Source organism: Taudactylus pleione, unplaced genomic scaffold, assembly GCF_031769625.1.
Source record: "Taudactylus pleione unplaced genomic scaffold, aTauple2 ptg002059l, whole genome shotgun sequence".
Lineage (NCBI taxonomy): Eukaryota > Metazoa > Chordata > Amphibia > Anura > Myobatrachidae > Taudactylus > Taudactylus pleione.
Window position 1 is genome coordinate 18,782 of NW_028286454.1, and position 288,358 is coordinate 307,139.

A 288,358-nucleotide genomic window follows, 5' to 3' on the forward strand; every position below is an offset into this window, starting at 1 on the left:
AACCTCCCCCCTAGTGCCTAACCCTAACTTTCCCCCAGGGGGAACCCTAACCCCCCCCCTCTCCGCACCCTAAACCTCCCAGGGGGTGCCTGACCCTAAGCCCCCCTTCCCCTGGCCTAGTCCTAACCCTCATGGGGGTTCCTAAACCTACTTGCTCCCCCCCCCCCCGCAGCTAACAGGTCCCGACGGCTGGCTTACCTACGTAAGGTACGGTATGCTACGCGTATGTACTAGTGACAGCCAGGGAGGCTCACATGCCTACCTCCTGGCTGTCAGTGTCAGGCTACGGTAGTGCAGCTAGAATAAGCTAGGGCCAGCATACACGGAGGCACTGGGCAAACTACGAGGTGGTCCTCTGGTGGTATGTGCTGACCACACATGTGTCAGCACATACCCTAATAGCCTATTTGAATCTGCCGCGAGAAGGGAGGACACGGGCGGAACCTTAGGGGACCACCTGCTGAGCCTGAAACATTGAGAGGTCAGTGCTTCCAGAGAAGGGGGTGTGGTGTGGGCGGAGCAGCACTCGCTCCCGCCACGCCCACACCACACCCTTAATATGAAGGCACTGTTCTCTCAATGTAATGCAGGTTATCCCCCCCCCCCCCCTGTGTGTTCTGTGTTAGGGAAGGGATCTATGTGTGGGTGAAGGGCTGTGTGAGGGAGGGGTGGAGAACTGTGTGGGGGTCCCAAGTGATTGAGGAGAGTGTTTGTGTGAGAGGGGATCTGAGTAAGGGGAAAGATCTTTGTGATGTGGGGGATCTGTATGGGTGCAGCGCTGTGTGTGTGTGTGGGGAGGTGATCTCAGTGATTGGGGAGAGCTGTGTGTGGGGTGGGGGTCTGAGAGGTGGAGGCTGTGTGTATGTGCAGGTGATCTCAGTGATTGGGGAGAGCTGTGTGCCTGTGGGGAAGGTGGAGGCTGTGTGTGTATGCAGGCTGTGTGTAAGTATGCGTGTGTGTGTGTAGGTGATCTCATCCATTCAGTGTCAGGAGAGGGCTGGGGGAAGCCCAGCTAGTGACGGAGGGCTGGGCTTACCCCCAGCCTGACATTATTTGGATGGCATGCCTCCAAATAACGTCACTTATACCCCTTTCAGACATACTGAGATTTTCTCGGGATTTTGGCCTGCCTCGGCCAAAATTCCCGGGTCTCATGTCTGTGTGAAAGGTACCTACCCGGGAACACGTTCCCGGGTAGCCGCCCCCGCAATCGACCAGGGTTTTTCCCGGGACTTAAGTCCCAGGAAATTACCCTGCTTCTGTCTGATTGGTGCTACCCGGGAATTTACTACTCCCGGGCAGCACCAAGCAGATTTTGCATGTAGCTGACAGCGCAGGGCGTCCTATAGGACGCTCAGCGCTCCTGCTTTGAGCTGACAGCGCAGAGTGTCCTATAGGACGCTCAGCGCTGCTGCTCACCACCCCCAGCACCGGCCGTCTGTGCCACAGCGGGCCACCCGCACTCCTGCTGGACCACCAGGGAATTAAGATAAATGTTAAAAAAATTATAATTATAAAAAAAAAAACTGCATTACAATTAGCCAGGTTTTGGCTGGGAGGAGCAGACGGCAGAGAAGTGGCAGGTAAGCAGAAAAACCCTGCTCTTGTCTGAAAGGGGTATACCTGGGAATTTCCCAGGTAGACACTGTAGTGTGAAAGGGGGGTCTCGACCAAATACCCGGGAATTTGCACAGAAATTCCCGGGTCTGAGAAAATTTCCCGGGTTGTATGTCTGAAAGGGGTATAAGGGGGCATGGCCTATTGTAATTAGGTCACGCCCCCATTTTCGACTATAGGGCGTTATTAACAGAGCCGGCACCTCCAGGGCTGGCTCCGACCCCTGGAGCCAGCCCTGGAGGGGGAGCACAGAATATAGTGTGGGATGTGGAGGGGAAACAAGGGAGCACACACAGTAGGGGAAGGGGAGCACAGTGTGGGAGCTGGATGTAAAAGGGGAGCACAGTGTGGGATGTGGAGGGGGGAAGGGGAGCACAGTATGGCATGGGGAGCCCTCAGTGTGAATTACTCAAAAGTTGCACTTCTGGCACCGCAGTGATCCCGGCAGGAGCTGTCACAGTCTCCGATGCTATCCGCAAGGATCACAACTTTTGAGTGACACATACTGACAATGAGACAGACCGAGCAGCTAAGTGTACTGTATGTGATGACTGGGAGCGATGCTTGCAGGCAGGGCAGCTTCTGACGTCATTGTGCCCTCCCCCTAGGCAGAAACTAGTCAGTAAAGGTGGGTACTTTTTTATATTAAATGAATATCTATTTATAAGTAGAGGATGTAATTCTTCTGAAATATGGGGGGAGGGGGCAGTTCCTCACTTTGCCAGGGGTGCTAAGACCCCTAGATACACCCCTGGTGGGGGGGAACTGTGTGAGGGAAATATATAATGTTTGTAATTATTTATACATTAATATGGGGCCCCAAAGCAGCATTTTTATTAATTATCGAGTCCAAGTCCTGACAATTATAATTTCTTGCCCCCGATATTGCACAGGTGTGTGTATATATAAATAGAGTATGCTGCATTGCCGTGCCCCTTCCCTCGCCCTGAGCGTTTATCTAAGAACGCCAGCGGGAGGCAGGGTTTTCCTGTGATGGTGCGTTCAGGCATGAACCTATCGGGGCCAAGCTCCTAAGTGCTTCACAATGTGCCGGTAGAAAAGCCGGGGCCACTTGCTTGTGTTTGCCCCCCAGACTGAAAGTTGCCAGCCAGCCCCTGGATATGACCATGGAACATAAAAACGTGCACACTTGAAACAACACTAAATAGCTCAAGTCCATTATAATATTGATACCATTTACATATATAGCCATGGTCATTGAGACCCGGCCCACGTGGTCAAGATGGTGACCGTGGCACTGAAGGGGTTAATCCATTGTGCTGCCACACCATTTTTGGATGAGCTATCAGCGCTAGGCACCATGTACTGTAAATGTTTTAATGTATTTTAACATGCTATTTTTAATGCGCTGGTAAATGTAATAGCCTGCGGACTGTGGGCATCAATGAGTTCCATACGAGACTGCCCGATGTTTTGCCTTCTAAATGACTGCTACTTGAAAACATTTGCTATTACATTAACCCCCAAGTCTCTGTTTACAGTCAATGCGCTCAGGGGGTATTCCTGTAGTCTGGATTTTTCCAGGTGGTTAGGAAAGCAAACTGACTTGGGTGATAGTTATATGAAAGGAAGGAGGAAATTGTTTAGTTCCTGTAAGATGTATTTATTTATATTCTGTGAGATAGTTGTCTGATTGGTGTACGAGTCCTAGAAGTATATATGGGAGGATTACAACATGCCTCTGACTATATGAAGTGCTGCTGTGGCTCTGTAGTGGGTATATCCTCTGTTACATTAAGAAGGATTGTACTGCTGGTGCATCTGTATGCTGTGATTTGTCCCTAGCACCTTCCACAATAAATATCTTGCATTTAGACGCCTGCATCTGCTTGTATCCTGTGACCACCAGAATAGCCCAAAACGCTTTTCCATTCTCTGGCTGTTCTGGATTGAGCCCAGTGTCTCCAAGCTGATACCTTCTGCCAGATACCCTGCAGACTGATCCAGGGTAAAGGACCAATGGGAATTAGCTGACATTGCCCATTGAAGTGTTGCAGCAGGCCAACACATACTCCGAAGTAGGCAGTTCCAGGTGCCAGTGGTAGGAACTTGGGTGGAATATGCAGTTCAAGGTGCCGGTTGTAGGAGCTCGGTGGTGGCAGTGAAGTTACTGCCCACTATGCAGTGGGTGGAGTCAGAAACAGTCAGTTACTGATGGCAAGAGGGAATCCCTAGGAGATAATTACTCAGAGATGAGTAACTACCCTCTATTCCATGTCAGTGGACAAAAATCTGCGATCATCTAGTGGAGCTCCCCCGTTAATAGATATTGGTGGCAGCAGTGGGATAATCCCAGTAAGCTTTTCAGTCACCAGACTGGAGAAGCCAAGTTACTAAGGAGAGGAGTGCAGGAGAGGGCACAGGAATGCATGAGGACAGCCTAATAGCAGACACCCATCAGGACCTGGTGAGAACTCCAAGCCGTCCCATCTCACAACAGCCATGTTTTCTAATCTTCCCCAGCATGGCAGATATCCCAGCATCCCAGGAGTGTGAGACAGATACCCGAGTGAATCAGCTGGTGAGTAACAGCAATAAAACAAGAGCACATGCTAGTCATCTGGATGTGGCATGACGAGTGGGCATCATGAGCCATGGTACACCGGTAACTGTTGCCAGCTGCTGTACCCAGATCAGACACATGCAATTTGCAGACAATGATGGGGACATTGATGGACATTTACAAGCTATTGAAACTACATTATTTGCGTAAGCAGGAGTGTGTCAGGTACCTAGCGCCCACTCTGCATAGAGAGGCACTGGTGGCCTATTGAGGAATGGCGACTGAGGACTGTTGAGATTATGATGAAGTGGTAAAAGCCCTCCTGCAGCCATATTTTATCACTCCTGACTCCTACAGGAGAAAGATTTGGAACATGGAGCCCTAGCAGCACCCATGAATAGTTCACCACCAGCTGAAGCAGTACATGGTGAAGGGTAAGCCCCTCTGAAACTCACAACAACCATATTATGGGGGAAGGGCCTTTTTATACACAACGCCCAATCTATAGCGGCAGGACCCTCTGACACACATACCACCCAATCTATAGCGGCAGGGCTCTCTGACACACACAACGCCCAATCTATAGTGGCGCGGCCCTCTGACACACACAACGCCCAATCTATAGCGGCGTGGCCCTCTGACACACACAACGCCCAATCTATAGCGGCGTGGCCCTCTGACACACACAACGCCCAATCTATAGCGACGGGGCCCTCTGACACACACAACGCCCAATCTATAGCGGCGGGGCCCACTGACACACATAAAGCTCAATCTATAGCGGTGGGGCCCTCTAACACACATAGCACCCAAACTGTAGCGGCGGGGCCCTCTAACACACATAGCACCCAATCTGTAGTGGCAGGGCTCTCTGATACACACATAACTATATATTAATGATAATTAGAAATAATTCTTCACTGGCAAAAGCCACCCTTGGGGCCACTTGCTCACAGAGCAAGGGGGTAATCTGTACAGTATCTCCCAGCTATTACGACATGAATGTCATTTGTTCCAACAGCACATGTTAGGGCCTTCTGACATACATAAAAAAAAATGTTCGGGATTTCGACGCATGTCATTTAACCCTTGCCGGGATTAGACAGTCGGGAAGCCGGCGGTCGAGATTCCGTCCGTCGCCTTCCCGCATATACGGTTCTCTCCTGGTGTAACCCAGGCACATATACTACTGTTCTCTCCTGGTGTAACCCAGGCACATATACTACTGTTCTCTCCTGGTGTAACCCAGGCACATATACTACTGTTCTCTCCTGGTGTAACCCAGGCGCATATACTACTGTTCTCTCCTGGAGTAGTACAGGCACATATACTACTGTACTCTCCTGGTGTAACCCAGGCACATATACTACTGTTCTCTCCTGGTGTAACCCAGGCGCATATACTACTGTTCTCTCCTGGAGTAGTACAGGCACATATACTACTGTACTCTCCTGGTGTAACCCAGGCGCATATACTACTGTTCTCTCCTGGTGTAACCCAGGTACATATACTACTGTTCTCTCCTGGTGTAACCCAGGCGCATATACTACTGTTCTCTCCTGGAGTAGTACAGGCACATATACTACTGTACTCTCCTGGTGTAACCCAGGCACATATACTACTGTTCTCTCCCGGTGTAACCCAGGCACATATACTACTGTTCTCTCCTGGTGTAACCCAGGCACATATACTACTGTTCTCTCCTGGTGTAACCCAGGCACATATACTACTGTTCTCTCCTGGTGTAACCCAGGCACATATACTACTGTTCTCTCCTGGTGTAACCCAGGCGCATATACTACTGTTCTCTCCTGGTGTAACCCAGGCGCATATACTACTGTTCTCTCCTGGTGTAACCCAGGCGCATATACTACTGTTCTCTCCTGGTGTAACCCAGGCGCATATACTACTGTTCTCTCCTGGTGTAACCCAGGCGCATATACTACTGTTCTCTCCTGGTGTAACCCAGGTGCATATACTACTGTTCTCTCCTGGTGTAACCCAGGCGCATATACTACTGTTCTCTCCTGGTGTAACGCAGGCACATATACTACTATTCTCTCCTGGAGTAGTACAGGCGCATATACTACTGTTCTCTCATGGTGTAACCCAGGCACATATACTACTGCTCTCTCCTGGTGTAACCCAGGCGCATATACTACTGTTCTCTCCTGGTGTAACCCAGGCGCATATGCTACTGTTCTATCCTGGAGTAGTACAGGCGCATATACTACTGTTCTCTCCTGGTGTAACCCAGGCACATATACAACTGCTCTCTCCTGGTGTAACCCAGGCGCATATACTACTGCTCTCTCCTGGTGTAACCCAGGCGCATATACTACTGTTCTCTCCTGGTTTAACCCAGGCGCATATACTACTGTTCTCTCCTGGTGTAACCCAGGCGCATATATTACTGTTCTCTCCTGGTGTAACCCAGGCGCATATACTACTGTTCTCTCCTGGTGTAACCCAGGCGCATGTACTACTGTTCTCTCCTGGTGTAACCCAGGCACATATACTACTGTTCTCTCCTGGTGTAACCCAGGCACATATACTACTGTTCTCTCCTGGTGTAACCCAGGCACATATACAACTGCTCTCTCCTGGTGTAACCCAGGCGCATATACTACTGCTCTCTCCTGGTGTAACCCAGGCGCATATACTACTGTTCTCTCCTGGTTTAACCCAGGCGCATATACTACTGTTCTCTCCTGGTGTAACCCAGGCGCATATACTACTGTTCTCTCCTGGTGTAACCCAGGCACATATACTACTGCTCTCTCCTGGTGTAACCCAGGCACATATATTACTGTTCTCTCCTGGTGTAACCCAGGCACATATATTACTGTTCTCTCCTGGTGTAACCCAGGCACATATACTTCTGTTCTCTCCTGGTGTAACCCAGGCACATATACTACTGTTCTCTCCTGGTGTAACCCAGGCACATACACTACTGTTCTCTCCTGGTATAACCCAGGTGCATATACTACTGTTCTCTCCTGGTGTAACCCAGGCACATATACTACTGTTCTCTCCTGGTGTAACCCAGGCACATATACTTCTGTTCTCTCCTGGTGTAATCCAGGCACATATACTACTGCTCTCTCCTGGTGTAACCCAGGCGCATATACTACTGTTCTCTCCTGGTTTAACCCAGGCACATATACTACTGTTCTCTCCTGGTGTAACCCAGGCGCATATATTACTGTTCTCTCCTGGTGTAACCCAGGCACATATACTACTGTTCTCTCCTGGTGTAACCCAGGCACATATACTACTGCTCTCTCCTGGTGTAACCCAGGCGCATATACTACTGTTCTCTCCTGGTGTAACCCAGGCGCATATACTACTGTTCTCTCCTGGTGTAACCCAGGCGCATATACTACTGCTCTCTCCTGGTGTAACCCAGGCGCATATACTACTGTTCTCTCCTGGTTTAACCCAGGCACATATACTACTGTTCTCTCCTGGTGTAACCCAGGCGCATATATTACTGTTCTCTCCTGGTGTAACCCAGGCACATATACTACTGTTCTCTCCTGGTGTAACCCAGGCACATATACTACTGTTCTCTCCTGGTGTAACCCAGGAACATATACTACTGTTCTCTCCTGGTGTAACCCAGGCACATATACTACTGTTCTCTCCTGGTGTAACCCAGGCGCATATACTACTGTTCTCTCCTGGTGTAACCCAGGCACATATACTACTGTTCTCTCCTGGTGTAACCCAGGCACATATATACTACTGTTCTCTCCTGGAGTAGTACAGGTACATATACTGCTGTAATGTCCTGTTGTTAATCTTGAGGTGTGTGTACTTCTGTAACCTGCACAAAAGGCATAATTTTGTATCTCCAAAATGCATCCAACTTTTCAGTAGCTCCACCTGTGTGTAGTGGAAATTTGGTTTTTCAGAGGTAAATTAGATATGACATTTTTTTTTGTCATAATCTGAATTTCATCTCTTTCCAGGGCACATTGAGAGTAAAGGCCCCGAACATATGCAATGGATTGGGGCAATTCCCCGATCCCCAGGCGCCGGGGTTGAGGCATCTGTTAAATTCAACATGTTGGATTTCCTTAATTTTTCAATCCCGACCAAATTATGATTGTGATCAGTAAATGTGGGATTATTTTTAAATGAAAAATTTCACAGATTCCCTGGTGGGATTGGCCATCATCAATGGCCACCAATGTGTATTTCCGATCGGCGATTTCGGTCGCATCATGGAAACGACAGGTAGATGTATGGCGCCCTTAAGTTTATTCTTCTTTCTATTTTCACCCTTTGTCATATCCATAGTTCTCAGAGCTGTCCTCGGAGGCAGTAATTGTGTCTCCAGTAGGACCCTCTGTGGGGCTCCATACTGAACCCTCTGTAGGAGGCAGAGGGCACTGAGCTGCTGCTTTCAGGCACCAGTGTCAGAGGGAAGGCTACTTCTGTTCATCTAATAGTTTCGTATTATGTACATGGTAATCACATAGAAAGCAGAAATGCCAAGATGGTAATCTTTATAGCATTGGTAGATAAGACATGTGCCAGTGGCCGTGCCTGTGAGAAACCGCAACTAGCACCAAGAACGGGAATACAAGCGGCTCTACTGTACAAGTGTATTTATTAGGTTCTGATGTGCGCACTAATCTCCAGAGGGATTCGTTACAGCAGAAAGTATTTACACGTCTCTGATATAAAGGAGCATTGCCTCATAAACCGGAAAGATCAGGGATTTCATTCTCATTAAGGAATTGTGGATGGAGGCATGTGAATCGTTTTATGTATGTATGCCCCTGTAGGCCAACAGTCACCCAGGGCCGTCCGTCAGGGTGAGGTGGGGGCCTTGTAGCCCTCCTCACACTAACCTCCATGCAATGTCTACACCAGTGATTCCCAACCTCGGTCCTCAAGGCACACTAACAGTCCTGGTTATGGTGATATCCAGGCTAAAGCACGGATGGTTTCATCAAAATGTCTGAGGTACTAATTAAGTTGCCTGTGCTCAAGTACGGCTATCCTTAAAGCCTGGACTGTTAGTGTGCCTGGAGGACCATGGTTGGGAACCCCTGGTCTACACCGTAGAAGCCTTTGTACTATCTTGCTCTGATGAGAGCTAATAAGAGGGACTGGATGGTTTGCAGGTCCTCACCCACAATTCCTTACATAAGTCCTATCTGAGGTGATGCTATTCTATAGCAAAGATATTTGAATATTTCCTGTTTTAAGAAGGTTTCTGCAGTAATAGATTTTACGGTGGGGGTTTCAGTTTTGTTTAGATTACCCCACCCTACCTTTAATGGTATTTATTGATGGAGTTATGACTGTATAGTTTATAGGTTCAAAGAAAATAGATGACTTCTCCTTTTTTCTCATATCTGTCTGTACCCATGGGCCTTAAGGGTCCCTGTGTGTGAGGCAGCACTGCTTGGGGCAAAGGTGCTGGCAATCAATGAGGATGGGCCTATGGCACAAAGGTGGCATGCCTTGTAATGTAATGGCACGTTTTGTCCTGGCACCCCGAGTGTCTTCTGTCCGTAGCCTTTTGACGAGACAGGAAACATTTGTATTAATCTGGTTGTAAGGCACTTACTGTATTTCATTAATTCTCCACCATGTTTCTCGGCTTGTTTTGCTGTTTTGTTTTTCTGTGGCACTTATTTTATGTTGTTTGCTGTTCAGGACGGGGTAGAATGATGTTTATGGAGCGTTAGAACACAAGCACCTCGGGCTTTAATGAATAAACAATACATGAAACTAAATTCTGAGACAGATCTATTTTCCACATTGGAAAAAAAAGATTATGTCACCGTCGCCTCTCGCTCCCGTCCCATCGGAAGAAGCAGGTGAGGAGATTTTTACATTGTCATTTGCATATTTCCGAGCTCTCCGAATAAACCTGGCTCCATCACTGTCATGGACAGATGCAAAAGTATCATGCGAGCAGTATAAATTGTGCTAAGAAATGACGTCCTGCATCATTCCGTCTAACATTCTGCATGTAAAACACGTCCAGCGCGTCTGCCGCAGATCCATGTACGCAGTTATACAGTACATGCTTTCTACTTTATAATTTATTATGACTTAGCTGCCTACACACAGAACGATTTTAGTAAATGACTTTCCTTCATTTTTTCAAGGGAAAAATGAATGAAAATAGTTTACTAAAATCGTTTATTTACTAAATGTAGTCAGTCTGACTGAACTACAAACGTGAACGCGCATGAACGATAATCGTTCATCGTTTTAACTTAGAAAGTGAACGATTTTTTCAACGATTGAACGATAAACGATATCGTTAACGATAATCATTCAAAAATCGTTGTGTGTGTACGCACCTTTAGCTGCAGATTTATGAAACGTTTGCTCTAAATCCCCCCGAAAACAGTCGTCTTAAAAAGGGATACCTGCAAAAATGAAGCATCCCCAGAATACACAGTATGTTGTGGTTCCTCCAATTGTCAAATGTAAAAGCAGCCCCCATTACTTCTACGATTTACCAGGCTCCGGAAGGCGCAGCTTTCAGGAGTTGGGAGCTGAGGGCTAACTGCATCTTCAGATGGTGTAAGCCCATGGGCTACTGTTCCACCTTCTGTTTTTCAGAGAAGGATCCACAGGATCCCTAGCCGTCTGCCGGTTCTGGCACATGCGCAGCCCGACAGCTCCACATGTGCATAAAGCTCACCAGATTTGAAAGTGGAAATGAAGTGATAGAGTAAGCTAGTCTTCACCGGAGCCCCTGTCCTGGCAAGAGACATTTGGTAAATGCTACATTTTTATCATTACTTATTGCTGCAATATGTGGGAAAAATTAAAAATATTGGTAAATATGGCCCTTAATCTATTGATATAAATTCCTTCAGCTACTGCCCCATCCAGGTCATCTCATTGTGTCTAGCTGATATATCCTGTATGGGGAAATGACTGCTATAATCAATATGGGGACATTACTTATGTAGTCATGTAACTAGTTTATGAGGTCCTCTATTCAGAAGGGGAGATGGTGTGGCCTTCAGGCTCACACCTGCCTAAAGTCTTTGGATGACACCTCTATAGTGTGAACAGAAGTAAAGGGGGAGGCATGACGCTCCTCACATAAAGGGTCTTATGGCTGCTGGTGTCAGGGAGTGCCAGGGTCGGACTGGCCCACAGGGGTACAGGGGAAACCCCCGGTGGGCCCCACTGTCTGAGGGTCCTCCACCTACTCTAGGAATTAGGTTCCAGACCGTGCACTTCAATTATACATGTATTACATTATACTGCACAGGACTATTTCTATAAGGCATTGCTGTTATTATTCTGATACATTATCATACATGCACTAGCAGTATTTACTATATACATATTAGAAGGGGCTCAGACCATGCACTCTCTAATGGTTAGCCAAGCCTCTGTGGAGGCTGGCCACACCCCCTCTAGAGAAAGGCCACTCCCCTATCACTGCATTCCCCCGGTGGGCTCTTCATGCCCCAGACCAAAACTATCAGGGACTAAAGGGGCGAGGAGACCGGGCGACCCTGTGAGCAAGATGCAGTTTTTGTTTTGACTTCATGGAACGTTTTAACTCAGCGCTTTAAGCTTTCATAAATAATATATAAATACAAATGATTGCTGCCTGTTCTGGCTCTCACCCATCGGAAGACGCAGGTGACAAGGTTTTTACATTCTTATTTACATATTTCCAAACACTCTGAATAATAAATCTGACACCGCCAGTGTTATAGGCAATGCGAAAGTATCAGGTGTTCAGTATAATTCTGTGCTAAGAAATGACGTCCTGGATGATTCCATCTAACAATCTGCATGTAAATCACACAGTGACAGCACGTCTGCCGCAGATCCATGTACATACGCGCCTCCTAGTTTATGTCCAGTTTACATTTATGTCTAAATAATATGACATTCTCTTAAGTTAACGTCTCCCCCTGACAGATCAGGACCACCCAAGCGCTAAGCATCCTACCACGGTCACATCCTACGTGACACTTCCTCAGATAAAATTCTCTGTGCTTTTCATTCTAAGCGTTTATACACCTAATAATATCTGCAGATAAAGCACAGAGCCCCCTCCAGTTCCTAGCAGTCAGCCCAGTACAGAGTTTCTGGTCTTTCAGAGACTCCAGAAACCTCCAACTTAAATATTTGGGTTATGATCAGAAGTTTCTGTATCTTGGCAAATGGATGTGACTTGCTTAGTGTAACTGACCAGCTGGTGTGGGTGGGAGCTGCCATCATTACCACCCTCTGCAGATCACATGAGGCATCTGAGGAATTGGCAGATCTCAGACAGGTGTCCCCAGAGCCTCTTATTCATTGTATTACGTGTCTGCTAGTGGTGCCAATTCTTTTGGATCCTTTGGTTTAGAATTTTGGGCTGGTGGCTCGAGATTGCAGTACTAGGCTCACAGGTATCTCCTGTTGGCATTATTCTTCTGGGTGAATTGGGAAATTGTATTATGAACAGGTAAAGTTCTACTAAATGTTACAACATGGACATGTATAAATGAACTGATGCCAGCTACTAATATCCAGATACTTTCCTGAAGGGTTCTGCCCGGTACCAAGTGTGACTGTCACATAAATCCATAAACAGGTCACAGAAATGCATATGCAATCCTCAGAATTATAATACATAAAACCATAGGGTTCTATACTATCTCCCATGCTTTTTGCAGTATACATGCTACCACTGGGTGAAATAATCAGACGTGATGGCCTGGTCTACCACTGCTATACAGATGATACACAACTGTACCTGTCCTTTGCTCCAGGTACAAAGGACCCAATAACAACCCTACATGGCTGCCTAGCTGAGCTTCAGGAGTGGATGATGCCAGTTGGCTGTGACTGAACCCTAATAAAACAGGTTCTTATGATAGGTCACAGGACAAAGCTACAGCATAGCCAACCAACAGGACTTACGCTTGGGGGTTCAGAACTACAAAATCTTGAACATGTGCGGAATCTCTGTGTTGTCCTGGATAGTGGCCTCTGACACTAAAACATCAGGTATCAGCCACAATCAAATCCTCATTCTTTCATCTGAGGAACATAGCCAGAATCAAGCACAATTCCCTCAGAAGATCTGCCTAAAGTCATACATGCATTTGTATCATCTTTCCTAGACTACTACAACGCCCTCTACCTCGGTCTCCCAGCAAAAGAATTACACCACTTGCAGATGGTACAAAACGCAGCTGTCAGGCTATTAACCAACCAGCCCCATGCCAGCCATATAACACCCATTCTCTACTCCCTTCACTGGCTGCCTGTCAGATGGCGAATTGCTTTCAAGATTGGATCAATAACTTACAAAGCCCTACATGACCATGGCCCAAGGTACCTGAAGCAGCTTCTGATTCCTTACTGTCCCTCTCGATAACTGCGATCCATTGATGAAGAACTATTAACAGTTCCTAGAATCTCCCGGAATTAATCTGGGGGTCGAGCTTTCAGATTTGTGGCTCCAACTCTATGGAACTCGCTTCCCAGCACAGTTCGAGAGGCCTCCACTCTAGAATCCTTCTAAATAAGACTCCCCTATTCACCCAGCATTTCACTAATGTCCCTTGTTAAGCTTGTTTTGTATTTTGTGTTGCAAAGGCAAATGTAAAGCACTTTGAGTCCTTTAGTAGAAAAGCGCTATATAAATAACATTATTATAAATGTAACATTTCTCTATCATAAATTAACTTTATATTTGTTGTAGGTGACCCAGTTCTTCCTAAGGGGAATATTTATCAACATTCTTTTTTACTAAATTAATGTGAAAACGGTTGTTTTCATACCCGTGTCACATTATTTTAGTATCACTTAAATGCATCAAATACTTTTGGAGGAGAATTCGTGAAATTCTCCTCCATGCCCTCAAATTTGCATATTTTTAGTATGTTGATCGCATTTCCAATACCGGTATTGGGAAATGCGTTCTGCTTCATATTTAATAAACACAATTTGTAAAATGATTTCAGAGGGAGCTTTGCGAAAATTACATCATCTTCAGATAGTATTATGCAAGCTACCCTCCCTCCGGGAAGCAATCGGGAAGCCGACTGCCTAAATACCGGCAGCCGGCTTCCCGACTGTCATTTCCCGGCAAGGGTGAAATGCCGGGCGTCTAGATGTAGACGCCCGCATTTCCCCGACGCTGGGAGACCAGCGCCCGGCATCCTGATCGTAGTAATGCCGGGCGCCGCGAGCGGACAGCCGCGGGGGGACTTAGGGTTAGGCACCCCCCACGGAGGGTTAGCGTTAGGCTAGGGGGAGGGAGGGTTAGGGTTAGGCACCCCCGGGGGGGACTTAGGGTTAGGCACCCCCCCGGGGGACAGGTTTAGGCAGCGGGGAAGGGGGTGGTTAGGGTTAGGCACTTAGAGGGGGGATTAGGGTTAGGCACTTGGGGGGGAAGTTAGGGTTAGGCACCCCTAAGGAGGGTTAAGGGGGTTAGGTTAGTATATACTCACCTATCCACGATCGGGTTTCCAGCGCTGTCGGGCTTCCGCTGCTTCTAACTCTGCTTTTGTCGGGCTGCCGCTGATGGGCCGGCGGTATTTCATACCAATTCCCTCCCTCCATTTCCCATACATCTACTCTGCCCTTCCTGCATGCTGACATACAGAGCGTAGCCTGGAGCCGGCTTCTGTGATCAGCCTGTTTGTCTGATAGATCACAGGCTGATCAGTGATCACAGAGAAAATAGTTATAATAGAAACTAAATAAAATAAAAGTTACCTGCACCCAGAGATTGGTGATCGTTGTGACTCAGTCAGCTGAAGTCCCGGCCAGCATCTCAGCTGACCGCACAGATCAGCTGACCGGGTCACAAGGAGCTCAACGATCCCTGGGTGCAGGTATGTTTTATTTTATTTAGTTTCTATTATAACTATTGTTTTTCTCTGTGATCAGCCTGTGGTCTGTTTAGACACACAGGCTGATCACAGAAGCCGGCTCTGGGTGCAGGGGCATTGAGGTGGAAACACTGCGGTAGGGTAGCCAATGCCTGCGCAGACACATTCCCAGGGTAATTTTTGCAAATGATACTCGAGAAGTGCAGGGAGGGGATTCGCAGGGACAGAGCTTTCTCGCAAGCTCTGTCCTAGGATGTGAATTATAATATTAATGCTATAATTGCAAATGTTGCATTGCGAATGTAATTGAATTTTTTGCATCACAACCGCAATTAATTTGCGGATTGTGATTAATATGCTTGTTATTACCCTCCATTGTTATTACCCTCCACCCTTTTCGCCTTTATCCTTTTGCCTATTCTCCTGTTTTACGTTCTTATCGCCTCTCTGTCCATGTTATACACCCTCACAGACCTTCCGTTCTAAGACCCTGCTTCCTCTAAAGGGAGACTCCTCGGTTACACCTGGCGGGCACCTAATGGTTAACCACTACTATTTCCTGTGTTGTGGACACAGTGATAATGGTTTGTACTTACAGGTTGCTATTCAAATGCCTCCTAAGCATGAAAAGCACCATGCCTGTGGTGTATGTTATAATGGCAGAGACTACAGTCACACACTACAGCGACTTATATACTTAGAACAGAGCTCTACTGCCCTCTTGTGTTCTACAGTTATAAATACACTGTGAGATGGTAATAGTATAAGCATGGTCTTCACCTTTTCTATACAATGTATTTTTTAAATTAGATAAGTTTAGTTTATTTTCTCCGTCAGGCTCAATTGCTTGTTATTTTGAATAACAATACAGTGATGTCTTATTATTAGCGCTTAGCTGCTAGCTGAGAGAATGTGAGTGAATAGGGTCAGATATTGTACTGTAAATTACTGGATTCTTGTTCACTTATTTGTTTATGTACTTTGTAAGGCCGTGCGGAACACTTGTCGCTCCATATAAATAAAAGATAATAATAGAGAGATGACCACTGATACTGATAGCAGATTACCAGGCTCCTGTACAGGCACTCTGGGCCATAGCAGATTACCAGGCTCCTGTACAGGCACACTGGGCCTACACCCATAGCAGATTACCAGGCTCCTGTACAGGCACACTGGGCCTACACCCATAGCAGATTACCAGGCTCCTGTACAGGCACACTGGTCGTATACACACATAGCAGATTACCAGGCTCCTGTACAGGCACACTGGGCCTACACCCATAGCAGATTACCAGGCTCCTGTACAGGCACACTGGTCCTATACACACATAGCAGATTACCAGGTTCCTGTACAGGCACACTGGGCCTACACAAACAGCAGATTACCAGGCTCCTGTACAGGCACACTGGTCCTACACCCATAGCAGATTACCAGGCTCCTGTACAGGCACACTGGCCTACACCCATAGCAGATTACCAGGCTTCTGTACAGGCACACTGGGCCTACACCCATAGCAGATTACCAGGCTCCTCTACAGGCACACTAGGCCTACACACACAGCAGATTACCAGGCTCCTGTACAGGCACACTGGGCCTACACACATAGCAGATTACCAGGCTCCTGTACAGGCACACTGGGCCTACACACACAGCAGATTACCAGGCTCCTGTACAGGCACACTGGGCCTACACCCATAGCAGATTACCAGGCTCCTGTACAGGCACACTGGGCCTACACCCATAGCAGATTACCAGGCTCCTGTACAGGCACACTGGGCCTACACCCATAGCAGATTACCAGGCTCCTGTACAGGCACACTGGGCCTACACCCATAGCAGATTACCAGGCTCCTGTACAGGCACACTGGGCCTACACCCATAGCAGATTACCAGGCTCCTGTACAGGCACACTGGGCCTACACCCATAGCAGATTACCAGGCTCCTGTACAGGCACACTGGTCCTATACACACAGCAGATTACCAGGCTCCTGTACAGGCACACTGGGCCTATACACACAGCAGATTACCAGGCTCCTGTACAGGCACACTGGGCCTACACCCATAGCAGATTACCAGGCTGCTGTACAGGCACACTGGTCCTATACACACAGCAGATTACCAGGCTCCTGTACAGGCACACTGGGCCTATACACACAGCAGATTACCAGGCTCCTGTACAGGCACACTGGGCCTACACCCATAGCAGATTACCAGGCTCCTGTACAGGCACACTGGGCCTATACACACATAGCAGATTGTCAGGCTCCTGTACAGGCACACTGGGCCTACACCCATAGCAGATTACCAGGCTTCTGTACAGGCACACTGGGCCTACACACATAGCAGATTGTCAGGCTCCTGTACAGGCACACTGGGCCTATACCCATAGCAGATAACCAGGCTCCTGTACAGGCACACTGGGCCTACTCACATAGCAGATTACCAGGCTCCTGTACAGGCACACTGGGCCTACACCCATAGCAGATTACCAGGCTCCTGTACAGGCACACTGGTCCTATACACACATAGCAGATTACCAGGCTCCTGTACAGGCACACTGGGCCTACACACACAGCAGATTACCAGGCTCCTGTACAGGCACACTGGTCCTACACCCATAGCAGATTACCAGGCTCCTGTACAGGCACACTGGGCCTACACACACAGCAGATTACCAGGCTCCTGTACAGGCACACTGGGCCTACACCCATAGCAGATTACCAGGCTCCTGTACAGGCACACTGGGCCTACACCCATAGCAGATTACCAGGCTCCTGTACAGGCACACTGGGCCTACACCCATAGCAGATTACCAGGCTCCTGTACAGGCACACTGGGCCTACACCCATAGCAGATTACCAGGCTCCTGTACAGGCACACTGGGCCTACACCCATAGCAGATTACCAGGCTCCTGTACAGGCACACTGGGCCTACACCCATAGCAGATTACCAGGCTCCTGTACAGGCACACTGGTCCTATACACACAGCAGATTACCAGGCTCCTGTACAGGCACACTGGGCCTATACACACAGCAGATTACCAGGCTCCTGTACAGGCACACTGGGCCTACACCCATAGCAGATTACCAGGCTGCTGTACAGGCACACTGGTCCTATACACACAGCAGATTACCAGGCTCCTGTACAGGCACACTGGGCCTATACACACAGCAGATTACCAGGCTCCTGTACAGGCACACTGGGCCTACACCCATAGCAGATTACCAGGCTCCTGTACAGGCACACTGGGCCTATACACACATAGCAGATTGTCAGGCTCCTGTACAGGCACACTGGGCCTATACCCATAGCAGATAACCAGGCTCCTGTACAGGCACACTGGGCCTACTCACATAGCAGATTACCAGGCTCCTGTACAGGCACACTGGGCCTACACCCATAGCAGATTACCAGGCTCCTGTACAGGCACACTGGTCCTATACACACATAGCAGATTACCAGGCTCCTGTACAGGCACACTGGGCCTACACACACAGCAGATTACCAGGCTCCTGTACAGGCACACTGGTCCTACACCCATAGCAGATTACCAGGCTCCTGTACAGGCACACTGGCCTACACCCATAGCAGATTACCAGGCTCCTGTACAGGCACACTGGGCCATAGCAGATTACCAGGCTCCTGTACAGGCACACTGACCTACACCCATAGCAGATTACCAGGCTCCTGTACAGGCACACTGGGCCTACACCCATAGCAGATTACCAGGCTCCTGTACAGGCACACTGGGCCCATAGCAGATTACCAGGCTCCTGTACAGGCACACTGGGCCTACACCCATAGCAGATTACCAGGCTCCTGTACAGGTACACTGGGCCTACACCCATAGCAGATTACCAGGCTCCTGTACAGGCACACTGGGCCTATACACACATAGCAGATTACCAGGCTCCTGTACAGGCACACTGGGCCTACACCCATAGCAGACTACCAGGCTCCTGTACAGGCACACTGGGCCTACACCCATAGCAGATTACCAGGCTTCTGTACAGGCACACTGGGCCTACACCCATAGCAGATTACCAGGCTCCTGTACAGGCACACTGGGCCTACACACACAGCAGATTACCAGGCTCCTGTACAGGCACACTGGGCCTACACACACAGCAGATTACCAGGCTCCTGTACAGGCGCACTGGACCTACACACACAGCAGATTACCAGGCTCCTGTACAGGCACACTGGGCCTACACCCATAGCAGATTACCAGGCTCCTGTACAGGCACACTGGGCCTACACCCATAGCAGATTACCAGGCTCCTGTACAGGCACACTGGGCCTACACACACAGCAGATTACCAGGCTCCTGTACAGGCACACTGGGCCTACACACCCATAGCAGATTACCAGGCTCCTGTACAGGCACACTGGGCCTACACCCATAGCAGATTACCAGGCTCCTGTACAGGCACACTGGGCCTACACCCATAGCAGATTACCAGGCTCCTGTACAGACACACTGGGCCTACACCCATAGCAGATTACCAGGCTCCTGTACAGGCACACTGGGCCTACACCCATAGCAGATTACCAGGCTCCTGTACAGGCACACTGGGCCTACACCCATAGCAGATTACCAGGCTCCTGTACAGGCACACTGGTCCTATACACACAGCAGATTACCAGGATCCTGTACAGGCACACTGGGCCTATACACACAGCAGATTACCAGGCTCCTGTACAGGCACACTGGGCCTACACCCATAGCAGATTACCAGGCTGCTGTACAGGCACACTGGGCCTATACACACATAGCAGATTGTCAGGCTCCTGTACAGGCACACTGGGCCTACACCCATAGCAGATTACCAGGCTTCTGTACAGGCACACTGGGCCTATACACACACAGCAGATTACCAGGCTCCTGTACAGGCACACTGGGCCTATACACACATAGCAGATTGTCAGGCTCCTGTACAGGCACACTGGGCCTACACCCATAGCAGATTACCAGGCTTCTGTACAGGCACACTGGGCCTACACACATAGCAGATTGTCAGGCTCCTGTACAGGCACACTGGGCCTACACCCATAGCAGATTACCAGGCTCCTGTACAGGCACACTGGGCCTACTCACATAGCAGATTACCAGGCTCCTGTACAGGTACACTGGGCCTACTCACATAGCAGATTACCAGGCTCCTGTACAGGCACACTGGGCCTACACGCATAGCAGATTACCAGGCTCCTGTACAGGCACACTGGGCCTATACACACATAGCAGATTACCAGGCTCCTGTACAGGCACACTGGGCCTACACCCATAGCAGATTACCAGGCTCCTGTACAGGCACACTGGGCCTACACCCATAGCAGATTACCAGGCTCCTGTACAGGCATACTGGGCCTACACTCATAGCAGATTACCAGGCTCCTGTACAGGCACACTGGGCCTACACACACAGCAGATTACCAGGCTCCTGTACAGGCACACTGGGCCTACACCCATAGCAGATTACCAGGCTCCTGTACAGGCACACTGGGCCTACACCCATAGCAGATTACCAGGCTCCTGTACAGGCACACTGGGCCTACACACAGCAGATTACCAGGCTCCTGTACAGGCACACTGGGCCTACACACACAGCAGATTACCAGGCTCCTGTACAGGCACACTGGGCCTACACCCATAGCAGATTACCAGGCTCCTGTACAGGCACACTGGGCCTACACACACAGCAGATTACCAGGCTCCTGTACAGGCACACTGGGCCTATACACCCATAGCAGATTACCAGGCTCCTGTACAGGCACACTGGGCCTACACCCATAGCAGATTACCAGGCTCCTGTACAGGCACACTGGGCCTACACCCATAGCAGATTACCAGGCTCCTGTAGAGGCACACTGGGCCTATACACACATAGCAGATTACCAGGCTTCTGTACAGGCACACTGGGCCTACACCCATAGCAGATTACCAGGCTTCTGTACAGGCACACTGGGCCTACACACATAGCAGATTGTCAGGCTCCTGTACAGGCACACTGGGCCTACACACATAGCAGATTGTCAGGCTCCTGTACAGGCACACTGGGCCTACACACATAGCAGATTGTCAGGCTCCTGTACAGGCACACTGGGCCTACACACATAGCAGATCCTCATAAATGTATCAGAGAAACTCCTTCAGTTGCCATTATGTTTTGTGTAAATCTGATTTCATGGTAATATTCTATATTTAAACGGCAGAACACCAGAAACATGTTTACATGGTACTGTCCTGTTAAGCCTGTGGTCTACTCTAAGTATGTTTTGCAAGTTGCACTCTGAAAGTACATCTTTACACTTCCCAAAGCACACTGTAATGTACACCTCCCATCATCATGTAGTCAAAATACCGACGGCCGGGATGCCATGTGTTGAAATACCGTCATTGAAATCCCGACCAGGGACTAAACATAGGCAGCTAAATCCTAAAGCCAGCCTACACACAGGATTCCGACAGACGGCATCCCATTCGAAGGTAAGCGCCGTGCCCTTAGCTGTTAGCCGCCCAGGGGGGCTCCACTTTGTAGGTTAGGGTTAGGCACTACTGACTGGGGGGGTTTAGGGTTAGGCACTAAGGGGGGATGGTTAGGTTAGGGCACCAAGGGGGGAGGGTTAGAGTTAGGCATTAATGGGGAGGGTTAGGGTGCAAGAAGGGAGGGTTAGGGTTCGGAAAAAAAGGGGGGAGGGTTAGTATACTTACCCTCGGGATTCCAAGCATTGGGATGTTACTGGGTAGAGAGGGTCCAGCTCCAGAGAGCTTACAGTCTACAGGAAGAGGTTGATGCTGAGATAATGAAAGCTATAGGGACTCGGTGGAAATTAATACTGTAGTTGGTAGAACCTCATATAAGGTGGGGGTAAGATAGGCAATAGTAGAGGTGGGTTTTGACTTTACACTTGAATGATTAAATATTGGCAGAGAGCTTGGTCACTAGAAGTAACAGAGTTTGGTTGTGGAGGGGGAAGCAGCAGAGAAGTCATGGAGTCGGGAGTGATTATTACACGGGAGAGGAGCCCATCAGGGCAGGAGGGCGAGTATCTTGTAATGAGGTCAGATATTTAACTGAGTTGCACCTGTACGTAGTCGGGTTCCGCGCGACACCCACTGCAGAACAAATGTGCTGCAAGGGATGTAGTTATGCGGCCGCCAGTCTCAATCCTGCCACAGGAATCCCGGCAAGGGATTTAACATAGGCGTTGAAATACCGACACCCACGTTAATACTGACGCCGAGAGAATGCCAGACCGATCGTCCTCAGCCGGGGGTAAGTATACACTTAGCCGGGGAGGTTACGGGTAGGCAACCCCCAGGAGGGTTAGGTTTAGGGTGCGGGGAGGGGGGGGTTAGATTTAGGCACTAGCGGGGGGAGGTTAGGGTTAGGCTAGGGTAAGGGGGGGTTAGGGGTAGGGTGCAGGAAGGAGGGGTTAGGTTTAGGCACTAGTGGGGGGAGGTTAGGGTTGGATTTTGAACCATCGGGCTGTAGTACTAGTCATGCTGATTCCGTGCTGCAACCAATAAGATAATCCTTCGCTGCACTTAATGTTTGATTATAATAAAGTCTAAAGGCCTGACTCTAAAGATAATGGGCAGCACAGTTGGTGTAATGGTTAGCATTACTGCTTCACATCACTGACATGTCCTGGACAAACTGTATGGAGTTTGCATGTTCTCCCCATGGTTTCCTTTCGGCACTTTTTCCTCCTACACTCCTAAGACATACTGTACTGGTATGTTAATTGGCCGCTGAGAATAAAAAATAACCCAACTGTGTGTGCATCTGCGTGTGGCCACTTGATAGGAAATATAAAGTGTAAGCTCCACTGGGACAGTGACTGATGTAAATATTCTCTGCAAAGCGTTGCAGAATATGTGTGTGCTGTATACACAGCTGTACATAACAGAGAAATATGTTTCCTATATGAATGGAAGTGCTATCCCTGAGCTCAGTAATACCAGAAACCGAGAACGTTCTTAAACACTCTGGGCCATGCTTGCCTACTCTCCCGGTACAGCCGGCATGCTCCTGAAAATCGGGCGGCCCTCCTGGTTGCCTGGAAGAGAGGCGAGTCTCTCCGAGCCAGCCGCCACCTGCCTGTAGCCAGCCACTACAGAGTGAACGTAGGCGGCATGGGTGGAATAGCGTCATTTTGGCACCCGTCCCCACTTCACAATGCTGGTAATGGCGGCATTGTGTAGTGGATCTACAATAGCTCAATCGCGTCATTGCGCCCATCAGCCGCCCACTTTCCCAGAAACGTTGATGCTAATATAAGCTTTTTGTACTAAGCCTGGAGTGCTGTGTGGTGATTATTGTGGTGATTATTGTGTGCACAGCTATTCATCGGAGAGACTGCTCTTATTTTACAAGGGCCCCAGGCCGCTGCGGATCATTTATATATTAGAGATGAACGGTTCGGTTTTCTTGAAAAACGAACTCACCCAAATTTAGGGGTTCCGAGTCGAATCAAGTCCCAGTTCCGCATTATTTTGGAGTTCCGAATGGAAATGAATCCTGGGCTGGGTCTTCTCGCAATTCGATTGCATGTAAACAGGTGGAAATGTCATGATTTTAGCTGTTTTTAGCAATTTTTTTATCTATTTTATTTTCTGCAATCTGTTTTTTATTAAAGGTTCCAAAAAGAAAACGTACAGATATACAGAATCATACAAAAACTAGTAAATCCATAATGTATACCAATTGGAAACCATTATAAAGTAATATAAAGAACAATAACTATAGTGGATAACAAAAAGAATAAAATATAGAAAAAGAAAAGTACAGAAAAAGTATCAGATGTGGGGGGCGTAGGGGAGGGTCATCTTATATTAAAAGAGTAAATCTATTCAAAAATAAGGAAGCCAAGACATATTACGGGATAGGTACCTATTGGTGGGAAGTATAAGATCCTCCATTGATAAATAATAATCAATTCTCTGGAACCAATCTTTACGTGTGGGTGGGTCACAGGAATTCCAGAAAATTGGGTATAACCGCTCTTGCTGCATTACTTAGATGGCGCAGTAAGGATTTCTTATAACATCCCACTGATATATGTGAGTGATTTAGAAGCCAGATTGCCGGATCACTAGGGACAGGGGCACCTATAATTTGTTGTGAGATGGAGATAACATCTGACCAGTTAGATAATTGAGGGCAATCCCACCATATGTGTCGTAGTGATCCTGGGGCTTTGAGCCATCTCCAGCAAGAGTTGGATTTCATTGGGAATATGGCATGGAGTAGAGTAGGATGTCTATACCATCTCATTAAAATCTTATATTGAGTTTCCTTGATGGTCGAACATACTGAACTACAATGAGTTTTGAGGAAAATAGTTTGCCACTCTTGTTCTGTGAGGGAGATCCCCAAATCAATTCTCTATTAAAAAATTTCAGTCTATCTGCGGAGGTCAGAAAGTGGCGAACCTGTAGATACTTCCAAAAGTCAAGTGCGGAATCGACCACCTTTCTTGGAGTTCAGTAAATGCTTTAACACCTGATGTAGTCGCCAGTTGGCTCGTCCGAAAAAGACCTTCTCGCACCCAGTTAGGAAAATGAGTGAGATTAATACCCGGGGGGAAATCAGAGTTAGCCAGAAACTAAGTAAGAGGGCCCAGACGTGAAGAAATGTGAGGTAAGTTTCTTAAAGATTTCCAAATAGAAAGAGAGGGAGAGATTAGGGGTGAGGGATGTCTAATTTAGGAATGGAAGGAAGCCAAGATGTAATTTCAGGGAGGAGTTCCATGAAGCACCTTTCGAGAGCGACCCATTGCTTAACCTCTCTATATCTGGTCCATTCAAGGATTCTATTAATATAAATAGTGTGGTAGTATGATTTGATGTCTAGAAGTTGGAGACCGCCCAATTGTTTTGGCCGAACTAGAATATCTCGTTTAATCCGAGGTTCATTCCTGGACCAGATAAATTGCTGGATTAAGACATTTAGTGAACGAAACCACGAATCTGGAATCTGAATGGGGAGACATTGAAAGAGGTAAAGCAACTTGGGAAGTGTATTCATCTTTACCACATCCATGAAAGATGCTTCAAATGCCAATGGGAGTAATCTGTTCAAATGCAGGAGAGGAGGGGGGAGAAGTTGGTGTCAAAAAGTTGCAATATATTTTTAGTGATTTTAACCCCTAGATAGGTAATATGGGGGGGATGCCAAGGGAAAGGGAACGCGGACTGTAAACCTAAGACTACGAAGGCCTGAGCGGATAAATTTAAAGCCCAGGATTTTGAGAAATTAATCTTCAAATTGGACAACTGTCCAAAACGTTCAAATTCATGCATCAAGTGAGGTAAAGGCGTCACTGAATGTGAAACAATAGCTAGTAGGTCATCCGCGAATAAGGCCAATTTGTGTTCCTTTTTCACCCGCTAGAATCCCAGAAATATGAGGGTTAGCTCGTATAAATCTTGCTAATATCTCCATGCAGAGGATGAAAATCAATGGTGACAAAGGGTAACCCTGTTGTGTGCCATTGTATATGGAAAAAGAACCAGATAATTCACCATTGACTCTCACCCTCGCCGAAGGACATGAATATAGGGTCAAGATCCTATAAAGGGCTAGAGGGCCCAGTCCCATATGAACAAGCACAGACCTCATAAAGGACCAATTGATTCTATCAAATGCTTTTTCTGCGTCAGTAGAAAGTAAAATAATTGGGGTTTTTGACTGAGAAGTAGCAAAATGTACCAGATTAAGGACTTTTGTGGTATTATCACGTGCCTCACGACCTTTGACAAAACCAACTTGGTCATTGTGGATCAGCTGAGGGATAAGGATGATTTAGCCTGTTGGCTATTAATTTGGCATATAATTTAAGTTCCACATTCAATAACGAGATGGGTCTGTAGCTCGGGCACAGGGAGGAGTCTTTACCAGCTTTGGGAATGACTGAGATGTGTGCCTCCAAGAATTGCTTAGAGAATTGAGATTCAGCTGAGACAGTGTTAAAAGCATTTAACATCATAGAGGCTAATTTGTCCTGAAAAATCTTGTAATAGCCTATGGGTAGGCCGTCAGGTCCTGGGCATTTACCAGCAGGAGAAGACGCTATAGCTATCTCTAATTCCCACATGGAAAATGGATTTTCCAAAGCAAGTTTATCTGAAGCAGAGATAGTAGGGAAGGAGATAGAAGAGAGATAGTCTAGGACACTTTGTGAAGCAAGGGGACTAGACGAGACAGGGTTAGGATCAGGCAAGTTATAGAGGGTAGAGTAATACTGTTGGAAACAAGATGCAAGTTTGGAGGTCTCAACATGGGAAGTCCCCTTATTATCATTAAGTGTGTATATAAATCCAGATGCTCGCTGGGCTCTAAGTATTCTAGCCAAAAGTCTCCCCGGTTTGTTCCCCCACAGGTAAAAGCGACTTCTACACTTTTTTAAAGACGATTGGATATTGTCTGAAAGTACTAAGAGCATTGGGAGTCTCCACAAGCTTGTGATAGTCATCTTTGGACATGGTCCGCTTATGAGACGCCTCCAAAGACTTAGAACCTCATTCAGACCCGCTCGCAAGCTGAGTGCTCGCAAGCGGGACGATGTTTAGGCCCTGCGCACATGCAGCGGCCGCACTGCGCGTACGCAAGCCCCGGAGCAAGAGAGAAATTTTCTCGCTCCGGAGCTCACTACAAAAGGTGGCGGCTGTCGATGTTGATCGACAGCTGGGCCCGTTTTGTAGTCGTGGTGGGGGGGTGGTTTCACAAACGGACGCCTGCCGTTTTGTTGGCGGCCGCACTGACATCAGCAGTGATGTCAGTGGGGAGCTTCGAGCTCGATCAGAGCAGGAAGCTCCCTGGGGCTTGCAGTTGCTGAGACCCAACCTTAGGGTCTCGTCGCAAGCCCCGATGGTCACTATGGTCTTGACCATTGCGACCACCAACCTGGTCGGTCGCTAAAGCTGTGGGTGGTAACACTTCAAAACCCAAGCGGCCGCCCACATTCAGAGCGACCGCTCGTATTTTGTGAGTGCCTCTGAATGAGGTCCTTAATCTGTTGCAAGAGGATCGCAATCTGTGCACATTTTTGTTTTTTAACATATGAGCCCAATTGAATAAGCTTGCCCCGGATGACGCATTTGTGCGCCTTCCAAACTGAAATTGGAGAAATTTCTGGGATGACATTATGGTCAATGTAGTCGGTTAGCGTGGCATCAAGCTCAGTTTTACAGTATGCGTCTTATAGAAGGGAATCATTTAGTCTCCATGTCCATTGTTTAGAGGAAAGATGTGGAAGGGTCAAAGTCAGGGAGACCGGAGCGTGGTCAGACCATGTTATTGGTCCAATGTCAGCTTCAGTGAGCAAATGGAGATGTCTATGGCTGAGAAAAAGATAGTCTAAGCGTGAGTAAGTGTTGTGAGGATGAGTGTAGAAGTAATAGTCGCGGACTGAGGGATATAAAGTCCTCCATGAGTCAGCTAACTGCTAATTGTGGAAGAATTGTTTGACTTGCTTGTATTTCTTGGTAGTAGTGCCTAGTGCCATGTATTTCTTGGTAGTAGTGCCTAGTGCCATGTATTTCTTGGTAGTAGTGCCTAGTGCCATGTATTTCTTGGTAGTAGTGCCTAGTGCCATGTATTTCTTGGTAGTAGTGCCTAGTGCCATGTATTTCTTGGTAGTAGTGCCTAGTGCCATGTATTTCTTGGTAGTAGTGCCTAGTGCCATGTATTTCTTGGTAGTAGTGCCTAGTGCCATGTATTTCTTGGTAGTAGTGCCTAGTGCCATGTATTTCTTGGTAGTAGTGCCTAGTGCCATGTATTTCTTGGTAGTAGTGCCTAGTGCCATGTATTTCTTGGTAGTAGTGCCTAGTGCCATGTATTTCTTGGTGCCTAGTGAGAGATCAAGTGTCCAGTTGAGATCTCCACCCAAAAGTATGATACCTTTAAGTAAGGGATCAAGCAATTCCAAGGCAGATCGAAGAAAGTGATATTGGTCTTGGTTGGGGGCATATATGTTGATCAATGTGAAGACCTGATTATAAATGTAGCAAGTAAACAAGAGGAGTCTACCTGGTATCAATCTATGTACGGTTACATCAGAAACTGGGATTTTTCGCGAGAAAAGGATTGCAACACCTTTACATATCCCATCGGGATTATTATTGTAGAAGGCTTTAGGATAGTGCCTATCACACAGAGACTGGGAACGTGCAGATATTTTAAAATGGGTTTCCTGAACCAGTGCTACATCTACCCGGTTTTTCGGGGGAGTTTAGTCCCCGGGCATTTACGGAAGAGACTAAAAGTTTAGTAGGTAGTGACATTAGTTAGGGCAAAGGAATAGTAGCAATCATAGACCCTAGGAGGGAAAGAAGGAAAAAAAAGGGAGAAAAAAGAATATAGAAACAGTAAAGTACAAACATTAACAAGACATATAAAATAAGCAATAATGAAAAACCAGCGACTGAGATCACGGAACAAAAATTATGATCCGAAGTCTCAGTAGGGTTTTGCCTGAGAAGATTACTTGCAAATGAAAGGGGAAACCCCATCTGTACTTCAATTGGCGTTTACGCCCTTCGTCAGTCAGTGGACGTAGGGCTCGGCGTTGTTGCAGAGTGTGCCAAGATAAATCCTGGTAGATGTGAACGACATCACCATTAAAGTCTACTCCATCTAGTTGTCTAATTTTCTGCATTATTTCCTCTTTTTGAGCAAAATAGTATAGTCGGCAGATTACATTTCTTGGGCGATCGGAAGAGGAACCACGAGGCCGTAGAGCTCTATGGGCTCGGTCAAATTGTAGCTTATCATTGAGGTCATTGCCAAGAACCGCGTTGAAAATTTTCGTTAGAGCGTTGATTAAGTTAGAAGGAAGGACATCCTCGGTAGACACCTTATGCGTAAGTTGTTTCGTCGGCCACAATTATCCAAATCTTCCACCCTAGCTTTAAGCGAGATTAAATCCGTAGACTGTTGGGATATTATGGTTGTCAGCTTAGACTAAGTGGTATCCGTGTGTTCACGACTGTCTTCTAGGGACGTGAGTAAGGATAAGTCCTGTTTAACAGAAGCCAGTTCCTGACGAAGAGTATTTTGAATATCGGCTTTTGTTGGTAGAGTCTTAGCATACGCCAAGAGTTCCTGCATGTCGTTGCCTGATTTTGCAGAAAATTGAGGCGTCGGGGTCTCCATTGACAAAGGGCCAGGAGAATGATGAATTTGGTGAGGAAGCTACAGAATTAGGGGTAGAATCCTGTGTAGAAGGAGTAGGCAAAAGGAGAGGACATAGACCAGATTGAGATGACTCTGTTCTAGGATGAGGAGTGTCTTTCTTATGAGCAGATTTCAAGGTCTTGCCCATGGCATGTAGGTATTAGCAAACGTAGGTTAATGATGGGCCAGGTATGTGCGTAGAAGTGTTACGATGTCATAGAAAGAAATGAGGCAGTCGAGCACCACCCCCCAGAGGCCAGAAAATTATTGTGCAGCCATTATGGTCGTGTGATGTCTGGTTTCACGGTAGCATGGTAGGGATACGCGATACAATTCTGAGCAATTATTACTTGGATATCCCGCAGAAATGTTTGCTAAAATAATATTGAGAGTGAAAAATAGAAATCAAAATGCTTTCATATCCTGCAATATGAGGCTATGACCACAGGGGGGAGTCTCAGGAAAACTGAATGTAAGACCAAACATGCCCTGTAGAAGAGTGATAGCTGTTGAATGCAGCATAGATTAATGTCTTTGTAGAATATAGAGTTTTGCTGTAGGGAACTAAGCAGTGGTGACAAAAATCTTCTATTAATTGCTATGAGAGACAGAGAGGAATGGATCAGCTGGCATCTGCATCACACTCATGTATGTATAGAGGGCTTGCTGTTTGTAGCCACAGAGTGGTCACACCGGTAAGGGCTGAGTGGCTGTGATCGTGCAGACTGTAAAGGGAGTGGGAGGCTGTATGCTTGGTGCCTTCCACGTTTCAAGGCCATCGATAGAGCCGCTTCCAGGGGGCCTGAGGAGGCAGAAGGAGAGACTCCACCAGGAGGGACTCCACGAAGGTGAGGATGCAGCACCTACCGTGAGGCAGCAATGACCCTTACCTTCCAACATGACCCTCTCCAGGAGGGACACAATGCTCTGGTCCTGGACTTCCCTGGTAATTTATGATTGGTGGAGGCTCCAGAGGTGGGGCTGCAGTACAGTCCAAAATTCAAATAGGGGAGTCACACCAACTGCCAGTGAGTCCCAGCCAGTGATGTTGGCAGTGTGTGAGATGACAGTTGGTGTGACTCCCCTATTTGAATTTCGAACTGTGCTGCAGCCCCGCCTCTTACCAGGGAAGTCCAGGACCAGAGCACTGTGTCCCTCCTGGAGAGGGTCATGTTGGGAGGTATGGGGACCCCCGGCATCGTCCGCGACGGGAGCGCCGCTCGCTATGCAGCTGTCTTCAGAGGGCTGAGACAGCCTATAACGGGGCTGCTGTCAGGTGGATTCCAGCAGGTGGAGGCAGCGGTGTTGTCCGGTGTGCAGAGCAGGGACTGCTGCGATGATCGCAAAGGGCGCGCAATCGGACCGCAGACGTCCCAAAATCGAGGCCGTGGCTCCAGAGGGTGCGTTAGGCCTCAGGCAGAGCGGGACACACGGTCCACTCAGAGGGTCGGGAAATCGGACCGCAGTGGTCTAGGCACCTAGAGGCCCTCAAGGGGGGTCAGAATAAGAGGCTCCCGTGTAAATTGGATGCTGGAAAGGGCAGGTAAGGCAGGAGCTGCAGACACCCACGTCCGTCCAGTCAGGCCACGCCCCCTTTATATCGATTTTAAAGGAATCCTAAACTGAATCCGAACCAAAACACTTGAGGGTGGTTTTACCAAAACATGGTAATGAATTAAAACGAAGACATGGGATCCGCGCACATATATAAGGGTTACCCTGTCATTTTGTCACTATAAAGGGTTTTAACAAGGTAAAGGAAGGAGACATTCTTCAAAGATAGAGCAGTATTAGAACAAGAGGACATGATCTGACACTGGGGAAATTTGAGGAAAATTTACGTCACAGACAGAGTAGTGGACAAGTGGAATAGCCCCCGTCAGAGGTGGTAGTGGACAAGTGGAATAGCCTCCATCAGAGGTGGTAGTGGACAAGTGGAATAGCCTCCATCAGAGGTGGTAGTGGACAAGTGGAATAGCACCCGTCAGCGGTGGTAGAGGATAAGACAGTGGAGCAATTTATGGGATAGACATAAGGATATCCTTCAGAAGAAGTAAGGATCAATAAGGGTTGAGGTAACAATATGTTTAAAAATGGGGCAGACAAGATGGGCCAAGTGGTTCTTATCTGCTGTCAAATTCTATGTTTCTATGTCTGCCTAATTTAAATCACTGCTCTGTTCAGCCCTGCAGAACTTTGTGGCGCCCTATGAATAAATATTGATAATATTTTTTGGAAAACATCTGATTTGATAAATAGAACTTTCAGTCCCTCGCTCCGGTGTGCTTGAGGGCACTTGGTGGCTACAGGTGCCTGGAATCGCTCCAAGCTAATACACATATAAGAACTTAGGATAGATCGGACTAAAGTAAAATCATATGCATGTTGCAGTAGCACTTATAGCCACCAGATGGCGATAAAGAGAAACCTTGCTTTCAAACTTTAATTAATATCAAGAAGGGCTTAGACCTGGAGAGCAGACAAAAGCAAGTGTCCCAGGGCGTTCTGTCAGCGTGCCGCAATGGATAATGTTTGATGAAATCATGTCAGTGTGGTTTGTAAAGTGGGAGTGATTTTATGTAGCCAATGACATTCATAAATCGCTGTGCCAAAGACTTATAATGAAATACAACACAGCCCTATCTGACATGTATCCAATATCCTTGTGACCTATATACAACACTAGCTTTTGTCTCTGGTATGCCTGGGCTCTCGTTCTCTTGTTCGCTCTCTCTCTCCATTTGTCAGGCTTTAGACCCAATAATTAGAATTTTTAATCGCTGCTACTAAGAAGTGACATCACTGACACTGGTGGGAGGAGTCAGAGTTCAGACCTACTGTCATTACATGCTGAGGTGAAGACCATTTTTATCAGATAAGCAGCATTCTAGTGACCTCTATACAGTACAGAGAGAGAGAGAGAGCATTCTAGTGACGTGTATACAATACAGACGGCATTCTAGTGATGTGTATACAATACAGAGAGCATTTCATTCCCAGGCTGACACCACAGACCTCCCTGCACGCCAGGGGGTCAAGTCCACGGCATCAAGTTATAATACAAAAGGTGGTGCAGTGGAAGGCTTCATAGGCCCTCCCTGTGCTACCGAGTGTCTCAGCGCCTCCTCTGCCTTGTGATGTCACATAGGCGCTGCCAGTGTTGGATTGGGGCAAAAAGGGCCCACCAGGGGAATGCAATTATAGGGGCCCCAACTTAACGGTGTGGCCAGTCTCCACAAAAGGCTTGGCTAACCATTAGAGAGTGCATGGTCTGGGCCCCTTTAAAAATATATATATACATATATATATATATAGCAAATACTGCTAGTGCATTTATGATAATATACCAGATTAATAACAGCAATGCATTGTACAAAATACACCATAGTCCTGTCCAGTATAATGAAACATATGTACAGGGTGGTCCATAAGTGTGGAAACACCCTTATAAAAAGGAAATGAGTAATATTATATAAGTATAGGTATTAATAAGTAATATTAATCCAGTGTCTACACATATGATATGGGAATAGGGGAAAACTTTTTAGGGTATGTCACCAGTATAGCGGCCATCTTGAAGTCGTCCATCTAGGATGCAACTCTTAATTTTTTAGTTGGTAAGGTAGTCATGTAATATATCAAACAGATGCCGAATTTCATAAGAAAAACAATGGTGTTCTTCGTTTTAATGTATTTTTATTCTTGAGTTGCCATTGTCATTAATGTCACTCCCTGCAAAAGAAAACTCAGTTAAAACTCAAGAATGAATAAAGATGGCGTTAAGCTGGAAGCCCCAGTGTGTAGCCAGCACCATGAACCCCAGCACAGGAACAGCCACAGGAGAGCAGCAGTAACTATGGGACCGTGGGAAGACTTCAATCAGGAGCCACCTGATGGCAAGTGAAGTCCCTCAACCCGGCAATGTGGCGGAGCAGCGGTCCCCAGTACAGCAGTCAAGAGCAAAGGGCAGGATCCAAAATGGCCGCGGCTTGCAGGAGACCCGTGCAGTGAGGCGGTACCGTGGGGGAACGAGAGACACACCAGGACAGGGAGCAGCAGGTCCCAGGAGACTGTCTGACACCATCGGAAGCAGCCGAACACTGATATATAAGCCCCGAGGTCAGTGGGGGAGCTGGCAGAGGACAACAAAGATGGCACCTCGGTATCTGAATTAAAAGGCAGCTCCAGGGCAGTGCAAAATGGCAGAGAGACATATTCAGCAAAGGAGACCCAGCAAAAGCACCCCCAGGGCGGCAGGGTTAAAGTCAACACCAGGTAAAAGTGAAAGGAGTCTCCTGGTGGCCACAGGATGTTTCAACTGGGCTGGGGAGCAGCAGGGCTCACGTCCTACTTCATGCCTGTTCAGGCAACACACCCCAGCCATAGTCTCGTTTGACCAGAAGAGGACGCTGGGGCCTAACACCATGTGATGCCCTTCTCTATGGTATTTTCATTTGCAACTTTGTTTTTGAGCACCCTGATCCCTGCTATTATATTCACACTATCCCAACCATGTTGGTCTCTGGAGGGCAGGAAGGCGGGCCAATTAGAAATGTGCAAGCTATGACCTCTATAGTACTAGCCACAAACCGCAACACAGGCCACACTCCCCTGTGCAGACCACACCCTAACTGCACTCATCACACTCCTCACACCCATGTGGGCCTTAATCTGCCACTGCGGATAGCATTATAGCGACTGATACGCACTATAGATAGCATTCTACTGACCTCTGTACAGTACAGAGAGCATTATAGTGACTGATTTCCAATGCAGACAACATTCTAGTGACCTCTATACCAGAGGTTCCCAAACGTGGTCCTCAAGTCACCCAAACAGTCCAGGTTTTAAGGATAACCATCCTTGACCACAGGTGATTTGATGTGACTGGTGCTCATCCATAGATATCTCTAAAATCTGAACTGTTGGGGTGCCTTGAAGACCGTGTTTGGGAACCTCTGCTTTATACAATACATAGGGCATTTTAATTATCTCTATACAATACAGAGATTATTTTAATGTCTGCTATAAAATACAGAAAACATCACATTCAATGGAGAGGGCATAGTGACTGATATACAGTACAATACAGATAGCATTCTAGTGGTCTCAGTACAATACAGAGAGAATTCAAGTGACCTTTTTAGAATACAGAGAACATTCCAGTGACTGATATACAATATAAAGACTCTAGTGGCTTCTATACAAAATAGAGAAGACAGAGAACATTCAACTGATTAATATACAAGGCAGAACACATTCTAGAGACTAATATATAATACAGAGACCATTCTAGTGACTGATATACAGTACAGACAGCATTCTACTAACTGATACAGTATATATTACAGCATTCTAGTGACTTCTATTCAATACAGATAGGATTTTAGTGACTAATATATAGTCTAGAGAGCATTCTAGAAACCAATATAAAATAAATATATTGATCTCTATATTGTATACAGGGGCATAGCGAGGGCGGAGCTGGTGAAGCTCGTGCTCAGGGCGCCGGCTCCAGCCAGGGGCGCTGTCCGGGTCGGATTTATTATTATTTTTTTCCCCTTACAGTCAGTACTGACTGCCATTGACAGGTTCCCCCTGGCTCCGTCCCTCCTTCTGGTCTGCTCCGCCTCCATTCCTCCTCCTTCTGGTCTGCTCCGCCTTCCCTCTGGCTCCGTCCTTTCTCCTTCTGGTCCGCTCCACCCTCCCCCTGGCTCCATCCCTCCTTCTGGTCCACTCCGCCTACTCCCTGGCTCTGTCCCTCCTCCTTCTGGTTTGCTCCGCCTCCCTGCCTCCGTCCCTCCTCCTTCAGCTGCTACCCACCTCCCCCAGCCAGCCAGGTCTCTGACCTGACGTCACCCACCGAGGTCACAGTACGTATAGCAGACAGCGGCTGGACTGGCACAGGAGAATAGAATGGACATAATCTCCCTGGCAGTGGGTGTATGGGGTGTAGTGCATGCACAGAGGGTGGACTGGGCTGAGTGTGCCAAGTAAAGGAGGGGTTACTGACCAGTGGACATACCACAGTGGAGGGAATGGTAGGCTGCAGCACATACATGGGGGCTGGGGTGTAAGTGTGCCTGGTATACATGCACAGTGAAGGGCAAATGTGCCCAGTAGTGGGGGTGATAGTAAGTGTGCCCAGTAGGTGTGGGAAGTAAGTGTGCCCAGTAGGTGTGGGAAGTAAGTGTGTCCAGTAGTGGGAGGTGATATTAAGTGTGCCCAGTAGGTGTGGGAAGTAAGGACCTTATTCAGAGTCGGTCGCGAGCGCTGAGCGATCGCAACCGACTCGATGTTGGTCCACAGGGCATGCGCACGATGGAGACTGCTCCGTCGTGCGCATGCGCGAGCCCCCGCTAATGACGGATCACCCGTCGTTAGCGGGCTCGAAGCAGACGGAGCGAGCTGTCGATGTTGATTGACAGCTCGCTCCGTTTGCTGGGCGGGCAGAGGATGTGCCTGGCCAAACGGAGGTGTTCCTTTCGGAACACTTGCCGTTTTGTGGGCGTCCCCACTGACATCATCAGTGATGTCAGTGGGGAGCTTCCTGCTCAAACAGAGCAGGAAGCTCCCTGGGGCTTAAGGTTGACGAGACCCTACCCTAGGGTCTCGTCGTAAGCCCCGATGGTCGGGATGGTCTGGACCATCGCGACCATCTCCCTTAGTGGTCGTTAGAGTTGTGGGTGTTAACCCACAGCCTAACGACCGACATGGAGGCGGACGTTCAGGATGCAAGCAGCCGCCCTGTTTCTGAGCGACCGCTTGCATCCTACGACCGCCTCTGAATGAGGCCCTAAGTGTGCCCAGTGGGGGGGGTTAAGTATGCTCAGTAAAGGGTTGTTAAGTGTGTTCAGTGTGTGGGGTGGGAGTGGGTGCTGTAAAGAGTGCTTGGGCGTCGTGGATCTACACTACACCTCTGATTGTATATCAGTCCTTAGATTGATCTCTGTGTTGTATATTGGTCCCTTGTATAGAAATCACTAGAATGCATACCAGACTAAGGGGTCTATTTACTGAGTCTTGGATGGAGATAACGGAGATAAAGTACCAACCAACCAGCTCCTATCATTTTCCAAACACAGCCTGTGACATGGCAGTTAGCAGCTGATTGGTTGATACTGTTCACTTTATCTCCATCCAAGTCTTAGTAAATATACCCTAATTTTTATATCTCCCTTCTGGGAGACCTTGCCAGTGGCGTCCTTAAGGGGGGTTTCCACTTGTGTGGAACCTCACCCCCTGATTCCTGGTGGCTGGACCCTCATTCAGAATTAAACCCTTCCTGTGTGTGTGTGGCTCCCTCCTCCTTTCCCCACTATGTGTTCCTGTCCCTCTGTCCCCTGATGACAGCATGTGACAATAATTTGCTCCCAGTGAGGATCCTAATCTCATGCAGATATGGAATGTGGATTGCCACTAGAGCAGGCAATAAACTCAAGGACCAAACAATCTTATAAGCAAATAAAAGCTGTGTATATTGGCTTATGTGAAAGGTAACGTAGATTATACTCGTGCACTAATTACCTGCCCAGTCAGGTTTTGGGATATCCTGATGCAGGAGGAGAAAGCAGAGCGAACTGCTGTAAAGTCTATGGGCAGCAGGGTGGCTCAATAAGTGAGGTAACAAGACCTCTCATGTGTGTAGTGTCCTTTATTTCATTCTAAGTTCCCACCAGGCCAGAGATGGTAGACCACCAATTCCCCTCACGGCAATTAGCCTGTGTCTCATATCAGTCATATTGTCCCAACATCGGGTGTAAGATGGTGGGGCCGGCGGAAACATGGTCAAACACCGGGGAGCGTAGTGTCAGCAGATTTCTGTGTCATCGCAAACTTGTTGAGGTGCACGGTGATAAACTTATGTCCTGGAAACGGGTTTGGGTTTGGTGCACTGCATTCAATGACAGCAAGACAGACGGAAGAGGTGAGAGTGTGACAGTGTGTGTATGAAGCCAGCACCTCAGCCCCAGAACCTGTGTAATTTAAGTGTCCTAGTTTTATGGGATTGTGTGACAGCTTGTGGTCCTGATGAAGTTCAAATATAGGCAAAAACCTAATCCTGGTCAAATTACACCACCATGCCAAATTCAGTAGAACTAGGTACAAACATCTGGCCGTACATAAAGGACAAACAGAGAGACAGACACACACATGCTCAAGCAGAAAAGCCCTTTAGTCCCCATTACTTTGTCGAGTTCCTGAGCCAGAGCTTGCCAGGTGACCTGGGCTTATGGGACCTGATACATGTAGTAAAGGTTAGAAAATTAGCATTTCGTTAAATATGTAATTCACATCTTACACCTGTGAAAATAGAACTTCACCTGTATGATGCAACACTGACACCAAGTGGCCAAACTAAAATGTTGTGTAAAAAATGCTTGATTGACAAATCTATGCTGACTTGGAAATTAGTAACAATCTTTAAATTAATCATACTATCCAGAATTTGATGTGCTTGTGCCACCTGTCAAACATGGGCGAGGTGAAGGCCAGCTGGTCACACATGCGCAAGGTGAAGGCCAGCTGTTCACGCATGCGCGAGGTGAAGGCCAGCTGTTCACGCATGCGCGAGATGAAGGCCAGCTGGTCATGCATGCGTGAGGTGAAGGCCAGCTAGTCAGGCATGCAGGAGGTGAAGGCCAGCTGTTCACGCATGCGCGAGGTGAAGGCCAGCTGGTCACGCATGCGCGAGGTGAAGGCCAGCTGGTCACGCATGCGCGAGGTGAAGGCCAGCTGGTCCCAGCTGTTCACGCATGCGCGAGGTGATGGCCAGCTGGTCACGCATGCGCGAGGTGAAGGCCAGCTGGTCACGCATGCGCGAGGTGACAGCCAGCTGGTCACGCATGCGCGAGGTGACGGCCAGCTGGTCACGCATTTGCGAGGTGAAGGGCAGCTGGTCACGCATGCGCGAGGTGAAGGGCAGCTGGTCATGCATGCGCGAGGTGAAGGCCAGCTGGTCACGCATGCGCGAGGTGAAGGCCAGCTGGTCAGGCATGCGCAAAGTGAAGGCCAGCTGGTCACACATTTGTGCGAGGTGAAGGCCAGCTGGTCACAAATGCCCGAGGTGAAGGCCAGCTGGTCACAAATGCGCGAGGTGAAGGTCAGCTGTTCACGCATGCGCGAGGTGAAGGCCAGCTGTTCACGCATGCGCGAGGTGAAGGCCAGCTGTTCACGCATGCGCGAGATGAAGGCCAGCTGTTCACGCATGCGCGAGATGAAGGCCAGTTGTTCACGCATGCGTGAGATGAAGGCCAGCTGTTCACGCATGCGCGAGGTGAAGGCCAGTTGGTCACGCATGCGCGAGGTGAAGGCCAGCTGGTCCCAGCTGTTCACGCATGTGCGAGATGACGGCCAGCTGTTCATGCATGCTCGAGGTGACGGCCAGCTGGTCACGCATGCGCAAGGTGAAGGCCAGCTGGTCATGCGTGCGCGAGGTGAAGGTCAGCTGTGCGCGAGGTGAAGGCCAGCTGTTCACGCATGCGCGAGGTGAAGGCCAGCTGTTCACGCATGCGCGAGGTGAAGGCCAGCTGTTCACGCATGCGCGAGGTGAAGGCCAGCTGGTCGCGCATGTGCGAGGTGAAGGCCAGCTGGTCGTGCATGCAGGAGGTGAAGGCCAGCTGTTCAAGCATGCTCGAGGTGAAGGCCAGCTGTTCACGCATGCGCGAGCTGAAGACCAGCTGTTCACGCATGCGCGAGCTGAAGGCCAGCTGTTCACGCATGCGCGAGCTGAAGGCCAGCTGGTCATGCATGCGCGAGGTGAAGGCCAGCTGGTCATGCATGCGCGAGGTGAAGGCCAGCTGGTCATGCATGCGCGAGGTGAAGGCCAGCTGGTCATGCATGCGCGAGGTGAAGGCCAGCTGGTCATGCATGCGCGAGGTGAAGGCCAGCTGGTCATGCATGCGCGAGCTGAAGGCCAGCTGGTCATGCATGCGCGAGCTGAAGGCCAGCTGGTCATGCATGCGCGAGCTGATGGCCAGCTGGTCATGCATGCGTGAGGTGAAGGCCAGCTGTTCACGCATGCGCGAGGTGAAGGCCAGCTGGTCACGCATTTGCGAGATGAAGGCCAGCTGTTCATGCATGCAGGAGGTGATGGCCAGCTGGTCACGCATTCGCGAGATGAAGACCAGCTGTTCATGCATGCGCGAGGTGAAGGCCAGCTGGTCATGCATGCGCAAGGTGAAAGCCAGCTGTTCACGCATGCGTGTGGTGAATGCCAGCTGGTCATGCATGCGCGAGGTGAAGGCCAGCTGGTCATGCATGCGCGAGGTGAAGGCCAGCTGGTCATGCATGCGCGAGCTGAAGGCCAGCTGGTCATGCATGCGCGAGCTGAAGGCCAGCTGGTCATGCATGTGTGAGGTGAAGGCCAGCTGTTCACGCATGCGCGAGGTGAAGGCCAGCTGGTCACGCATTTGCGAGATGAAGGCCAGCTGTTCATGCATGCAGGAGGTGATGGCCAGCTGGTCACGCATTTGCGAGATGAAGGCCAGCTGTTCATGCATGCAGGAGGTGAAGGCCAGCTGATCATGCATGCGCAAGGTGAAAGCCAGCTGTTCACGCATGCGTGTGGTGAAGGCCAGCTGGTCATGAATGCGCAAGGTGAAGGCCAGCTGGTCATGCATGCAGGAGATGAAGGCCAGCTCTTCATGCATGCAGGAGGTGAAGGCCAGCTGGTCATGCATGTGCGATGTGAAGGTCAGCTGGTCATGCATGCACGATGTGAAGGTCAGCTGGTCACCACCCCAGTCAGCAGCACAGTCCAAAATTCAAATAGGTGAGCTGTACCAACTGTCAATGGGGATGGCAGTGAAGATATGGCCAGTCAGGATAGACCAGTGAGGATGCCAATGAGGATATAACCAGTGAGGATGGCAGTGAGGATATGATCAGTGAGGATATAACCAGTGAGGATATAACCAGTGAGGATATGACTTGTGAGGATATAACCAGTGAGGATATAACCAGTGAGGATGGCAGTGAGGATATAACCAGTGAGGATATAACCAGTGAGGATATGGCCAGTGAGGATGGCAGTGAGGATATAACCAGTGAGGATATGACCAGTGAGGATATAACCAGTGAGGATGGCAGTGAGGATATAACCAGTGAGGATATGACCAGTGAGGATGGCAGTGAGGATATAACCAGTGAGGATATGACCAGTGAGAATATAACCAGTGAGGATGGCAGTGAGGATATAACCAGTGAGGATGGCAGTGAGGATATGACCAGTGAGGATATGATCAGTGAGGATATAACCAGTAAGGATATGGCCAGTGAGGATATGGCCAGTGAGGATGGCAGTGAGGATATGGCCAGTGAGGATGGCAGTGATATGGCCAGTGAGGATGGCAGTGATATGGCCAGTGAGGATGGCAGTGATATGGCCTGTGAGGATATGACCAGTGAGGGTATGACCAGTGAGGATGGCAGTGTGGATGGCAGTGATATGGCCAGTGTGGATGGCAGTGAGGATGGCAGTGATATGGCCAGTGTGGATGGCAGTGAGGATGGCAGTGATATGGCCTGTGAAGATATGACCAGTGAGGATATAACCAGTGAGGATGACAGTGTGGATATGACCAGTGAGGATATGGCCAGTGTGGATGGCAGTGAGGGTGGCAGTGATATGGCCAGTGAGGATGGCAGTGTGGATGGCAGTGATATAACCAGTGAGGATATAAGCAGTGAGGATGGCAGTGATATGGCCAGTGTGGATGGCAGTTGCTGTAATTCCCCTATTTGAATTTTGGAATGTGCTGCAGACCCCCCTCTGGAGCCGCCATTAGGTCTTCCAGCTTCTGACAGTGGTGTGGTGTACTGAGGCGTCCACATTCATCGTGTCTGTGTATTACCGGCCAATATGAAACTCTACCGACTTAGTTTTCCAGCACGCCTGGACAATAATTACGCATTGTTCTAGCTGTGTACCGGTTCATACCGACATGTAAAACACAGACACAGGTGGGACTGTGACAAATTTCACAAAATTACATCAATTACTTTTAAAGTTATAAGAAAAACTTTGGGGCCAATAGCGAGTGAAACACCCTGTATAATGAATCAATAATATTGCTTTCTTGATAAAATGAAATGATAGTTCCCCCCCCCAATATATTTATTAATAAAATAGTATCCCCCCATATAGAGAATGATCAATGTTCTCTTCCTCCTAATACAATACGAGATGTTTGTCCTCACGATAAGTGTATTGTGTGGTTCCTCTCCTCCTGGTGACCAGACAGCAGCATTCGGAGATATCTCACCTCTCACAATCAGCTCATTATATTTCTGCAGGTCTGTAGCAGGTCCTAAACCCATCACTTAGTACATCTGAGGTTTCTACACTTCTAATAGGAAAAATATTGTTAGTACTTTAATATTCTGTATTGTAAAGTTTGGATTCTCGGAGGGTTCCTGTCATTTTTGGGATTTAGTAAATCAGCAGCAGGACGCAATCCGGCCGGAGAACTGCTGTAAAACCACAGAATAATTAGCAAAACCATTTAGCAAATATACCCCAATGTTTGCCACATCCAGTTGCACTTTGACAGATAAGAGCTGTCCCAGTGTATACACACTAAGGTAGTACTGGCAGTACAGTCAGCCCTGATGTCCCCTCACCTGATGTAACCTATAAATGAGGTAGAACAGCGCAGCGTACCTCCCAACATATGGGATTGTCAATGCTCGAGAGGGACGTGGCTTTGTGGGGAAGGAGGCATCACCCCCCCATTTATCTTTGGGGGGTGTGCCCAGCACTACCAGGCCCTCCCCTGAACTGTGTAGACCGGGCTTATGAAGGTGGGATGGCGGGACAATCCCCAAAAATCAGGACAGTTGGGAGGAATGGAGTAGTACATTATAAGAAAAGATGAAACGTTTCTTAAAATGAAAGGGGTGATTCTAAATGGTCACAGACAATTTATCAAAGTGGCACCTCTAGGGCGTCTACAATCTTTCCACACGCCTGTATGACCTCCTGCAGAGTATAAGACTATCTCGCTAAGACTATTCACTCTGCTTTGTGAATGAGGCCCATCGTGTGAAATAAACGTTGTGCAAACTGCTGGTTATTGCTCTTTTCCCACCATATTTTCTATCTGCTGTATTTAGTCCAAATTGCCCAACAAGCAGCCAGAACGCCATCTTTGTAGAAGACGCCATCAACATCCTGTTTTTTACCTCACTAATACAAACTACCAAATTTATCAAGTGCCGGTTTTGCAAACTGCGGCCAAAAAAAACCACGAAAAAATGAAGTCTCTGTTACAGGTAAGAGAGCGCGAATACCAGCTATCCATCTGTCTGGCCAATCAGGAGGAAGCTAATACATTTATTATGCTGGCAGTCATTATCTGATATGGTGGCTAAAAATCTTAGTAATTAACTGACGAGGGCAATATTATTTAATGATTATATTAGGGGTCCAAATTACTAAATTAGTGGATTAATAGACCATTATTAATTAATTATATTAAGTTGCCAATATTAAAAGTTTGCTAATAGGGCACATAAAATGTATTTATAGGAGGGGGAAACTATTAAATGTTAAATGTTTCTCACGTCATAAATACATTTTTATTGGCCCTATTAGCAAACATTTAGGGCTGAATCCAATTAGCCGCGAAAAGCCAAGCTGCGATGGTTTAGCATTCGTGTGTTTTAGGCGATACTTTATCCATGCGCACTCCCGTTTATCTCCGTATTCAATTCCATAAAGGCCCGAAAAGGCAAACAGGGGAAATCGGTGAAAAGCGAAAATGGCGAAAAGTCCCTAAGATTTTGGGGAAATCAGTCTGTACCCCAGAAAAAGCTGCACTAGCATTATAAAGCAATATAGAAGTGTCCACTCCTAATAGCCCCAATAAACGTGTTTTGTGTCAGAATTGGCTCTTATATGCATAAATGTTAAAAAATTATAGAAAGCCATTTTCTTTGGGAAAATTAAGTACCGAGGTCACATTTGGGGTACATGAAAATGGGTACGAGCATATTTTGAAGTCTCTAAAGTGAGGATTTAAAACTCTTAAAAATACACCTGCAGCAGCCTCGTGCAATCCCAAAAACACCTGTCCTATCCATATAGCCCCCACAGTACCAGGCCCCCCACTTTGTACCCATTTTCCAACACTTTAATTTTCGCCAGAATTGGTTTTTGGACAAATGAGTCATTAGGGGGTGTACAAAGAGTTCTGGACCAAATTCCCACATTTACACCCCCAAATAGAGATTTTGCACCTCCAATTCGCGGCCTATACATAGAGAAAACTTTTCTCCTGTGTTTGTTTCTCAGGTGAAAACTCCTGGAATTGAATATGGAGATACTTTGAAAACAGGCGAAAAGTGGAAATCGGAGAAAACTTCTCCAAACGGAACTTTTTGCGGCTAATTGAATACGGCCCATAATATTGGTTCCACTTTTGAAAGTCAAACTGTCCTTTAGTAAATTCAAGTGTTTTTGGCCACTAAACGCTATGGCGATGCTTTCACTAGAGGAGCGATTTTTTTTGCCACTGTGCATGCGTCTGTGTGGAACTGCGCTGGGAGTCTATTCGTAGTGTGATTGACAAGCAGGGAGCGCTTGGGGGTGGTAACGGGGAGTGTCGGCTGAAATCGCAGTCGTGTCTCGACCATTTTGGGGGCGTGTTACATCCTGCGCCTGCGATCCCGTGCGCAGGAAACGGGGCTCTAGCATCTCCGTTATGCCAGCCATTTTGAGTGCCCATAGGCTTGAGGTGTCAATGTTTGTCTGATCTGAGTCCGATGCTGCATATGTCTACGCAATAGCGGACCGCTCAGATGGATCAGGTGGTTGTCTCAGTACAAGTGTCGCCCGCAGCTGTATTAGCATATTAGCATATTATTTTCGCACATCCACAGATACAAAAATTGCGGCTGTGGGAGAAGGGGCGTTTTAATATAGGAGAGGGCCCATGTGCAGGCTCAGTACGGACCCACTCCTCTCTGGCTGCGCAGTAGCGCTTGGTGCCAGAATCTACTGCTCATGTGCGGGTCTCAGGGAAAATGGCATCCGTGCCTTATTCCCGGGGACATCTTTACTGCACATGAGGATCACTGGGAAAATGGCCACCAGTACTATGGAGACTGCGGAGAGGTAAGTATAACTATATATGGGTGCAGAGTGTTCCACGCACACCCTGCACCCATTATCGGTACGCCATTGTGCGGGTACATTAGCATACAACTCTGAATCAGGCCCTTAGGAAGTAGACATGGGGTAAAGCCCTTACAGGGTAATGAAGGCCAGCCCCGATCTGCCCGTGTCCATGACGATGGTAAGACAGACTTCAAAGGGCACAACTACTTTTTAAATCCTGCGCATGATTAAGGTAGCACAAGTGTACGCAGTTGGATATCAGCAAACCAGATAACCCATCCTGTCCAATAAGATCCTGATTGTCCTAGTCGAGAAAACATATGCAAGAACGTTGAGCCAAGATTGGCACTAACAACTAAATTAGATAATATCTGTGGGTGCAGCCAGATTTGCTTCTTCGATAAAATAAATGTTCTTTCCATATCCATGGGAGTCACCGTTGTTGCCACTACTGACATGCTGTGCTTTTCCATTTCATCTTTTTGTCCTGTATAATGAATACCCTTTTAATCATTGTCTTATAGCTGTGACAGTTGCAGACTAGGATGAGGACGACCCTTCATCACATTGTCCTTTTTAACCGAGCTGCAGTGAACAGTCCAGGTAGGACAGCAAAGTATATTTTACATTCATATATGAAAAATCCACCTCTTGCTTTGAGTTTACCTTCATTGTTTTAATTAAAGGCCCATAACAGCAACACAGCTTTATATAGTAATATTCAAGTAATTACTTTGGCTATTTACAAACGACATTTGAGACACCAGCCTATAATCACCTGTCGGGAGGCATTTTAGTGTAAGATGAATTGTTACACGCTGTAATAACTGATCACATCTGACAATCCAATGTGACGTCTGGGTAACCAGACTCCCGAGCAGCTTCCAGTTAGGCGTAAGACTCGGCGCTATTGTGCAGACGTTCCCATCCGTCAACCTGTTGTGCTTGTTTTTAATGAGCCCCACGATAGCGAATGTCTGTTGAATGTAAAGTAGACCGTGTTGCAGGTCTATAAAAAGACTATGCGGGAATCACGCAGCTCTTTCCCATGGAGGATGGAGGGTGACCACATGGTGCACCCCCTCCCCTATTATCTGAGGTGCTGCCCTGCAGAGGAGGTCGGGTGATGGTGGTGAAGGTCACGCCATTCGGATGGGCAAAGGATTAAAGATAAAATGAAGATGTTTTGCTGCTGTATGACCTGGTGAACTTCACCCACAGCCCCAGCACCTAATTCAGTAAGTCCCCGGTCTGCGGATGAAGCTCAACCTGGCATATTGCCGAGGATAATAGCCGGGGCCAACAGGGCACAAAGCCGAGTAATGGACTGACGCAGCATAGAGTGAGATGGAGCTGGTGACTGAAAGTGATGGTTTGGCGTAGAGGAGAGGAAATGCGCCATTCTTTTCTCCATATTTGTCTTATTAAACAGACGCCATAGACTGATAATATCCATGGTCCAGTTCTGAAGCTCACGTGCTCATTGTAGGCGCTTTTGGCCATGGACATGGGTCTCTGACCAGTCCGCAGTGACGCAGCTGACACACATCGGGTCCGGCGGTGTCACCTTACTGCCATCTGCGTCCCTGCTGGCCGAATACAGCATTAGGACTGTAGTCACTCATCTGTAAACGTGCAGTTCCTGCTGTTCTGCATCATTGGGCGCCACCATTTTCGACAGTATCACATGATCCACCCTGACAAACCAGTCTCCAGCAACTCCAGTCACATGATTCAGCCAGGCTCCCAGTTCTAAGGGTGCCCTATTTACACCAGGAACTGCTGACAGCACATTACCAGAACAACTTCCTTCCCTGGAGATCAGTACCTAGGCTTCTGGTTCTGTATTGCATTCCTACAATATGTTCCAATTACTTGCTTCAGTATTGCTTCACAGCATTTTGCACCTGCTCGTTACTTGCTTCAGTATTTGCTTCACAGCATTTTGCACCTGCTCGTTACTTACTTCAGTATTGCTTCACAGCATTTTGCACCTGCTCGTTACTTGCTTCAGTATTGCTTCACAGCATTTTGCACCTGCTCGTTACTTGCTTCAGTATTGCTTCACAGCATTTTGCACCTGCTCGTTACTTGCTTCAGTATTGCTTCACAGCATTTTGCACCTGCTCGTTACTTGCTTCAGTATTGCTTCATAGCATTTTGCACCTGCTCGTTACTTGCTTCAGTATTTGCTTCACAGCATTTTGCACCTGCTCGTTACTTGCTTCAGTATTTGCTTCACAGCATTTTGCACCTGCTCGTTACTTGCTTCAGTATTTGCTTCACAGCATTTTGCACCTGCTCGTTACTTGCTTCAGTATTTGCTTCACAGCATTTTGCACATGCTCGTTACTTGCTTCAGTATTTGCTTCACAGCATTTTGCACCTGCTCGTTACTTGCTTCAGTATTTGCTTCACAGCATTTTGCACCTGCTCGTTACTTGCTTCAGTATTTGCTTCACAACATTCTGCAGTTCCAGTAACCTGATTCAGTATTTGCTTCACAGCATTCTGCACTATTTCCAGTTGCCTGCTTCAGTATTTGCTTCACAGCATCCTGCAAGAGTTCCAGTTACCTGTTCCAGTATTTGCTTCACAGCATTCTGCCGTAGTCTGTACATTTCCAGCACCAGTATTGCTTCCCTGCAATGTGTTCTGACACACTTCTGCAGCCTACCTCAATTAAGCTCTCAGCACCTAGTTCTAAAGTTCCTGCAGCCTGCTTCTATAGTGCAATAGCACCCAGTTCTAGTATCTCCAGCAGCCTGCTCCAGCTGTGCTTCTGGCACCTAGTTCTAAAGTTCCTGCAGCCTGCTACTATAGTGCAATAGCACCCAGTTCCATTATCTCCAGCAGCCTGCTTCAATTGTTCTCCCGGCACCTAGTTGTAAAGTTCTAGTATCTCCAGCAGTTCTAGTATTTCCGGCAGCCTGCTTCTATAGTGTAATAGCACCCAGTTCTAGTATCTCCAGCAGCCTGCCTCTATAGTGTAATAGCACCCAGTTCTAGTATCTCCAGCAGCCTGCCTCTATAGTGTAATAGCACCCAGTTCTAGTATCTCCAGCAGCCTGCCTCTATAGTGTAATAGCACCCAGTTCTAGTATCTCCAGCAGCCTGCCTCTATAGTGTAATAGCACCCAGTTCTAGTATCTCCAGCAGCCTGCCTCTATAGTGTAATAGCACCCCGTTCTAGTATCTCCAGCAGCCTGCCTCTATAGTGTAATAGCACCCAGTTCTAGTATCTCCAGCAGCCTGCCTCTATAGAGTAATAGCACCCAGTTCTAGTATCTCCAGCAGCCTGCTTCTATAGTGTAATAGCACCCAGTTCTAGTATCTTCAGCAGCCTGCCTCTATAGTGTAATAGCACCCAGTTCTAGTATCTCCAGCAGCCTGCCTCTATAGTGTAATAGCACCCAGTTCTAGTATCTCCAGCAGCCTGCTTCTATAGTGTAATAGCACCCAGTTCTAGTATCTCCAGCAGCCTGCCTCTATAGTGTAATAACACCCAGTTCTAGTATCTCCAGCAGCCTGCTTCTATAGTGTAATAGCACCCAGTTCTGGTATCTCCAGCAGCCTGCCTCTATAGTGTAATAACACCCAGTTCTGGTATCTCCAGCAGCCTGCCTCTATAGTGTAATAGCACCCAGTTCTAGTATCTCCAGCAGCCTGCTTCTATAGTGTAATAGCACCCAGTTCTAGTATCTCCAGCAGCCTGCCTCTATAGTGTAATAGCACCCAGTTCTAGTATCTCCAGCAGCCTGCCTCTATAGTGTAATAGCACCCAGTTCTGGTATCTCCAGCAGCCTGCTTCTATAGTGTAATAGCACCCAGTTCTAGTATCTCCAGCAGCCTGCTTCTATAGTGTAATAGCACCCAGTTCTAGTATCTCCAGCAGCCTGCTTCTATAGTGTAATAGCACCCAGTTCTGGTATCTCCAGCAGCCTGCCTCTATAGTGTAATAACACCCAGTTCTAGTATCTCCAGCAGCCTGCCTCTATAGTGTAATAGCACCCAGTTCTAGTATCTCCAGCAGCCTGCCTCTATAGTGTAATAGCACCCAGTTCTAGTATCTCCAGCAGCCTGCCTCTATAGTGTAATAGCACCCAGTTCTAGTATCTCCAGCAGCCTGCTTCTATAGTGTAATAGCACCCAGTTCTAGTATCTCCAGCAGCCTGCCTCTATAGTGTAATAGCACCCAGTTCTAGTATCTCCAGCAGCCTGCCTCTATAGTGTAATAGCACCCAGTTCTAGTATCTCCAGCAGCCTGCTTCTATAGTGTAATAGCACCCAGTTCTAGTATCTCCAGCAGCCTTCTTCTATAGTGTAATAGCACCCAGTTCTAGTATCTCCAGCAGCCTGCCTCTATTCTGTAATAGCACCCAGTTCTAGTATCTCCAGCAGCCTGCTTCTATAGTGTAATAGCACCCAGTTCTAGTATCTCCAGCAGCCTGCTTCTATAGTGTAATAGCACCCAGTTCTAGTATCTCCAGCAGCCTGCCTCTATAGTGTAATAGCACCCAGTTCTAGTATCTCCAGCAGCCTGCTTCTATAGTGTAATAGCACCCAGTTCTAGTATCTCCAGCAGCCTGCTTCTGTAGTGTAATAGCACCCAGTTCTAGTATCTCCAGCAGCCTGCTTCTATAGTGTAATAGCACCCAGTTCTAGTATCTCCAGCAGCCTGCTTCTATAGTGTAATAACACCCAGTTCTAGTATCTCCAGCAGCCTGCTTCTATAGTGTAATAGCACCCAGTTCTAGTATCTCCAGCAGCCTGCCTCTATAGTGTAATAGCACCCAGTTCTAGTATCTCCAGCAGCCTGCTTCTATAGTGTAATAGCACCCAGTTCCAGTATCTCCAGCAGCCTGCTTCTATAGTGTAATAGCACCCAGTTCCAGTATCTCCAGCAGCCTGCTTCTATAGTGTAATAGCACCCAGTTCTAGTATCTCCAGCAGCCTGCCTCTATAGTGTAATAGCACCCAGTTCCAGTATCTCCAGCAGCCTGCTTCTATAGTGTAATAGCACCCAGTTCTAGTATCTCCAGCAGCCTGCTTCTATAGTGTAATAGCACCCAGTTCTAGTATCTCCAGCAGCCTGCTTCTGTAGTGTAATAGCACCCAGTTCTAGTATCTCCAGCAGCCTGCTTCTATAGTGTAATAGCACCCAGTTCCAGTATCTCCAGCAGCCTGCTTCTATAGTGTAATAGCACCCAGTTCTAGTATCTCCAGCAGCCTGCCTCTATAGTGTAATAGCACCCAGTTCCAGTATCTCCAGCAGCCTGCTTCTATAGTGTAATAGCACCCAGTTCTAGTATCTCCAGCAGCCTGCTTCTATAGTGTAATAGCACCCAGTTCTAGTATCTCCAGCAGCCTGCTTCTGTAGTGTAATAGCACCCAGTTCTAGTATCTCCAGCAGCCTGCTTCTATAGTGTAATAGCACCCAGTTCTAGTATCTCCAGCAGCCTGCTTCTATAGTGTAATAACACCCAGTTCTAGTATCTCCAGCAGCCTGCTTCTATAGTGTAATAGCACCCAGTTCTAGTATCTCCAGCAGCCTGCCTCTATAGTGTAATAGCACCCAGTTCTAGTATCTCCAGCAGCCTGCTTCTATAGTGTAATAGCACCCAGTTCCAGTATCTCCAGCAGCCTGCTTCTATAGTGTAATAGCACCCAGTTCCAGTATCTCCAGCAGCCTGCTTCTATAGTGTAATAGCACCCAGTTCTAGTATCTCCAGCAGCCTGCCTCTATAGTGTAATAGCACCCAGTTCCAGTATCTCCAGCAGCCTGCTTCTATAGTGTAATAGCACCCAGTTCTAGTATCTCCAGCAGCCTGCTTCTATAGTGTAATAGCACCCAGTTCTAGTATCTCCAGCAGCCTGCTTCTATAGTGTAATAGCACCCAGTTCTAGTATCTCCAGCAGCCTGCCTCTATAGTGTAATAGCACCCAGTTCTAGTATCTCCAGCAGCCTGCTTCTATAGTGTAATAGCACCGAGTTCTAGTATCTCCAGCAGCCTGCCTCTATAGTGTAATAGCACCCAGTTCTAGTATCTCCAGCAGCCTGCCTCTATAGTGTAATAGCACCCAGTTCTAGTATCTCCAGCAGCCTGCCTCTATAGTGTAATAGCACCCAGTTCTAGTATCTCCAGCAGCCTGCTTCTATAGTGTAATAGCACCCAGTTCTAGTATCTCCAACATTATTATTATCTCTAGTATTATTGCAGTCAGTTCCAGATTTAACAATATACTGCTATAGTAACCTGTATGAGGAATAGCATTATTAAGACATCCAGCCCATACAGTTAGCCCAAGGGGCCCCAACCCCAATCAACAAGCCCCTAGTGCAGTGACAGCCCCATGCACAGCAAGCAGCGATGCTCTGTGTGTTTTGACACCTATCATAGCCAGCATTAACTTTTTTAGCGATTTGTGCTACAGTAGCTCTTGTGGGATATGACCAGGCGGGCTAGTCTTCCCTCCCTACTCCCTGTGTCCGGTTGTCCTGCCCAGGAGCACTTTTGGTAGGTGCTAAGCACTGCACATCGGGAGCAGCCCACAAGAGCTGCCGTTATGGAGACGATCTGACCCCGCCGTCACCATGTGACCCCTGTCATAGTCCCCCGGATCCTTACGCTCCATTCTGCACCTGGGAAAACCGATGCAAGGGGTGGAAATGTTTTTTTCTATTTGCCATGCAGGGTAAATACTGGTTGGTTTTCCATGTAGCCCACAATACTAGGCAGCTTTATTCTTATGGTGCATACACAAAGTCAGATCTGTCAGACGAACGATAAACGATTTGAATGATTTTACCAACGATTTAATGAACTACGAACGATTTCGTTATCTTACATGCGGGAACGTGAATCGCTCATCGTTGCAGGGACACGTCAGATTTTCTTTCAGATATGAATAATTTTTTTAAATCGTTATTGTACAAATCTGAAGGAAAATCTGACCGTGTGTACGCACCATTACACTGCTATTTAGGTGTCAGCTAGGACACATCCCTCCAAAATCTATATCTCTGCAAACATGAAATCTACGCCACCTGCAGCGCAATATGGTTTTAGCAAGGTGCAACGCTAGTTACTTGTTTTTGCTGTGCTCCCTCCTCAGAATCAGCCCCCATAATGTGTGAGACACTAGGGGGTTTATTTACTAAGCATCGGGTTCTAAAACCCAGCGGTTCTAGTCCTCTTTATGCCGGACATGTAGAAGGACAATGCTTTTGCTAGTCGTGTTTTGCTAGCCAGACATAAAAGCGATCGGAAGCGCAGGGTTTTGGAGTCTGACGCTTAGTAAATGAACCCCATGGTCTATAAACACTACGAGGGGGTTTCCGTTAATTGCAGCATTATAATGAGCAATCATTTTGCTACAACAATTGAATTTTGTGTAAAGAAATTAGACTTGAACTATAAACTACATTATGACTGAAATTTGGTGTTTTGTGACATGGGGCCACATGTAATAGGGTGAGAGTTTAGCGGTCTGAGAACAGGCAAACTCGCATCTTTTTAGATGAAAAAACTCACGATTTAAACTCTTTCAGATGTTTTCCATTTTGAAGATAAAACTCGACCAATGTAATAGTGTTACTGCTAAACGCCCACATTTTCTAACCTCTCACCCTATTATATTTGGCCCTTGAAATCTGTTTTGCAACAGAGTATAATATCCTAAAGGGCTATATTTACTAAAGTGAGTTTTTAGAAATGGAGATGTTGCCTATAGTAACCAGTCAGATTCTAGCTATTATCTTCTAGAAGGTGCTAGATACATGTTAAGTATAACCTGATTGGTTGCTATGGGCAACATCTTCACTTCTAAAACTATAAATATACCCCAATGACTAAATAAGAAGTGCATTTGTGCTCCTCAGCTGACAGTAGTTAGGATCTCAGGGCCTGATTCAGAGCCGCTCGTAAGCGGCCGCTCGTTCGTTCCGAGCGATGTTTGCACAACTGCGCATGCGTACGGATCGTAATACGCATGTGCGAACCAGTCAGTGCGGCCAAAAATCGTTTGTTCGCTAAATAGCGAATGCCTGCTATTTTGAGTGACAGGAGGAGGCGTATGTTGGTGGTAACAGGGGAAGGTGCTTGAAAACGGGGAGTGGAGATCCGATTGCAGGCGTGCTTAAAGGTCAAAACGGGCGTTTTATGGGTGTGCATAATTAATACAGCAGCGCCATTGACCACGTCACTGGGTTATTTTATAGTCAGAACTGCTCGCAAGATTGCGGTAGGAAAAACCAACCACAAGAATAGCGAGCAGTTCATACGCTGGTCGATGTACTCGATTAATCTAATAAATAGCGGACATGACGTAGGATGCGAGCGGCCAGGGGGCGTAGTTTTCAAAAAAACGACTGCAAGTTTTGTTCGCTCGTTCAGACCTAGAGGTGTGAACAGACCGCAAAAAGCGAACGGTTCATTTGAATAGCCACCCCCTTTTTTCAGAACGAGCGGGCGCAAATAGCGTCCGGCTCTGAATCAGGGCCTCAGTTCAACTTGGAACTGTATAAACGTACTTTGGAATTAGTTTGTCAGCTCAGTGGGCAAGTATCCATTTTTTATCTTTATGCAAGTCTGTGTGCCCCTCTGTAATTAATAATTAATGTTTTAGCGCCCCTTATCTCGTTATTAGGAAACACCACACAGGCAATAGGTCAATGGAATGGAGTCTTGTGGCTGAAGGACAGGCCCCACAGTGTGGGATTTTGGGAAATACATTTGTCACAGGTTTCCCTGCCAATTACACTGCAATGTGCCAGCGATGGGGGACATACTCTGTAATGTGCCAGCGATGGGGGACATACACTGTAATGTGCCAGCGATGGGGGACATACACTGTAATGTGCCAGCGATGGGGGACATACACTGTAATGTGCCAGCGATGGGGGACATACACTGTAATGTGCCAGCGATGGGGGACATACACTGTAATGTGCCAGCGATGGGGGACATACACTGTAATGTGCCAGCGATGGGGGACATACATTGTAATGTGCCTGCGATGGGGGACATACACTGTAATGTGCCAGCGATGGGGGACATACACTGTAATGTGCCAGCGATGGGGGACATACACTGCAATGTGCCAGCGATGGGGGACATACACTGTAATGTGCCAGCGATGGGGGACAAGGAAGATGTGTGAGTGACTTATACACAGACAGATGCAGGGTTGGCAGACATAGGAGCAGGCTGTACATCAGGGGACAGTTCCTGTGATCTGCCTGTCACAGGAAACAGCAATCTGTCACCTAGAACATACAGTACATACAGTTTACTGTCAGGCCAACCTCTATCACAGGAGTTTTAATGCCCCCACCCGATACTGAGTTGTACATTTAAAGGACCATTAAACCCCAAAGTTGGCGTTTTCATACATGAGCCGTGATGGGAATAAGATGCTGATCAGCGTTACCCTGAGACTCTGGTGTTACCATCCCACTCCATTAGAGACAGCTGAAGACCCTTCCACACATATCGGGCAGTGTCCTGATAGGATATCGCCCAGGTCATAAAGCCCAGAATGCCGTCACCTGAGTTACTGTGACATCACCGGCCCCACCCACATATACTGAATCAACCAATCTACACTAAGCATTTCTGTAAAGCAAGTCTACAAAGCTGTCAGTCCCTCTGTGCCTACTGTTAAGGTGCGTACACACTAGACGATATGCGATATCGTCTAGTGTGTCCCCGGCAGACTGTGCTCAATGTCATTCATGACTCTGAGCACACCCGCTGAACGATATCATTAACGATATAATTCAGCGCCGGGCTCTCTCCCCCATTCCCCAACATGCAGCAACCTAACGACATCGTCAGGTTGGCCCGCATGTCGTCGTTATCGTTCATCGTTTTTGTGTTAAAAATGGACGATAAAGTGGACGACTGAATGATAACGATATCGTTCAGTCGTCCACTTTAATCGCCCAGTGTGTACGCACCTTTAGAGAACCTCCTTCCTCCAAACAAGTAGCCTGCCGCAGAGGAGCCAGAGACCGTGGTGAATATATTTAGTATCTGCAGCTCACACAAAGCAGAGGAAGACATTTTGTTACTGACATCACTGAGGCATGAGGCACATCCTTATTTCACCTCAGCAATGCATCTACCATTGCTGCTGCCAGGCTATAACCCTAAGATTACTGGTAATAGTACACAGTAAATAAAGAATAAAACAAGTCACAAATCCAATTATATTGCTTTTATTTTTCACATAGAAAGATTCATTAAATTCTCTGGTATAAACAGGTTCCCTTCTCCAAAAAATAACTAATTTCATTATAATTTAATATGCTTATACTACATGAAAGCCTCATAGCCGACCCCGATCCCCTTCTTTACTCCAAGGTGGATGAGGAATCTAATATTCTATATTTTTATTAAAAAGTAGTTAAAAAAAGTACAAATAAGAACACAATGATAAATTACAGTTGTACAGATTGTCCTGGTGATATCAGTAAGTGAACAGACCGCAGTAGATGCGAGTAACGCAGCGTACAGCACACAGATCAGTAACAGAGAATGACAGCTATTTACTATTATATAGGGCGAAAACAGCCGGAAATGAGAAATAAAACATAAAACGGTGAAATAACCCATCAGAAAGAGGCGTATTCCTACTCACGCAAATACTGACACCATGAACGCTTACCTTAGTCCTTAGGTTCTAGACAGGACTGTTATGAAAAGTTCACATTACAGGGCGGAAAATGTTAAAATAGCAAATAAATACTGGAAGGGAAGTAACACAATACAAACTTACAATACATAAAATGACCTCAACCACATTACTAGAGGCTGAGCCACCAAACACAATCCCAAAACTGTCTGCAGAATAATGAGCCCCCTTCAGCTTAATTCACACTGGCAGGACTATGGGGAAATGTATAAATATGGGGAATTAATGCTATAATAAGCTACCTTTCCAGTACGTACTTTTATACATGAATTCTCATATTGTTTGTACCTAAAGATGGATTTTCCACTCCCTCAGAGACTTCCAACTATCAGGACTGTAAGTAACATAACAATCCCCCGGATTACACATCCATTTTGTCTAAGTTACAAAGCGCCACCACAAATCCCAACCATGACGCCTTAGCACAATGTTTTATTTGCAGGCCCAGTGCCGGAGTTGTGGCCCCCTCTGAACGGCATCATAAGGAAATAGGGACGTATTTGTTACAAAACTAACAATGAAAGTCATCAGGCTCACGTGACCGTTTGCAGGTTGCTGGAGAGGAAGTTGTTCTGGGTGACTGGAAGAATATATGACCTTATAGTGTGACTGTAAATCATTGCTAGAGATTTACATGGACCCTTCTTGTTCTGGCACTGAGGGGGTTACTAGATTTGGGCTCTCACTGGTCTCTGGTACTGGTCTCTCTCCCATCATGTTCCCCTCCAGCCACACGGAGGGGCAGAAATTATACAGAATACAAAACAGCTTCCGCTTGTTCTAGCAGGTCCCGTGGAAGATGTGGGCGTCCTGCTGCCCCTGGCAGGGGAATGAGATACAGAGGCCCCCGGGAACTTGTCACCACGCGTGGACGTGACTTGCTTTTATATGCGCTGGCTTTTGTTTGACATGAAATACCAGGCAGGCCTTTGTCTACAGCTCCGCAGTCCTTCTTCCATGGGATTTCCTTCTTATTCTTCAATGTAATCAACAGGTTACTGTGCGGGGTGGGGTCCCTGGTGGGTATGGCCTGTGAAGTAGGCTTCATTAGCAAAGGGGCCACCAAGGTCTGTGGAATGACCGGGGCTGCATATTTCATGGGATTTGCTAAACAAAACCCCATATTATTGGGGAAAAGTGTGGTTACAATGCTGGTCTTACGTCCGGGGGAACCTACTCCAGAAAATCCCGGTCTCTAATGTGAGTCTCTTTCTTCTTCCCCTAATTTAACTGCCCCCCCCCCATTGCTAAGCAGATCAGGGATGCTCACTACAGACCACTACAATACAGTTTAAGGACCCCCTCATCTGTAACTCAGCATAACAGTCATTGGGACAATATATAAACGCTTACTTGGAAGTTTTATCAGAGAACAAAGAGCGTGACTGCTCCATACACTTCTGTGCAGCAATAGCTGACCCCCACCCTGTATCTGTCACATGACCCCACCCTGTATCTGTCACATGACCCCACCCTGTTATCTGTCACATGACCCCATCCTGCTCTGTACAGCCCTCGTTTCAGCACACAGATGAGAGGGACTTGGCATCTATGGACCCTACTAGAGCTGGACATGTCACTTCTCCTCTCTCAGAAGGAGAGGCGCCAAATCTTCAGCCCCTTCCCAGGGCACATATGTAGAAGAACACACACTTGTCCCGACTGTGAATGATGTGCCAGCAGTGTAGTCACTTTGCATTGTTACGTCTGGGGATGATGGGGGACAGATGGGAGACAGACGGGGGAGAGGACGGGGACATTAGTGGGATCCGCTGCTTTTATGGTTTCCACTTGACCAGTCAATGATGATAAAACTGAGACTCATGATCATGAAGAGGAACCCCAGTGCAGCAAAGCAGGCAGCCTGTAACCAGACAATATATATATATATATAATTAGTCAGAGGAAACTATCCATAGGCCATGCCTCATACAGAACGTATTACACTACAGCCCTACATGCCCAGAGGAGGGGGAGCACTGTACGTGTCCCTGCAGAGGAGGGGGAGCACTGTACGTGTCCCTGCAGAGGGGGAGCACTGGTCGTGTCCCTGCAGAGGAGGGGGAGCACTGTACGTGTCCCTGCAGAGGAGGGGAGCACTGTAGCTGTCCCTGCAGAGGAGGGGGAGCACTGTAGCTGTCCCTGCAGAGGAGGGGGAGCACTGTACGTGTCCCTGCAGAGGAGGGGGAGCACTGTACCTGTCCCTGCAGAGGAGGGGGAGCACTGTACCTGTCCCTGCAGAGGAGGGGGAGCACTGTACCTGTCCCTGCAGAGGAGGGGGAGCACTGTACCTGTCCCTGCAGAGGAGGGGGAGCACTGTACCTGTCCCTGCAGAGGAGGGGGAGCACTGTACCTGTCCCTGCAGAGGAGGGGGAGCACTGTACCTGTCCCTGCAGAGGAGGGGGAGCACTGTAGCTGTCCCTGCAGAGGAGGGGGAGCACTGTAGCTGTCCCTGCAGAGGAGGGGGAGCACTGTAGCTGTCCCTGCAGAGGAGGGGGAGCACTGTAGCTGTCCCTGCAGAGGAGGGGGAGCACTGTAGCTGTCCCTGCAGAGGAGGGGGAGCACTGTAGCTGTCCCTGCAGAGGAGGGGGAGCACTGTAGCTGTCACTGCAGAGGAGGGGGAGCACTGTACGTGTCCTACAGAGGAGGGGGAGCGCTGTACGTGTCCCTGCAGAGGAGGGGTGTCACTGGTGAGTGGAGGAACACCTGGTAATCTCAGCCTCCTTACCAGAATCTTTGGCGGGGACCTCGTAGGCTCTTTGTCTTTGGGCATGATGCGAATATAGAAGACTGCTGGGAAGATGAAGATCAGACATGGAGCAGATGTGGCACCTGGAGAGGCAGAGACAGGTGTTGGTACAGGTGACATGCGGGGTAATGTTCTGCAGATGGCTACAGTCATTCAGACAATTCTGCATCCGAACGCATAGACAATCAGGATGAGATATGCCAATGAGCGTCAGTGGGTGAAGATCGAGGCGATGTCTATTGCGCCATGAAGTCACATGTTAGAGTGCAAGCGCGTTAGTCCTGTATAAATGAGGAGTATTTTAGGAGTAAAAAGAACAATGTGTCACTAAGATATGATCGGCAAGACTGTGACGTGGCGTCCGTACTTCTGCCATCATGTGCATTTCTCTCTTACCTGATTAAGGCTTATTTACTAACACTCTTCATCAACAAAAGCTGCGACATGTCACATATAACGTCTGCGCATTTACTACAGAAACATTGGCGCAGTGGTCACACGAGGAGAGGAACGTGCTCACGGTTCTGCGATAAAGGATGTGAAGAAGATTTCTATCCCAATCAGAATAATACTCACCGATAATCCCAAATATTCCCAGAATGGAGGGGGCAAAGATAACCAGCAGGTTAATTAGCGTAAGCAGCACTACGGCAATGATGGTGTGTCTGATCCAACTGAATTCCTTGTTCTGGAAGAGCATGTGCTGGATGGCACGACGCACCTGATGGAGAAGAGGCCAGGGAATCATTAGTACGTTATAACCAGGCCCCACGCACGGCTATCCTACGGGCTACACGCACAGCTAAGATCAGACTCGTATTCGCCCCCATGCATTGCACCATGGTTTGTCCCAGGAACATACTGCAGGGCCAGATTCAGAGCTGTGCGCTATTCCGATGGTCACGCATTTCAGAAATTATCGGTGGTCTGCGCATGAGTCCCAGACGCAATGCGCAGACGCGGTGATTGAATTGTGATTATGGTTGCCGTGAGGATTCAATCACAAATGATTGACAGGTAGCAAACGTTTCGTGGGAGGTAACAGGGATTGCCGGATAAAACAGAGGCGTCCTCCGGCCGTTTTCGGAGCGTCTCTGCGATCCTGCACGTGAACATGGCTCCAGCGGCTCAGGCACTGCGGCAATGCTGTGCGACAATAGACTCACTCAAGGAGTTGATGTTTGCATGATCTGCGCCCGATTCTGCGTATGTATCCGCAGGCTCCGCTGGGCGTCTCAATACAAGTTTCTGCTACGGCTGAATTAGCAAATGTTCGTACCGCTGCGTCAGCATTAGCGTGCAACTCTGAATCACGGCCAAAGTGACGTCTTCTTTTTGCTTCACTCCCAACTCTGATCAGCCCCATCAACGCTGAGCCCTGCTCGGGTCTGCGGTCACATCCGCCACTGCTCCTTTATATGGAGCTTTGCTGCTCATGTCTGGGATTCACCTCTCACTTACCGGGAATAACACGATGGGCACGGTGAGCGTGACAGCTGTGAGCACAGCCACGCGCACGCACAGAATCAGGATGTCAAATGGATCCACGTAGCTGTAAGTGTGCAGGAGCTCCGACTCCACGTGGCCTGTAGCAGGATATAAGAGAGGGTGAGTCACAGCGGGGGCGTCATCAGCGGGAGCAGGACAAGGGGGCACCATCAGCGGGAGCAGGACAAGGGGGCACCATCAGCGGGAGCAGGACAAGGGGGCACCATCAGCGGGAGCAGGACAAGGGGCATCATCTGCGGGAGCAGGACAAGGGGGCATCATCAGCGGGAGCAGGACAAGGGGGCATCATCAGCGGGAGCAGGACAAGGGGGCGTCATCAGCGGGAGCAGGACAAGGGGGCGTCATCAGCGGGAGCAGGACAAGGGGGCGTCATCAGCGGGAGCAGGACAAGGGGGCGTCATCAGCGGGAGCAGGACAAGGGGGCGTCATCTGCGGGAGCAGGACAAGGGGGCGTCATCAGCGGGAGCAGGACAAAGGGGCATCATCAGCGGGTGAAGGACAAGGGGGCACCATCAGCGGGAGCAGGACAAGGGGGCACCATCAGCGGGAGCAGGACAAGGGGGCACCATCAGCGGGAGCAGGACAAGGGGGCACCATCAGCGGGAGCAGGACAAGGGGGCACCATCAGCGGGAGCAGGACAAGGGGGCATCATCTGCGGGAGCAGGACAAGGGGGCATCATCTGCGGGAGCAGGACAAGGGGGCATCATCAGCGGGAGCAGGACAAGGGGGCATCATCAGCGGGAGCAGGACAAGGGGGCATCATCAGCGGGAGCAGGACAAGGGGGCACCATCAGCGGGAGCAGGACAAGGGGCATCATCTGCGGGAGCAGGACAAGGGGGCATCATCAGCGGGAGCAGGACAAGGGGGCATCATCAGCGGGAGCAGGACAAGGGGGCATCATCAGCGGGAGCAGGACAAGGGGGCGTCATCAGCGGGAGCAGGACAAGGGGGCGTCATCAGCGGGAGCAGGACAAGGGGGCGTCATCAGCGGGAGCAGGACAAGGGGGCGTCATCAGCGGGAGCAGGACAAAGGGGCGTCATCAGCGGGTGAAGGACAAGGGGGCGTCATCAGCGGGTGAAGGACAAGGGGGCATCATCAGCGGGAGCAGGACAAGGGGGCACCATCAGCGGGAGCAGGACAAGGGGGCACCATCAGCGGGAGCAGGACAAGGGGGCACCATCAGCGGGAGCAGGACAAGGGGGCATCATCTGCGGGAGCAGGACAAGGGGGCATCAGCGGGAGCAGGACAAGGGGGCATCATCTGCGGGAGCAGGACAAGGGGGCATCATCAGCGGGAGCAGGACAAGGGGGCATCATCTGCGGGAGCAGGACAAGGGTGCATCATCTGCGGGAGCAGGACAAGGGGGCGTCATCAGCGGGAGCAGGACAAGGGGGCACCATCAGCGGGAGCAGGACAAGCAGGTACAGAGGGGAGGGAAAGGCACAACAGCTTAGGAATCAGGAAAGGGCTAAACTAATGCAGGTAACAGAATGGAGGATACATCAGGCTCAGCCGTCTCCCGCATCACCGGGAATCTTCCACACACTAAGCTCATCCTGTTCTACCACAACGTACCATAGAAGGTGAGATATCCAAACAGGGCGGCCAGGAAATACATACAGTACATGACCGCGATGGAGATGTTAGACACTTGCTGCATCTTCTTCTTAGAGGCGCTGGTGAGATAGGATTGTGGCACTCAGTACACGTTACACTACACACCAATGTATCACATGTACACACATCAGTACACGCTACACTACACACCAATGTATCACATGTACACACATCAGTACACGCTACACTACACACCAATGTATCACATGTACACACATCAGTACTACAGGTGCACCACAGCTGAGGGAAATGCTAAATATACACACACAGGGGGTCATTCAGACCCGCTCGCGCAGGACGCCCCCTTTGGTGGGCGTGCCGGGGAGCTCCGTCGTGCGCATGCGCGAGACCCGGATAGCGACGGGCTCTCCGTCGCTCCGGGTCTCGCACCAAAGAGGGCGTGCTATCGATGTTGATTGACAGCACGCCCCCTTTGGTGGGCGTGCTGGGGGCGTGGTTGCCAGACAGAGGCGCCATGGGAACGCCTACCGTCTGAAGCCGGCCCCACTGACATCACTAGTGATGTCAGTAGGAGTGATTTTGGCTCTGATAGAGCCAAAATCACTCCTGGCCCTTTGCGGTTGAGAAACCCGACCACAGGGTTTCACTCGCAAGTCTGATGGTCGCGATGGTCTTGACCATCGCGACCATCATCATGGACACTCGCATAAGCTGTGGGTGGTAACCCACAGCTATGCGAGCGTCCATAAGGCCGCTCCATTTTCATGTAGGAGGGCCCTGGTCAGAGCGTCCGGCTCTGAATCAGGCCCATTGTACACAGAAATATTGTGCCCATCATGCACACATGATTCAGCAAGGATCCCAGCACGACTACACATGCATCGCAGTGCACGTACACGAACTAGCAGTGACTACGTAGAACCATCGAAGAGTGATTGACAGGAAGAGCCGTTTGTGGGTGGTGACGACGGGGTGGTTGGGGATACGCAGGCGTGCCAGTGAGTTTGACCGCCGTTGCAGGGACGTGCATAATTTATCCACTGCGCTGCCGTACGCAGCCCGAGGCCTCATAGTGTGCGATGCCGTACGCAGCCCGAGGCCTCATAGTGTGCGATGCCGTACGCAGCCCGAGGCCTCACTGTGTGCGATGAAGTTAGCAATTCCTGAGTAGGGTCAGAGCTAGTGTGCGTGAGGCTGCGATGGTACCGATGGTTTTGCAGTCTTGCTAAACATTACAGATGTGTGTAAGGTAAAGTGGGCGTCCTTATGTTGTGCTGCGGCGGCATAGCGATCGCAGAGGATTAGCATACTATCGCAGTTGAACTGCGTGTGTAATCGCTATTGCATTCGCAGTTGCGTTCCATAGAGAATCAGGCCCACTGTACACACAATTGGAGTTCATCACATAGCGGCCTATTTCCATGTGAATTTATCCAATGTTAATGCACAGTGCATGGAACCAGCATCTGGCAGTGTCTGCATGTTCCTAACGCAATGCGAGCTAGACGGACTCCTGGGCCTCATTTCAAACCAATGAATAAACCAGATTCTGTTTTGCAGGATGCAAAGACGGATCCAGAGGGGGTGATTTAGCCTAGTCCCGCCTCCTCCTGCACTCTGATTGCAGGATGACCAGTACCATCCACCAATCAGCCTGCTACAGCCGCTGCATGCTGTACGGCTATGTATGAGGCGCAGGAAGAGGATATAGGGCCTGATTCAGACCCACTCGCGAGCGGCTGTCCGCTCGCAAGTGGGTCGATGTTATGGACTGAGCATGCGCACGACGGAGGGAGCTCCGTCGTGCGCATGCGCCAGACGCGACGAGCGAAGGAAAGTCCTTCGCTCGTTGTGTCTGATCAAAGGGGGCGTGCTGTCGATGTTGATTGACAGCACGCCCCCTTTGGTAGGCGTGCCGGGGGCGTGCCTCCCTGACGGGGGCGTTCCCACGGGAACGCCTCCCGTCAGAAGCCGGCCCACTGACATCACTAGTGATGTCAGTGGGAGTGATTTTGGCTCTGATAGAGCCAAAATCACTCCGGAGCTTGCGGTTGAAAACCTCAACTGCAGGCTCCGGCTCGCAATTTCGATGGTCGCGATGGTCACGACCATCGCGGCCATCAAAATGCACGCTCGTATAGCCTGTGGGTGGTGACCCACAGCTATACGAGCGTCCAGGAGGACGCTCCATTTTCATGGAGGGCGGCCCTCATTCAGAGCGTGCGCTCTGCTCAGAGCGTACGGCTCTGAATGAGGGCCATAATGTGCAGCCACAGGCAGTCTACCCTGGATCCACCACTGGCAGGATGAGATACGCACATCAGTCTCTAGGGGGCGTCCTGTTGAGCAGGAGTTGAGTGGTCGTATGGTGTTAATAGGCAAGTCCTATAGAGAGCTACGTGTGCACAGAATGAAATAGGCTTTGAGTGTGTGTTCTGTAAATGACTCCCTATAAGCATCCAGTACAGTCACAGCATTGACAATACATACAAGCAGCATCCCCACCGCGCCGCCATCTCTGGCATACTCACTCCTTCAGCTCTGTGTATATGGGCAGCACCTCTGGGTGACACACAAACGCAAAGGCCATGATAGGAATTGTATACGCGGTCTGCAGAAAGAGCAGAGAGATCAGGGGACATTACAGTCAGCACATTATCATTACAGTCAGCACATTATCATTACAGTCAGCACATTATCATTACAGTCAGCACATTATCATTACAGTCAGCACGATCTCATTACACCCAGCACATTATCATTACAGTCAGCACGACATCATTACAGTCAGCACGACATCATTACAGTCAGCACGACATCATTACAGTCAGCACGATATCATTACAGTCAGCACGATATCATTACAGTCAGCACGATATCATTACAATCAGCACATTATCATTACAGTCAGCACGATCTCATTACAGTCAGCACGATCTCATTACAGTCAGCACGATCTCATTACAGTCAGCACGATATCATTACAATCAGCACATTATCATTACAGTCAGCACGATCTCATTACAGTCAGCACGATCTCATTACAGTCAGCACGATCTCATTACAGCAAGCACGATCTCATTACAGTCAGCACATTATCATTACACCCAGCACATTATCATTACAGTCAGCACGACCTCATTACAGTCAGCACATTATCATTACAGTCAGCACATTATCATTACAGTCAGCATGATCTCATTACAGTCAGCACGATCTCATTACAGTCAGCACGATCTCATTACAGTCAGCACATTATCATTACAGTCAGCACATTATCATTACAGTCAGCACATTATCATTACAGTCAGCACGATCTCATTACAGTCAGCACAAAATCATTACAGTCAGCACGAAATCATTACAGTCAGCACGATATCATTACAATCAGCACATTATCATTACAGTCAGCACGATCTCATTACAGTCAGCACGATCTCATTACAGTCAGCACGATCTCATTACAGCAAGCACGATCTCATTACAGTCAGCACATTATCATTACACCCAGCACATTATCATTACAGTCAGCACGACCTCATTACAGTCAGCACATTATCATTACAGTCAGCACGATCTCATTACAGTCAGCACATTATCATTACAGTCAGCACATTATCATTACAGTCAGCACGATCTCATTACAGTCAGCATGATCTCATTACAGTCAGCACGATCTCATTACAGTCAGCACATTATCATTACAGTCAGCACGATATCATTACAATCAGCACGATCTCATTACAGTCAGCACGAAATCATTACAGTCAGCACGATATCATTACAGTCAGCACGATATCATTACAATCAGCACATTATCATTACAGTCAGCACGATCTCATTACAGTCAGCACGATCTCATTACAGCAAGCACGATCTCATTACAGTCAGCACATTATCATTACACCCAGCACATTATCATTACAGTCAGCACGACCTCATTACAGTCAGCACATTATCATTACAGTCAGCACGATCTCATTACAGTCAGCACATTATCATTACCGTCAGCATGATCTCATTACAGTCAGCACGATATCATTACAGTCAGCACGATCTCATTACAATCAGCACGATCTCATTACAGTCAGCACGATCTCATTACAGTCAGCACGATCTCATTACAGTCAGCACATTATTATTACAGTCAGCACATTATCATTACAGTCAGCACATTATCATTACAGTCAGCACATTATCATTACAGTCAGCACGATCTCATTACAGTCAGCACGATATCATTACAGTCAGCACATTATCATTACAGTCAGCACGATCTCATTACAGTCAGCACGATCTCATTACAGTCAGCACGATCTCATTACAGTCAGCACGATCTCATTACAGTCAGCACGATCTCATTACAGTCAGCACATTATCATTACACCCAGCACGATATCATTACAGTCAGCACATTATCATTACACCCAGCACATTATCATTACAGTCAGCACGATATCATTACAGTCAGCACATTATCATTACAGTCAGCACATTATCATTACAGTCAGCACGATCTCATTACAGTCAGCACGATCTCATTACAGTCAGCACGATCTCATTACAGTCAGCACATTATCATTACAGTCAGCACATTATCATTACAGTCAGCACATTATCATTACAGTCAGCACGATCTCATTACAGTCAGCACGATCTCATTACAGTCAGCACGATCTCATTACAGGAGATGGAACAATCTAACAGTTTTATCACGTGCAGCAAAATTATCACAACAAAGTAACAGTCTGCATGGCCGCTGTCTGCCGCGTTCTACTGCCGTGCAAGAGGATGGACGGTGTAAGGGAGAGACCAGCCTACGCTAAATAATACATTATATATACACACACAAATCACATTGACGGTGGCACTCAGGGATTTGAAAAAAAGACGACACAGCCATCACCTTTATAGTCGACGTTTCAAGAAAGGTGATGGCTGTGTCGTCTTTTTTTCAAATCCCTGAGTGCAGCCATCAATGTGATTTGTATGTCAGGTGTATTTAACACCAGTCATGGAGGGCAACGGGGTAAGATACTGACATTATATCTGTATATATATGTGTGTGTGTGTATATATATATATGTGTGTGTGTATATATATATATGTGTATGTGTGTGCATATATATATATGTGTGTATGTGTGTGCATATATATATATATATATATATGTGTGTGTGTGTGTATATATATATATATATGTGTGTGTGTGTGTGTGTATATATATATATGCACTTGTGAGAAGCAAGACGGAATAAGATATGGGTGAATAATACAACATATACAAACTAATAATGCCCTGCTGAATCGTAATGGGATAAAGTGAGTACAATATAACAAATTGTACTGGGTATAGACGTAAATGGGTTATATGGTATCATTGTACACGTGTTATGTCACCCACCCATTATCCCAGTCTTACATCTCAGTAGTACACCAGCCAAACTCTAATCCCCCTGACTGTATCATTGTACACGTGTTATATCACCCACCCATTATCCCAGTATTACATCTCAGTAGTACACCAGCCACACTCTAATCCCCCTGACTGTATCATTGTACACGTGTTATATCACCCACCCATTATCCCAGTCTTACATCTCAGTAGTACACCAGCCACACTCTAATCCCCCTGACTGTATCATTGTACACGTGTTATGTCACCCACCCATTATCCCAGTCTTACATCTCAGTAGTACACCAGCCACACTCTAATCCCTCTGACTGTATCATTGTACACGTGTTATATCACCTACCCATCATCCCAGTCTTACATCTCAGTAGTACACCAGCCACACTCTAATCCCTCTGACTGTATCATTGTACACGTGTTATGTCACCCACCCATTATCCCAGTCTTACATCTCAGTAGTACACCAGTCACACTCTAATCCCTCTGACTGTATCATTGTACACGTGTTATATCACCCACCCATTATCCCAGTCTTACATCTCAGTAGTACACCAGTCACACTCTAATCCCTCTGACTATATCATTGTACACGTGTTATGTCACCCACCCATTATCCCAGTCTTACATCTCAGTAGTACACCAGCCACACTCTAATCCCTCTGACTGTATCATTGTACACGTGTTATATCACCCACCCATCATCCCAGTCTTACATCTCAGTAGTACACCAGCCACACTCTAATCCCTCTGACTGTATCATTGTGCACATGTTATATCACCCACCCATTATCCCAGTCTTACATCTCAGTAGTACACCAGCCACACTCTAATCCCCCTGACTGTATCATTGTACACGTGTTATATCACCCACCCATTATCCCAGTCTTACATCTAAGTAGTACACCAGCCACACTCTAATCCCCCTGACTGTATCATTGTACACGTGTTATGTCACCCACCCATTATCCCAGTCTTACATCTCAGTAGTACACCAGCCACACTCTAATCCCTCTGACTATATCATTGTACACGTGTTATGTCACCCACCCATTATTCCAGTCTTACATCTCAGTAGTACACCAGCCACACTCTAATCCCTCTGACTATATCATTGTACACGTGTTATATCACCCACCCATTATCCCAGTCTTACATCTCAGTAGTACACCAGCCACACTCTAATCCCTCTGACTGTATCATTGTACACGTGTTATATCACCCACCCATTATCCCAGTCTTACATCTCAGTAGTACACCAGCCACACTCTAATCCCTCTGACTATATCATTGTACACGTGTTATGTCACCCACCCATTATCCCAGTCTTACATCTCAGTAGTACACCAGCCACACTCTAATCCCTCTGACTGTATCATTGTACACGTGTTATATCACCTACCCATCATCCCAGTCTTACATCTCAGTAGTACACCAGCCACACTCTAATCCCTCTGACTGTATCATTGTACACGTGTTATGTCACCCACCCATTATCCCAGTCTTACATCTCAGTAGTACACCAGTCACACTCTAATCCCTCTGACTGTATCATTGTACACGTGTTATATCACCCACCCATTATCCCAGTCTTACATCTCAGTAGTACACCAGTCACACTCTAATCCCTCTGACTATATCATTGTACACGTGTTATGTCACCCACCCATTATCCCAGTCTTACATCTCAGTAGTACACCAGTCACACTCTAATCCCTCTGACTGTATCATTGTACACGTGTTATATCACCCACCCATTATCCCAGTATTACATCTCAGTAGTACACCAGTCACACTCTGATCCCTCTGACTGTATCATTGTACACGTGTTATATCACCCACCCATTATCCCAGTCTTACATCTCAGTAGTACACCAGCCACACTCTAATCCCCCTGACTATATCATTGTACACGTGTTATATCACCCACCCATCATCCCAGTCTTACATCTCAGTAGTACACCAGCCACACTCTAATCCCCCTGACTGTATCATTGTACACGTGTTATATCACCCACCCATTATCCCAGTCTTACATCTCAGTAGTACACCAGCCACACTCTAATCCCTCTGACTGTATCATTGTACACGTGTTATATCACCCACCCATTATCCCAGTCTTACATCTCAGTAGTACACCAGCCACACTCTAATCCCTCTGACTGTATCATTGTACACGTGTTATATCACCCACCCATTATCCCAGTCTTACATCTCAGTAGTACACCAGTCACACTCTAATCCCTCTGACTGTATCATTGTACACGTGTTATATCACCCACCCATTATCCCAGTCTTACATCTCAGTAGTACACCAGCCACACTCTAATCCCTCTGACTGTATCATTGTACACGTGTTATATCACCCACCCATTATCCCAGTCTTACATCTCAGTAGTACACCAGCCACACTCTAATCCCCGACTATATCATTGTACACATGTTATATCACCCACCCATTATCCCAGTCTTACATCTCAGTAGTACACCAGTCACACTCTAATCCCCCTGACTGTATCATTGTACACATGTTATATCACCCACCCATTATCACAGTCTTACATCTCAGTAGTACACCAGCCACACTCTGATCCCTCTGACTGTATCATTGTACACGTGTTATATCACCCACCCATCATCCCAGTCTTACATCTCAGTAGTACACCAGCCACACTCTAATCCCTCTGACTGTATCATTGTACACGTGTTATATCACCCACCCATTATCCCAGTCTTACATCTCAGTAGTACACCAGCCACACTCTAATCCCTCTGACTGTATCATTGTACACGTGTTATGTCACCCACCCATTATCCCAGTCTTACATCTCAGTAGTACACCAGTCACACTCTAATCCCTCTGACTGTATCATTGTACACGTGTTATATCACCCACCCATTATCCCAGTCTTACATCTCAGTAGTACACCAGTCACACTCTAATCCCTCTGACTATATCATTGTACACGTGTTATATCACCCACCCATTATCCCAGTCTTACATCTCAGTAGTACACCAGCCACACTCTAATCCCTCTGACTGTATCATTGTACACGTGTTATGTCACCCACCCATTATCCCAGTCTTACATCTCAGTAGTACACCAGTCACACTCTAATCCCTCTGACTAATCTGACTGTACACAAAACCAACACCAGCTATATCAGAGACTATCCAGTTGAACACTAGAGGGATTTGCAATAACTCAGCACTTTTAAATCGACCACAAGGTAAGTGCTAGGTGCAATACACGCACAGGGCATAGGTTTGCATATGCATATGACCATTACCTGTGAGTTCAGTGTAAACATTTTGGGTGCGCATTCTCCTGTCTCTGACTCTGCTATGTGAGGGTGCCCATTCTGATAGGCATAGTCCCCAGATAAGAAGCTCATGTTTCCAGACATTGTGTGGTTCATACTGTCCCATGGTAGAGGGCATGGAATCTGGAACTTCTTATAGATCACCTGTAAGAGATAAAGACAGTGCATGTTAGGACCAGGTGGGGGAGCAAAGGGCCGTCTACAGCCATGGCCAAAAGTTATGAGAATGACACAAGTATTGGTTTTCACAAAGTTTGCTGCTTCAGTGTTATTATACCTTTTTGTCAGATGTTACTATGGTATACTGAGGTAACATTACAGCATTACATAAGTGTCAGATGTTACTATGGTATACTGAGGTAACATTACAGCATTACATAAGTGTCAGATGTTACTATGGTATACTGAGGTAACATTACAGCATTACATAAGTGTCAGATGTTACTATGGTATACTGAGGTAACATTACAGCATTACATAAGTGTCAGATGTTACTATGGTATACTGACGTAATATTACAGCATTACATAAGAGTCAGATGTTACTATGGTATACTGAGGTAACATTACAGCATTACATAAGAGTCAGATGTTACTATGGTATACTGAGGTAACGTTACAGCATTACATAAGTGTCAGATGTTACTATGGTATACTGAAGTAATGTTACAGCATTACATAAGTGTCAGATGTTACTATGGTATACTGACGTAATATTACAGCATTACATAAGAGTCAGATGTTACTATGGTATACTGAGGTAACATTACAGCATTACATAAGTGTCAGATGTTACTATGGTATACTGAAGTAATATTACAGCATTACATAAGTGTCAGATGTTACTATGGTATACTGACGTAATATTACAGCATTACATAAGAGTCAGATGTTACTATGGTATACTGAGGTAACATTACAGCATTACATAAGAGTCAGATGTTACTATGGTATACTGAGGTAACATTACAGCATTACATAAGTGTCAGATGTTACTATGGTATACTGAGGTAATATTACAGCATTACATAAGAGTCAGATGTTACTATGGTATACTGAGGTAACATTACAGCATTACATAAGAGTCAGATGTTACTATGGTATACTGAGGTAACATTACAACATTACATAAGTATCAGATGTTACTATGGTATACTGAGGTAACGTTACAGCATTACATAAGTGTCAGATGTTACTATGGTACACTGAGGTAGCATTTCATAAGTGTCAGATGTTACTATGGTATACTGAGGTAACATTACAGCATTACATAAGAGTCAGATGTTACTATGGTATACTGAGGTAACGTTACAGCATTACATAAGTGTCAGATGTTACTATGGTATACTGAGGTAGCATTTCATAAGTGTCAGATGTTACTATGGTATACTGAAGTAACATTACAGCATTTCATAAGTGTCAAAGGATTTTATTGTCAATTACATTAAGTTTATGCAAAGAGTCAATATTTGCAGTGCTGACCCTTCATTTTCAGGACCTCTGCAAGTCGCCCTGGCATGCTGTCACTCACCTTCTGGGCCACATACTGACTGATGGCCGCCCATTCTTACCTAATCAATGCTTGGAGTTTGTCAGAATTTGTGGGGTTTTGTTTGTGCACCCGCCTCTTGAGGATTGACCACAAGTTCTCAATGGGATTAAGGTCTGGGAAGTTTCCTGGCCATGGACCTAAAATTTAGATGTTTTGTTCCTCGAGTCACTTAGTTATCACTTTTGCCTTATGGCAAGGTGCTCCATCATGTTGGAAAAGGCATTGTTCCTCACCAAACTGTTCTTGGATGGTTGGGAGAAGTTGCTCTTGGAGGATGTTTTGGTACCATTCTTTATTCATGGATGTGTTCTTAGGCAAAATTGTGAGTGAGCCCACTCCCGTGGCTGAGAAGCAACCTCACACATGAATGGTCTCAGGATGAGTTACTGTTGGCATGACACAGGACTGATGGTAGCGATCACCTTTCCTTCTCCGGACAAGCGTTTTTCCAGATGCCCCAAACAATCGGAAAGGGGATTCATCAGAGAAAATAACTTTACCCCAGTCCTCAGCAGTCCAATCCCTGTACCTTTTGCAGAATATCAGTCTGTCCCTGATGGTTTTCCTGGAGAGAAGTGGCTTCTGTGCTGCCCTTCTTGACACCAGGCCATCCTCCAAAAGTCTTCACCTCACTGTGCGTAGATGCACTCACACCTGCCTGCTGCCATTCCTGAGCAAGCTCTGCACTGGTGGTGCCCCGATCCCGCAACTGAATCAAATTTAGGAGATGGTCCTGCGGCTTGCTGAACATTCTTGGGCACCCTGAAGCCTTCTTCACAACTATTGAACCTCTCTCCTTGAAGTTCTTGATGATTCGTAAAAGGTTGATATAGGTGCAATCTTACTAGCAGCAATATCCGTGCCTGTGAAGCTAATTTGTGCAAAGCAATGATGACTGTACGTGTTTCCTTGCAGGTAACCATGGTTAACATAGGAAGAACAATAATTTCAAGCTCTACCCTCCTTTTAAAGCTTCCAGTCTGGTATTCTAACTCAGGGCCTGATTCAGAGCCGGACGCTATTTGCGAACGGTCATTCAGAAAAAGGGGCCGGCTATTTAAATTGAGTGCTCGCTCTCTGCAGTTTGTTGACGCCCCTATGTCTGAGCGAGCGAACGAAATATGCGCTCGCTATTTTGTAAAGACGCCCCCTGGCCGCTCGCATCCTACGTCATCTCCGCTATTTATTTGATTAATCGAGTACATCGAAAGGCGTATGAACTGCTCGCAGTGCTTATGGTAGGTTTATCCTACCGCAATCATGCGAGCAGTTCAGGCTAAGAAACAACCAAGTGATGTGGTCGATGACGCTGCTTTGTTAATTATGCACACCCTTAAAACGCCCGTTTTGACCTTTTGGCACGCCTGCGTTTGGATCTCCACTCCCCGTTTTCAAGCACCTTCCCCTGTTACCACCCACAAACGCCTCATCCTGTCACTCAAATTATCAGGCATTCGCTATTTTGCGAGCACACAATTTCAGACCGCAATGACTGGTTCGCGCTTGCGTATTACAACCCATACGCAGTTGTGCGAACATCGCTCGGAGCGAACAAGCGGCCGCTTACGAGCGGCTCTGAATCAGGCCCTCAATCAGCATGACAGAGTGATCTCCACCCTTGTCCTCGTTAACACTCTCACCTGTGTTAACGAGAGAATGACTGAAATGATGTCAGCTGGTCCTTTTGTGGCAGGGCTGAAATGCAGTGGAAATGTTGTTTTTGGGATTACGGTCATTGTCATGGCAGAGAGGGACTTTGTAATTAATTGCAATTCATCTGATCACTCTTCATGACATTCTGGAGTAAACGCAAATTGTCATCATAAACACTGAAGCAGCAGCCTTTGTGACAACCAATACTTGTGTCATTCTCAGAACCTGTGGCCATGGCTGTAGAATGAGACTGGGGTAGCCTGATGCAGATCTGTAGCATATAGTATGACAGACTACCCATAGCTCACGTAGCCAGGCTGATGAGCCAGAGGTAGCTTAGAGTTTGTAGTATAGCATCTCCTATAATAATACTGTATAGAGGCCACTCACTGAGCACAGGAAGAACACCATACAGCTGAGGGAGAACCCACTGGCGTATCCCAAGTAACCTGTAAGAAGACAAGAAATTAACGTTCTTCCAGGGCTGTCTGCAGTAATAACTTTCTCTCGGACATTATAACCCGTGTATATCACTGTGCCCCGGCTCTGGGCAGATGCCACAACTTTGGGTACGCCGTTAGCTTTCAGAATAAACAATGCATTGTGCGCCCCCAGGCCCAACAGTACCATGGAGAGACACCTGTGCCACACTCACCCAACTGTTTCATTAGCGCCAGCGGCAGGATGATGCAGATGGATACTATGATAACCAGATAGTTCCCGTTCATGTACCAGTCCCTGGAATATGGTTACAGAGCAGTTAGCATGAGATGTAAAAGAATCACAATGTGCAGTGTGACAAACCGTGGGTATACAGCGTGACAAACCGTGGGTATACAGCGTGACAGGAGCATGGGTATACAGCGTGACAGGAGCATGGGTATACAGCGTGACAGGACCATGGGTATACAGCGTGACAGGACCATGGGTATACAGCGTGACAGGACCATGAGTATACAGCGTGACAAACCGTGGGTATATAGCGTGACAGGACCATGGGTATACAGTGTGACAGGACCATGGGTATATAGCGTGACAGGACCATGGGTATACAGCGTGATAGGAACATGGATATACAGGGTGACAGGACCATGGGTATACAGCGTGACAGGACCATGGGTATACAGCGTGACAGGACCATGAGTATACAGCGTGACAAACCGTGGGTATATAGCGTGACAGGACCATGGGTATACAGTGTGACAGGACCATGGGTATACAGCGTGACAGGACCATGGGTATACAGCGTGATAGGAACATGGATATACAGGGTGACAGGACCATGGGTATACAGGGTGACAGGACCATGGGTATACAGGGTGACAGGACCATGGGTATACAGGGTGACAGGACCATGGGTATACAGGGTGACAGGACCATGGGTACACAGCGTGACAGGACCATGGGTATACAGCGTGACAGGAACATGGGTATACAGCGCGACAAACCGTGGGTATACAGCATGACAGGACCACGGGTACACAGCGTGACAGGACCATGGGTATACAGTGTGACAGGACCATGGGTATACAGTGTAGGACCATGGGTATATAGCGTGACAGGACCATGGGTACACAGCGTGACAGGACCATGGGTATACAGTGTGACAGGACCATGGGTATACAGTGTAGGACCATGGGTATATAGCGTGACAGGACCATGGGTATACAGCGTGACAGGACCATGGGTACACAGCGTGACAGGACCATGGGTACACAGACTGACAGGACCATGGGTATACAGACTGACAGGACCATGGGTATACAGACTGACAGGACCATGGGTATACAGCGTGACAGGGCCATGGGTACACAGCGTGACAGGACCATGGGTACACAGCGTGACAGGACCATGGGTACACAGCGTGACAGGACCACGGGTACACAGCGTGACAGGACCACGGGTACACAGCGTGACAGGACAAAGGGTACACAGCCTGACAGGACCATGGGTACACAGCGTGACAGGACCACGGGTATACAGTGTGACAGGACCATGGGTACACAGCATGACAGGACTATGGGTACACAGCCTGACAGGACCACGGGTATACAGCCTGACAGGATTATGGGTACACAGCCTGACAGGACCACGGGTAAACAGCATGACAGGACCACGGGTATACAGGCTGGCAAGCCTGTGGTTATAAATGTGCCACAACTGTCTGAGTACACACTGTGACAGGGCTGCTGGTATACAGAGTGGCACAGGGCTGCTGGTATACAGAGTGACAGGGCTGCTGGTATACAGAGGGACAGGGCTGCTGGTATACAGAGGGACAGGGCTGCTGGTATACAGAGGGACAGGACAGCCGGTATACAGAGGGACAGGACAGCTGGTATACAGAGGGACAGGACTGCTGGTATACAGAGGGACAGGACTGCCGGTATACAGAGGGAAGGGCTGCCGTTATACAGAGGGAAGGGCTGCTGGTATACAGAGGGACAGGACTGCTGGTATACAGAGGGACAGGACTGCTGGTATACAGAGGGACAGGACAGCTGGTATACAGAGGGACAGGGCTGCTGGTATACAGAGGGACAGGGCTGCTGGTATACAGAGGGACAGGGCTGCTGGTATACAGAGGGAAGGGCTGCTGGTATACAGAGGGAAGGGCTGCTGGTATACAGAGGGACAGGACTGCTGGTATACAGAGGGACAGGACTGCTGGTATACAGACAGGACTGTGTATACATAAATGTAACACATGGTATGAGAGTAGGGAGCATTCTGTAACAGGGCATTAGGGCAGTGCCAGGGGGCGTATCTCAGTGCACACCACTAGCCCCCATGGGTGCCTGCCAACTGTGCTGTGTTTTTCCACTTCCCTGTCCTCATGCTGCGTTATTTTTAGGAGCTGTGAATTAGTACAGAGCCGGAAGGCCTAGTTATATCTCAGTAAGGAGACGTACGTACCTAAGGGCCAGACAGAATGGAAATGTAGTGTTCAGATCTGACAACCAAATGCCTCACCATAATAAGCCTATAACTGTATATATAAGGTTATTAGAGAGCGAGAGGGAGGAGGAGAGAGTGTAAGTGAGGGAGAGAGAGAGAGGAGAGAGTGTGTAAGAGAGGGGAAGAGAGAGAGAGGAGGAGAGAGTGTGTAAGTGAGGGAGAGAGCGAGAGAGAGAGAGGAGGAGAGAGTGTGTAAGTGAGGGAGAGAGCGCGAGAGAGGGGAAGAGAGAGAGAGGAGGAGAGAGTGTGTAAGTGAGGGAGAGAGCGCGAGAGAGGGGAAGAGAGAGAGAGGAGAGAGTGTGTAAGTGAGGGAGAGAGCGAGAGAGGGGGAAGAGAGAGAGAGTGTGTAAGTGAGGGAGAGAGCGAGAGAGGGGGGAGAGAGAGAGAGAGAGGAGAGAGTGTAAGCGAGGGAGAGAGAGCGAGAGAGGGGGGATGAGAGGGAACGAGAGAGCGAGAGAGGGGGAAGAGAGAGAGAGGAGAGAGTGTGTAAGTGAGGGAGAGAGCGAGAGAGGGGGGAGAGAGAGAGAGAGGAGAGAGTGTAAGTGAGGGAGAGAGAGCGAGAGAGGGGGGAGAGAGAGCGAGAGAGTGAGAGAGAGAGGAGAGTGTGTAAGTGAGGGAGAGAGAGCGAGACAGGGGAAGAGAGAGAGAGGAGGAGTGTGTAAGTGAGGGAGAGAGCGAGAGAGGGGGAAGAGAGAGAGAGTGTGTAAGTGAGGGAGAGAGCGAGAGAGGGGGGAGAGAGAGAGAGAGAGGAGAGAGTGTAAGCGAGGGAGAGAGAGCGAGAGAGGGGGGATGAGAGGGAACGAGAGAGCGAGAGAGGGGGAAGAGAGAGAGAGGAGAGAGTGTGTAAGTGAGGGAGAGAGCGAGAGAGGGGGGAGAGAGAGAGAGAGGAGAGAGTGTAAGTGAGGGAGAGAGAGCGAGAGAGGGGGGAGAGAGAGCGAGAGAGTGAGAGAGAGAGGAGAGTGTGTAAGTGAGGGAGAGAGAGCGAGACAGGGGAAGAGAGAGAGAGGAGGAGTGTGTAAGTGAGGGAGAGAGCGAGAGAGGGGGGAGAGAGGATGAGAGGGACCGAGAGAGCGAGACAGAGAGAGAGGAGAGAGTGTGTAAGTGAGGGAGAGAGAGCGAGAGAGGGGAAGAGAGAGGAGGATTGAGTGCGTAAGTGATGGAGAGTGCGAGAGAGGGGAAGAGAGAGAGGAGGAGAGAGTGTGTAAGTGAGGGAGAGAGAGCGAGAGAGGGGGGAGAGAGAGAGAGAGAGAGAGAGAGTGTAAGTGAGGGAGAGAGCGAGAGAGGGGGAAGAGAGAGAGAGGAGAGAGTGTGTAAGTGAGGGAGAGAGCGAGAGAGGGGGGAGAGAGCGAGAGGAGAGAGTGTAAGTGAGGGAGAGAGAGCGAGAGAGGGGGGGAGAGAGGGAACGAGAGAGGGAGAGAGGGGAAAAGAGAGAGAGATGAAAGAAAGGGAGAGAGAGAGAGAGAGAGAGAGAGAGAAAGAGAGAGAGAGGGGAAGAGAGAGAGATATGAAAGAAAGGGAGAGAGAGAGAGGGGAAGAGAGAGTGAGGAGGAGAGAGTAATTGAGGGAGAGAGCGCGAGAGAGGGGGGGAGGGAGAGGGATGAGAGGAAACGCGAGAGGGGAAGAGAGAAAGAGATATGAAAGAAAGGGAGAGAGAGAAAGAGAGAGCGAGAGAGGGGAAGAGAGAGAGATATGAAAGAAAGGGAGAGTGAGAGAGAGGGAAAGAGAGAGTGAGGAGGAGAGAGTGTAAGTGAGAGAGAGAGCGCGAGAGAGGGGAAGAGAGAGTGAGGAGGAGAGAGGGAGAGAGCGAGAGAGGGAAGGAGAGAGAGAGAGAAAGGGAGAGGGAGAGGGGAAGAGAGAGTGAAGAGGAGAGAGTGTGTGAGTGAGAGAGAGTGATAGAGAGGGAAGGAGAGAGAGAGAAAGGGAGAGAGAGAGAAGGAGAGAGAGAGAGAAGGAGAGAGAGAGAGAAGGAGAGAGAGAGAGAAGGAGAGAGAGAGAGGAGAGAGAGAGAGAAGGAGAGAGAGAGAGAAGGAGAGAGAGTGACAGAGAGGGGGAGAGATGAGCTGAAGGAGGAAAGAGATGATAACGTATTACAGAGATAGGGATGGAGCGCAGTAAGGTGGGAGTAACACTGATCCTGACCATGCCTGCGCAATATCTACAGAACATAACCAATGTTATCCACAATGATTATAGTGATTATAACGTTACCTTGTGTATAATTACAGCCCTTGTGTCCCGATGCCCTGATGAGCTAATGCAGTACTTACTCCAGATATACATCTGTCTCCATGGGGAATATATATATATAGGGCCTGATGCTGGTTTGGATGGGAATGGGGTGCGTGTGCCCTCACATTGCATCCTCGGATATAAAGGATATATTTTCCTGTGCGAATCCTGCAGTGCGCCCGCACCCCATCTGTACGCTTGCTAATCATTATCACTTGCCCTCGTACCAGCCCCACACAAGGTGCAAACGATACGCCTGGATTCGCCTAACTCTGCATGGCCGGAACTCACTGAGAGCGCCCACTACCACCCAGATACGCTTGTCCAGTCACAGATGTGCTCCGAGATTCTCCCTGTCAGCGGGCGAACAGTAAACTGCAAAAGCCCCATATTGTGTCCAATGAGGTGAAACAACGCAGCCTTCTATCCACCCCAACCAGAAGACACAAGGAAGGGACCGGTCACAGGAAGAGTTAGACAGCAGGTGAGAGAAAACGTAAGAAAGGGCCTGATTCTAAGTCGCTGCCGATGTCGGGCGTGGTGGAATATATGTCCAGTTAGCGAGCGCACCTGGGCGGTGACAGAGAGGTGGCTTAGTGCACGCACAGAGATGGTCCGTCTTATGGGCGGGTTATGGGAGTGTCACGGGCGTGTTGGTGATAGTGGTTTTATACACAGATACTCAACCGCTCTCGTAGGAGGCCGTGGTGAGATGGAGAAACTGCCCAAACATAGAAGATGAGAAGCAGGTCATATCCCCATCACTTCCAGTAAGGGAGCTTTGAGAACAGACGGACATGCTGGAGGCTGGAGAGCAGGAAGAGTAAGGCGCGAGGAGCAGGTCACATCACCATCACTTCCAGTAAGGGAACCTTTGAGAACAGACGGACGTGCTAGAGGCTGGAGAGCAGGAAGAGTAAGGCGCGAGGAGCAGGTCATATCCCCATCAGTTCTTGTAAGGGAACCTTTGAGAACAGACGGACGTGCTGGAGGCTGTAGAGCAGGAAGAGTAAGGCGCGAGGAGCAGGTCATATCTCCATCACTTCCAGTAAGAGAACCTTTGAGAACAGATAGACTTGCTGGTGGCTGGAGAGCAGGAAGAGTAAGGCGCGAGGAGCAGGTCATATCCCCATCACTTCCAGTAAGGGAACCTTTGAGAACAGACGGACATGCTGGAGGCTGGAGAGCAGGAAGAGTAAGGCGCGAGGAGCAGGTCATATCTCCATCACTTACAGTAAGAGAACCTTTGAGAACAGATAGACTTGCTGGTGGCTGGAGAGCAGGAAGAGTAAGGCGCGAGGAGCAGGTCATATCTCCATCACTGTAAGGGAACCTTTGAGAACAGACGGATGTGCTGGAAGCTGGAGAGCAGGAAGAGTAAGGCGCGAGGAGCAGGTCATATCCCCATCACTTCCAGTAAGGGAACCTTTGAGAACAGATAGACTTGCTGGTGGCTGGAGAGCAGGAAGAGTAAGGCGCGAGGAGCAGGTCATATCTCCATCACTGTAAGGGAACCTTTGAGAACAGACGGATGTGCTGGAAGCTGGAGAGCAGGAAGAGTAAGGTGCGAGGAGCAGGTCATCTCCCCATCACTTCCAGTAAAGGAGCCTTGAGAACAGACGGACGTGCTCGAGGCTGGAGAGCAGGAAGAGTAAGGTGCGAGGAGCAGGTCATATCCCCACCACTGTAAGGGAACCTTTGAGAACAGACGGACGTGCTGGAGGATGTTTATGTTAGTGAGGGAGGAGAGTGGGAGACTGTGGGTCTGATTTAGAGATTTACGCTAAGCACTACCTGCTCCGGGCCTAGGACTGGGCCTCAGCTCCTGTGCAGCCAGTTGTGTCTATTCTGAGGTGAAGCATTAAGCACTACCTGCTCCGGGCCTAGGACTGGGCCTCAGCTCCTGTGCAGCCAGTTATGTCTATTCTGAGGTGAAGCATTAAGCACTGCCTGCTCCGGGCCTAGGACTGGGCCTCAGCTCCTGTGCAGCCAGTTGTGTCTATTCTGAGGTTACACCCACTAAATACCACATACTGCGTCCAAATTCGATCTGCGCCCCAGAGCGGTAACAGTTGGTACACATGCGCAGCATGACTCAGGCACATGCACAGTACTTATAACATCAGCCATCTACGTTTACTGTACATCGGCATTGCGTGCGGTTAACGTCCCGCCCAGAATCGGGCCTATTGACACTTACGTGGTTTTCTCTGAGAGGTTGAGGAACGTCTGGATGACGAGTGGCAGCTCTGACTTCACGATGTACAGATAACTGGACATGGCTGTGGAGGGAAAACAGAACCAAATGAACATTCAGCGACATCTCAAACGCGGGTCCCCTGCCTCCATGTACAGGAAATATATGTCCCCTCACCTCCAATATTCTGCAGAGTTATAGCAATGGCAGCAGCCAACTTCCCCGCAGTCCCAAAGGCCTTATAGCCCAGATGTTCATACGCGCGGACTCCTGTAACAGACACAACGGTTGAACGATGGCACATGGGAAAGGGGACACTGGCACTGTGGGTCATGGAGAGAATTATGTGACATGGAGAAGTAGGGAGAAAATTCTGCTGTCACTAACCTACGATGCCTGAGGTCTTCAGCAGTAAATGGATGGAGTAGGTGGACAGAAGAGCCACTCCAGTGAGGAGGAACCTGTAAGAAATGAAATAAAGATGCCATGATACTGAGAGAAGAAAGTATCGCTCTCTTATCATCTCCAATCTACAGAAAAGGTCTGCAGGTATAATGGGCACATTACAGGCGCAATCGTCACCTCCAGTGTAGAGCAGTGACGTGCGGGAGGTAAATGGCTGGGGAGGTACTGGCAGGGACGCGCGGTGAGGTAAATGGCTGGGGAGGCACTGGCAGGGACGTGCGGGAGGTAAATGGCTGGGGAGGCACTGGCAGGGACGTGCGGTGAGGTAAATGGCTGGGGAGGCACTGGCAGTGACATGCGGTGAGGTAAATGGCTGGGGAGGCACTGGCAGTGACGTGCGGTGAGGTAAATGGCTGGGGAGGCACTGGCAGTGATGTGCGGTGAGGTAAATGGCTGGGGAGGCACTGGCAGTGACGTGCGGTGAGGTAAAAGGCTGGGGAGGCACTGGCAGTGATGTGCAGTGAGGTAAATGGCTGGGGAGGCACTGGCAGTGATGTGCGGTGAGGTAAATGGCTGGGGAGGCACTGGCAGTGATGTGCGGTGAGGTAAATGGCTGGGGAGGCACTGGCAGTGATGTGCGGTGAGGTAAATGGCTGGGGAGGCACTGGCAGTGATGTGCGGTGAGGTAAATGGCTGGGGAGGCACTGGCAGTGATGTGCAGTGAGGTAAATGGCTGGGGAGGCACTGGCAGTGATGTGCGGTGAGGTAAATGGCTGGGGAGGCACTGGCAGTGATGTGCGGTGAGGTAAATGGCTGGGGAGGCACTGGCAGTGATGTGCGGTGAGGTAAATGGCTGGGGAGGCACTGGCAGTGATGTGCGGTGAGGTAAATGGCTGGGGAGGCACTGGCAGTGACGTGCGGTGAGGTAAAAGGCTGGGGAGGCACTGGCAGTGACGTGCGGTGAGGTAAATGGCTGGGGAGGCACTGGCAATGACGTGCGGAGAGGTAAACGGCTGGGGAGGCACTGGTAGTGATATGCGGTGAGGTGAATGGCTGGGGAGGCACTGGCAGTGATGTGCGGTGAGGTAAATGGCTGGGGAGGCACTGGCAGTGATGTGCGGTGAGGTAAATGGCTGGGGAGGCACTGGCAGTGATGTGCGGTGAGGTAAATGGCTGGGGAGGCACTGGCAGTGATGTGCGGTGAGGTAAATGGCTGGGGAGGCACTGGCAGTGATGTGCGGTGAGGTAAATGGCTGGGGAGGCACTGGCAGTGATGTGCAGTGAGGTAAATGGCTGGGGAGGCACTGGCAGTGATGTGCGGTGAGGTAAATGGTTAATATCAGAGCCAGAGTTACACATACATATATGAATCTGAGGGCACATGTGGGCATTATACACAGGTGCAGCAGGATGTAGTGCTGGAGATTTGGTGAGTTTTGATCATGGATGTGCGGAAAAGGTACACAGGGGAGGCAGTGACAGGGGGGAGGCAGTGACAGGGGGAGGAAGTGACAGGGGGAGGCAGTGATAAGGGGGAGGCAGTGATAAGGGGGAGGCAGTGACAGGGGGAGGCAGTGCTTCACCTGCCATACACTTTTTACTCCAGAGTGTTGTCTATAAAAGTTATTAGAATAATGCAAAGATGATATTTATATTTTCCTTTCAATTTTTATAGTCAAAACTTTGGAGTATACCTAAGTATGACAGGAAAGGCTCAGCCTCACCTGCCCGCACATCACTGTGGAGTATACCTAAGTATGACAGGAAAGGCTCTGCCTCACCTGCCCGCACATCACTGTGGAGTATACCTAAGTATGACAGGAGAGGCTCAGCCTCACCTGCCCGCACATCACTTGGGAGTTTACCTAAGTATGACAGGAAAGGCTCAGCCTCACCTGCCCGCACATCACTGGGGAGTATACCTAAGTATGACAGGAAAGGCTCAGCCTCACCTGACCGCACATCACTGGGGAGTGTACCTAAGTATGACAGGAAAGGCTCTGCCTCACCTGCCCGCACATCACTTGGGAGTATACCTAAGTATGATAGGAAAGGCTCAGCCTCACCTGCCCGCACATCACTTGGGAGTATACCTAAGTATGACAGGAAAGGCTCAGCCTCACCTGCCCGCACATCACTGGGGAGTATACCTAAGTATGACAGGAAAGGCTCAGCCTCACCTGCCCGCACATCACTGGGGAGTATACCTAAGTATGACAGGAGAGGCTCTGCCTCACCTGCCCGCACATCACTGGGGAGTATACCTAAGTATGACAGGAAAGGCTCAGCCTCACCTGCCCGCACATCACTTGGGAGTATACCTAAGTATGACAGGAAAGGCTCTGCCTCACCTGCCCACACATCACTGGGGAGTATACCCAAGTATGACGGGAAAGGCTCAGCCTCACCTGCCTGCACATCACTGTGGAGTATACCTAAGTATGACAGGAAAGGCTCAGCCTCACCTGCCCGCACATCACTGGGGAGTATACCTAAGTATGACAGGAAAGGCTCAGCCTCACCTGCCCGCACATCACTGGGGAGTATACCTAAGTATGACAGGAAAGGCTCAGCCTCACCTGCCCGCACATCACTGGGGAGTATACCTAAGTATGACAGGAGAGGCTCTGCCTCACCTGCCCGCACATCACTGTGGAGTATACCTAAGTATGACAGGAAAGGCTCTGCCTCACCTGCCCGCACATCACTGGGGAGTATACCTAAGTATGACAGGAGAGGCTCAGCCTCACCTGCCCGCACATCACTGGGGAGTATACCTAAGTATGACAGGAGAGGCTCTGCCTCACCTGCCCGCACATCACTGTGGAGTATACCTAAGTATGACAGGAAAGGCTCTGCCTCACCTGCCCGCACATCACTGGGGAGTATACCTAAGTATGACAGGAAAGGCTCAGCCTCACCTGCCCGCACATCACTGGGGAGTATACCTAAGTATGACAGGAGAGGCTCTGCCTCACCTGCCCGCACATCACTGGGGAGTATACCTAAGTATGACAGGAAAGGCTCAGCCTCACCTGCCCGCACATCACTGGGGAGTATACCTAAGTATGACAGGAAAGGCTCTGCCTCACCTGCCCGCACATCACAGGTGTAGAGCCTAAAATACCAAAAAGATGGAGCATATAAAAACCATGACGCATATTCCCCTCAATCTAAATCCTCATCCAACCCCAGCACTAGACATCGCATGTCCCCTCCCTGTGGGCTATGGGGCATGCCAGCCAATCACAAGCTCTTTAACACACCGGGCGCTTGTTAATTGGCTGGCAATAAAGTGGCACCCGGAGCAATCCCATGCCTGTGGTCGTAGTACGCGGCTGCTTGGTTTTCCACTATGGGGATTTTGCTGAATTTGTTTCTTTTTTAAGTTATTTGGACCATGATGAAACAGGATAGAAGAAAAGGTGTTTTACATATGAATAGAGTTGTGGACATCTTGGGAGTCTTTCTATCAATGGGCGGCAGGAATACTTCAGCCAGGGTCTATTAGCCGGAGAAAAAGTGTGGGGGGTACTCCTCCCTAATAGATATAGAGGCACCGTCCCCAGTACTGGTGCGCTCCGTGTTATGAAGGGGACAGTTTAGGATTGTTGGAGAAGGGGGGGCACCAATGCTTTCAGCCAGGATCTACAAGCTGGAGGAGGTGGGGGACTCTCCTCCCTAATAGATATAGAGGCACCAGCCCCAGTACTGGTGCGCTCCGTGGTATGAAGGGGCTGGATTAGGATTGGGGGAGAAGGGGGGGGGGTCACCAATGCTTTCAGCCAGGGTCTATTAGCCAGAGGAGTGGGGATACTCCTCCCTAATAGATATAGTGGCATCAGTCCCAGCACTGGTGCTCTCCCTGTTATGGGGGGGCTGGTTTAGGATTGGGGGAGAAGGGGGAGGAGTAAGCTCCATGCATTGGGAAGGGAACAGTTATTTTTCCTAATTAAAACTATAGGACAGAACCAAACTCCTGCAGTGCAGAATTACTCCATGTGCAGAGTGGAGCCGGCCATGCGCAGTGCAGAATTGCTCCATGTGCAGAGTGGAGCCGGCCCTCTAACCTGAGACCCCATTGCAGAAGCCAGGTGTGACGTGTCACAGAGATCCACAACAAGCCTTTCCCAGCCCTGATCCTGTATGGGAGGGACTGTGCCACCCTCACCTTCTACCTCTGCTGCATATACAAAACGTCCCTTCCCCATCCCAGCACAGTGTAATGTTATGGACATCATGCTCTGTCCTTTACCCTCCCAGTGTTCTACTCCTGACCCACACGGTGCGATAAAGTAGCTGATACGATGGATTGGTATGATGTCACACCGTGTACGGGCCTGATTTCATACAAAGCACGCTCCAGTGGAGTCGTACATCGAATCGCCTGATCGCACTGTAGAACCATGCAATCAGAGGATGCGATGTGCGATCCCATGAATTGCTATGTGGGTGAGGGAGGGGGGAGCCGGAATATCGGGTGATTGCACCGTGTGTGCGGACCACCCGATATGTCGGATCACCCGTCGCCTCATCGCACCATGTATGGCCGGCCTTACATTCAACATCCTAAGCAGTAACCAGTCAGACCACCTTACACCCCATCCTATCCAGTAAGACATCAGACCACCTTACACCCCATCCTAACCAGTAACACATCATACCACCTTACACCCCACCCTAACCAGTAACACATCAGACCACCTTACACCCCATCCTAACAATACATCAGAACACCTTACACCCCATCCTAACCAGTAACACATCAGACCACCTTACACCCCATCCTAACCAGTAACACATCATACCACCTTACACCCCATCCTAACCAGTAACACATCATACCACCTTACATCCCATCCTAACCAGTAACACATCAGACCACCTTACACCCCATCCTAACAATACATCAGACCACCTTACACCCCATCCTAACCAGTAACACATCAGACCACCTTACACCCCATCCTAACCAGTAACACATCATACCACCTTACACCCCATCCTAACCAGTAACACATCAGACCACCTTACACCCCATCCTAACCAGTAACACATCAGACCACCTTACACCCCATCCTAACCAGTAACACATCATACCACCTTACACCCCATCCTAACCAGTAACACATCATATCACCTTACACCCCATCCTAACCAGTAACACATCAGACCACCTTACACCCCATCCTAACCAGTAACACATCAGACCACCTTACACCCCATCCTAACCAGTAACACATCATACCACCTTACACCCCATCCTAACCAGTAACACATCATACCACCTTACACCCCATCCTAACCAGTAACACATCAGACCACCTTACACCCCATCCTAACCAGTAACACATCAGACCACCTTACACCCCATCCTAACCAGTAACACATCATACCACCTTACATCCCATCCTAACCAGTAACACATCAGATCACCTTACACCCCATCCTAACCAGTAACACATCATACCACCTTACACCCCATCCTAACCAGTAACACATCATACCACCTTACACCCCATCCTAACCAGTAACACATCATACCACCTTACACCCCATGCTAACCAGTAACACATCATACCACCTTACACCCCATGCTAACCAGTAACACATCATACCACCTTACACCCCATGCTAACCAGTAACACATCAGACCACCTTACACCCCATCCTAACCAGTAACACATCAGACCACCTTACATCCCATCCTAACCAGTAACACATCAGACCACCTTACACCCCATCCTAACCAGTAACACATCATACCACCTTACATCCCATCCTAACCAGTAACACATCAGACCACCTTACACCCCATCCTAACCAGTAACACATCATACCACCTTACATCCCATCCTAACCAGTAACACATCAGACCACCTTACACCCCATCCTAACCAGTAACACATCATATCACCTTACACCCCATCCTAACCAGTAACACATCAAACCACCTTACACCCCATCCTAACCAGTAACACATCAGACCACCTTACACCCCATCCTAACCAGTAACACATCATACCACCTTACATCCCATCCTAACCAGTAACACATCAGACCACCTTACACCCCATCCTAACCAGTAACACATCATATCACCTTACACCCCATCCTAACCAGTAACACATCAAACCACCTTACACCCCATCCTAACCAGTAACACATCAGACCACCTTACACCCCATCCTAACCAGTAACACATCATACCACCTTACATCCCATCCTAACCAGTAACACATCAGACCACCTTACACCCCATCCTAACCAGTAACACATCATACCACCTTACACCCCATCCTAACCAGTAACACATCATACCACCTTACATCCCATCCTAACCAGTAACACATCATACCACCTTACACCCCATGCTAACCAGTAACACATCATACCACCTTACACCCCATGCTAACCAGTAACACATCATACCACCTTACACCCCATCCTAACCAGTAACACATCATACCACGTATATACGTATCATACAAACTCTGACGTACTGGAGGGGATTCTGTAAAATTACGTTTTACCGTCATTTACGTATTCCCATTTTATAGTAATTAGTATAAGAAGCTGGGGAAAGACATTGCCCTAAACTGTAGTAGATCATGAATTACAGAGATGGACAATCCGAGGCACAGTGAGATATGAATACATATTGTGGGGGTAGACCCTTGTATTCTGTAAGGAGGGGCCTTGGTGGATCTGCTGGGAGTGCTCCTCACCTGGCCATATCCAGCTCAGAAAGCTCTGCAGTAATCCCACCATACTGCACTGCCAACATGCTTTATGGAGGGCGCACTGAGGTTCAGCCTAGACTGGCAGCTGGGATGGCAGAACCAGTTCCAGTCACGTTGCCAGATCTGAGTAGGACACAGGTTACTGGGACATGCTATACCCTCTGCTAATTACCAGATCCCCACTCCGATAGGAGAACACTGCGTACACTGCCTTGGATAAATCTCAGGTCATTACTAGAATCATTGCGATGAGTGATTAGGAAACGTATTTACACAATAAACATCATGATTAATTGGTTCTATGTTGTACTAATAACTAGGTGAGATGTTAGTGAGTTATCAGATAGTCAGCTACACGCACATATCTGTGACGTCGCAGTGATGGATGTGATACCTGCATAACACAGGTACACAGCGCAACTGCGATCGCATCACAGCACTTTCTACACCAGAGGTTCTAGTACAGGGGTGGTAGGCAATGGCGGAGGGTACAAGGTGGCTAAGACGTTAGGACAATGAAATATTGGTGAATTTAGAACATCTGCTTTGTGATATTATTACAAGATATGGATATATTGTGCAGGACATTAACAGACTACAATAATATAATACAGGGTACATGTGCAGAGGCTAAATAGTGACTGTGTGTGTGTATATGAAGAGATAGATACAGGGGCGTTTCTATAGAGGAGGGGGCCCGTGTGCAGTCTCCGACACGGGCCCCCTCCTATCTGTCCGGCGGCCGGCAGCGCACTGAGCACTAGAGTGCGCCCGGAGTCTATAGAGTATGGGCAAACGACGTGAAAATGGCTGCGGTGGCCATTTTCCAGTCGTTTTTACAGCGCTGGACCCCCACACCGGAGAGGTAAGTAATACTATCGGTGCAGGGTGTGCGGTGCGGGGCCCCCCTGGACCCAGGGGCCCGTGTGCCCCACACACCCTGCACCCATTATAGCTACGCCCCTGGATACATAGATTGATAGATATGAGATAGATAGATATGAGATAGATAGATAGATATGAGATAGATAGATATGAGATGGATAGATAGAAAGATAGATAAATATGAAATAGATATGAAATAGATAGATATGAGATAGATAGATATTAGATAGATTGATATGAGATAGATAGACAGATATGAGATAGATCGATATGAGATAGATAGATATAGATAGATATAGATAGATAGATATAGATAGATAGATATGAGATAGATAGATATGAGATAGATAGATAGATCAATATGAGATAGATAGATCGATATGAGATAGATAGATAGATAGATAGATAGATAGATAGATAGATAGATAGATAGATAGATATGAGACATGTAGATAGATAGATATGAGACAGATAGATATGAGATAGATAGATAGATATGAGACAGATAGATAGATATGAGATAGATAGATATAGAGATATGAGATAACAAGAGATATGGAAGAACTTACCTTTGTTATCTCTGTTTCTCCGAAGTCCATAGGATCCACAGGGTTGACCTTGGGGTATAGCTGTATCTGGATCCACGAGCACCACGCAGTTAAAGCTTTGCTGCTCCCAGGATGCACTTGGGTCCGTCCTCCTCTATACCCTGCCCCCAAGCCACAGGCACCTCAGTTGGTAAGCAGCTAAGGCCGGAGGAGGAGACTAAACAGAGAGAAGGAAGACTGGAACACACAAGAAACCATACTCACAGAAATGGGAGACGGAAACCCGGTGACCAGCCACACAGCCCATATGAAGCCAGGTGCGTCAGGGCAGGCGCCCTGTGGACCCTATGGACTTCGTAGAAACAGAGATAACAAAGGTAAGTTCTTACCATATATCTTGTTTTCTACTTCAGGGTCCATAGGGATCCACAGGGTTGACCTTGGGGATGTCCCAAAGCAGTTCAACTAAGGGCGGGGATGATCCTGTGCTGAAAGGAGTAACCGGCGCCCAAAGGATGCATCCTGAGAGGCGAAGGTGTCAAACGCATAAAACCTCAAAAACGTCTGAATTGAAGACCAAGTGGCCGCCTTACACAACTGAACAGCGGAGGCGCCACGTCTAGCAGCCCAAGAGGGACCCACAGAACGAGTGGAATGAGCCTTAACAGAGGCTGGCACAGGTAAACCCTCCTGTGCATAAGCCTCACAAATAACGGAACAAAGCCAACGGGCTAACGTCTGTTTGTTGGCAGGCCAACCCCTCTTGTGAAAACCAAAGAGGACAAACAATGAATCAGACTTCCTAACCGAAGCAATCCGGTCCACATAGATTCTAAGCGCCCGGACTACATCTAAGGAAGCCTCACCAGCTGAAAGATCAGGAGACTGAAAAGCTGGCACAACAAGTTCCTGATTGATGTGGAACTTTGAGACCACTTTAGGAAAAAACTCAGGATGAGTGCGGAGCACCACTCTGTCCTGGTGAAAAATCAGAAATGGAGGACAACAGGAAAGAGCCCCCAATTCTGACACCCTCCTGGCAGAAGCAATTGCCAGGAGAAAAACGGTCTTAAATGTCAGTCACAAAAGGAGGCTCAAAAGGAGGACCCTGCAGGACCCACAGCACCACCGCCAAGTCCCAAGGAGCCACAGGAGGCACAAAGGGAGGCTGGATCCTGAGAACACCTTGAAAAAAAGTGTGAACATCTGGCAGTGTAGCAATCCGTCGTTGGAACCATACGGACAAAGCGGACACATGAACCTTCAGAGAGGCAAGGCGTAAGCCAAGATCCAAACCTGATTGAAGAAATTCCAAGATTCTGGAAACTCGGAACACCTGAGGATCATAGCTTCTGGACTCACACCACTGAAAGTAAGTGCGCCACACCCTGTGGTCAATCCGTGCGGAAGCAGGCTTGCGCGCCCTGAGCATGGTATCAATAACTGAACTGGAGAAGCCCCGAGACCTCAAGACGGCTGTCTCAAGAGCCACGCCGTCAAAGACAGCCAACCCAGATCCGGGTAAAGGCAGGGCCCTTGAGACAACAGGTCCCGACGCTGAGGAAGAAGGTATGGAGCGTCGATGGAGAGGCTCCTCAGATCGGAGTACCAAGGACGTCTGGGCCACGCCAGAGCCACCAGCACGAGCGTGCCGCCGTCCTGCTTGAATTTCCTCAGGACCCGAGGAAGAAGGGATATCGGAGGAAACAGATACGCCAGGTGAAATGTCCATTGCACCGACAGCGCGTCTACCAGACATGCGCCTGCGTCTCTTGTCCTTGACCCGTAAACGGGCAACTTGTGATTGTGACGGGAAGCCATCAAGTCCAGCTCCGGCAGCACCCATCTGTCCACGAGTAGCTGAAACACCTCTGGGTGAAGCGACCATTCCCCGGGATGCACGTCGTGACGGCTGAGGAAGTCCTCCTCCCAATTGAGGACTCCGGGAATGAAGACTGCCATGATCGCTGGAATGTGGCACTCCGCCCAAGCAAGGATGCGAGACACCTCCGACATCGCTGCCCGACTGCGAGTTCCTCCTTGGTGGTTGATATATGCCATCGTGGTGGCATTGTCGGACTGCACCTGAACCACCCTTCCGTGAAGAGCGGGGCCGGACGACTGCAGGGCCCTGTATACTGCCCGCAGTTCCAGGATGTTGATGGGGAGAAGTGCTTCTTCCGCAGACCAACGACCCTGAAGCGACAATGAGCCGGTCACTGCCCCCCAACCCCGGAGACTGTCATCCGTCGTGAGCAGGACCCAGTCCGGGATCCAAAAGGGGCACCCCTCGACTAGATGAGCTGTCTGAAGCCACCAAGCCAAAGACTGCCGATCCTCCGGGTACAACAACCGCACCTGAGAGCGGATCCGGTGAGGTAACCCGTTCCATTCCGATAGAATCAGCCCCTGCAGGGGCCGGGAATGGAACTGGGCAAATTCCACCATGTTGAATGTCGACACCATGGACCCTAGAACTCTCATAGCCGAATGGACCGACAGGCGGCAACTGCTCAGGCAACTGCGTATCCGCAGCTGTAGGGAGGAGGAGACCTTCTCCGGAGTCAGGAAGATCCTTTGCTGACGAGAATCCAGCAGGGCTCCCAAATGAACCATCCGCTGTGATGGAATCAGGGAGGACTTCCTCCAATTTATGAACCACCCGTGCGCTTGCAAGCAAGCGATCGTTAGGTGGAGATGTTGAAGCAGTACCTCCGGGGAGCTCGCCAGCAACAGGAGGTCGTCCAGATACGGCAGCAGCCGTACATTCTGGTTCCGAAGATGTGCGGCCATGACCGACATAATCTTTGTGAATACCCTCGGTGCCGTGGAGAGGCCAAAGGGTAGAGCCCGGAACTGATAATGATGTTGAAGGATAGCGAACCTCAGATACCGCTGGTGCGAAAGTGCTATCGGAACATGGAGGTAGGCGTCCTGGATATCCAGGGACACCATGTAATCCCCAGGTTCCATCGCCAGAATGATGGAACGTAACGTTTCCATCCTGAATTTGGGAACTCTGAGGAATTTGTTCAGAGACTTCAAATTGAGGATAGGGCGATGAGAACCATTGGGTTTCTGCACCAGAAACAGAGAAGAATAATACCCCGTCTCTCGTTGTAATTGAGGAAGGGGAACAATGACCCCTGCTTTCAGCAAGGACTCTATAGCTTCCTGAATCTGTAAAGTCTTGGTCTGGTCCTGAGAAGGACTCGTGCAGAAAAACTGGTGGGGCGGTCTGTGCCGAAAAGACAGGGCGTACCCATGGGAGACCACTTCTCGAACCCAGGCATCTGTGGTGGTATTGTGCCAGCACTGGGCAAATAGAAGAAGTCGGCCTCCCACTCTGAGGTCCCCAAGAGGGAGGCCCGTCCCATCAGGCAGAAGGATTATCTTCCTGCTTGGAAGAAGGGCGCCTGGCACTCCAAGCCTGCTTCTTTGGCTTAGAAGCGGCCTTGGTCGCCGACTGCCTCGGGAAGGACTGACCTTTGGCCTTGCCCTGAACCCGAAAGGACCGAAAGGCAGAGCTCCGTACCTTGGTAGGTGCAGAAACCGAAGGGAGGAAGGCTGATTTAGACTTAGCTAGAGTATCCACTATTTTGTCCAAGTCTGGACCAAAAAGAAACTCTCCATTAAACAGTAAGGCCTCCAGTCCCTTTTTGGAGTCTGCGTCAGCTCTCCAAGACCGCAGCCACAAGGACCGACGTGCTGACACAGCTGCAGCCGACACCCTAGAGGTCAGCAGGCTTGCATCCAACGATGCTTCCCCAATGTAGGAAGCCGCATCCCTCATTTGTCCTATCAACGCTCTCTGGATCTCCGGAGCATCATCCGGAAAGGTATCCTCCAAAGCGTTGGCCCAGCTCTCGATGGCCTTAGCCACCCAAGAGATGGCCATGGACGGACGGGCCACCGCCCCCGAGAGAGAGTAGATAGACTTTAAACAAGTCACCACTTTCCTGTCCATGGGATCTTTCAGGAAGGAGATCGACGGCAAAGGCAACGTAGCCCTTTTAATTAAGCGGGTGACATGGGAATCCACCGCAGGCGGAGTTTCCCATTTCCTGCAATGAGCCTCAGGAAAAGGATAGTTTGAAGCCAACCGTTGGAATCTCTTGCTGGGCAACTGCCAGGCCCCCGCCATATGATCCGTCAACTGGTCGGACAGGGGAAAAACAGTCGAAGCTACTTTGGCCTTTTTAAAATTAGGGAACTTCGACCTGGGAGCCGGCGCATCCTCCTCTATATAAAGGATGGCCCGCACCGCCCTAACCAATGCCGGCACATTAATGGAGGCCTCCACCTCCTGGGCCCCGGCATCCGAGTCAGAGTCTTCATGGATCTCTCCGTCATCTGAAGACACGTTCGTGTCCGTGAACTGCGCCGCCAGTGAAGCCGAAATGGGGCGCTTGGACGCCTTTGGGGGCAAATCACTGTGCACCATTGACTGAAAAGCCGATGACGAAGCCGCCAGGCTCTGAACAGAGCTGGAGAGGACATCCACCCAGGGAGGGGGTACCGTTTGAGGATACCCCTGAAAGGGTACCATCGACTGCTGCGTCACCGTGGGAGATTGCACGCATACAGGCAATCCCGCATAAGGACCCACAGTCTGAGACCCGGAAGGAGACTGCACCAGACGCGTAACACCCGGGGAACGGGAGATGGTAGGCTGGGGCAACGCCCTAGAAGGGACCGCAGTCGGGGCCGCAAGCCGGTCCGCGATCGACGCCAGCACTTTGTGTAAACATCGCCCAAGGAGGATCCTGCGGTTTAGAAGGACCAGGTACCAGCTGGCACCGCCCGCACAGACCGTCCTGAGACAAATCCGCCCCCTCAACCCCTGCCGAACAGCGTCGGCAGGAAAACAACACAGGAGCCACGGAGCGCTCATTCTCTTCATCAGACATGACACAAAACTTTTGCAATAAAAATGTATCACCGAAAAGAGGTAAGGCGTATAACACCCACGCACTCCCAAGTATGCAACACAAACAGCCCACAATATGGTACTGAGGAGCACACCGCAGTATGTGACGGACCTCACAAATACGTAGATATATATAAGTGAGGTACACAGAAAGAACACCCCTCCCCCACGCACCTGCGGGCCGTAGGAGAAGGAAAGGGATAGGTATAAGCTGACAGTAAGTAGAAAATAAGCACAGACAGCAGCACTAGTAATAGTCACATACCATGCAGAGAAGTTATACTCACTGCACCTTCCGCTACAATCACCCTCCCAGAGTCAGTGTCTGGGAGGGCTATAGCGCTGCGAACACTGGGCCTGATTCAGATCGCTCGTAAGCGTCCGCTCGTTCGCTCCGAGCGATGTTCGCACATCTGCGCATGCGTATGGGTCGTAATGCGCATGCGCCAACCAGTCATTACGGTCGAAAATAGAGCGCTCGCAAAATAGCGAGTGCCTGCTAATTTGAGTGACAGGATGAGGCGTTTGTGGGTGGTAACAGGGGAAGGTGCTTGAAAACGGGGAGTGGTGATCCGAACGCAGGCGTGCCAAAAGGTCAAAACGGGCGTTTTAAGGGTGTGCATAATTAACAAAGCAGCGTCATCGACCACGTCACTTGGCTGTTTCTTAGCCTGAACTGCTCGCATGATTGCGGTAGGATAAACCTACCACAAGCACTGCGAGCAGTTCGATGTACTCGATTAATCAAATAAACAGCGGAGATGACGTATGATGCGAGCGGCCAGGGGGCGTCTTTACAAAATAGTGAGCGCATGTTTCGTTCGCTCGCTCAGACATAGAGGCGTCAACAGACCGCAAAGAGCGAGCGAGCCGGCCCCTTTTTCTGAACGAGTGAGCGCAAATAGCGTCCAGCTCTGAATCAGGCCCACTGTCCTTTGCAGGGGGAGAGGTACGCAGGGGGACCGGTCCACTGGATACCGCCTGGGAGCTCTGCGTTGCTGCCTTGAGAAGATGGCCGCCGGAGAGCTCTGAGGAGGAGTGGCCGAGAGAGAGAACAGCCCAGCGACGCCAGCACGCATGAGAGAAGGCGCGCTGGGCTGAGGGGAGGCTGCCTCCCCTGGCTAGTAATTAACCCCCAGGGATGCCGGTTCCCTGCCGGTCCTTACACCCTGGTGGTCCAGCGGTCACGCGGGGTATTCCTGAAGAGGGGGAGCCCGCCGTCGCTACTAGCGCCTCCGGTCTGTCCCCAGAGACCGGCGGCTGAAGACTACCTTTGTATTCCCCCGCGCGCAGCATGAAGCGCTGCACGCGGCTTACCTGGCCCCGTGCGTCCGATATAGATATGAGAGATAGACAGATGTAGATATGAGATAGATAGATATGAGATATAGATATGAGATAGATAGATATGAGATATAGATATGAGATACATAGATAGATAGATAGATATGAGATAGGTAGGTAGATAGATAGATAGACAGATATGAGATAGGTAGGTAGATAGATAGATATGATATAGATAGATATAGATATGAGATAGGTAGATAGATAGATATGAGATAGATAGATAGACAGATATGAGATAGGTAGATATGAGATATAGATATGAGATACATAGATAGATAGATAGATATGAGATAGGTAGGTAGATAGATAGATAGACAGATATGAGATAGGTAGGTAGATAGATAGATATGATATAGATAGATATAGATATGAGATAGATAGATAGATAGATATGATATAGATAGATAGATATGATATAGATAGATAGATATGAGATAGGTAGATAGATAGACAGATATGAGATAGGTAGGTAGATAGATATGATATAGATAGATAGATATGAGATAGGTAGATAGATAGATATGAGATAGATAGATATGAGATAGATAGATAGATATGAGATAGATAGATAGTGAGGTAGTCATGAGAAGCACGATATTTACAACAATGATGTTCTACTTTGCGCAAATGTTTTTCAAGATGTAATTAGAAAAGATGCCAAGGCTGAGATCCTACTTACCATTTATCTAGCATATTCTAGAAGATCATAGCTAGAATCTGATTGGTTGCTATGGGCAACATCTCCATTTCTAAAAACTCTCACTTTAGTAAATATAGCCGTAAAACGGATGTAGTACAATAACAGGATCTGTGATGTTACTGAATGACAGTATATAAGAGGTTTGTGTAGTAATGGCAGCCTCAGTGCTTTCTGTATCATCATGGTGGTACTGGTGGTTACCTAATGTTAGTGGGGTAGTGACTTTATAAAGAGGGGCAATGTATTATTCTAGTGTTACACATCCATTATAGACATTAATAGACTTAGTGCTGGTAACTGAGCACTAGAAGCAGCGGCTGAGGTCATATATACAGATATTACCAATGGCCCATCGCATGCACTATCCCAAGTATCAGAAGTACTCACAGGAAGAGAAGCACGCCAGTGTTAGCCATGGCATATGCCAGTCCTAGGATGCCGCTGCCCATAATGGCATTACTAAGGTTAAATACTGACATGCCAAACGACGTCTTCCCCTCGAACTGTGGACACAGAAAATTAGCATTATGGCCATTCTGTAAGACAAGACATAGTGTATATACATAGTACATGGTAGGACAAGTTACACTGTGTATCTATAGACTGGCACTTATACCATCTCCTCCTCGCCACTGCCAGTACCAAGCCCTTGGGTTCTGCCACCCTGTTGCCTACTTGGGTACTATGGGCCTGATTCAGCAAGAAACGCAGCCGCAAACTTGCACGCACTCGGTGGATTGTTGCGGTCTGCGCACGAACCAGTCACAGCGATCAGGGAAGAGATCGCAGGCTACACGCAGACCCAGGGAATAGTGATTGACAAGAAGTGACCATTTGTGGGTGGTGACGGGGAGTGGTCGGCCGAACGCAGGCGTGCCAGTGCGTTCAAACGCTGTTATAGGGGCGTGCATAATTAAGCCCCTGCGATGGAAGACGCAGCCTGAGATCTATTTACACACGGGAAGATTAGAAATGTCTGCGGGAGGGTCAGGTCAACCACTATTGTGCATATGGGTCCGATGGTTCTCGATGTTACCGATGTTTTCGCTGTGTTGCGAGGTGTAGAGGACGTAAGGTAAAGAGAAAGTGGGCGGCATTATGTAGTGCTGGGCGTCTGATTATTGTGGGCGGCATTATGTAGTGCTGGGCGTCTGATTATTGTGCTGCGGTGGCATAGCGTATGTATACATTAGCATATTCCCGCAGCATAGCGTGTGTATACATTAGCATATTCCCGCAGCATAGCGTATGTACACATTAGCATATTCCCGCAGCATAGCGTGTGTATACATTAGCATATTCCCGCAGCATAGCGTGTATACATTAGCATATTCCCGCAGCATAGCGTGTGTATACATTAGCATATTCCCGCAGCATAGCGTGTGTATACATTAGCATATTCCCGCAGCATAGCGTGTGTATACATTAGCATATTCCCGCAGCATAGCGTGTGTGTACATTAGCATATTCCCGCAGCCTAGCGTGTGTGTACATTAGCATATTCCCGCAGCATAGCGTATGTACACATTAGCATATTCCCGCAGCATAGCGTATGTACACATTAGCATATTCCCGCAGCATAGCGTATGTATACATTAGCATATTCCCGCAGCACAGCGTATGTATACATTAGCATATTCCCGCAGCATAGCGTATGTATACATTAGCATATTCCCGCAGCATAGCGTATGTATACATTAGCATATTCCCGCAGCATAGCGTATGTATACATTAGCATATTCCCGCAGCATAGCGTATGTATACATTAGCATATTCCCGCAGCATAGCGTATGTATACATTAACATATTCCCGCAGCATAGCGTATGTATACAGTAACATATTCCCGCAGCATAGCGTATGTATACAGTAGCATATTCCCGCAGCATAGCGTGTGTGTACATTAACATATTCCCGCAGCATAGCGTATGTACACATTAGCATATTCCCGCAGCATAGCGTATGTAAACATTAGCATATTCCCGCAGCATAGCGTATGTATACATTAGCATATTCCCGCAGCATAGCGTATGTATACATTAGCATATTCCCGCAGCATAGCGTATGTATACATTAGCATATTCCAGCAGCATAGCGTATGTATACATTAGCATATTCCCGCAGCATAGCGTATGTATACATTAACATATTCCCGCAGCATAGCGTATGTATACAGTAACATATTCCCGCAGCATAGCGTATGTATACAGTAGCATATTCCCGCAGCATAGCGTATGTATACATTAGCATATTCCCGCAGCATAGCGTATGTATACATTAGCATATTCCCGCAGCATAGCGTATGTACACATTAGCATATTCCCGCAGCAGCCGGGTGTGTGCGCGTGCAGCATTGTGCTCCGTGCTGAATCAGCCCCAATGACCGCTGAAGCAGCCACGATCATAGACCTTAAAGTCCATGTCCTGCAATGTTCTGTCCTGTAAATCACTGTAAGCTTGTTTTGTTCTTACTGTTTCTGTAGTCTGTAAGACGCTGCGGACAGTTGTGGCGCCATATAAATGATAAAAATATTATATGTGTATCTTATGCTATGTATCTTATACAGAGTATCTTATACTATGTATTGTTCATCTCAAAGACACCAGTGTACATACATACTACTTCTCAGGATAAACTGTACTGTGTATCTTATAATGTGCATCTTACAATGTGTATCTTACAATGTGCATCTTATGTGCATCTTACAATGTGCATCTTACAATGTGCATCTTATAATGTGCATCTTATAATGTGCATCTTATAATGTGCATCTTACAATGTGTATCTTATAATGTGCATCTTATAATGTGCATCTTACAATGTGTATAAGATACTCTGTATAAAATACATGTATGTTATACTGTGTATTTTATATACCATGTCATTTATCTCATATATTTTGTGCGTCATAATCTGAGACGGGAAACAGTTCACACACTACAGCTAAGAGTAAATTATACTGTGTGTTATATATACAGTGCATTGTAATCTGTGTATTGTATACAGTGCATTGTAATCTGTGTATTGTATACAGTGCATTGTATACTGTGTATTATATACAGTGCATTGTAATTGGTGTATTGTATACAATGTATTGTAATCTGTGTATTGTATACAGTGTATTGTAATCTGTGTTTTGTATACAGTGCATTGTATACTGTGTATTATATACAGTGCATTGTAATCGGTGTATTGTATACAGTGCATTGTAATCTGTGTATTATATACACAGTGCATTGCATACTGTGTATTATATACAGTGCATTTTAATTGGTGTATTGTATACAGTGCATTGTAATCGGTGTATTATATACAGTGTATTGTAATCTGTGTATTGTATACAGTGTATTGTATACTGTGTATTATATAAAGTGTATTGTAATCTGTGTATTGTATACAGTGCATTGTAGTCTGTGTATTATATACAGTGCATTGTATACTGTGTATTGTAGTCTATGTATTGTAATCTGTGTATTATATACATTGCATTGTAGTCTGTGTATTGTAGTCTGTGTATTATATACATTGCATTGTAATCTGTGTATTGTATACAGTGTATTGTATACTGTGTATTATATAAAGTGTATTGTAATCTGTGTATTGTATACAGTGCATTGTAGTCTGTGTATTATATACAGTGCATTGTATACTGTGTATTGTAGTCTATGTATTGTAATCTGTGTATTATATACATTGCATTGTAGTCTGTGTATTGTAGTCTGTGTATTATATACATTGCATTGTAATCTGTGTATTGTATACAGTGTATTGTAATCTGTGTATTGTATACAGTGTATTGTAATCTGTGTATTGTATACAGTGCATTGTATACTGTGTATTATATACAGTGCATTGTAATCTGTGTATTATATACAGTGCACTGTATACTGTGTATTATATACAGTGCATTGTAATCTGTGTATTGTATACAGTGCATTGTAATCTGTGTACTGTATACAGTGCATTGTAATTTGTGTATTTTATACAGTGCAATGCAATCTGTGTATTGTATACTGTGCATTGTAATCTGTGTACTGCATACAGTGTATTTTAATATGTGTATTATATACAGTGTATTGTATACAGTATATTTTAATATGTGTATTGTATACAATGCATTGTAATCTGTGTATTGTTTACAGTGTATTGTAATCCGTGTATTGTATACAGTGTATTGTAATCTATTTTAATATGTGTAGTGTATACAATGCATTGTAATCTGTGTATTGTATACAGTGCATTGTAATCTGTGTATTGCATACAGTGTATTGTAATCTGTGTATTGTATACAATGCATTGTAATCTGTGTATTGTATACAATGCATTGTAATCTGTGTATTGTAATCTGTGTATTGTATACAGTGTATTGTATACAGTGTATTGTAATCTGTGTATTATATACTGTGCATTGTAATCTGTGTATTGTAAACAGTGCATTGCAATCTGTGTATTATATACTGTGCATTGTAATCTGTGTATTGTATACAGTGCATTGTATACTGTATATTGTAATCTGTGTATTGTATACAGTGCATTGTAATCTGTGTATTGTATACAGTGCATTGTAATCTGTGTATTATATACTGTGCATTGTAATCTGTATATTGTATACAGTGCATTGTATACTGTATATTGTAATCTGTGTATTTTATATAGTGCATTGTAATCTGTGTACTGTATACTGTGTTTTGTAATCTGTGTATTATATACAGTGCATTGTATACTGTGTATTGTAGTCTATGTATTGTAATCTGTGTATTGTATACAGTGCATTGTAGTCTGTGTATTATATACAGTGCATTGTATACTGTGTATTGTAATCTGTGTATTATATACATTGCATTGTAGTCTGTGTACTGTAGTCTGTGTATTATATACATTGCATTGTAATCTGTGTATTGTATACAGTGTATTGTAATCTGTGTATTGTATACAGTGCATTGTATACTGTGTATTATATACAGTGTATTGTAATCTGTGTATTGTATACTGTGTATTATATACAGTGCATTGTAATCTGTGTATTGTATACTGTGTATTATATACAGTGCATTGTAATCGGTGTATTATATACAGTGTATTGTAATCTGTGTATTGTATACAGTGTATTGTAATCTGTGTATTGTATACAGTGTATTATATAAAGTGTATTGTAATCTGTGTATTGTATACAGTGTATTGTAATCTGTGTATTGTATACAGTGCATTGTATACTGTGTATTATATACAGTGCATTGTAATCTGTGTATTATATACAGTGCACTGTATACTGTGCATTATATATACAGTGCATTGTAATCGGTGTATTGTATACAGTGTATTGTAATCTGTGTATTGTATACAGTGCATTGTATACTGTGTATTATATATACAGTGCATTGTAATCGGTGTATTGTATACAGTGCATTGTAATTTGTGTATTTTATACAGTGCAATGCAATCTGTGTATTGTATACTGTGTATTATAATATGTGTATTATATACAGTGTATTGTATACTGTGTATTTTAATATGTGTATTGTATACAATGCATTGTAATCTGTGTATTGTAATCCGTGTATTGTATACAGTGTATTGTAATCCGTGTATTGTATACAGTGTATTGTAATCTATGTATTTTAATATGTGTATTGTATACAATGCATTGTAATCTGTGTATTGTATACAGTGCATTGTAATCTGTGTATTGCATACAGTGTATTGTAATCTGTGTATTGTATACAATGCATTGCAATCTGTGTATTGTATACAATGCATTGTAATCTGTGTATTGTATACAGTGCATTGTAATCTGTGTATTGTATACAGTGCATTGTAATCTGTGTATTGTATACAGTGCATTGTAATCTGTGTATTATATACTGTGCATTGTAATCTGTGTATTGTAAACAGTGCATTGTAATCTGTGTATTGTATACAGTGCATTGTAATCTGTGTATTATATACTGTGCATTGTAATCTGTGTATTATATACTGTGCATTGTAATCTGTGTATTGTATACAGTGCATTGTAATCTGTGTATTGTATACAGTGCATTGTATACTGTGTATTGTATACAGTGCATTGTAATCTGTGTATTGTATACAGTGCATTGTAATCTGTGCATTGTAATCTGTATATTGTATACAGTGCATTGTATACTGTATATTGTAATCTGTGTATTTTATATAGTGCATTGTAATCTGTGTATTATATACTGTGTTTTGTAATCTGTGTATTATATACAGTGCATTGTATACTGTGTATTGTAGTCTATGTATTGTAGTCTGTTTATTGAAATCTGTGTATTGTATACAGTGCATTGTAGTCTGTGTATTATATACATTGCATTGTATACTGTGTATTGTAGTCTGTGTATTATATACATTGCATTTATACTGTGCATTGTAGTCTGTGTATTATATACATTGCATTGTATACTGTGTATTGTAGTCTGTGTATTATATACATTGCATTGTATACTGTGTATTGTGTTCTATGTATTGTAATCTGTGTATTATATACAGTGCATTGTAGTCTGTGTATTATATACATTGCATTGTATACTGTTTGTTGCAGTCTGTGTATTATATACATTGCATTGTATACTGTGTATTGTAGTCTGTGTATTATATACATTGCATTGTATACTGTGTATTGTAGTCTGTGTATTATATACATTGCATTGTATACTGTGTATTGTAGTCTGTGTATTATATACATTGCGTTGTATACTGAGTATTGTAGTCTGTGTATTATAATCTGTGTATTGTAGTCTGTGTATTATATACATTGCGTTGTATACTGTGTATTATAATCTGTGTATTGTAGTCTGTATTTTATACGAAGGCCGGGATGTACTAAGGGGTAAAATGCTGTTTTTGGGATTTGACCGTATTGCTCATATGTACCAAGCTCTGGTTTGTGATACCGGTGGGTAATGCCATCTTTAGATGGCATCACCAAATAGAAGCTTATGGGCTTTTTATCAGGTTTCCTCTGAGAGGCAAGAGGTGGGATGTAATGCATTGTGGATGCGATGCTTAGTACATCTCACCCTATGTATTTTATACTGTCATTTATTCTTTTACACTGTGTATCTTACTCTAAGACAATACAGACCCGCTCGCACCGTCACACCACGGCATGGCGCGACTAGAAGAGCTGTTTAACAGGCAAGAAGGTAACATGTATGTGGACACATCTGTATCCCAGCAGGATACGGCACCGTGTCATTGGTCCCAAAGTTATCCACAATTGGTTCGAGGAGCATCTGGAGAGTTCACCACGTTCACCCGACATGAACCAAACTGAACATTTATGTGGTGGAGACGTCCACTCGCCCCTAACATCCTGCAGGTAGAAATATCAGGGATCTGTGGGAAGCTATGCAGAAGACCTGGGTATGGGATCGCTCCAGAGGTCTTCTGTCCACTTGTGGAATCAATGCCACATCCAGTAGCTGCACTTTGCCAGGCTAGAGGGGCTCCTACACGATAGTAGGCATCTATCTCATAACTTCTGCCACTTCAATGTATATTTTATACCATGTATTTCATACTGCGTAACTTATACCGCGATATTTTATACCACATATCTTATTCCGCATATTTTATGCTGGATCATTTATACTGTGTACTGTATATTTTATACTGTGTATTCTATACCGTGTATCTTATACTGTATATTTTATACTGTGTATTCTATACCGTGTATCTTATACTGTATATTTTATACTGTGTATTCTATACCGTGTATCTTATACTGTATATTTTATACCGTGTATTCTATACCGTGTATCTTATGCTGGATAATTTGTACCATATATTTTATACTGTGTATTGTATACCGTGTATCTTATACTGTATATTTTATACCATGTATTTCATACTGCGTAACTTATACCGTAATATTTTATACCACATATCTTATTCCCGAATATTTTATGCTGGATCATTTATACTGTATATTTTATACTGTGTATTGTATACCGTGCATCTTATACTGTATATTTTATACTGTGTATTGTATAGCGTGTATTTTGTACAGTGTATCTTATGTTGGATAATTTGTACATATATATTTTATACTGTGTATTTTGTACAGTGTATCTTATACTGTATATTTTATACTGTGTATTGTATAGCGTGTATTTTGTACAGTGTATCTTATACTGTATATTTTATACTTTGTATTGTATAGCGTGTATTTTGTACAGTGTATCTTATACTGTGTATTGTATACCGTGTATTGTATACCGTGTATCTTATGCTGGATAATTTGTACCATATATTTTATACTGTGTATTGTATACCGTGTATTTTGTACAGTGTATCTTATGTTGGATAATTTGTACCATATATTTTATACTGTGTATTTTGTACCGTGTATCTTATACTGTATATTTTATACCGTGTATTTTGTACAGTGTATCTTATACTGTATATTTTATACTGTGTATTGTATACTGTGTATTTTGTACAGTGTATCTTATACTGTATATTGTATACTGTGTATTGTATACCGTGTATTTTGTACAGTGTATCTTATGTTGGATAATTTGTACATATATATTTTATACTGTGTATTGTATACCGTGTATCTTATACTCTATATTTTATACTGTATCTTAATTTGAGACAAGAAACTGTGGCCCTGAGTCAGAGCCGCTCGCGAGCGCTGTGCGCTCGCAAGTGGGCCGATGTTTTTGCACTGCGCATGCGCCGCCTCCGGCGTGCGCGAGCCGCGCTGAGTGACTGAAGTTCAGTCTCTACGGGGCTCGCAGCAAAACGGGGCAGCTGTCAATGGTGAGTGACAGCTCGCCCCATTTTGTGGGCGGGTAGGGGGGTGGTTGGACAAACGCAGGCATTCCCTGTTTGTTGTGAGGTCTTACTGACATCACTGCTGATACTGATGTCAGTAGAGGACTTACTGCTCTATTAGAGCAGGGAGTCCACTCGGCCTTGCGGCAGCCTAGACCCTAAAGTAGGGTCTCGTCGCAAGGCCGACGGTCACGATTATCGCAATGGTCTCCTGGCCGCTCGCACAAGCTGTGGGTGGTCTTGCGAGCGGCCGGAAAACAAAAGAAAAAAAAACGCCCAAAAACCCAGTGACCGGCCAGTGGCAGCGAGCGCGTCTGAATCAGGGCCTGTGTACACATGTACACACAAAACTGCTAAAAGTAAATTAAACTGTGTATTATATACTGTGTATCTTAATCAGACAACACTGTATTGCTTAAATATTGAATAAAACTGCAACAAAATATTAACAATCAGTTCTACTTTAGTCTAAGAGTCTGCTATTAATATCAGCAGGAAATGTCCCGTTATTCACATCTTCCAATAGTGACACATTTCTGCCCATGTAGCTGTTTTATGATGTGGAAAATAAGTTATCGCCCCTCTTACAATAAATGATATGTTTTTCTGTGGCTCTCGGTTTGGCTGTTACTCACATCTGTAAATCGGGGTTTCTCTTTACCGGAAACGTGAGGTAGAAACTCCACCAGCTCCTGATTTTCTGCTCCAATATAACTACAGGAACCAAATATTACTGTTACTATAGAGCAGCCTGAGATCAGAGGCTTGTATACTTTACAAAATGAGGGGTACAGGGACACACATGGCAGCAAGACAGAGGGGTACAGGGACACACATGGCAGCAAGACAGAGGGGTACAGGGACACACATGGCAGCAAGACAGAGGGGTACAGGGACTCACATGGCAGCAAGACAGAGGGGTACAGGGAGTCACATGGCAGCAAGACAGAGGGGTACAGGGAGTCACATGGCAGCAAGACAGAGGGGTACAGGGAGTCACATGGCAGCCAGACAGAGGGGTACAGGGACACACAAGGCAGCAAGACAGAGGGGTACAGGGACTCACATGGCAGCAAGACAGAGGGGTACAGGGACTCACATGGCAGCAAGACAGAGGGGTACAGGGACTCACATGGCAGCAAGACAGAGGGGTACAGGGACTCACATGGCAGCAAGACAGAGGGGTACAGGGACACACATGGCAGCAAGACAGAGGGGTAGAGGGACTCACATGGCAGCAAGACAGAGGGGTACAGGGAGTCACATGGCAGCCAGACAGAGGGGTACAGGGACACACAAGGCAGCAAGACAGAGGGGTACAGGGACACACATGGCAGCAAGACAGAGGGGTACAGGGACACACATGGCAGCAAGACAGAGGGGTACAGGGACACACATGGCAGCAAGACAGGGGGGAACAGGGATTCACATGCAGCAAGACAGGGGGGAACAGGGAGTCACATGGCAGCAAGACAGAGGGGTACATGGATTCACATTGCAGCAAGACAGAGGGGTACAGGGACACACATGGCAGCAAGACAGGGGGGAACAGGGATTCACATGCAGCAAGACAGGGGGGAACAGGGAGTCATATGGCAGCAAGACAGAGGGGTACAGGGATTCATATGCAGCAAGACAGAGGGGAACAGGGAGTCACATGGCAGCAAGACAGAGGGGTACAGGGAGTTACACAGGGCCCGGTTTAGCTGTGCACACTTTGCTGCAATGCGACTGTGTCTTCATCCTAATGCTGCAGCTTTTGGGATTCGTAGAGACACCATCTGTGCCAAACATCGCCCGCTGAGTACAGCATTGACCCTGTGCACCTCTGAATCAGACCAACAGTGAGAAATAAACGATTCACAGTGTAAGAAGGTAGCAGGGAGCACAGGGTAATGAGATACAGAGCGGGGAGCACAGGGTAATGAGATACAGAGCGGGGAGCACGGGGTAATGAGATACAGAGCGGGGAGTACGGGGTAAGGAGATACAGAGCGGGGAGCACGGGGTAAGAAGGTAGCAGGGAGCACAGGGTAAGGAGATACAGAGCGGGGAGCACAGGGTAAGGAGATACAGAGCGGGGAGCACAGGGTAATGAGATACAGAGTGGGGAGCACGGGGTAAGGAGATACAGAGTGGGGAGCACGGGGTAAGGAGATACAGAGCGGGGAGCACGGGGTAAGGAGATACAGAGCGGGGAGCACAGGGGAAGGAGATACACAGGAGGGAGCACAGGGTAAGGAGATACAGAGCGGGGAGCACAGGGTAAGGAGATACATAGGAGGGAGCACAGGGTAAGGAGATACAGAGCGGGGAGCACAGGGTAAGGAGATACAGAGCGGGGAGCACAGGGTAAGGAGATACAGAGCAGGGAGCACAGGGTAAGAAGATACAGAGCGGGGAGCACAGGGTAAGGAGATACATAGGAGGGAGCACAGGGTAAGGAGATACAGAGCGGGGAGCACAGGGTAAGGAGATACAGAGCGGGGAGCACAGGGTAAGGAGATACAGAGCGGGGAGCACAGGGTAAGGAGATACAGAGCAGGGAGCACAGGGTAAGGAGATACACAGGAGGGAGCACAGGGTAAGGAGATACAGAGCGGGGAGCACGGGGCAAGGAGATACACAGGAGGGAGAACAGGGTAAGGAGATACTGAGCGGGGAGCACAGGGTAAGGAGATACAGAGCGGGGAGCACGATGTAAGGAGATACAGAGCAGGGAGCACAGGGTAAGAAGATACAGAGCGGGGAGCACAGGGTAAGAAGATACAGAGCGGGGAGCACAGGGTAAGGAGATACAGAGAGGGGGGCACAGGGTAAGGAGATACAGAGCGGGGAGCACAGGGGAAGGAGATACAGAGCGGGGAGCACAGGGTAAGGAGATACAGAGCGGGGAGCACAGGGTAAGGAGATACAGAGCGGGGAGCACAGGGTAAGGAGATACAGAGCGGGGAGCACAGGGGAAGGAGATACACAGGAGGGAGCACAGGGTAAGGAGATACAGAGCGGGGAGCACAGGGTAAGGAGATACATAGGTGGGAGCACAGGGTAAGGAGATACAGAGCAGGGAGCACAGGGTAAGGAGATACATAGGAGGGAGCACAGGGTAAGGAGATACAGAGCGGGGAGCACGGGGTAAGGAGATACAGAGCGGGGAGCACGGGGTAAGGAGATACAGAGCGGGGAGCACGGGGTAAGGAGATACAGAGCGGGGAGCACGGGGTAAGGAGATACAGAGCGGGGAGCACGGGGTAAGGAGATACAGAGCGGGGAGCACGGGGTAAGGAGATACAGAGCGGGGAGCACGGGGTAAGGAGATACAGAGCGGGGAGCACGGGGTAAGGAGATACAGAGCGGGGAGCACGGGGTTAGGAGATACAGAGCGGGGAGCACGGGGTAAGGAGATACAGAGCGGGGAGCACAGGGTAAGGAGATACAGAGTGGGGAGCACAGGGTAAGGAGATACAGAGTAGGGATCACAGGGTAAGATGATACAGAGTGGGGAGCACAGGGTAAGGAGATACACAGGAGGGAGCACAGGGTAAGGAGATACAGAGCGGGGAGCACGGGGTAAGGAGATACAGAGCGGGGAGCACAGGGTAAGGAGATACACAGGAGGGAGCACAGGGTAAGGAGATACAGAGCGGGGAGCACGGGGTAAGGAGATACAGAGCGGGGAGCACAGGGTAAGGAGATACAGAGTGGGGAGCACAGGGTAAGGAGATACAGAGTAGGGAGCACAGGGTAAGATGATACAGAGTGGGGAGCACAGGGTAAGGAGATACACAGGAGGGAGCACAGGGTAAGGAGATACAGAGTGGGGAGCACAGGGTAAGGAGATACACAGGAGGGAGCACAGGGTAAGGAGATACAGAGCGGGGAGCACGGGGCAAGGAGATACACAGGAGGGAGCACAGGGTAAGGAGATACTGAGCGGGGAGCACAGGGTAAGGAGATACAGAGCGGGGAGCACGATGTAAGGAGATACAGAGCAGGGAGCACAGGGTAAGAAGATACAGAGCGGGGAGCACAGGGTAAGAAGATACAGAGCGGGGAGCACAGGGTAAGGAGATACAGAGCGGGGGGCACAGGGTAAGGAGATACAGAGCGGGGAGCACAGGGGAAGGAGATACAGAGCGGGGAGCACAGGGTAAGGAGATACAGAGCGGGGAGCACAGGGTAAGGAGATACAGAGCGGGGAGCACAGGGGAAGGAGATACACAGGAGGGAGCACAGGGTAAGGAGATACAGAGCGGGGAGCACAGGGTAAGGAGATACATAGGTGGGAGCACAGGGTAAGGAGATACAGAGGAGGGAGCACAGGGTAAGGAGATACAGAGCGGGGAGCACAGGGGAAGGAGATACACAGGAGGGAGCACAGGGTAAGGAGATACAGAGCGGGGAGCACAGGGTAAGGAGATACATAGGTGGGAGCACAGGGTAAGGAGATACACAGGAGGGAGCACAGGGTAAGGAGATACAGAGCGGGGAGCACAGGGTAAGGAGATACATAGGTGGGAGCACAGGGTAAGGAGATACAGAGCAGGGAGCACGGGGTAAGGAGATACAGAGCGGGGAGCACAGGGTAAGGAGATACACAGGAGGGAGCACAGGGTAAGGAGATACAGAGCGGGGAGCACAGGGTAAGGAGATACAGAGCGGGGAGCACAGGGTAAGGAGATACAGAGCGGGGAGCACAGGGGAAGGAGATACACAGGAGGGAGCACAGGGTAAGGAGATACAGAGCGGGGAGCACAGGGTAAGGAGATACATAGGTGGGAGCACAGGGTAAGGAGATACACAGGAGGGAGCACAGGGTAAGGAGATACAGAGCGGGGAGCACAGGGTAAGGAGATACATAGGTGGGAGCACAGGGTAAGGAGATACAGAGCAGGGAGCACAGGGTAAGGAGATACAGAGCGGGGAGCACAGGGTAAGGAGATACATAGGTGGGAGCACAGGGTAAGGAGATACACAGGAGGGAGCACAGGGTAAGGAGATACAGAGCGGGGAGCACAGGGTAAGGAGATACAGAGCGGGGAGCACAGGGTAAGGAGATACAGAGCGGGGAGCACAGGGGAAGGAGATACACAGGAGGGAGCACAGGGTAAGGAGATACAGAGCGGGGAGCACAGGGTAAGGAGATACATAGGTGGGAGCACAGGGTAAGGAGATACACAGGAGGGAGCACAGGGTAAGGAGATACAGAGCGGGGAGCACAGGGTAAGGAGATACATAGGTGGGAGCACAGGGTAAGGAGATACAGAGCAGGGAGCACGGGGTAAGGAGATACAGAGCGGGGAGCACGGGGTAAGGAGATACAGAGCGGGGAGCACGGGGTAAGGAGATACAGAGCGGGGAGCACAGGGTAAGGAGTTACAGAGCGGGGAGCACGGGGTAAGGAGATACACAGGAGGGAGCACAGGATAAGGAGATACACAGGAGGGAACACAGGGTAAGGAGATAAACAGGAGGGAGCACAGGGTAAGGAGATAAACAGGAGGGAGCACAGGGTAAGGAGATACAGAGCGGGGAGCACGGGGTAAGGAGATACAGAGCGGGGAGCACAGGGTAAGGAGTTACAGAGCGGGGAGCACGGGGTAAGGAGATACACAGGAGGGAACACAGGGTAAGGAGATAAACAGGAGGGAGCACAGGGTAAGGAGATACAGAGCGGGGAGCACGGGGTAAGGAGATACAGAGCGGAGAGCACAGGGTAAGGAGATACAGAGCGGGGAGCACAGGGTAAGGAGATACAGAGCGGGGAGCACAGGGTAAGGAGATACAGAGCAGGGAGCACGGGGTAAGGAGATACAGAGGGGGGAGCACAGGGTAAGGAGATACAGAGCGGGGAGCACGGGGTAAGGAGATGCACAGGAGGAAGCACAGGGTAAGGAGATACAGAGCGGGGAGCACAGGGTAAGGAGATACAGAGCGGGGATCACAGGGTAAGGAGATACAGAGCGGGGATCACAGGGTAAGGAGATACAGAGCGGGGATCACAGGGTAAGGAGATACAGAGTAGGGAGCACAGGGTAAGGAGATACATAGGAGGGAGCACGGGGTAAGGAGATACACAGGAGGGAGTACGGGGTAAAGAGATACATAGGAGGAAGCACAGGGTAAGGAGATACATAGGAGGGAGCACAGGGTAAGGAGATACATAGGAGGAAGCACAGGGTAAGGAGATACACAGGAGGAAGAACAGGGTAAGGAGATACAGAGGGGGGAGCACAGGGTAAGGAGATACAGAGCGGGGAGCACGGGGTAAGGAGATGCACAGGAGGAAGCACAGGGTAAGGAGATACAGAGCGGGGAGCACAGGGTAAGGAGATACAGAGCGGGGATCACAGGGTAAGGAGATACAGAGCGGGGATCACAGGGTAAGGAGATACAGAGCGGGGATCACAGGGTAAGGAGATACAGAGGGGGGAGCACAGGGTAAGGAGATGCACAGGAGGAAGCACAGGGTAAGGAGATACAGAGGGGGGAGCACAGGGTAAGGAGATGCACAGGAGGAAGCACAGGGTAAGGAGACACAGAGCGGGGAGCACAGGGTAAGGAGATACAGAGCGGGGATCACAGGGTAAGGAGATACTTAGGAGGAAGCACAGGGTAAGGAGATACATAGGAGGGAGCACAGGGTGAGGAGATACATAGGAGGGAGCACAGGGTGAGGAGATACAGAGGGGGGAGCACAGGGTAAGGAGATGCACAGGAGGAAGCACAGGGTAAGGAGACACAGAGCGGGGAGCACAGGTTAAGGAGATACATAGGTGGGAGCACAGGGTAAGGAGATACACAGGAGGGAGCACAGGGTAAGGAGATACAGAGCGGGGAGCACAGGGTAAGGAGATACATAGGTGGGAGCACAGGGTAAGGAGATACAGAGTGGGGAGCACGGGGTAAGGAGATACAGAGCGGGGAGCACGGGGTAAGGAGATACAGAGCGGGGAGCACAGGGTAAGGAGATACAGAGTGGGGAGCACAGGGTAAGGAGATACAGAGTAGGGAGCACAGGGTAAGATGATACAGAGTGGGGAGCACAGGGTAAGGAGATACACAGGAGGGAGCACAGGGTAAGGAGATACAGAGCGGGGAGCACGGGGTAAGGAGATACAGAGCGGGGAGCACAGGGTAAGGAGATACACAGGAGGGAGCACAGGGTAAGGAGATACAGAGCGGGGAGCACGGGGTAAGGAGATACAGAGCAGGGAGCACAGGGTAAGGAGATACAGAGTGGGGAGCACAGGGTAAGGAGATACAGAGTAGGGAGCACAGGGTAAGATGATACAGAGTGGGGAGCACAGGGTAAGGAGATACACAGGAGGGAGCACAGGGTAAGGAGATACATAGGAGGGAGCACAGGGTAAGGAGATACATAGGAGGAAGCACAGGGTAAGGAGATACACAGGAGGAAGAACAGGGTAAGGAGATACAGAGGGGGGAGCACAGGGTAAGGAGATACAGAGCGGGGATCACAGGGTAAGGAGATACTTAGGAGGAAGCACAGGGTAAGGAGATACATAGGAGGGAGCACAGGGTGAGGAGATACATAGGAGGGAGCACGGGGTAAGGAGATACAGAGCGGGGAGCACGGGGTAAGGGGATACAGAGCGGGGAGCACGGGGTAAGGAGATACACAGGAGGGAGTACGGGGTAAAGAGATACATAGGAGGAAGCACAGGGTAAGGAGATACATAGGAGGGAGCACAGGGTAAGGAGATACATAGGAGGGAGCACGGGGTAAGGAGATACACAGGAGGGAGTACGGGGTAAAGAGATACATAGGAGGAAGCACAGGGTAAGGAGATACATAGGAGGGAGCACAGGGTAAGGAGATACATAGGAGGAAGCACAGGGTAAGGAGATACACAGGAGGAAGAACAGGGTAAGGAGATACAGAGGGGGGAGCACAGGGTAAGGAGATACAGAGCGGGGAGCACAGGGTAAGGAGATACAGAGCGGGGAGCACGGGGTAAGGAGATGCACAGGAGGAAGCACAGGGTAAGGAGATACAGAGCGGGGAGCACAGGGTAAGGAGATACAGAGCGGGGATCACAGGGTAAGGAGATACAGAGCGGGGATCACAGGGTAAGGAGATACAGAGCGGGGATCACAGGGTAAGGAGATACAGAGGGGGGAGCACAGGGTAAGGAGATGCACAGGAGGAAGCACAGGGTAAGGAGATACAGAGGGGGGAGCACAGGGTAAGGAGATGCACAGGAGGAAGCACAGGGTAAGGAGACACAGAGCGGGGAGCACAGGGTAAGGAGATACAGAGCGGGGATCACAGGGTAAGGAGATACTTAGGAGGAAGCACAGGGTAAGGAGATACATAGGAGGGAGCACAGGGTGAGGAGATACATAGGAGGGAGCACAGGGTGAGGAGATACAGAGGGGGGAGCACAGGGTAAGGAGATGCACAGGAGGAAGCACAGGGTAAGGAGACACAGAGCGGGGAGCACAGGGTAAGGAGATACACAGGAGGGAGCACAGGGTAAGGAGATACAGAGCGGGGAGCACAGGGTAAGGAGATACATAGGTGGGAGCACAGGGTAAGGAGATACACAGGAGGGAGCACAGGGTAAGGAGATACAGAGCGGGGAGCACAGGGTAAGGAGATACATAGGTGGGAGCACAGGGTAAGGAGATACAGAGTGGGGAGCACGGGGTAAGGAGATACAGAGCGGGGAGCACGGGGTAAGGAGATACAGAGCGGGGATCACAGGGTAAGGAGATACAGAGCGGGGATCACAGGGTAAGGAGATACATAGGAGGGAGCACAGGGTGAGGAGATACATAGGAGGGAGCACAGGGTGAGGAGATACATAGGAGGGAGCACAGGGTGAGGAGATACAGAGGGGGGAGCACAGGGTAAGGAGATACACGACTTGGTACATAGGGACTTACAGGATTGTTCAGTAATGGAATCCCAGTGACATTGTAGACAGTACGATCAGTAAGGGACAGAATGCAGTGTGCGAGTTCAGAGAACAAGAAGTAATTGTACCTGGGTTCCGGTCTTCCCAAATTCCCATTTGTTTTTTCGCATAATCCCATATCCACCATTTCTGTCTGTGCAGGAAAATCCATGACTGGAAGTCAGTGTCGCTCAGCGCACTACAATACACAAACACAACACATGAACTATCCGGCCTCTCTCCTGTCTGTGAGTGCACATGTGTGTTTACAGCAAACTATAACGCTCCTCCTGCTCCCTAAAAACAAACATGATAAGGAGAGTGATCTGAGGGCGTGAAAGGCGCACACCTGCACAGCGGCCGGGAAAGTAAGGGACAGCGAGATGCACACTGGTGTGTTCCCATCAGCTGATCATAGGTGCATTTATTTACTTCTGTGTGTGTCTTAGATGGAGATATAGGGAGAGGTAATACGGAGTATTAGATGGAGATATAGGGAGAGGTAATACGGAGTATTAGATGGAGATATAGGGAGAGGTAATACGGAGTATTAGATGGAGATATAGGGAGAGGTACTACAGAGTATTAGATGGAGATATAGGGAGAGGTAATACAGAGTATTAGATGGAGATATAGGGAGAGGTAATACAGAGTATTAGATGGAGATATAGGGAGAGGTAATACGGAGTATTAGATGGAGATATAGGGAGAGGTAATACGGAGTATTAGATGGAGATATAGGGAGAGGTAATACGGAGTATTAGATGGAGATATAGGGAGAGGTAATACGGAGTATTAGATGGAGATATAGGGAGAGGTAATACGGAGTATTAGATGGAGATATAGGGAGAGGTAATACGGAGTATTAGATGGAGATATAGGGAGAGGTAATACAGAGTATTAGATGGAGATATAGGGAGAGAGGTAATACGGAGTATTAGATGGAGATATAGGGAGAGGTAATACGGACTATTAGATGGAGATATAGGGAGAGGTAATACGGACTATTAGATGGAGATATAGGGAGAGGTAATACGGACTATTAGATGGAGATATAGGGAGAGGTAATACAGAGTATTAGATGGAGATATAGGGAGAGAGGTAATACGGAGTATTAGATGGAGATATAGGGAGAGGTAATACAGAGTATTAGATGGAGATATAGGGAGAGGTAATACAGAGTAATAGATGGAGATATAGGGAGAGGTAATACAGAGTATTAGATGGAGATATAGGGAGAGGTAATACAGAGTATTAGATGGAGATATAGGGAGAGGTAATACAGAGTATTAGATGGAGATATAGGGAGAGGTAATACAGAGTATTAGATGGAGATATAGGGAGAGAGGTAATACAGAGTATTAGATGGAGATATAGGGAGAGGTAATACAGAGTATTAGATGGAGATATAGGGAGAGGTAATACGGAGTATTAGATGGAGATATAGGGAGAGGTAATACTGAGTATTAGATGGAGATATAGGGAGAGGTAATACGGAGTATTAGATGGAGATATAGGGAGAGGTAATACAGAGTATTAGATGGAGATATAGGGAGAGGTAATACTGAGTATTAGATGGAGATATAGGGAGAGGTAATACAGAGTATTAGATGGAGATATAGGGAGAGGTAATACGGAGTATTAGATGGAGATATAGGGAGAGGTAATACAGAGTATTAGATGGAGATATAGGGAGAGGTAATACGGAGTAATAGATGGAGATATAGGGAGAGGTAATACGGAGTAATAGATGGAGATATAGGGAGAGGTAATACGGAGTATTAGATGGAGATATAGGGAGAGGCAATACAGAGTATTAGATGGAGATATAGGGAGAGGTAATACGGAGTATTAGATGGAGATATAGGGAGAGGTAATACAGAGTATTAGATGGAGATATAGGGAGAGGTAATACGGAGTAATAGATGGAGATATAGGGAGAGGTAATACGGAGTAATAGATGGAGATATAGGGAGAGGTAATACGGAGTAATAGATGGAGATATAGGGAGAGGTAATACGGAGTATTAGATGGAGATATAGGGAGAGGTAATACGGAGTATTAGATGGAGATATAGGGAGAGGTAATATGGATGATTTATGATACGAGTTTATAGTAAGACAGAGGGAAGCCTATTCTGTAATGCAGATGGATAGCTGTAGTGAATGGGTGATTAGTGGTGAAGATTTGGGAAGTGTAGTAGATTACAAAGGTTGCAGTAAAGCCTGCGTACCACCTCCCTCTGTGATGTCACAGTAAGAACGCAGTGTTCTAGTCACTGACCAAATAGTTTGGAATTGTGAAAGAAAGGCTCCTGCGACCCTGAACCTGTCCAGACCCACTCCTCCCCTGAAATCTCGCAGAGGTGTTATCTGGTCAAAATCCACTGTTATCCGGAAAACCAGGTGTCACTGGCTTTCACCTGCTATGTGTGACCATTAACCAATGTGTCCCTGTCAGTGTTGCCCAATAACTCCTATTTCTCATAATAATCATCTCTGTGTAATACAGCGAAAGTAAAAGTTTGCTGCAGCTGCTGGGGCTCATTCACAAACACAAAGCAGTGGGACTGAAAATCTGTTATGATGCTTAGACCTTTGCGTTGGCACGCACCTATGGTACAGTGACTGCAACAAGGCTGGGTGGCAATGAATACACAGAACTAGTTACTTATCGGCCAGTGAAGACAGAAGCATAGATGTGCCAGTCCAGCGCCTCTGGTGCAAAATAACATCTACATTTACAGTGCGCTGTCCATTCATAAATGACACACACACACACACACATATATATATATACACACACACACATATATATATACACACACACACACATATATATATATATATATATACACACACACACATATATATATATATATACACACACACACATATATATATACACACACACACACACACACATATATATACACACACACACACACATATATATATACACACACACATATATATATACACACACACACACACACATATATATATATATACACACACACACACACACATATATATATATATATATATATACACACACACACACACACATATATATATATATATATATATATATACACACACACACACACACACACAATCTGTCACTCAGACTATGACAATGGTCACATGGTGACGGCGTGGTCAGATCGTCTCCATAACGGCAGCTCTATGTGGGGTGTTCCCGGTATGCAGTGCTTAGCACCTACCAAAACTGCTCCAAGAAAGGACACCCGGTGACGGGGTGATGGGCGCCCAAGGCTCAGTGATGTGTGAGGGGAGGGAAGACTAGCCCGTATGGTCCTATCCCACAGAGGAGCTCCTGTAACACATATTGCTGGGAAATGTAATGCCGGCTATGATAGAGAGGTGACAGAACACGCAGAGCATCGCAGCTTGCTGAGTATGGGGCTGCTAAGCTGCAGACTGGTCACAGTGCCCATGCTGACCCCTGGTCCACCCCGAAAGCACCTACAACCGGGCGTGCGAGTGTCAGAGCTGGGCCATGGCGCAATGGAAGAACGTGACCTGGTCTGATGAATCACGGTTTTTCTTACCTCATGTGGACGGCCGGGTGCGTGTGCGTCATTTACCTGGGGAAGAGATGGCAGCAGGATGGGAGGACGGCAGCTGGCGGAGGCAGTGTGATGCTCTTGGCAATGTTCTGCTGGGATACCCCGGGGTCCTGGCATGCATGTGGGTGTTACTGTGACACGTACCAGCTACCTAACCATTGTAGCAGACCACGTACCCCCCTTCATGGCAGCGCTATTTCCTGATGGCCGTGGCCTCTCAGCAGGATAATGCACCCGGCTGTCACACTGCAGATATTGCTCAGGAATGGATGAGGAACATGACAGAGATCAAGGTGTTGACTTGGCCTCCAAAGTCCCCAGATCTCAGTCTGATGGAGCATCTGTAGGAGGTGCTGGAAAAGCAAATCCGAGCCATGAGGCCCCAACTCACACCTCACAGGACTTATAGGATCTGCTGCTAGCGTCTTGGTGCCAGATAGCACAGGACACCTACAGCCGGCACAATGTTAGGCAGGTGGTGTTATTGTCATGTCTGACAGGTGTATGTCCAGTGTGCATCTGCTGACATATCCTCCCTGTCCTCATTTATACATCTTACAATATTAGTATAATACAATATACTGTAAACCTATTACTGGGAAAATATAATAATATAATAACAAATACAATATTCAGAGAAGAACAGCGCACGGTATGGCTGCGTCACTGTTGACATGGACATGGTCGCCCCACATATATCACTTACAGGTCACCTGAGAGAGACGGAACGTTAATGAGATTTTAGTCCATTTCCAGAAACTGTGATCACATGTCACCATTTGTGCCTCTCGCAACGTAACAGACGCCAGCGTTATCTGCACCACAAATATTGATTATTGTCCTTGGCAATGTGCCCTCACAACAACCTGTAACTAATGTTGCAACAACACAAATGCTGTATACGTAGGCAGGCCGAGCATGTGAGGGCGGAACAGATAGGGCATATACATCTGCAGATCTATGGATGGAGCACAGAAGCCTTTCTGCCCGTGGCTGCCCCTATGCCTCTGACTAAGCGCGTTGGCACAGGCAGCTGTTTCTATAAGTTAGTGAGGACCCTGGGAAGGGGGTGGGGGGTGTAAAATAGGTCTCCTTCCTATGGCAGGGGCTGGGTGGGAGAAGAGTACTAGCTGCACTAATGTCACCTTCACTTCGCCCAAATGGAAGAGGGAGATATCCTATGACGGGCGGCCTCTGATATAGCATGGAGTCCTCTGCGCAAATACAATATGTCAATCGGTGGGCCTGGGTCAGACGCAATGGCAATTTCTGCAGATTTCTGGCTATGTCTGCGCTAGGGATGAGCCGTTCAGCTTTGGTTCGGATCTTCCTGCAAGTTCGGATCTCAGACCGAACTTAAAACGACCAAACTTAAACATTATCTTTCGTATCTGTGCCCAGATATCTGTAAAAGATGGCGTTTTGCCTCGTTCCGAGATCCGAACTCAGCAGGAAGATCCGAACCAAAGCCGAACAACTCATCTCTAGTTCGTACAGAATCAGTAGTGGACGGAATTGTAAAGCTGCACGCAAGCAGCTTTGCAATTCCGTCCTTGCAAATGCAGCAAGTGTATAACACCCCCTGTATGACACCCCCTTGTATGACACCCCCCTGGATGACACCCCCCCTGGATGACACCCCCCCTGGATGACACCCCCCCTGGATGACACCCCCTGCTGGATTTGCGATCCCAGCACTGCGACTGAAGTGGCAGGCTGGGATAACTGGACGCCGCTGGCCAGCTGAGAATGCCTCAGCTTACACAGGCAGCCGGCTAGTGAGGCCAGGCAACTGTGGGCCTGATACAGACACGTCCGCTATCGCTGTGCGCTCACAAGTGCCCCGTTGTTTTGCGCATGTGCACACTTCGTTCAGCGCGTGCGCAAACTACTCTGTGCGATCGCAGGCCAGTCGCTCGCTTAGCAAAGACAGCCCAGTGAAATGAGAGACAGGAGAGGCCGTTTGTGGGTGGTAACAGGGGCAGGAGACTAATAACGGGGGAGTGGAGGTGCAAACGCAGGCGTTCCTCGGTGTTTCAACGACATTTTTAAGGCGTGCATAATTAACAGGCAGCGTCACAGTACACGTCACCAGCCTGTTTTTTACACTGAAGTCCTCGCAGTGCTTGCGGCAGGGTAAGGCAACCACAAGCGCTGCGATCGCTACCGATGGTGCTCAATGTACCAATGTTTTAATACACTTCCTGGATATGACGTGCGCTAGTGGGCGTCCCAACATACGCTAATGGGTGTCTGCATACACAGAGCGATCGCTCACACCGCCAAAGTGTGTGTGCTTATGCCTTAGCGAGAGCTCGCTTCCCATGGCGTCAATTTGAAAAATTTGCATACGCTGGATGCGAGCGATCGCATCTAGCGAACTTGTCTGAATCAGGCCCTGTGTCCATTGAAGCAGATCCTGACTTTGCTACTTCCAGAAACAGGGCCAACACCCCCCCGTTTCCGGGAACGTGCCGACCGTCCCTACACCTTAAATGCTTCTGTCTGTCAATCGGGCAGAGGCATAGCAGGGGCGGCATGCGATCACGCAGGACCTGTCTGCACATGAGAACGGCTCCTGCGCACGCACAGATTCATGATAATTGAGAATCTACGGTCAGCATTGCGCAATGAATCAGCCCCAAAGTCACAGTTGCAAATTTAGAAGCCCGCATGGAGAAGTACACTGACAATATGCTGCGCGGTGACTGGGAGGCGTCTATTCAGACGCACAAAGATGGGACTGATTCATACGCGCACGCAGTCCCCGTTCACCCGCAAATGACCAATGTTTTGGGTACTGCGCATGCACCGGGTCCGCAGTGCACATGCGCTGTGATGTCACTGTGATCCTGGTCGCAGTGCCCCAGACTCCACAGCATCAGGTATTCTGAGTAAGCTGAGGCTTGGGACCCGATTCAGACACCCCCGCTAGGAAGCGTTCGCTCATAGCTGCCGATGGTTTGCACTGTGCGCATGCATCGCAGTGCGCATACTAATCCTAGCGATCGGGAAGCGTACGTTCGCCGAGCATAGACAGCCCAGCAGAGTGAGTGACAGGGGAAGCAGTATGTAGGTGATGACAGGGGCTGGCCACTAGAAATGGGGGAGTGGAGGTGCGAACGCAGGCGTGCCTGAGCATCTAAACGCCGTTTCAGAGGCGTGCATAATTAACAGGCAGCATCATAGGACATGTCATCTGGTTGGATTTTACACTGAAGTACTCACAGTGCTCGCGGTAGGGTATATTCGACCTCAAGCGCTGCGAATGCATCCGATGATATTCGATGGTTACATACACTTCTTGGAGATGAGGGCGTCTTAAGACAGGCTGGTGGGCGTCTGCATACACAAAGCGATCGCACGCCAAGACACAGTGGGCGTGCTTATGCCTTGCCGTGTGATCACCTGCCGTGCCGTCACTTAGCGAATTTGCTTACACTGGGAGCGAGCTTACGCATCTAGCGAGGGGGTCTGAATCGAGCCCTTGGTCTTTTGCCTTCAGACGCCTCCTTCACAGCAAAGACGCAGCAGCGACGCTAATAGCGTCCATCTCTGAATCAGGCGCTATGGGAGTGTCTGTGACAGTGTTTAGGTACACAGAGGCCCAACCACTCACATGGGAGGCAATACTCGGACGATGAAACTGCACCTGCCACAGGGCTAGTGCGACCGATGGTGGCGTCTAAAGACACACCAATCGGTATTTCATCGTCTTCAGGCAGTGACAGTGGGCGCCTCAGTCCTTGCAGGTTAGTACGCAAGGACTGAGCGCCATTTGCATGAAGTCGCAGACGTGCATCCAACTCAGAATCTCAGAAATGTTAGGGTGCGCAATACATCAATGCTTTACCGCATTGCGCAATACATCACAGCTTTAACACATAGGAGAGCGGATGCATAATGTACCTGACAGGAAAGCTTTGCACTGCTACATTATCCAATATTAAGTTACACCCTAGTTACATCCTCTGGGTGCAAGTCTTTGCCACTATACGGGATCATTTCTCATGTATGTCTGTAGGTACACATATGTGCAGTCATTATACGTGACATTAGCACAGCACATTTATGTATACAGACATATGACACCTGCAGTGCACACGCTCAGCCCCCCATCCCCCCCCCATTTCCATAGACACTGTGACCTGATATAACCCCGTCCTGCCTGTAGGTGTATGTGAAATGTGAGCCCGTCGAGCCCAGTGCTGACCCCATTCTGTATTTATAGGACAGGAGCTGCAGGGTAAGGCCTCAGAGTATGCAGAGCCACAGGCGTCCATGTTTATATATGTACCCCTGGTGCTGTTCCACCGCCAGAATGAAGAAATAACATATGGGCAGGATTTGTGCATGTATGACGTAGCAGACGTTACATGGTAACCATGACACAAGCCAATGTAGCACACGCACGTCCCTCCCAAACATCCAGCTTCATTTACTACTGAACTTAAATTACTATAATTAATTAATGAACTCGTTCAGGAGAGGCAACGGCAGGTTAAGGAACCGATGCAGAGTTGGCCAATATGGATTCAAAAATTAAGCTTCGAAAATCTAGACATGAAAAAAAAAGCAGATTTCAACCCATTTGCTGAGGTGTGCGCATCGTCAGATACACCCAGCCCTGTATCAGTAACATACGGTTACATCAGGCGTACTTACACCCATTTGCTGAGGTGTGCGCATTGTCAGATACACCCAGCCCTGTATCAGTAACATACGGTTACATCAGGCGTACTTACACCCATTTCCTGAGGCGTGCGCATTGTCAGATACACCCAGCCCTGTATCAGTAACATACGGTTACATCAGGCGTACTTACACCCATTTGCTGAGGTGTGCGCATTGTCAGATACACCCAGCCCTGTATCAGTAACATACGGTTAAATCAGGCGTACTTACAGCCATTTGCTGAGGTGTGCGCATTGTCATATACACCCAGCTCTGCATCAGTAACATACGGTTACATCAGGCGTACTTACACCCATTTGCTGAGGTGTGCGCATTGTCAGATACACCCAGCTCTGCATCAGTAACATACGGTTACATCAGGCGTACTTACACCCATTTGCTGAGGTGTGCGCATTGTCAGATACACCCAGCTCTGTATCAGTAACATACAGTTACATCAGGCGTACTTACACCCATTTGCTGAGGTGTGCGCATTGTCAGATACACCCAGCTCTGTATCAGTAACATACAGTTACATCAGGTGTACTTACACCCATTTGCTGAGGTGTGCGCATTGTCATATACACCCAGCTCTGTATCAGTAACATACGGTTACATCAGGCGTACTTACACCCATTTGCTGAGGTGTGCGCATTGTCAGATACACCCAGCCCTGTATCAGTAACATACAGTTACATCAGGCGTACTTACACCCATTTGCTGAGGTGTGCGCATTGTCAGATACACCCAGCTCTGTATCAGTAACATACGGTTACATCAGGCGTACTTACACCCATTTGCTGAGGTGTGCGCATTGTCAGATACACCCAGCCCTGCATCAGTAACATATAGTTACATCAGGCGTACTTACACCCATTTGCTGAGGCGTGCGCATTGTCAGATACACCCAGCCCTGTATCAGTAACATACGGTTACATCAGGCGTACTTACACCCATTTGCTGAGGTGTGCACATTGTCATATACACCCAGCTCTGCATCAGTAACATATAGTTACATCAGGCGTACTTACACCCATTTGTTGAGGCGTGCGCATTGTCAGATACACCCAGCCCTGTATCAGTAACATACGGTTACATCAGGCGTACTTACACCCATTTGCTGAGGTGTGCGCATTGTCAGATACACCCAGCCCTGCATCAGTAACATATAGTTACATCAGGCGTACTTACACCCATTTGCTGAGGTCTGCGCATTGTCAGATACACCCAGCCCTGTATCAGTAACATACGGTTACATCAGGCGTACTTACACCCATTTGCTGAGGTGTGCACATTGTCATATACACCCAGCTCTGCATCAGTAACATACGGTTACATCAGGCGTACTTACACCCATTTGCTGAGGCGTGCGCATTGTCAGATACACCCAGCCCTGCATCAGTAACATACGGTTACATCAAGCGTACTTACACCCATTTGCTGAGGTGTGCGCATTGTCAGATACACCCAGCCCTGTATCAGTAACATACGGTTACATCAGGAGTACTTACACCCATTTGCTGAGGTGTGCGCATTGTCAGATACACCCAGCCCTGCATCAGTAACATACGGTTACATCAGGCGTACTTACACCCATTTCCTGAGGCGTGCGCATCATCAGATACACCCAGCCCTGTATCAGTAACATACGGTTACATCAGGCGTACTTACACCCATTTCCTGAGGCGTGCGCATCGTCAGATACACCCAGCTCTGTATCAGTAACATACGGTTACATCAGGCGTACTTACACCCATTTCCTGAGGCGTGCGCATCGTCAGATACACCCAGCCCTGCATCAGTAACATACGGTTACATCAGGCGTACTTGCACCCATTTGCTGAGGAGTGCGCATCGTCAGATACACCCAGCCCTGTATCAGTAACATACGGTTACATCAGGCGTACTTACACCCATTTCCTGAGGCGTGCGCATCGTCAGATACACCCAGCTTTGTATCAGTAACATACGGTTACATCAGGCGTACTTACACCCATTTCCTGAGGCGTGCGCATTGTCAGATACACCCAGCCCTGCATCAGTAACATACGGTTACATCAGGCGTACTTACACCCATTTCCTGAGGCGTGCGCATCGTCAGATACACCCAGCCCTGTATCAGTAACATACGGTTACATCAGGCGTACTTATACCCATTTCCTGAGGCGTGCACATCGTCAGATACACCCAGCCCTGCATCAGTAACATACGGTTACATCAGGCGTACTTACACCCATTTGCTGAGGCGTGCGCATCGTCAGATACACCCAGCTCTGCATCAGTAACATACGGTTACATCAGGCGTACTTACACCCATTTGCTGAGGCGTGCGCATCGTCAGATACACCCAGCCCTGTATCAGTAACATACGGTTACATCAGGCGTACTTACACCCATTTCCTGAGGCGTGCGCATCGTCAGATACACCCAGCCCTGTATCAGTAACATACGGTTACATCAGGCGTACTTACACCCATTTCCTGAGGCGTGCGCATCGTCAGATACACCCAGCGCTGCATCAGTAACATACGGTTACATCAGGCGTACTTACACCCATTTCCTGAGGCGTGCGCATCGTCAGATACACCCAGCCCTGCATCAGTAACATACGGTTACATCAGGCGTACTTACACCCATTTCCTGAGGCGTGCGCATCGTCAGATACACCCAGCCCTGTATCAGTAACATACGGTTACATCAGGCGTACTTACACCCATTTGCTGAGGTGTGCGCATTGTCAGATACACCCAGCCCTGCATCAGTAACATACGGTTACATCAGGCGTACTTACACCCATTTCCTGAGGCGTGCGCATCGTCAGATACACCCAGCCCTGTATCAGTAACATACGGTTACATCAGGCGTACTTACACCCATTTCCTGAGTCGTGCGCATCGTCAGATACACCCAGCGCTGCATCAGTAACATACGGTTACATCAGGCGTACTTACACTTATTTGCACACGTTACCTTCACTCACAGACATACACAAATACACACATTAGCCTCACACAGAGACATATACACACACGCGTTAGCCACACACAAAGGTATACAGACACACGTTAGCCTTACAGACATACATGCCCACACATTATTCTTACACATAGACATACACAGAAACACAGAGGGCCTGATTCAGAGCAGCTCGTAAGCGGCCGCTCGTTCGCTCTGAGCGATGTTTGCCCAACTGCGTTGCGTATGGATCGTTATACGCATGCGCGAACCAGTCAGTGCGGTCGAAATTCATGTGCTCGCAAAATAGCGAATGCCTGATAATTTGAGTGACAGGAGGAGGCGTATGTGGGTGGTAACAGGGGAAGGTGCTTGAAAACGGGGAGTGGAGATCCGAACGCAGGCGTGCTTAAAGGTCAAAACGGGCGTTTTAAGGGTGTGCATAATTAATACAGCAGCGTCATTGACCACGTCACTGAGTTATTTTATAGTCAGAACTGCTCGCAAAATAGCGGTTGAAAAAACCAACCACAAGAATAGCGAGCAGTTCATACGTTGGTCGATGTACTCGATTAATCTAATAAATAGCGGACATGACGTAGGATGCGAGCGGCCAGGGGGCGTATTTTTTCAAAAAACGACCGCAAGTTTGGTTCGCTCGTTCAAACCTAGAGGCGTGAACAGACCGCAAAGAGCGAACGGTTGATTTGAATAGCCACCCCTATTTTCTGGTCGAGCGAGCGCTAATTGCGTCCGGCTCTGAATCAGGCCCAGTATCCTCACATAGACACACGTTAGCCTCACACATAGACACAAACATACAGTAGCCTCACACACACACGTTAGCCACATAGATAAACATACATAGACTTGAGCCTCACACACGTTAACCTTACACACAGACACACACACACGTTAGCCTCACACGCAAATGTACAAGCACACAACAGGCCTTGGGATGGATTCTGACCCAGGGTGCTGGTGTCATATATAAAAATAAGCATTTTAATAACATCAAGAAAGATAATGAGCCACCAGACACATAGAGGAAGGGGCCGTGTTTGTAGATCAGAGATAAGCCAGCTGCATGCACACAGTCCCGGGGCAGATACACTGGATCTTCTCCTCTATCTGGCCAAGACCCGCTAGCTAATGGCAAACTCTTTGTTCAAACAAATTTGCCTCCAACTTTCTGATTACAGAAATGCTAATTATACCACATACCAACCCCTCTCCCTCCAACACTAACTCAGGGGCACCAGAGATAGACTCACGTGTCACGCATCGGAGAGGATCATCTCTACCCTGCCTGCCACAGGACCCCTACCATCCTATCTCACTGCTCACCTTGGTCCCGACTTTAGGGGTCTTTAGAAGTGGAGATGTTACCCATAGCAACCAATCAGATTCTAGCAAATATCTTTTAGAAAGTGCTAGATAAAGTAGAATCTGATTGGTTGCTATAGGCAACATCTCCATTTCATTCCAGTCCATTCTTGTTATATAAACATCCACATACCTATACAGCGCACATGCACCAAAATGCTTTAGCGTATATCGGAGGCGAGCAGACGTAAGATGTGTACAGTATCGGTGTGCAGGGAGGACGCACTCCCGGGAAGGCCTGAGGTAATGATGATGGCGTCTGCTGCTTCTGATTGGCTGAGACCCTTCCAATTGATACTTCATTAATTAGTATCACAACTGGATTATTACAAGTTGCAGCTGCCTATTGGGATTTCCTAATTCTCATTTCTATATGGTCAACTACAGGAATAATCTCATTTCATTTATAAATTGAAAAAAATCCAGATGGAGGTGGGTTGGGGAGGGGGGATTAGCTTTCATTATATCTTATAAGGAAAATACAACATTTCCATGTATTTACACTGCTGCACGCAATGGCGGTATTCAAATAGCTGAGCAATTTATTCTCTGATATCTCCTACAGCACATGAGAGCGTACGCACAAGGGGATGACGCAGTCGGGTCAGACGGTGTCAGAAATGTGTAGGAGACGTGATGGCGTTCCTGGGCAGTGACTAGCAGTGCTCCGTTCTGTGGGCGTCTTATGGGAGTGTCTCCCTCCATCACATACTGCTCTACCCCTCTGCCCCAGTGCTTATATTACATCTCCCTCCATCACATACTGCTCTAGCCCTCTGCCCCAGTGCTTATATTACATCTCCCTCCATCACACACTGCTCTACCCCTCTGCCCCAGTGCTTATATTACATACCCCTCCATCACATACTGCTCTACCCCTCTGCCCCAGTGGTTATATTACATCTCCTTCCATCATATACTGATCTACCCCTCTGCCCCAGTGCTTATATTACATCTCCCTCCATCAAATACTGCTGTACCCCTCTTCCCCAGTGCTTATATTACATCTCCCTCCATCAAATACTGCTGTACCCCTCTGCCCCAGTGCTTATATTACATCTCCCTCCATCACATACTGCTCTACCCAGTGCTTATATTACATCTCCCTCCATCACATACTGCTCTACCCCAGTGCTTATATTACATCTCCCTCCATCACACACTGCTCTACCTCTCTGCCCCAGTGCTTATACTACATCTCATTCCATCATATAGTGCCCTACCCCTCTGCCCCAGTGCTTATATTACATCTCCCTCCATCACATACTGCTCTACCCCTCTGCCCCAGTGCTTATATTACATCTCCCTCCATCACATACTGCTCTACCCCTCTGCCCCAGTGCTTATATTACATCTCCCTCCATCACACACTGCTCTATCCCTCTGCCCCAGTGCTTATATTACATCTCACTCCATCACATACTGCTCTACCCCTCTGCCCCAGTGCTTATATACATCCCCCTCCATCACATACTGCTCTACTCCTCTGCCCCAGTGCTTATATTACATCTCCCTCTATCACACACTGCTCAACTCCTCTTCCCCAGTACTTATATTACATCTCCCTCCATCACACACTGCTCTACCCCTCTGCCCCAGTGCTTATATTACATCTCCCTCCATTGTATAGTGCTCTACCTCTCTGCCCCAGTGCTTATATTACATCTCCCTTACATCTTAAGGACACAGCCCTTTCTTGGTTCTCTTCCTACCTATCTGATCGCTCTTTTTCTGTTCGTTTTTCTGATTCTGCCTCCTCTTCGCTACCTCTATCAGTTGGAGTACCGCAAGGCTCTGTCTTAGGTCCTTTGCTATTCTCAATCTATACCACCTCTCTTGGCAAACTAATACGCTCTTTTGGATTTCAGTACCATCTGTATGCGGATGATACTCAAATCTACCCATCCTCTCCAGATTTATCACCATCTGTGCTGGTCCGTGTCACTGAATGTATTTCTGCCATTTCATCTTGTATGTCATCTCGCTACCTGAAACTTAATATTTCTAAAACAGAATTAATTATATTTCCACCGGCCAATAACAGTTACCAATCTGATCTCTTTATCACTGTTGATAACTCAACAATCCACCCCACCCCACAAGCTCGCTGCCTTGGTGTCATCCGTGATTCTGAATTGTCCTTTGTTCCCCACATTCAATCTGTCTCAAAATCCTGTTACATACATCTAAAAAACATATACAAAATTCGACCATATCTCACACAAGACACTGCAAAAACTCTAATCCATGCACTCATTATTTCCCGCATTGACTATTGCAATAGTCTCCTTACTGGTCTTCCCAAAAACAGGCTATCGCCATTACAATCCATTATGAATGCAGCTGCGAGGCTTATCTTCCTTGCCAAACGTTCATCGTCTGCTGCCCCGCTCTGTCAGTCCCTCCATTGGTTGCCGGTTTTCTACCGTATTCAATACAAAATACTGTTACTTACACATAAGGCCATTAACCGAATTACACCAACATACATCTCTTCACTCATCTCAAAATATCTCCCAACCCGACCTCTCCGCTCAGCACAAGAACTGCGTCTCTCATCCCCACGCATTACTTGCTCCCATTTACGGTTACAGGACTTTCTTCGGGCTGCACCCACTCTATGGAATGCCTTACCACACACAATAAGACTTACCTCTACTCTTCAATCCTTCAAGCGTTCCCTGAAAACTCACCTCTTCAGACAAGCTTATCAGATTCCAGAACCGACCACATAACCTTCATAGCTTCCATGTCTTATCACATCCCCTCTCACAGTCCACACATAACCTCACATATTGTCTTTCTTTCACATACTCCTGACATTTTGCCGACATTCCTGTGTGACTGGATCAAGCAGCCCACCAAGAAACTCTGCATTCTGGCCAGACCAAATTGCAATATATATAGCACCTATCCTTGAGTATCAATGCCTGTTTCCCTATAGATTGTAAGCTTGCAAGCAGGGCCCTCTTACCTCTATGTCTGTCTGTTATTACCCTGTTTTGTTCTATCAATGTTTCCAATTGTAAAGCGCAACGGAATATGCTGCGCTATATAGGAAACTGTTAATAAATAATAAATAAATCTCCCTCCATCACATACTGATCTACCCCTACATCTTCCTTCATCACACACTGCTCTACCCCTCTGCCCCAGTGCTTACATTACATCTCCCTCCATCACACACTGCTCTACCCCTACATCTTCCTTCATCACACACTGCTCTACCCCTCTGCCCCAGTGCTTATATTACATCTCCCTCCATCGTATAGTGCTCTACCCCTCTGCCCCAGTGCTTATATTACATCTCCCTCCATCATACACTGCTCTACCCCTCTGCCCCAGTGCTTATATTACATCTCCCTCCATCACACACTGCTCTACCCCTACATCTCCCTCCATCACACACTGCTCTACCCCTCTGCCCCAGTGCTTATATTATATCTCCCTCCATCTCACACTCCTCTACCCCTCTGCCCCAGTGCTTATATTAGATTTCCATCCATCACACACTGCTCTACCCCTCTACCCCAGTGTTTATATTACATCTCCCTCCATCACATACTGCTCTACCCCTCTGCCCCAGTGCTTATATTACATCTCCCTCCATCACATATTGTTCTACCCCTCTGCCCCAGTGCTTATATTACATCTCCCTCCATCACATACTGCTCTACCCCTCTGCCCCAGTGCTTATATTACAGCCCCTTCCATCACACACTGCTCTACCCCTCTGCCCCAGTGCTTATATTACATGTGCCTCCATCACATACTGCTCTACCTCTCTGCCCCAGTGCATATATTACATCTCCATCCATCACATACTGCTCAACTCCTCTTCCCCAGTGCTTAGATTACATCTCCCTCCATCACATACTGCTCTACTCCTCTGCCCCAGTGCTTATATTACATCTCGCTCCATCACACACTGCTCTAACCCTACATCTCCCTCCATCACACACTGCTCTACCCCTCTGCCCCAGTGCTTATATTACATCTCCCTCCATCGTATAGTGCTCTACCTCTCTGCCCCAGTGCTTATATTACATCTCCCTCCATCACATACTGCTCTACTCCTCTGCCCAAGTGCTTATATTACATCTCCCTCCATCACACACTGCTCTACCCCTCTGCCCCAGTGCTTATATTACATCTCGCTCCATCACACACTGCTCTAACCCTACATCTCCCTCCATCACACACTGCTCTACCCCTCTGCCCCAGTGCTTATATTACATCTCCCTCCATCGTATAGTGCTCTACCTCTCTGCCCCAGTGCTTATATTACATCTCCCTCCATCACATACTGCTCTACTCCTCTGCCCAAGTGCTTATATTACATCTCCCTCCATCACACACTGCTCTACCCCTCTGCGCCAGTGCTTATATTACATCTCCCTCCATCACACACTGCTCTACCCCTACATCTCCCTTCATCACACACTGCTCTACCCCTCTGCCCCAGTGCTTATATTACATCTCCCTCCATCGTAAAGTGCTCTACCCCTCTGCCCCAGTGCGTATATTACATCTACATCCATCACACACTGCTCCACCCCTCTACCCCAGTGTTTATATTACATCTCCCTCCATCACATACTGCTCTGCCCCAGTGCTTACATTACATCTCATTCCATCACATTCTGCTATAGCCCTCTGCCCCAGGGTTTATATTACATCTCCCTCCATCACATACTGCTCTACCCCTCTGCCCCAGTGCTTACATTACATCTCCCTTCATCACATGCTGCTCTACACATCAGCTTATATTACATATCCCTCCATCACATACTGCTCTACCCCTCTGCCCCAATACCCCTCTGCCCCAGTGCTTATATTACATCTCCCTCCATCACATACTGCTCTAACCCTCTGCTGATATTACATCTCCCTCCATCACATACTGCACTACCCCTCTACCCCAGTGCTTATATTACATCTTCCTCCATCACATACTGCTATACCCCTCTGCTCCAGTGCTTATATTACATCTCCCTCCATCACATACTGCTCTACCCTCTCTGCCCCAGTGATTATATTACATCTCCTTCCATCACATACTGCTCTACCTCTCTGCCCCAGTGCTTATATTACATCTCCCTCCATCACATACTGCTCTACCCTCTCTGACCCAGTTATTATATTACATCTCCCTCCATCACACACTACTCTACCCCTCTGCCCCACAGCTTATATTACCTCTCCCTCCATCACACATTACTCTACCCCTCTGCCCCAGAGCTTATATTACATCTCCCTCCATCACATACTGCTCTACCCCTCTGCCCCAGAGCTTATATTACATCTCTCTCCATCAGATACTGCTCTACCTTCTCTGCCCCAGTGATTATATTACATCTCCCTCCATCACATACTGCTCTACCCCTCTGCCCCAGTGCTTAAATTACATCTCCCTCCATCACATACTGCTCTACCCCTCTGCCCCAGTGCTTAAATTACCTCTCCCTCCATCACATACTGCTCTACCCTCTCTGCCCCAGTGCTTATATTACATCTGCCTCCATCACATACTGCTCTACGCCTACATTTCCTTCCATCACACACTGCTCTACCCCTCTACCCCAGTGCTTATATTACATCTCCCTCCATCACACACCGCTCTATTCCTCTTCTCCAGTGCTTATATTACATCTCCCTCCATCACATACTGCTCTACCCTCTGCCCCAGTGCTTATATTACATCTCCCTCCATCACACACTGCTTTACCACTCTGCCCCAGTGCTTATATTACATCTCCCTCCATCACATACTGCTCTACCCCTCTCCCCTATACCCCTCTGCCCCAGTGTTTATATTACATCTCCCTCCATTACATACTGCTCTACCCCTCTGCCCCAGTGCTTATATTACACCCCCCTCCATCACACACTGCTCTACCCCTCTGCCCCAGTGCTTATATTACATCTCCCTCCATCACATACTGCTCTACCCCTCTGCCCCAGTGTTTATATTACATTTCCCTCCATCACAAACTGCTCTACCCCTCTTCCCCAGTGCTTATATTACATTTCCCTCCATCACACACTGCTCTATTCCTCTTACCCAGTGCTTATATTACATCTCCCTCCATCACACACTGCTCTGCCCCTACATCTCCCTCCATCACACACTGCTCTACCCCTCTGCCCCAGTGCTTATATTATATCTCCCTCCATCTCATACTGCTCTACCTCTCTGCCCCAGTGCTTATAATACATCTCCCTCCATCATACACTGCTCTACCCCTCTGCCCCAGTGCTTACATTACATCTCCCTCCATCACATACTGCTCTGCCCCAGTGCTTATATTACATCTCCCTCCATCACATACTGCTCTACCCCTCTGCTCCAGTTCTTATATTACATCTCCCTCCATCACATACTGCTCTACCCCTCTGCACCAGTGCTTATATTGCATCTCCCTCCATCACATACTGCTCTACACCTCTGCCCCAGTTCTTATATTACATCTCCCTCCATCATAAAGTGCTCTACCCCTCTGCCCCAGAGCTTATATTACATCTCCCTCCATCACATACTGCTCTACCCCTCTGACCCAGTGCTTATATTACATCTCCCTCCATCACACACTGCTCTACCCATACATCTCCCTCCATCACACATCTGCTCTACACCTCTGCCCCAGTTCTTATATTACATCTCCCTCCATCATAAAGTGCTCTACCCCTCTGCCCCAGAGCTTATATTACATCTCCCTCCATCACATACTACTCTACCCCTCTGACCCAGTGCTTATATTACATCTCCCTCCATCACACACTGCTCTACCCATACATCTCCCTCCATCACATACTGCTCTACACCTCTGCCCCAGTTCTTATATTACATCTCCCTCCATCATAAAGTGCTCTACCCTTCTGCCCCAGAGCTTATATTACATCTCCCTCCATCACATACTGCTCTACCCCTCTGCCCCAGTGCTTATATTACATCTCCCTCCATCACATACTGCTCTACCCTCAGCTCCAGTGCTTATATTACATCTCCCTCCATCACACACTGCTCTACCCATACATCTCCCTCCATCACACATCTGCTCTACCCCTCTGCCCCAGTGCTTATATTACATCTCCCTCCATCACATACTGCTCTACCCCTCTGCCCCAGTGCTTATATTACATCTCCCTTCATCACACACTGCTCTACCCATACATCTACCTCCATCACTCTGCTCTACCCCTCTGCCCCAGTGCTTATATTACATCTCCCTCCATCATAAAGTGCTCTACCCCTCTGCCCCAGAGCTTATATTACATCTCCCTCCATGACATACTGCTCTACCCCTCTGCCCCAGTGCTTATATTACATCTCCCTCCATCACATACTGCTCTACCCCTCTGCTCCAGTTCTTATATTACATCTCCCTCCATCACATACTGCTCTACTCCTCTGCACCAGTGCTTATATTGCATCTCCCTCCATCACATACTGCTCTACACCTCTGCCCCAGTTCTTATATTACATCTCCCTCCATCATAAAGTGCTCTACCCCTCTGCCCCAGAGCTTATATTACATCTCCCTCCATCACATACTGCTCTACCCCTCTGACCCAGTGCTTATATTACATCTCCCTCCATCATACACTGCTCTACCCCTCTGCCCCAGTGCTTATATTACATCTCCCTCCATCACACACTGCTCTACCCATACATCTCCCTCCATCACACATCTGCTCTACCCCTCTGCCCCAGTGCTTATATTACATCTCCCTCCATCACATACTGCTCTACCCCTCTGCTCCAATACCCCTCTGCCCCAGTGCTTATATTACATCTCTCTCCATCACATAGTGCTCTACCGCTCTGCTTATATTACATATCCCTCCATCACATACTGCTCTGCCCCAATACCCCTCTGCCCCAGTGCTTATATTACATCTCCCTCCATCACACACTGCTCTACCCTCTGCCCCAGTGCTTATATTACATCTCCCTCCATCACATACTGCTCTACCCCTCTGCCTCAATACCCCTTTGCCCCAGTGCTTATATTACATCTCCCTCCATCACATACTGCTCTACCCCTCTGCTTATATTACATATCCCTCCATCACATACTGCTCTGCCCCTCTGCCCCAGTGCTTATATTACATCTCCTTCCATCACATACTGCTCTACCCCTCTGCCTCAGTGCTTATATTACATCTCCTTCCATCACATATTGTTCTACCCCTCTGCCCCAGTGCTTATATTACATCTCCCTCCATCACATACTGTTCGACCCCTCTGCCCCAGTGCTTATATTACATCTCCCTCCATGACATACTGCTCTACCCCTCTGCCCCAGTGCTTATATTACATCTCCCTCCATCACATACTGCTCTACCCCTCAGCTCCAGTTCTTATATTACATCTCCCTCCATCACATACTGCTCTACTCCTCTGCACCAGTGCTTATATTGCATCTCCCTCCATCACATACTGCTCTACACCTCTGCCCCAGTTCTTATATTACATCTCCCTCCATCATAAAGTGCTCTACCCCTCTGCCCCAGAGCTTATATTACATCTCCCTCCATCACATACTGCTCTACCCCTCTGACCCAGTGCTTATATTACATCTCCCTCCATCATACACTGCTCTACCCCTCTGCCCCAGTGCTTATATTACATCTCCCTCCATCACACACTGCTCTAACCATACATCTCCCTCCATCACACATCTGCTCTACCCCTCTGCCCCAGTGCTTATATTACATCTCCCTCCATCACATACTGCTCTACCCCTCTGCTCCAATACCCCTCTGCCCCAGTGCTTATATTACATTTCTCTCCATCACATAGTGCTCTACCGCTCTGCTTATATTACATCTCCCTCCATCACATACTGCTCTGCCCCAATACCCCTCTGCCCCAGTGCTTATATTACATCTCCCTCCATCACACACTGCTCTACCCTCTGCCCCAGTGCTTATATTACATCTCCCTCCATCACATACTGCTCTACCCCTCTGCCTCAATACCCCTTTGCCCCAGTGCTTATATTACATCTCCCTCCATCACATACTGCTCTACCCCTCTGCTTATATTACATATCCCTCCATCACATACTGCTCTGCCCCTCTGCCCCAGTGCTTATATTACATCTCCTTCCATCACATACTGCTCTACCCCTCTGCCCCAGTGCTTATATTACATCTCCCTCCATCACATACTGCTCTACCCCTCTGCCCTAGTGCTTATATTACATCTCCCTCCATCACATACTGCTCGACCCCTCTGCCCCAGTGCTTATATTACATCTCCCTCCATCACATATTGTTCTACCCCTCTGCCCCAGTGCTTATATTACATCTCCCTCCATCACATACTGCTCTACCCCTCTGCCCCAGTGCTTATATTACAGCCCCCTCCATCACACACTGCTCTACCCCTCTGCCCCAGTGCTTATATTACATCTGCCTCCATCACACACTGCTCTATTCCTCTTCCCCAGTGCATATATTACATCTCCCTCCATCACATACTGCTCTACCTCTCTGCCCCAGTGCTTATATTACATCTCCATCCATCACATACTGCTCTACCCCTCTGCCCCAGTGCTTATATTACATCTCCCTCCATCACACACTGCTCTACCCCTACATCTCCCTCCATCACACACTGCTCTACCCCTCTGCCCCAGTGCTTATATTACATCTCCCTCCATCGTGTAGTGCTCTACCTCTCTGCCCCAGTGCTTATATTACATCTCCCTCCATCACATACTGCTCTACTCCTCTGCCCAAGTGCTTATATTACATCTCCCTCCATCACACACTGCTCTACCCCTCTGCGCCAGTGCTTATATTACATCTCCCTCCATCACACACTACTCTATTCCTCTTCTCCAGTGCTTATATTACATCTCCCTCCATCACACTGCTCTACCCCTACATCTCCCTTCATCACACACTGCTCTACCCCTCTGCCCCAGTGCTTATATTACATCTCCCTCCATCGTAAAGTGCTATACCCCCCTGCCCCAGTGCTTATATTACATCTCCCTCCATCACATACTGCTCTACCCCTCTGACCCAGTGCTTATATTACATCCCGCTCCATCACATACTGCTCTACCCCTCTGCCCCAGTGCGTATATAACATCTACATCCATCACACACTGCTCTACCCCTCTGCCCAAGTGTTTATATTACATCTCCCTCCATCACATACTGCACTGCCACAGTGCTTACATTACATCTCATTCCATCACATTCTGCTATAGCCCTCTGCCCCAGGGTTTATATTACATCTCCCTCCATCACATACTGCTCTACCCCTCTGCCCCAGTGCTTATATTACATCTCCCTTCATCACATGCTGCTCTACACATCAGCTTATATTACATATCCCTCCATCACATACTGCTCTACCCCTCTGCCCCAATACCCCTCTGCCCCAGTGCTTATATTACATCTCCCTCCATCACATACTGCTCTACCCCTCTGCTGATATTACATCTCCCTCCATCACATACTGCTCTACCCTCTCTGCCCCAGTGATTATATTACATCTCCTTCCATCACATACTGCTCTACCTCTCTGCCCCAGTGCTTATATTACATCTCCCTCCATCACATACTGCTCTACCCTCTCTGACCCAGTTATTATATTACATCTCCCTCCATCACACACTACTCTACCCCTCTGCCCCACAGCTTATATTACCTCTCCCTCCATAACACACTACTCTACCCCTCTGCCCCAGAGCTTATATTACATCTCTCTCCATCAGATACTGCTCTACCTTCTCTGCCCCAGTGATTATATTACATCTCCCTCCATCACATACTGCTCTACCCCAGTGCTTAAATTACATCTCCCTCCATCACATACTGCTCTACCCCTCTGCCCCAGTGCTTAAATTACCTCTCCCTCCATCACATACTGCTCTACCCTCTCTGCCCCAGTGCTTATATTACATCTGCCTCCATCACATACTGCTCTACGCCTACATTTCCTTCCATCACACACTGCTCTACCCCTCTACCCCAGTGCTTATATTACATCTCCCTCCATCACACACCGCTCTATTCCTCTTCTCCAGTGCTTATATTACATCTCCCTCCATCACATACTGCTCTACCCTCTGCCCCAGTGCTTATATTACATCTCCCTCCATCACATACTGCTTTACCACTCTGCCCCAGTGCTTATATTACATCTCGATCCATCACATACTGCTCTACCCCTCTCCCCTATACCCCTCTGCCCCAGTGCTTATATTACATCTCCCTCCATTACATACTGCTCTACCCCTCTGCCCCAGTGCTTATATTACAGCCCCCTCCATCACACACTGCTCTACCCCTCTGCCCCAGTGCTTTTATTACATCTCCCTCCATCACATACTGCTCTACCCCTCTGCCCCAGTGTTTATATTACATTTCCCTCCATCACAAACTGCTCTACCCCTCTTCCCCAGTGCTTATATTACATTTCCCTCCATCACACACTGCTCTATTCCTCTTACCCAGTGCTTATATTACATCTCCCTCCATCACACACTGCTCTGCCCCTACATCTCCCTCCATCACACACTGCTCTACCCCTCTGCCCCAGTGCTTATATTATATCTCCCTCCATCTCATACTGCTCTACCTCTCTGCCCCAGTGCTTATAATACATCTCCCTCCATCATACACTGCTCTACCCCTCTGCCCCAGTGCTTATATTACATCTCCCTCCATCACATACTTCTCTGCCCCAGTGCTTATATTACATCTCCCTCCATCACATACTGCTCTACCCCTCTGCTCCAGTTCTTATATTACATCTCCCTCCATCACATACTGCTCTACCCCTCTGCACCAGTGCTTATATTGCATCTCCCTCCATCACATACTGCTCTACACCTCTGCCCCAGTTCTTATATTACATCTCCCTCCATCATAAAGTGCTCTACCCCTCTGCCCCAGAGCTTATATTACATCTCCCTCCATCACATACTGCTCTACCCCTCTGACCCAGTGCTTATATTACATCTCCCTCCATCACACACTGCTCTACCCATACAACTACCTCCATCACACACTGCTCTACCCCTCTGCCCCAGTGCTTATATTACATCTCCCTCCATCATAAAGTGCTCTACCCCTCTGCCCCAGAGCTTATATTACATCTCCCTCCATGACATACTGCTCTACCCCTCTGCCCCAGTGCTTATATTACATCTCCCTCCATCACATACTGCTCTACCCCTCAGCCCCAGTGCTTATATTACATCTCCCTCCATCACACACTGCTCTACCCATACATCTCCCTCCATCACACATCTGCTCTACCCCTCTGCCCCAGTGCTTATATTACATCTCCCTCCATCACATACTGCTCTACCCCAGTGCTTATATTACATCTCCCTTCATCACATACTGCTCTACCTCTCTGCCCCAGTGCTTATATTACATCTCCCTCCATCACATACTGCTCTACCCCTCTGCCCCAGGGCTTATATTACATCTCCCTTCATCACATACTGCTCTACCTCTCTGCCCCAGTGCTTATATTACATCTCCCTCCATCATACACTGCTCTACCCCTCTACCCCAGTGCTTATATTACTTCTCCCTCCATCACACACTGCTCTACCCTCGGCCCCAGGGCTTATATTACATCTCCCTCCATCACATACTGCTCTACCCCTCTGCTCCAATACCCCTCTGCCCCAGTGCTTATATTACATCTCTCTCCATCACATAGTGCTCTACCCCTCTGCTTATATTACATCTCCCTCCATCACATACTGCTCTGCCCCAATACCCCTCTGCCCCAGTGCTTATATTACATCTCCCTCCATCACACACTGCTCTACCCTCTGCCCCAGTGCTTATATTACATCTCCCTCCATCACATACTGCTCTACCCCTCTGCCTCAATACCCCTTTGCCCCAGTGCTTATATTACATCTCCCTCCATCACATACTGCTCTACCCCTCTGCTCCAATACCCCTCTGCCCCAGTGCTTATATTACATCTCTCTCCATCACATAGTGCTCTACCCCTCTGCTTATATTACATCTCCCTCCATCACATACTGCTCTGCCCCAATACCCCTCTGCCCCAGTGCTTATATTACATCTCCCTCCATCACACACTGCTCTACCCTCTGCCCCAGTGCTTATATTACATCTCCCTCCATCACACACTACTCTACCCCTCTGCCCCACAGCTTATATTACCTCTCCCTCCATCACACACTACTCTACCCCTCTGCCCCAGAGCTTATATTACATCTCCCTCCATCACATACTGCTCTACCCCTCTGACCCAGAGCTTATATTACATCTCTCTCCATCAGATACTGCTCTACCCTCTCTGCCCCAGTGATTATATTACATCTCCCTCCATCACATACTGCTCTACACCAGTGCTTAAATTACATCTCCCTCCATCTCATACTGCTCTACCCCTCTGCCCCAGTGCTTAAATTACCTCTCCCTCCATCACATACTGTTCTACCCTCTCTGCCCCAGTGCTTATATTACATCTGCCTCCATCACATACTGCTCTACGCCTACATTTCCTTCCATCACACACTGCTCTACCCCAGTGCTTATATTACATCTCCCTCCATCACACACTGCTCTACCCCTACATCTTCCTTCATCACACACTGCTCTACCCCTCTGCCCCAGTGCTTATATTACATCTCCCTCCATCGTATAGTGCTCTACCCCTCTGCCCCAGTGCTTATATTACATCTCCCTCCATCATACACTGCTCTACCCCTCTGCCCCAGTGCTTATATTACATCTCCCTCCTTCACATACTGCTCTATTCCTCTTCCCAAGTGCTTATATTACATCTACCTCCATCACACACTGCTCTATTCCTCTTACCCAGTGCTTATATTACATCTCCCTCCATCACACACTGCTCTACCCCTACATCTCCCTCCATCACACACTGCTCTACCCCTCTGCCCCAGTGCTTATATTATATCTCCCTCCATCTCACACTCCTCTACCCCTCTGCCCCAGTGCTTATATTAGATTTCCATCCATCACACACTGCTCTACCCCTCTACCCCAGTGTTTATATTACATCTCCCTCCATCACATACTGCTCTACCCCTCTGCCCCAGTGCTTATATTACATCTCCCTCCATCACATATTGTTCTACCCCTCTGCCCCAGTGCTTATATTACATCTCCCTCCATCACATACTGCTCTACCCCTCTGCCCCAGTGCTTATATTACAGCCCCTTCCATCACACAATGCTCTACCCCTCTGCCCCAGTGCTTATATTACATGTGCCTCCATCACATACTGCTCTAACCCTACATCTCCCTCCATCACATACTGCTCTACCCCTCTGCCCCAGTGCTTATATTACAGCCCCTTCCATCACACACTGCTCTACCCCTCTGCCCCAGTGCTTATATTACATCTCCCTCCATCGTATAGTGCTCTACCTCTCTGCCCCAGTGCTTATATTACATCTCCCTCCATCACATACTGCTCTACTCCTCTGCCCAAGTGCTTATATTACATCTCCCTCCATCACACACTGCTCTACCCCTCTGCGCCCGTGCTTATATTACATCTCCCTCCATCACACACTGCTCTATTCCTCTTCTCCAGTGCTTATATTACATCTCCCTCCATCACACACTGCTCTACCCCTACATCTCCCTTCATCACACACTGCTCTACCCCTCTGCCCCAGTGCTTATATTACATCTCCCTCCATCGTAAAGTGCTCTACCCCTCTGCCCCAGTGCGTATATTACATCTACATCCATCACACACTGCTCTACCCCTCTGCCCAAGTGTTTATATTACATCTCCCTCCATCACATACTGCTCTGCCCCAGTGCTTACATTACATCTCATTACATCACATTCTGCTATAGCCCTCTGCCCCAGGGTTTATATTACATCTCCCTCCATCACATACTGCTCTACCCCTCTGCCCCAGTGCTTACATTACATCTCACTTCATCACATGCTGCTCTACACATCAGCTTATATTACATATCCCTCCATCACATACTGCTCTACCCCTCTGCCCCAATACCCCTCTGCCCCAGTGCTTATATTACATCTCCCTCCATCACATACTGCTCTAACCCTCTGCTGATATTACATCTCCCTCCATCACATACTGCACTACCCCTCTACCCCAGTGCTTATATTACATCTTCCTCCATAACATGCTGCTATACCCCTCTGCTCCAGTGCTTATATTACATCTCCCTCCATCACATACTGCTCTACCCTCTCTGCCCCAGTGATTATATTACATCTCCTTCCATCACATACTGCTCTACCTCTCTGCCCCAGTGCTTATATTACATCTCCCTCCATCACATACTGCTCTACCCTCTCTGACCCAGTTATTATATTACATCTCCCTCCATCACACACTACTCTACCCCTCTGCCCCACAGCTTATATTACCTCTCCCTCCATCACACATTACTCTACCCCTCTGCCCCAGAGCTTATATTACATCTCCCTCCATCACATACTGCTCTACCCCTCTGCCCCAGTGCTTAAATTACAGCTCCCTCCATCACATACTGCTCTACCCCTCTGCCCCAGTGCTTAAATTACCTCTCCCTCCATCACATACTGCTCTACGCCTACATTTCCTTCCATCACACACTGCTCTACCCCTCTACCCCAGTGCTTACATTACATCTCCCTCCATCACACACCGCTCTATTCCTCTTCTCCAGTGCTTATATTACATCTCCCTCCATCACATACTGCTCTACCCTCTGCCCCAGTGCTTATATTACATCTCCCTCCATCACACACTGCTTTACCACTCTGCCCCAGTGCTTATATTACATCTCCCTCCATCACATACTGCTCTACCCCTCTCCCCTATACCCCTCTGCCCCAGTGTTTATATTACATCTCCCTCCATTACATACTGCTCTACCCCTCTGCCCCAGTGCTTATATTACACCCCCCTCCATCACACACTGCTCTACCCCTCTGCCCCAGTGCTTATATTACATCTCCCTCCATCACATACTGCTCTACCCCTCTGCCCCAGTGTTTATATTACATTTCCCTCCATCACAAACTGCTCTACCCCTCTTCCCCAGTGCTTATATTACATTTCCCTCCATCACACACTGCTCTATTCCTCTTACCCAGTGCTTATATTACATCTCCCTCCATCACACACTGCTCTGCCCCTACATCTCCCTCCATCACACACTGCTCTACCCCTCTGCCCCAGTGCTTATATTATATCTCCCTCCATCTCATACTGCTCTACCTCTCTGCCCCAGTGCTTATAATACATCTCCCTCCATCATACACTGCTCTACCCCTCTGCCCCAGTGCTTATATTACATCTCCCTCCATCACATACTGCTCTGCCCCAGTGCTTATATTACATCTCCCTCCATCACATACTGCTCTACCCCTCTGCTCCAGTTCTTATATTACATCTCCCTCCATCACATACTGCTCTACCCCTCTGCACCAGTGCTTATATTGCATCTCCCTCCATCACATACTGCTCTACACCTCTGCCCCAGTTCTTATATTACATCTCCCTCCATCATAAAGTGCTCTACCCCTCTGCCCCAGAGCTTATATTACATCTCCCTCCATCACATACTGCTCTACCCCTCTGACCCAGTGCTTATATTACATCTCCCTCCATCACACACTGCTCTACCCATACATCTCCCTCCATCACACATCTGCTCTACACCTCTGCCCCAGTTCTTATATTACATCTCCCTCCATCATAAAGTGCTCTACCCCTCTGCCCCAGAGTTATATTACATCTCCCTCCATCACATACTGCTCTACCCCTCTGACCCAGTGCTTATATTACATCTCCCTCCATTACACACTGCTCTACCCATACATCTCCCTCCATCACATACTGCTCTACACCTCTGCCCCAGTTCTTATATTACATCTCCCTCCATCATAAAGTGCTCTACCCCTCTGCCCCAGAGCTTATATTACAACTCCCTCCATCACATACTGCTCTACCCCTCTGCCCCAGTGCTTATATTACATCTGCCTCCATCACATACTGCTCTACGCCTACATTTCCTTCCATCACACACTGCTCTACCCCTCTACCCCAGTGCTTATATTACATCTCCCTCCATCACACACTGCTCTACCCCTACATCTTCCTTCATCACACACTGCTCTACCCCTCTGCCCCAGTGCTTATATTACATCTCCCTCCATCGTATAGTGCTCTACCCCTCTGCCCCAGTGCTTATATTACATCTCCCTCCATCATACACTGCTCTACCCCTCTGCCCCAGTGCTTATATTACATCTCCCTCCATCACATACTGCTCTATTCCTCTTCCCAAGTGCTTATATTACATCTACCTCCATCACACACTGCTCTATTCCTCTTACCCAGTGCTTATATTACATCTCCCTCCATCACACACTGCTCTACCCCTACATCTCCCTCCATCACACACTGCTCTACCCCTCTGCCCCAGTGCTTATATTATATCTCCCTCCATCTCACACTCCTCTACCCCTCTGCCCCAGTGCTTATATTAGATTTCCATCCATCACACACTGCTCTACCCCTCTACCCCAGTGTTTATATTACATCTCCCTCCATCACATACTGCTCTACCCCTCTGCCCCAGTGCTTATATTACATCTCCCTCCATCACATATTGTTCTACCCCTCTGCCCCAGTGCTTATATTACATCTCCCTCCATCACATACTGCTCTACCCCTCTGCCCCAGTGCTTATATTACAGCCCCTTCCATCACACACTGCTCTACCCCTACATCTCCCTCCATCACACACTGCTCTACCCCTCTGCCCCAGTGCTTATATTACATCTCCCTCCATCGTATAGTGCTCTACCTCTCTGCCCCAGTGCTTATATTACATCTCCCTCCATCACATACTGCTCTACTCCTCTGCCCAAGTGCTTATATTACATCTCCCTCCATCACACACTGCTCTACCCCTCTGCGCCAGTGCTTATATTACATCTCCCTCCATCACACACTGCTCTATTCCTCTTCTCCAGTGCTTATATTACATCTCCCTCCATCACACACTGCTCTACCCCTACATCTCCCTTCATCACACACTGCTCTACCCCTCTGCCCCAGTGCTTATATTACATCTCCCTCCATCGTAAAGTGCTCTACCCCTCTGCCCCAGTGCGTATATTACATCTACATCCATCACACACTGCTCTACCCCTCTGCCCAAGTGTTTACATTACATCTCCCTCCATCACATACTGCTCTGCCCCAGTGCTTACATTACATCTCATTCCATCACATTCTGCTATAGCCCTCTGCCCCAGGGTTTATATTACATCTCCCTCCATCACATACTGCTCTACCCCTCTGCCCCAGTGCTTACATTACATCTCCCTTCATCACATGCTGCTCTACACATCAGCTTATATTACATATCCCTCCATCACATACTGCTCTACCCCTCTGCCCCAATACCCCTCTGCCCCAGTGCTTATATTACATCTCCCTCCATCACATACTGCTCTAACCCTCTGCTGATATTACATCTCCCTCCATCACATACTGCACTACCCCTCTACCCCAGTGCTTATATTACATCTTCCTCCATCACATACTGCTATACCCCTCTGCTCCAGTGCTTATATTACATCTCCCTCCATCACATACTGCTCTACCCTCTCTGCCCCAGTGATTATATTACATCTCCTTCCATCACATACTGCTCTACCTCTCTGCCCCAGTGCTTATATTACATCTCCCTCCATCACATACTGCTCTACCCTCTCTGACCCAGTTATTATATTACATCTCCCTCCATCACACACTACTCTACCCCTCTGCCCCACAGCTTATATTACCTCTCCCTCCATCACACATTACTCTACCCCTCTGCCCCAGAGCTTATATTACATCTCCCTCCATCACATACTGCTCTACCCCTCTGCCCCAGAGTTAATATTACATCTCTCTCCATCAGATACTGCTCTACCTTCTCTGCCCCAGTGATTATATTACATCTCCCTCCATCACATACTGCTCTACCCCTCTGCCCCAGTGCTTAAATTACATCTCCCTCCATCACATACTGCTCTACCCCTCTGCCCCAGTGCTTAAATTACCTCTCCCTCCATCACATACTGCTCTACCCTCTCTGCCCCAGTGCTTATATTACATCTGCCTCCATCCATACTGCTCTACGCCTACATTTCCTTCCATCACACACTGCTCTACCCCTCTACCCCAGTGCTTATATTACATCTCCCTCCATCACACACCGCTCTATTCCTCTTCTCCAGTGCTTATATTACATCTCCCTCCATCACATACTGCTCTACCCTCTGCCCCAGTGCTTATATTACATCTCCCTCCATCACACACTGCTTTACCACTCTGCCCCAGTGCTTATATTACATCTCCCTCCATCACATACTGCTCTACCCCTCTCCCCTATACCCCTCTGCCCCAGTGTTTATATTACATCTCCCTCCATTACATACTGCTCTACCCCTCTGCCCCAGTGCTTATATTACACCCCCCTCCATCACACACTGCTCTACCCCTCTGCCCCAGTGCTTATATTACATCTCCCTCCATCACATACTGCTCTACCCCTCTGCCCCAGTGTTTATATTACATTTCCCTCCATCACAAACTGCTCTACCCCTCTTCCCCAGTGCTTAAATTACATTTCCCTCCATCACACACTGCTCTATTCCTCTTACCCAGTGCTTATATTACATCTCCCTCCATCACACACTGCTCTGCCCCTACATCTCCCTCCATCACACACTGCTCTACCCCTCTGCCCCAGTGCTTATATTATATCTCCCTCCATCTCATACTGCTCTACCTCTCTGCCCCAGTGCTTATAATACATCTCCCTCCATCATACACTGCTCTACCCCTCTGCCCCAGTGCTTATATTACATCTCCCTCCATCACATACTGCTCTGCCCCAGTGCTTATATTACATCTCCCTCCATCACATACTGCTCTACCCCTCTGCTCCAGTTCTTATATTACATCTCCCTCCATCACATACTGCTCTACCCCTCTGCACCAGTGCTTATATTGCATCTCCCTCCATCACATACTGCTCTACACCTCTGCCCCAGTTCTTATATTACATCTCCCTCCATCATAAAGTGCTCTACCCCTCTGCCCCAGAGCTTATATTACATCTCCCTCCATCACATACTGCTCTACCCCTCTGACCCAGTGCTTATATTACATCTCCCTCCATCACACACTGCTCTACCCATACATCTCCCTCAATCACACATCTGCTCTACACCTCTGCCCCAGTTCTTATATTACATCTCCCTCCATCATAAAGTGCTCTACCCCTCTGCCCCAGAGCTTATATTACATCTCCCTCCATCATACTGCTCTACCCCTCTGACCCAGTGCTTATATTACATCTCCCTCCATCACACACTGCTCTACCCATACATCTCCCTCCATCACATACTGCTCTACACCTCTGCCCCAGTTCTTATATTACATCTCCCTCCATCATAAAGTGCTCTACCCCTCTGCCCCAGAGCTTATATTACATCTCCCTCCATCACATACTGCTCTACCCCTCTGCCCCAGTGCTTATATTACATCTCCCTCCATCACATACTGCTCTACCCTCAGCCCCAGTGCTTATATTACATCTCCCTCCATCACACACTGCTCTACCCATACATCTCCCTCCATCACACATCTGCTCTACCCCTCTGCCCCAGTGCTTATATTACATCTCCCTCCATCACATACTGCTCTACCCCTCTGCCCCAGTGCTTATATTACATCTCCCTTCATCACACACTGCTCTACCCATACATCTACCTCCATCACACACTGCTCTACCCCTCTGCCCCAGTGCTTATATTACATCTCCCTCCATCATAAAGTGCTCTACCCCTCTGCCCCAGAGCTTATATTACATCTCCCTCCATGACATACTGCTCTACCCCTCTGCCCCAGTGCTTATATTACATCTCCCTCCATCACATACTGCTCTACCCCTCTGCTCCAGTTCTTATATTACATCTCCCTCCATCAAATACTGCTCTACTCCTCTGCACCAGTGCTTATATTGCATCTCCCTCCATCACATACTGCTCTACACCTCTGCCCCAGTTCTTATATTACATCTCCCTCCATCATAAAGTGCTCTACCCCTCTGCCCCAAAGCTTATATTACATCTCCCTCCATCACATACTGCTCTACCCCTCTGACCCAGTGCTTATATTACATCTCCCTCCATCATGCACTGCTCTACCCCTCTGCCCCAGTGCTTATATTACATCTCCCTCCATCACACACTGCTCTACCCATACATCTCCCTCCATCACACATCTGCTCTACCCCTCTGCCCCAGTGCTTATATTACATCTCCCTCCATCACATACTGCTCTACCCCTCTGCTCCAATACCCCTCTGCCCCAGTGCTTATATTACATCTCTCTCCATCACATAGTGCTCTACCGCTCTGCTTATATTACATCTCCCTCCATCACATACTGCTCTGCCCCAATACCCCTCTGCCCCAGTGCTTATATTACATCTCCCTCCATCACACACTGCTCTACCCTCTGCCCCAGTGCTTATATTACATCTCCCTCCATCACATACTGCTCTACCCCTCTGCCTCAATACCCCTTTGCCCCAGTGCTTATATTACATCTCCCTCCATCACATACTGCTCTACCCCTCTGCTTATATTACATATCCCTCCATCACATACTGCTCTGCCCCTCTGCCCCAGTGCTTATATTACATCTCCTTCCATCACATACTGCTCTACCCCTCTGCCTCAGTGCTTACATTACATCTCCTTCCATCACATATTGTTCTACCCCTCTGCCCCAGTGCTTATATTACATCTCCCTCCATCACATACTGCTCGACCCCTCTGCCCCAGTGCTTATATTATATCTCCCTCCATGACATACTGCTCTACCCCTCTGCCCCAGTGCTTATATTACATCTCCCTCCATCACATACTGCTCTACCCCTCTGCTCCAGTTCTTATATTACATCTCCCTCCATCACATACTGCTCTACTCCTCTGCACCAGTGCTTATATTGCATCTCCCTCCATCACATACTGCTCTACACCTCTGCCCCAGTTCTTATATTACATCTCCCTCCATCATAGAGTGCTCTACCCCTCTGCCCCAGAGCTTATATTACATCTCCCTCCATCACATACTGCTCTACCCCTCTGACCCAGTGCTTATATTACATCTCCCTCCATCATACACTGCTCTACCCCTCTGCCCCAGTGCTTATATTACATCTCCCTCCATCACACACTGCTCTACCCATACATTTCCCTCCATCACACATCTGCTCTACCCCTCTGCCCCAGTGCTTATATTACATCTCCCTCCATCACATACTGCTCTACCCCTCTGCTCCAATACCCCTCTGCCCCAGTGCTTATATTACATCTCTCTCCATCACATAGTGCTCTACCGCTCTGCTTATATTACATCTCCCTCCATCACATACTGCTCTGCCCCAATACCCCTCTGCCCCAGTGCTTATATTACATCTCCCTCCATCACACACTGCTCTACCCTCTGCCCCAGTGCTTATATTACATCTCCCTCCATCACATACTGCTCTACCCCTCTGCCTCAATACCCCTTTGCCCCAGTGCTTATATTACATCTCCCTCCATCACATACTGCTCTACCCCTCTGCTTATATTACATATCCCTCCATCACATACTGCTCTGCCCCAATACCCCTCTGCCCCAGTGCTTATATTACATCTCCCTCCATCACACACTGCTCTACCCTCTGCCCCAGTGCTTATATTACATCTCCCTCCATCACATAGTGCTCTACCCCTCTGCCTCAATACCCCTTTGCCCCAGTGCTTATATTACATCTCCCTCCATCACATACTGCTCTACCCCTCTGCTTATATTACATATCCCTCCATCACATACTGCTCTGCCCCTCTGCCCCAGTGCTTATATTACATCTCCTTCCATCACATACTGCTCTACCCCTCTGCCCCAGTGCTTATATTACATCTCCTTCCATCACATATTGTTCTACCGCTCTGCCCCAGTGCTTATATTACATCTACCTCCATCACACACTGCACGACCCCTCTGCCCCAGTGCTTATATTACATCTCCCTCCATCACATATTGTTCTACCCCTCTGCCCCAGTGCTTATATTACATCTCCCTCCATCACATACTGCTCTACCCCTCTGCCCCAGTGCTTATATTACAGCCCCCTCCATCACACACTGCTCTACCCCTCTGCCCCAGTGCTTATATTACATCTGCCTCCATCACACACTGCTCTACCACAGTCTTTAAATTACCTCTCCCTCCATCACATACTGCTCTACCCTCTCTGTCCCAGTGCTTATATTACATCTGCCTCCATCACATACTGCTCTACGCCTACATTTCCTTCCATCACACACTGCTCTACCCCTCTACCCCAGTGCTTATATTACATCTCCCTCCATCACACACCGCTCTATTCCTCTTCTCCAGTGCTTATATTACATCTCCCTCCATCACATACTGCTCTACCCTCTGCCCCAGTGCTTATATTACATCTCCCTCCATCACACACTGCTTTACCACTCTGCCCCAGTGCTTATATTACATCTCCCTCCATCACATACTGCTTTACCCCTCTCCCCTATACCCCTCTGCCCCAGTGCTTATATTACATCTCCCTCCATTACATACTGCTCTACCCCTCTGCCCCAGTGCATATATTACAGCCCCCTCCATCACACACTGCTCTACCCCTCTGCCCCAGTGCTTTTATTACATCTCCCTCCATCACATACTGCTCTACCCCTCTGCCCCAGTGTTTATATTACATTTCCCTCCATCACAAACTGCTCTACCCCTCTTCCCCAGTGCTTATATTACATTTCCCTCCATCACACACTGCTCTATTCCTCTTACCCAGTGCTTATATTACATCTCCCTCCATCACATACTGCTCTGCCCCTACATCTCCCTCCATCACACACTGCTCTACCCCTCTGCCCCAGTGCTTATATTATATCTCCCTCCATCTCATACTGCTCTACCTCTCTGCCCCAGTGCTTATAATACATCTCCCTCCATCATACACTGCTCTACCCCTCTGCCCCAGTGCTTATATTACATCTCCCACCATCACATACTTCTCTGCCCCAGTGCTTATATTACATCTCCCTCCATCACATACTGCTCTACCCCTCTGCACCAGTGCTTATATTGCATCTCCCTCCATCACATACTGCTCTACACCTCTGCCCCAGTTCTTATATTACATCTCCCTCCATCATAAAGTGCTCTACCCCTCTGCCCCAGAGCTTATATTACATCTCCCTCCATCACATACTGCTCTACCCCTCTGACCCAGTGCTTATATTACATCTCCCTCCATCACACACTGCTCTACCCATACATCTACCTCCATCACACACTGCTCTACCCCTCTGCCCCAGTGCTTATATTACATCTCCCTCCATCATAAAGTACTCTACCCCTCTGCCCCAGAGCTTATATTACATCTCCCTCCATGACATACTGCTCTACCCCTCTGCCCCAGTGCTTATATTACATCTCCCTCCATCACATACTGCTCTACCCCTCAGCCCCAGTGCTTATATTACATCTCCCTCCATCACACACTGCTCTACCCATACATCTCCCTCCATCACACATCTGCTCTACCCCTCTGCCCCAGTGCTTATATTACATCTCCCTCCATCACATACTGCTCTACCCCAGTGCTTATATTACATCTCCCTTCATCACATACTGCTCTACCTCTCTGCCCCAGTGCTTATATTACATCTCCCTCCATCACATACTGCTCTACCCCTCTGCCCCAGGGCTTATATTACATCTCCCTTCATCACATACTGCTCTACCTCTCTGCCCCAGTGCTTATATTACATCTCCCTCCATCATACACTGCTCTACCCCTCTGCCCCAGTGCTTATATTACTTCTCCCTCCATCACACACTGCTCTACCCTCGGCCCCAGGGCTTATATTACATCTCCCTCCATCACATACTGCTCTACCCCTCTGCTCCAATACCCCTCTGCCCCAGTGCTTATATTACATCTCTCTACATCACATAGTGCTCTACCCCTCTGCTTATATTACATCTCCCTCCATCACATACTGCTCTGCCCCAATACCCCTCTGCCCCAGTGCTTATATTACATCTCCCTCCATCACACACTGCTCTACCCTCTGCCCCAGTGCTTATATTACATCTCCCTCCATCACATACTGCTCTACCCCTCTGCCTCAATACCCCTTTGCCCCAGTGCTTATATTACATCTCCCTCCATCACATACTGCTCTACCCCTCTGCTCCAATACCCCTCTGCCCCAGTGCTTATATTACATCTCTCTCCATCACATAGTGCTCTACCCCTCTGCTTATATTACATCTCCCTCCATCACAGACTGCTCTGCCCCAATACCCCTCTGCCCCAGTGCTTATATTACATCTCCCTCCATCACACACTGCTCTACCCTTTGCCCCAGTGCTTATATTACATCTCCCTCCATCACACACTACTCTACCCCTCTGCCCCACAGCTTATATTACCTCTCCCTCCATCACACACTACTCTACCCCTCTGCCCCAGAGCTTATATTACATCTCCCTCCATCACATACTGCTCTACCCCTCTGCCCCAGAGCTTATATTACATCTCTCTCCATCAGATACTGCTCTACCCTCTCTGCCCCAGTGATTATATTACATCTCCCTCCATCACATACTGCTCTACCCCAGTGCTTAAATTACATCTCCCTCCATCTCATACTGCTCTACCCCTCTGCCCCAGTGCTTAAATTACCTCTCCCTCCATCACATACTGTTCTACCCTCTCTGCCCCAGTGCTTATATTACATCTGCCTCCATCACATACTGCTCTACGCCTACATTTCCTTCCATCACACACTGCTCTACCCCTCTACACCAGTGCTTATATTACATCTCCCTCCATCACACACCGCTCTATTCCTCTTCTCCAGTGCTTATATTACATCTCCCTCCATCACATACTGCTCTACCTTCTGCCCCAGTGCTTATATTACATCTCCCTCCATCACACACTGCTTTACTACTCTGCCCCAGTGCTTATATTACATCTCCCTCCATCACATACTGCTCTACCCCTCTCCCCTATACCCCTCTGCCCCAGTGTTTATATTACATCTCCCTCCATTACATACTGCTCTACCCCTCTGCCCCAGTGCTTATATTACAGCACCCTCCATCACACACTGCTCTACCCCTCTGCCCCAGTGCTTATATTACATCTCCCTCCATCACATACTGGTCTACCCCTCTGCCCCAGTGTTTATATTACATTTCCCTCCATCACAAACTGCTCTACCCCTCTTCCCCAGTGCTTATATTACATTTCCCTCCATCACACACTGCTCTATTCCTCTTACCCAGTGCTTATATTACATCTCCCTCCATCACACACTGCTCTGCCCCTACATCTCCCTCCATCACACACTGCTCTACCCCTCTGCCCCAGTGCTTATATTATATCTCCCTCCATCTCATACTGCTCTACCTCTCTGCCCCAGTGCTTATAATACATCTCCCTCCATCATACACTGCTCTACCCCTCTGCCCCAGTGCTTATATTACATCTCCCTCCATCACATACTTCTCTGCCCCAGTGCTTATATTACATCTCCCTCCATCACATACTGCTCTACCCCTCTGCTCCAGTTCTTATATTACATCTCCCTCCATCACATACTGCTCTACCCCTCTGCACCAGTGCTTATATTGCATCTCCCTCCATCACATACTGCTCTACACCTCTGCCCCAGTTCTTATATTACATCTCCCTCCATCATAAAGTGCTCTACCCCTCTGCCCCAGAGCTTATATTACATCTCCCTCCATCACATACTGCTCTACCCCTCTGACCCAGTGCTTATATTACATCTCCCTCCATCACACACTGCTCTACCCATACATCTACCTCCATCACACACTGCTCTACCCCTCTGCCCCAGTGCTTATATTACATCTCCCTCCATCATAAAGTGCTCTACCCCTCTGCCCCAGAGCTTATATTACATCTCCCTCCATGACATACTGCTCTACCCCTCTGCCCCAGTGCTTATATTACATCTCCCTCCATCACATACTGCTCTACCCCTCAGCCCCAGTGCTTATATTACATCTCCCTCCATCACACACTGCTCTACCATACATCTCCCTCCATCACACATCTGCTCTACCCCTCTGCTCCAGTGCTTATATTACATCTCCCTCCATCACATACTGCTCTACCCCAGAGCTTATATTACATCTCCCTCCATCACATACTGCTCTACCCCTCTGACCCAGTGCTTATAGTACATCTCCCTCCATCATACACTGCTCTACCCCTCTGCCCCAGTGCTTATATTACATCTCCCTCCATCACACACTGCTCTACCCATACATTTCCCTCCATCACACATCTGCTCTACCCCTCTGCCCCAGTGCTTATATTACATCTCCCTCCATCACATACTGCTCTACCCCTCTGCTCCAATACCCCTCTGCCCCAGTGCTTATATTACATCTCTCTCCATCACATAGTGCTCTACCGCTCTGCTTATATTACATCTCCCTCCATCACATACTGCTCTGCCCCAATACCCCTCTGCCCCAGTGCTTATATTACATCTCCCTCCATCACACACTGCTCTACCCTCTGCCCCAGTGCTTATATTACATCTCCCTCCATCACATACTGCTCTACCACTCTGCCTCAATACCCCTTTGCCCCAGTGCTTATATTACATCTCCCTCCATCACATACTGCTCTACCCCTCTGCTTATATTACATATCCCTCCATCACATACTGCTCTGCCCCTCTGCCCCAGTGCTTATATTACATCTCCTTCCATCACATACTGCTCTACCCCTCTGCCCCAGTGCTTATATTACATCTCCTTCCATCACATATTGTTCTACCGCTCTGCCCCAGTGCTTATATTACATCTCCCTCCATCACACACTGCACGACCCCTCTGCCCCAGTGCTTATATTACATCTCCCTCCATCACATATTGTTCTACCCCTCTGCCCCAGTGCTTATATTACATCTCCCTCCATCACATACTGCTCTACCCCTCTGCCCCAGTGCTTATATTACAGCCCCCTCCATCACACACTGCTCTACCCCTCTGCCCCAGTGCTTATATTACATCTGCCTCCATCACACACTGCTCTATTCCTCTTCCCCAGTGCATATATTACATCTCCCTCCATCACATACTGCTCTACCTCTCTGCCCCAGTGCTTATATTACATCTCCATCCATCACATACTGCTCTACCCCTCTGCCCAGTGCTTATATTACATCTCCCTCCATCACACACTGCTCTACCCCTACATCTCCCTCCATCACACACTGCTCTACCCCTCTGCCCCAGTGCTTATATTACATCTCCCTCCATCGTGTAGTGCTCTACCTCTCTGCCCCAGTGCTTATATTACATCTCCCTCCATCACATACTGCTCTACTCCTCTGCCCAAGTGCTTATATTACATCTCCCTCCATCACACACTGCTCTACCCCTCTGCGCCAGTGCTTATATTACATCTCCCTCCATCACACACTACTCTATTCCTCTTCTCCAGTGCTTATATTACATCTCCCTCCATCACACTGCTCTACCCCTACATCTCCCTTCATCACACACTGCTCTACCCCTCTGCCCCAGTGCTTATATTACATCTCCCTCCATCGTAAAGTGCTCTACCCCCCTGCCCCAGTTCTTATATTACATCTCCCTCCATCACATACTGCTCTACCCCTCTGACCCAGTGCTTATATTACATCCCGCTCCATCACATACTGCTCTACCCCTCTGCCCCAGTGCGTATATAACATCTACATCCATCACACACTGCTCTACCCCTCTGCCCAAGTGTTTATATTACATCTCCCTCCATCACATACTGCACTGCCACAGTGCTTACATTACATCTCATTCCATCACATTCTGCTATAGCCCTCTTCCCCAGGGTTTATATTACATCTCCCTCCATCACATACTGCTCTACCCCTCTGCCCCAGTGCTTATATTACATCTCCCTTCATCACATGCTGCTCTACACATCAGCTTATATTACATATCCCTCCATCACATACTGCTCTACCCCTCTGCCCCAATACCCCTCTGCCCCAGTGCTTATATTACATCTCCCTCCATCACATACTGCTCTACCCCTCTGCTGATATTACATCTCCCTCCATCTCATACTGCTCTACCCCTCTGCCCCAGTGCTTAAATTACCTCTCCCTCCATCACATACTGTTCTACCCTCTCTGCCCCAGTGCTTATATTACATCTGCCTCCATCACATACTGCTCTACGCCTACATTTCCTTCCATCACACACTGCTCTACCCCTCTACACCAGTGCTTAAATTACATCTCCCTCCATCACACACCGCTCTATTCCTCTTCTCCAGTGCTTATATTACATCTCCCTCCATCACATACTGCTCTACCTTCTGCCCCAGTGCTTATATTACATCTCCCTCCATCACACACTGCTTTACTACTCTGCCCCAGTGCTTATATTACATCTCCCTCCATCACATACTGCTCTACCCCTCTCCCCTATACCCCTCTGCCCCAGTGTTTATATTACATCTCCCTCCATTACATACTGCTCTACCCCTCTGCCCCAGTGCTTATATTACAGCCCCCTCCATCACACACTGCTCTACCCCTCTGCCCCAGTGCTTATATTACATCTCCCTCCATCACATACTGCTCTACCCCTCTGCCCCAGTGTTTATATTACATTTCCCTCCATCACAAACTGCTCTACCCCTCTTCCCCAGTGCTTATATTACATTTCCCTCCATCACACACTGCTCTATTCCTCTTACCCAGTGCTTATATTACATCTCCCTCCATCACACACTGCTCTGCCCCTACATCTCCCTCCATCACACACTGCTCTACCCCTCTGCCCCAGTGCTTATATTATATCTCCCTCCATCTCATACTGCTCTACCTCTCTGCCCCAGTGCTTATAATACATCTCCCTCCATCATACACTGCTCTACCCCTCTGCCCCAGTGCTTATATTACATCTCCCTCCATCACATACTTCTCTGCCCCAGTGCTTATATTACATCTCCCTCCATCACATACTGCTCTACCCCTCTGCTCCAGTTCTTATATTACATCTCCCTCCATCACATACTGCTCTACCCCTCTGCACCAGTGCTTATATTGCATCTCCCTCCATCACATACTGCACAACACCTCTGCCCCAGTTTTTATATTACATCTCCCTCCATCATAAAGTGCTCTACCCCTCTGCCCCAGAGCTTATATTACATCTCCCTCCATCACATACTGCTCTACCCCTCTGACCCAGTGCTTATATTACATCTCCCTCCATCACACACTGCTCTACCCATACATCTACCTCCATCACACACTGCTCTACCCCTCTGCCCCAGTGCTTATATTACATCTCCCTCCATCATAAAGTGCTCTACCCCTCTGCCCCAGAGCTTATATTACATCTCCCTCCATGACATACTGCTCTACCCCTCTGCCCCAGTGCTTATATTACATCTCCCTCCATCACATACTGCTCTACCCCTCAGCCCCAGTGCTTATATTACATCTCCCTCCATCACACACTGCTCTACCATACATCTCCCTCCATCACACATCTGCTCTACCCCTCTGCCCCAGTGCTTATATTACATCTCCCTCCATCACATACTGCTCTACCCCAGAGCTTATATTACATCTCCCTCCATCACATACTGCTCTACCCCTCTGACCCAGTGCTTATATTACATCTCCCTCCATCATACACTGCTCTACCCCTCTGCCCCAGTGCTTATATTACATCTCCCTCCATCACACACTGCTCTACCCATACATTTCCCTCCATCACACATCTGCTCTACCCCTCTGCCCCAGTGCTTATATTACATCTCCCTCCATCACATACTGCTCTACCCCTCTGCTCCAATACCCCTCTGCCCCAGTGCTGATATTACATCTCTCTCCATCACATAGTGCTCTACCGCTCTGCTTATATTACATCTCCCTCCATCACATACTGCTCTGCCCCAATACCCCTCTGCCCCAGTGCTTATATTACATCTCCCTCCATCACACACTGCTCTACCCTCTGCCCCAGTGCTTATATTACATCTCCCTCCATCACATACTGCTCTACCACTCTGCCTCAATACCCCTTTGCCCCAGTGCTTATATTACATCTCCCTCCATCACATACTGCTCTACCCCTCTGCTTATATTACATATCCCTCCATCACATACTGCTCTGCCCCTCTGCCCCAGTGCTTATATTACATCTCCTTCCATCACATACTGCTCTACCCCTCTGCCCCAGTGCTTATATTACATCTCCTTCCATCACATATTGTTCTACCGCTCTGCCCCAGTGCTTATATTACATCTCCCTCCATCACACACTGCACGACCCCTCTGCCCCAGTGCTTATATTACATCTCCCTCCATCACATATTGTTCTACCCCTCTGCCCCAGTGCTTATATTACATCTCCCTCCATCACATACTGCTCTACCCCTCTGCCCCAGTGCTTATATTACAGCCCCCTCCATCACACACTGCTCTACCCCTCTGCCCCAGTGCTTATATTACATCTGCCTCCATCACACACTGCTCTATTCCTCTTCCCCAGTGCATATATTACATCTCCCTCCATCACATACTACTCTACCTCTCTGCCCCAGTGCTTATATTACATCTCCATCCATCACATACTGCTCTACCCCTCTGCCCCAGTGCTTATATTACATCTCCCTCCATCACACACTGCTCTACCCCTACATCTCCCTCCATCACACACTGCTCTACCCCTCTGCCCCAGTGCTTATATTACATCTCCCTCCATCGTGTAGTGCTCTACCTCTCTGCCCCAGTGCTTATATTACATCTCCCTCCATCACATACTGCTCTACTCCTCTGCCCAAGTGCTTATATTACATCTCCCTCCATCACACACTGCTCTACCCCTCTGCGCCAGTGCTTATATTACATCTCCCTCCATCACACACTACTCTATTCCTCTTCTCCAGTGCTTATATTACATCTCCCTCCATCACACTGCTCTACCCCTACATCTCCCTTCATCACACACTGCTCTACCCCTCTGCCCCAGTGCTTATATTACATCTCCCTCCATCGTAAAGTGCTCTACCCCCCTGCCCCAGTGCTTATATTACATCTCCCTCCATCACATACTGCTCTACCCCTCTGACCCAGTGCTTATATTACATCCCGCTCCATCACATACTGCTCTACCCCTCTGCCCCAGTGCGTATATAACATCTACCTCCATCACACACTGCTCTACCCCTCTGCCCAAGTGTTTATATTACATCTCCCTCCATCACATACTGCACTGCCACAGTGCTTACATTACATCTCATTCCATCACATTCTGCTATAGCCCTCTTCCCCAGGGTTTATATTACATCTCCCTCCATCACATACTGCTCTACCCCTCTGCCCCAGTGCTTATATTACATCTCCCTTCATCACATACTGCTCTACACATCAGCTTATATTACATATCCCTCCATCACATACTGCTCTACCCCTCTGCCCCAATACCCCTCTGCCCCAGTGCTTATATTACATCTCCCTCCATCACATACTGCTCTACCCCTCTGCTGATATTACATCTCCCTCCATCACATACTGCTCTACCCTCTCTGCCCCAGTGATTATATTACATCTCCTTCCATCACATACTGCTCTACCTCTCTGCCCCAGTGCTTATATTACATCTCCCTCCATCACATACTGCTCTACCCTCTCTGACCCAGTTATTATATTACATCTCCCTCCATCACACACTACTCTACCCCTCTGCCCCACAGCTTATATTACCTCTCCCTCCATCACACACTACTCTACCCCTCTGCCCCAGAGCTTATATTACATCTCCCTCCATCACATACTGCTCTACCCCTCTGCCCCAGAGCTTATATTACATCTCTCTCCATCAGATACTGCTCTACCTTCTCTGCCCCAGTGATTATATTACATCTCCCTCCATCACATACTGCTCTACCCCAGTGCTTAAATTACCTCTCCCTCCATCACATACTGCTCTACCCTCTCTGTCCCAGTGCTTATATTACATCTGCCTCCATCACATACTGCTCTACCCTCTGCCCCAGTGCTTATATTACATCTCCCTCCATCACACACTGCTTTACCACTCTGCCCCAGTGCTTATATTACATCTCCCTCCATCACATACTGCTCTACCCCTCTCCCCTATACCCCTCTGCCCCAGTGCTTATATTACATCTCCCTCCATTACATACTGCTCTACCCCTCTGCCCCAGTGCATATATTACAGCCCCCTCCATCACACACTGCTCTACCCCTCTGCCCCAGTGCTTTTATTACATCTCCCTCCATCACATACTGCTCTACCCCTCTGCCCCAGTGTTTATATTACATTTCCCTCCATCACAAACTGCTCTACCCCTCTTCCCCAGTGCTTATATTACATTTCCCTCCATCACACACTGCTCTGCCCCTACATCTCCCTCCATCACACACTGCTCTACCCCTCTGCCCCAGTGCTTATATTATATCTCCCTCCATCTCATACTGCTCTACCTCTCTGCCCCAGTGCTTATAATACATCTCCCTCCATCATACACTGCTCTACCCCTCTGCCCCAGTGCTTATATTACATCTCCCACCATCACATACTTCTCTGCCCCAGTGCTTATATTACATCTCCCTCCATCACATACTGCTCTACCCCTCTGCACCAGTGCTTATATTGCATCTCCCTCCATCACATACTGCTCTACACCTCTGCCCCAGTTCTTATATTACATCTCCCTCCATCATAAAGTGCTCTACCCCTCTGCCCCAGAGCTTATATTACATCTCCCTCCATCACATACTGCTCTACCCCTCTGACCCAGTGCTTATATTACATCTCCCTCCATCACACACTGCTCTACCCATACATCTACCTCCATCACACACTGCTCTACCCCTCTGCCCCAGTGCTTATATTACATCTCCCTCCATCATAAAGTGCTCTACCCCTCTGCCCCAGAGCTTATATTACATCTCCCTCCATGACATACTGCTCTACCCCTCTGCCCCAGTGCTTATATTACATCTCCCTCCATCACATACTGCTCTACCCCTCAGCCCCAGTGCTTATATTACATCTCCCTCCATCACACACTGCTCTACCCATACATCTCCCTCCATCACACATCTGCTCTACCCCTCTGCCCCAGTGCTTATATTACATCTCCCTCCATCACATACTGCTCTACCCCAGTGCTTATATTACATCTCCCTTCATCACATACTGCTCTACCTCTCTGCCCCAGTGCTTATATTACATCTCCCTCCATCACATACTGCTCTACCCCTCTGCCCCAGGGCTTATATTACATCTCCCTTCATCACATACTGCTCTACCTCTCTGCCCCAGTGCTTATATTACAACTCCCTCCATCATACACTGCTCTACCCCTCTGCCCCAGTGCTTATATTACTTCTCCCTCCATCACACACTGCTCTACCCTCGGCCCCAGGGCTTATATTACATCTCCCTCCATCACATACTGCTCTACCCCTCTGCTCCAATACCCCTCTGCCCCAGTGCTTATATTACATCTCTCTCCATCACATAGTGCTCTACCCCTCTGCTTATATTACATCTCCCTCCATCACATACTGCTCTGCCCCAATACCCCTCTGCCCCAGTGCTTATATTACATCTCCCTCCATCACACACTGCTCTACCCTCTGCCCCAGTGCTTATATTACATCTCCCTCCATCACATACTGCTCTACCCCTCTGCCTCAATACCCCTTTGCCCCAGTGCTTATATTACATCTCCCTCCATCACATACTGCTCTACCCCTCTGCTCCAATACCCCTCTGCCCCAGTGCTTATATTACATCTCTCTCCATCACATAGTGCTCTACCCCTCTGCTTATATTACATCTCCCTCCATCACATACTGCTCTGCCCCAATACCCCTCTGCCCCAGTGCTTATATTACATCTCCCTCCATCACACACTGCTCTACCCTTTGCCCCAGTGCTTATATTACATCTCCCTCCATCACACACTACTCTACCCCTCTGCCCCACAGCTTATATTACCTCTCCCTCCATCACACACTACTCTACCCCTCTGCCCCAGAGCTTATATTACATCTCCCTCCATCACATACTGCTCTACCCCTCTGCCCCAGAGCTTATATTACATCTCTCTCCATCAGATACTGCTCTACCCTCTCTGCCCCAGTGATTATATTACATCTCCCTCCATCACATACTGCTCTACCCCAGTGCTTAAATTACATCTCCCTCCATCTCATACTGCTCTACCCCTCTGCCCCAGTGCTTAAATTACCTCTCCCTCCATCACATACTGTTCTACCCTCTCTGCCCCAGTGCTTATATTACATCTGCCTCCATCACATACTGCTCTACGCCTACATTTCCTTCCATCACACACTGCTCTACCCCTCTACCCCAGTGCTTATATTACATCTCCCTCCATCACACACCGCTCTATTCCTCTTCTCCAGTGCTTATATTACATCTCCCTCCATCACATACTGCTCTACCTTCTGCCCCAGTGCTTATATTACATCTCCCTCCATCACACACTGCTTTACTACTCTGCCCCAGTGCTTATATTACATCTCCCTCCATCACATACTGCTCTACCCCTCTCCCCTATACCCCTCTGCCCCAGTGTTTATATTACATCTCCCTCCATTACATACTGCTCTACCCCTCTGCCCCAGTGCTTATATTACAGCCCCCTCCATCACACACTGCTCTACCCCTCTGCCCCAGTGCTTATATTACATCTCCCTCCATCACATACTGCTCTACCCCTCTGCCCCAGTGTTTATATTACATTTCCCTCCATCACAAACTGCTCTACCCCTCTTCCCCAGTGCTTATATTACATTTCCCTCCATCACACACTGCTCTATTCCTCTTACCCAGTGCTTATATTACATCTCCCTCCATCACACACTGCTCTGCCCCTACATCTCCCTCCATCACACACTGCTCTACCCCTCTGCCCCAGTGCTTATATTATATCTCCCTCCATCTCATACTGCTCTACCTCTCTGCCCCAGTGCTTATAATACATCTCCCTCCATCATACACTGCTCTACCCCTCTGCCCCAGTGCTTATATTACATCTCCCTCCATCACATACTTCTCTGCCCCAGTGCTTATATTACATCTCCCTCCATCACATACTGCTCTACCCCTCTGCTCCAGTTCTTATATTACATCTCCCTCCATCACATACTGCTCTACCCCTCTGCACCAGTGCTTATATTGCATCTCCCTCCATCACATACTGCTCTACACCTCTGCCCCAGTTCTTATATTACATCTCCCTCCATCATAAAGTGCTCTACCCCTCTGCCCCAGAGCTTATATTACATCTCCCTCCATCACATACTGCTCTACCCCTCTGACCCAGTGCTTATATTACATCTCCCTCCATCACACACTGCTCTACCCATACATCTACCTCCATCACACACTGCTCTACCCCTCTGCCCCAGTGCTTATATTACATCTCCCTCCATCATAAAGTGCTCTACCCCTCTGCCCCAGAGCTTATATTACATCTCCCTCCATGACATACTGCTCTACCCCTCTGCCCCAGTGCTTATATTACATCTCCCTCCATCACATACTGCTCTACCCCTCAGCCCCAGTGCTTATATTACATCTCCCTCCATCACACACTGCTCTACCCATACATCTCCCTCCATCACACATCTGCTCTACCCCTCTGCCCCAGTGCTTATATTACATCTCCCTCCATCACATACTGCTCTACCCCAGTGCTTATATTACATCTCCCTTCATCACATACTGCTCTACCTCTCTGCCCCAGTGCTTATATTACATCTCCCTCCATCATACACTGCTCTACCCCTCTGCCCCAGTGCTTATATTACATCTCCCTCCATCACACACTGCTCTACCCTCGGCCCCAGGGCTTATATTACATCTCCCTCCATCACATACTGCTCTACCCCTCTGCTCCAATACCCCTCTGCCCCAGTGCTTATATTACATCTCTCTCCATCACATAGTGCTCTACCCCTCTGCTTATATTACATCTCCCTCCATCACATACTGCTCTGCCCCAATACCCCTCTGCCCCAGTGCTTATATTACATCTCCCTCCATCACACACTGCTCTACCCTCTGCCCCAGTGCTTATATTACATCTCCCTCCATCACATACTGCTCTACCCCTCTGCCTCAATACCCCTTTGCCCCAGTGCTTATATTACATCTCCCTCCATCACATACTGCTCTACCCCTCTGCTTATATTACATATTCCTCCATCACATACTGCTCTGCCCCTCTGCCCCAGTGCTTATATTACATCTCCTTCCATCACATATTGTTCTACCCCTCTGCCCCAGTGCTTATATTACATCTCCCTCCATCACATACTGCTCGACCCCTCTGCCCCAGTGCTTATATTACATCTCCATCACATCACATATTGTTCTACCCCTCTGCCCCAGTGCTTATATTACATCTCCCTCCATCACATACTGCTCTACCCCTCTGCCCCAGTGCTTATATTACAGCCCCCTCAATCACACACTGCTCTACCCCTCTGCCCCAGTGCTTATATTACATCTGCCTCCATCACACACTGCTCTATTCCTCTTCCCCAGAGCTTATATTACATCTCCCTCCATCACATACTGCTCTACCCTCTCTGCCCCAGTAGTTATATTACAACTCCGCCCATCACACACTACTCTACCCCTCTGCCCCAGTGTTTATATTACATCTCCCTCCATCACATACTGCTCTACCCTCTGCCCCAGAGCTTATATTACATCTCCCTCCATCATACACTGCTCCTCTGCCCCAGTGTTTATATTACATCTCCCTCCATCACATACTGCTCTATCCCCCTGCCCCAGTGCTTATATACATCCCCCTCCATCACATACTGCTCTACCCTCTCTGCCGCAGTGCTTATATTACATCTCCCTCCATCACATACAGCTCTACCCCTCTGCCCCAGTGCTTATATTACATCTCCCTCCATCACATACTGCTCTACCCCTCTTCCCCAGAGCTTATATTACATCTCCCTCCATCACATACTGCTCTACCCTCTCTGCCCAAGTGCTTATATTACATCTCCCTCCATCACATACTGCTCTACCCCTCTTCCCCAGATCTTATATTACATCTCCCTCCATCACATACTGCTCTACCCTCTCTGCCCAAGTGCTTATATTACATCTCCCTCCATCACATACTGCTCTACCCCTCTGCCCCAGTGCTTATATTACATCTCCCTCCATCACATACTGCTCTACCCCTCTGCCCCAGTGCTTATATTACATCTCCCTCCATCACATACTCCTCTACCCCTCTTCCCCAGAGCTTATATTACATCTCCCTCCATCACATACTGCTCTAACCTCTCTGCCCCAGTGCTTATATTACATCTCCCTCCATCACATACTGCTCTACCCCTCTGCCCCTGTGCTTATATTACAGCCCCCTCTATTACACACTGCTCTACCCCTCTGCCCCAGCGCTTATATTACATCTCCCTCCATCACATACTGCTCTACCCCTCTGCCCCTGTGCTTATATTACAGCCCCCTCTATCACATACTGCTCTACCCTCTCTGCCCCAGCGCTTATATTACAGCCCCCTCTATTACATACTGCTCTACCCCTCTGCCCCAGCGCTTATATTACAGCCCCCTCTATTACATACTGCTCTACCCCTCTGCCCCAGCGCTTATATTACAGCCCCCTCTATTACATACTGCTCTACCCCTCTGCCCCAGCGCTTATATTACAGCCCCCTCTATTACACACTGCTCTGCACCGTTGTCCTGTCTGGTTTTGTTAATCCCCTGAACGTGTTAATACTCTGTGCCTGGGGGCTGCACAGATTATTATTTACTGTGGCAGATATGGGCCTGTGAGGACTTGTTCACAACTTACTGCAGTAGAAGCACAGCCCTCACATGAACTTCCAGGAAGCAGGAATTATAATGCATATACTGTATCCATCAACATATAATCTCCTTATTGCCCTCTCATTTCTAGGACCTATTAACAGCTCTACTTCTCTGTAATACATATCCCAGTGCCTCCTGTACCCGTTCTTCTCGCCATCCTCAATTCTAATGTCTAATGCTCCTCTATTAGTTCACCAGTTAAATAAATAAAAATAACATGACTATCAGCATCACAAAGAAATGATTGTAAAACATTTAAAACAAATGATCACATCAGCAATTATCGGCCACAAATAAGACCTTTAGTAAAAATAAAACAAAAACTTTCTGAAAATGTCAGATGCCCTAGAACTGGCCTCAGACCTGCTGATAACATTCCCACCCCGCAGACTATCACTCCTCACCGCATGGAACTGGTCCCTTGTTCTATGTGGTCTGTCCGGGTCTATTAATTGCCTAAGTAGTAGGTGAAAGAGCAGAGACTCGGTGTATATCGAGTTAAACTTTCTATGTCAATTTTAGTGGCTAATTAAGGAAACAAACCTTCAAATAGTTACAATGGAAAAATACTTTAACAAGACTGATAAGAGAACACTTGTCCCATTACACACTGAGTCAGAGGCGTATAGGGTGTTACCCAACAGGTCAGCGATCTGCTACTGGCTGAGAGATCCCAACAAATGTTTATTTTTTAATATATCTCTATGGTTGTAAAAAAATATTTTTCAGTGTCAATATCATATATCATGTTATAGACAGTGTCATGCGCTACGTGTCCAAATCTATGTGGACACCTGATTATCACCCCCATAGGTGCTTAATATCTCATTCCAAAACCATGGACAGTAATAGCCAGAAGGTCCCCCCTTAGCTGCTAGAACGGTGTGGCAAGAGAAGTCTGTGGACCGGTAACACTTATATTTCTGGGGCTCCATCCCGCTGCGGCAGGTACAGTGGTTCTAGATTAGAGGTCAGTGGTGTAGCTGGAGTTGGTGGCACCCGTGGCAAATATAGAAAATTGCATCCAATAAAAACTTCTTAAACTTTCTGGCTGAAAACGTATACCAGTACACAAACACACACTGCAAAACAAACTAGGGAAGTTCAAGGCAAAACATCAAAAAGTGACAGGGATGAACGCCATGTACACGCTGTAGAATGGAAACTGTAAGTGGCGTCTAGGACCCCAGAAGCTTTAGGAGCTTTGATAGTGTGAAATTAATTTTAGATGCTTTTTTAAGACTCCTGCCACCAACTGACACTTAAATGTTAGGTCACTTAAAAAGTTCACATTATATGCCACCAGTTCACAATATATGCCACCAGTTCACATTGCATGCCACCAGTTCACATTATACGCCACCAGTTCACATTATATGCCACCAGTTCACATTATATGCCACCAGTTCACATTATATGCCACCAGTTCACATTATATGCCACCAGTTCACACAGTTCACATTATATGCCACCAGTTCACATTATATGCCACACAATTCACAGTATATGCCACACAATTCACAGTATATGCCACACAGATCACATTATATGCCACACAGTTCCCATCGTATGCCACACAGTTCACATTGTATGCCACCAGTTCACAGTATATGCCACACAGTTCACAGTATATGCCACACAGTTCACAGTATATGCCACCAGTTCACATTATATGTCACCAGTTCACATTATATGCCACACAGTTCACATTATATGCCACCAGTTCACATTGTATGCCACGCAGTTCACATTGTATGCCACCAGTTCACATTATATGTCACCAGTGCACATTATATACCACACAGTGCCTCCACAGCGTAGATTCCTGCCTTGGAGCATGGTACCAGCTACAGCTGCGGTTGGGCCTGGTAGTTACAATTCATCCTGAAGGTGTTTGATGGGGCTCTGTGCAGTCCAGTCAACTTCTTTAATACCAAACTATTTTTGATGGACCCCGCTTTGGGCAGGGAGACACTGTAATGCTAACACAGGAGAGGGCTTTCCCCAAACGACTGCCACAAAGGAGCACACAGTTATCTATAACATTAAGATTTCCCATAACCGGAACTAACCCTATAAAACTGCCCTGAGCATTATTCCTCCTACACCAAACTTTATAGTTAGGAGGTACACATTCAGTTAGAAAGCGTCTTCTGCCATCCCCCAAACCCAGATTCATCTGTCAGACTGCCAGGTGCTGAAGCGTCATTTGTCATTCCAGATTCCACTGCTCAAGTGCCCAACAGAGGCGAGCTATGATACCCCCCCAGCCACGCTATTGTGCATGGCGATCTGAGGCTGGTGTGCGGCTGCTCGGCCACAGATACCCAATCCATGGTGCTCCCGATGGGCACTTCTCATGCTGGCTCTGCTTCTAGAGTCATTTTGGAGCTCGGTAGTGAGCGTTGCAGACGCAATGCATTTCAGCACTAGGCGATCGCGTTCTGTGAGCTTGTGTAACTACCACTTGGCGGCTGAGCTCCCAGATGTCTCCATGTCACAGTAACAGCGCATACAGGGGACCTGGGCAGCTCTAGCATGGCAGGAACTGGACAATCTGAAAAGGTGGCATGACAGCTCTTCAGTACGACCCCATTCTGCTGCTAATTGTATATCTGTACACACATGGATCGGTGTGGCTGAAATTGTCAAACACAAAATCATTGGAAGAAGTATCCACATACTGTTAGCCATGTAGTCTAGTTATTACTTATTACTATAAATCTATATACTCTGTAGCATTTTACATGGATACAAAACACAGCAAAACGGACACTTGGTTTAGGCATATTTTGAATGTGTTTTCCACAATTGAGGGGAGATGTATCAATCAGCGCCTTATTTATCTAGCAAAGTCTATGAAATGACAGTTAGAAGCAGATTAGTTGCTATAGGAAACCTCCCCACTTTATTTATCATGAAGGTTTGATACATCTCCCCTGGCACTTTTAGATACGACCCATTGGCCTGGTAGTAATACGCCAGTTGGAATTTGCATCCTGAAGATAAACCTAAACAACAACTACAACCCACCCTCTGCCTATCTGTCCAGACGTTCACCAAGTCACTGAGCCGAAGTCCAGGCTACAATACTAATGATTTGATTATAAGGGCAGGAGATTTACTATTGTAAAGCCGCGTATCCACTAGGCGATTAAAATGAGCGATTGAACGAGAACGACATCGTTATCGTTCAATCGCTCATTCGTCGTTCACAAATCGGCCATGAAAAAGTCCAAAACGACCAGCGATGCGCTCTCCCGCCGGTCGATTTCGACATCAATCATCGCCTATACATGCCGGTCAATCTGCCGATAACGACAGATTGGGCATGTTCGGGGATGAGGGAGGGTGCCTATACTGAACGGCATATCATTCATTGTAGTCACTACAAGGGATGAGGAACGACTGTACGATTACAATGTTGTAATCGTACAGTCGTTCCACTATCTGCTAGTGGGTAAGCACCATAAGAGATACTATTGCCAGTTAGTTGTGCTGCTTTTATACCTAAATTACGGGTCTGACCCGGAGGTTGGAACAGGGTTCCAAACTGGATCAGAACCGGAATTTAACTGGCGCCGACCCAGAAAATTCCAGAGTCAGCGCCATTCACACCGGAATCGGTGTGGAAGTGGACGCTTGGAGATAACATCATCTTCAAGCGCCACTGAAGCCGGGATGCGGCGCGCTCCAGGTCATCGTGATTCGGATCGCGCCATTTACACTGCAGGGTTTCACAGGTCATTCCCGTGTTATACCCTGCAAGTTACCTGGGTTAGATTGCCGGGACACTCGACCCGGGAATCCAACCCTGTCCCCAATTACACCAAGGAGCTACCTGGGTTACCCCTGCAATAACCCGGGTTTTAGCTCTGGTGTATAAGGGGTATCAGGTAGTGTGGGAAGCAGGAATGTTACTTAAACAGACTTCATGGCTACAAAGCTGCTACCTGAAGAAAAGGGGACAAGCCTATTTACAATAGCAATACCGTCTCTCAGTCACATCACAGGAGGGGAGTCAGGAAAGTCTGGATGCTTAAAAATCCAATTTAAACTATTCTTAGTTGTCATTCATCTTGGGGATCTATCTAATTGGGAGCTGGTCCATTTCCGCCATTCTCTGGCGTACAGATTACACGATTCCTTTTTCCTTTTATTTCTATAACGTTACTGTATTTTATTAGTGTCCTTTTCATGTTTAGTTTTGCAAAATCTAATAGCACTGTACATTTTTACATTAAATCTAAAATTGAATAAGTTTGTCCTTGTTACTCTAATGAATCCATGATAATTAATACAAATATAAGTATTGATTGGTTGTGTTAACACTTTAATTGCTAGGGTGTGAAGCGGTAACCCTTTGACTACCAGAGACGTAGTGTATGCAAGCAGGGTACACACTGACAGATATATTGGCCGACCATTTGATCGTCCAATAGACCTGCTGCCCGTCGGTCAGTGTGTACCCGCGATATGTCTGTGACCTGCGTCGTTCACAGACATATCGCATTGGCTCTGCTGCACAGCCGATGACAGACATGTCTGCAGACCGCCCGTGCACACACAGCGACAGACGTGGGAGAGGTGCCCACCGGCCGCCGGAAACCAGGGGCACAAGCAGATGATGTCCGTTCGGTGTGTATGAACGACCATCATCTGCAGATATATCTGTCAGGTGTGTACCCACCAGTAGGGGAATATGTACTAAAGTGAGAGTTTTTAGAAGTGGAGATGCCCATAGCAACCAATCACTTATCTAGCACCTTCTATAAGATAATAGCTAGAATCTGATTGGTTGCTATGGGCAACATCTCTACTTCTAAAAACTCTCACTTTAGTAAATATACCCCTTAAAGTCTCCCAGTACAGGTGGATATCATTATAATATTCAGCCTATGACTTAATTAGGAACTGCTGACATCACTAAAGTGTCTCAGTGATGTCACTGATTTGTAATGACTGGATAGGCTGCATTCTCATTACTATTACATTGTCCAACAACATGGCAGCCTCACTGTGTATCTGACCACATGTATTATACACCTGCAGATTATCTCACTGTGTATCTGACCACATGTATTATACACCTGCAGATGATCTCACTGTGTATCTGACCACATGTACAGTCCTGTACTATAACATGTATTATACACCTGCAGATTATCTCACTGTGTGTAGGTGATAGGAAAGGCAGAGGCTGGTGACTGCGGGGGAACACTGACCACATGTACAGTCCTGTACTATAACATACATTATACACCTGCAGATTATCTCACTGTGTGTAGGTGATAGGAAAGGCAGAGACTGGTGACTGCAGGGGAACACTGACCACATGTACAGTCCTGTACTATAACATACATTATACACCTGCAGATTATCTCACTGTGTGTAGGTGATAGGAAAGGCAGAGACTGGTGACTGCGGGGGAACACTGACCACATGTACAGTCCTGTACTATAACATACATTATACACCTGCAGATTATCTCACTGTGTGTAGGTGATAGGAAAGGCAGAGACTGGTGACTGCAGGGGAACACTGACCACATGTACAGTCCTGTACTATAACATACATTATACACCTGCAGATTATCTCACTGTGTGTAGGTGATAGGAAAGGCAGAGGCTGGTGACTGCGGGGGAATACTGACCACATGTACAGTCCTGTACTATAACATGTATTATACACCTGCAGATTATCTCACTGTGTGTAGGTGATAGGAAAGGCAGAGGCTGGTGACTGCGGGGGAACACTGACCACATGTACAGTCCTGTACTATAACATACATTATACACCTGCAGATTATCTCACTGTGTGTAGGTGATAGGAAAGGCAGAGACTGGTGACTGCAGGGGAACACTGACCACATGTACAGTCCTGTACTATAACATACATTATACACCTGCAGATTATCTCACTGTGTGTAGGTGATAGGAAAGGCAGAGGCTGGTGACTGCGGGGGAACACTGACCACATGTACAGTCCTGTACTATAACATGTATTATACACCTGCAGATTATCTCACTGTGTGTAGGTGATAGGAAAGGCAGAGACTGGTGACTGCAGGGGAACACTGACCACATGTACAGTCCTGTACTATAACATACATTATACACCTGCAGATTATCTCACTGTGTGTAGGTGATAGGAAAGGCAGAGACTGGTGACTGCAGGGGAATACTGACCACATGTACAGTCCTGTACTATAACATGTATTATACACCTGCAGATTATCTCACTGTGTGTAGGTGATAGGAAAGGCAGAGGCTGGTGACTGCGGGGGAACACTGACCACATGTACAGTCCTGTACTATAACATGTATTATACACCTGCAGATTATCTCACTGTGTGTAGGTGATAGGAAAGGCAGAGGCTGGTGACTGCGGGGGAATACTGACCACATGTACAGTCCTGTACTATAACATGTATTATACACCTGCAGATTATCTCACTGTGTGTAGGTGATAGGAAAGGCAGAGGCTGGTGACTGCGGGGGAACACTGACCACATGTACAGTCCTGTACTATAACATACATTATACACCTGCAGATTATCTCACTGTGTGTAGGTGATAGGAAAGGCAGAGGCTGGTGACTGCGGGGGAACACTGACCACATGTACAGTCCTGTACTATAACATACATTATACACCTGCAGATTATCTCACTGTGTGTAGGTGATAGGAAAGGCAGAGGCTGGTGACTGCGGGGGAATACTGACCACATGTACAGTCCTGTACTATAACATACATTATACACCTGCAGATTATCTCACTGTGTGTAGGTGATAGGAAAGGCAGAGGCTGGTGACTGCGGGGGAACACTGACCACATGTACAGTCCAGTACTATAACATGTATTATACACCTGCAGATTATCTCACTGTGTGTAGGTGATAGGAAAGGCAGAGGCTGGTGACTGCGGGGGAATACTGACCACATGTACAGTCCTGTACTATAACATGTATTATACACCTGCAGATTATCTCACTGTGTGTAGGTGATAGGAAAGGCAGAGGCTGGTGACTGCGGGGGAATACTGACCACATGTACAGTCCTGTACTATAACATGTATTATACACCTGCAGATTATCTCACTGTGTGTAGGTGATAGGAAAGGCAGAGACTGGTGACTGTGGGGGAACACTGACCACATGTACAGTCCTGTACTATAACATGTATTATACACCTGCAGATTATCTCACTGTGTGTAGGTGATAGGAAAGGCAGAGGCTGGTGACTGCGGGGGAACACTGACCACATGTACAGTCCTGTACTATAACATGTATTATACACCTGCAGATTATCTCACTGTGTGTATCTGACCACATGTACAGTCCTGTACTATAACATGTATTATACACCTGCAGATTATCTCACTGTGTGTAGGTGATAGGAAAGGCAGAGGCTGGTGACTGCGGGGGAACACTGACCACATGTACAGTCCTGTACTATAACATACATTATACACCTGCAGATTATCTCACTGTGTGTAGGTGATAGGAAAGGCAGAGGCTGCGGGGGAATACTGACCACATGTACAGTCCTGTACTATAACATGTATTATACACCTGCAGATTATCTCACTGTGGGGTAAACCACAATATGAGACTGTGTAATTACACTAAGTGAAGGTGCAATTACTGGGTATATTTAATTGTTTTAGAGGGATGACGAGAGGGATTTCACAGAGTAAAGAGCAGGATACATCATGTCAGGATAACAGGAGCCAAAGTATATATTATATATACACACACACTTTGGTACTTGCTGCAGTTTACATAGGAAGCCCCCTAAGAGAGCGACTCGGCCACATTCCAGGAGAGGACGACCCTCTCTGGGGTAAATAGCAAAGGTCTTATAGATGCCGCTACTCGCACGGGGGGGTAACAGTAACACTCTGCTCTGCGGGGGGAGACAATGAGAAGTAACAATAACAAAGGAATAAAGGTCCACGATGTGGAATGTGTATAAAATCTCATTTATACTGCTGAACCACAGGAAGAAAAACCTTACGGCACACGTCCGACTATGCTCAGTCCAAAAATATCAGGCATGTCCCAACTCGGTGACCCCCAGTACACATATATACATTGTCAACACATTCCAGGGTCAGGTCGGCAGCTATAGAGCAGGGACCCTCTATACCACAGGTTCTCAAACTCGTCCTCAGGATCCCAAGCAGTGCATGTTTTCCAGGTCTCCTCACAGAATCACAAAATAAATAATTAGCTCCACCTGTGGATCTTTAAAATGTGTCAGTGAGTAATGAATACACATGTGCTCCTGCTGGGTGACCTGGGAAATGTGTCAGTGAGTAATGATTACACCTGTGCTCCTGCTGGGTAACCTGGGAAATGTGTCAGTGAGTAATGAGTACACCTGTGCACCTGCTGGGTGACCTGGGAAATGTGTCAGTGAGTAATGAGTACACCTGTGCACCTGCTGGGTGACCTGGGAAATGTGTCAGTGAGTAATGAATACACCTGTGCTCCTGCTGGGTAACCTGGGAAATGTGTCAGTGAGTAATGAATACACCTGTGCTCCTGCTGTGTGACCTGGGAAATGTGTCAGTGAGTAATGAATACACCTGTGCAGCTGCTGGGTGACCTGGGAAATGTGTCAGTGAGTAATGAATGCACCTGTGCTCCTGCTGGGTGACCTGGGAAACGTGTCAGTGAGTAATGAATACACCTGTGCACCTGCTGGGTGACCTGGGAAATGTGTCAGTGAGTAATTAATACACCTGTGCTCCTGCTGGGTGACCTGGGAAATGTGTCAGTGAGTAATGATTACACCTGTGCTCCTGCTGGGTGACCTGGGAAATGTGTCAGTGAGTAATGAGTACACCTGTGCTCCTGCTGTGTGACCTGGGAAATGTGTCAGTGAGTAATGAGTACACCTGTGCACCTGCTGGGTGACCTGGGAAATGTGTCAGTGAGTAATGAGTACACCTGTGCTCCTGCTGGGTGACCTGGGGAATGTGTCAGTGAGTAATGAATACACCTGTGCTCCTGCTGGGTGACCTGGGAAATGTGTCTGAGTAATTAATACACCTGTGCTCCTGCTGGGTGACCTGGGAAATGTGTCAGTGAGTAATGAATACACCTGTGCTCCTGCTGGGTGACCTGGGAAACGTGTCAGTGAGTAATGATTACACCTGTGCTCCTGCTGGGTGACCTGGGAAATGAGTCAGTGAGTAATGAGTACACCTGTGCTCCTGCTGTGTGACCTGGGAAATGTGTCAGTGAGTAATGAATACACCTGTGCTCCTGCTGTGTGACCTGGGAAATGTGTCAGTGAGTAATGAATACACCTGTGCTCCTGCTGGGTGACCTGGGAAATGTGTCAGTGAGTAATGATTACACCTGTGCTCCTGCTGGGTGACCTGGGAAATGAGTCAGTGAGTAATGAGTACACCTGTGCTCCTGCTGTGTGACCTGAGAAACGTGTCAGTGAGTAATGAATACACCTGTGCACCTGCTGGGTGACCTGGGAAATGTGTCAGTGAGTAATGATTACACCTGTGCTCCTGCTGGGTGACCTGGGAAATGAGTCAGTGAGTAATGAGTACACCTGTGCTCCTGCTGTGTGACCTGGGAAATGTGTCAGTGAGTAATGAATACACCTGTGCACCTGCTGGGTGACCTGGGAAATGTGTCAGTGAGTAATGAATACACCTGTGCACCTGCTGGGTGACCTGGGAAATGTGTCAGTGAGTAATGAATACACCTGTGCACCTGCTGGGTGACCTGGGAAATGTGTCAGTGAGTAATGAATACACCTGTGCACCTGCTGTGTGACCTGGGAAATGTGTCAGTGAGTAATGACTACACCTGTGCACCTGCTGGGTGACCTGGGAAATGTGTCAGTGAGTAATGACTACACCTGTGCTCCTGCTGTGTGACCTGGGAAATGTGTCAGTGAGTAATGAATACACCTGTGCTCCTGCTGTGTGACCTGGGAAATGTGTCAGTGAGTAATGAATACACCTGTGCACCTGCTGGGAGACCTGGGAAATGTGTCAGTGAGTAATGACTACACCTGTGCACCTGCTGTGTGACCTGGGAAATGTCAGTGAGTAATGAATACACCTGTGCTCCTGCTGGGTGACCTGGGAAATGTGTCAGTGAGTAATGAATACACCTGTGCAACTGCTGGGTGACCTGGGAAATGTGTCAGTGAGTAATGAGTACACCTGTGCACCTGCTGGGTGACCTGGGAAATGTGTCAGTGAGTAATGAATACACCTGTGCTCCTGCTGGGTGACCTGGGAAATGTGTCAGTGAGTAATGAATACACCTGTGCTCCTGCTGTGTGACCTGGGAAATGTGTCAGTGAGTAATGAATACACCTGTGCTCCTGCTGGGTGACCTGGGAAATGTGTCAGTGAGTAATGAGTACACCTGTGCTCCTGCTGGGTGACCTGGGAAATGTGTCAGTGAGTAATGAGTACACCTGTGCTCCTGCTGGGTGACCTGGGAAATGTGTCAGTGAGTAATGAGTACACCTGTGCTCCTGCTGGGTGACCTGGGAAATGTGTCCTGAGTAGGGTCCTGAGGACCGAGTTTGAGAACCTCTGCTCTATACATTCAGTTATTTATATAGCAGGAATGCAGTCACCGTGTCGGCAGTCATATTGTCGGCACCACACGACTGTTTATCAACATTCTAATCATGTTGACATGGATGTTGACTTAACAAAACAAACACATATAGCGCACAGATATTACACAGAGCTTTATGAAGGATAGTTATTAATTTACATCAGTCCCTGCCCCCAGTGGAGCTTACAATCCATATTCTCTACCACACATACACATTAGGGTTACTCTTTGTCTGAAGCCAGATAACCTGTCGTCATCATGCTTTTGGTGTGTAGGGGGAAACCCACAGTGACACAAACATTGGGAGAACATACAAACTCTGCACAGATGGAGCCCTAGTTGGAATAGAGCCCATGACTCCAGTGCTGCGTAATGATTGCACTATTATGCTGTCCTCTCACTACTGATTACATGTCACTTTCTATCTGGCCTCTCGTCCTGTAATATATGTACAGATAATACAGATGTGTTATGTACTTCCAGCTTGGAGTGAAGTGGCCATGATACATATTACTTTCCCAAACACCATGTCCTGGATAAAGCACAAATGTTCTCCATGAACAGTAATCATTATCCTCGTGTTTCATTAGGGGTTATCAGTAGACCCTGATATAGAAACCATAAGTAAAATAACACTGTACAATAAATTAATACTTTTAATTTGTTTCCTTTCTAAAAATAGTCATACATTACTAATTTGAGGTCAAGAAAAACTAAAATGATTTCAGAATGTTGTTACTAGCTCTATTTTTTGAGCTACACTACTTGCACTATACTGTATGTACATTAGTAATGTAGTCATAGTGAAAAGCTATTTTAAAATAATCTGATATTTTCTTGATTGAATTAAAACAACTGTTATTTATTTTCTATCAATCACAAATAAGAACACAAAACGAAACCAACATACAGCATAGGAAACCAACATACAGCATAGGAAACCAACATACAGCATAGGAAACCAACATACAGCATAGGAAACCAACATACAGCATAGGAAACACACATACAGCATAGGAAACACACATACAGCATGGGAAACACACATACAGCATGGGAAACACACATACAGCATGGGAAACACACATACAGCATGGGAAACACACATACAGCATGGGAAACAAACATACAGCATGGGAAACAAACATACAGCATGGGAAACAAACATACAGCATGGGAAACAACCATACAGCAGAGGAAACATACAGCATAGGAAACAACCATACAGCATAAGAAACAAACATACAGCATAGGAAACAACCATACAGCATAGGAAACAACCATACAGCATAGGAAACAAACATACAGCATAGGAAACAAACATACAGCATAGGAAACAACCATACAGCATAGGAAACAACCATACAGCATAGGAAACAATCATACAGCATAGGAAACAATCATACAGCATAGGAAACAACCATACAGCATAGGAAACAACCATACAGCATAGGAAACCAACATACAGCATAGGAAACCAACATACAGCATAGGAAAATCATACAGCATAGGAAACCAACATACAGCATAGGAAACCGACATACAGCATAGGAAACCGACATACAGCATAGGAAAGTACTATTTAATATAGTGGCCTATACATGGGGGTGCTTTCTCTTTGCTTGTCGCTTGTACTCCTCCTCTGGGGCATCTCTTGTCACTGTCACCTCCCCTGATATCTTTGTCCCATTGCTGAATGTCTTGGTGGAATCGCTCCCTATGCTGTCACTCAGTGCACCACAGTTATCTTGTGCGGGTAATCCCGTGAATCGCATATATTTGAATAGGGGAGCGGACAAATAACTGATTCATTTAATTGGGTCATTAGGCCCCGCCCCCTCTGCGCAGAACGCATATTGCTGGTAAGGTCCTCTCCATTCTGCCCACTTCACTAGGGATACCCCTACATCGTCATACATGGGCTATATCTCGGAACTGAGCTGAGAGTTTTATATGTCATATTCATTCTTTGCATGCTGACATCAATTAGAAGTAACTATTATCACATCGGAAACATTGCAGTGTAATATGACAAGGGAACAGCACCCCTAGTGGTCAAATGTTCACAAAGAATTATAGTATACTGTGCTTGCACTAAAGCCTCAGTCATGTGACTAGACACTAGTAAGAGGCTGAAATATCATGAATATTGTAAACTGGGAGGGGGCAGTATTCACTGTAACGGAGGATGGCTGATGTGACACGTGTGGGGGAACGGCGAGTGTATCAGTAACATGGGAGGGGGCAGTATACACTGTAACTGAGGATGGCTGATGTGACACGTGTGGGGGAACGGCGAGTGTATCAGTAACATGGGAGGGGGCAGTATACACTGTAACTGAGGATGGCTGATGTGACACGTGTGGGGGAACGGCGAGTGTATCGGTAACATGGGAGGGGGCAGTATACACTGTAACTGAGGATAGCTGATGTGACACGTGTGGGGGAACGGAGAGTGTATCAGTAACATGGGAGGGGGGCAGTATACACTGTAACTGAGGATGACTGATGTGACACGTGTGGGGGAATGGCGAGTGTATCAGTAACATGGGAGGGGGCAGTATACACTGTAACTGAGGATGGCTGATGTGACACGTGTGGGGGAACGGCGAGTGTATCGGTAACATGGGAGGGGGGCAGTATACACTGTAACTGAGGATGGCTGATGTGACACGTGTGGGGGACGGTGAGTGTATCGGTAACCTGGGAGGGGGGCAGTATACACTGTAACTGAGGATGGCTGATGTGACACGTGTGGGGGAACGGAGAGTGTATCAGTAACATGGGAGGGGGGCAGTATACACTGTAACTGAGGATGGCTGATGTGACACGTGTGGGGGAACGGAGAGTGTATCAGTAACATGGGAGCGGGCAGTATACACTGTAACTGGGGATGGCTGATGTGACACGTGTGGGGGAACGGCGAGTGTATCAGTAACATGGGAGGGGGCAGTATACACTAACTGAGGATGGCTGAAGTGATACGTGTGGGGGAACGGCGAGTGTATCAGTAACATGGGAGAGGGCAGTATACACTGTAACTGAGGATGGCTGATGTGACACGTGTGGGGGACGGCGAGTGTATCGGTAACCTGGGAGGGGGGCAGTATACACTGTAACTGAGGATGGCTGATGTGACACGTGTGGGGGAACGGCGAGTGTATCAGTAACATGGGAGGGGGCAGTATACACTGTAACTGAGGATGGCTGATGTGACACGTGTGGGGGAACGGAGAGTGTATCAGTAACATGGGAGGGGGCAGTATACACTGTAACTGAGGATGGCTGATGTGACACGTGAGGAAGTGCGGTCCCCACACACGGAGTGATCAGGTGGCCGACCGCCCGATATGTCGGCACCCCCCTCCCCCACCCACATAGTGTTGAATGGGATCGTACATCGCATCCCCAGATCAAGTGAACCTGCAGTAAGATCTGGGGGTGCGATGTACAACCCCACGGGAGCGCGCACTAGCCGATATCATGCCCATACACGGTATGATATAGCAGCGATATCGTACCAATGCGTCGGATCGGCTGCTATATCGCACCGTATATGGGTGCTGATCTGCAGCTGATTAGAAGGCACTTCATATTTTAATGGACAGAGTACAGCGGGGAACATAGAAAGTAATAAAAATAAATGTTTTGTAGCCATTAAAAAAGATTTATGACAGCAACAAAGTAATAAGAGCAGAGAATGGAGACAGAACAAGTGGCCTCAGCATTCTCTCTCCTGGTACCACCTGTACTATAAGCAGCATTTATATTCCATGGAATGAGCAGTAAAATGACGGAACAGAGATTATTATATTCACTGACCATGATTTTCTTGTACCTAAACCTTTCAATGTAACATTCCCATTGTCTGTACCTACCTGTGAGAGCCTTACACACCTATAACCTGTCCTCCTACCTGCCTACGAGCCCTACACACCTGTACCTGCCCTCCTGCCTGTGTGTGAGCCCTACACGCCTGTATCTACCCTTCTACCGGCCTATGAGCCCTACACACCTATAACCTATCCTCCTACCTGCCTACGAGCCCTACACACCTGTACCTGCCCTCCTGCCTGTGTGTGAGCCCTACACGCCTGTATCTACCCTTCTACCGGCCTATGAGCCCTACACACCTATAACCTATCCTCCTACCTGCCTACGAGCCCTACACACCTGTACCTGCCCTCATGCCTGTGTGTGAGCCCTACACACCTATATCTACCCTTCTACCTGCCTATCAGCCCTACACACCTGTACCTGCCATCCTACCTGTGAGAGCCTTACACACCTGAACCTAACCTCCTACCTGTCTGTGAGTCATACACACCTGTACCTACCATCCTACCAGCCCATGAGCCCTACCCACCTACCTGCCTATGAGCCCTACATACTTGAACATACCATCCTGTCTGTGAGCCCTGCACACATGTACCTACCCTACCAGCCTGTGAGCCCTGCACACATGTACCTACCATCCTACATATCTATGAGCCCTACACATCAGTACCTACCATCCTACATATGTATGAGCCCTACACACCTGTACCTACCCTCCTACATATCTATGAGCCCTACACACCTGTACCTACCCTCCTACATATCTATGAGCCCTACACATCTGTACCTACCATCCTACATATCTATGAGCCCTACACATCAGTACCTACCATCCTACATATCTATGAGCCCTACACATCAGTACCTACCAACCTACATATCTATGAGCCCTACACATCTGTACCTACCATCCTACATATCTATGAGCCTTACACACCTGTACCTACCATCCTACATATCTATGAGCCCTACACATCTGTAGCTACCATCCTACATATCTATGAGCCCTACACATATGTACCTACCATCCTACATAAGTATGAGCCCTACACACCTGTACCTACCCTCCTACATATCTATGAGCCCTACACATCAGTACCTACCATCCTACATAACTATGAGCCCTACACACCTGTACCTACCATTCTACATATCTATGAGCCCTACACATCAGTACCTACCATCCTACATATGTATGAGCCCTACACACCTGTACCTACCCTCCTACATATCTATGAGCCCTACACATCTGTACCTACCATCCTACATATCTATGAGCCCTACACATCTGTACCTACCCTCCTACATATCTATGAGCCCTACACACCTGTACCTACCCTCCTACATATCTATGAGCCCTACACATCTGTACCTACCATCCTACATATCAATGAGCCCTACACATCTGTACCTACCCTCCTACATATCTATGAGCCCTACACACCTGTACCTACCATCCTACATATCTATGAGCCCTACACACATGTACCTACCATCCTACATATCTGAGCCCTACACATCTGTACCTACCATCCTACATATCTATGAGCCCTACACACCTGTATCTACCATCCTACATATCTACGAGCCCTACACACCTGTACCTACCATCCTACATATCTATGAGCCCTACACATCTGTACCTACCATCCTACATATCTATGAGCCCTACACACCTGTACCTACCATCCTACATATCTATGAGCCCTACACATATGTACCTATTATCCTACATATGTATGAGCCCTACACACCTGTACCTACCATCCTACATATTTATGAGCCCTACACATCTGTACCTACCATCCTACATATCTATGAGCCCTACACATCTGTACCTACCCTCCTACATATCTATGAGCCCTACACACCTGTACCTACCATCCTACATATCTATGAGCCCTACACACCTGTACCTACCATCCTACAAATCTATGAGCCCTACACATCTGTACCTACCCTCCTACATATCTATGAGCCCTACACACCTGTACCTACCATCCTACATATCTATGAGCCCTACACATATGTACCTACCATCCTACATATCTATGAGCCCTACACATATGTACCTACCCTCCTACCAGCCTGTGAGCATGTGTGCTATGCTATCTACAAGTTGGGACATTTTCGAGTTTCCATTCAAACCAAAAAGGGAAGACTGCACTGAAATGCCTGCAGCCTGACATAAGTGGGAAAGCTGTAGTCACATCATGCCGTGCCCACCTTGGCTGGCAGAATAAGCCTGGTCTGCCACATAACCTGTGATACACAGATGGCTAAAGCCTGTGGTAAGATCCTGATCTATTACATTATACTACATCTGGGGTACTTATAACCTCCCCGTTATTTGTTATTCAGTAGAATGATGACAATTCCTGGGTAATGTAGACCAGTTCTCAGATGTGATTTCCTGGTCTTCGTGGCCGGACAAATTCCAGGAGCCCGAAATATCACTGCAGGTGCCCAACTCCTGAGCCTTATCCATTAGGGTAACTGGGCACACATCTCCCCTGAGCACAAGGCATGAGTGACCGGCGTACTACAGGTCACAGAATAATCTCCTGATATAACAGGGGGTACCTTGTTACCAGCCATGCAGACTGGGGACCACTTTCAGCTTCATCACTATTTAGAATGTAAGCTCTTACGAGCAGGGCCCTCTACCCTCTTGTGCTTCTCCTTACTTTACTTTCACCTACTTCTTACCCCCCACCAGGGCACCTAACACTTGGCTGCTTACGCTCTGTTGCATATCTAGGTGTTATGGTCACTTATGTATCAATGTATATTATCCATGTCCTTGTCCTATTTTTTACTGTAAGTCAGTTGTCAAACTATTTGTTTATGTACTACGTAAGGCGCTGCGGAACACTTGTGGCGCCATATAAATAAAGGATAATAATAATATTACACCCAGGGGCAGCTAAATTACCAACATTTTAATAGGACTTTTTTTTAACACAGCCCAGAGCAAAGTTTGTGCGTAATATTCGGTTACAGTCAGGTAAGATCTGATTTTCCGGCCTCATGAACGGATATTGCTGCACTTGGCTATAGCACTGGAAAGCATGATATATATTTAAGGAAAACTCGAGACTAAAAAAAAGAAATAGTTTCTATATGGAAAAAATGTGTCTTGTCATATTCGGGTTTGTTACCCTCTCAGATCAGCGTTCCCACGTTAAAGAGGTGTTTGCAAGAAGCAGCAGGAGGCCACTTCCCTGTCTCTGGCCGTTAGCAGTGCCAAATCCGCACTCCTATTTTTATACCGTGCAGCCTGGCATGTGAACAGGACCGGAGCGCCACAGATCACTGCCCATGCCAGCCGGGACTCTGGGAGACGGAGCCATGTGCCCTAGTTCACAAGGAGCTGACACTGGAATTGAATTCATAGTTCTCCAAGTCTCTCAGTGATATCACCGCAATGCACGTAGCCACTGAGCCACTTCTATCACAAGCCGACTCCGCCGAGTGACAGCAACACACAAATCATTTCAGACGCAAGCTAGAACGGTTGAAAGCATTTGTGTTAATGGTTATGAATAAAGTGAAATATACTTTAATATGGCAGAATATAACAAATGAAAACACTGGATTATCGGCCTGGCCAGCAAATGATACCCTATGTACTGAGGTACGATGACATAAAATCTTATGTATTATGTTATATCTTTATCATTGGGCACCTTGGAAGTAGATTAACACATGAACTCTCAGCCTTAGTAACATAATAATCTTGTTCATTTCTGTGTTTACACATCTGCTTTGGAGCAATTAATTCCCAAGATAATGAGCAAAGGATGCAATAAAATGCGTAAAATAGCCCCGAAGTTCAGAGCAAATATACTCCTGTCTGTGCTCCTGGCTCCCCCATTTCTGGTGACAATATCTGTTTATCATCGACCCGCCCCATGCTCCTTATCATCATCAATGCCCCCCATACTCCTCATCATCATCATCAGTGCCCCCCATCCTCCTCATCATCATCAATGCCCCCCATACTCCTCATCATCATCAGTGCCCCCCTTACTCATCATCAGTGCCCCCCATCCTCCTCATCATCATCAGTGCCCCCCTTACTCCTCATCATCATCAGTGCCCCCCATCCTCCTTATCATCATCATCAATGCCCCCCATACTCATCATCATCATCATCAGTGCCCCCCATACTCCTCATCATCATCATCAGTGCCCCCCTTACTCCTCATCATCAGTGCCCCCCATCCTCCTTATCATCATCAGTGCCCCATCCTCCTTATAATCAGTGCCCCCCATCCTCCTCATCATCAGTGCCCCCCATCCTCCTCATCATCATCAGTGCACCCCATCCTCCCCATCAGTGCCCCCCATCCTCCCCATCATCATCAGTGCCCCCCATACTCCTCATCATCATCAGTGCCCCCATCCTCCCCATCATCAGCGGCCCCCATCCTCCCCATTATCAGCACTCCCCACCCTCCCCATCATCATCAGTGCCCCCATCCTCCCCATCATCATCAGTGCCCCCCATCCTCCCCATCATCATCAGTGCCCCCCATCCTCCCCATCATCATCAGTGCCCCCCATCCTCCTCATCATCATCAATGCCCCCCATACTCCTCATCATCATCAGTGCCCCCCTTACTCATCATCAGTGCCCCCCATCCTCCTCATCATCATCAGTGCCCCCCTTACTCCTCATCATCAGTGCCCCCCATCCTCCTTATCATCATCATCAATGCCCCCCATACTCATCATCATCATCATCAGTGCCCCCCATACTCCTCATCATCATCATCAGTGCCCCCCTTACTCCTCATCATCAGTGCCCCCCATCCTCCTTATCATCATCAGTGCCCCATCCTCCTTATAATCAGTGCCCCCCATCCTCATCATCAGTGCCCCCCATCCTCCTCATCATCATCAGTGCACCCCATCCTCCCCATCAGTGCCCCCCATCCTCCCCATCATCATCAGTGCCCCCCATACTCCTCATCATCATCAGTGCCCCCCATCCTCCTTATCATCATCATCAATGCCCCCCATACTCATCATCATCATCATCAGTGCCCCCCATACTCCTCATCATCATCATCAGTGCCCCCCTTACTCCTCATCATCAGTGCCCCCCATCCTCCTTATCATCATCAGTGCCCCATCCTCCTTATAATCAGTGCCCCCCATCCTCCTCATCATCAGTGCCCCCCATCCTCCTCATCATCATCAGTGCACCCCATCCTCCCCATCAGTGCCCCCCATCCTCCCCATCATCATCAGTGCCCCCCATACTCCTCATCATCATCAGTGCCCCCATCCTCCCCATCATCAGCGGCCCCCATCCTCCCCATTATCAGCACTCCCCACCCTCCCCATCATCATCAGTGCCCCCATCCTCCCCATCATCATCAGTGCCCCCCATCCTCCCCATCATCATCAGTGCCCCCCATCCTCCCCATCATCATCAGTGCCCCCCATCCTCCCCATCATCAGTGCCCCCCATCCTCCCCATCATCAGTGCCCCCCATCCGCGTTCCTCATACTCTGCGCCCCCCATTCTCCCCATCATCAGTGTCCCCATCCTCCCCACTATCAGTGGCCCCCATCCTCCCCATTAGCGTTCCTCATACTCTGCGCCCCCCATCCTCCCCATCATCTGCACTCTCCACCCTCCCCATCATCAGTGCCCCCATCCTCCCCATTATCAGCGGCCCCCATCCTCCCCATTACCAGCACTCCCCACCCTCCGTACCACCCATCCTCCCCAACAGCATTCCCCATACTCTGCACCCCCCATCATCTGCGTTCCCTACCCTCCCCATCATCAGCGGCCCCCATCCTCCCCATTATCAGCACTCCCCACCCATCCTCCCCATCAGCGTTCCCCAAACTCTGCGCCCGTCATCCTCCCCAACATCAGCGCTTCCCACCCTCCGCGATCCCCATCCTCCACCCCCCATCCTGACCATAATCAGTGTTCCCCATACTCTGCGCCCCCCATCATCAGCGGGCCCCATCCTCATCAGCAGCCCCCATCCTCCTTATCATCAGTGCCGCCCATTCTCCCCATCATCAGTGCCCCCCATTCTCCCCATCATCAGTGCCCCCATCCTCCCCATCAGCATTCCCCATACTCTGCGCCCCCATCCTCCCCATCATCAGCACGCCCCACCCTCCCCATCATCAGTGCCCCCATCCTCCCCATTATCAGTGGCCCCCATCCTCCCCATTAGCGTTCCTCATACTCTGCGCCCCCCATCCTCCCCATCATCTGCACTCTCCACCCTCCCCATCATCAGTGCCCCCATCCTCCCCATTATCAGCGGCCCCCATCCTCCCCATTACCAGCACTCCCCACCCTCCCCATCATCAGTGCCCCCCATCCTCCCCATCTGCAGTGCCCCCCATCCTCCCCATCTGCAGTGCCCCCCATCCTCCCCATCATCAGTGCCCCCCATCCTCCCCATAATCGGCACTCCCCACCCTCCGTGCCACCCATCCTCCCCATCATCAGCGCCCCCCATCCTCCCCATTATCAGCACTCCCCGTCAGCGTTCCCCATACGCTGCACCCCCATCGTCCCCATTATCAGCACTCCCCACCCTCCCCATCATCAGTGCCCCCCATCTTCCCCATTATCAGCACTCCCCACCCTCTGTGCCACCCATCCTCCCCATCAGCATTCCCCATACTCTGCGCCCCCCATCCTCCCCATCATCAGTGCTCCCCACCCTCTACCCCCCATCCTGACCATAATCAGTGTTCCCAATACTCCGTGCCCCCCATCCTCTGGGCTCCCCATCCTCCAGGCCCCCATCATCGGTGCCCCCCATCCTCCCTACTCCAGCAAAAATCACAAGACTCAATCTCTGGATGAGAATAAAACATCAGAGAATTTTCTGCCTCAATAAACTGATTATTTTTTTACAAAGATTATTGAGAACTAATCTCTTTCATATTAAATGAGTGACATTATTTCCTGGAATACAATCTATTAATCCCCTTATTGAAGTGACAATGTGAAAAATTGTGTATTGTGCACATACCAACATCTGGAATCCCCCAAAGTGTACATAGCGGGGCCAATTGTCGGGGGTCTTATGCGGATGAAAATCTGGAACCAGTTTATAGAAATGGCCAGAAGACCATTTAGTGTCCTAATTCCCAAGTAATTACTATAAGAAATGCAATGCTGCATGTAGAATGTTATGGATGTATTATTATTATCAGCATTGCCCTATATAGCGCTGGCACGCTCTGCGGCACCCTGAGATAACAGAAGGCCGGGCATTATCATACATAGATATGAGGGTGCTGCTCACAGCATTATAATCTATGGGCCTGTGTCATTATGGATCGCAACTGGGATTACGTACGCAGACAGCCGATTGTTGCGTACTGCTTGTGTGTCGCAGTGCGGGTGTGCGAAGGCTTCGCTGTGATCGCAGTGAATATGCAGTGTCCCGCGGGTGGACAAACATGCGGTGACCCGGTTACCGCCGGAGAATAGACACCGGGCGCATGCGCCCGGCGTCTATTCTCCCTTTCTGCAGCGCTTGGGGGCTGCCCGGCATGTCCGTAAGCGTCGGGCACGCCCCCAAGTATGACGAAAAGGGGACGCGTCTTATAGACACGCCCCCTTTTCGTAACCACGCCCCCTTTTCGGACGCGCGCGCCGAAGGCGCGTGCACAACATTGCCCTCTCTAGCTCCGGCGCCCTGCCTGCCGCCGGAGCTAGAGGGAACACTACGATGGTTACGCAGTCTTCCAATGTATTACGGATGTGAGTAAGGGGAAGTGATCGTCCTTATGTTAGGCTGCGACGCCATAGTGATCGCAGCATAATTTCTCAGTGGGCCTGCATGTGTAATCGCAGCTACGATCGCAATAGCGATCCGTAATAAATCAGGCCCTATGTGTTCTCATTCCTTTATTATAGCACCAGTATATTCCGTAACCGCACACCTTTATACTCCTCCTGTATACCTGCACACCTTTATACTCCTCCTGTATACCCGCACACCTTTATACTCCTCCTGTATACCCGCACACCTTTATACTCCTCCTGTATACCCGCACACCTTTATACTCCTCCTGTATACCTGCACACCTTTATACTCCTCCTGTATACCTGCACCTTTATACTCCTCCTGTATACCTGCACCTTTATACTCCTCCTGTATACCTGCACACCTTTATACTCCTCCTGTATACCTGCACACATTTATACTCCTGTTGTATACCTGCACCTTTATACTCCTCCTGTATACCCGCACACCTTTATACTGTTACTATATACCCGCACACCTTTATACTCCTCCTGTATACCTGCACCTTTATACTCCTCCTGTATACCCGCACACCTTTATACTCCTCCTGTATACCTGCACACCTTTATACTCCTCCTGTATACCTGCACACCTTTATACTCCTCCTGTATACCTGCACACCTTTATACTCCTCCTGTATACCTGCACCTTTATACTCCTCCTGTATACCCGTACACCTTTATACTCCTCCTGTATACCTGCACACCTTTATACTGTTACTATATACCCGCACACCTTTATACTCCTGTTGCATACCTGCACCTTTATACTCCTCCTGTATACCCGCACACCTTTATACTCCTCCTGTATACCTGCACATCTTTATACTCCTCCTGTATACCAGCACACCTTTATACTCCTCTGTATACCTGCACACCTTTATACTCCTCCTGTATACCTGCACATCTTTATACTCCTCCTGTATACCAGCACACCTTTATACTCCTCTGTATACCTGCACACCTTTATACTCCTGCTATATACCTGCACACCTTTATACTCTTACTATATACCTGCACATCTTTATATTCCTGCTGTATACCTGCACACCTTTATACTCTTACTATATACCCGCACACCTTTATACCTGCACACCTTTATACTCTTACTATATACCTGCACACCTTTATACTCCTGCTGTATACCTGCACACCTTTATATTCCTGCTGTATATCTGCACACCTTTATATTCCTGCTGTATACCTGCACACCTTTATATTCCTGCTGTATACCTGCACACCTTTATATTCCTGCTGTATACCTGCACACCTTTATATTCCTGCTGTATATCTGCACACCTTTATATTCCTGCTGTATATCTGCACACCTTTATATTCCTGCTGTATATCTGCACACCTTTATACTCCTGCTGTATACCTGCACACCTTTATATTCCTGCTGTATATCTGCACACCTTTATAGTCCTGCTGTATACCTGCACACCTTTATATTCCTGCTGTATACCTGCACACCTTCCCAATCATGACGTGTAGGCTACAACAAGCAAAATGTGAGGAGAGTCATGTTTGTTGCCATAAAGTTTATATCTGTGACATACACGGAGCACTAAACATGACAATACACATATACACATACACACAGTGGCATACACAGAGCGCTAAACATGACAATACACATACATACACATACACACAGTGACATACACAGAGCACTAACAATACACATATACACACAGTGACATACACAGAGCACTAACAATGCACATACACACTGTGGCATACACAGAGCACTAAACATGACAATACACATACACACAGTGACACACACAGAGCACTAACAATACACATATACATATACACACAGTGACATACACATACACACAGTGACACACACATACACACAGTGACACACACAGAGCACTAACAATGCACACATACACATACACACAGTGACATACACAGAGCACTAACAATACACATATACACACAGTGACATACACAGAGCACTAACAATACACATATACACACAGTGACATACACAGAGCACTAACAATACACATATACACCCAGTGACCTACACAGAGCACTAACAATACACATATACACACAGTGACATACACAGAGCACTAACAATACACATATACACACAGTGACATACACATACACAGTGACATACACATATACACACAGTGACATACACACAGTGACATACACATACACACAGTGACATACACACAGTGACACACACATACACACAGTGACATACACACAGTGACATACACATACACACAGTGACATACACATACACAGTGACATACACATACACATATACACACAGTGACATACACACAGTGACATACACATACACAGTGACATACACAGTGACATACACATATACACACAGTGACATACACATACACACAGTGACATACAGTGACATACACATACACAGTGACATACACATACACATATACACACAGTGACATACACATACACAGTGACATACACAGTGACATACACATACACATATACACACAGTGACATACACATACATACAGTGACATACACATACACAGTGACATACACATATACACACAGTGACATACACACAGTGACATACACATACACAGTGACATACACAGTGACATACACATATACACACAGTGACATACACATACACACAGTGACATACAGTGACATACACATACACAGTGACATACACATACACATATACACACAGTGACATACACATACACAGTGACATACACAGTGACATACACATATACACACAGTGACATACACATATACACACAGTGACATACACAGTGACATACACATATACACACAGTGACATACAGTGACATACACATACACAGTGACATACACATACACATATACACACAGTGACATACACATACACACAGTGACATACACAGTGACATACACATACACATACACAGTGACATACACATACACAGTGACATACACATACACATACACAGTGACATACACATATACATACACATACACAGTGACATACACATATACATACACATACACATACACAGTGACATACACATATACATACACATACACAGTGACATACACATACACATACACAGTGACATACACATACACACACACAGTGACATACACATACACATACACATACACAGTGACATACACATATACATATACATACACATATACATACACATACAGTGACATACACATACACAGTGACATACACATACACATATACATACACATACACAGTGACATATACATACACATATACATACACAGTGACATATACATACACATACACATATACATACACATATACATACACATACAGTGACATACACATACACAGTGACATACACATACACATATACATACACATACAGTGACATACACATACACATATACATACACAGTGACATATACATACACATACACAGTGACATACACATACACAGTGACATACACATACACAGTGACATACACATACAGTGACATACACATACACAGTGACATACACATATACATACACATACACAGTGACATACACATACACAGTGACACACACATACACACACATACACATATACATACACAGTGACACATACATACACATATACATACACAGTGACATAGCTCCCTAACGTACAGTAGTAGATGGATAAAGTGCAGCCAATGAGAGGGGGATCCCGGGGGCTCTGGCTATACAGAAATAGCTCAGCACGTCCGTGTTACATTAGGGATCATTATGCCCTATAGCCTCCGCTACATTACACACTGCTACTGTATTCTGTGCACTAATGAGACAGAGGACTGTGCATTGGGATCTATACAGCGTGTGTATTATATATATATATATCTATATATATATATATCTATATATCTATCTATAGGGAGGCGGGCACAGGGCACTTCATGGCTCCATAGGCTGCTGCTGGCCATCTGCTCTCAGTACAGCTACACATACACCAGCCGGGGGGCCAGGCACAGGTTCGGGGGTCGCTGGTACTTACATGTGCCGTCAGGTGAGTGTGTGGGAGCCGGGATGAGCCGGGATGAGTGTGAAGGGAGGATATAAAGGTCCGGCAGCAGCGCTGAGTGTGGCTGAGCTCCCGGGCGCCGCACTGTTAATGATTAGTGGTCGCGCTGGCACCTCCCCTATGCTGGGGGTGGGAAGGGTCCAGGGGAGGGGTACAAGTTAGGCATAAAAGAGGCACTGTGTTACTCTCTCCCTGTCCCTAGCACCGTACGTGCTCAGTCCCACTCTCTCTCCCTTATTACCCTGCAAACTAATACAAACTCCACACAAACTTATTTCTAACTGATGACTGCTGGGGAGGAGCTGCTGCAGAACCTCTTACTCCTTACAGCCGGGAAGGCTTTGTGCAATGTTCTCTCTCTCTTTTCCTGCCTCCTGAGCCCCTCTCTCCCTCTCTGTCTCTATCTCACACTAAAACCTCTTCTCTCTCCCACCCAGTGTCGGACTGGAGCATGAAGGGCCCACCGGGATAATCAGTGGTAAGGGCCCATGCTTAAGGGGAGTGGTCATCCACCAGAGGGGGTGTGGCCTGTCACCACAGACAGTTGGCTAATCATTAGGCAAATCTTGGTGTAGATTCTATAGAAGTGAACCAAGTCCCCTTGTTAATCAGTGGTCCTGCTCCACCAGGTAACTGGCTGTCTAATAGTGTAACAATTTATAATTTGGGGTCTGAAACCTGACACCTAAAGGAGGGGGTGGGCCCACAGGCAGTGGGGCCCACCGGGGATTTCCCCTATACCCCTGTGGGCCAGTCCAACCCTGCTCCCACCAGAAAAGTGGACAGAGGTAAAGTACCAACCAATCAGCTCCTGACTGTCACTTTACAGGCTGTGTTTGAAAAATGACAGGTACTGATTGGTTGGTACTTTATTTCCATCCACCTTATCTCTCTCCTAGTCTTAGTACATAGACCCCTTTATCTCTGTCTACCTGACTCCCTCTCTCCCTCCTTTGCTCTCTTCCATTCACCCTAACTCCCTAATCCTCTCTCCCTAATCCCTTCTCTCTCTATCTCCCTCCCCCCCTCTCCCCCCTCTCTCTCTCTCTCCCTAATCCCTTCTCTCTCTCCCTCTCTCTCTCCCTTTCTCTCTCTCTCTCTCTCCCTAATCCCCTCTCTCCCTCCCTAATCCCTTCTCTCTCTCCCTCTCTCTCACCCCTCTCTCTCCCTAATCCCGTCTCTCTCTCCCTCTCTCTCACTAATCCCTTTTCTCACTCCCCCTTTCTCTCTATCCCTCTCTCTCTCTCTCTCCCTCCTTTGCTCTCTTACATTCACCCTAACTCCCTAATCCTCTCCCTAATCCCTTCTCTCTCTCTCTATCTCCCTCCCCCCCTCTCTCTCTCCCCCTCTCTCCCCCTCTCTCTCTCTCTCTCTCTCTCTCTCTCTCCCTAATCCCTTCTCCCTCCCCTCTCTCTCTCCCCACCTCTCCCTCTCTCTCCCTTTCTCTCTCTCTCTCTCTCTCTCTCTCTCTCTCTCTCTCTCTCTCTCTCTCTCTCCCTAATCCCTTCTCTCTCTCCCTCTCTCTCACCCCTCTCTCTCCCTAATCCCTTCTCTCTCTCCCTCTCTCTCCCTAATCCATTTTCTCTCTCCCCCTTTCTCTCTAGCCCTCTCTCTCTCTCCCTCCTTTGCTCTCTTCCATTCACCCTAACTCCCTAATCCTCTCTCCCTAATCCCTTCTCTCTCCCTCCCTCTCTCCCCCCTCTCCCCCTCTCTCTCTCCTCCCCCCTCTCTCCCCCTAATCCCTTCTCTCTCCCTCCCTCTCTCCCCCCTCTCCCCCTCTCTCTCCCTAATCCCTTCTCTCTCCCTCCGTCTCTCCCCATCTCTCCCTTTCTCTCTCTCCCTCTCTCTCTTTCCCTAATCCCTTCTCTCTCTCCCTAATCCCTTCTCTCTACCTCTCTCTCCCCCTCTCTCTCTCTCCCTAATCCCTTCTCTCTACCTAATCCATTTTCTCTCTCTCCCCCCTTTCTCTCTATCCCTCTCTCTCTCTCTCTCTCCTTCCTTTGCTCTCTTCCATTCACCCTAACTCCCTAATCCTCTCTCCCTAATCCCTTCTCTCTCTCTCCATCTCCCCCTCTCTCTCTCCCCCTCTCTCTCTCCTCCCCCCTCTCTCTTCCTCCCTCTCTCTCTCCCCCCCTCTCTCCCTTTCTCTCTCTCTCCCCCCCTAATCCCTTCTCTCCCTCTCTCTCTCTATCCCTAATCCCTTCTCTCCCTCTCCCCCTCTCTCTCTCTCCCTAATCCCTTCTCCCTCTCTCTCCCTAATCCCTTTTCTCTCTCTCCCCCCTTTCTCTCTATCCCTCTCTCCCCCCTCTCTCTCCCTAATCCCTTCTCTCTCTCTCTCTCTCTCTCTCCCTCCTTTGCTCTCTTCCGGTCACCTTAACTCCCTAACTCTCTCTCCCTAATCCCTTCTTCCTTCTATGTCTCTGTAATCCCCTCTCCCACCCCTTTAAATCTGTTTTTGGGGCCCATTTGGTAATGATGGCATTCGCAATGCGATCTGGGCATGACATTACCACCCATGATCGCACTGCAAAATGCGATTATATCACCGTAATGTATCATCCGCCACATGCAGGGACAGGGGCTCCGAAAGGCGCCCGTCCCTGCGGTGTGCTCAGGGAGCTGCGGTGGCTGCCGCGCATGTGCAGTTCCTCTGACTACACGGTCGCCACTGCCAGCCCTCCGCTGGCTCATTATGCGCAGTGTAGCCCATAGATGGCGTTAGCTGCGGTGTCCAATATCTGGATGCATTGCATTCCTGATGTTGGTAAATTTGGCAGCATCGCATCCCCCATAGACAGGGTAGTCTTAACAGCAGTGTGGGCCCTGGGCAAAGCAATGCACTGGGGCCCCTACCCACCCATTCACGGGGAAAAAATGTAAATGGCCAATAAGATGAATCCCTCCTGCATGCCCATCAGACCTCCCACACATGCAGAGAGACTCTGTCTAACTGGTCTGAAGCCGGCGGATGAGGTGAAACTGGAACTGAGGTGAGTACTCGTCCCCGGGTTGGAGGTTAGATCAGAATACAGTGCACCAGAAACCGGCTTATTAGAATATCACAATTTTACCAACTGGCCGCAGCTGCAGTGGGGCATGGTGGCGGGCCCCTACAAGCTTCGGGCCCTCGGGCAACTGCCCAATAAGCCCAATGGAAGAGATGGCCCTGCCCATAGAAAACAATAAGGGATGCGGCTGTCAGCGGGAATGGAGGGATTACAGCAGGTACAGTATCTCTGATACCAGCCGTAGTCCCTCCTTCATACGTCCAGGGAAAACGGAATATTTGCGGTTCTAGCCACAAATATAGAATGATAAATGGGCCCCTTACTGTGTTAACTACTTATTATTGGACCGATAACTAAATGTTCTTATCGCCACTTATTGCAGCAATAAAATTTAAGGTTCCCCCAAATGTATTAACAATCACATCCAGAGCAGACCAGGATGTCTTTCCTGTGAAGCACCCCTAGTATCAGAGATCTCTAGATGCCACCAATGGTAACTTATACAGCTATGGGGCATATTCAATTTGTAGTGAAAAGTCAGTTGCCGGACTTTTCGCCGTCATCGGAGGTTTTCAGGTCGAAAACTTATCGCGGTCGTCCCCGTGTATCCTCCTATTCAATGACAAATCGGCGAAAAGTGGACCCGGCGAAAACGAAATCTGTGAAAAATCATGTTATTTTTGGAGAAATCAGCCTGACACCCCCCAAAAGAAGCTCTGACATGGGGGGTCACTATGGGGGAAGGAATCGGGAAGCCGACTGCCTATATACCGGCAACCGGCTTCCCGACTGTCTTATCCCGGCAAGGGTGAAATGCCTTTCCCTGACGCCAGGAGACCGGCGCTCGGCATCACGACCGTAGTGATGCGGGCGCCGCGAGCGGACAGCCGCGGGGGGGGGGAGGGTTAGGTTTAGGGCTCCCGGGGGGGACTTAGGGTTAGGCACCCCCCCGGGAGGGTTAGGGTTGGGCTAGGGGGAGGGAGGGTTAGGGTTAGGCACCCCCGGAGGGGACTTAGGGTTAGGCACCCCCCCCGGGGGACTTAGGTTTAGGCAGCGGGGAAGTAGGTGGTTAGGGTTAGGCACTTGGGGGGAAGTTAGGGTTAGGCACCCCTAAGGAGGGTTAGGGGGGTTAGGTTAGTGGATACTTACCTATCCACGATCGGGATTTCCAGCGCTGTCGGGCTTCCGCTGCGTCGCACTCTGCTCCTGTCGGGCTGACGCTGACGGGAATCGAACCGCCGGCCATGCGGCCGACGGTATATCATACCCATTCCCACTATGGGTACCCCCGAATAGTCCTGCTAAAGGTGTTTTTTTTTTTTTTTTTTTTTTAATGGTCCCAATAGGTGCTATTTAGCGTTTTTGAGCAAGTGGTGAAGAATAGTATTTACCACAGTTTAAAAAAAAAATAAAAAAAAATTGGGGTACATGAAAATGGGTGCAAACGTATTTTAAAATCGCTACAGTCAAGCATTAAATGCTCAAAAAAACGCACCTTCAGCAAATACCTGCAATCAACAAATCACCTCCCCCATACTTGCAGACCCCCCCCAAAGGCTATTTCGCTAGTTTGCTTGTCGTATCTTCTGCTCTGTGGTGCGTGTACGGCCGACACCAAAGCTCTGGATGCGGCGGGGGAACAATATATTAGGTGGACGTACACCAGATCATGCAGTGTGTACTGACCGCCTGATATATCGTGTCATGTGCCATCACTGGGTACACACATCGTCTAGTGTGTACCCAGCATTAAGGAAATTCACCGTTCTTACTGGAATGATAATTGTGTAGTGTGTATAGTGTGTATGCAGGAAATTGCGTATCTCTGGATTGTATCTGCTGTCAGCGACATTTAAAAAAAATCACAGACCGTTCCTCTGATCTGTCGGACGAGCACCCACGTATCCACTAGCCGAGAAAAATGAGCGATTGAACGATAACGACATGGTTACGTTCAATGACTCGTTAATTGTGCAGAAAAATGTCGGCAACGACCAGCGATGCGCGTTTCCGCTGGTCATTTTCGGCATCGCCCGAACAAGACGGTCAATCTGATGATATCGTCAGGTCGAGCATGTTCGGGGATGAGGGAGGGTGTCTGCACTGAATGACAGGAGGTGAGCCAGCGGGGGAATTAGAGGGGAGAGCCATTCAGCAGTGAGGGAATCCTTGTGCTACATGGGGAAAAGTATCACTTCTATTCGGAAGTGATACTTTTGTTAAGGAGGCATGATGAATGAGGCATGATGAATGAGGCATGATGAATGAGGCATGATGAATGCCTCCAAAACATCTTTTAAACTTGCAGCGAGTTGAAAACATAATCATCACTAGTGATAATTATGTCATGATAAATAAGCCCCTTAATCTTGGAAGCCCAGAGCGGATATGCAGGCACCAGCTGATGGGCGCAGGGCAAGACTATATGCATAGGTAGGGCCTCGCCCCACATGGCAGATTGCAGTGTAACGCACGTCTGAGAAGAGGGTCTGGGGTCAAAATGACGCAGTAGTCATAGAATCACATAATATTGTCCCCATCTTCTCCCCACAGACCTGCGATCCCCATTATTATTCTCCCCATCCTGCCCACGTTACTGGGAAGGTGTCAGGATGTGGGAGGATCACCCGCTCTACCGGAGGACTACCCAAAAAACATGGAGTAGGTAAGTATGGGTATATCTGCTAAAGTCTGTTTTGGACTAGACACCAATTATATAACAATTTATACACATATTCGTTAACACTGTGGCCGGAGACCCTACCCACCAAGATGGCGGCTGTGACTCTGAGAGGGTTAATTCCTTGTGCGCCAATTTCACGTGAACTGTCATATTATATATACCGTAAATGCATATGTGATAATGTATTTGATCATGTTATATTTAATATAATATAATGTGAAGTTGGGGAACGCCATGTTTGGTGAAGCACGGCTGATGTGTACAGTTTTGTGGTTACCTTTTATTAGATAGATAATAATATATGTATAGGTCTCATACAAATATTTATCTAAGTTTATCTAAAGGGATGATAAGACCCATTACACTAGTTGCTTGGGGACTTACCCTGGTCACCTATATCCAATAATACAAATATAACACTTTATAGGTGTCTGTACATAGGGACTTCCAGGGGCAAATGTTGGATTTCTAAAGGGGGATTTCCATATATGTGTTTCCGAAGAAAGCTTAACATTTGCCCCATTATTTGCCCCTTCCCATATCACTCATTACAGCCCTGGTTACAATTGCTCTGCCCACTTAGCTGTAAGAAGGGCGGAATATTGTTTATTGCTGATCAATCACTACTGTAAGACATTATCCATCTTCAGATGGCGGCTGGTTCATCTCAGAGCTCTGCACCTTCCTATGGGATGGAAGACCGGGGTGGCGAAGAGCGATCCCAGCGGCAAATCCCTCTGCCACCTCCTCATTGTGTACCCAGCAGCGGATCCCTCCGCCACCTCCTCACTGTGTACCCAGCAGCGGATCCCTCCGCCACCTCCTCACTGTGTACCCAGCAGCGGATCCCTCCGCCACCTCCTCACTGTGTACCCAGCAGCGGATCCCTCCGCCACCTCCTCACTGTGTACCCAGCAGCGGATCCCTCCGCCACCTCCTCACTGTGTACCCAGCAGCGGATCCCTCCGCCACCTCCTCACTGTGTACCCAGCAGCGGATCGCTCCGCCACCTCCTCACTGTGTACCCAGCAGCGGATCGCTCCGCCACCTCCTCACTGTGTAGCCAGCAGCGGATCCCTCCGCCACCTCCTCACTGTGTACCGAGCAGCGGATCCCTCCGCCACCTCCTCACTGTGTACCCAGCAGCGGATCCCTCCGCCACCTCCTCACTGTGTACCCAGCAGCGGATCCCTCCGCCACCTCCTCACTGTGTACCCAGCAGCGGATCCTTCCGACACCTCCTCACTGTGTACCCAGCAGCGGATCCCTCCGCCACCTCCTCACTGTGTACCCAGCAGCGGATCGCTCCGCCACCTCCTCACTGTGTACCCAGCAGCGGATCGCTCCGCCACCTCCTCACTGTGTAGCCAGCAGCGGATCCCTCCGCCACCTCCTCACTGTGTACCGAGCAGCGGATCCCTCCGCCACCTCCTCACTGTGTACCCAGCAGCGGATCCCTCCGCCACCTCCTCACTGTGTACTCAGCCGCGGATCGCTCCGTCACCTCCTCACTCTGTACCCAGCAGCGGATCCCTCCGCCACCTCCTCACTGTGTACCCAGCAGCTTATCCCTCCGCCACCTCCTCACTGTGTACCCAGCAGCGGATCCCTCCGCCACCTCCTCACTGTGTACCCAGCCGCGGATCGCTCCGCCACCTCCTCACTCTGTACCCAGCAGCGGATCCCTCCGCCACCTCCTCACTGTGTATCCAGCAGCTTATCCCTCCGCCACCTCCTCACTGTGTACCCAGCAGCGGATCCCTCCGCCACCTCCTCACTGTGTACCCAGCAGCGGATCCCTCCGCCACCTCCTCACTGTGTAGCCAGCAGCGTATCCCTCCGCCACCTCCTCACTGTGTAGCCAGCAGCGGATCCCTCCGCCACCTCCTCACTGTGTACCCAGCAGCGGATCCCTCCGCCACCTCCTCACTGTGTACCCAGCAGCGGATCCCTCCGCCACCTCCTCACTGTGTACCCAGCAGCGGATCCCTCCGCCACCTCCTCACTGTGTACTCAGCCGCGGATCGCCCCGCCACCTCCTCACTCTGTACCCAGCAGCGGATCCCTCCGCCACCTCCTCACTGTGTACCCAGCAGCTTATCCCTCCGCCACCTCCTCACTGTGTACTCAGCCGCGGATCGCCCCGCCACCTCCTCACTCTGTACCCAGCAGCGGATCCCTCCGCCACCTCCTCACTGTGTACCCAGCAGCTTATCCCTCCGCCACCTCCTCACTGTGTACCCAGCAGCGGATCCCTCCGCCACCTCCTCACTGTGTACCCAGCAGCGGATCCCTCCGCCACCTCCTCACTGTGTACCCAGCAGCTTATCCCTCCGCCACCTCCTCACTGTGTACTCAGCCGCGGATCGCCCCGCCACCTCCTCACTCTGTACCCAGCAGCGGATCCCTCCGCCACCTCCTCACTGTGTACCCAGCAGCTTATCCCTCCGCCACCTCCTCACTGTGTACCCAGCAGCGGATCCCTCCGCCACCTCCTCACTGTGTACCCAGCAGCGGATCCCTCCGCCACCTCCTCACTGTGTAGCCAGCAGCGGATCCCTCCGCCACCTCCTCACTGTGTACCCAGCAGCGGATCCCTCCGCCACCTCCTCACTGTGTAGCCAGCAGCGGACCCCTCCGCCACCTCCTCACTGTGTACCCAGCAGCGGATCCCTCCGCCACCTCCTCACTGTGTACCCAGCAGCGGATCCCTCCGCCACCTCCTCACTGTGTACCCAGCAGCTTTGCCCCATATTTACCGACTTTAGTGATATCCATTCAGGGAGCTGCCGGAGAGGAGCCGCTTCTCTCAGGTTCGGGGGTGGGACCAAACTATCGCCATTATTAGACCCCTTTACATGGAAACCCTGCGATTTGCGGGTCCGTGAGGTGGGGGCGGGGCTAAATTACGCGATTCGCTACATATAGCCCCACCCCTTCCCTACGGACCCGCAAATGTCTCAGAAAATCTCCCCATCCAGTCCACTTCACTAGGAAGCGGGCGAGATGTGGGAGAACTGCCTACTCTTTCAGGAGTGCAGGGGGTTACCCGAAAAACCGGGAGCCTCCCGCAACTCCCGGGAGAGTAGGGAAGTATGCTTTGTGCATGCGAGACCTCCAGTCACACAGGTGTAGAAGCCGGCAACGGGGGTGGTAAGTAATGGTGCTACTGCCGCAGCAGTGTTACTAATCGCGGTCCATGATGGATAGGACCCTTAGCATCACATTCCCCTAGTGCTTAGATTGGTTGCTATGGGTGACTAGAGCACATGACGCTACCTAGTTACAGAAAACAAATTGGGTTTTTTACTTTGTTCTAGAATCCGGTCTGGTGCATCGTGTTCCCATCAGAATGGTCTCTAGTCACGTCATGTGCATCCAGAGTCACACAATCAGGACTCATCCAGTTGGAGTTACTGGTGCCAGCTATTGCATTCAGATACTAGATACAGAATATTTAATCATTTTTATCTCAGCGTGTAAATATGTGCCCCCATGTTTTGTATTGTTTTCAGTTTTTAGTGTCTGGCAATTAAAGTTTAGTATTAACCCAACAGCTACTGTGTAATAAAGTAATCTACGTAGTGTCAGAAATCCAGTACAAGGACATCTGATTGTCTGATGCACAGACTGGTGTCTGATCTCAGGTGACACTAGGTAGAAGGTAGGGTATTCCCCTGACACGTGACTGTGTATGTAACTGTATACCTATTGTCTAATACACACTGCAATATTTACTACAGCCTCATGACGGTGATGTCTCTAGTTCCTGATGTATCAATAGACTGATGACTGGTTCAGAATGGCCGCCTTCATCGTATATACAGTATGAGAGCAGTCTCATCCCCCTCAGCAGTACTCGTCCTGTTACTCCCAGGAGTATGGATGGCTGGATAGGACCCTGATTTTCCACCATTTCTACGTCTTTAAAGGATTTTATATCTGTTCTGTGACCGCACTGTTACCTGACGGTGATGCAGCGCATGCGGCTCAGGGTTTATACGCACAGAGGCGCAGTAGTGATCGTGGTGCGCACTGGCAGAAATATACTGGAAATGTATTGGGCGTTCCTGGCCGGTGACTGGGAGGTGTTGTTGGCGTGTTATGGGAGTGGTGTGGGCATGTTATGGGAGTGTTGTGGGCATATTATGGGAGTGTTGTGGGCATGTTATGGGAGTGTTGTGGGCATGTTATGGGAGTGTTGTAGGCCTATTTTGGGAGTGTTGTGGGCATGTTATGGGGTGTTGTGGGCGTGTTATGGGAGTGTTGTGGGCATATTATGGGAGTGTTGTGGGCATGTTATGGGAGTGTTGTGGGCTTATTATGGGAGTGTTGTGGGCGTGTTATGGGAGTGTCGTAGGCATATTATGGGAGTGTTGTGGGTGTGTTATGGGAGTGTCGTAGGCATATTATGGGAGTGTTGTGAGAGTATTATGGGAGTGTTGTGGGAGTGTTATGGGAGTGTCGTAGGCATATTATGGGAGTGTTGTGGGTGTGTTATGGGAGTGTTATGGGAGTGTCGTAGGCATATTATGGGAGTGTTGTGGGTGTGTTATGGGAGTGTCGTAGGCATATTATGGGAGTGTTGTGGGAGTGTTATGGGAGTGTCGTAGGCATATTATGGGAATGTTGTGGGCGTGTTATGGGAGTGTTGTAGGCATATTATGGGAGTGTTGTCGGCATATTATGGGAGTGTTGTGGGTGTGTTATGGGATTGTTGTGGGTGTGTTATGGGAGTGTTATGGGAGTGTCGTAGGCATATTATGGGAGTGTTGTTGGCGTGTTATGGGAGTGTTGTGGGCATATTATGGGAGTTTTGTGGGCATGTTATGGGAGTGTTGTGGGCATATTATGGGAGTGTTGTGGGCATATTATGGGAGTGTTATGGGAGTGTTGTGGGCATATTATGGGAGTGTTTTTGGCGTGTTATGGGAGTGTTGTAGGCATATTATGGGAGTGTTGTGGGCGTGTTATGTGAGTGTCGTAGGCTTATTTTGGGAGTGTTATGGGAGTGTTGTAGGCCTATTTTGGGAGTGTTGTGGGCATATTATGGGAGTGTTGTGGGCATATTATGGGAGTGTTGTGGGCATGTTATGTGAGTGTCGTAGGCTTATTTTGGGAGTGTTATGGGAGTGTTGTAGGCCTATTTTGGGAGTGTTGTGGGCATATTATGGGAGTGTTATGGGAGTGTTGTGGGCATATTATGGGAGTGTTGTGGGAGTGTTGTAGGCCTATTTTGGGAGTGTTGTGGGCATGTTATGGGGTGTTGTGGGTGTGTTATGCGAGTGTCGTAGGCTTATTATGGGAGTGTTGTAGGCATATTATGGGAGTGTCGTAGGCTTATTATGGGAGTGTTATGGGAGTGTTGTAGGCATATTATGGGAGTGCTGTGGGCGTGTTATGGGAGTGTCGTGAGAGTATTATGGGAGTGTCGTAGGCATATTATGGGAGTGTTGTGGGCATGTTATGGGAGTGTTGTGGGCGTGTTAAGGGAGTGTTGTTGGTGTATTATGGGAGTGTCGTAGGCATATTATGGGAGTGTCGTGGGCGTGTTATGGGAATGTTGTGGGCGTGTTATGGCAGTGTTGTAGGCATGTTATGGGAGTGTTGTGGGCGTGTTATGGCAGTGTTGTAGGCATATTATGGGAGTGTTGTGGGCGTGTTATGGGAGTGTTGTAGGCATATTATGGGAGTGTTGTGGGCGTGTTATGGGAGTGTCGTAGGCATGTAACAACTGGTTGCGAACTCAGGTGCTGAAACTCTTACATTGGAGAATCTGCATTTGACATGGGGGAAGCGCTAACTTTGATGGTGCGACCAATGGCAGCTTCTAAATAAGTGGGATTGTTACGTCTAAAGACCCACGGGGGTATATTTAGTAAGTGTCGATTTTGGTTTTCAGCTGATTTTAAGTAGATTTTCAGTCGATTTTGCAATTTGGATATTTACTAAAGCCAAAATAAACTCAAAATCAACTATAAATTCCGACTTTAGACTTTAATAGACCATTGAACCAAACATCGATACTTTGTAATAGAAGCCTATAGAAATCTCTCATGTATTAACAGTCGGTTTGAAAATTACTGAAACCAACTTAGAATGCACCCAAACAATAGAGCTGCCTGAAGCAGTCGTGTTTGGGAGAAGCATGCACAGATCACTATAATCTGTGCAGGCTTCTTAGGGGTTTTAAGCGCTCAGGGGCCTATTCATCATCACTTAATTATTATAAAAGCAAATGAACATGCACATCTTCACACACCGAATATTGTATCTCTTTATTGCACATTTATTCACCCACCCGCACTCACACTACATACTTACCTACATCCTGAAGGAGGTCGGACCTTTTCTCCAGTAGTAGTCCAAGGTAATGGTAAGAAAAAAAAAAGGACCGTGAGCCCACGGACAGGCCGGTCTTCATGACAGCGGCCGCTTTTTGGCTGACAGCGTCTCCTTCCATGGTAACGCTTGCTCCATTATAGTCAATGGAGTTGACTGTCAATGACCTTAGGTAATTTCAGGTGGCAGTGGGCACTGCCGGCTTTCTGTCTGTGAGCGTGCGATAAGCCAACTGGTGGATTCCAATGGAGTACGATCCTTTGTGCACCTCCCACGCACTCTTAAACTCCCTCCTCATTTTCTCTGGATTTATTTCCTCCTTTTCGTCATCGCTGTCTACGACGGTCACCTTCTCTGCTTCAGTCTCTCTGTTTGTCGAAATATCCTCCTAGACATTTGATGTTGGAATTATACCAGTTCTGTTTGTGTGGCTTATCATGTTCACTTCCCACATAATACTCTGGTGTAGAATAGAGAGCTAACTATGTATCTCTCTGCTGGCACTATGGCATGCAGCCTAACCCTAACACTCCCCTCCTACAGCCTAACCCTCCCCTCCGCAGCATAACCCTAACCCTCCCCTCCGCAGCCTAACCCTAGCCCTCCCCTCCGCAGCCTAACCCGTAACACTACCCTCCCACAGCCTAACCCCTAACACTACCCTCTCGCAGCCTAACCCCTAACACTACCCTCCCACAGCCTAACCCTAACCCTCCCCCGCTGCCTAACTCTAACCCTACCGCAGACTACCCCTAACACTACCCCCCCGCAGCCTTACCCCTAACACTACCCTCCCACAGCCTAACCCCTAACACTACCCTCCCACTAACCCCTAACACTACCCTCCCGCAGCCTAACCCCTAACACTACCCTCCCGCAGCCTAACCCCTAACACTACCCTCCCACAGCCTAACCCCCTAACACTACCTTCCCGCAGCCTAACCCTACCCTCCCACAGCCTAACCCCAAACACAACCCTCCCACAGCCTAACCCCTAACATTACCCTCCCACAGCCTAACCCCTAACACTACCCTCCCACAGCCTAACCCCTAACACTACCCTCCCACAGACTAATCCCTAACACTACTCTCCCACTAACCCCTAACCCTACCCTCCCACAGCCTAACCCCTAACACAACCCTCCCACAGCCTAACCCCTAACATTACCCTCCCACAGCCTAATCCCTAACACTACCCTCCCACAGCCTAACCCCTAACACTACCCTCCCACAGACTAATCCCTAACACTACTCTCCCACAGCCTAACCTCTAACCCTCCCCCGCTGCCTAACCCCTAACACTACCCTCCCACAGCCTAACCCCCTAACACTACCTTCCCGCAGCCTAACCCTACCCTCCCACAGCCTAACCCCGAACACTACCCTCCCACAGCCTAACCTCTAACACTACCCTCCCACAGCCTAACCCCTAACACTACCCTCCCGCAGCCTAACCCTACCCTCCCGCAGCCTAACCCCTAACACTACCCTCCCACAGCCTAACCCCTAACACTACCCTCCCACAGCTTAACTCTAACCCTCCCCCGCTGCCTAACCCCTAAGACTACCCTCCCGCAGCCTAACCCCTAACACTACCCTCCCACAGACTAACCCCTAACACTACTCTCCCACAGCCTAACCTCTAACCCTACCCCGCTGCCTAACCCCTAACACAACCCTCCCACAGCCTAACCCCTAACATTACCCTCCCACAGCCTAACCCCTAACACTACCCTCCCACAGCCTAACCCCTAACACTACCCTCCCACAGACTAATCCCTAACACTACTCTCCCACAGCCTAACCTCTAACCCTCCCCCGCTGCCTAACCCCTAACACTACCCTCCCGCAGCCTAACTCTACCCTCCCACAGCCTAACCCCTAACACTACCCTCCCACAGCTTAACTCTAACCCTCCCCCGCTGCCTAACCCCTAACACTACCCTCCCGCAGCCTAACCCCTAACACTACCCTCCCACAGACTAACCCCTAACACTACCCTCCCACAGCCTAACCCTAACCCTACCCTCCCACAGCCTAACCCCCTAACACTACCATCCTGCAGCCTAACCCCTAACACTACCCTCCCACAGCCTAACCCCTAACACTACCCTCCCACAGCCTAACCCCCTAACACTACCTTCCCACAGCATAACCCCCTAACACTACCATCCGGCAGCCTAACCCCTAACACTACCCTCCCACAGCCTAACCCTAACACTACCCTCCCACAGCCTAACCCTAACACTACCCTCCCACAGCCTAACACTACCCTCCCGCAGCCTAACCCCTAACACTACCCTCCCACAGCCTAACCCCTAACACTACCCTCCCACAGCTTAACTCTAACCCTCCCCCGCTGCCTAACCCCTAACACTACCCTCCCGCAGCCTAACCCCTAACACTACCCTCCCACAGACTAACCCCTAACACTACTCTCCCACAGCCTAACCACTAACCCTACCCCGCTGCCTAACCCCTAACACAACCCTCCCACAGCCTAACCCCTAACATTACCCTCCCACAGCCTAACCCCTAACACTACCCTCCCACAGCCTAACCCCTAACACTACCCTCCCACAGACTAATCCCTAACACTACTCTCCCACAGCCTAACCTCTAACCCTCCCCCGCTGCCTAACCCCTAACACTACCCTCCCGCAGCCTAACTCTACCCTCCCACAGCCTAACCCCTAACACTACCCTCCCACAGCTTAACTCTAACCCTCCCCCGCTGCCTAACCCCTAACACTACCCTCCCGCAGCCTAACCCCTAACACTACCCTCCCACAGACTAACCCCTAACACTACCCTCCCACAGCCTAACCCTAACCCTACCCTCCCACAGCCTAACCCCCTAACACTACCATCCGGCAGCCTAACCCCTAACACTACCCTCCCACAGCCTAACCCCTAACACTACCCTCCCACAGCCTAACCCCCTAACACTACCTTCCCACAGCATAACCCCCTAACACTACCATCCGGCAGCCTAACCCCTAACACTACCCTCCCACAGCCTAACCCTAACACTACCCTCCCACAGCCTAACCCTAACACTACCCTCCCACAGCCTAACCCTACCCTCCCACAGCCTAACCCCCTAACACTACCTTCCCACAGCCTAACCCCCTAACACTACCCTCCCACAGCTTAACTCTAACCCTCCCACAGCCTAACCCCCTAACACTACCATCCTGCAGCCTAACCCCTAACACTACCCTCCCACAGCCTAACCCCTAACACTACCCTCCCACAGCCTAACCCCCTAACACTACCTTCCCACAGCATAACCCCCTAACACTACCATCCGGCAGCCTAACCCCTAACACTACCCTCCCACAGCCTAACCCTAACACTACCCTCCCACAGCCTAACCCTAACACTACCCTCCCACAGCCTAACACTACCCTCCCGCAGCCTAACCCCTAACACTACCCTCCCACAGCCTAACCCCTAACACTACCCTCCCACAGCTTAACTCTAACCCTCCCCCGCTGCCTAACCCCTAACACTACCCTCCCGCAGCCTAACCCCTAACACTACCCTCCCACAGACTAACCCCTAACACTACTCTCCCACAGCCTAACCACTAACCCTACCCCGCTGCCTAACCCCTAACACAACCCTCCCACAGCCTAACCCCTAACATTACCCTCCCACAGCCTAACCCCTAACACTACCCTCCCACAGCCTAACCCCTAACACTACCCTCCCACAGACTAATCCCTAACACTACTCTCCCACAGCCTAACCTCTAACCCTCCCCCGCTGCCTAACCCCTAACACTACCCTCCCGCAGCCTAACTCTACCCTCCCACAGCCTAACCCCTAACACTACCCTCCCACAGCTTAACTCTAACCCTCCCCCGCTGCCTAACCCCTAACACTACCCTCCCGCAGCCTAACCCCTAACACTACCCTCCCACAGACTAACCCCTAACACTACCCTCCCACAGCCTAACCCTAACCCTACCCTCCCACAGCCTAACCCCCTAACACTACCATCCGGCAGCCTAACCCCTAACACTACCCTCCCACAGCCTAACCCCTAACACTACCCTCCCACAGCCTAACCCCCTAACACTACCTTCCCACAGCATAACCCCCTAACACTACCATCCGGCAGCCTAACCCCTAACACTACCCTCCCACAGCCTAACCCTAACACTACCCTCCCACAGCCTAACCCTAACACTACCCTCCCACAGCCTAACCCTACCCTCCCACAGCCTAACCCCCTAACACTACCTTCCCACAGCCTAACCCCCTAACACTACCCTCCCACAGCTTAACTCTAACCCTCCCCCGCTGCCTAACCCCTAACACTACCCTCCCGCAGCCTAACCCCTAACACTACCCTCCCACAGACTAACCCCTAACACTACTCTCCCACAGCCTAACCTCTAACCCTACCCCGCTGCCTAACCCCTAACATTACCCTCCCACAGCCTAACCCCTAACACTACCCTCCCACAGGCTAATCCCTAACACTACTCTCCCACAGGCTAACCCCCTAACACTACCATCCTGCAGCCTAACCCCTAACACTACCCTCCCACAGCCTAACCCCTAACACTACCCTCCCACAGCCTAACCCCCTAACACTACCTTCCCACAGCATAACCCCCTAACACTACCATCCGGCAGCCTAACCCCTAACACTACCCTCCCACAGCCTAACCCTAACACTACCCTCCCACAGCCTAACCCTAACACTACCCTCCCACAGCCTAACACTACCCTCCCGCAGCCTAACCCCTAACACTACCCTCCCACAGCCTAACCCCTAACACTACCCTCCCACAGCTTAACTCTAACCCTCCCCCGCTGCCTAACCCCTAACACTACCCTCCCGCAGCCTAACCCCTAACACTACCCTCCCACAGACTAACCCCTAACACTACTCTCCCACAGCCTAACCACTAACCCTACCCCGCTGCCTAACCCCTAACACAACCCTCCCACAGCCTAACCCCTAACATTACCCTCCCACAGCCTAACCCCTAACACTACCCTCCCGCAGCCTAACCCCTAACACTACCCTCCCACAGACTAACCCCTAACACTACTCTCCCACAGCCTAACCTCTAACCCTACCCCGCTGCCTAACCCCTAACATTACCCTCCCACAGCCTAACCCCTAACACTACCCTCCCACAGGCTAATCCCTAACACTACTCTCCCACAGGCTAATCCCTAACACTACTCTCCCACAGCCTAACCTCTAACCCTCCCCCGCTGCCTAACCCCTAACACTACCCTCCCGCAGCCTAACTCTACCCTCCCACAGCCTAACCCCTAACACTACCCTCCCACAGGCTAATCCCTAACACTACTCTCCCACAGCCTAACCTCTAACCCTCCCCCGCTGCCTAACCCCTAACACTACCCTCCCGCAGCCTAACACTACCCTCCCACAGCCTAACCCCTAACACTACCCTCCCGCAGCCTAACACTACCCTCCCACAGCCTAACCCCTAACACTACCCTCCCGCAGCCTAACACTACCCTCCAACAGCCTAACCCCTAACACTACCCTCCCGCAGCCTAACCCTAACCCTACCCTCCCAAAGCCTAACCCCTAACACTACCCTCCCACAGCCTAACCCCTAACACTACCCTCCCACAGACTAATCCCTAACACTACTCTCCCACAGCCTAACCGCTAACCCTCCCCCGCTGCCTAACCCCTAACACTACCCTCCCGCAGCCTAACCCTACCCTCCCACAGCCTAACCCCTAACACTACCCTCCCACAGCCTAACCTCTAACACTACCCTCCCACAGCCTAACCCCTAACACTACCCTCCCACAGCCTAACCCCTAACACTACCCTCCCACAGGCTAATCCCTAACACTACTCTCCCACAGCCTAACCTCTAACCCTCCCCCGCTGCCTAACCCCTAATACTACCCTCCCGCAGCCTAACCCTACCCTCCCACAGCCTAATCCCTAACACTACCCTCCCACAGCCTAACCCCTAACACTACCCTCCCACAGCCTAACCTCTAACACTACCCTCCCACAGCCTAACCCCTAACACTACCCTCCAACAGCCTAACCCCTAACACTACCCTCCCGCAGCCTAACCCTACCCTCCCAAAGCCTAACCCCTAACACTACCCTCCCACAGCCTAACCCCTAACACTACCCTCCCACAGCCTAACCTCTAACGCTACCCTCCCGCAGCCTAACCCCTAACACTACCCTCCCGCAGCCTAACCCTAACCCTACCCTCCCGCAGCCTAACCCCTAACACTACCCTCCCACAGCTTAACTCTAACCCTCCCCCGCTGCCTAACCCCTAACACTACCCTCCCGCAGCCTAACCCCTAACACTACCCTCCCACAGACTAACCCCTAACACTACTCTCCCACAGCCTAACCTCTAGCCCTCCCCCGCTGCCTAACCCCTAACACTACCCTCCCACAGCCTAACCCCTAACATTACCCTCCCACAGCCTAACCCCTAACACTACTCTCCCACAGCCTAACCTCTAACCCTCCCCCGCTGCCTAACCCCTAACACTACCCTCCCGCAGCCTAACACTACCCTCCCACAGCCTAACCCCTAACACTACCCTCCCGCAGCCTAACACTACCCTCCCACAGCCTAACCCCTAACACTACCCTCCCGCAGCCTAACACTACCCTCCAACAGCCTAACCCCTAACACTACCCTCCCGCAGCCTAACCCTAACCCTACCCTCCCAAAGCCTAACCCCTAACACTACCCTCCCACAGCCTAACCCCTAACACTACCCTCCCACAGACTAATCCCTAACACTACTCTCCCACAGCCTAACCTCTAACCCTCCCCCGCTGCCTAACCCCTAACACTACCCTCCCGCAGCCTAACCCTACCCTCCCACAGCCTAACCCCTAACACTACCCTCCCACAGCCTAACCTCTAACACTACCCTCCCACAGCCTAACCCCTAACACTACCCTCCCACAGCCTAACCCCTAACACTACCCTCCCACAGGCTAATCCCTAACACTACTCTCCCACAGCCTAACCTCTAACCCTCCCCCGCTGCCTAACCCCTAATACTACCCTCCCGCAGCCTAACCCTACCCTCCCACAGCCTAATCCCTAACACTACCCTCCCACAGCCTAACCCCTAACACTACCCTCCCACAGCCTAACCTCTAACACTACCCTCCCACAGCCTAACCCCTAACACTACCCTCCAACAGCCTAACCCCTAACACTACCCTCCCGCAGCCTAACCCTACCCTCCCAAAGCCTAACCCCTAACACTACCCTCCCACAGCCTAACCCCTAACACTACCCTCCCACAGCCTAACCCTAACACTACCCTCCCACAGCCTAACCCTAACACTACCCTCCCACAGCCTAACCCTACCCTCCCACAGCCTAACCCCCTAACACTACCTTCCCACAGCCTAACCCCCTAACACTACCCTCCCACAGCTTAACTCTAACCCTCCCCCGCTGCCTAACCCCTAACACTACCCTCCCGCAGCCTAACCCCTAACACTACCCTCCCACAGACTAACCCCTAACACTACTCTCCCACAGCCTAACCTCTAACCCTACCCCGCTGCCTAACCCCTAACATTACCCTCCCACAGCCTAACCCCTAACACTACCCTCCCACAGGCTAATCCCTAACACTACTCTCCCACAGGCTAATCCCTAACACTACTCTCCCACAGCCTAACCTCTAACCCTCCCCCGCTGCCTAACCCCTAACACTACCCTCCCGCAGCCTAACTCTACCCTCCCACAGCCTAACCCCTAACACTACCCTCCCACAGGCTAATCCCTAACACTACTCTCCCACAGCCTAACCTCTAACCCTCCCCCGCTGCCTAACCCCTAACACTACCCTCCCGCAGCCTAACACTACCCTCCCACAGCCTAACCCCTAACACTACCCTCCCGCAGCCTAACACTACCCTCCCACAGCCTAACCCCTAACACTACCCTCCCGCAGCCTAACACTACCCTCCAACAGCCTAACCCCTAACACTACCCTCCCGCAGCCTAACCCTAACCCTACCCTCCCAAAGCCTAACCCCTAACACTACCCTCCCACAGCCTAACCCCTAACACTACCCTCCCACAGACTAATCCCTAACACTACTCTCCCACAGCCTAACCTCTAACCCTCCCCCGCTGCCTAACCCCTAACACTACCCTCCCGCAGCCTAACCCTACCCTCCCACAGCCTAACCCCTAACACTACCCTCCCACAGCCTAACCTCTAACACTACCCTCCCACAGCCTAACCCCTAACACTACCCTCCCACAGCCTAACCCCTAACACTACCCTCCCACAGGCTAATCCCTAACACTACTCTCCCACAGCCTAACCTCTAACCCTCCCCCGCTGCCTAACCCCTAATACTACCCTCCCGCAGCCTAACCCTACCCTCCCACAGCCTAATCCCTAACACTACCCTCCCACAGCCTAACCCCTAACACTACCCTCCCACAGCCTAACCTCTAACACTACCCTCCCACAGCCTAACCCCTAACACTACCCTCCAACAGCCTAACCCCTAACACTACCCTCCCGCAGCCTAACCCTACCCTCCCAAAGCCTAACCCCTAACACTACCCTCCCACAGCCTAACCCCTAACACTACCCTCCCACAGCCTAACCTCTAACGCTACCCTCCCGCAGCCTAACCCCTAACACTACCCTCCCGCAGCCTAACCCTAACCCTACCCTCCCGCAGCCTAACCCCTAACACTACCCTCCCACAGCTTAACTCTAACCCTCCCCCGCTGCCTAACCCCTAACACTACCCTCCCGCAGCCTAACCCCTAACACTACCCTCCCACAGACTAACCCCTAACACTACTCTCCCACAGCCTAACCTCTAGCCCTCCCCCGCTGCCTAACCCCTAACACTACCCTCCCACAGCCTAACCCCTAACATTACCCTCCCACAGCCTAACCCCTAACACTACTCTCCCACAGCCTAACCTCTAACCCTCCCCCGCTGCCTAACCCCTAACACTACCCTCCCGCAGCCTAACACTACCCTCCCACAGCCTAACCCCTAACACTACCCTCCCGCAGCCTAACACTACCCTCCCACAGCCTAACCCCTAACACTACCCTCCCGCAGCCTAACACTACCCTCCAACAGCCTAACCCCTAACACTACCCTCCCGCAGCCTAACCCTAACCCTACCCTCCCAAAGCCTAATCCCTAACACTACCCTCCCACAGCCTAACCCCTAACACTACCCTCCCACAGACTAATCCCTAACACTACTCTCCCACAGCCTAACCTCTAACCCTCCCCCGCTGCCTAACCCCTAACACTACCCTCCCGCAGCCTAACCCTACCCTCCCACAGCCTAACCCCTAACACTACCCTCCCACAGCCTAACCTCTAACACTACCCTCCCACAGCCTAACCCCTAACACTACCCTCCCACAGCCTAACCCCTAACACTACCCTCCCACAGGCTAATCCCTAACACTACTCTCCCACAGCCTAACCTCTAACCCTCCCCCGCTGCCTAACCCCTAATACTACCCTCCCGCAGCCTAACCCTACCCTCCCACAGCCTAATCCCTAACACTACCCTCCCACAGCCTAACCCCTAACACTACCCTCCCACAGCCTAACCTCTAACACTACCCTCCCACAGCCTTACCCCTAACACTACCCTCCAACAGCCTAACCCCTAACACTACCCTCCCGCAGCCTAACCCTACCCTCCCAAAGCCTAACCCCTAACACTACCCTCCCACAGCCTAACCCCTAACACTACCCTCCCACAGCCTAACCTCTAACGCTACCCTCCCGCAGCCTAACCCCTAACACTACCCGCCCGCAGCCTAACCCTAACCCTACCCTCCCGCAGCCTAACCCCTAACACTACCCTCCCACAGCTTAACTCTAACCCTCCCCCGCTGCCTAACCCCTAACACTACCCTCCCGCAGCCTAACCCCTAACACTACCCTCCCACAGACTAACCCCTAACACTACTCTCCCACAGCCTAACCTCTAGCCCTCCCCCGCTGCCTAACCCCTAACACTACCCTCCCACAGCCTAACCCCTAACATTACCCTCCCACAGCCTAACCCCTAACACTACCCTCCCACAGCCTAACCCCTAACACTACCCTCCCACAGACTAATCCCTAACACTACTCTCCCACAGCCTAACCTCTAACCCTCCCCCTCCGCATCCTAACCCTCCCCCTCCGCAGCCTAACCCTAACCCTCACCCCTCCACAGCCTAACCCTCCCCCTCCGCAGCCTAACCCTCCCCCTCCACAGCCTAACCCTAACCCTCCCCCTCCGCAGTCTAACCCCTAACCCTCCCTCTAGTGCCTACCCTTAACCCTAATACTTACTGTCAGGATGCCTGGCGGTCGGGATTCTGGTGCCAGGATTCCAAATGCTGTTGGGATTCCGATGCTGGTATTTTGACCGCTGGTATCCTAACCACCAGGATGCCAACTACTTCCCGTTCCTTGTGGGTGGGTTTCTGGCAAACAGTAAGGAGACTCCCAGAAATTGTTGCTAGACCTGCAATCCCTTTTACCCCTGATGGATTATCCAGTTTCAGTTTAGAAAGTCTCTGCTCAGACATGTAATGATTGCAGCCAGGGCCGTCGTCCTATGTACGGAGATTCCCCTCTCCGTCTTCCATCTCTCAGTGGTTCAGGAGGACTGATCTTTATATGATATTTGGAAGCCTTAGGGGTAGATTTACTAAAGCTTCTAAAAATGGAAAATAGAGGTGTTACCCGTTAGCAACCAATCAGATTATAGCTAGAATTTCTCTATTGCAGTCTAGAAAATGATAGACAGAATCTGATTGGTTGGTCTCGGTGTCAGCGACCTCTCTGGCATCTTCTATTTCTCTACAGGTTCCCTCTCTTAGATCCTGAAAATGGGCCCCTGACATCTGCCCCTGTCCTTCAGCCGAACTGAGAATCTCTTCCCACTTGCAGATCCTCTGAATCTTGCCCCTTCCCCGCCCTCTCAGGACGCCTGTCATTTGCTGTTTGCTGTAATAAACACAGGTTGGATGAGAAAGAACACGTCAATAAACCATAACAATAAACACATCAGTCAGCTCTCTGCGTGGTGTCTGCATTCTGGAAACGTGTCCAGTACAGAGAATAGGCTAAACCTGTGGTTCTAGGATGGTTGCCGTGGCACACTGGGGTGCAAAGGGCACTTGCAAGGGTGCCACAGGTTGGTGGCACAGGATTAAATTAAATTATTTATGCGATAGGCAAAGCCAGAGCTGGTGCCCACCAGTCATAACAAATGTGTCCACCATCATATAACGTAAGCTAAGGGTGACATACAGGGCGGGATGCATCAAGGGGAAAAATGCAGTCAAACCCCGAAAATACGGGTTTGACTGCATTTCTCATATGCACCAAGCCCCGGAGTGGCCTGGATGCGGTGGGTAACGCCATCTTCCTGGTGCCTATGGGCTTCTCTCCGCTGAGTGCTGATAGAGGTATCCAATCGGATCTCTCCCAGCACCCTCCGCGGCGTGCGCGTCCTTCTGCGCAGGCTTAGAAGGATGCCAGAGGGGCTTCTGGGCCATAGATCCGGAAGTCCCTCCTTCGCAAATGGCCGATCTTACCGAGAGAGCTGTGCTTTGCGGTGATTGTCCTGCATCCCGCCCAACAGCACAATTTACTTCATTTATTAATTTTTGCAGAATTTATTAGAAACTTTTGGCATAGGGGTGCCGTGAACAAAATACTGCTAATATTCTAGGGCGGCGGGGCTCCAAAAAGTTTGGGAAGCACTTGGTTAAAGTGGATTAGTATAAGGGGAAGCTTAATGTCTCTATGATAATAATAATAATTTTGGGCAGGTGGGAAGTATAAAAAGTTTGGAAGAGATTGTGAGGAGGTTTTGTCGATTTACATTTATGTGTTAAGAAGAACTTTATACTGGATCAGACTAGTAATTATGTGAGATGAATTCCCCTATTATGTTATGAAAACATGACAGCTCCTGACTTACACACTGGAGTCATCTCACCACACTGTCCTTGAGAGAACAGAGGGTTATCTCACGTAGGTAACAGCCGGGGACGCCTAATAACATGGTCCCACGAAGACAGGGTAATGGCAAATGTTAGTACTATAGACAGGGTAATGGCAAACGTTAGTACTATAGACAGGGTAATGGCAAACGTTAGTACTATAGACAGGGTAATGGCAAACGTTAGTACTATAGACAGGTTCCTTAGTCAAGGAATAAATTAAAAGGATTTTAAGCCGAGGAATAAATTAAAAGGAATTTTCTGCCAGCATATAGTTTTCTATGTCTACACAGCGATTAACCTGCAACTTCATGTGCCAGGCCAAATATTTTCATCACAATATTTATGAAAATGGGGTGACCCAGACCCCTGCGACAGACACCCTGGCAAGTACTGCTCCTCCCAGACCCCTGCAACAGACACCCTGGCAAGTACTGCTCCTCCCAGACCCCTATGACAGACACCCTGGCAAGTACTGCTCCTCCCAGACCCCTGCGACAGACACCCTGGCAAGTACTGCTCCTCCCAGACCCCTATGACAGACACCCTGGCAAGTACTGCTCCTCCCAGACCCCTGCGACAGACTCCCTGGCAAGTACTGCTCCTCCCAGACCCCTGCGACAGACACCCTGGCAAGTACTGCTCCTCCCAGACCCCTATGACAGACACCCTGGCAAGTACAGCTCCTCCTCCCAGACCCCTATGACAGACACCCTGGCAAGTACAGCTCCTCCTCCCAGACCCCTGCGACAGACACCCTGGCAAGTACAGCTCCTCCTCCCAGACCCCTGCGACAGACACCCTGGCAAGTACTGCTCCTCCCAGACCCCTGCGACAGACTCCCTGGCAAGTACTGCTCCTCCCAGACCCCTGCAACAGACACCCTGGCAAGTACTGCTCCTCCCAGACCCCTGCAACAGACACCATGGCAAGTACTATTCCTCCCAGACCCCTGGGACAGACACCATGGCAAGTACAGCTCCTCCCAGACCCCTATGACAGACACCCTGGCAAGTACAGCTCCTCCTCCCAGACCCCTATGACAGACACCATGGCAAGTACTGCTCCTCCTCCCAGACCCCTGCGACAGACACCCTGGCAAGTACTGCTCCTCCCAGACCCCTATGACAGACACCCTGGCAAGTACTGCTCCTCCTCCCAGACCCCTGCGACAGACAGCCTGGCAAGTACTGCTCCTCCCAGACCCCTGCAACAGACACCCTGACAAGTACTGCTTCTCCCAGACCCCTATGATAGACACCGTGGCAAGTAGTGCTCCTCCCAGACCCCTATGACAGAGACCCTGGCAAGTACTGCTCCTCCCAGACCCCTATGACAGACACCCTGGCAAGTACTGCTCCTCCTCCCAGACCCCTGCAACAGACACCCTGGCAAGTACTGCTCCTCCCAGACCCCTGCGACAGACACCCTGGCAAGTACAGCTCCTCCTCCCAGACCCCTGCGACAGACACCCTGGCAAGTACTGCTCCTCCCAGACCCCTGCAACAGACACCATGGCAAGTACTGCTCCTCCCAGACCCCTATGATAGACACCCTGGCAAGTACAGCTCCTCCTCCCAGACCCCTGCGACAGACACCATGGCAAGTACTGCTCCTCCCAGACCCCTATGACAGACACCCTGGCAAGTACTGCTCCTCCTCCCAGACCCCTGCGACAGACACCATGGCAAGTACTGCTCCTCCCAGACCCCTATGATAGACACCCTGGCAAGTACAGCTCCTCCTCCCAGACCCCTGCGACAGACACCCTGGCAAGTACAGCTCTTCCCAGACCCCTGCAACAGACACCATGGCAAGTACTGCTCCTCCCAGACCCCTGCGACAGACACCCTAGCAAGTACTGCTCCTCCCAGAGCCCTGCGACAGACACCCTGGCAAGTACTGCTCCCAGACCCCTGCAACAGACACCATGGCAAGTACTGCTCCTCCCAGACCCCTATGATAGACACCCTGGCAAGTACAGCTCCTCCTCCCAGACCCCTGCAACAGTCACCCTGGCAAGTACTGCTCCTCCCAGACCCCTATGACAGACACCCTGGGAAGTACAGCTCCTCCTCCCAGACCCCTGCGACAGACACCCTGGCAAGTACTGCTCCTCCCAGACCCCTGCAACAGACACCCTGACAAGTACTGCTTCTCCCAGACCCCTATGATAGACACCGTGGCAAGTAGTGCTCCTCCCAGACCCCTATGACAGAGACCCTGGCAAGTACTGCTCCTCCCAGACCCCTATGACAGACACCCTGGCAAGTACTGCTCCTCCTCCCAGATCCCTGCAACAGACACCCTGGCAAGTACTGCTCCTCCCAGACCCCTGCGACAGACACCCTGGCAAGTACAGCTCCTCCTCCCAGACCCCTGCGACAGACACCCTGGCAAGTACTGCTCCTCCCAGACCCCTGCAACAGACACCATGGCAAGTACTGCTCCTCCCAGACCCCTATGATAGACACCCTGGCAAGTACAGCTCCTCCTCCCAGACCCCTGCGACAGACACCATGGCAAGTACTGCTCCTCCCAGACCCCTATGACAGACACCCTGGCAAGTACTGCTCCTCCTCCCAGACCCCTGCGACAGACACCATGGCAAGTACTGCTCCTCCCAGACCCCTATGATAGACACCCTGGCAAGTACAGCTCCTCCTCCCAGACCCCTGCGACAGACACCCTGGCAAGTACAGCTCTTCCCAGACCCCTGCAACAGACACCATGGCAAGTACTGCTCCTCCCAGACCCCTGCGACAGACACCCTAGCAAGTACTGCTCCTCCCAGAGCCCTGCGACAGACACCCTGGCAAGTACTGCTCCCAGACCCCTGCAACAGACACCATGGCAAGTACTGCTCCTCCCAGACCCCTATGATAGACACCCTGGCAAGTACAGCTCCTCCTCCCAGACCCCTGCAACAGTCACCCTGGCAAGTACTGCTCCTCCGAGACCCCTATGACAGACACCCTGGGAAGTACAGCTCCTCCTCCCAGACCCCTGCGACAGACACCCTGGCAAGTACTGCTCCTCCCAGACCCCTGCGACAGACACCCTGGCAAGTACTGATCCTTCTCCCAGACCCCTGCAACAGACACTCTGCAAAGTACTGCTCCTCCTCCCAGACCCCTTGTGTCAGCCACACCTGTCATCGGCATAGCTGCGCAGGGGTGCTGTGCTGCTGTCTGTCAAGGGGCTGCATGAATATTGCAATGAAAACTTCTTTATTTAAGTTATCGGGTTACAAAAAGTTTTTTTTTTTAATCTTAAACATAGCAGAAATTTTATCCTAACAGATTATAAAGTTATATGCTCTAAAAAACTAAAGCCTATATTTGTAAAAAACTAAAGCCTAATTCTCCCAAAAGAGAGAATGACACCACGGCTAAACATAAGAGTCACCTTCTGGATGTGAATTGTCTCATTTGTATGGGGAAAACCCAACCCTCAGATGAGATGGATCTCAGCCAGTGGACAACATTGAAATCACCATTAAAAAGTAGGGATGTGCAGGCTCGGTTCTACTCGGTTCCGTTTGGTTTTTTTTACCGAATCTTATTGGCTATCCAAAACTCGTGACAGCTGAAACCCAATAAGATTCGGGGGAAAAAAATGAACGGATCCGAGTAGAACCGAGCCTGCACATCCCTATTAAAAAGTCACAATGGAAGACTACAGTGTGGAGAATCTTTCTTCACAGTCAGGAGAGGCCTCAGAGAACATGAAAAAAAATGCCCTAGGTGCTGACCTTCAAGGGATTTCTCCATCATGTTCTGCAGTGTGGAAAGGTTTCATTCACATGTTTTATATAAAGCTTTTCAAAGTTACAGCTTTCAAAGTGTCTGGCTATAACACCCACCTTTGCCAGGAATTACCAAAGATTATTACAAGCAAAGGATTCATCTGTCCGGAATCTGTCTGGGAATTCATGGATCATATCTGGCCTGAATGCACTAAGACAGCCAGTGATTCTGTCACTATGTTCTGTAGCCCACTTTATTCCTACCTGAATCGCAAACTGAAATACGGAATAGTATGCACAGACAACATGGAGGCCTTTGTTATTCCGCTGCCTGCATGCCAACCAATACCTCCCAGACTACACCCACTGGGGGGACCAGGTCTTGATAATGACCATCCCCATCTGTTGCTAGGCCTTCTTCCAAACCATCCATCCTGGACTTCCTGTCCAAAAAGGGTAAACAGGGTACAGAAAGAGGAGCTAGATGTCCCCAATGAATTTTTTTTTCTTCTATCATAGATGATGTGGAGAGATAAGAGCTTCAGATGTTGGAAGTACAGGGACTCCCACCTATTTGGCTTCCCTCCAGAAAACAGAGCTCTGTTCCTCAGGAAGTGTCTATGCCTGAGCTGATAGATAGGTAGTCTCTGTCTGTTGGTAAACACCCTTCAGGAGATGGCAACCCAAAACAACAACTATAATAAATGAATGTGTCCACTGATGATTACTAGCCTGATCCCTTAACAGCAACATACCCCATATGGCCAACTCATAACATGACACTCAGTTTGCAGCCTCCTCTTCCTTATGACACTAATCCAGTCGCCATGGTTGATCAATCAGCCATGTGTGGTCCACCCAATTTTCGGCCTTCTACATTCTATTCTAACATTCACATATCTAAGAGAAGTGGACAGTGGGAACAACGGCAATTTGAAGGCCACTAACTAACTCTGTTTTTTTTAATGTCCCTGTACAGGTTGGGAAATTCCGTTACAGAGCAGAAGGTTTGCAAAGGATTATTTAAGTCAATTGTCTATTTTTTTTTGGAAAGCACGCTTCCTGGTTCCCTTCTGGGATGAAAAAAATCAACTCCCAGCAAGCAGGCATGGCGCTCAAGAAAGAATTCCTAATAAAGACACAACGTAATACTTAAACCTTAGGTCTGAAATGTTGCATTTGCTACTCTGTTCCGCTTGTTCACAATATATCTCAAATGGTTAGATGGACAGTGGGAACAACGGCAGTTTGAAGGCCACTAACTATGTTTTTTTTATGTCCCTCTACAGGTTGGGAAATGCCTTTATAGAAGATTTGCAAAGCATTATTTAAGTCAATTGTTTATTTATTTTTGGAAAGCACTCTTCCTGGTCCCCTTGTGAGCTGTGAGGTGTCAAAATTGACTGGGAACAAGTGGAAATAAATGTTATTGAGGTTATTAATACTGTAGGAACAAAAAAAGGCCCATTTTATTTGATTTTAGCTGTTTTTTTGATTTTTTAAGAAAATAATCCAGATCCAAAACCAAAATACGAATACAAAACACAGAGGTGAGGTTTTGGCAAAACCAATCCAGATCCAAAACCAGGGGAGATCCAGATCCAAAACACGAGGGATCTCTAGTAATCAGTGCTGCGCATGCGCCGTTACATCCGTAAAAACAGCGCATGCTCAGCACTGTCTACACCTGCGGAAATTCTGTGTGCACCCCCCCAACCTCCCCTCTCCCTCCCCCCTCTGTTCACCTCCCCCCGTCCCCGACTTACCTGCCCGCTGCAGCCGCCTCTGGCTCTATCTGTGGATCTGACACTGTGTCCTCCAGGTAGAACACAGTAAAGTTTAGAACTTATTATTATTTTTTTAACTTTACTGTGTTCTGCCTGGAGGACACAGTGTCAGAACCGCAGATGGAGCCAGAGGAGGGACCAGGGAGTGCCGGAGGCGGAGGAGGACCCGTCCACGCTGACACAGGTAAGTGACACCTACTATTCGCCACCTCACAGTGGCAGATAGTGACGCCATCAAATTCCAAAAATACATAATTTTTGGAATTTGATGAATAGTCTAATTTCCATATCCCCATACTAATGTACCCATACTAATGTACTAATATACTAATGTACCCATACTAATGTACTAATATACCCATACTAATGTACCCATACTAATGTACTAATATACCCATACTAATGTACTAATGTACCCATACTAATGTACTAATGTACCCATACTAATGTACTAATATACCCATACTAATGTACCCATACTAATGTACTAATATACCCATACTAATATACTAATGTACCCATACTAATGTACTAATATACCCGTACTAATGTACCCATACTAATGTACTAATATACCCATACTAATGTACTAATATACCCATACTAATGTACTAATGTACCCATACTAATGTACTAATATACCCATACTAATGTACCCATACTAATGTACTAATATACCCATACTAATGTACCCATACTAATGTACTAATGTACCCATACTAATGTACTAATATACCCATACTAATATACTAATGTACTAATATACCCATACTAATGTACCCATACTAATATACTAATGTACTAATGTACCCATACTAATGTACTAATGTTCCCATACTAATGTACTAATGTACCCATACTAATGTACTAATATACCCATACTAATGTACCCATAGTAATGTACTAATATACCCAGACTAATGTACCTATACTAATGTACTAATATACCCATACTAATGTACCCATACTAATGTACTAATGTACCCATACTAATGTACCCATACTAATGTACCCATACTAATGTACTAATATACCCATACTAATGTACCCATATTAATGTACTAATGTACCCATACTAATGTACTAATATACCCATACTAATGTACTAATATACCCATACTAATGTACTAATGTACCCATACTAATGTACTAATGTGCCCATACTAATGTACTAATTTACACATACTAATGTACCCATATTAATGTACTAATGTACCCATACTAATGTACTAATATATCCATACTAATGTACTAATATACCTGTACAAATGTACTCATACTAATGTACTAATATACCCATACTAATGTACTAATGTACCCATACGAATGTACTAATGTACCCATACTAATGTACTAATATACCCATACTAATGTACTAATGTACTAATATACCCATACTAATGTACTAATGTACCCATACTAATGTACTAATGTACCCATACTAATGTTCCCATACTAATGTACTAATGTACCCATACTAATGTACTAATATACCCATACTAATGTACCCATACTAATGTACTAATATACCCATACATATGTACTAATGTACCCATACTAATGTACTAATATACCCATACTAATGTACCCATACTAATGTACTAATGTACCCATACTAATGTACTAATATACCCATACTAATGTACCCATACTAATGTACTAATATACCCATACATATGTACTAATGTACCCATACTAATGTACCCATACTAATGTACTAATATACCCATACTAATGTACCCATACTAATGTACTAATGTACCCATACTAATGTACTAATATACCCATACTAATGTACTAATATACCCATACATATGTACTAATGTACCCATACTAATGTACTAATGTACCCATACTAATGTACTAATGTACTAATATCCCCATATTTATGTACCCATACTAATGTACTAATGTACCCATACTAATATACTAATGTACCCATACTAATGTACTAATGTACCCATACTAATGTACTAATGTACCCATACTAATATACTAATGTACCCATACTAATGTACTAATGTACCCATACTAATGTACCCATACTAATATACTAATGTACCCATACTAATATACTAATGTACCCATACTAATGTACTAATATACCCATACTAATGTACCCATACTAATGTACTAATGTGCTAATATACCCATACTAATGTACCCATACAAATGTACCCATACTAATGTACTAATATACCCATACATATGTACTAATGTACCCATACTAATGTACTAATATACCCATACTAATGTACTAATGTACCCATAGTAATGTACTAATGTACTAATATACCCATACTAATGTACCCATACTAATGTACTAATATACCCATACATATGTACTAATGTACCCATACTAATGTACCCATACTAATGTACTAATATACCCATACTAATGTACTAATATACCCATACTAATGTACCCATACTAATGTACTAATATACCCATACATATGTACTAATGTACCCATACTAATGTACTAATGTACCCATACTAATGTACTAATGTACTAATATCCCCATATTTATGTACCCATACTAATGTACTAATGTACTAATGTACCCATACTAATATACTAATGTACCCATACTAATATACTAATGTACTAATGTACCCATACTAATGTACTAATGTACCCATACTAATATACTAATGTACCCATACTAATGTACCCATACTAATATACTAATGTACCCATACTAATGTACTAATGTACCCATACTAATGTACCCATACTAATATACTAATGTACCCATACTAATGTACCCATACTAATATACTAATGTACTAATGTACTAATGTACCCATACTAATGTACTAATGTACCTATACTAATGTACTAATGTACCCATACTAATATACTAATGTACCCATACTATTATACTAATGTACCCATACTAATGTACCCATACTAATATACTAATGTACCCATACTAATGTACCCATACTAATATACTAATGTACCCATACTAATGTACCCATACTAATATACTAATGTACCCATACTAATGTACTAATGTACCCATACTAATGTACCCATACTAATATACTAATGTACCCATACTAATGTACCCCTACTAATATACTAATGTACCCATACTAATATACTAATGTACTAATGTACCCATACTAATATACTAATGTACCCATACTAATATACTAAAGTACTAATGTACTCATACTAATATACTAATGTACCCATACTAATGTACCCATACTAATATACTAATGTACCCATACTAATGTACCCATACTAATATACTAATGTACCCATACTAATGTACTAATGTACCCATACTAATATACTAATGTACCCATACTAATATACTAATGTACTAATGTACCCATACTAATGTACTAATGTACCCATACTAATATACTAATGTACCCATACTAATGTACTAATGTACCCATATTAGTATACTAATGTACTAATGTACCCATATTAATGTACCCATACTAATGTACCTGTACTAATGTACTAATGTACCCATACTAATGTACTAATATACCCATACTAATGTACTAATATACCCATACTAATTTACCCATACTAATGTACTAATGTACCCATACTAATATACTAATGTACTAATGTACCCATATTAATGTACCCATACTAATGTTCCCATACTAATGTACCCATACTAATATACTAATGTACCCATACTAATGTACTAATGTACTAATGTACCCATACTAATGTACTAATGTACCTATACTAATGTACTAATGTACCCATACTAATATACTAATGTACCCATACTATTATACTAATGTACCCATACTAATGTACCCATACTAATATACTAATGTACCCATACTAATGTACCCATACTAATATACTAATGTACCCATACTAATGTACTAATGTACCCATACTAATGTACCCATACTAATATACTAATGTACCCATACTAATATACTAATGTACCCATACTAATGTACTAATGTACCCATACTAATGTACTAATGTACCCATACTAATGTACCCATACTAATATACTAATGTACTAATGTACCCATACTAATATACTAATGTACCCATACTAATATACTAAAGTACTAATGTACCCATACTAATATACTAATGTACCCATACTAATGTACCCATACTAATATACTAATGTACCCATACTAATGTACCCATACTAATATACTAATGTACCCATACTAATGTACTAATGTACCCATACTAATATACTAATGTACCCATACTAATATACTAATGTACTAATGTACCCATACTAATATACTAATGTACCCATACTAATATACTAATGTACTAATGTACCCATACTAGTATACTAATGTACTAATGTACCCATATTAATGTACCCATACTAATGTTCCCATACTAATGTACCTGTACTAATGTACTAATGTACCCATACTAATGTACCCATACTAATGTACTAATATACCCATACTAATGTACTAATATACCCATACTAATTTACCCATACTAATGTACTAATGTACCCATACTAATATACTAATGTACCCATACTAATATACTAATGTACTAATGTACCCATATTAATGTACCCATACTAATGTTCCCATACTAATGTACCTGTACTAATGTACTAATGTACCCATACTAATGTACCCATACTAATGTACTAATGTACCCATACTAATATACTAATGTACCCATACCAATATACTAATGTACTAATGTACCCATACTAATGTACCCTTACTAATGTACCTGTACTAATGTACTAATGTACCCATACTAATGTACTAATGTATCCATACTAATGTACTAATGTACCCATACTAATGTACTAATGTACCCGTACTAATATACTAATGTACTAATGTACCCATACTAATGTACCTGTACTAATGTACCCATACTAATGTACCCATACTAATGTACTAATATACCCATACTAATGTACCCATACTAATATACTAATGTACTAATGTACCCATACTAATATACTAATGTACCTATACTAATATACTAATGTACTAATGTACCCATACTAATGTACCCATACTAATGTACCTGTACTAATGTACTAATGTACCCATACTAATGTACTAATGTATCCATACTAATGTACTAATGTATGCATACTAATGTACTAATGTACCCATACTAATGTACTAATATACCCATACTAATGTACCCATACTAATGTACCTATACTAATGTACCCATACTAATGTCCTAATGTACCCATACTAATGTACCCATACTAATGTACTAATGTACCCATATTAATGTACCCATACTTATGTACTAATGTACCTATACTAATATACTAATGTACTAATATACCCATACTAATGTACCCATACTAATGTACTAATATACCCATACTAATGTACCCATACTAATGTACCTATACTAATGTACTAATGTACCCATACTAATGTACTAATGTACCCATACTAATGTACTAATGTACCCATATTAATGTACCCATACTAATGTACTAATGTACCTATACTAATATACTAATGTACTAATGTACCCATACTAATGTACTAATATACCCATACTAATCTACCAATACTAATGTACCTATACTAATGTACTAATGTACCCATACTAATGTACTAATGTACCCATACTAATATACCCATACTAATGTACTAATGTACCCATACTAATGTACCTATACTAATGTACTAATGTACCCATACTAATGTACTAATGTACCTATACTAATATACTAATGTACTAATTTACCCATACTAATGTACCTGTACTAATGTACTAATGTACCCATACTAATGTACTAATGTACCCATACTAATATACTAATGTACTAATGTACCTGTACTAATGTACCCATACTAATGTACCTGTACTAATGTACTAATGTATGGGGAGTGTGGAAATTAAAGAGCAGGAGGACTCAACCTGGAGATATCAGTGATATCTCCTGTGTTAAGTCTCTTCATGAATACTAAAATAACGGTAATTAAGGAAAATGTCCTTAAAAACGTTATTTGAGTGTTGATGAATAGGCCCCTCAGTGGTTTTTGGCCGAGGGGGATGGTTTTGTGGGTAGGGGGGTGTCATATGGGGGACCCCCAGAGACATCAGTGTACCAGGCCCCAAGATTTCTGTTGCCGGCCCTGATCGTAGGAATATATATTTGAAAACAAACTGGATTAGATATGAGTGACCATGCTAGCCTGTCCAAGGCCTTCTCCACATCCTGAGCAAGCATCAAATAATGGCCAGTATTTCTATTTATATGGTGCATTATCTTACTTGTTCCCCTGTTATCAAGTGCTTGTCTGGACAGGACAAAACCCAGTTGACCCAGTAATATTAAACTGGATATTTTTGGATTTAATCTGTTTGCTAGTCTTTTGCAAACATTTTCAGGTTGGTGTTTAGATAGGAGATTGGGTGTTAGATAGAGCAGGACAAAGAGTAGTCGCTAGGTTTTAGGATAATTGGCTCAGGAAACAATTCACCCTTGATATGATAGTAAAAGTCTGTATTGTGTGGCAGGTAGGTTAGGTGTGACATCTTCAGTAGGTCATCGGGCAGACATTGGGTCTTGTGATTAATGGCATCTCGTAAGCTGGGCACATACTAGAACAACGGCCAATCTGCCATCCTATCTGACGATTGGTAAGTGCATAGACACTTACCAATCGTCCCGATGTATCATGTCTGATGCCACAACTGGGCGGGCATTTACTTGTGCCTGCCCAGTTGGGATGTCAGTCACCCGCGGCCTCTGCAGCAAGTGTACAGGCGGGCGGCTGACCACCCATACACACCGCACAATCAGCAGGTGCATTGGCCACTGGCTGTGCAGCGTTAGTCACAGACATATCGCAGGTACACGCCCACCAATGCGCCCGCGATGTATATCGGCCATTGTGTACCCAGCATTACTGTATCTCATCACCACTGATTCTTGTTAGCTTACTAGAGGAAAGATATTCATTCACTATATGGGCCTTATTCCAGGCCGTCCTTGCGTCTTCTCCCGCACTCGCGTCTGAGACTTTATACTAATGAAGCGCTGCCCTGGTGTACATCTGGTACTTCTTACTTAGGCCCGAGTTGGTTGGAGGGGCCTGGCAGGACGCGGATCAGCAACCAACCCTACCGCTTTGCCCGCTACCACTGGCTGCGCCTGTATTGCAGTGCAGCGGCGCTTCGGGCAGTGAGAGAATGCCCGCTACTTTGCCCGCTACTCTGACTGGCTGGTTGCCTCCCCCTCCCCTGGAGCCCCTCCCACTACTGGGGGCACTACAAGGGGGGCTACTACTGGGGGCACTACAAGGGGGGGACTACTACTAGGGGCACTACAAGGGGAGGGGACTACTACTAGGGGCACTGCATAGGGGGGAGGGTACTACTACTAGAGGCACTACATAGGTGGAGGGGACTACCACTGGGGGCACTGCATCGAGGGACCACTTCTGGGGGCTCTATATAAAGGGCAATACTGGGGGTACTGCATAGGGGGGAGACTACAACTGGGGCCACTATTTAAGGGGCATTGCATAAGGGTTACCACTATTGGGGGCACTGCATGGGGGGTGGACTGCTACTGGGGGCACTATATAACGGGCACTGCATAGGGGGTACCACTATTGGGGGCATTATATAAGGGGCTTACTACTGGGGGCACTGCACAGGGGGGACCACTACTGGGGGCACTATATAAGGGGCTTACTACTGGGGGCACTGCATAGGGGGGATCACTACTGGGGGCACTACTGGAGGCCTGCATAAGGGGATCCTCTCCTGGGGCACAGGGGGGCACTGCATATGGGCACCACAACGGGGCTGTTCCTAATCTTTATTTTTACTTTACATTAATCCCATATGGACCCGCCTCCTCCCTGGAACACTTGAGGGGGGGGGGCGCCATAGCACGCATGTTCTTCGGGCACCCTGGCTACACGCTACCCCTCTGCCAGGGCCGCCTGTATGCATTTGCCCCCCAGGCTAAAAGTTGCCAGCCAGCCCCTGGGGACACATAATTACCGCCGCTGTAGGCAGTGCTGCGTATTCGCCGATTTTGTGAACGTAACGGCACATGCGCAGCACTGATTATAGCTAAGTTAGAGCAGGCAGGGAAAAGTATCTGGGCCTGATTCAGATGCTGGCGAGCGCTCGCTCTGAATCAGGGCGTGTTTTTTTTTTTTTTTCATAAGCCTGCTCGCAAAGCACAGCTTGTGCGAGCGGCCTGGAGTCCGTCGCGATTATCACGACCATCGGGCCTGTGGTAGGGTCTCGGCTCCCGCAAGCCTGAGTGGACTTCCTGCAGTCGCTGGACGGGTCTCGCATATGCGCATACCAGAGGCGGCGCATGCGCAGTGGGGTAACACTGTGCGCTCGCGAGCAGCTCTGACTCAGCCCCTCTATTTCCTGAAAAGCTGTCATCGCAAAAATGACAGCTTTTCGGAATAGATACTTATGGGGAGAAGGAACGATGAATTCCTCCGGTAATTAGGTAGAACTCCATGCCAGTTCTAAACCTAATTACCTCCATCGATCTTTTAGTTTTGATGAATAGGCTTTTATGTGTTAGTAAACCTTTTTTTTTATGTTATTTAAATATTCAGCTATCCTTATTTTTAGCTTTCTCTCTGTCTGTCCAATATATTGGTAACCACAGGGGCATTCCAACAGATATAGCACTCCTTCTGTGTCGCATGTTGTATGATTTTTTATTAAATTTTTTTCCTTTTTTGTTTGATTTGACTGAAATTGAGTGATGGCTTTTGTATTACTTCTTATTGTGGTTTTTCATGCTATACAGTTAAGGCAGTGATGAAATCCTCCCGATTTTGTTTCTTTTTTCTCCTGGTTTCCAACGTAGAGGAAGCTTTTAGTGAGTTCCTGTTTAAAATTTTTGGCTTTTTGTATAGATAATTTTATTGAGCAATTGCTCTACTCATTTATAATGGCTGTTGTATTGAGTGATAAAAGGTATTTGGAACTCATTTGTTGGTTCTTTTTGTTTATATTGTATCATTGTGTTTCTGTCCATTTTATCTATCTCTTCGATCTGTTTCTGCAATCCATCTTCTTTGTATCCTTTCTCCACAAATATTCATTAAATTTTCTGACTTTATAAATGTTTCTTTGGGGCCTATTCATCATCACTTAATTTTCACAAAAGCAGGTGAAAAAGCACATTTTCACCTGCAAGTGTGAAAATTAAGTTATCGGGCCATTCATTAAGAAGGTAAAGCAGGAGATATCACAGATATCTCCTACTTACCTTCTGTTTGCGGAATGGCCCGCTGTCCCCATACCCTAGTATCACAGATATCTCCTACTTACCTTCTGTTTGCGGAATGGCCCGCTGTCCCCATACACTAGTATCACAGATATCTCCTACTTACCTTCTGTTTGCGGAATGGCCCGCTGTCCCCATACCCTAGTATCACAGATATCTCCTACTTACCTTCTGTTTGCGGAATGGCCCGCTGTCCCCATACCCTAGTATCACAGATATCTCCTACTTACCTTCTGTTTGCGGAATGGCCCGCTGTCCCCATACACTAGTATCACAGATATCTCCTACTTACCTTCTGTTTGCGGAATGGCCCGCTGTCCCCATACCCTAGTATCACAGATATCTCCTAATTTCCTTCTGTTTTCGGAATGGCCGCTGTCCCCATACACTAGTATCACAGATATCTCCTACTTACCTTCTGTTTGCGGAATGGCCCGCTGTCCTCATACACTAGTATCACAGATATCTCCTACTTACCTTCTGTTTGCGGAATGGCCGCTGTCCCCATACCCTAGTATCACAGATATCTCCTACTTACCTTCTGTTTGCGGAATGGCCCGCTGTCCCCATACCCTAGTATCACAGATATCTCCTAATTTCCTTCTGTTTTCGGAATGGCCGCTGTCCCCATACCCTAGTATCACAGATATCTCCTACTTACCTTCTGTTTGCGGAATGGCCCACTGTCCCCATACCCTAGTATCACAGATATCTCGTACTTACCTTCTGTTTGCGGAATGGCCCGCTGTCCCCATACCCTAGTATCATAGATATCTCGTACTTACCTTCTGTTTGCGGAATGGCCCGCTGTCCCCATACCCTAGTATCACAGATATCTCCTACTTACCTTCTGTTTGTGGAAAGGCCACTGTCCCCATACACTAGTATCACAGATATCTCCTACTTACCTTCTGTTTGCGGAATGGCCCGCTGTCCCCATACCCTAGTATCACAGATATCTCGTACTTACCTTCTGTTTGCGGAATGGCCCGCTGTCCCCATACCCTAGTATCACAGATATCTCGTACTTACCTTCTGTTTGCGGAATGGCCCGCTGTCCCCATACCCTAGTATCACAGATATCTCGTACTTACCTTCTGTTTGCGGAATGGCCCGCTGTCCCCATACCCTAGTATCACAGATATCTCGTACTTACCTTCTGTTTGCGGAATGGCCCGCTGTCCCCATACCCTAGTATCACAGATATCTCGTACTTACCTTCTGTTTGCGGAATGGCCCGCTGTCCCCATACCCTAGTATCACAGATATCTCGTACTTACCTTCTGTTTGCGGAATGGCCCGCTGTCCCCATACCCTAGTATCACAGATATCTCGTACTTACCTTCTGTTTGCGGAATGGCCCGCTGTCCCCATACCCTAGTATCACAGATATCTCGTACTTACCTTCTGTTTGCGGAATGGCCCGCTGTCCCCATACCCTAGTATCACAGATATCTCGTACTTACCTTCTGTTTGCGGAATGGCCCGCTGTCCCCATACCCTAGTATCACAGATATCTCGTACTTACCTTCTGTTTGCGGAATGGCCCGCTGTCCCCATACACTAGTATCACAGATATTTCCTGTTTACCTTTCTCTCCCGGAATGGCCGCTGTCCCCATACACTAGTATCACAGATATCTCCTGCTTACCTTTCTCTCCCGGAATGGCCGCTGTCCCCATACCCTAGTATCACAGATATCTCCTACTTACCTTCTGTTTGCGGAATGACCTGCTGTCCCCATACACTAGTATGGGGACAGAATTCATCAAGCTTCGAAAATATTATATTTGCGGAGCTTGACTGCGGTAGCATTCGCCATCATCAGATGGCAAATACCCCCGCTTGTGGATCGCTACCCACTCTTCCCTATGGGAAGAAGGTCCGGGTGCGATAAGGGATCCCACCTTCCGCCGGACGTCGGGGCTATTGTACGCATGCGTGACCTGTAAGTCGCGCATGCGCACCACCATCACTGCTCTGACAGGAGCAGTGAAGTTGCTCGCGGGGGCAGAGGATTTTGCATCAGCTGCCACCGCACCGGAGCAATGATGAATTTCACCGGTGGCCGCGGCGATTTAGAGTATTAATTATCATGAATAGGCCCCTTTATCTGAGCAGTTTCATTTCATTCTCCTGAACTGCCCATTCGGAATATTTGACAACCATTTTTTGTGGTGGTTACTTGTTATGGCGAGGCGTTATTTCCACTTACTTCTCTTGTATGTGTACGGGTTTATTTTTTTTTAATTCAATAATTTTTATTAATTTTCAGAAAAGAAAAAAACAAAAAACAAACATACAATTGACAATATAATAATAATATCAGCATATATAGAATATATCTGAGTTCACGATAAGATACATAATAGTAATCAACTCAAATAATATACTGTATACTAAAGAGTACAAAAATCATAAATAACAAAAATTTATAGACCACTGCTTTCATAAACCATACGGATATTACAACATGGACCCATAGGCGCCATCTGGGCCCACGTAATCTAGAACCATATAGATTAGGTTATACGAGCAGACAGAATATCTAGGCAGTATATAGTCCTCAAACATTACACATACCAGAATAGAATAAGTATAGTAATATATAAAAAGAAAACACTTCCACATCTGCCAATATATAAATTTAAACAAAATGAAAATACATTGACCCCCCCAGAAAATCCCAGAACAACCCTCCACATAACCCCCCACCCTGTATAACCTAACCCCAATCTAGGCATATAGATAGATATAAGGTTTCGCGCTAAAGAGTAGTACCTCTAGCTGCTGAACACCTGGAAGGTATCCCTGCCTTCCTAAGTAGTCGGAAATATATATGATCGGTGTCCGCGCTCTGGGGTCCTATGTTTACATTCTCTGATGGTGTTCTATGGTATATAATCTTAGTGTAGTGGTTTATTGGTGTGAACCACCTGTAGGTTACTGTAGGATGGCTATTCTTAAAACATTAGTCCTGGTAACAAACGCTGCTTTGCTATAACTTTGGTCAGTGGTTCACACTAGGACTGTGCAATTGAGACTCTGTAATTTGGTCCATACAACACAACATATAAATTAACAACTAATCACTATTTCGTTCACTTAGGTCTCTATATCCTAAACCAATACACTAGGATTATATACCATAGAACATCATCAGAGAATGAAAACATAGGACCCCAGAGTACGGACACCCATCATATATATTTCCAATCTAGGCATACCTGGATCCCCTAATCCCCTATCCCGCTACTAACTAATTTAATCTATCTAAATACCAAAATCCCCCCCCCCTATACCAGAAATAAAAAATTAAAACGGGCAATAAATGAGATGGCCTTCAACTAGTGGAAACCAACCCCAACTCACAACAGGACCAGGGTTAGACTGGCCCACAGGGGTACAGGGGAATCCCCCGGTGGGCCCCACTGCCTGTGGGCCCATCCCCTCCTCTAGCGATCAGGTTCAAGACTGTGCACTTGAACTAAACATTATACATATGTTACATTATACTGCACAGGACTATGGTGTATTTTCTACAATGCATTGCTGTTATTAGTCTGGTACGTTATCATGCATGCACCAGCAGTATTTTCTAAATATAAATTTTTAAGGAGCCCAGTCTATGCACTTTCTAATGGTTTGCCAAGCCTCTGTGGAGGCTAGCCACACCCCTTCTAGATGCTGGCCACACCCCTAAATATGGGCCCCTATCACTGCATTCCCCCAGTGGGCCCTTCATGCCGCAGTCCGACGTTGAACAGGACCACAAAATATATTGGATCAAAAACCCTTTTCCCCCCTCAGCCAAAATACAAGGATATAAAATGCACTTTGTGGCCGGAGGCCGACCACACGTGATTAAAATGGCTGCCAAGGCATTGAGGGGATTAACCCTCATGCCATTGCGCCATTTTTAAAAGGACAGTGTAAAGGCACACTGCACATGGTTTATAAAAAACTGTATTAAAATATATATGTATTGCTGTAATGCACTGCAGCTGATCTGCAATGCATTGGTGCATGAAGCAACGTATATATAATAGGCTATGCACTATATGGTTTAAATGTATGTTTTGTACAGAAAATGCACTTTTTGTATATGACACGAACAGCCTCTGTGGTTGCAGAAACAAGATGCTAATTGTCATTCCCTTAGCAGGAGGTCTGATGAATAGGGTGACTGGAAGTTCTCTGTGTAAAGGTGTGACTAGTGTCATATAGCCAAACACTTCAGTTACAGAACTTCCTTTGAAAAGACAATCTGTTTTTAAGAACCTTTTCACTAAATGTATCAAAGGATGAGAGTAAATGACCAGTTCCTGTGGAATGTGAGTTGTAAGTACATTAGGGATAGATGGTCTGATTGGGTTACAAGACCAACTGTGGGTGGATGTCACCATGCTGTATTATGTGTTCTGACTATATATACAGGGCCTGTGAGCCTGCGTTTTTTTGTACATCTTTGAAAATCCTTTGTGGAGAATTGCTGTTTGATTTCTGTGTGATATTCACCTTCAGACGGAAGGGAGGGTCTTCTTTAAGACATTGAGCAAATAAACACCGTTTGCCTTTACTTCAGTTGACTCAATCCTGCAACCAACAGAATTGCGCCAAAACGCTATTCCGTTCTCCTGCTGTTCTGGGTAAGAGCTCAGAGTCTCCAAGTTCAAGCCCTCTGCCAGCTACCGTGCAGACCTGGTCCATTGCGAGGGATCAGGTGGGAACAGCCGACACCAAACAGGAGGTGTGTCCGCAGTTAATCGACGCATATGCAGCAGAGCGGTCCCAGGCACCGGCGGTAGGAGCCTGAGTGTACCTAATAAGCGGTTCCAAACGCAGATGGTACAGTTTGGTGGTGGCAGCATCGTTAAATGCCCACGGCGCAGTGGGCGGAGTCAGTGACAGGCGGTCACTGACGGTGAGTGGGAGTCTGAAATCGCTAACCCGTGACCAGGGACGGCCTAGGCGGAAGGCGTCCGGTCACACACTTATACGGCAGAAATAAAACCCCCACCACCTCCCAACTAAAATAAAGACAATTAATTCCACCGGATATTTGACAGGGGCAATAGGCTAAATAATTATCTTAAATCAGGCATAATTCTTCTCCCAAGCATAGCAAGGAATACAAATCTTCCCACAATAAAACAAAAGACAGTACAATGGTAACATAAGAAATGGGAACATTTGAAAAATCAGAATATACACTATATATATATTATATATACATATATATATATATACACACATAATTGCGGTGAGATACAAAATTACCTAAAAGGCGGCAAAGATGTAACAAACACATTAAACTCCAGAATACTAATCAGACCAAGCCTCAGCCTCTTGCAAAACAATAAAGAGAAAAAAAGTCTCGGACCAGCCCACCCAAAAACAAACAGAAAAGTACATATTGTATAATACAGAAAGGATAAATTCCGAATCTTCGTCACACCGTACACAGGAAAAAGAAGGACTTTTTGGAGAGGCAGCACAGAATCAGAGTACCCATATACTGAGAAATCTTCTCCACCGGATGTAATCTCACCATTTATAGAGGATATATCCATATATTGATCCTTTGTAGAAAATAATAGCCCTGCAGAGTCAAAGATCAGGGAAGGATGTAAAATATGAGCAAAGCAATCGGCAATGGCATTGGGCAGAGTCGGATAGATCATTCTCCACAATTTGAAAGCGGTCGGACTATCAATATCAGGAGTGTCACCACCCTCCAGAGTGGGAACGTATGTCTCCATATCAGCGAGCTCAGTCTCACTATGCGGTAAGTCAGAACAGGGAAGAGGCAGCACGGTATGCAGGTTCCCCAGTCAAGCCACAATCCTCCTTTCAGACTCAGCAATAGCCTCAATGAGACGATCCATGCTATGTACAGAGGGTATAGCCACTACCGCCCAGAGGTTGTTACTGTCACAGAGCAGCACTCCATAATGGCGTCCGGGGACGGTATTTGCGGAATTGCCCTAAGCTGCAGATAGCCGTGACTCGGCAGGGACAGGAGTTAGTACCTATCCACCCACCTAGGACACAGACCGGGAGACAGAAAAGGCCAGCACTGGAGTCAGGAGCTGCATCAGCCGCCAAAGCCGGATCCAAGGTGGCGCCCGCAACGAGGAAACACAGCAGGAGAAACTATCAGCGCCTGTATCACAGCAACCAGGAGAGACAGGCAGGCCAAAGGACTCCCGGAACGTGGAGAGGTAAGTCACCAACAATATGCTAGTGTGAGGGTCCAGGCAAATGGTCTAGGATAGGTGTGTCGGATATTAGGGCCTAGGAACTACGGAGTCAGCTTCCTTTCACTAGCTTGTCCAGGCCACGCCCCATGTGTACGGGTATTAATGCTGTTATTCATAATGCAAAATGGAAAGGCCCCATAGTGTCTGATAGTTTTGCTTATGGGAGAGTGGATAGAGTTGTACTGTACTTTGGCTGTAAGGTCATCTCCAGTACGTGCCTCTTTATGTTGCTTATTACAGTGGTTTGTATAGTGAATTATCCCCCTCTGATCACCGCTGTGTGGGCCTCACACACTGCTGAGGGACTGACCTCATGCTGTGAATTGTTGGGAAAGTAGTCACCAATAAGTTTCAGGGGCCTATTCATCATAACTTAAAATTCTCTGTACTAATGTATGGGGATTGTGGAAATTAACGCAGGGGGGCTTAACCATGAGATATCAGTGATATCTCCTGTGTTAAGTCTCTTCATGAATACTAAAATAACGGTAATTAAGGAAAATGGCCTTAAAAACTTTATTTTATTGATGATGAATAGGCCCCTTGGTAATTATCTTTTGGAAGTGGGCGATTTTAAGAGTCCTTCGTTTAGTATCTATGATGCTCTGTCTTTAGCCATCACTGGACAATGGTCAGACCTTGGATTCATACAGATTGAAGCATCTAGAAATAATACGGTATAATAATACAGCCCATTATCATATCGTAAGCATTAGAAGGTGTAGTCACAAGAGGATGGCTATAAAACAGGCCACGTATCACAAAGGCCCATCTCTTCCATGTGTGTGTGAAGGATTTAGGGGCTATCTAAGCTTGATGAGAGATAAAATTGTGAGATATAAATCACCAAACAATCAGCTTCTAACTTACATTTTATAGGTTGTGTTTGAAAAATGAGTTATGAGCTGATTGGTTAATACATTTTCTCTCACAATTTTATCTCTCATCAAGCTTTGATACATAGGCCCCTTAGCCTGAGAAGATGGGTTAGAACTATAGTTGGGTCTTTCAATAAAATGGTCTTATACTGTTATGAAGTAGCCACCTGTACAGTATATTGTGGAGCATAGAAATTAGTTACATACACATTCGCCAAGGTGATTTCATCTAAGCCTAGATTGCCAGGTATGATAATGTGTCATCCATCCAGCACTCTGCTGCTCTTCCCTTCTCCAGCTTGTGTGAGAACCGCTGACCAGTGTCATACCTAGGGCTCTGCGAGATGCTCAGCCGGGCAAGGAAGCAAAGATGAAGGAATTAATATTTCAGGTAAATTTGGTTATAACTGTGGGCTCAGGTGCATCCAATTTCCTTCTTGTTGTCCCAGATGATAATAAAGCTCTTCCACTGGCCAATATGCCACTGAGGCTGGAGAGCCAGCACTGAGACTGGAGAGCCAGCACTGAGGCTGAAGAGCCAGCACTGAGACTGGAGAGCCAGCACTGAGGCTGAAGAGCCAGCACTGAGGCTGGAGAGCCAGCACTGAGGCTGAAGAGCCAGCACTGAGGCTGGAGAGCCAGCACTGAGGCTGAAGAGCCAGCACTGAGACTGGAGAGCCAGCACTGAGGCTGGAGAGCCAGCACTGAGGCTGGAGAGCCAGCACTGAGGCTGGAGAACCAGCACTGAGTCTGGAGAGCCAGCACTGAGGCTGGAGAACCAGCACTGAGGCTGGAGAGCCAGCACTGAGGTTGGAGAGCCAGCACTGGGGCAGAACTTTAATTACTGGCCATCACATTGCAGAGAAAGCCAAATGCTACCTTCAAAGTGAAGGGAGCCCATTGCATCTCCACAGCTGGTACACTTTACTGTCCGCAGCATGCTGAGTGTCATATAAATACTGTATGAAATATATTTATATGATGAAGAGGGACAATGTAAGCAGACTTGCGCCTCATCCACTGGCCTTGACATTTTCCACAGCAGTGCAGCCAAAACCAGCATTTAAGGACAATTTAATGATGTTGATATTTAAACAGAATTTAGTTAATCAATGGCTCCTTCATTTATGCAGACGCTTTACCCAACCAGTGAGCCACAGTCAGACAATCGTGCTTGCCTGTTATTTCTTTACAATCAGATTATTACACAACTATGGCACATACATTAATATTCAATTATTTTATTTTCCCACACGTATTACAACAATAATGATCGGACAGAGAGGACGGACATTTACAGCCTCAAGCTTCAATCCGATCACTGTTGGATAAACCACCAGACGATCGGATTATCAATAGATTTTGCTGTGTAGATCATATTGGCTGTATTGTCATTCACACATTTCTTTGACAATTTGATAAAAGACAGTAGGAATGAGCGGTTGGGTTTGGTTGTCTCTGGAGGGTCGGTTTGACCCGTGAATTATCAGTTTTGTCACCCATTTTAGCACACTCAAGACAATCACCTTTTGGAACGTCCAACAAGAGAATCAGTTGACTGCCAACCCAACACTCATCATGTACCACGTCAGATATTCTTCAAGTTGGATGACTGAAAATGACTTGTTTGAATGATGAAAATGATAATATGTTGCCAGTTTTAGGAGAGGAGCATAGTGAATGAATAAGCGTGGCGCTGGAGGTGGGTCACTACACTAATACACTAATAAGCAGCGGCTGTATTACTTGTTTGTGCTCCATGTATACATTTACCGAGGCAAAACCGAACCATGATTTAATTTCCTGCCTTATTCCATAAGATTAGATAGGAAAAGAGGAGGTGGGTGGGGCTTGATGATGATGCAATTCACCTCATTGAGTAGGCGGGGCAGTCACATTATCAAACCCCACCCACCAATAAACTCCTGGCAGGGGCGTTAAGACACAATTCACATGGTAACACAGCGCTCCCCGCCATCCTGTCTTTTTTAGGTGTGAGGGGCCTAATGGACAATTTGCGTATACTTGACGACTTTTCAGTGGAGGATGTACTGGTGGGAGGCGCGTGGGCCTTGTCTCCATGGTTTGAATCTTTGCGGCCCTCCCTTAGATGTACAATGCCATGAAAAGCTTAATGAAGTCCCCAAGAGGTAAGGTCAGGAGAACCCCCCAAAATCCACCAGTCTCCTGGACATTCTGGGACAGTACTGTAGGCAAATATGGGTTTCTGCAGGTGAGCGTGAGAATTGCCAGCTCTCTCTGCAGCCGGGGAAGTCTCCCCTAAGTCCTGAGTCTCCCAAAGATTCCCGGAGAGGAAGGGGCTTGTGGTGTTTCTCAGTGTGCGCCAAGGATGCTCCATACGTAAAGTAAGTAAATCCCCAGCTCAGCAGCAAAGTGTGCTTGGAAAATACTGAATAATTGTTGGCCGCTCTGCCATAGCGTTCCTTGTGGAAAGTACCAGGACCGCTGCTGAATTTCCGACGTGTTATTATTAGTGTGTGCTGTGAGGAGGGGGACCTGCGAGTGAGGGGAGGAGGTTTAAATGAATTGCTGAATCTCTGGAACACTCGGAGTGTCCACAGTAATCCATTTCATTCCAGAAAGCTTCTTATCAGCCCTGTAAACCTGGCTTTGTGCCGCTGTAATCTTCAGATTACACAGCAATGAGGCGCCCATTGTGAGGCGCAGAGCACGGTTCCTACACTTATAATGGATAAATGACTGGCAACTTTTCCACTGAGATGTAAGTAACATGTCATAAATTAATGGTCTTCACCTTTATAGGCGGGTACATAACACTGAAAAGAAGGAGGGGACTCGGCGCTCTATTTGGGTCACAACAGTTTAATTTATAAAAATTAAAAATAGTCTAAAGCTGCTATCACAGACAGGTGTGAGCTGAGCCCCATACTGATAACAAAAACATACAGAAAAATATACATATACCAGCACTAAAGAACAAAACGTGGATTTAATAACATACACCCATGTAATTAAATATGACAACTCACTACAGGGTAATGAATAATACAAAGAAATATAACACAATTTAATCACCACTTATATATCGGCCGGTATAGCTAATAATAGATGCATCTAAATCTATCTAAAAATCGAGCATTAATGCTCATTAAGAAATTGAATGGAGAGGTAATTACTGTCAGGCGTCATATATAGTCAGGAGTTTTATCTGTGGCAGGAAGAGTATGAAGCGGGTGGTTTTGTTGGAGAACAGAGGGGAGATGGGATAGTTATACAGACATGGGCCCTCATTCAGAGCCGCACGCTCTGAATGAGGGCCGGCCTCCATAACTATGGAGCGTCCTCCTGGACGCTCGTATAGCTGTGGGTCACCACCCACAGCCTATACGAGCGTGCAGTTTGATGGCCGTGATGGTCTTGACCATCGCGACCATCAAAACTGCGAGCCGGAGCCTGCGGTTGAGGTTTTCAACTGCAAGGCCCGGAGTGATTTTGGCTCTATCAGAGCCAAAATCACTCCCACTGACATCACTAGTGATGTCAGTGGGCCGGCTTCTGACGGGAGGCGTTCCCTTAGGAACGCCCCCGTCAGGGAGGCACGCCCCCGGCACGCCCACCAAAGGGGGCGTGCTGTCAATCAACATCGACAGCACGCCCCCTTTGATCAGACACAACGAGCGAAGGAAAGTCCTTCGCTCGTCGCGTCTGGCGCATGCGCACGACGGAGCTCCCTCCGTCGTGCGCATGCTCAGTGCAGAACATCGACCCACTTGCGAGCGGACAGCCGCTCGCAAGTGGGTCTGAATCAGGGCCATGGTCTTTTAACAAGCTCTGATTTCAGCAATGTCTATGTTGGTAGTCAAAGCTAACGAGCTGTTTCTTAGTAGGAATTCTCCAGGCTTCTATGCAAAATAAAGCGGTCACTTTTGAACTCGTAGAGGTTCAACCTCTTAATGCATCTCATAAAGACATAATAGTAATTGTCCATCCTTTATACAAATATGTACTCACAGCTTTCTCTGTGAATATGGAAATGGTATATACCAGCTGGGAGAGCCGTAACTAGACTTTTTGGTGACCTGTGCCAGAAAGAGCATTGGCGCCCCCCTCATTTTTCAAAGGGATATAATGCACCCAAAAAAGGGCCATGGACTCATGGGGAAGGACCAGGGAAGAGATAGGAGAGGCCAGGAGATGCTGGGGATGAAATAAGAGGAAGCTACAAGCAAGAATGATAATAAACAGAATTTTGACAGGCCCAAACAGCGCCCCCTGACCTGTGGTGCCCTGTGTGATGGCACCGTCCGCACTACCCTAGCTACGGCCCTGCCATCTGGTAATATAGCTCATAGCTTTACGCGTTTCTCCGCCTTTATGGATAATCAGCAGCTTCCTCAGAAGTGTGGCCACTGATTATCCATAAAGGCGGAGAAACGCATAAAGGATCATATGATCTATATTACCAGCTGGTATTTACCATTTCCATATTCATGGAGGATTACTATACTAACCATTACTAACAAAACAGCTCGCTAGCTTTGACTAACAACTTTTGACATTGATGAAATCAGAGCTTGTTAAACGACCATCTCTGTATAACAAATTATTATTATTATCATTTATTTATATGGCGCCACAAGTGTTCTGCAACGCCATAGTAGAGAGAGACTGCTGCTGCCACTGAGCACAGCAGCAGTCTCCTCTGTATGCACCAGATAGGAGGGGGAGAATGATCGCACTGATCGCAGTTCCCCCTCCTGCATCTGACCCTGGCTGAGGGGTAAAATGGTGCCCCTTTTTTGCAGGGGGCATGGCCACATCTCCTTACATTAGGTCACGCCCCCTGACGTTAGCCGGGTATGGCCAGGCACTCTACTGCCCTCCGCACATGCCACTCAAACCTCCGCACATGCCACTCATACCTCCTCACATGCCACTCATACCTCCTCACATGCCACATATAATCAAATGAAAATCCGCCACTCCTTGCCTTGATGACCATTGGATTTGCTTTAGTGCCTTCCTTAAAGGAGAACAGGCCCCCGCATGTACAATAATCGAGGAAGGTGGCATCAGACAGTGAGAAAGCAGTAGAGAGACATGTTTAGTAGCTGACGTTTCAGAGCTAGTTCCCTGAGGATAGAGACTAGGCCACCTGAAACGACGGCTACTGAACACAGTTTTTCTACTGCCTCTGAGCGTCTCCTTGTTTGAGAGATATATATATATATATATGTGTGTATACACACACACATGTGGGCGGCATAACCAAGGTCAACCCAGTGTCTCGGTATTTTGCACCTGTGACCCACCACCACCTACTTTCTGTTTCCTTACAGTTACTTTCTATTTGGCACACAGAGTAAAAGGTTCCCAGTTGCGCCCAGCTGGTGTAATAAATTAAGTATCCACAAAAACAAGCAGTATGTAACAAAATAACAAATTTCTCCTTTAAAAATATATTTTCTTTATAATAAATAAGCAACAAATATCAGACATATAATAACATACCTAAAAATCAGGTAAATAGATTGAACTGCAGCGATATACACATCTATAATATGGGTTACTCAGCTTGGAATCAGCTTGGATCGCAGTTGTTAATACGCACGCAGTCGGCTGATTGTTGCGTGCACATGTGTATGTATCGCAGTGTGCGTGCGCGAACCAGTCACTGCGATCGCAGAGGCTACGCAGACCCATCGCAGAGTGATTGACAGGAAGTGGCGTTTGTGGGTGGTGACGGGGGGGTGGACGGCCGAGTGCAGGCGTGCCAGTGCGAACGCATGACGTTTCAGGGGCGTGCATAAATTATCCACTGCCATAGGCAGCCTGAGGCCTCATAGCGTGCGTGTTTCTGAGTAAGGTCGGGGCTTGTGCAAGTGTGCATGAGGCTGCGATGGTTCTCCATTGTACAGTTGGTTTCGCTATTCTGCTAAGTATTACAGATGTGCGCATGGTAAAGTGGGCGTCCTTATGTAGTGCTACGCTTGCATTGCGATCGCAGTGGAGTGCCTTGCTGTCGCAGTTGAACTGCGTGTGTACGCAATATTGCGATCGCAGTGAATCAGGCCCTCAGTCTTTATGGGGCACATTCCACTATGCTCAAATATGGGACCAAGTAAATTACTGTCAGCATAGAGTCAGTATACAGCCAGCATAGAGTCAGCATAGAGTCAGCATAGAGCCAGCATACAGCCAGGATAGAGCCAGCATAGAGTCAGCATACAGCCAGGATAGAGCCAGCATAGAGTCAGCATAGAGCCAGCATAGAGCCAGCATACAGCCAGCATAGAGTCAGCATACAGCCAGCATAGAGCCAGCATACAGCCAGCATAGAGCCAGCATACAGCCAGCATAGAGCCAGCATACAGCTAGCATACAGCCAGGATAGAGTCAGCATAGAGCCAGCATAGAGTCAGCATACAGCCAGCATAGAGTCAGCATACAGCCAGCATAGAGCCAGCATAGAGTCAGCATACAGCCAGCATAGAGCCAGCATACAGCCAGCATAGAGTCAGCATAGAGCCAGCATACAGCCAGCATAGAGCCAGCATACAGCCAACATAGAGCCAGCATACAGCCAGCATAGAGCCAGCATACAGCCAGGATAGAGCCAGCATAGAGCCAGCATACAGCCAGCATAGAGCCAGCATACAGCCAGCATACAGCCAGGATAGAGCCAGCTTAGAGCCAGCATACAGCCAGCATACAGCCAGGATAGAGCCATCTTAGAGCCAGCATAGAGTCAGCATAGAGCCAGCATACAGCCAGCATAGAGCCAGAATAGAATCAGCATACAGCCAGCATAGAGTCAGCATAGAGCCAGCATAGAGTCAGCATACAGCCAGCATAGAGCCAGCATACAGCCAGTATAGAGCCAGAATAGAGCCAGCATACAGCCAGCATGCAGCCAGCATAGAGTCAGCATAGAGCCAGCATACAGCCAGCATAGAGCCAGCATAGAGTCAGCATAGAGCCAGCATAGAGTCAGCATAGAGCCAGAATAGAGCCATTGGTGACTTGAAATAAACTAATTGTAAATATAATATAAAATTACTTTCTATTATCTTTCTTTTAGATTTCACTTTTGTTTACATAAGTGGACATATCTATGTTATACTATACATATAATAATGCACACCTAATACATTTCATATTTTTTTTAAATTAGGATTTGGAGTGTGTGCACCCATGCAGTAGCTTTCTTCTTTCTTTTTTTGGTATGATATAGTTTCTATAGCTATTAAAGATATATGAACCAATTATAGACAGGATATTACGACAGATTTGGTGCGGGATTAATTCTCATTTCATCCCCAGTGATAATAATCTCCAACAACCTTTCCTCTTATTATTTCAAATATACTATTAACAGCCAGAGTTTGACACAATATACATAGAAATATGGTGTACGTTGGCTGATATTAATATTTAATCCATGTTGGACAAAGAAAAAAAACTGTAATGAGACCACGGGTCTGAAATGCATTTACCATACCATATAGTGAGCAGTGCGTTGGTCAGTATGCTAACCCTTCCCTCTCCATTCCTGGTGTCTAACCCTAAACTCCCCCCTAGTGCCTGAACTTAACCCCTCCTCCCAGAAGCCTAAATGTTATGCTCTCCCCTTAGTGTCTAACCCTAACCTCCTCCCTAGTGCCCGAACCTAACCCCCCCTCCCAGAAGCCTAAACCTTATACTCCCCCCCTTTGTGTCTAACCCTAATCTCCCCACTAGTGCCTGAACCTAACCCCCCCTCCCAGAAGCCAAAACCTTATGCTCCCCCCTGAGTGTCTAACACTAACCTCCCCCCTAGTGCCTGAACCTAACCACCCTCCCAGAAGCCTAAACCTTATGCTCCCCCCTTAGTGTCTAACCCTCATGTCCCCTCTAGTGCCTGAACCTAACTCCTCCTCCCAGAAGCCTAAACCTTATGCTCCCCCCCTTAGTGTCTAACACTAACCTCCCCCCTAGTGCCTGAACATAACCCCCCCTCCCAGAAGCCTAAACCTTATGCTCCCCCCCTTAGTGTCTAACACTAACCTCCCCCCTAGTGCCTGAACCTAACCCCTCCTGCCAGAAGCCTAAACATTATGCTCCCCCCCTTAGTGTCTAACCCTAACCTCCCCTCTAGTACCTGAACCTAACCCCCCCTCCCAGAAGCCTAAACCTTATGCTCACCTCCTTAGTGTCTAACACTAACCTCCCCCCTAGTGCCTGAACCTAACCCCCCCTCCCAGAAGCCTAAACCTTATGCTCCCCCCTTTGTGTCTAACATTAACAGTCCCCCCTAGTGCCTGAACCTAACCCCTCCTCCCAGAAGCCTAAACCTTATGCTCTCCCCTTAGTGTCTAACACAAACCTCCCCCCTAGTGCCTGAACCTAACCCCTCCTCCCAGAAGCCTAAACCTTATGCTCCCCCCCTTTGTGTCTAACATTAACACTCCCCCCTAGTGCCTGAACCTACCCCCCCTCCCAGAACACTAAACCTTATGCTTCCCCCCTTAGTGTCTTAACGCTAACCTCTCCCTAGTGCCTGAACCTAACCCCCCCTCCCAGAAGCCTAAACCTTATGCTCCCCCCTTTGTGTCTAACACTAACCCTCCCCCCTAGTGCCTGAAGCTAACTCTTCCTCCCAGAAGTCTAAACCTTATGCTCCCCCCTTTGTGTCTAACACTAACCCTCCCCCCTAGTGCCTGAAGCTAACTCTTCCTCCCAGAAGTCTAAACCTTATGCTCCCCCCTTAGTGTCTAACACTAACCTCCCCCTAGAGCCTGAACCTAACCCCCCTCCCAGAAGCCTAAACCTTATGCTCCCCCCTTAGTGTCTAACACTAACCCTCCCCCCTACTGCCTGAACCTAACCCATTCTCCCAGAAGCCTAAACCTTATGCTTCCCCTTTAGTATCTAACACTAACCCTCCCACCTAGTGCCTGAACCTAACCCCCCCTCCCAGAAGCCTAAACCTTATGCTCCCCACCTTAGTGTGTAACCCTAACCCCCCTTCCCTAGTACCTGAACCTAACCCCCCCTCCCAGAAGCCTAAACCTTATGCTCCCCCCCTTTGTGTCTAACCCTAACCTCCCCCCCTAGTGCCTGAATCTAACCCCCCCTCCCAGAAGCCTAAACCTTATGCTCCCCCCTTAGTGTGTAACCCTAACCTCCCCCATAGTGCCTGAACCTAACCCCCTCCCAGAAGCCTAAACCTTATGCTCCTCACTTAATGTCTAACATTAACCTCCCCCCTAGTACCTGAACCTAACCCCTCCACCCAGAAGCATAAACCTTATGCTCCCCCCTGAGTGTCTAACCCTAACCTCCCCCCTAGTGCCTGAACCTATCCCCTCTCCCAGAAGCCTAAACCTTACGCTCCCCTCCTTAGAGTCTAACCTTAACCTCCCCCCTAGTACCTGAACCTAACCCCTCCTCCCAGAAGCCTAAACCTTATGTTCCCCCCCTTTGTTTCTAACCCTAACCTCCCCCTAGTGCCTGAACCTAACCCCCTCTCCCAGAAGCCTAAACCTTATGCTCCCCTCCTTAGTGTCTAACCCTAACCCTCCCCCTAGTGCCTGAACCTAACCCCCCTCCCAGAAGCCTAAACCTTATGCTCCCCCCCTTAGTGTGTAACCCTAACCTCCCCCCTAGTGCCTGAACCTAACCCCCCCTCCCAGAAGCCTAAACCTTATGCTCCCCCCTTAATGTCTAACCTTAACCTCCCCCCTAGTGCCTAAATCTAACCCCTCCTCCCAGAAGCCTAAACCTAATACTCCCCCCTGAGTGTCTAACACTAACCTCCCACCTAGTGCCTGAACCTAACCCCCTCTCCCAGAAGCCTAAACCTTATGCTCCCCCCTTTGTGTCTAACCCTAAACTCCCCCCTAGTGCCTGAACCTAACCCCCTTTCCCAGAAACCTAAACCTTATGCACCCCCCCTTTGTGTCTAACCCTAACCTCCCCCCCTACTGCCTGATCCAAACCCCCTCTCCTAGAAGCCTAAACCTTATGCTCCCCCCCTTTGTGTCTAACCCTAACCCTCCACCCTAGTGCCTGAACCTAACTCCCCCTCCCAGAAGCCTAAACCTTATGCTCCCCCCCTTTGTGTCTAACCCTAAACTCCCCCCTAGTGCCTGAACCTAACCCCCTTTCCCAGAAACCTAAACCTTATGCACCCCCCCTTTGTGTCTAACCCTAACCTCCCCCCCTACTGCCTGAACCTAACCCCCTCTCCTAGAAGCCTAAACCTTATGCTCCCCCCCTTTGTGTCTAACCCTAACCCTCCACCCTAGTGCCTGAACCTAACCACCCCTCCCAGAAGCCTAAACGTTATGCTCCCCCCCTTAATGTCTAACCGTAACCTCCCCCCTAGTGCCTGAACCTAACCCCCCCTCCCAGAAGCCTAAACCTTATGCTCCCCCCCTTAATGTCTAACCGTAACCTCCCCCCTAGTACCTGAATCTAACCCCCCCTCCCAGAAGCCTAAACCTTATGCTCTCCCCTGAGTGTCTAACACTAACTTCCCCCCTAGTGCCTGAACCTAACCCCCTCTCCCAGAAGCCTAAACTTTATGCTCCCGCCTGAGTGTCTAACACTAACCTCCCCCCTAGTGCCTGAACCTAACCCCCCCTCCCAGAAACCTAAACCTTATGCTCCCCCCTGAGTGTCTAACACTAACCTCCCCCCTAGTGCCTGAACCTAATCCCCATCCCAGAAGCCTAAACCTTATGTTTCCCCCCCTTTGTGTCTAACCCTAACCTCCCCCCTACTGCCTGAACCTAACCCCCCCTCCCAGAAGTCTAAACCTTAAGCTCCCCCCCTTTTTGTCTAACCCTAACCTCCCCCCTAGTGACTGAACCTAACCGCCCCTCCCAGAAGCCTAAACCTTATGCTCCCCCCCTTTGTGTCTAACCCTAACCCCCCTCCCAGAAGCCTAAACCTTATGCTCCCCCCCTTAGTGTCTAACACTAATCTCCCCTCTAGAGCCTGAACCTAACCCCCCTCCCAGAAGCCTAAATCTTATGCTCCCCCCTTAGTGTCTAACCCTAACCTCCCCCCTAGTGCCTGAACCTAACCCCCCTCCTCCCAGAAGCCTAAACCTTATGCTCCCCCTTTAGTGTCTAACACTAACCCTCCCCCCTAGTGTCTGAACCTAACCCCTCCTCCAAGAAACCTAAACCTTATGCTCACCCCCTTAGTGTGTAACACTAACCTCCCCCCTAGTGTTGAACCCATAATTTTTCGGGTAACCCGCCGCACCCCCGTTAGAGTAGGCATTTATCTTCCTAGTAAAGTGGGCAACATGGAGAGAATTTCCACGGTGATTGGGGGTCTCTGAGTAGGGGGCGGGGCTTACTGACGCGATTCTTGAAGAATTGTGTCATTTGGCATTGCCAGGGTTGAATTAATGGGGGGACGACAGGGGCGGTCGTCCCGGGGACCCCACACATAAGGGGCCCCCAAACCCATCAGGGGTTAAAGTGGGCCGGAACGGGAAACGGAACCAGTTCCGCCACCTATGGCACACCTAACCCCGGCGCCACAGGGAGCTCCATTTGCCAGTTGCCCGCTGAGATTTTGTTACCAGCGGGCGCCCGGCTCCTCACCTGCAGTGCCAGCAGCACCTGTAGGCTTGAGCTCACACCTGAGCTCCGGCTTCCGGCTCCTGCAGTGTGCAGTGCACTATGGGACAGACATCATGACATTGCTCCCATAGTTCCGAGGAGCGGCCGTACGGACGGACGGACGCGGGAGTGGGGTTTAAGGTAAGTATTGTGTGTTTTTTTCACTACAGGGGGCACTGCTACAGGTGGCACTGCTACAGGTGGCATTGCTACAGGGGGCATTACTATAGGGGGAATTGCTTCAGGGGGCACAGCTAGAGGGGGCATAGCTACAGGGGGCACTGCTACTGGGGGCACTAGTTCTGGGGTCATTACTACTGGGGGCATTACTGCTGGGGCACTACTACAGGGGGCACTGCTACAGGGGGCATTTCTACTGGGGGCACTACTACAGGAGGCATTGCTGCTTTCGCAGTACTACACGGAGCATTACTATTGAGGGCCACTACTACAGGGGGCACTACTGGGGCATGACTACTGGGGGCTCTGCATAAGGTACACCACTACTGGGGGCATTGCATAAGGGAGACTGCTACTGTGAGCATTATGTGTATTAGGGGCACTACTGTGGGCATTGTATTAGGGGCACTACTACTGTGAGCATTATGTGTATTAGGGGCACTACTACTGTGGGAATTGTGTATAAGGAGCACTGCTGTGTGTCGTAACATGAAATAGGGACACTACTATGTGATGTAATGTGAATCAGGGGCACTATGGCCCTCATTCAGAGCTGCTTGCAAAAAGGGAGCGCTCGCTCTGAATTAGGGCGGACGCTTTTTTTTTTTTAAAGCCGGCCTCCTGGCCGTGATCGAGCAGGAAGCTCCCCACTGACATCACTGCTGATGTCACTGCGGCCGCCCACAAAACGGCAGGCGTTCCTTAAGGAACACCTCCGATTGTGAAACCACCCCCCCCGATACGCCTACAAAACGGGGCAAGCTGTCGATCAACATCGACAGCTGCCCCTTTTGTAGAGAGCTCCGAAGCGAGAGAATTTCTCTCTCGCTCCGGGGCTTGCACACGCGCAGTGTGGCCGTTGCACATGCTCAGGGCCTAAACATCGACCCGCTTGTGAGCGGGTCTGAATGAGGTCCTAAGATCTATGTAGTAGGGGAACCTGCCTCTCTGTAGAGAATTACCACTGTTACAAACCTGTAAAGTTACTAGAGCTATTGCGGGCTCTTGGGGATTACCACATTAGTTTGTGCATAGCACTGCTGGGCGCTGTTTATACCTTCTGTGGTCCACTGCTGAGGACACAGGCTGGACCATCTCACCCGTCCCACCTACTTCTAATATACCAGCTGATTCCTCACACCAACCTAAAACTTCTGTTAACACGGATGTCACTGTTTGTATGTCTTGTTAGTCTGTCAGATGCTGTATAGCTCTAGACCATGTGCCCTGGAGTTATCCATTCAAGATTGACTTAAAATCAACCTGTCACCATGAATTATATTTCACAGAATTTACAGACTCAGTCACAAGCTACCAGCTAGTTAACATTTTGTAAGGAACTTCAACTCTATAATAGCTCAGGATTGGATTAACAGGTTAATTTCTCCTATTTATATATCGATTATATAATGGTGCTATTTTCTGTCTACAGCAGACAACTGCAGGGAGACTTTGGGGGTCATTCAGACCCGGTCGCAAGCACCAATGTGCTAGCAACCGGGTCGATGGGTTGCCCTGCACACGCGCAGCGGCCGCACTGCGCGCGCCCAAGCCCCGGAGCGAGAGAGAAACTCTCTCGCTCCAGAGCTCGCTACAAAGAGGGCGGCTGTCGATGTTGATCAACAACTCGCCCCTTTTTGTAGGCGGGCCGGAACGCCTACCGTTTTGTGGGCGGCTGCACTGACATCATCAGTGATGTCAGTGGGGAGCTTCCTGCTCCATCAGAGCAGAAAGCTCCCTGGGGCTTACGAGTGCCCAGACCCAACCTTAGGGTCTGGTCGCAAGCCCCGATGGTTGCGATAGTGATCACCATCGCGACCATCACCCTGGTCGCTAGCTAAGCTGTGGGTGGTAACCCACAGCTTAGCTTGCGACCAGGAGGCCACACTTAAAAAAAGAAGCGCCCGCCCCCATTCAGAGACAGCGATCGCCTCTTGTGACCGCCTCTGAATGAGCTCCTTTGTCCATTCCACCCCTTACAGCTCTCACTGGCTGCCTGCTAGACACAGCCAGAACATCACTTCACCCCCAGCCAGCGCTGTCAGTGCCTGGAGCCAACACCCCTTCCACTAATGAGCCCCCCCACATGTCCCAATAATTCCCTTCCATTCGAGGAATACCTCCCTCCATTCAAGGGCTCCAGCAATGGCCCCCTTACCCACTTGCAGCCCCCAACAATTGCAGGACCCCGCAATCACCCTCCCCACTCACGTCCTCCCCACCATGATCCCTCTTCCCCACTGGGGGTGAGAAGAACAGAGTGGAAAGATGAGTTAGGTGGAGAGGGACAAAGATTATTTAGAGGGGGGCAGAGATGAAAGAGAGAGGGGAAGAGGGGCAGAAATGGAAGAAAGAGAGGGAGGGGGTCACAGATAAAAGATGGGGAGGGGGCCAGAGATGAAAGAGGGGGAAGGGGACACAGAAGAAAGAGAGGGGGATTGTAGAGATGAAAGCGAGAGACAGACAGGGTGAGGGTAGAAAGGAGGGACAACGAAGAGAGAGGCAGCTGGGGGTGGGGGGACATACAAGAGAAACAGAAATGAAACGGTCATCACTTGGAGCTGGCGCTCCCCTGCTGACCCTCCCAACTGCAACACCTCTCTGTGGCCCCACCCACAATCCCGCTCCCAGAGAGAGAGGGAGATGGGGGGACAGGGACTATAGGGATATGGAGGAGGCAGAGATGAGAAGAAGATGGTGGGGGGAGGCAGAGATGAGAGGGAGATGGTGGGGGGCAGAGATGAGAAGGAGATGGTGGGGGGCACAGATGAGAAGGAGATGGTGGGGGGGCAGAGATGAGAGGGAGATGGTGGGGGGCAGAGATGAGAGGGAGATGGTGGGGGAGGCAGAGATGAGAGGGAGATGGTGGGGGGGCAGAGATGAGAAGGAGATGGTGGGGGGGCAGAGATGAGAGGGAGATGGTGGGGGGGCAGAGATGAGAGGGAGATGGTGGGGGGCAGAGATGAGAGGGAGATGGTGCGGGAAGCAGAGATGAGAGGGAGATGGTGGGGGGCAGAGATGAGAGGGAGATGGTGGGGGGCAGAGATGAGAGGGAGATGGTGGGGGGGCAGAGATGAGAGGGACATGGTGTGGGGGCAGAGATGAGAGGGAGATGGTGGGGGGCAGAGATGAGAGGGAGATGGTGAGGGGGCAGAGATGAGAGGGAGATGGTGAGGGGGCAGAGATGAAAGAGAGAGGGGAAGAGGGGCAGAAATGGAAGAAAGAGAGGGAGGGGGTCACAGATAAAAGATGGGGAGGGGGCCAGAGATGAAAGAGGGGGAAGGGGACACAGAAGAAAGAGAGGGGGATTGTAGAGATGAAAGCGAGAGACAGACAGGGTGAGGGTAGAAAGGAGGGACAACGAAGAGAGAGGCAGCTGGGGGTGGGGGGACATACAAGAGAAACAGAAATGAAACGGTCATCACTTGGAGCTGGCGCTCCCCTGCTGACCCTCCCAACTGCAACACCTCTCTGTGGCCCCACCCACAATCCCGCTCCCAGAGAGAGAGGGAGATGGGGGGACAGGGACTATAGGGATATGGAGGAGGCAGAGATGAGAAGGAGATGGTGGGGGAGGCAGAGATGAGAGGGAGATGGTGGGGGGGGCAGAGATGAGAAGGAGATGGTGGGGGGCAGAGATGAGAAGGAGATGGTGGGGGGGCAGAGATGAGAGGGAGATGGTGGGGGGCAGAGATGAGAGGGAGATGGTGGGGGGGGCAGAGATGAGAGGGAGATGGTGGGGGGCAGAGATGAGAGGGAGATGGTGGGGGGCAGAGATGAGAGGGAGATGGTGGGGGCAGAGATGAGAAGGAGATGGTGGGGGGGCAGAGATGAGAGGGAGATGGTGGGGGGCAGAGATGAGAGGGAGATGGTGGGGGGGGCAGAGATGAGAGGGAGATGGTGGGGGGCAGTGATGAGAGGGAGATGGTGGGGGGGCAGTGATGAAAGGGAGATGGTGGGGGGCAGTGATGAGAGGGAGATGGTGGGGGGCAGTGATGAAAGGGAGATGGTGGGGGGCAGAGATGAGAGGGAGATAGTGGGGGGGCAGAGATGAGAGGGAGATGGTGGGGGGCAAAGATGAGAGGGAGATGGTGGGGGGGCAGAGATAAGTGGGAGATGGTGAGGGGGCAGCGATGAGAGGGAGATGGTGGGGGGGCAGAGATGAGAGGGAGATGGTTGGGGGCAGAGATGAGAGGGAGATGGTGGGGGGCAGAGATGAGAGGGAGATGGTGGGGGGGCAGAGATGAGAGGGAGATGGTGGGGGGGCAGCGATGAGAGGGAGATGGTGGGGGGGTAGAGATAAGAGGAGATGACAGATATGTGAGAGATGGGGGGGTGGCAGAGAAGAGATGGGGGCACAGATGAGAGAGTAACATAATGTGCTACACATACTGAACAAGCCTTTCCTGCACTCACTGTAAGATTGCCCATGTCCATTCCACCTTTCCATACACAAGGAGATACTGGCCAATGCTAGGGCACAAATGTAACAATGACCCATTTGCAGTAGGTTAAGGGGTATATTTACGAATCAGGTCCCTTTCGATGGTTTTGTATGTGGCGTCTAAAATAGCAATAATAACCATTGCATTTATTTGTTTTACTGTTTTATTCAGTGGGCATAACCCTTAATCTGGAGTGCAATGTAATGCTCACCTGAAGGTGCCGTGGCGCCTTCAGGTGAGCACCGGCTCTGCAGTGGCCCAGACGTAGCGCCATCAGCCTGCCAGCACCCCATTTCTCTCCAGAATATCCCAGCTGCCATCTCTCCAGGGGAAGTACCAGGACTTGGAATTGGTGTCCATGGAAATGTCCCCAAGGCTCAGTACTGAGGCCCTGATTCAGAGCCGGACGCTCTGACAGAGCGCTCGCTCTGAATCAGGGCCGGGCTATTTTTTTTCATTTTAGAACAGCCTCCTGGCCGCTCGCATAGCTGTGGGTGACCACCCACAGCTATAGCGAGCGGCCAGGAAGATGGTCGCGATGGTCAAGACCATCGTGACCATCGGGCTTGCGACGAGACCCTTGTGGTAGGGTCTCGTGGCCGCAAGCCCCAGAGAGATTTCGGCTCGTGATGTCAGTGGGGCCGTCCCCAAACGGAGGCGTTCACATGGGAACACCTCCGTTTGGGCAGCCACTCCCCAGGCCTGCCCACCAAAGGGGGCGTGCTGTCACTCAACATCGACAGCATGCCCCCTTTGGTACGAGACCCGGAGCGACGGATTGCCCGTTGCTATCCGGGTCTCGCGCATGCGCACGATGGAGCCAGCTCCGTCGTGCACATGCGCACTGGCCCACCATCGACCCAGTTGCGAGCGCACATCGCTTACGACCGGGTCAGAATCAGGCCCTGAATTCTAACATCTCTTTGTATGCAGGTTAGATGCAATGCTCTCCATAGATAGGGGGATAGTTACTAAAGTGAGAGTTTTTAGAAGTGGAGATGTTGCCCATAGCAACCAATCAGATTCTAGCTTTTATCTTCTAGAAGGTGCTAGATAAATGCATACTTACCTACATTGCTGGGCAGCTTTCCGGGAGCAGCATGAGGGGACCTGCTGCTCTCCTCTTCGGGGGGCGGGGCCAGACGATAGACGGCATTAGGCCCCGCCCCCTTTACAGGAAACCCCCGTGATTTGCGGGCCCGTGAGGAGGGGGCGGGGCTAAATGACGCGATTTGCCTAATTTAGCCCCGCCCCTTCCCGATGGACCCGATCATTTCATGTAAAATCTCCCCATCCTGCCCACTAGGAAGTGGGCGGGATGCGGTAGATATGCCTACTCTTCCGTGATCGCGGGGGGTTACCCGAAAAATCGGGAGCCTCCCGCGATTCCCGGGAGAGTAGGCATGTATGGATAAATGTTAAGTAGAACCTGATTGGTTGCTATGGGCAACATCTCCACTTTTATAAACCAGGCACTTTAGTAAATATACCCCTACATATCATCTATCTGGCACCTTCTAGAACAGTGTTTCCCAACCCTGGTCCTCAAGTCACACTAACAGTCCTGGTTTTGGTGATATCCATGCTTAAACACAGATGGTTAAGTCAAAAGAACTGAGGTACTAATTAGGACACCTGTGCTCAAGTATGGCTACCTTAAAACCTAGGCTGTTTGTGTGCCTTGAGGACCGTGGTTGGGAACCCCTTTCTAGAAGATAATAGCTAGAATCTGATTGGTAGTTATGGGCAACATCTCCAATTGTAAAAACTCTCACTTTAGTAACTACCCCCCTTACTCTCTGGGATTTATAAATATGTATTTCTGGAGGAGTATGTAAAATGCAGAAAGAGCACTATATGGTATGTAGTATGCCATGGTGAGGGTTGTAGGTCTTCCAAGTCTCCGATGAGACTACGTGAAGTACTATAGGTAATGTATAATTAACCCTTTTATGACCATCGCTCGTCTGATATCACTTCTGTCACGCCACATGGCTATTCCGTATTTACAAGGCTGTAAGCCTGACCGTGTTGTGTTTACATTTCTAGTTTTCTCACCAACACACAAAGGGACAGAGTCCTATAAATACTAAAAGTGTGTTAAATATATATTGTGCCTCCCGCCCCCTGTCACACACCCCCCATCACACGCTCACAATGTCCCATGATAAACACGGGCTCCCAGTTACTCCCCTCAGCTGTGCGCTGCTATTGGCTGGTAACTGTCCCTGACCTGAGCCAACCTTTCATGTCACCTCGGACCTGGACATTCAGCAGGGGATTGAGAGCCGGACTCCCAGCATGCACTGCTCCTATATGAGCAGGGCTAAGAGCGAATATTTATACGTGGTCACGCAGTGACCTCACCAGGGACAGCACATTGGAACTCTTCTGCGTGTCACATGACATGGAAATGAGGTGATGCCAAGTTCCCCTAATTTCCGAGGGCTGTTACAATTTTTAAAGATTTGTCCCTACAAATGTCCCTTTTTTTTCATATTGACCAACTACATGATACAATTTTTCTTTTTCTACATGTTGAATGCAGTTGTCACCATGTGCTTAATATGTTAATATTTAGTAAGTAGGTGCATTTAAAATACGTAAAAGTAGGTCATACACGGATTCGGTAACCATGACACGATGAGGATTGTAGTGTCCTACATTCTGGTGTCACTACAATGAAGCATTACACAATGAGCACAAGTTACCTGGCACATATGATATTTTACAGCAGACTTTGTCCTTGTTCCCGGTCCTGCCCAATAGCCCTGCACAGTCCAATTATCTGACCGTCATTGTCTCAGATTATAGATTACAGATTCCGCAATATGCACATTTACAAACGGCTGCCTTAGAGTTGGGAAAGACTGAGGGGTAAATTTACTAAGAATTGAGATTGGTCGAGTTTAGTTTAATTTCATCTCGATTTGCATCTCCGAATCTCGGGTGATTTTCACGTTTTTCATCTCTCAAATTTACTAAGAAGTGAGTTTAGCTGAGAGTGAGTTGGCCGATGGTGAAGCAGATCGAGATATCTCCCCCGAGTTGCAAGTGAAGATGAGATTGCGCACCTGAGATTGCAGTGTTTTCTCTCTGCAAATCTCTCCCCAGCTAGCAGCCTGCACTTATCAGTGAGATATGTATTAGCTGCTTGTGTGTAAAAACTGTAAAAGAAGTGTTACATTTTGTAAAAAAAAAGACGTAGGGTCCCCTCCCCAAAAAAAAACATAACCAGCCTCGGACTTGCCAGCCAGTCCTGGTTCCAAAAATGACGGGGAACAAAACGAGTAGGGTTCCCTCGTAATTTAGGAACCAGCACCAGGCTGCATGGTCAGTGCTGGTTTTAAGTATAGGGGTGAAAAATTGCGTAGGTTCCCCCTATATTTAAAACCAGCACCGGACCCAAGCAGACCAGGTATAATGCCACAGCCAGGAGACTCTATCACTAGGTCTCCAGGGCCAAAGCATTCTCACCCCAAGCTGGTCAGGCTAAGCCGGGGATCATTAAGGGAGGTCGGGACTCCCACAAGAAGGGGTCCCCCTCTCCCGAAACCCCAGGCTTGGTCTTGAGCCCGGGGCTCTTCCCCGCATCCCTGGGCTGTGGGTACAGGGGTAATAAAGTGTAAAATCGAACTAAACTATTGTATTTTACAGTGGAACTACAGGTGCCAGGGTGTCTGCCCTCTGGCACTTGTGGAACTACAAGTGCCAGCAGGCGGCCGGCACCCGTATCTCCACTGTAAAATAAATAGTTAAATAAAGACACAACACACACTGTATATAGTACAAGTTTATTACACACATACCTCAATCACACATACTTACCTGCTGCCAGATGTTCACGTTCACTTGTCCCATGCATTTTTTTCCCCCCTATACTTAAAACCAGCACTGACCCTGCAACCTGGTGCTGGTTCCTGAATTGCGGTGGAACCCTACTCGTTTTGTCCCCGTAATTCTAAGAACCAGGACTGGCTGCCAATTCCAGGGCTGGTTATACTTTTTGGGGGGGACCCTACGTCTTTTAAAAAAAAAATTAACCCTAATTTAACTATTTACAGGCAGAAACATACACAAATCAGAATGATTTGTGTATATTTCTGCCAAACTCGCAGCTCAGGAGGTTGAGAGTTTAAAAAGCGAGTTTGGCAGAGAGTTTGCTCCAATCTCACCCGGGATTGTCATCACGATTCTTGGTAAATTTGAGAGATGTATCTTTTAGGTGAAAAGTACTTCCGAGTTGTCCCGATGCTGAGTTGATTCGAGTTTGCTATCTCACCCGAGTTTTACGAGTGAGAACAGAGAAATCTCTCTCTGACTCTCCCGACTTTGCCTTTAGTACATTTGCGGGATGAAAATCATTCCTAAATTCACCCGAGATTGGCATCTCGACCATTCTCGAATCTTAGTAAATTTACCCCTGAGAGTCGAGAGGATACATATCCCAGTTGAACTCTAAAACTAAAGCTGTGCATTTACCCTGCGTGCGTACAAATATAATAACGTTATTGCATTTGCACCTCTTGCCGCGCAGCCTGGTTTGTCCAAGTTACTCCTTTTTTTTTTTTGCTCCCAGCCCTGACCCCTGGAGTGCGGAATGGTGAAACAATATCGGATTTGCGAGTTATAAAGCTGGAATGTCGCTCCCCTGGGAAATGGCCTGTTCTGCTGAGAAATTCAATTTGTGCTAAATGTCGCTCCTTTCCTACTGGACACTGTTTTAAAATATCCGCAACTATCAGTGATTTGACGGCTGAGATTACAGGGTACAGGTAACGAGCTTGGACTTATTTCCAGGTACAGGTAATACCTGCTGATTCCACGCTGACCTTACATCCGGCAATGCCAACACTGCTTGGCCCAGACACTGCAGATTCGCTATCAGTGTTGGATAGATGGCCACCATGTGTATGCTGGATCGTGGCATAGTGTGTCGGTGCATAAGCAAGGAAAAAGGAGAAACAATGATGCGGCATCTATAGGGTGTACTGGGTAACAGTAATAGGGTAATGGATGACCTGAAAAGGGGCATTGGGAATCTGCTGTTGGTAATACGGCCCTGTATAATGGATAGTATCATTACACCACGTTACCTGAAAGGAAACAGCGCCCTCTGGTGTCCTGCTCTATGTTACTGTCTAGGCTAGGGGAAATATACCAATCTCCAGTAACAGATATCAGCCTTATGTTTAGAGTTGCCAGATACGCCCCAAAGCTAACGTCCCATATTGCTGTTATTCGGAAACTGATTTCAGGGCTATATATCATTGCCGTCATGCAGGTACAGCCGCTCCAATAACCAGCTGTCCCTGTATAGCCTAAAACCTCTACAATCACCTCTAATGGCTGCAGCAAAAGTTTACATTGCCGGGTTCTGGATCACTCTCAGCACTCAGGGAGCTCTTCCCTTAGAGAGCGCTGTGGAAAGGCTCCTCCCACCTCCCAGCTCCTCCCCCCGATCCCTCCCACGCGGGGAACAATCTGTTTTATTTGTCAGGTGAGCCTGCAGGTTGCTGTGATGGTCGCTTGGAATCGGTAAAGTAGCGCCAGCGACAGCCCTGACAGTGACACGGGAAATCGATGTTTGCAAGTTCTCCTGTATTAGCCCCAGGGGTTTGGGCTAGAACCGAGGGCACATAAACTTCTAGTCAGGGATAAAGTTAAAGATGTTTGTTTGTAGGCTTGACAGCAGGTGGGCAGATGTGATAGGGCGATAGGTTAGGGGGCGTGTTATGTGAGAGGGTGTGGGGATAGGATGAGAGGTTAGGGGGCGTGTTATGTGAGAGGGTGTGGTGATAGGATGAGAGGTTAGGGGGCATGTTATGTGAGAGGGTGTGGTGATAAGGCAATAGGTTAGGGGGTGTGTTATGTGAGAGGGTGTGGTGATAAGGCAATAGGTTAGGGGGTGTGTTATGTGAGAGGGTGTGGTGATAAGGCAATAGGTTAGGGGGCGTGTTATGTGAGAGGGTGTGGTGATAGGGCGATAGGTTAGGGGGTGTGTTATGTGAGAGGGTGTGGGGATAGGATGAGAGGTTAGGGGGCGTGTTATGTGAGAGGGTGTGGTGATAGGATGAGAGGTTAGGGGGCGTGTTATGTGAGAGGGTGTGGTGATAGGATGAGAGGTTAGGGGGCGTGTTATGTGAGAGGGTGTGGTGATAGGAGAGGTTAGGGGGTGTGTTATGTGAGAGGGTGTGGTGATAAGGCAATAGGTTAGGGGGCGTGTTATGTGAGAGGGTGTGGTGATAGGGTGATAGGTTAGGGGGCGTGTTATGTGAGATGGAGTGGTGATAGGATGAGAGGTTAGGGGGCGTGTTATGTGATAGGGTGTGGTGATAGGATGAGAGGTTAGGGGGCGTGTTATGTGAGAGGGTGTGGTGATAGGGTGATAGGTTAGGGGGCGTGTTATGTGAGATGGAGTGGTGATAGGATGAGAGGTTAGGGGGTGTGTTATGTGAGAGGGTGTGGTGATAGGATGAGAGGTTAGGGGGTGTGTTATGTGAGAGGGTGTGGTGATAGGGTGATAGGTTAGGTGGCGTGTTATGTGAGATGGAGTGGTGATAGGATGAGAGGTTAGGGGGCGTGCTATGTGAGAGGGTGTGGTGATAGGATGAGAGGTAAGGGGGTGTGTTATGTGAGAGGGTGTGGTGATAGGATGAGAGGTTAGGGGGCGTGTTATGTGAGAGGTGTGGTGATAGGAGGAGAGGTTAGGGGGCGTGTTATGTGAGAGGGTGTGGTGATAGGATGAGAGGTTAGGGGGTGTGTTATGTGAGAGGGTGTGTTCATAGGATGAGAGGTTAGGGTGCGTGTTATGTGAGAGGGAGTGGTGATAGGATGAGAGGTTAGGGGGTGTATTATGTGAGAGGGTGTGGTGATAGGATGAGGTTAGGGGGCGTGTTATGTGTGAGGGTGTGGTGATAAGGCAATAGGTTAGGGGGCGTGTTATGTGAGAGGGTGTGGTGATAGGATGAGAGGTTAGGGGGCATGTTATGTGAGAGGGTGTGGTGATAGGATGAGAGGTTAGGGGGCGTGTTATGTGAGAGGGTGTGGTGATAGGATGAGAGGTTAGGGGGCGTGTTATGTGAGAGGGTGTGGTGATAGGAGGAGAGGTTAGTGGGCGTGTTATGTGAGAGGGTGTGGTGATAGGATGATAGGTTAGGGGGCGTGTTATGTGAGAGGGTGTGGTGATAGGAGAGGTTAGGGGGCGATTTATGTGAGAGGGTGTGGTGATAGGATGAGAGGTTAGGGGGCGTGTTATGTGAGAGGGTGTGGTGATAGGATGAGAGGTTAGGGGGCGTGTTATGTGAGAAGGTGTGGTGATAGGATGAGAGGTAAGGGGGCGTGTTATGTGAGAGGGTGTGGTGATAGGATGGAAGGTTAGGGGGCGTGTTATGTGAGAGGGTGTGGTGATAGGAGGAGAGGTTAGGGGGCGTGTTATGTGAGAGGGTGTAGTGATAGGATGAGAGGTTAGGGGGCGTGTTATGTGAGAGGGTGTGGTGATAGGATGAGAGGTTAGGGGGTGTGTTATGTGGAGAGGGTGTGGTGATAGGATGAGAGGTTAGGGGGCGTGTTATGTGAGAGTGTGTGGTGATAGGATGTGAGGTTAGGGGGCGTGTTATGTGATAGGGTGTGGTGATAGGAGAGGTTAGGGGGCGATTTATGTGAGAGGGTGTGGTGATAGGATTAGAGGTTAGGGGGTGTGTTATGTGAGAGTGTGTGGTGATAGGATGATAGGTTAGGGGGCGTGTTATGTGAGATGGTGTGGTGATAGGAGGAGAGGTTAGGGGGCGTGTTATGTGAGAGGGTGTGGTGATAGGATGAGAGGTTAGGGGGCGTGTTATGTGAGAAGGTGTGGTGATAGGATGAGAGGTTAGGGGGCGTGTTATGTGAGAGGGTGTGGTGATAGGATGAGAGGTTAGGGGGTGTGTTATGTGAGAGGGTGTGGTGATAGGATGAGAGGTAAGGGGGCGTTTTATGTGAGAGGGTGTGGTGATAGGGTGATAGGTTAGGGGGCGTGTTATGTGAGAGGGTGTGGTTATAGGATGAGAGGTTAGGGGGCGTGTTATGTGAGAGGGTGTGGTGATAGGATGGAAGGTTAGGGGGCGTGTTATGTGAGAGGGTGTGGTGATAGGATGAGAGGTTAGGGGGCGTGTTATGTGAGAGGGTGTAGTGATAGGATGAGAGGTTAGGGGGCGTGTTATGTGAGAGGGTATGGTGATAGGATGAGAGGTTAGGGGGTGTGTTATGTGAGAGGGTGTGGTGATAGGATGAGAGGTTAGGGGGCGTGTTATGTGAGAGTGTGTGGTGATAGGAGGAGAGGTTAGGGGGCGTGTTATGTGATAGGGTGTGGTGATAGGATGAGAGGTTAGGGGGCGTGTTATGTGAGAAGGTGTGGTGATAGGATGAGAGGTTAGGGGGCGTGTTATGTGAGAGGGTGTGGTGATAGGATGAGAGGTTAGGGGGTGTGTTATGTGAGAGGGTGTGGTGATAGGATGGAAGGTTAGGGGGCGTGTTATGTGAGAGGGTGTGGTGATAGGATGAGAGGTTAGGGGGCGTGTTATGTGAGAGGGTGTAGTGATAGGATGAGAGGTTAGGGGGCATGTTATGTGAGAGGGTGTGGTGATAGGATGAGAGGTTAGGGGGTGTGTTATGTGAGAGGGTGTGGTGACAGGATGAGAGGTTAGGGGGCGTGTTATGTGAGAGTGTGTGGTGATAGGATGAGAGGTTAGGGGGCGTGTTATGAGAGGGTGTGGTGATAGGATGAGAGGTTAGGGGGCGTGTTATGTGAGAGTGTGTGGTGATAGGATGTGAGGTTAGGGGGCGTGTTATGTGATAGGGTGTGGTGATAGGATGAGAGGTTAGGGGGCATGTTACGTGAGAGGGTGTGGTGATAGGAGGAGAGGTTAGGGGGCATGTTATGTGAGAGGGTGTGGTGATAGGATGAGAGGTTAGGGGGCGTGTTATGTGAGAGGGTGTGGTGATAGGAAAGGTTAAGGGGCGATTTATGTGAGAGGGTGTGGTGATAGGATGAGAGGTTAGGGGGTGTGTTATGTGAGAGTGTGTGGTGATAGGATGATAGGTTAGGGGGCGTGTTATGTGAGAGGGTGTGGTGATAGGATGAGAGGTTAGGGGGCGTGTTATGTGAGAGGGTGTGGTGATAGGAGAGGTTAGGGGGCGATTTATGTGAGAGGGTGTGGTGATAGGATGAGAGGTTAGGGGGTGTGTTATGTGAGAGTGTGTGGTGATAGGATGATAGGTTAGGGGGCGTGTTATGTGAGATGGTGTGGTGATAGGAGGAGAGGTTAGGGGGCGTGTTATGTGAGAGGGTGTGGTGATAGGATGAAAGGTTAGGGGGCGTGTTATGTGAGAAGGTGTGGTGATAGGATGAGAGGTTAGGGGGCGTGTTATGTGAGAGGGTGTGGTGATAGGATGAGAGGTTAGGGGGTGTGTTATGTGAGAGGGTGTGGTGATAGGATGAGAGGTAAGGGGGCGTTTTATGTGAGAGGGTGTGGTGATAGGGTGATAGGTTAGGGGGCGTGTTATGTGAGAGGGTGTGGTTATAGGATGAGAGGTTAGGGGGCGTGTTATGTGAGAGGGTGTGGTGATAGGATGGAAGGTTAGGGGGCGTGTTATGTGAGAGGGTGTGGTGATAGGATGAGAGGTTAGGGGGCGTGTTATGTGAGAGGGTGTAGTGATAGGATGAGAGGTTAGGGGGCGTGTTATGTGAGAGGGTATGGTGATAGGATGAGAGGTTAGGGGGTGTGTTATGTGAGAGGGTGTGGTGATAGGATGAGAGGTTAGGGGGCATGTTATGTGAGAGTGTGTGGTGATAGGAGGAGAGGTTAGGGGGCGTGTTATGTGATAGGGTGTGGTGATAGGATGAGAGGTTAGGGGGCGTGTTATGTGAGAAGGTGTGGTGATAGGATGAGAGGTTAGGGGGCGTGTTATGTGAGAGGGTGTGGTGATAGGATGAGAGGTTAGGGGGTGTGTTATGTGAGAGGGTGTGGTGATAGGATGGAAGGTTAGGGGGCGTGTTATGTGAGAGGGTGTGGTGATAGGATGAGAGGTTAGGGGGCGTGTTATGTGAGAGGGTGTAGTGATAGGATGAGAGGTTAGGGGGCATGTTATGTGAGAGGGTGTGGTGATAGGATGAGAGGTTAGGGGGTGTGTTATGTGAGAGGGTGTGGTGACAGGATGAGAGGTTAGGGGGCGTGTTATGTGAGAGTGTGTGGTGATAGGATGAGAGGTTAGGGGGCGTGTTATGAGAGGGTGTGGTGATAGGATGAGAGGTTAGGGGGCGTGTTATGTGAGAGTGTGTGGTGATAGGATGTGAGGTTAGGGGGCGTGTTATGTGATAGGGTGTGGTGATAGGATGAGAGGTTAGGGGGCATGTTACGTGAGAGGGTGTGGTGATAGGAGGAGAGGTTAGGGGGCATGTTATGTGAGAGGGTGTGGTGATAGGATGAGAGGTTAGGGGGCGTGTTATGTGAGAGGGTGTGGTGATAGGAGAGGTTAAGGGGCGATTTATGTGAGAGGGTGTGGTGATAGGATGAGAGGTTAGGGGGTGTGTTATGTGAGAGTGTGTGGTGATAGGATGAAAGGTTAGGGGGCGTGTTATGTGAGAGGGTGTGGTGATAGGATGAGAGGTTAGGGGGCGTGTTATGTGAGAGGGTGTGGTGATAGGAGAGGTTAGGGGGCGATTTATGTGAGAGGGTGTGGTGATAGGATGAGAGGTTAGGGGGTGTGTTATGTGAGAGTGTGTGGTGATAGGATGATAGGTTAGGGGGCGTGTTATGTGAGATGGTGTGGTGATAGGAGGAGAGGTTAGGGGGCGTGTTATGTGAGAGGGTGTGGTGATAGGATGAGAGGTTAGGGGGCGTGTTATGTGAGAAGGTGTGGTGATAGGATGAGAGGTTAGGGGGCGTGTTATGTGAGAGGGTGTGGTGATAGGAGAGGTTAGGGGGTGTGTTATGTGAGAGGGTGTGGTGATAAGGCAATAGGTTAGGGGGCGTGTTATGTGAGAGGGTGTGGTGATAGGGTGATAGGTTAGGGGGCGTGTTATGTGAGATGGAGTGGTGATAGGATGAGAGGATAGTGGGCGTGTTATGTGATAGGGTGTGGTGATAGGATGAGAGGTTAGGGGGCATGTTATGTGAGAGGGTGTGGTGATAGGGTGATAGGTTAGGGGGCGTGTTATGTGAGATGGAGTTGTGATAGGATGAGAGGTTAGGGGGTGTGTTATGTGAGAGGGTGTGGTGATAGGATGAGAGGTTAGGGGGTGTGTTATGTGAGAGAGTGTGTTGATAGGATGAGAGGTTAGGGGGCGTGTTATGTGAGAGGGTGTGGTGATAGGATGAGAGGTTAGGGGGCGTGTTATGTGAGAGGGTGTAGTGATAGGATGAGAGGTTAGGGGGCGTGTTATGTGAGAAGGTGTGGTCATAGGATGATAGGTTAGGGGGTGTGTTATGTGAGAGGGTGTGGTGATAGGATGAGAGGTTAGGGGTGTGTTATGTGAGAGGGTGTGGTGATAGGAGGAGAGGTTAGGGGGCGTGTTATGTGAGAGGTTGTGGTGATAGGATGAGAGGTAAGGGGGTGTGTTATGTGAGAGGGTGTGTTCATAGGATGAGAGGTTAGGGTGCGTGTTATGTGAGAGGGAGGGGTGATAGGATGAGAGGTTAGGGGGTGTGTTATGTGAGAGGGTGTGGTGATAGGATGAGGTTAGGGGGCGTGTTATGTGTGAGGGTGTGGTGATAAGGCAAATGGTTAGGGGGCGTGTTATGTGAGAGGGTGTGGTGATAGGATGAGAGGTTAGGGGGCATGTTATGTGAGAGGGTGTGGTGATAGGATGAGAGGTTAGGGGGCGTGTTATGTGAGAGGGTGTGGTGATAGGATGAGAGGTTAGGGGGCGTGTTATGTGAGAGGGTGTGGTGATAGGAGGAGAGGTTAGAGGGCGTGTTATGTGAGAGGGTGTGGTGATAGGATGATAGGTTAGGGGGCGTGTTATGTGAGAGGGTGTGGTGATAGGAGAGGTTAGAGGGCGATTTATGTGAGAGGGTGTGGTGATAGGATGATAGGTTAGGGGGCGTGTTATGTGAGATGGTGTGGTGATAGGAGGAGAGGTTAAGGGGCGTGTTATGTGAGAGGGTGTGGTGATAGGATGAGAGGTTAGGGGGCGTGTTATGTGAGAAGGTGTGGTGATAGGATGAGAGGTTAGGGGGCGTGTTATGTGAGAGGGTGTGGTGATAGGATGAGAGGTTAGGGGGTGTGTTATGTGAGAGGGTGTGGTGATAGGATGAGAGGTAAGGGGGCGTTTTATGTGAGAGGGTGTGGTGATAGGGTGATAGGTTAGGGGGCGTGTTATGTGAGAGGGTGTGGTGATAGGATGAGAGGTTAGGGGGTGTGTTATGTGAGAGGGTGTGGTGATAGGATGGAAGGTTAGGGGGCGTGTTATGTGAGAGGGTGTGGTGATAGGAGGAGAGGTTAGGGGGCGTGTTATGTGAGAAGGTGTAGTGATAGGAGGAGAGGTTAGGGGGCGTGTTATGTGAGAGGGTGTGGTGATAGGATGAGAGGTTAGGGGGTGTGTTATGTGAGAGGGTGTGGTGATAGGATGAGAGGTTAGGGGGCGTGTTATGTGAGAGTGTGTGGTGATAGGATGTGAGGTTAGGGGGCGTGTTATGTGATAGGGTGTGGTGATAGGAGAGGTTAGGGGGCGATTTATGTGAGAGGGTGTGGTGATAGGATGAGAGGTTAGGGGGTGTGTTATGTGAGAGTGTGTGGTGATAGGATGATAGGTTAGGGGGCGTGTTATGTGAGATGGTGTGGTGATAGGAGGAGAGGTTAGGGGGCGTGTTATGTGAGAGGGTGTGGTGATAGGATGAGAGGTTAGGGGGCGTGTTATGTGAGAAGGTGTGGTGATAGGATGAGAGGTTAGGGGGCGTGTTATGTGAGAGGGTGTGGTGATAGGATGAGAGGTTAGGGGGTGTGTTATGTGAGAGGGTGTGGTGATAGGATGAGAGGTAAGGGGGCGTTTTATGTGAGAGGGTGTGGTGATAGGGTGATAGGTTAGGGGGCGTGTTATGTGAGAGGGTGTGGTGATAGGATGAGAGGTTAGGGGGCGTGTTATGTGAGAGGGTGTGGTGATAGGATGGAAGGTTAGGGGGCGTGTTATGTGAGAAGGTGTGGTGATAGGATGAGAGGTTAGGGGGCGTGTTATGTGAGAGGGTGTGGTGATAGGATGAGAGGTTAGGGGGTGTGTTATGTGAGAGGGTGTGGTGATAGGATGGAAGGTTAGGGGGCGTGTTATGTGAGAGGGTGTGGTGATAGGATGAGAGGTTAGGGGGCGTGTTATGTGAGAGGGTGTAGTGATAGGATGAGAGGTTAGGGGGCGTGTTATGTGAGAGGGTGTGGTGATAGGATATGAGGTTAGGGGGTGTGTTATGGGAGAGGGTGTGGAGATAGGATGAGAGGTTAGGGGGCGTGTTATGTGAGAGTGTGTGGTGATAGGATGTGAGGTTAGGGGGCGTGTTATGTGATAGGGTGTGGTGATAGGAGAGGTTAGGGGGCGATTTATGTGAGAGGGTGTGGTGATAGGATGAGAGGTTAGGGGGTGTGTTATGTGAGAGTGTGTGGTGATAGGATGAGAGGTTAGGGGGCGTGTTATGTGAGAGGGTGTGGTGATAGGATGAGAGGTTAGGGGGTGTGTTATGTGAGAGGGTGTGGTGATAGGATGAGAGGTAAGGGGGCGTTTTATGTGAGAGGGTGTGGTGATAGGGTGATAGGTTAGGGGGCGTGTTATGTGAGAGGGTGTGGTGATAGGATGAGTGGTTAGGGGGCGTGTTATGTGAGAGGGTGTGGTGATAGGATGGAAGGTTAGGGGGCGTGTTATGTGAGAGGGTGTGGTGATAGGATGAGAGGTTAGGGGGCGTGTTATGTGAGAGGGTGTAGTGATAGGATGAGAGGTTAGGGGGCATGTTATGTGAGAGGGTGTGGTGATAGGATGAGAGGTTAGGGGGTGTGTTATGTGAGAGGGTGTGGTGATAGGATGAGAGGTTAGGGGGCGTGTTATGTGAGAGTGTGTGGTGATAGGATGAGAGGTTAGGGGGCGTGTTATGAGAGGGTGTGGTGATAGGATGAGAGGTTAGGGGGCGTGTTATGTGAGAGTGTGTGGTGATAGGATGTGAGGTTAGGGGGCGTGTTATGTGATAGGGTGTGGTGATAGGATGAGAGGTTAGGGGGCATGTTACGTGAGAGGGTGTGGTGATAGGAGGAGAGGTTGGGGGCATGTTATGTGAGAGGGTGTGGTGATAGGATGAGAGGTTAGGGGGCGTGTTATGTGAGAGGATGTGGTGATAGGAGAGGTTAAGGGGCGATTTATGTGAGAGGGTGTGGTGATAGGATGAGAGGTTAGGGGGTGTGTTATGTGAGAGTGTGTGGTGATAGGATGATAGGTTAGGGGGCGTGTTATGTGAGAGGGTGTGGTGATAGGATGAGAGGTTAGGGGGCGTGTTATGTGAGAGGGTGTGGTGATAGGAGAGGTTAGGGGGCGATTTATGTGAGAGGATGTGGTGATAGGATGAGAGGTTAGGGGGTGTGTTATGTGAGAGTGTGTGGTGATAGGATGATAGGTTAGGGGGCGTGTTATGTGAGATGGTGTGGTGATAGGAGGAGAGGTTAGGGGGCGTGTTATGTTAGAGGGTGTGGTGATAGGATGAGAGGTTAGGGGGCGTGTTATGTGGGAAGGTGTGGTGATAGGATGAGAGGTTAGGGGGCGTGTTATGTGAGAGGGTGTGGTGATAGGAGAGGTTAGGGGGTGTGTTATGTGAGAGGGTGTGGTGATAAGGCAATAGGTTAGGGGGCGTGTTATGTGAGAGGGTGTGGTGATAGGGTGATAGGTTAGGGGGCGTGTTATGTGAGATGGAGTGGTGATAGGATGAGAGGTTAGTGGGCGTGTTATGTGATAGGGTGTGGTGATAGGATGAGAGGTTAGAGGGCGTGTTTTGTGAGAGGGTGTGGTGATAGGGTGATAGGTTAGGGGGCGTGTTATGTGAGATGGAGTGGTGATAGGATGAGAGGTTAGGGGGTGTGTTATGTGAGAGGGTGTGGTGATAGGATGAGAGGTTAGGGGGTGTGTTATGTGAGAGAGTGTGTTGATAGGATGAGAGGTTAGGGGGCGGGTTATGTGAGAGGGTGTGGTGATAGGATGAGAGGTTAGGGGGCCTGTTATGTGAGAGGGTGTGGTGATAGGATGAGTGGTTAGGGGCGTGTTATGTGAGAGGGTGTGGTGATAGGATGAGAGGTTAGGGGTGTGTTATGTGAGAGGGTGTGGTGATAGGAGGAGAGGTTAGGGGGCGTGTTATGTGAGAGGTTGTGGTGATAGGATGAGAGGTTAGGGGGCGTGTTATGTGAGAGGGTGTAGTGATAGGATGAGAGGTTAGGGGGCGTGTTATGTGAGAAGGTGTGGTCATAGGATGATAGGTTAGGGGGTGTGTTATGTGAGAGGGTGTGGTGATAGGATGAGAGGTTAGGGGTGTGTTATGTGAGAGGGTGTGGTGATAGGAGGAGAGGTTAGGGGGCGTGTTATGTGAGAGTTTGTGGTGATAGGATGAGAGGTAAGGGGGTGTGTTATGTGATAGGGTGTGGTGATAGGAGGAGAGGTTAGGGGGCGTGTTATGTGAGAGGGTGTGGTGATAGGATGAGAGGTTAGGGTGCGTGTTATGTGAGAGGGTGTGGTGATAGGATGAGAGGTTAGGGGGTGTGTTATATGAGAGGGTGTGGTGATAGGATGATAGGTTAGGGGGAGTGTTATGTGAGAGGGTGTGGTGATAGGATGAGAGGTATGGGGGTGTGCTATGTGAGAGGGTGTGGTGATAGGATGAGAGGTTAGGGGGCGTGTTATGTGAGAGGGTGTGGTGATAGGATGAGAGGTAAGGGGGTGTGCTATGTGAGAGGGTGTGGTGATATGATGAGAGGTTAGGGGGTGTGTTATGTGAGAGGGTGTGGTGATAGGATGAGAGGTTAGGGGGCGTGTTATGTGAGAGGTGTGGTGATAGGAGGAGAGGTTAGGGGGCGTGTTATGTGAGAGGGTGTGGTGATAGGATGAGAGGTTAGGGGGTGTGTTATGTGAGAGGGTGTGTTCATAGGATGAGAGGTTAGGGTGCGTGTTATGTGAGAGGGAGTGGTGATAGGATGAGAGGTTAGGTGGTGTGTTATGTGAGAGGGTGTGGTGATAGGATGAGGTTAGGGGGCGTGTTATGTGTGAGGGTGTGGTGATAAGGCAATAGGTTAGGGGGCGTGTTTTTGTGAGAGGGTGTGGTGATAGGATGAGAGGTTAGGGGGCATGTTATGTGAGAGGGTGTGGTGATAGGATGAGAGGTTAGGGGGTGTGTTATGTGAGAGGGTGTGGTGATAGGATGAGAGGTTAGGGGGCGTGTTATGTGAGAGGGTGTGGTGATAGGAGGAGAGGTTAGAGGGCGTGTTATGTGAGAGGGTGTGGTGATAGGAAGATAGGTTAGGGGGCGTGTTATGTGAGAGGGTGTGGTGATAGGAGAGGTTAGGGGGCGATTTATGTGAGAGGGTGTGGTGATAGGATGATAGGTTAGGGGGCGTGTTATGTGAGATGGTGTGGTGATAGGAGGAGAGGTTAGGGGGCGTGTTATGTGAGAGGGTGTGGTGATAGGATGAGAGGTTAGGGGGCGTGTTATGTGAGAAGGTGTGGTGATAGGATGAGAGGTTAGGGGGCGTGTTATGTGAGAGGGTGTGGTGATAGGATGAGAGGTTAGGGGGTGTGTTATGTGAGAGGGTGTGGTGATAGGATGAGAGGTAAGGGGGCGTTTTATGTGAGAGGGTGTGGTGATAGGGTGATAGGTTAGGGGGCGTGTTATGTGAGAGGGTGTGGTGATAGGATGAGAGGTTAGGGGGCGTGTTATGTGAGAGGGTGTGGTGATTGGATGGAAGGTTAGGGGGCGTGTTATGTGAGAGGGTGTGGTGATAGGAGGAGAGGTTAGGGGGCGTGTTATGTGAGAGGGTGTAGTGATAGGATGAGAGGTTAGGGGGCGTGTTATGTGAGAGGGTGTGGTGATAGGATGAGAGGTTAGGGGGTGTGTTATGTGAGAGGGTGTGGTGATAGGATGAGAGGTTAGGGGGCGTGTTATGTGAGAGTGTGTGGTGATAGGATGTGAGGTTAGGGGGCGTGTTATGTGATAGGGTGTGGTGATAGGAGAGGTTAGGGGGCGATTTATGTGAGAGGGTGTGGTGATAGGATGAGAGGTTAGGGGGTGTGTTATGTGAGAGTGTGTGGTGATAGGATGATAGGTTAGGGGGCGTGTTATGTGAGATGGTGTGGTGATAGGAGGAGAGGTTAGGGGGCGTGTTATGTGAGAGGGTGTGGTGATAGGATGAGAGGTTAGGGGGCGTGTTATGTGAGAAGGTGTGGTGATAGGATGAGAGGTTAGGGGGCGTGTTATGTGAGAGGGTGTGGTGATAGGATGAGAGGTTAGGGGGTGTGTTATGTGAGAGGGTGTGGTGATAGGATGAGAGGTAAGGGGGCGTTTTATGTGAGAGGGTGTGGTGATAGGGTGATAGGTTAGGGGGCGTGTTATGTGAGAGGGTGTGGTGATAGGATGAGAGGTTAGGGGGCGTGTTATGTGAGAGGGTGTGGTGATAGGATGGAAGGTTAGGGGGCGTGTTATGTGAGAGGGTGTGGTGATAGGATGAGAGGTTAGGGGGCGTGTTATGTGAGAGGGTGTGGTGATAGGATGAGAGGTTAGGGGGCGTGTTATGTGAGAGGGTATGGTGATAGGATGAGAGGTTAGGGGGTGTGTTATGTGAGAGGGTCTGGTGATAGGATGAGAGGTTAGGGGGCATGTTATGTGAGAGTGTGTGGTGATAGGAGGAGAGGTTAGGGGGCGTGTTATGTGATAGGGTGTGGTGATAGGATGAGAGGTTAGGGGGCATGTTATGTGAGAAGGTGTGGTGATAGGATGAGAGGTTAGGGGGCGTGTTATGTGAGAGGGTGTGGTGATAGGATGAGAGGTTAGGGGGTGTGTTATGTGAGAGGGTGTGGTGATAGGATGGAAGGTTAGGGGGTGTGTTATGTGAGAGGGTGTGGTGATAGGATGAGAGGTTAGGGGGCGTGTTATGTGAGAGTGTGTGGTGATAGGATGTGAGGTTAGGGGGCGTGTTATGTGATAGGGTGTGGTGATAGGAGAGGTTAGGGGGCGATTTATGTGAGAGGGTGTGGTGATAGGATGAGAGGTTAGGGGGTGTGTTATGTGAGAGTGTGTGGTGATAGGATGATAGGTTAGGGGGCGTGTTATGTGAGATGGTGTGGTGATAGGAGGAGAGGTTAGGGGGCGTGTTATGTGAGAGGGTGTGGTGATAGGATGAGAGGTTAGGGGGCGTGTTATGTGAGAAGGTGTGGTGATAGGGTGAGAGGTTAGGGGGCGTGTTATGTGAGAGGGTGTGGTGATAGGATGAGAGGTTAGGGGGTGTGTTATGTGAGAGGGTGTGGTGATAGGATGAGAGGTAAGGGGGCGTTTTATGTGAGAGGGTGTGGTGATAGGGTGATAGGTTAGGGGGCGTGTTATGTGAGAGGGTGTGGTGATAGGATGAGTGGTTAGGGGGCGTGTTATGTGAGAGGGTATGGTGATAGGATGGAAGGTTAGGGGGCGTGTTATGTGAGAGGGTGTGGTGATAGGATGAGAGGTTAGGGGGCGTGTTATGTGAGAGGGTGTAGTGATAGGATGAGAGGTTAGGGGGCGTGTTATGTGAGAGGGTGTGGTGATAGGATGAGAGGTTAGGGGGCGTGTTATGTGAGAGGATGTGGTGATAGGATGAGAGGTTAGGGGGCGTGTTATGTGAGAGTGTGTGGTGATAGGATGAGAGGTTAGGGGGCGTGTTATGAGAGGGTGTGGTGATAGGATGAGAGGTTAGGGGGCGTGTTATGTGAGAGTGTGTGGTGATAGGATGTGAGGTTAGGGGGCGTGTTATGTGATAGGGTGTGGTGATAGGATGAGAGGTTAGGGGGCATGTTACGTGAGAGGGTGTGGTGATAGGAGGAGAGGTTAGGGGGCATGTTATGTGAGAGGGTGTGGTGATAGGATGAGAGGTTAGGGGGCGTGTTATGTGAGAGGGTGTGGTGATAGGAGAGGTTAGGGGGCGATTTATGTGAGAGGGTGTGGTGATAGGATGAGAGGTTAGGGGGTGTGTTATGTGAGAGTGTGTGGTGATAGGATGATAGGTTAGGGGGCGTGTTATGTGAGAGGGTGTGGTGATAGGATGAGAGGGTAGGGGGCGTGTTATGTGAGAGGGTGTGGAGATAGGAGGAGAGGTTAGGGGGCGTGTTATGTGAGAGGGTGTGGAGATAGGATGAGAGGTTAGGGGGCGTGTTATGTGAGACGGTGTGGAGATAGGAGGAGAGGTTAGGGGGCGTGTTATGTGAGAGGGTGTGGAGATAGGATGAGAGGTTAGGGGGCGTGTTATGTGAGAGGGTGTGGAGATAGGAGGAGAGGTTAGGGGGCGTGTTATGTGAGAGGGTGTGGGGAATCTGATATTGTAAATCTGCCTCTTTGAATTTGATCTCCCACCCTCCCTCCCTTATTGTGTCTTGTGTCGGCTTTATTTCATAGCAGGGAAAGACCGGCAATATTGAAGCGTCCATCTTGCGGCAGTAATAGCGGTGCGCACCCCTTCAATGCACTGATAGGCTGATTTCACCCTATTGGGGTCAGTGAAACCTCTCGACTGAGCAGGATGAATGGTGCATTGGCATGGGTGTTGGGGCCGCATCACTTGCTCTGAAAGGGACAGTTGGCCCTTGCAAGGTGTAAGATCACCCTACCCTTGGCCCTCACAAGTTGTGATATACTTTTGGCCTAAGACAAGTGGACGCTGGTTGTTTGCTGTTCTTTCTCCTGCCACCATACCTACCACTGTAACTAAATAAAGCTGACTAGTTAATTTAAACGGCATAACTTGGTCTCGTGTGTTTACTTTAGTTAAATTTAGTTTAAGTTTATGGGTCATATCTATCATCTGACGATAGAAAGTTTAAGGATGCGGTAACACAGTTTCCACATGTTCATCATGACAGAGAGGCCTATTCATCAAACGATAAATGGCCCGGTAACCATGCGCTAACGCTAGTTTCCGCATATTTAAGTTACCAGGCCATTCATCATCGGGTCTGATAGGACCCCCCCCGGTATTCAGCAAACTCCGAAAATTTCAAGTTTTCTGAGTTTGCTAATAAGAACAAGCGCCATCTTCAGACGGCGCTCGTTCTCGGATCCCCGCAGCTTCCTATGGGAAGGAGGTCCGGGGATGCGAAGAGGGATCCTCACCAGCTCCCCAGCGGCTTTGCGCATGCGTGCGTAGCTGGGACGATGTGGAACAGGTAAGTAATGCAGCTACAGAAGTATCTGCGATACTAACCACGGCGACAGCTGCTTTTTGGAGCAGTTGTCCCCTCACTGGAGCAACGATGAATTTCTCCGGTGTCACTTTTTCCCCGCTGCGAGTTGGCTCCTTTAAAAATACCTCACAGCGATTCTAAGCTTCATCATCGGAGGCCATACAGCCTTCAATGATGAATAGGCCCCAGAATACCTTGATAAAAAGTCCTCATATTCTTCTTAATAACAATAAAATGGGCATCACAAATATCATACAAGCTACAGCTAATGACACATCACTGTTACACTATATATTATGATATTTTCTCCGTTATTAATACATAGGGTTAATTATACAACATGTTTTTACATTTAATCCCCTGAGGGTTCCATGTTCTATCCGGTGTGTGTACGTAACAATTAGGGGTGTGCACCGGCCACTTTTCGTGTTTTGTGTTTTATTTTTGGATCTGGATCTTTCTTCGTGTTTTGGATCTGGATTGGTTTTGCCAAAACCACCCTTCCGTGTTTTGGGTTCTGGGTTTTGTGTTTTGGATCTGTATTTTTTTTAAAAAAAGCATAAAAACAGCTAAAATCACAGAATTTGTGGGTTTTTCTGCTCCTATGCTATTATTAACCTCAATAACCTTAATTTCCACTAATTTCCAGTCTATTCTGAACACCTCACACCTCACAATAGTGTTTTTATATCCAAAAGGTTGCACCGAGGTAGCTGGATGACTATGCTAAGCGACACGAGTGGGCGGCACAAACACGTGGCCCATCTAGGAGTGATACTGCAGTGGCAGACAGGATGGCAGTTTGAAAAACTAGGCCCCAAACAGTACATAATGCAAAGAAAAAAAAGAGGTGCAAGATGGAATTGTACTTGGGCTCTCCCACCCACCCTTATGTTGTATAAACAGGACATGCACACTTTAACAAACCAAACATTTCAGCGCTAGGGTCTGCCACACGACTGTGGCTGAAATGATTGGTTCGTTTGGGCCCCCACAAAACAAGCTGGCAATTAATCTGTCCCTGCACAAACTGGCTCTACGGAGGCAAGATGTCGTCCTCATCCTCCTCATCCACCGATTCCTCACCCTCTTTAGTGTTGTGTACATCCTCATCCTCACAGAGTATTAATTCGTCCCCGCTGGAATCCACAACCACAGGTCCCTCTGTACGTTCTGGAGGCTGGTCTCCCTGGAAGAGTTGATAATTCATTTTACGAACATCATCTTCTCCACATTTTGTGGGAGCAACCTCCTACGCCTTTCGCTGACAAGGTTCCCGGCTGCACTAAACACTCTTTCGGAGTACACACTGGAGGGGGGGCAACTCAGGTAAAATAGAGCCAGTTTGTACAGGGACCTCCAAATTGCTTCTGTTTCCTGCAAGTACAGGTACGGACTGTCTGACATGCCTACTTGGATGCTGTCACCGATGTAATCCTTTAACAGACAGACGCACGCTTGTCACTGCTGCTTTAAGGATGGAGGTGCGGCTACAGCCCACACATTTCACAAAGACAGAAAAAAAAATAAGAATTTTTTTATTGTTTGTGGAGCGCACTTTGAGGGTTACACCACCCTTTAACAGACAGACGCACGCTTGTCGCTGCTGCTTTGAGGATGCAAGTGCGGCTACAGTCCACACAATTCACAAAGACAGAAAAAACAAGAATAATTTTTTTATTGTTTGTGGAGCGCACTTTGAGGGTTACACCACCCTTTAACAGACAGACGCACGATTGTCGCTGCTGCTTTAAGGATGCAGGTGCGGCTACAGCCCACACATTTCACAAAGACAGAAAAAAAAGAAGAATATTTTTATTGTTTGTGGAGCACACTTTGAGGGTGTCACCACCCTTTAACAGACAGACGCACGCTTGTCGCTGCTGCTTTAAGGATGCAGGTGTGGCTACAGCCCACACATTTCACAAAGAGAAAAAAAAGAAGAATTTTTTTATTGTTTGTGGAGCGCACTTTGAGGGTTGCACCACCCTTTAACAGACAGACGTACGCTTGTTGCTGCTGCTTTGAGGACAGTATCATATGCAGTGACAGTAGACTTGTCAGAAATTGTTGGCACGTCCTTCAGTCCGGACCAGATGTCCAAACCGGCCCTTGACTTATGACACAGGCGCACACGCTTGGCGCTGCTACTGTGTTGATGCACGGGCGGCTACATCGCACACAAGTCACAACCACATAAAAAAAATAGTTTTTTATTTTTTGGAGCACTTTGAGGGTTACACCACCCTTTAACAGACAGACGCACGCTTGTCGCTGCTGCTTTGAGGATGCAAGTGCGGCTACAGCCCACACAATTCACAAAGACAGAAAAAAAAAGAAGAATTTTTTTATTGTTTGTGGAGCGCACTTTGAGGGTTACAGCACCCTTTAACAGACAGACGCACGCTTGTCGCTGCTGCTTTAAGGATGCAGGTGTGGCTACAGCCCACACATTTCACAAAGAGAAAAAAAAAGAAGAATTTTTTTATTGTTTGTGGAGCGCACTTTTAGGGTTACAGCACCCTTTAACAGACAGATGCACGCTTGTCACTGCTGCTTTAAGGATGCAGGTGCGGCTACAGCCCACACATTTCACAAAGAGAAAAAAAAAGAAGAATTTTTTTATTGTTTGTGGAGCGCACTTTGAGGGTTACAGCACCCTTTAACAGACAGACGCACGCTTGTCGCTGCTGCTTTAAGGATGCAGGTGCGGCTACAGCCCACACATTTCACAAAGAGAAAAAAAAAGAAGAATTTTTTTATTGTTTGTGGAGCGCACTTTGAGGGTTACACCACCCTTTAACAGACAGACGCACGCTTGTCGCTGCTGCTTTGAGGATGCAGCTGGAATCTAGACGGGATTTGGAACCGGGGACACACTACCTCCATCAATTGTCTAAATCCCACTGCACTAATGGCGGATACCGGACGCACGTCTAGCACCAACATAGCAGTAAAGGCCTCAGTTATACATTTTGCTTCAGGATGACTGCTGTCGTACTTCATCCTCATCGCTAGGGACTGTTGGAGGGTCAATTGTTTAGTAAAAGTAGTGATGTTCCTACTTCCTCTCTGGGATGATGAACAACTCCCAGCAGCAGCAACAGCACTAGGAGGAAGTGGTTCTTGATCTTTCCCTATTTTATTTTTATCGGAGAAAGTTTGGTCCTCCATTTATGTTATATTGATATATACGTGCGGCTAAGGCACACACAAACACAGAAAATATTTTTTTATTTTTGCTGGAGAGTAGTGCACTTTGTGGGTTACACCACCCTTTAAGAAATGAGCCAGCCGGCTCTTTACTTATGGGACACAGGCGCACGCTTGGCGCTGCTCCTTTGTTGATGCACGTGCAGCCACAGTGCACACAATTCACAAACACAGAATATATTTTTTTATTTGGTTTGGAGTGTACTTTGGGGGTTACAGCACCCTTTAACGGTCAAGCCAGCTGGCCCTTTACTTATGACACAGGCGCACGCTTGGCAATACTTTGTTGATGCACGTGCGGCTACTGCGCACACAATTCACAAACACAGAAAATATATTTGGTTATTTGGTTTGGAGTGTACTTTGGGGGTTACAGCACCCTTTAACGGTCAAGCCAGCCGGCCCTTTACTTATGACACAGACGCATGCTTGGCACTATTTTGTTGATGCACGTGCGGCTACTGCGCACACAATTCACAAACACAGAAAATATTTTTCAATTTGGTTTGGAGTGTACTTTGGGGGTTACAGCACCCTTTAACGGTCAATCCAGCCGGCCCTTTGCTTATGACACAGGCGCACGCTTGGCACTACTTTGTTGATGCACGTGCGGCTACTGCGCACACAATTCACAAACACAGAAAATATATTTTTATTTGGTTTGGAGTGTACTTTGGGGGTTACAGCACCCTTTAATGGTCAAGCCAGCCGGCCCTTTACTTATGACACAGGCGCACGCTTGGCACTACTTTGTTGATGCACGTGCGGCTACTGCGCACACAATTCACAAACACAGAAAATATTTTTTTTTTTTGTTTGGAGTGTACTTTGGGGGTTACAGCACCCTTTAATGGTCAAGCCAGCCGGCCCTTTACTTATGACACAGGCGCACGCTTGGCACTACTTTGTTGATGCACGTGCGGCTTCTGCGCACACAATTCACAAACACAGAAAATATATTTATTTTTTTTAGCACTTGGGGGGAGCACCCCTGACGGACAGAGCACCCCCTGGACAACACTACAGCACCCCTTTAGGACTGTGACACTGCACAGGACATTGGAGTGGACACAGCCCCTATGGACAACTGACTGCACAACACAGTCCAGCCAGCCCCTATGGACTTTGAAGTAGTGGACACAGCCCCTATGGACAACAGCAGCACAGCACAGCACAGCACAGCACAACACTACACTGCACTACACTACACAGCCCAGCCAGCCCTAACTCCCACCCTCCCTCTTCACTGTCCACAGCCGAGTGAGAAAATGGCGCCGACGCGGGTACCTTATATAGGGTCCAAAACCCGCGAGACCTGGAAGGCGGGATGATTACGTTTTGCCTCGATTTCAGATCCGAGTCAGGCGGGAAAAGTCGAGCCCGACTCGGATCGGCCTCGGATCGGGGGGGCTCGGGGGATATCAGAGACTGATATGAAGTAAATATATTAAATGTTGTCACATGAAGTTTCCAACATTTCGGGACTCAATGGCTCCTTTGTCAGGGTGTGAACATTGAGCCCCGAAACGTTGGATACTTCATATCAGGCTCTGAGTGCCGCAGTTTCATTGCCTCCTTGGATACAGTATGTATATCTATTTATATATATATTAAATCTATATATTACATATATACACCTATTTATACAAGCTTCAGCCTGCAGTGCATTATACTTGAATACTGAGTAGACCAGCAGCAGCCGGGCTCTGTACAGCAGAATAAACAACGCAACAGTTGCTTTGGGCAGGGCCGGCTCGAGGCATGTGTGACCAGTATGGTCGACCAGGGACGCCACACCAAAGAGGGCACACCCCTCTCAGCCATTCCCGATTTCAACGGGACAGTCCCGTTTTTCAGGCACTGCCCTGCAGTGCCACCCGCGGGATGAAGTGTCCCATGGGCGGTCGGGAGGTTGGGCACCTCCACCACCGCAGCTGTGTGGCGGTGCCGACCCCGGAGAAGAGTAATGGATGCTGCGTGCATGTGCCTGGCATCCATTCAGTGCAGGGCTCGCCCCCAGCCTGACATTTACAGGAGGCGTGCCCCCAAATAATGTCATTTAGGGGGCGTGGTCTATGATAATCAGGTCACGCACCCATTTTTGGGACTATTCTGATGGGAGGCCTGGAGCTGCAGCTCCATCCGCCAAATCGTTCATCCGGCTCTGCTGATAGCAGCAGAGAGTGGCAGCACTGCGGCACTGTGGTGGGCATAGTAACCTCCCAACAGTTCAGATCCAAGGATTGGGACATGGGGGCACTTATTAATGATTGCATTTGTGATACCCTGTAAAGACCCCCATATATGTGGACATTTGTATGTTGACCTGAGCTGGAGAATGTTCTGGAACTATACTGTGTGTGAAACTGAATTTACTGTTAACAAAGTCATATTGCTAAACTGTGTATTTATATTGAATTAACATTACAGTGATCTACCATTCAGGCAAAATAAAACATTCTGTCACTGTCCACACGTGTAGTGACTTGTCAGGGTTTTTTGGGGGGTTCCCATCTCTCTGCCTAACCACTACAGAATCCAAGCGACTTCTGCAGGGAAACAGGTACGACTCACCTACCAACACCCCACCACTAGTGACTTATTACACATTTATAATGCGATCTGGGCGCATACTCGCCTACGTCTGATAACTAGTTTCAGGGACATTATAGACTGTAGTAGAATGCGCAGTGTGGAGCACCGTCCAGGGGGCGTGGTCAGCTCCGACCAGAGGGCGTGTCTAGCTTCACTTAAGTGGGTATCTATTCCCACTATGGGGGGTGTCCTGTTGTGGCAGGTGAAAACAATATATGTGAAATGCATAAACTAATATAAAGCACTGGAATAATACAAAGAGCATAGACATCTACTATATACTATACATATATCTACTATATACTATACATACATCTACTATATACTATACATACATCTACTATATGTGAAACCGAAAGATTGCATAAGAAAAGAGGTGTGTTAAACCTCTAGGATGGGGGCCGGCATGTATGCAAATTACTGTTTAGAGTTAGCCTATCGTTAGCAGGGGCGGGTTTTCAATAGAGACATTATATAAGGGGCTAGAAGTGAGGGCCAAAGCCTCTTTGTTCCAGATTCCTCCAGGACAGGGAAGTGCATTTTGTCAGTTGTCATTTTCCTTAATAAAACTCTCTTAGTGCTTCTCCTTCTTCTCTTCTTCTCTCCTCCTTTTCCTTATTGTATTTAGTCTCTTTTCATTTACTTCATATCATTGCTTTTACTTTTCCTTTCTGTCCTCAATCACTGTCTTTTCTGATTTCTTGTTCTGCTGGGGGTGGGTGTAGCTATGTCCTGCCTAGTAATGAGCCTCCCCAGACCCTGGTCCCTGGCTCCACAGTGCCCCCATGTTATTAGGAGCTGCAGGTGTGGTTCCCCTATTGATAGTTCTATCCCCCCTCAGGCTGCAGCAGCTTTGTGGAAGGTGTGCCAGTGCGGGGGAGGGGTGCTTCCCTTTAGTCCTTAATGCCCCTGGTCAATATCATCTTTGTGGCTGCAATGGCCAGCACCATAGGCAAATGCAGGAGGGGTTTATGAGTGCCTTACCTGAACCCCCCCTCAGCCCACACCATGATGACTACAATAGAAATAGCATATAATACTAAAGTTGCATGTTTTTTAGGATCCCCTCAGTGTCACAAATGAAATAACTAGCACTACAGTCCCTGTTGATCTTTTAAATGTGTCAGCCAGTAGAAAAAGTTAAAAAGCCAGTAATGAATATTGTTGTGCACCAACTAGATCTGGAAAACATGCACTGTACGGGGTGCACTGATATGGATCACCTATTGGATCAATTATTAATACTGGATAATACACCATCCAGTACATAAGGGGACCAATCTGTGCATCTATGTCCAGGACAGAGCATGGTTTCTTTTTCTGCCCTCTCCCAGATTCCCCAACTTGCTCATATGATCTGTAAAGGAGCCGGCACATGAAATAAAAAGATTCAGCTCAGACAGGATGGCTCTACTTCTACATATAATTACTTACTGTGTCTGCTGGTCCTGTATATGCCAGAATTATATCATTCAGTACATTCGTATGATGTATTTTATAGCTGGTCTGTGCTGATTATGCCTCTTAATGGTAGAAAACAGTTGCAGCAAACAGTGTCAGTATTATGCTGGGCATTGAGGTATCATTGGGGGAATAGAATGCTTTAGTGATGCGTTATATGACAGTAAGGGGTAATGGCTTTGACACTGCTTTATTTATGTATGGCACCTTAGATCTAGCTTTTATCTCCTTTGAATCATTATTATCAGCCAATAGAGGAGATTGTATTATATACTGTATTCTGAGCATTTAACTTACAAAATAGACAGAATACATGTGCTACAGTGAATTTCTACAGGGTGCACAGCTTATTATTGCAATCACTGCCCCAAGCAGCTATCACCGGGAAGCTCCATTCTCAGCTATGCTCCTACTTCCACAAATATACATTGCTGGAGGTCACGCAGCCTTCGCGTCCTGCCTATGAGGGGTACAACGCGTGCAAAGCAGCTAGTTCAGTTCGTCAGGGCTAACAGCAGGCGTCTGGGGAAAATGCTTCGCCTTTAATAATTCCACATTAAAATGTCGTTTTCGTCACCTCTGCTTGCGATGTGGTGGCAATCACCCAGTTGCCAAGTGTTTCAAGGGGGGTGCCCAGCAGCAGCCTGCACAGCCAGCAAAAGGCACAAGTGCTAAGTAAAGTTCCATCCCCTGTCCGTGTCACAGCGATAGCAAAATGGTTGAGTTGGTACCCGGTTCTGCAGGACGCAGAATTTTCGTTAAAAGGCTTCAGTTTTGGTTTTCGTTTACCTATTTGCAGGGATGTCGACACATATTCGCCTAGAAATTTGAAGTCTGCCTTTGAATTGCCTCACATTCTTAGGGAAAAAGTGGCTGGCGAGGTTAGCGCAGGCGCATTGCTGGGCCTTTTGCAGAACCCCCATTAGGGATCTTGTGAATTCCCCGGTGGGAGTGGTTCCCAAGAAAATTCCAGGAAAATAAGGGCTCATGCAACATCTGTCTTATCCGCCAGGCTCGTCAGTAAATTATGCCATACCAGTTGAGGTTTCCTCGGTGGTGTACCAGTCTTTTGACGATGCTTTGGACGTCATTAGGTGTTATGGTCCGGGCGCACTGATGGCTAAGATAGATGTTGAGTCAGCTTTTCGTCTACTTCCTTTGCACCCAGAGTCATTCCAGTTTATGGGTTTTTAGCTTGGACAACGGATATTGCATAGACAAATGCTTGCCTATGGGGTGTTCTGTGTCCTGTGCGTTTTTCGAGCATTTTAACACCTTCCTACACTGGTGCGCGGAATTTATTTATTTAATTTTTGCGGTAGTCATGGAATAGCCCACTATCTCGATGACTTTCTGTGTGTCGGCCCTTCCGGTTCAGGCAGATGCAGTTATCTTTTGTTTTCTTTACGAGCGCTGTTTTTTCATTTGGAGTTCCCGTTGCTGTGGACAAAATGGAGGGCCCTTCCCCTTGTCATTCCTGGGTATCGAGATCTGTACCTCGGTGGGTTCTTGTCGCATTCCTCTCGATAAGCCTGTCAAGTAATGCCATAGCGGAATGCACGGCTTCCAGTAGAATTACCCTGCGGCAGGCGCAATCCCTCCTGGGCCTGTAAAGTAATTCCAATGGGCAGAGCTTTTTCACGTAAATTGGAAAGGGCCACGGCTGGTGTCACTAACCGAGACATTTGCTACGTTTATCCTCAGAGATTAAGCAGGACCTCTCTGTCTGGGTCTCGTTTCTTCGGGATTTTAATGGCGTTCGGTTGTGGATGTCTCCAGCCGCTGACAATTTGCAGCTGCAGCTGTTCACCGACGCAGCAGGCACCACGGGGTTCAGATGTTACCTTGATGGCTCCTGGTGCATTGGCCGTTGGCTGGAAGAATGGGTGGGAAAGGGTTTGACTAAGGACTTACTCCTTCTCAAACTCTTTCCCATAATGGTTTCCTTGGAAATCTGGGGGGAATGGTTACGCAATCGCAGCATCATTATCAGGTGGGACAACCTGGGCATGGTCCATGCGATACAATCAGCAACATGCGGCTTCCCTGCTGGTTTTGCGCTTGCTAGCGCAGCTGTGCTCACATGTTTGCGCTGTAACATCATGTTTAAGGCAAGACACGTTCCTGGGGTGGAGAATGAGATAGACGATGCGTTATCACGTTTCCAGTGGGCTAGGTCCCGATCTGTGGCCCTGGTGCTGACGTTGTGCTTTGCCCCTCTTATGTTTGGCAGGTGATCGAGCCGGCATGGAGGGCTAAGCAGAACAGTCTTTAGCCCCCTCCACGTTGCGAGCATATCGGCAGGCATGGAATGAATGGGAAGATTATTCCCGTAGCAGCAAACAGGCAGGTAAGAGTCAGCATCGTTCGATGCTTTCTTTTATTTGGAGTCTCCGTTTGGCTGGCAGATCCAGGGCTTCTGTTGCGCGCTCTTTGGGGGGCATTGCATTTTATTGTAAATTGAAGGGCCAACCTGACTTTACTAAAAGTTTTCTGATAGTGAAGGCTTTAAAGGGTTGGGCACGGGTCTCCCGGCCAGTAGCTGACCGTAGGAGACCTGTGGACGCTCATCTGCTTCCGGCAGTATTAGGGGCGGTTCTCGGAGTGGCTCTTACTGCGTATGAGGCGGTCCTGATTCAAGTGGTGTTTTCGGAGGCTTTTCACGGCACCTTGAGGGTATCGGAGCTGGTGGCATCATCCAAATGGGTTGATGCCGCCATGCTCCTCTCGGATATCCTGGTCAGTGAGAGGTCTGTTCTCTGTAGGATTCGGCAGTCGAAGACCGACCAGACTGGTAGGGGTAGGTGGATCTCGTTGGGTCCATCTAGGGATGAACAGATCTGCCCCGTGGCACTAGCTATGCGGTATGAGTTATTGCGGCCGGATGTTCCTGGTTCATGACTCATGCATATGGACAGGACTCCGCTTACCAAATACCAGTTTGGTTGGTTTTTGAAGAGGTGTGTATCAGTTTTAGGCCTCCCGCCTCAAGATTTTGGTACACACTCGTTTCTGATCGGAGCCGCAACTTCGGCGGCAGCTGCGGGTTTCTCGGCATCAGAAATTAAGGCCCTAGGACATTGGAAATCGGATAGTTATAAAGGTTACATTCGACCTAGGCATGAAGGCCCTTTGTTTAAAGTCATTTCACAGTCTGTTCCGGTTACGTTTATATTTTATGCTTGCCTGGTTTTTGTCTTGTCTCATGTACTGTCCTGTCTTGTCTGTTACCCCTGTCCGTCCTACTCGGGATTAGCTACTCGCCATTGCTGGCAATGGGAGTCTTGAGGGATTTTACAATTTTTACCTGAACTGACGGATTCAATTCGGCTATTCTCAATCATTTAATTAGGCCATAGTCCATCCCTCAGCAGGTTTTTATTTTACCTCTTGCCGAGTTCACCTGTTTTTTCCCAATTCCCCCCCACCCATTCTTCCCCTTTGTGTCTTCTGTTTGTCTCAGCCACTTCAAATAGTAAAGTCGGCGACCAATAGAAAATTTTTCTTTTTGGCAGATACTCACTTATGTTCTATCAGATCCCACTAATACACCATAAAATTTTATTGTTTTATGACAATTACTAATTTTTTATTTACTGCTTTCCTCCACCTTTAGGATTGCTCTTTGACACGCAGGACATTTGGGTTATAGGCCACTCATATATTTTCTGGGCTGCTAGGTTTGAGTTCAGATCAAGCTCCAATTTTTGAATATTCAGCTAGGGTCCGTTGGATAGGTTCCAGAGGTATGAGATGGCATTCCTTTTGTCCTAAACTGTTAGAGTATGCAAGGCTTTTTGGTAGGCCACGTATTTTGGTGGCTTATTTAGGAGGCAACGACTTAGGGCAGAGGTCCACTGTAGAATTACGAGTTGATATTGTCAACGATTTGGCGAGGGTGCTATCGGCCTGGCCCTTGTGTAAATTAATTTGGTCTTGCATTGTACCTAGACAGGTCTGGCGTGGGGTTAGGAGTTTTCCTGCTAATGACGAAGCTAGGAAGAAACTTAATTTCGCAGTTGCCAAATTTGTGATGGCCAATTATGGCCGTTTCATTTACCATAATAACATTCAATTTCGATTTAGTTATATGTATAGACCTGATGGAGTTCATTTAACAGAGGAGGGTGTGTCATTGTTTATTGGGGATCTTTTTGAGGAGTTGGCGTTATTGGGGTAGTACTTGGTATGGTGGCGGTGCGGCGGTTCTATAAGCTGAACCTTGCTGTGGCGGGAAAGAACGGCAGTTGCGCTCCCTTCGTTGACTGGTAGTTGGCTGTACCAACCTAACGGGGGGCAGTATCATCACCTAAATGGGTGGGTAGTCAAGTTAGAGGGTGAGCGTTACCTTTTGTGTTTGACATGGTTTACATGGTTATGTGTATGCACTCTGGGCGATCTATGCCTGCTATGTCTTTTGTTGTTTGTGTGTGGGCATAGCAGATCTGGCTGATTTCTGGCCGTCCTTTCTTTGCCACCATACATCCTTAATTAATTTAAGAATTAATAAATAATATTAATTTCTCCAATAAATCGCCATCAAGTTATCTGCCAAATCCACGTCTCAGTGTCTTTATTTTATGTTAGTATGATAAGTGGTTTGCACACATGACAACACCTCATCCGATAGAAGGTTTAACTATACATATATCTACTATATACTATACATACATCTACTATATACTATACATACTTCTACTATATGCTATACATACATCTACTATATACTATACATACATCTACTATATACTATACATACATCTACTATATACTATACATACATCTACTATATACTATACATACATCTACTATATGCTATACATACATCTACTATATGCTATACATACATCTACTATATGCTATACATACATCTACTATATGCTATACATACATCTACTATATACTATACATACATCTACTATATACTATACATACATCTACTATATGCTATACATCTACTATATGCTATACATACATCTACTATATACTATACATACATCTACTATATGCTATACATACATCTACTATATGCTATACATACATCTACTATATACTATACATACATCTACTATATGCTATACATCTACTATATGCTATACATACATCTACTATATGCTATACATACATCTACTATATACTATACATACATCTACTATATACTATACATACATCTACTATATACTATACATACATCTACTATATACTATACATACATCTACTATATACTATACATACATCTATACATACATCTACTATATACTATACATACATCTACTATATACTATACATACATCTACTATATACTATACATACATCTACTATATACTATACATACATCTACTATATACTATACATACATCTACTATATACTATACATACATCTACTATATACTATACATACAACTATACATACATCTACTATATACTATACATACATCTATACATACATCTACTATATACTATACATATATCTACTATATACTATACATATATCTACTATATACTATACATACATCTACTATATACTATACATACATCTATACATACATCTACTATATACTATACATACATCTACTATATACTATACATACATCTACTATATACTATACATACATCTATACATACATCTACTATATACTATACATATATCTACTATATACTATACATACAACTATACATACATCTACTATATACTATACATACATCTATACATACATCTACTATATACTATACATATATCTACTATATACTATACATACATCTACTATATACTATACATACATCTACTATATACTATACATACATCTACTATATACTATACATACATCTATACATACATCTACTATATACTATACATACATCTACTATATACTATACATACATCTACTATATACTATACATACATCTATACATACATCTACTATATACTATACATATATCTACTATATACTATACATACAACTATACATACATCTACTATATACTATACATACATCTATACATACATCTACTATATACTATACATATATCTACTATATACTATACATACATCTACTATATACTATACATACATCTACTATATACTATACATACATCTACTATATACTATACATACATCTATACATACATCTACTATATACTATACATACATCTACTATATACTATACATACAACTATACATACATCTACTATATACTATACATACATCTACTATATGCTATACATACATCTACTATATACTATACATACATCTACTATATACTATACATACATCTACTATATGCTATACATACATCTACTATATGCTATACATACATCTACTATATGCTATACATACATCTACTATATGCTATACATACATCTACTATATGCTATACATACATCTACTATATGCTATACATACATCTACTATATACTATACATACATCTACTATATGCTATACATACATCTACTATATACTATACATACATCTACTATATACTATACATACATCTACTATATACTATACATACATCTACTATATACTATACATACATCTATACATACATCTACTATATACTATACATACATCTACTATATACTATACATACGTCTACTATATACTATACATACGTCTACTATATACTATACATACATCTACTATATACTATACATACATCTACTATATACTATACATACATCTACTATATACTATACATACGTCTACTATATGGCTGAGTGTTTACTGTTGTAATTATTTCATGGCTACAGCAGCATTGTACAAAAGACACTGGTGTATACATAAATAGGGACACAATAAATGCAGATTTGAGAGCTGACAATCTAACGGGAAACAGACAGGACTGGCACAAGAGAAGTGAGTGTGACTTATGGAGGACTGGACAGTAACAAGGGTGTCGGTATAGGTAGGAGTATGGTAGACTAATGTGCAGTGGCGTAACTAGGGCAGGGCGAGCGGGGTACGGCCCACCCTAGTTAGGCAGTGTAGCGCCGACCACAGTGTGTGCGGTCGGCGCTACACAGTTACACAGGATCAGCGCTAGGCTTCCTGTGCTGTACACCCGAATCCCTTCCCT

General features: G+C 48.1%; 1 protein-coding gene across 1 annotated transcript; it reads right to left on the reverse strand.

Moving 5' to 3' along the window:
• Positions 1-54,493: 54,493 nt before the first annotated feature.
• On the reverse strand, positions 54,494-191,508 carry LOC148435696 (sodium-coupled neutral amino acid transporter 3-like). The gene is made up of 16 exons (XM_088465630.1): positions 191,369-191,508; positions 113,521-113,630; positions 105,143-105,221; positions 96,094-96,209; positions 80,536-80,609; positions 80,326-80,418; positions 80,152-80,233; positions 73,420-73,502; positions 73,155-73,213; positions 69,528-69,704; positions 63,358-63,437; positions 60,824-60,924; positions 59,196-59,320; positions 58,311-58,455; positions 57,714-57,817; positions 54,494-56,849 (listed from the first exon to the last, which is right to left on the reverse strand). Exons 2-16 carry the CDS (start codon positions 113,601-113,603, stop codon positions 56,745-56,747), a joined length of 1,506 nt encoding a protein of 501 aa, XP_088321756.1. The 5' UTR covers positions 113,604-113,630; positions 191,369-191,508; the 3' UTR covers positions 54,494-56,744.
• Positions 191,509-288,358: the final 96,850 nt, after the last annotated feature.

Bases quoted from the DNA above. Each gene is read 5' to 3' on its own strand.
- LOC148435696 (XM_088465630.1), bottom strand. From the start codon at position 113,603: ATGGATTTTCCTGCACAGACAGAAATGGTGGATATGGGATTATGCGAA. The intron at 80,234-80,325 runs GTGAGGGGACAT...TTCCCTCCACAG, and splicing joins AACTCTGCAGAATATTGGAG to CCATGTCCAGTTATCTGTAC. The intron at 57,818-58,310 runs GTGAGTATTATT...CTGCCTCTCCAG, and splicing joins GGGAATATTTGGGATTATCG to GTGCCACATCTGCTCCATGT.